The sequence below is a fragment of the Dromaius novaehollandiae genome, chromosome 11 (genome assembly GCF_036370855.1).
Source record: "Dromaius novaehollandiae isolate bDroNov1 chromosome 11, bDroNov1.hap1, whole genome shotgun sequence".
Taxonomy (NCBI): Eukaryota; Metazoa; Chordata; class Aves; order Casuariiformes; family Dromaiidae; genus Dromaius; species Dromaius novaehollandiae.
The window spans coordinates 6,022,541-6,310,898 of NC_088108.1; the positions used below are offsets into that span (position 1 = coordinate 6,022,541).

At 46.8% G+C, this 288,358-nt stretch overlaps 3 protein-coding genes and 1 long non-coding RNA gene across 14 annotated transcripts in view; 2 read left to right on the plus strand and 2 right to left on the minus strand.

Annotated features, from left to right (window-relative positions):
- Positions 1-5,349: 5,349 nt before the first annotated feature.
- Positions 5,350-73,395, plus strand: CAPN6 (calpain 6). 6 transcript variants are annotated; one of them, XM_064518127.1, is made up of 14 exons: positions 5,350-5,518; positions 14,541-14,634; positions 15,495-15,669; positions 46,573-46,704; positions 47,181-47,389; positions 47,746-47,938; positions 51,439-51,632; positions 53,388-53,465; positions 54,740-54,935; positions 58,351-58,473; positions 60,264-60,466; positions 61,110-61,231; positions 68,702-68,838; positions 70,292-73,395. In XM_064518127.1, the coding sequence occupies exons 3-14, from the start codon at positions 15,505-15,507 to the stop codon at positions 70,472-70,474; spliced, it is 1,935 nt and encodes a 644-aa protein (XP_064374197.1). In that variant the 5' UTR covers positions 5,350-5,518; positions 14,541-14,634; positions 15,495-15,504; the 3' UTR covers positions 70,475-73,395. The 6 variants fall into 6 exon arrangements, with proteins under 6 accessions (XP_064374197.1, XP_025956159.2, XP_064374198.1 ...); XM_026100383.2 differs by lacking the exon at positions 5,350-5,518 and adding an exon at positions 12,426-12,443; XM_026100374.2 differs by lacking the exon at positions 14,541-14,634.
- A 5,063-nt stretch (positions 73,396-78,458) lies between these two features.
- PAK3 (p21 (RAC1) activated kinase 3) lies at positions 78,459-227,297 on the minus strand. 2 transcript variants are annotated; one of them, XM_026100180.2, is made up of 15 exons: positions 227,079-227,297; positions 126,533-126,729; positions 118,129-118,229; positions 113,263-113,416; positions 111,328-111,365; positions 108,818-108,949; positions 107,517-107,679; positions 102,043-102,106; positions 96,160-96,208; positions 93,097-93,209; positions 92,090-92,207; positions 91,173-91,272; positions 90,555-90,751; positions 85,593-85,730; positions 78,459-84,485 (listed from the first exon to the last, which is right to left on the minus strand). In XM_026100180.2, exons 2-15 carry the CDS (start codon positions 126,705-126,707, stop codon positions 84,396-84,398), a joined length of 1,632 nt encoding a protein of 543 aa, XP_025955965.1. In that variant the 5' UTR covers positions 126,708-126,729; positions 227,079-227,297; the 3' UTR covers positions 78,459-84,395. The 2 variants fall into 2 exon arrangements, with proteins under 2 accessions (XP_025955965.1, XP_064374200.1); XM_064518130.1 differs by lacking the exon at positions 227,079-227,297 and adding an exon at positions 163,250-163,406.
- A 20,011-nt stretch (positions 227,298-247,308) lies between these two features.
- Positions 247,309-288,358, plus strand: part of CHRDL1 (chordin like 1) — a 45,452-nt gene continuing 4,402 nt past the window's right edge. Inside the window, exons 1-10 of one of the 4 annotated variants that reach the window (XM_064518134.1) lie at positions 247,309-247,531; positions 250,189-250,335; positions 252,290-252,402; positions 256,323-256,416; positions 275,766-275,911; positions 276,936-277,029; positions 280,847-280,914; positions 282,261-282,435; positions 285,804-285,998; positions 287,396-287,560. In XM_064518134.1, coding sequence (XP_064374204.1) covers positions 250,239-250,335; positions 252,290-252,402; positions 256,323-256,416; positions 275,766-275,911; positions 276,936-277,029; positions 280,847-280,914; positions 282,261-282,435; positions 285,804-285,998; positions 287,396-287,560 — 1,147 coding nt within the window. In that variant the 5' untranslated portion in view covers positions 247,309-247,531; positions 250,189-250,238. Of the gene's footprint in view, positions 247,532-248,244; positions 248,327-250,188; positions 250,336-252,289; positions 252,403-256,322; positions 256,417-275,765; positions 275,912-276,935; positions 277,030-280,846; positions 280,915-282,260; positions 282,436-285,803; positions 285,999-287,392; positions 287,561-288,358 lie in introns of those variants that run through there. The other 3 variants (XM_064518133.1, XM_064518131.1, XM_064518132.1) reach the window with 3 other exon arrangements.
- LOC135329539 (uncharacterized) overlaps positions 283,592-288,358 on the minus strand; it is a 78,376-nt gene continuing 73,609 nt past the window's right edge. The window contains exons 3-4 of one of the 2 annotated variants that reach the window (XR_010391009.1): positions 285,761-285,894; positions 283,592-285,267 (exon numbers count right to left, since the gene is read on the minus strand). This is a non-coding gene — a long non-coding RNA (uncharacterized LOC135329539). Of the gene's footprint in view, positions 285,572-285,760; positions 285,895-288,358 lie in introns of both variants that reach the window. The other variant, XR_010391008.1, reaches the window with a different exon arrangement.

Consider the following 288,358-nt stretch of genomic DNA (forward strand, 5'->3'; position numbering starts at 1 on the left):
GGGAGGCGCCGGCACTGCAGCGCCGCTGCCGCCCCCCGCCCGCGCGGCGCCCTGCCCGCGCGGCCCCTCGCGCGCCGGCCGTTGGGAGCCGTTGGGAGCCGCCGCGACCGTTGGGCGACCGTTGGGCGACGCCGCCACCTAGCGGGCCGCGCGGGTCGCTCCGCCCGCGCGAAGCCGCCCGCCCTGTCTCCCTCCGCGTTTAGCGCCGCGGCCGGGGCGCTCGGTCACGGTTCGGCAGGTCTCGGGGCTGTTCCAGTGCCCCTGCTGCCGGGCTGTCCTGGGCTGTCCCCTCCGCACCGGGGTCGCGGCGGGGCGGGAGCAGCGGCGGTGCAGGGATTCCTCTTGCAGCCCTGGTGCTGAGTGCACGCGGAGCTGCGCGCAGGGCGCTTGGTTTATTTACAGCTGCTCCCTGCTGGGCAGGTTTGGGGTGCTCCACCTGTCCCCTTACCCACACCAACACGCATGGCGCCTGGGACAGCGCACAGAGCTGAAGGAAAGCCCCTCGGCTCCCCCCTGCACAGCCCTGCGTCCACGCTCAGCACACACGGCTCGCCCTCGCGCTGCGGTGCCGCAGAGGAGGCTGCTCCCGCAGGGCCCTTCCCGCTCGGGGAGATGGCGGCAGCGCGTACAACAGACTTTGAGCCCTGCGCGGGGGCTCTGGAGCTTTGCTCAGGGTCTCGCTGCAGTCAGCAGTGGGCAGGGGAGGTGGCCATGAGATGACAAGTTGGTTTCTGCAGAGTGCTGAGCAACTGTCCGGTTGCAGAGGCCAAGGGGAGAGTGCAGAGCTGAGCTGCAGGGGGGCTCACAGATGAGTCAGGTTTGTGTCAGTTCAGGGGGGCCCTGGGGCCTGTCCCTCCAGCTGGGGCTCTTCTGTGGCCCTGTTCCTCCCTCATTTCCCTGCTCAGCTCTCCTACCCAAAAAAGTAACTGCAAACACCTGCCTCACATCCTGTTCCCCCAGGGAATCTGAGGGATGACAATGTTGTGGTTTTTCTTGCCTCTGTTAAAATCCCTGGTGTCTCCCTTTGAGAGCGGAACTGGCCCTCTATTTCTAAAGGGTGAGAATTTCTTCCCCTGGTTCTGGGTAAGGTATCTGGAGGTATTTTTCTGAAAGCGGTAACCAGGGTCAAAGTATGGCACCTTCTGTGCTTCTCTGCTTCATAGGGGTTGTCTTTGTGCTACCCAGTTCAGTGCAGCAAGCCCTCTGTGAGTGATACAGCCGTCTGGGACTGATCCTTACTCCAATCTATGCTATCATGTATACTATCTGGATGAAAGTATAAAGGAACGTATTATCAAAATCCTAACATGCATGGGATGAATGATCTATTTTCTAAATGCATTTCATGACCACACTCAAACCTCAGCTGAGAACACAAGGCTGAACTCAGAGTTTTTGTGGATCTGGATTTGTTTTCGATTTCTGCCTCTTGGGTTGCTGTCTGTACAAAACCGCCTAATTTAGGAAGAGCAAAACAGACCTGTAGCCCTTAAGGAGAATCTCTGCTGGAAACCACCTAATGTTTTATTAACAATTTGCCCCATGCAAATAAGTGAATAATAGATGAACGTGGCTCGTGGAATGTGAGACACTGGCAGTGGAGTGTGTTTGCAAGGTGACAGGCAGGTCGCAGGCATCTGTGATAAGCCGTCATGAGTGGGGCAAAACCTGATGCATTGCAGTAATAGCTCTGCTGACAGGCATGAGAACAGATATTAAAGCAAAGTAATCTGGAACTGGAGCAAAGGTTGGCCCTTACCGTGAGACCCAGAAGTCCTTTGGCAACAAGCAGACCCAGCCACCCACCCACCCTTGTGAAGACAGCGTTTCCCTGAGAGTAGCTGTGATTAGGTGAGGAGAGGGGAAAAATGCAGTGTTCTGCAAAGCAGGATGCTGCAAACACTGAATCAATAAAATGAGGTGGCTCTGGACCGTGGCTGGTTCAAATTCTGCTTCCAGTGGCTTTGGACATGTCTCAGGCTTGTTACAGTCTTGCTAGTGTTTGTCCTGTTAAAACTTCAAAGATGTGGCCACGCCAGCAGAACTGAGCAACAGGGCTCAAATGGGAAATGTGCCATGTTTACGGTCACATTGGAGGCTTAGGCCTCAAGGATGAGAGCTCCAGCTGCTCTCAAAAGGAACAGCTTCTCTTCTGATTACTACAGTTCCTTTTTTTAGCAGTCAGAATTAATGCTATTTCCATTTGTATTTGGGACAGCTCTTAAGCACTTTGATTACTCTGTTCAGAAGTGCTGCCCACTGGTCTGGTAAGCCCAGAGCCATGCTCAGTTATTCTGTGTATCCTGTGGTCAGACCTTCCACTGATGGCCCCATAGGAGCGCAGAACGGAAGGGGCTGTCTGGTTCAAAACAGTCTCTTGAAGTCATTGGCAACCATGTAATAAACTGCCTGGCTATAGGACTGGCTTGTGGCCTTTCTCCAGCTGTGAATCATCCTGCATTAGGCACAGCTGGCCCACAAACCACTGGTGAGGCTAAGTGCTGCAGCCTAGGCTGGGGAGCCCTGGCCAGGGAGAGGCTGGTGGACTGTGAGGAGGTAAGAAATGGTTCCTGTGGCTGGACTCGAGGACTGAGAGTGTTGGAGGTGTGCGTGGATGCAGGGCTGTGTAGAGGGCAGTGCCTGGGGAAGGGTGTGTTTCTCTGGAGGTGTGGAGAGACAGGGATTCTGAGCACAGGGGTAGAGTCGTGTGCTGGGATGCACTGAGTGTATGGGAATCACTGCCCTATGGAGGAGCAAGTTCCCTTGTGTAGTTATGCTGTGATGTGCCTTTATGTAAACTAGCTCTGGGCCCTTGAGTGCCTGTTGAGGGTGCAGGCATGAGCCAAGTGTGCAAAGTTGCAGGTGTAGGGCAGGGGAGAGTGTGGGCACGAGGTGGGCACTGCTCTGGGGGGTGTTAGCAGGCTGTGCAAGACAGTGAGTGTTTACCCCAATTCAACAGGACAAAATGTTCCATGGTGTCTCCCAACAGCCTGGAGACTGTTACAAAGGCTATGGGGTTCAGAAAGAGGGCAGGGGATATCACAGGTGTCCTAAACCAGGTGGGGATGGAAATCTACTGCAGAAACCACACAGCCTTTCATTAGTAGGTCATTAGCAGATGAGGACTTGCTTGACAGCCTTCTGTCATTTTTCTGGAGCTGAAAGGCTTAGTGGATGCTCTTAGGTGTAGTCAGGGCTGTTTCCAGGAGCAGGGAAATGGAGGAGTTTGGGACACCTAGAGATGCAACACAGTCACTGTTGTAAACCAGCCTAGAAGAGGGTGCAATGATGATGCTTAGGACACCCCTCCAGCAGGGAGCCTAGAAGCTGCTGGGAACAGCATCCAAGGATTTTAGGGGATGTGTTGGAGGTCCAGATTGTCCACAGTTAGTGAGGCCTTTTTCCAGACCGTGGTGACACTTGTGAACATGTCCCTTTGAATGCTTTGGCATTGCCCCACTGAATTACAAGCTTTCTCTGCCATGATTCCACGGTAAGAGTAGAGCTGTCCACTTGTCCTGGACTGCCTGCTCGTGTGGCTCATCTTGCTCCCTTTCCAAAGGGAAAGGTTTCTGAGGAGACTTCAGCAAAAGCTCCTCCCTAGTCGAGAGAAATCACACATGATTCTTGAATTGCACCACCAGATTCGATACTTATATGAAAAAAATTCTCATGATTTTGTTCCAATGTTGGATCAAAGGCAGCTACTGTGAGAACACGTCTGTATAAGCTGTGGATATTATCAGCTCACAAAACGGTGGAATTTTGTTGTACCCCAGTGTGACTTTTCATGTTCTTTTTCATGTTCCTCAACCCTGCATGGTATATGTAGGAGGAAGCCAGCTTTTATTATGGTTTAAACTCCAGTCTGCATGTTCAGTCAAGTATTGAAAACACATGGCTTTATTAAGTAGGGTTTTTTTAGGCATTAAATACTTAAAACTGTAATGGCAGCTTCCAGGGACTTTCTGTCCAAATTTCAGCATGCCTTCAAAGGGAAGTCAAATAAGTGTTTTATAAGAGAGCAAACAGTCCTGCGGTGAACCTTGCAGAACAGAGATTTATGGTAGTACTTAACACTTTGTCTTCAGGACGTTTTCTGGATATAAGTCATCCTCCAGATCCAACTTCCTTTAGGCAAGTAGGAGATTTGCTGAATACACACTCTGGGAGAAGGAATGGACCTATTTGTTAATTTAGACCAGCTATGCTGAAATAAAAGGGATTGCATGGAGGAGGCAAGCAAGGGAAAATATTAAAAAATGCTGAGAGTTTGTCTCAATATCTATCAGATGAAATTTTGTGATGTATTTTTAAGTGATGCTTGTTTAAAAATTGGCCTACATTTACAAAAACATAACTTATTCCTTTACACAGCTTTTATTTATGTAACCCTCAAATAAGACATCTTTCATGACAAATTAATATGTCCTGGGTTTACCCAAAATGAAACTGGGGCTGAGGGGAGTATGGAGAGAAGTTTGTTTCGCCAAAAACAATGTGTTTCAATGTGAATCTATTTTTCTCCTATATTTTATTTTGCCATAGCCCAGAAAAGTATATTATTTTCTCAGTTCTAAACCCTGTCGTCACCCACGTGAAGTGATAGATCCTCTCTTTTTTAGCAGGGGGAGGGCAGTAAGACAGGATGAGTGCTTGAGTGAAGCTGGGCAGGTTGGTGGTGGAGCTGGGATCAGAGCTCAAGAGAGCTGGCCAGGAGTGTCATGTGTCCCCAGAGCAGCCTAACCTCTTTAATGATTCGGGACCTCTGGAGTCTGCTCTGTTGCTTGGCCAGGCAGGATTTCTTCCCTGTTCAGGTTGTTTTCTCCTCCACAAGTGAAACGGGAACAGCAGAATCAGGGATATGCTAGACTGTAGACACATGGGCCAGGAGAAGGTACCCGGCAGTGTGCGAGAGCCACCCCCCAGGCTGCTCCGGGCTTGCCGCAGTGCTCAGAGCTGCGGGCACGAAGCCACCCATTGGGTTTTGCCACATCTCATGAGCTGCAAAACCACAGCCGTCCGAGTCCCACGGAAACCTTGCGCGATTCCTCTCTGTGGCCAGGTCGGGCTGTTACCAGGGGAGTCGTGCTGAGGCAAAGACACTGATGTTGGCTTTATGCAAGTGAGGAACAGCGTGAAGCCTAAAAAGGACTATTATTTTTTATGGTGCACATTAATCTGCCCTGTTTTCCATACAAAAAAATGCCTGTAACTCTTGCCAGATGGCTTTGTGTCGTCTCCTTCTTCAGAAATTCATTCACAGTTATGGGCACAATTGCAGCTAACAAACCATTTGGGAGGGCTAAGCAAGGCTGTGTGTTTTGGGGCAGCTGGGATGGTTTCCCGGTGTCCCGGTGACTCATCCCTGGAAGGGGTCATCCTGGAGCACACCCCTCCAGTGATGAGATCGTGGTACAGTCCAAAGAGTTTCAGGTTAAGAAGCGGAGGGGATGTTGTTTGCAGGAGTGATTTGAGGAGTTTGATGCGCCTCGGAGCGGGGACTGGCCTCAGCCAGGTAAGTGCCAGAGGTGTCACGTACGCTTGTATTTACTCGATTTGCTGCTTGAATGAAAACTTTCTTTATTACTAGTAATCAGCACTTCAGCAGGCACAGTGAGAAAATGTTTTTGTGTACTGCAGTAATGTATATTTGTTTGAGAAAGTCCCATCTCGATTGTATGCTGAACTCGGAGCCAACTGCTCCTTGTGATTTATTGCAAAAGCATATTGCTCTCACTTCTTCTGTACTGACCAGCCTAACACTGACAGGATTGTTCTCTCTCCAGGCGTGATTAACAGATACACCAAAGAAAGGGGCCAGGCTGAAAAGTGTGATTTAATCTCGTTGCTCACAGAATTCTGTTTTTCATGCTGCCTCTGATAGTCTAAAAACACTGTCGGTTCTCACTGTGCATTCTTTTATTGTAAAATTCAAGTGGGTGTTTTACTTTTTGTGCATAAAGGAGAGACTTTTGTACTGTGTCTAAAATAGTAGATAAGTGGATATATAGAATAATGGAGTGGCCTGATAGGGAGTTACCCATTAATTTGTGATCGTAGTTCCCTTTTAAACTGACTTTTATGAAAAGGCAGAAGGGAGAGAGATTGGAATTCTGAAGGAACTTGTTTCCTGTGGTTTCAGCACAAAAGCGTGTCTTGAACAAATCAGCCAACATTGCTGTTAGCGTTTTCTGTACAGCTTGTTAAAGATCTCTTGACTTGCATTAATATTAATTGTAGTAATCAGTGTCTGCCATGCTAAATTACATTCTTTTGAATTCAGAACTTAAGCTGTACCTCTCTGTAGTGAACTGCAAATCTGCCTGGATTTAGGGCTATCGTGGAAGTCACTTAAGGTCAATTTTTTAAAGTATGCAGACACCTCTGCACTTCGGAAGATCCTGTCTGCCTGCAGACCCTTAAAAATGTGGCCCCCGGCCACTTTGTGTCTTCATTTGATTATCAGTGAAAAGAGATGTATTAATCTAGTTAAAGGATCCAGATGGACTGAGATTATGCAATGTACACAGCCCCAAACAGGTCCCCTTTCACTAGGGAAAGAAAACGGCAGCAAAAATTACCAAGTGGCAATTTCCATCCTGAAGCAGAAGCAGTCAAGCTGCGTACTTGCCTCTGAGTCCCATGCAGAGGGTAGCACATGCAGTGCTGGTGCCCAGGTGTTTAGAAAAGCACTTTAATCGTACATATCAGCTTCAGAGAAATGTGTGCAGGTTAATGTAGGTCTGCATGTTCACTCTCGCGCTGGCACCCTGTCCTAAGGGTCAGGGACGCACCAAAGCCCATGTGTACAGAGTGTTTTGGACTTACAGATGTTGGCTGAGATCTAACAAGTGACTGGAGTGTCCATGGACTTGAGTTGCTCTCAAAGCTACTGCTTAAATGCCTAAACGTTTAGGTTGTTATGGAAGTTAGGCTTGTCGGCCACCATAACAGGGCCCGACCCTAGGTTCCCGCAAGTAAAGTTCAGAGCCAAATCAAAACAAATTAAATAATTAAATATTAATGACGCGCGTGCAGTAATTACAGCTCAAGCTGGGTGCCTCCAAAGAGGGACCCTAACATAAACAAATCCTGGGCAATTATAGTTTTTTCAACTTACATTTCCCACCCCTCACGTGGTAGTTAGACCAATAGTAATTTTTTGGTCTGGGGTCTCCTGCTCCTCATTGGGTCTCATCATCATTCTGAGGTAAGCTGTTTTTCCTCCTTATTTTTGTTTTTTGCCATCTCTGATGACGGTTGTACCTCTGTTTTTGTTGGGTCTCACTGTTGTGTCTCAAGGTCCTGAGGAGGAGGAGGAGGTGATTCTAAATCATAACAACTAACACTGCCCCAGCAGTGAGCTAAGGCTTTGTCCCTCAAGGTCCTAATGCCCTGCACTGGTCTTATTTCAAAGCCTTGACGCCGTCCCTTTCAGAGTGTGAGCCGCAGGAATGCAGACTGCTTGTGACTTCCTTATCTTCCCAGCTTGAACCAGCTCTGAGGCCCTTTTCTTACTGGACTAAGTAAAAGTTCATTATTTTATCTAAGTGCGGCCTAAGGCTTCAGCAAATTTAGCTCCTCATGCTAAGCAAGTTTTATGTAAGTTGTGCTAAGCGGCTACCTCTAGGCAGTTTCAGTTCGCTATTCTTTAACACAGGTGTCTCGTATTTCTGTGGCTCATATACTTTGTACGTGCCCTTGACTGTCTCGCGCTCAGTAGGACGGAGCTGCTTGGTGCATTGTGGGTTTCCTGTCATGGCTGACAAACAAGCTGCCACCCTGGCTAAGCAGCTCCCTTAGGGTCTTGGCACAAAAGGCGCCAGGAATTTGCCTGTTATCTACTGACCAGATTAAGGGTCTCACAAAACGCAGTAGCAAAAAGCACTTTTCTGATTTGGTTGAAGGCAGTATATGCTGCTTTCCTTGGCCTGGAAGGGCTCACGCCAGAGGGAGAGACTGAAATGCAATCCTCTCTCGGGCTTGAGCAGTGTCAGGCTGCCGGGCCCCTCTCAGGAGACCGTCCTTGGCACCCAGCTGCTCGCAGCCCTCCCTGCGGAAGGTGTGCACTGTGGAGGGAGTGGGGCTGAGCTCCATCTCCTTGCAGCCCGGTCCCTAGAAGATTCGTTTGAAAGAAAGGAGCCCTGGGTTTTTGCCTCTGCTCTCCAGGCAGCTGTGTGTTTGGGCCATCGGAGGTTTCGTGTGGAAGCCTATCAGTTGGAGACAAGAATTCTGCGCTGTTCTTGACTCCACTCCTTTCTAAATCTGTGCCTTTGCCTGAGGGGGGACAGAAGAAATGGTTAAAAGATATTTTGCAGACAGCTACATAGCGATAAACTTTCACAGAAAGGGCAAGGAGGAGAGAGAGGAGTAAAGCCAAAGTTTACCCTCTCTGAGCATGCTCTGCCAGGACTTTGAGTGGTTTTGACCATTAAAACCAGCATCATACTGCACAGTAATCCAGTGTGCACGTGCATGTTGATTTGTCTCCGTTTTCAAGCTGGAAGAGTTTCTTTTTGTTGCTGTTTTTTCTTGACCACCAGCCCCACAAATTCAGCCTCTTTCTGCTCATGCCAGATGGAGTCCTTCCCTCTTGGGCATAACCACCTGTAAGAGCAGCTTTTCTTAGCTGCTGTTTGCGCCACCTGTCCAGCCCTAGCACCGTCAGTCCATGCCCTCGAACGCTGGAGCAGCTGCGTCTGTAGCTGCGGGGCGGATGGGCTGCAGCTCGCAATTAGCCAGCGCTTCACACGGCAAAGGCTTGCAGCGCGTTTGCAGGGCCTGCCTGCGACTCCGGCACTGCCTTCCCGCAGCGTGCTGCGGCTCTGCCGTTTTCTCTCACCAGGAACTGAGCAGGGGAGAAGAGGGAGAGAGAGCAGGATGGTGCTTCACCACTACATGTGCAATTTCTCTCGCTTTCTGTGCACATGGGACATTATTACTATGCTGCTGGTCAGTACTTGCCACAAATTACTGCTGCCACGTGCCAACGCTCAGTGACTGGAGCTCTTGTTGCCTCACCACCACCATGCACGCATGGGAGCAGTGGGACAGGCAGCTCCACGCAGAGCTCCTGTTTAACAGGGACAGTGTGTGGACTGCAAACTATGACAATAAATGGCAGGATTCCTGGTAGAGCTCCTGTTCAGTTCCTGGGCTTATTCTGAAGGCAGGCTTCGTTCTTGAACCTTCACTTGCTCTCCTGAGTTGTCTTGCTGGACACAGACTTTGCAGTACAAACCACATTCTGGCTTCCAGCTAAGGTGCTATATAAAGTCTCTCTGTCCTGGTGAGACCTGAAAGAAAAGCCTGGTTAAACACCTTCATGTTGCAGTAGCAGAGCAGGAACATGTGCTGTGATTTGTTTTCTTCTTTTTTTTTTATTTTTTATTTTTTTTTATTGCAGCAGAGCTTTGGTTTGTAGCCAGATGATTCTGCCAGTCCTTCATACCATCCATGAATGTGAACAAGTGGTGGCCAGTCCTGTTCCTTGTGTCTAATTAGTCTCCCCTCTGTTTCTGCTCAGAAATAATAGGATATGGATGGATAGTCTCACTAGAAAATACGTGTGAATTTTCCTCTCTCAATTATAATCCGAAGTATGGCAAAACTGCACAGAACAGCATTGGAACCTTTTTGCTACTTTGAGGAGACAAACTCTTGTGTCTCTCTCCCTTCGCAAATTCTTGAGCTGAGTTAAACAGCAAAACCTTCATATGCCCATTAAAATACTGGGCTACAGAGGTCATAAAACAGTCAGATTAACCTTGTTTTGATTGAAAACTGCAAGAGCTAGATGAGAGATGAAGGGCTAATGCTGCACAATCATGCTATCCCCAGAGCCTAAACCACGTAATAAGACTTCATATTTCATCCAAGCAGGGAGAGTTTTGCAATCCAAAACAACTGGGGAGCCCTGGTTCCACAGGCATTAATACTGGATCTGGGTTCTATTAAATTATCCTGCCCAGCAAATTTGATCCGAATTGAACACATTCTTGCTAATGCAATTGCATGTCCACACAATACAGATTTAATGCTGACTTTATGCTTTTATGTTGACTTATGCAGAAGGACAGAGATATGCAGTTCAGCATGAAGACTCCTAGTACAGTTAGTGTGTTAAACTTTTTGAAGAAGTAAATGTCTCCGATTGCAATGCTTTGTGTTATGGGCAGTGACGCTTCTAATGTATCAGCAGGAGCCACGACAGCCAAGATCACCAAACTACAGTGTGTATGAAATGGAAGTTTTGCAACTACTTTGAATTCCCCTGCACCCGTAGTACAAATTTGCAAAGTCACTGCTTAAAGACCTGCAATCATACTGCACAGAGTGACAAAGCAATAACCTTTTCCAGATGGAGTCCTGGAAGTGCCTTCAATTAGGAGTTTTACAAGGGAACAGTTCAGAGGGGCGTTAATTTAAAGCTTTTGGCCACAGGGTCGCTTTTTTGGAAGCACTTGCAATTTGACTGCTCGGAAGCAAGCTAGAGTTCAGAGGAAGAAATATTTGCAAAAATATCAAACAGCTATGTTTGAAAACAGTTAAATACTTGAGTCTCTGTTTTGCTGTCATAGTCCAAACAGTGGCTCTGAGGTCGTGTGATAAATCAGTATTAAAAGAACAGAGTTTAACGTTGGGGGTTTTTACAGGTTGTCAAGGCAGGCATACAACTGCAGTTACAAAAGAGAAACCCAGGAACCAGGTTGTTAGTAGTATGAGTGCTGTCATTGTTTGGATGGAGCAAATGCAAGCTTAGTGCTAGCTAATGGCTAATCTTAAAATCAGGGTGCTACCCCAGAGCGTGGCATGTGCTGTGTGCATCCATTCCGGCATCTCCCCGATCATCTTGGCCAGGGCTTCTGGGAAGCGGGAGTGTGGTCCCAAGGTTGGGGTGTGCCTGAGCTTGGGCAGTTTCATCTCAGGATCCGCTTGCTGGTAGAAGCAGCTTGTTCATAGCTGTGTTCAGCTGTGGAGATAAGTACAGGCTTGAAATGCCTTTTGCCCTTTTAGTCTTGGTGCCGTGTATAGAAATTCCTTTGAGTCCTGCAACTGGAACAGAAAAGCTGCATGCATGATAAATGAATGTGTTACAACATGCCAAGGCTCTTCCTCGAAGAGTGGTTTCCTCTAGAACGCAAGGTTTACTGCAGTCGCTCGACAATGTCTCGGGATGTCTTTGGAATTGAAAGTGCTGGTTTTTGTTAAGACAAAACCAGCTCGCTGCCATCCCTGCACCCTTGCTGCAGTCCGCGGGGGGGATGCTTTTGCCTATGGGCTAGCGCAGGCTGGCAGCAGGAGTGCAGGGCTGAGGGGTGCAGCGAGCTTAACAGCTGCACTTCTCTCTCCAACTTTCTGCTGTGCATGATGCTTAGTAACGCAGAATAACAAAAATGGGCTGAGAAGTGGTGACTTTCTCTGTTAGTTTTGGTATGTTTCTTCCATGATTTTAATAGCAACTAGGATGTAATTTTCACTCACGCGCCTGTCTGGACAGTTAGTCACCCTTGCTTGTTGTAGGTCGTCTGTGCTGCAGCTGGGGGAAGAGAGAGCTTAAGGAGGGAAAATGTGAGTGTAAAGAAACTGTCTGGTAGCGGCTCTCCAGAGCAGGAATGATACTTGATGCTCATCTTAATGCTCTTGGGAAGAATTGGATTTCAAGTGGATGTCCCTTTAATTTAGGACTGCTAATAGTGCCAGGAGCTGGCATTTGCAACTATGTTGGATGTGATTTAGCTGTACTTGTGCTCGTTCTGATGGGGGAAGCATCTAAGTGTTAACTGTAAGTAAGAATGCAAAAACGCTTCTGTTGTCAGGCTGAGGAGGGGCCTGTGTGAGTAGGGCCTTACCGGAAAGGGGACCTGTGCTGACTTGTCTTTGCTGCCTGTTCTGCTGAAATCCTTTTTCCAGGCAAAATAGGAATCTCCTTGGAAAGAGAGGGTTAGAGAAAGATTTTAAAGCTCAGTGTTTGAAAGCCGAGAGATGCGGGACCTCCTCTACGCCTGCTGCCATCAAGGGGACCTATCATGGCTCAGTGAAACTTTGGGGTCAGCTGTGGAGCTGTTGTGCTGCCCAGAAGAGCGAAGTGCTAAGAGCTCAGCTCGGAGTCTGAAAAACTCAAAGGAGCAAAAATGCAGTCGGATATGGTAAAGGAGGGAAACCATGAGCAAAAACAGAGAAATGACTGAGCTGTAGGGCTGTTCGATGTCCTGCTCCAGGAGCCATCCTCTTCTTTCTATATAGCTATAGAGCAGTAGAGGGTCTACAAACTGCAATACAGTATTTTTAGGACAGTACTATTTAGCCCTTGTTATGCTGTGCACAGCTTGCTCCATATCACATGACAGTGTCGGGAGCCCTCGGAAGAGAGGCTGCCAAGCCTTGCTGCGTGTTTTCTCGAGTGCAGCTGTACATTATGAGTGTCAGCAGAACCAAAGGTAAATCTGTTACAGTGAAGAGCGGGGGAAGCTGTGCTACTGCGTACTGTGGGCTCGAGATAGGAGGAGGGAATGTGGTTCTGTATTTTGGAAGCTTGTTCATTCAGCTGAGGGTGGAAAACTGGGATCTCTTTCAAAAATGAACCTTGGAGCCAGGTGCCTGCTGTCGGTCTCAGCCAGGGTAGGCAGTTTGCTAGTAGGTGAACACCTTGGGAGAGGAGGGGCATGGCTGTGGTTTCCCCCCATCCCCGTGCTCCAATTGCTAAGCTATTATATAAAAACTGGACTGACCTCCTTCACTGTGTACTTTTCAACAAGAAAAGAGACTTTTGTTATGGTTCAAAAGGGTGTTTTTGAGTTCCTGCCAAGGTGGGTTCCAACCAGTGCACCAGGCAGTGTTGGGATTTTGGTTCAGCTGTGATGCTCTGTGTTTAATGGGTAGATCAAAAGCAGCAAACAGCCAGGCTGGGTGGCAGTGGAAACCAAAGTCCCTTTTTAAGACATGCATTCGCTGTTGCTCAGGATGGCACAGAGAGCCTGGAGAGGGGCATGGTAACAGACTCAAAGGACAAGCCTGCTTCCTTGCTAGCATTCCCCTTGGTGAGCGCTGCCCCGTGGAGCCGAGGGTGAGGCAGACGGCAGCTTGAGTTCACATGCTGTATTTTATATCTGTGTTCTGTGCGTTGTTGCAAGACTTGCTGTTGTGTCCTGGCCGGGGGGGAGTTAATACTGGAAGGTCTCACACTGCAATCCAGAAGATAGGAAGGGGGAGAGGGTGGAGGAATGAGGTCATTAAAGACCTATCTGTATGAATTAGGCAATGACAGCTGAAAACCTTATCACCCTGGGGCTACTTTAAAAACAAGCGTATCTTGCAAATAGGCTCAGTTTAGGATCTTTGTTAGCTGGTGGGGAATTTTTAATAAGCGCGAATGCCAGTTATCATGAGATAATCTATCTTCCACCCAAATTAGACTTTTTTTTTTTTTTTTTTTTTTGGTCCCTCAGCTATCTTTGTACATTCAACATGTTGTTGTGCACTTGACTTGGAAGAACTGGATGGTGGGGGGGAAGCAAGTCGTTTTATTTTGCCTTGTCTTGGGAGGCCATCTGCCAAATGAGATGCCTGGTATGACTTTTTCAGGGTAATTGACAAGAAAATAGCCTTTCAAAAAAAGGAATCGTTAGGAACGGCACACTAGCAGTGAACCATTTTGTTTCTGAACAATTCCTTTAGGTACAGTTTTGGTCTGTTGAAGCTGAGTATCGCAGTCAATGAGGGATTCGCTGGCCCAGTGCTGAAAGGGGAAGCCCTGGCCTAACTGAAGGCATGGGAATTTTTCCACTGATTCCAGCAATATCAGGACTTGACCCAAAGTCGTAACAGTTTTGAGGTGTGCAAAATTTATTGCTGGAGTTTTGCCCTGAGAAAGGAGGAGAATTTACTAGACTAGCAGTTGAAGTTCTGCCTCACTGAAGTGTGAAGAACAAGCTGGTTCTATGTCCTGTCGCTTTGCAGTGTGAGAATCTGCTGGTAGAAATCAGGTACTTCTTACAGGGAGGTAACCTGCTGGTCAAGGTACCTTACTTTAAATGTAGCCAGGAGACTTTGGAATGGGTGCAAGAACTGCAACAGTGTAGAAGGACGCTCCTGAATACTCACCCTGGTCCTGTGAGTGAAGGCACTAGAGCATTCCTCATCCTTGAAGGACCATCTGACTTTTTGGGTGGTTGGAGGGGAGAGGGAGAGAAAGAGGGAGGATGTTAAAACCTTCCCTACGCTATTTTGGCCGCAGTACCTTTCCCTCACAAGAACAAACACCGTGATAAATTCCACATTTCCAAGTGTTCCCTATTACTGTGCTGTACGCCCCCCTTCTGCCTGCACAGCAGGGCTTGTGCCTAACCTGGCTCGGCTTTCTGCTCGGCTGTGGAATCTTGTCTGCTTTGTGCTGCCGGCAGCTCCTGGAGCACAGGCTGAGACCCCTGCGCCAGGACGCAGCAAGGAGGCTGCCAGGACAACATGATACCATGCTCCATTGCATGGAGCAAGATAACCTGCCTTTATTACATTATTCTTATTTTTTTTTTTTTAAGTCTTTATTATTGTAGATAAGGAAGGGGAGATCCTTCCCACCACTGGTTAGGGATGTGAGAGAAGAGGAACTGATGTACAGGAGTGTTTCAAACAGTAAGTTCAGATACTCCCTCCATTCCCTCTCTTCAAATAGCACTTTAGAAAGAGGGGAGCATCCCTTGCATTCTCCAGACTTCAGACTGCCCTAAATGATTTCTGTAGTTAACTTCTGATTTGTAGCATGTCCTTCAGCAGTTTATTTGAGCCCTGCAGCTGTGACCATAAACTTGCCAGACTAGATGGTCATGATTCTCGGAATCAAGAATTGGAAGCAAATTTTTTTAGTTCACATCAATATTTGCAAATATTTGATGCTTCTGTGAATGCAGCTCCCTGGAACATAACATAAAGATCAAAGACAACGATACCAGCCAAAGTATCATCACTTAAATTAAGAGGGATAGTTGTGAAAATCTGTTTTCTGTTTTTCTCCCATTTTCCATTCTTCAGATGTAAGAGTTGAAGTAGATAATGAGAGCTTTAGTGGCTGGAAGAAGAACGTGCTACAGTTCCATGAGGACAGAAAGATGGTCCTGTCCTTCACAGAAAATACAGACTGAGAGTCAAGCCTCACTCTATTATCTAGGTTACCTTTCCAATCCATTAGACCAGGCAAAATTTTGTCCTTGCACTTGGTCTAGACAATCTAATGTTTTTTCCTGGTTAGAATCATCTCCAGCCAAAAATATCATCCTAGTGTCATCCTAATATATATGATCTTCTTGTTTTTTAAGGTTTTGTAGTCTAGTCGTTAGCATAATCTAATTTATATTCCTATTTTTAATTGAGATCAATAATTAATTTTGTTTGAACAACCAGTTTTGTGCTCTGTTGTCAAAGGGTGGTGAATGGTATTGTCTGTGTTCTTCAAAGAGACTTTATAATTCACACAAGCCAATGTTCATCTTGCCTAGACAGAGGGATATGTCTTCATCAGTGCAACTCTTCAGAGATCAGAAGTACCAGGAGCTTAAAGGGCAGTGTATCGATGAGAGACGGCTCTTTGAAGACCCGGAGTTTCCAGCCTCAGATGAGTCCCTTTTCTATACAAGGGCCCCACCAAGGAAAGTTGAATGGAAGCGCCCAAAGGTAAGTGACACCTTGTGATGAGGGGCTGTCTGTATTGCTCCACTCCTGCTGACTCCTCAGTGCTAGAACACCATTTGTGAGTCTATTCTCCCTCCTCTTTCCCCTGCATTTCTTGTCAGTGTTTGATTCAGACAGCAGCCCCTCTGTGTCACGCTGCTGTCCAAAACAAAAGTCGTACTTTACTGTGTAACGATAAAAGAAAGGAAGCGTTCTGCACGGCATACTCGTGCTTTTTACTGTTGCCAGCTCTCTAATAACAAGCAACAAGGTGAGGTGATTCCAGTCTTAGCACTATTTAAATCAGCACTCTGTGTTTAATTGGAAATACTTATCTGTAATAAATTGGTCAATGCAGGACTGTAATGTGGGACTAAATTCTTAATTTGCTGGGTCAGTGTGCAGGTACATACCTCTTTAGGTTGCTGTGTTGACAGAAGAAATTCAGTAATGCGTTAAGATTTCTTGGCGGAGGTTTCTGTTCCATACTCATATCTTCTGAGAACCCTACTGTGTAGGCACAGTAATTGCAATATAAGATCAGAGCTTTAACTATCATATCTAATGTATTTTCCCTAAATATGTCTAATGTCAAATTTAGTTTGGTTTTTTTTTAAAGGAAGCTATAACCTGTGCAAAAAATACTGTAGGAAATTAGATCTTATCAACTGAACAGATACCATCTTCCTGCCTGAAATGCTAGAGACAACTCAGATAATCTTGAGGGAAGATCTGTTCATCATTATAGCTCTCTACATGTTCTCAGAGTAACTCGTGCTTTATTAAAATATATGGGGAGCACAGACCTCATAGTAGCAAGGGGAAGTTTCTCTGATCTTGGATAGCTGGCTAGGTGGTTTGTACGTTTAAACATATGGTTAGGAATTTTTCTTAGAGGGAGAGAGTAGCAAAGAGAAGAGCCACAGTCTGCCCAGTGAGGGGGCTATATGATCCAGCAAATAGCCAGGCACCATCAGTGAAGTGGTCTCCCTACACCAAAAAACTTTTGGGGTATTAATAAGTGCCACCAACAGAATGAGTTGAGAATCCTCATTATCAGCACATATCCACTTTCAGCTCAGAGCAAATGGTTTTGTTTCCTTCTGTGGAGAGCTAACCCGTGCTTCTAGAATCTGTTGTTTTGCTCTACACAGTGCAAAAAATAAGAAAATCATGTGTGTGCAGTTGGTTTTGGCTCCCAAATTTGCTTTGTGTATCAACTGTACTGGAACCACAAAGCCCAGCTATATACAGTCTTTAGTGGGTTTGGAAGGCTTCTGAAGTGGAAGGCAGGAGGCCCACCTAGGGGCTCCCAGGCTACTCCCAGGGAGAGCTCAGCTACACAGACGTGCTTTGAGCACCTTTAGGATGGAACAGATCAAGCTGATCCAGAGAAAAGATGCTGTCCCCAAGAGGTGCGTATGAAATCCTTCATTCTGTACTGAACTGAGTTTACATTGAAGCCCTCTTCCTCTGCTGTGTTTCAGAGAGGTTTTGGTAACACCTTAACAGCAAGGGTTGTCTGGAGTGATTGGAGGGTTTTCCTTTATCGATTGACATCAGCTCTGGTCTCTGTGTGCCTATGCTGAAGTTACAGTGCATTTTGCCATTGATTTCTATAAAACCTGGATTTCGCTACCAACAACTTCATATGCAAAGTGAACAGCTATTGTCTGCACTCAGCCAATAATGCTTGTGTCTATCTGCCATCTTTATTAGCATCTTAACAGGAACCAATTATCATATCATTCTTATCTCGTGCGTAATTCACATTTTAACCTGTTAATGTTACTTGTTTTTGGGGTCTGCTAATTGGTTTGCTCTGAGGTTTTATGCATCACATATCTTGTATTTCTAAAACAATTCACAGCCATGAGCAAATAATTTAGAGGAACATAAAATCATTCTCAGCTCTGACCATGTGGCTTTTCATCAGAGTGTAACCTGTTCTCATATGCCGACAAGCGTAGTGAAGAGGAGAAAGAAAGCCTCTTAGCCAGATGCACACAGTGTTTTTTGTCCTTGAGCGTGAAGAATTTGGCCTCAACCTTATCCACTGTTGGGATTAGGCTTAATCTTCTGGAAGCACAAACTTGGGTGGCTTTTCCTAGAAAACTCAATGCCAACGACAACATGATCGACTTCACACATGGACGGAACTGTCCCTTGTCCTCTGTGACAAGGGGAGGTAGATGAGGCTGACCAAGGCTGCTCTGTACTTGCCAGGATGGTGTTAGACTCCTTTCTTAGTGGTGTTAATTTCTCCTGGCAGCTTGAATACTGACGTTTCAGTTAGCAGAGCAAAAGTTGCTTTTCTGCTTCTGGTCTTAATTTTCCAAGTAAGAGGTGAGACTGAAGAACAGGGAGAGTGAAAATAACCCCAATACCAATTTGGAATAAATGCAGGCATTCCAAAGTCTTTGGGTTTATTTTATTTCTTTAGTGCTTTCCTGTTTACTGGAGCCTTTCCTCCCCTCCCAGAAGAGGAAATACCATGAAACCACTCACAACGAGGTCAGGGAAGGGCTTTGTACCTCCTAAGAGATGTGAAGCAAGAGCTAGACTCAAGGCAAGGATGCCATTTTAAGCCATTCTTTTGTGCTGCCCTAAAACTGTGCTTCTCTTGTTCTCCTTCCTTGCTCCAGGGTACAAATGCCCTCAGGGACCAACCAGAGCTGCTTCTGCACTTTTGTAGAGAATAGCTAGAGTACCCCAGCCCTGCCCTTCTGGGGTAGGGGTGGGAGAGGGAGTAGATGGCTGAGGAGGTCGTAGAAGGCTGCCTGTAGTCTCATGGTGGGCCTGGAAAAACATCTTAAGAGAGAGGGGCTTATCTTTATGTAGCGGAGCAAAGCTGAGGATCTACCTCACCAACAACTGTTCATGGATTATGTCCTCTCTGCTACCTGGAACAATATTGTACTTAAAGTTGCTGAATGCCTAACTGTCCTTTGGACGGATGGCTTTTCCAGAGTGTTTCTTTTCTGGAGAGAAAAATGGCCTTGCAATATGAGAGAAAGACGGGGGCCAGAGCTGTCAACTGCAGAGACAGATGCTGAGCAGTTCATTTGGCCAACCTGCCTCCCCGACTCATCCAGGAATTACTGCTGTTGCTCCCTGCCTCCACCCTGCGCACCCCCCACCCCTGCCCCGATGTGTGCAACACCTTCAGTGTGAAGGAGCTAAATGATGATACCGTTAGTCCTATTCTGCTTCTGTCTAGTTATGCAGTGGTACCTGCGTAGCCCGCCCAGATGCTTGTACCTGTATGCTAGTATGAGCAAGCAGTTTTTTGCTTTGAAAAGCCATCTGTGAACCTGTCTGAGCAGCTGAGAAATGCTGCCCAGTGCCCACAGAGCTGGGAGCTGCTGCTGCAATTGCCGTCACTGATGCTGGTGTCCAAACAAGTATATTGGGATCTGGGAGTCCAAAGCTGAGGAGAAGCGAAAGCTCATGTTCTCGTTTCAGCTTGCAAATATGCTCACGGTTTGTTCAACCCCTAAATGGTTGGGTGTTGGCCAGACAGAACAAATGCTTAGGAAGCCGTGTCTTTATATTCAAAAGGTTATACTCTGCCCTGGTGGAGAGAGGAGTGTGTTAGTGAGAGAGAGAAAAGAGGAAGATGATGGAGAGTTTCTTCCCTCTTTATTTTCCTTCTTTCTTCTGCACCTGCAGTGCAAATATGTTTTGTTTGCTCATTCCAGTCAGACTTGCAGCAATAGGTCATTAGTAATCTCACATTAATTAGTTGTTATGTACTTTTAAACCCCTTTGGGAAAGGGAACGAAGTCAGGATGGTGTAACTTTTATGGCACCCCAGTATTAAGATGCTGGAGAACACAAAAGGCTGTGTGTAATTACAGTATGGCCTCTCTCGGATGACATGACTTTCCAGGGAGAAAGGCAGCTTGGAATTTCCTAATGGAAGGCTCACCCAGCAAACAAGAGGGATGCTCACAGCTCATGTGCAGTACTGGCTCTCGGTTTCTTTGGGTGCAATGTGGCGTGGTATGCAGTTGGCAGCCCAGGCTAGCAGGTTATGACTGAACACGGGAGCTTTTGTGCATGTTTGCCCATAATGATGTATTTTAATGCTGTGAAGTAAATTAACTCAAAAGATCTGTACCTGGGACATCTGCTAGAGCTGGCTGAAACGTGGAATGTAGATGCATGTTGTAGAAAACAGTACTCTGAAATTCCATTTTTTTATTCTAAATAGGGGAAAGAATTGTAAATGGCACATTCTGGCTTGAATGTGCCAGAAGATTTGCCTAAAAATTATTTCAGACCTTATTTTGCTTTGTTTCCATGTCATGTTACTTCATGACACTCTCCGCATCAGTGGTGTGTTATGAAATTAAAAAATTGTTTTTTCACTTCTGGAGAATAGTGAAATTCAATTTCACAGAAAAAAGCAGCTTTGTCAGAGTGACGTTTTCTGACAGAATCGTTGGTAGATGACTCTGGCGTCAGGCTCCCGGCTCCGCTTTCCCAGGCAGTCGGTGCCTGGCCCCCTGCCCGTAATGCCAGCTGCAGTGCCGGGGAAGGGAGCACTGTCCCTGCCAGCCGGGAGCATGGCCGTTTCATTGTCCAGCCCAGCGGAGTTTATGGACACTTCAGGCAGCACTTACCTTGCCCAAAATTTAGATGCTGATAATGAATGTTTGGTGTGAGCCAGCTGCCACCAGTTCCCATCGTAGGCACTGGAGAAGAATCAGTGGATTTAGAGTGGGATTCAGCTGACTCTGAGATCTCAGCTTCAGGCTGAGATGGGTCGTACCCTGCAAGTGCCTGGTCTCTGCTGAGCAGGAGTTCAGAGGGTGAACTCAGGTTTTGACAGCAGCGACACAAGTGTGCATGAGCTTCCCAGAGGTGCAGCATCTTCCAGAGCTCATCACTGTGCAGGAAGCCTCCTTGCTGCAACGTGCCCTTGAGAGGTACGTTTTTCTTTTTTCCCTCCTTAGCCCCCACACCACGTAGACAGGTGTTCGTACTGCTCCTGTGCTGTTCCAGGCTGCCACTGGGGGACAATGGAGTCGGCGTATTCCCACCTTCCCCTTGTAGTAGCAGCCCGTGCTCCCTTTGGATCCCATGAGAACTGAGGCATGTCCTTTCCTCTTCTGCATGCCCCACGCTGTCAGGTGGGCTCGGTGTCCCTCTGTTGTGTGGGCTGCTCAGAGCTGTCCCCGAGGCAGAAAGGTTTGTCTGTGGACAAGGCTATAGGAGGAGGGCTGTTTGAAAATGGCTCTGGAGGAATTTTTCTCACAGCCATTTTCAAGAAGTGCTTTTTAGAACCTAATGCAGAGTTGAAGGGCTCCCCTTTTCAGAGATGACACCAAGCCTTTTAAATCGAAAGCAATAATGTAAGACACAGACAAACACACCTGAAACTTTCTGTGGAAAAACATGCTGGTTTGTTAGAAAAAGAGGAACACCCCCACCCCACCCCCCCAGTGGCCATACACATTGGTGGACATTTTTTCCACCCATTGGGATTAGCATCTCAGTCCATCCTGCTGCTTCCCTGGGATTCCCTGGAGTTTTCATTCCCTCTGCCAGGCTGGTGCGGGGCTGGGGGCATAGGGGCCACTGTCCCCTGCAAGCAGGTAGGAGAAGCCTCTCTTCCCTGCCATCTTTGCTGGTCCTGGGATGTCCTCACCTGCCTGTCCTGGTTAATCCCTTGCTCAGGGCAAACACTGTTTCTGTGTGGTGGTCCTGGTCAGCACCAGCTTTTAGCAGCAAGCAGCTCTAGTGAAAACATCATAGAATTGCAATTACTGTGGGGAAAAGATGTTTTGTTTTTCTTACTTTGAACTAATGCCTGGGATTGTCTCAGTTTTGTCATTGGTGCCGTCCTAGAAGAAAGTATTAAATCTCAAGGACAACTTTGTTAGTGTTAAACAAATAGCAGTGATTTCTCCCAGTCAGGGCAGTCATCCATGCAGGGAAAGAGTGGATGAACTTGCTTCAAAGATCAGTGGCATGTTCTGGACTTATTCATAAAGGAAAATAATAGTCTGATCCAACAGAGTGAGAATCTTACGTGCTTTCCTGGATTCCCTGCCTGACCCTTTGTTTTATAAACCTTGTGCTCCCTTTGTCTGCAACTTTTCTTTATGAAAGGGATATTGTACCCTGGTGTCCTGGAAAGACAGAGTTGGTTCTTTTGGTAAGACAACACAGAAAGATGTTTTCTGAGAACACTGCTGAGCTGCTTCCCAAGAAACCCTCTTGTGTCCCAGACTACACAAAGGATTACTGCAGTGGTTGATTAAATCACTGCACCGGTGTTTGATTAAATTGCTATTAACTCACTGGTGCTGAAAGTCAGATATCTGACTGCAGGTGGGGAATTGCATGCTCATGGCCCACTGACTGCCCCATGCTCCTAAGAACACTGCATGCCATGGTCCCCATTCTCCACTCTTCTCACCAATTTTTCAATGCTTTCAGGGATTGTTATCGCCATGTAAGGGAAAAGGACTGGGAAATAAGGCACGGTGTGTTCAGGAGCAGTGCAGCGATGAGAATAAGTCGACCAGGTGTCTCCCACGTCTGCCCACTGGGGAATGTGGGACGAGCGGGTCGGTGGCTTGTCCAGGGCACTGCAGGCGGGTGAGGTGCTGGAGAGCTCAGCAGCTCTGGCTTCTGCACCTGCACCCATTTCTTCAAGGCAGTGGCAGCCGGCCTTTGCTCGCTTCTGACCAGTGGGAAAGGGGTCAGTTGTCTAAGGAGCTAAAACACCTTTGTATTTGCAAGTGCTGATTTGAGCCTTGGAACCGCCCCCCCCCCCATACCTGCCTCTAGAAGACTTTTGTGCTCCTTTGGAAGAGACAGCAGGCTTAGGGCTGTCTCTTAGGCTTAGGCTATGCCTGCCTGGGCATTTAGCCCAGGTTACTTTTACATGTTTTGCCTTAATGTCTTTTGTCCCATGTTTGCTCTCAGTGAGAGGATTTGGGGTCACAGGAAGCAGTCCTCCAGGAGGCTTAATAGTATCCCGATTCTCAGTGATAGCCTTATCGATTTTGTGGAATAACTGTTGTGAAAGACTTGGATGGCATTGCCTGGCACTAGGCTGTCAGGTGTAAACACGCCTGAGTTAAATGCTCCTCAGAGACGATGGGCTGGCTTCATCATTTGATCCCTCTGTCTCTTTTGTAAGCTGTATCACTGCAGTCTAAATCTGTTTTCTCATTTGACTGTCAACAAGACCGGAGACATCTGCTTGTGTTTGGGACTGCCTCTCTGAGTTCAGTAATGCATGCAGGAAAGGCACTGGAGAGGGATGTGTCCTGGCATACTGCGTCTGGGTTTGGGAGACTGTTGCACAGTGCACTGCAAGAACGGTTTCGGGGCAGGGGAGACCTGAGTGACAGCTCATCGCATCCTTGGATATCTGCCAGGATAGTGCCTGGGGGTAATCCAGCCAGGATCAGAGCTGGGGGAAGGTGGCGGGTGTGGAGATTACAGGGAAGTATGATAAACTGGTGTGACAAAGTGATGGGAACTCTTTACAGTTCAGTATAGTTACATTGCTGCCCTCTGTGTGACAAACTAATTTGATTGTAACAGCCTGTGTGAAGAGCGACACTTCACTGGCTTGTGGGACCCCCCCCCCCCCAAGCCCTCTTTGGGGCTGTAGCTCTTTAGTGATCACTTTTGCATGCAGATCTGAACATGCTTCCTTCTCCCTTTGGCATCTTCTTTCTGGTTAAGAATATTGGGAAAGACCAGAGCTCTCTCTTGATCTGGATAGAGATCCCTCCCCTCCCCTCCCCTCCCCTGCTCTGCAAAGCCCGCTAGACATCTTCAACCAGAAAAAACCTTTTTTTCTTTTCTTTTCTCTTTTTTTTTTCCCTCCTTTCCTCTCTCACCCCCTCTCTGTCCTACGCCCAGAATCGTCTCCGTTTCTCCATGGTCAGTGGCTAGTGACTCTTGGTGAAGTTCAGGTGAACAGAAGTTGTGAAGCCCTGTATGCTGTTGACATTTGCATTTGTACTTGTAATACAGGCACATGTGAAATGCCCCTGTCTGAGAGATGAGGCAATGTATTTCAGAGGGTGGTTATGAGCCTTCACCGAGCTTTAAAGGAGACTGGGAATTCTTTTATGTGCTTCGTAGCCTTGAACATAGAGAAGAATGTACGTGTGAATGTATGAAAGGAAACGAATACAAAAGGTGGCTTTGTATCGTAGGGTGTTGTGTGAGCCGCGCGCTGGTGTCTTGCAGCTTGTTTCTTTGTTGTGCTTCTGTGGGACGTGTTTGTAGGCAAAAGGGACAGTGGAAGACTTGGCCTTGCGCTAACATCAAAGTTTAACTGGCATCTTTTTTCTTTCTCTCACACCCCTATATTGTAACGCTGTGGCTGCTTTCCTCCGCGGAGAGACCAAGTGAGTCCGAGGTATCCACTGTAACCTCGTGTGTGTGACTTTGGGACACTGCACTCCATTACTGGTGCTCTGTGGGGCTTGGAGGGGATGATAGGATTTCCTACAGTCTTCATCGTTTTAACACACACTATTGTGTGCTGTAGTTAGCTGTGGTTACACATCAGTGCAATAACAGGGAGGCCATTTGCCATAGTTACCAGCAGTTTTACTTGCCATTGAAAGCAGGTTTGGCTTATGACCTTGTGCTCCGTATAGGAACCTCTTGCTCCCCACGACTGGTAAGATTAGGTCGGGTGTGTTTCTTCCCTAAACGTACATGTGTGCATATATAAAGGGAAGGCTTGGAGTGCACCTTAATTTTTACAGTAGACCATAAACCTTAGAGCCTGAAGGCTCTCCTAGAAAAGAGATATAAAAGGTCATGTGCAAAATAGGCTCTAATCTAAGTAGTCTAAACCTTTCATTGCTAAAGAAATATGAAATAAATTAAGAGCTATCCTCAAGGAAGAAATCTGCAGGACCTGGAAGATAATCAGAGAGGCCGATTGGAAAGTGTACGTACAAATACTAATTGTGTTGTTTAGGTTGAAATTGCGGAGGCAGGGAGAAGACAGTGTACTCGTCTGGATACGACGCAACCATTTGCAAGGGTGGAGGAGGTGGGGAGGGGACAACAACAGGTAGACGGGAAACCATCGGAAGAAAATTATTTTTAAATGATAGTAAATGATCTTTCCCTTCCTTGTTAGCTATGTATACAATGAACTGTGTACTCCATAACCTCCTGCAAGTGAAGTCTAGCACTGCTGAATGCTTGATTTGATAAAGTGCTACAGTGTCCTTGGTGTCTGATTATACCAAGCTTGGCCGCGGCCATCTGTCACTGTAATGCAGGTGTCAATCTGCCGAGGAGGAGTCGCCGCTTGCCAAGGGCTGGCTGCGGCAGCCCCCCGCGCTGGGAGCAAGGGCAGGCGGCTCCTGGCGAGGAAGGCGTTAAATCCGTCCCAGCTGTGGGAGCTCGCAGGTTGGCACAGCTCCCAAAGATGCATGTGGCAACACAAAAGCATGCTCTTCACGACGTTGCCCTAGCAACTGCACATTCACATGGCAGGGATTGGCAGCCACGTCCTGCAGAGGACTGTGCAGTTGCAATTAAGTCAAATTGTCTTCAGGTTGTTGGATTTAATTCTGAGCTGGAGGAGGGGCGGGGGGCAAGGGAAAGGTGATGGGGTGGGTGAACATTAGTGGTATTAACAATGCACTGCTACCCATCTGAGATCCTGGCGTAAGCAGGACTTGCATCATGCTGTATGTTTCTTTAAGGTTAAAATTAGTACTGGCAGTTTTGTTCTGAGCCTTGTTTTCTTGTTGGAGAGAGTAAAAAAAATTGCTTCAAGAGCTCTGGAGTTTGTTAGACACTTCGATAAAGCTGAGTTGGGGCTTTAGCAGAGTTAGCGATCTTGCATCCTGGTGAGTCCACAGACTGGAGCAGAAGGGCTTACAAGGGTCCCGAGGAGATGGGCTCCTAAGAGGAGGTATCCAAAAATGGAGGGGAAGGCCATTCAAATCCAGGTCAAAAGAAACCTTATCCTTAGTCTTTTACACTTATCCTGAGTCTATAGCTGCAGTTCTGGATCAGCTGGATTCAGAATCTGGTTGTTCTTGTTTCTGATTCAGTGAAATCATTTGATTTAGATGATTTTCACCAGCAGTGGGGAATGTAATGTTACAGTGCTCAGGTGAGGTGGGTTGTGTGTTATCCTGCTTCAGGAACTGCTGCTTGTTTTTACCCTGGAGTACTGAGACAGAGGTGTTTGACAATTTGGACCATGGGAGCAATACACGTGAATCCATTAAAATTAAAAGCATTATAAAATACTTAGCAGCGTCCTGGCATGGCTTCAGTATATTTAGATTAACATTTCCTATGCTTTAAAGCCAAATCTAATCAATGGCAGCAACATTTAACCAATGATTCTTTCCTTGCTTAAAATGGCTCCTGCAGCTGTTATTCAATATCTGTTACGAGGTCTTGATCTTGACTTTAGTTGCACTTCAGAAGATGTTTTTCAAGCCAACTTAATGTTCATGATAAGTCTAGGCAGTAAAGCCCTCTCTCCACGTGATGTGAACAACCAGGAATGTAAGGATTGGTAAAAGCGTCAGAGAAATAGTCTCAGGAAGCGCTGTGCTGTATGTTTTTTTTGTTTTTGTTTTTTCTTCCTGCTTCTGGAAAAAGCAAAAATACTAAACCATCAGCTTGAAGAAGCCAGATCTGGAGAGGATATTCAGATCTACGTGTTCTGGAAATATTAAGGATCGGAGAAGAGTAAGCTTCTAGCATTTAGTTTAGATAGTTATCATTTCATCTAGTGACTTATATCTGAAGAGATTTCAATTTATGTATCTGAAAATATATGTATACTAAAGTACAGGTACTTTGTGCTCACACAGATGGACTTAGTGAAACTGTGAAGGGTGTGTAAGCAGGCTTCTGTGTATGCTCTCTTGCTTATGTGAACACATCATGGTTAGGTTAGTTGGCTGGGAAATACCTGCAATCGTAATGATGTTTTCTTTCTGCTCTGATGTGGAACAAAAAGGGATCTATTGATATTTTTTGGTGGGAGGTTGGGGATGTGTGTGAGGACAGGCAGAAAAGCAACTCTCTCTGTTCCACTGTAGCCCAGTGATTTAAAATGTCACACGGGACCTTAGGGACCAAATCTGCACGTTGTTGCTTCTAATATATTCATGGGAATTGTCTTAGTGCACGGAATATTGATTATAGTGGGATGGAAATACTGGAATTTATGATAAAGAGTAATGTGGACCAGAGAAACCTTACTGGTGGAAATAATGGCAAAAACCCATGCTGCTCTGAGAGTGTCTTCCCCCTCCCACTGCAAGGTTTTATCGGATTGTCTCAGCTAGTTCTAACTTTAAACATCCTGTTGCTTCTGATGTATTGAGATGAGTTGATGCCTTTGAGAAATGGTCTTTCCAAGTGATGAGACATTGGCAGCTTCAAGCTTACTGTCATGGTTAGCAAGCATAGAGGAGATTCATTAAAAAAAAAGCATTTGATCTTAATACCTACTTTTTATTTTAGGATATTTTTTAAAAGAACCTCTTTGAATAAAAAAACTTCAAGGCTTGTATAACTGTATTGTAGAAAAATATAGACTGTGTTTGCAGCATGACTGAAATAAAAAGTGTGTTATTACTTTATAACTTACTTTCCTATCCTCTTGTATGGACAATGATGACAATGGTAATAACCTAAATGCATGTATTATATACTGATGTACACAGAGCAGGCAAGTAACTGGAATCCACTGGAACGTGAGTTTTTGTTCTTGCAACTGGGTCTCATAAAGAAGGTGATAATAGAGCATTGTCATTATTACTGCTACCCTAATATGATCCTGTAATCATTTTAAAGTTAGTAATAGTCCTGGGTGTTCCAACTAATTGGTCTTTTCAAGAAAAACTTTTTTTTGGGGGGGGGGGAGGGTTTTGATAGGGATTTTTTTTTGAGGTGGGGGGAAAATATTCAGTTGGAAAAAAAAAAAATTAATGACTGTTGCAGCTTTCCTCCAGATACACTAATAAACATGAAATGCTGCTTGAAATTTTCCTTGGAGGCGAGGAAACATTTTCCATCTGGAAGGGGACTTCCCCCTGCTGATATTCTAAGGTAGCTGGAATGGCATGTTCTGATGGTGTCCGGCCAAGTAATTCCCTGAAAACATTGTGGGCTTTGTTTTGTTTCTTTTTTACCATTATTATTTTTTCCTAAGATTTTGAGTTTTTCTCAGCAAATGCATCTCAAAAAGAAAATGACTTCTCCCTTTGCAAGGAAACATGCCTTTGGGTCCCCTCCTGTCTGCTCTCCTGGTATGACGTTTCTGTGCTCATATTATTTGCAGAGATAAAGGAAGCAAATCATCCGGGCAAATCATCTAAACTTCTGTTGTTTGTGATGCCTTAGTCAATGATCTACATGTTCTGAGGACAGTTATGCTGGGCTTTTCCAGCCTTTTTCTCCTAGTCTTTCTGTTTTAGGGCCTATTTTTAGGACTTTATCACCATAATTGCCCTAAGCGCTAAATAGGTCTGACATGGTGAGGGTACCAGAACATTTTCTTTGTCTCTAGCTCTTCCTATGGTGAAGTTGAGTTTGAGCTTTGAGTTGGGGGGAAAGGGGTGCCTCCCTGAGGAGGAAAGATGACGACCAAATGGATGTCATCCTTGTTTGACAGCAGAGTGCTCAGACTCTGCTGATGACTTGCAGCATCCCACTGGGTCATGGAAGACACTGTTGCTTCTGTATCTGGGATGTGCTGTGTCCTGTTGCCTCAGAAGTCAGACGCACAGAGCTGGCAGCCAAAGTGAGTTAAGAGCAGAAGGAGGGACCAGAACCTGATAATGCCCCTATTGCGTCCTGGCAGGTGAAGGTAGAGAGCTACATTGCTGTGCTCCATTCCTACAGCCATTGCCCTTACCCTGCCCAGAAATGACAAAGCTGTTTTGGGTGTGTGTGTGTTTGTTTGTCTTTTTTGGGGGGAGGGGGATGGAGAGTTTCACATCTGGGAGGAGCTTTTTCCAGGGGGCTGGAAAAGGAAGAAACAAATGTAGGAACATTTTTGTCCAGCCATGGAGGCTGAGGAAGGAATCCTATATGACCCTGATAACTTGGATCAATTTGAGGCAGAAACGTGCCCTTGCCAGATTTTTAGTGTTGCCTCTTCCAATTAGGATCGCTTTGTTTAGCTTGGATTTGAACAGGATGCTCTTTGCAGCAGTTTGGGCTTGGAACTGTGCCTGAGCCTCCAGATAATGCACTAGTTTACAGTGTATTGCATCCTCAAGGAGCACTGGGAAATAGGGATTGGGTAGCCCAGGGTGGAGTACACTCAGCAAATTTAAAATATGTTTCAGCAACTTTACATTGCTGAAAAACACTACAGTTGGGTGGACAGCAAGGTTCAAATGCTTAAAAAGGACACACATCAACAGAAAACAGGGTTTCTATCTACTGAGGCAGATTCTGGCCTGTGCGCCTCTCCCCATCTCATCCTGCCAGTAGCTCCATGAGGGGTTTGCACACAGAGCTGTGACAAGATCTTTGCAAATGCAGCTGACTAAACTTCGACATCAAACTGGCATTTAAGAGAGCAAATCTCACGCTAGCCATGTAAACCATGGCTGACAGCTCACAACGTCTCAGCAGCCTGGAGAAACTGGGAGACTCCAAAAGAGGCACCGAAGAGTATTCAATTTAATCTCCTGTGTTTAAGATTAACTTTCTTATTCATCTGTTCTTGTTGTTAGCTAGTCTCTTAGGGAGTAAACGCTCCTTTAAAGAGAGGGGAAACGCCTTTATTGCCTAAGTAAAGGAGACAGCTGCCACAAGGTATCCCTCCTCCAGTGCTTGAGGGCGCATTGTGCTGATCACAGTAAAAGAGGATGGGAGACCGTCCTGGGGCAAAGTACCTGGGCCTTGCCCACCTAGCTACTTCGTGCTGAGCGTGACACTGATGCTTTCACAGTGGCCGTGACATGCTCTGCTGCAAGTCCTGCCTCATCTTCCAGCAGCCACTTTAATTAGGGTTTATCATCAGAGGTTTGGGCTTGAAAATGCGTGTTGACATGGTCTGCAGATTTGGCCTGTTCTTCTTCTACAGTAACCTCAGTCACCAAAACATCAGAATAATAATTAACAGGCCTGTCTCTGGGAGCTTGTTGTGCATCGGACCCTGCCAGAACCCTGTGAACAGCAAATATTTTGCATTTGATTGCATTTTGCAAGAGAGTTTTAAAGGTGAAGGCCATATTTAAGCAATATAAACCCCAGGAACCACCTGATACCTTAGTTCACTTGCCGTAGCATCCCCACTGGAGACACCACCAGCCCAATTTCTAATATAAATGTCAAGCACAAAGGGCTGTGGGTACAAGAGTCGCTAAGCACTGAACAGGCTTGTGTCTAGTCCCAGTGACTGGTATGAACTGCAAGTGCTTCACAATTGGACGTTCCCACCCAGAGCAGGCAGGTGCGGATGTTTGGATATATGGATATTTGACAGGGACTTGGGAGGGAGAGTTGCGCAGTGGAAAGAAAGATGAAGCTGTGCTTTGTACTCGCATTGTAACACCAGGGTAAGTCCATTGCATTTTGAAAGCAGAATGAGACCCAGAGTCTGTGCTGTAAAGATCAACCAATGTTAGCTTTGTAAAGGGGATTTTCTTTTTCTTTTTCTTGCTTTCTTTTTTTTTTTTTTTTAAATCTTCCTTTTGAGATGAGTCAGTATTTGCATCTGCTAAGAGTGATGGGAAAATAGTAATATTCCAGACGGACAGTACAACCATCTGCTTTTCTAAAAGGTGGGCCATGGAAATATGGAGAAGTTATTGGAAACAGTAGGGCAAGCATAGCACTCAAATGCAAAGGGTTGTTGCTAGTCACAGATGTGTTGTTGAATGCTTTCATCCACAAATGTTTTGTTCCTGCAGTGAGGACGTGAGCAGAGCTATGTCCAGTGCCCTGAGGACTTGTCTCAGCCAAACAAACAAGTAGGGATCTCTTAACTCACTTAATCCATTCCAGAAGTTATTGCTGGCAGTGGCCATGATTCAAGTCTCGGAGGGGTATGTACAGCTGTGTGACCCTCAGCCATGTCCCATTTTTCTAGACCAGTATCTGCTTTTCAAATCAAGGCTGAAACTCATTCTGCACTACGCGATGAGGGGAGGCGTACCAGGCGGTTCAGTGTGTTGTGGCTCAGCCATGCTCTGAATAAGAAGCTTTGTAACTGTTTTGTAGTAGAGTCCACTTCAGGTGGGCTCTGTTTCTGTGTTTGAGAAGGTTCAACAGGAATAGGAATGGGAGCTCTGCTTCACTCCAGGGTTTCCTGGTTCTCCTCACCTTTCTCCAACACACCGATGTCCTGGAGAGGCCTCGATTGTGCTTCCTAGCATTAAGCAACGTAAAAACTCTGCGTGGGAGAACCTAGTGCTCCAGAACTGTGGGAGTCTCTCTTTTTTTGTCATGGATGTTTAATTTAAGAAATGCGATAACAACTGAAATGGATATGGTTTTATTCTCCTAAGGATGTTATTTTAAAATAACACCCTTTTTCTTAGAGTAGGGATTTATGAGCTTAGTTAAATTCACTCTCATCCCCATCAGTGGTATAAGATAGTGTGGTTCAATATTATCAACATGTTTTTTGGGTGAAACCCTGGCCCCTTTCAGAGCCTGGGAATTTTTGCTGTGGGCCAGCCTACCACCTGGCCTGTTGTCAGTGGTCTGAGTGCGGGAGGCATTGTGAAAGCATTGCTTGGCATGCTTCCGTCTTGTTTTCTGACTGGACAGACCATTCTTCCCGGAATATTTTGTCCTTAATGTTTTCTTCTGGAGAAGTTAGGACATGTTTTTTTTCTGGAATTGCTGAAGTGTTCCCAGAATGGAGCTGTTTCTCAACCTTATTCTATGAATTCTGTAATTTTATTTTTATTTTCCATGGAAGATCTAGTTAAGATGGAGCTTACCCAGGAGAGGAGATGAGCACGGAACTATAAAGCCTTCCACTGTCAGCAAATACTCCATATCTGACCTCTCCATTACCATCTGGTGGCTCTGTGGGCCTGAATTTGTGTGATGTGAACTTGGCTGCTCAATCCTGTTTCTGGTGTCACTTCAGAAAATTCCTTGTTCTTAGTTGTGCCCGTCTGTGTTGGCCATCTTGTGAGAGGAAGCAAAAAACACGCTGGCATCTTGCCAGCATCCCTGCCCTCGCTCCTCCAGAAAGCCTGTGGTGGAGCAGGGAGTGCAGCAAATGCCCTAACACCCAGCTTCATCCTTCCTCTCTCTTGCCTCGCAGGTACCAGGGCAGTGTGAGGCCTGGGTTCCCTTCCTGGGGCTACATCCTCAAATACACTCGCCCTTCAATGGGTGTTGCATTTGTTTACATATGTAGGAGAGGCAGTTTTGGAAGTGGCAGCTTTCTCAACAGTATTATTCACCCAAATCGTGCAGGGATATAATTATGAGCAAACATTTGTAAATGACATAAATGCTTGCCAAGCTGGCAGCTCTCCAGATGCCAGTATTTTGTTATCTTCTCTCTTGGCAGTTTTTCCAGTTTATATTCCCCTCCTTCAGACTGGATGGAGGCTTTCTTATATTGTTGCTGTTGTTGCCGCTGAAGAAAAAAAGTGATAAAAGACCTCAATGTCACATCTAGAATGTGAACACTCTAATTCCAAGATTCTGAATGTTTCTTTAAAGTTTAAAATGTCCACTTTTGTTTAGTTGGTTTAACTGCTATTAAATGAAAATAGGTTTCTCAGAGTCAACTTCTGTTTGTCCTGAGGCAATATGATGACGTTAAGAATGACATGGTAGAATTTATTTTGAGCCTGTAAAACAAAGCCCGAGGATCAGATCCTCAGCTGATCATCTTACAGTAATTGTTAGTTCATTGATTTATTCTACCTAAAGAATTAAATGTCTGGCTTCACTGAAGGCAAATTATAGCCTAAACATGCCAATTGTAAGGGAAATTAAGGTACTATTCTGTCAACACTTTCCCCAGATGTGGAGCATTTTTAGGAATGAATTTGGAAGAATGTAGTGTATGTTAAGAGCTTTAAACCCTTCTCAGTTTATTTCCACATTTAAAAGAGTATTTAGAATGACCAAAGTTCTGGAATTTGAGGTCTTCTAAGCTATTATATCTTAGATTTGCGAAATCATTTTGAGTTTCATGCTGTTTCCCTGTGATTTATATGCATGTTTCCTGCAGGATTAATTCTATTTTAAAACTAAATAAAGATGTATTTTTATTAGATCTCAGTTAGCAATGAGCCAGCTGTGGGCTGAGTTTTGGTCTATAAGTTTAGAGTTTTATTGCTGTTTCAGCTCTTCAAATGAAGAGCCTAAATGCAGGGCTTTGCTCTCCCTCAATCACTGGGCTAACTCATAGATAATTGGATCTTTCTGCAAAGACTTTGTGGAGGGCTTCTTTTGCTATAGTTTTTGTGCATGGTCACTGTTGTCCCTTTTCCCTTCCCATCAGATAAAGGATGTTTGAGCCTTGGTCATCCCATTTTTCTCCCTAACTGGAGCTGTGAATCCAGTACCTCATCCTCTGGCCTTTCCTCCCACCTCTCTCATCTTGCCTTTTCTTTCTCACTCACAGACCCTGCTCTCCTCAGGTAAAAGTTCTCAGAGGGGATAGTTGTCAAAAACTATTTTCATATTTGAACACATGATCTAACCGGTAAAACAGTCAATGTCTGGACTATAAGAGGAGTATTTCAAAGCCAACTTACAACCTAGATGTGGCATTTCTCATCCCTGTTTTTATTGGTCTTTCTCTGATCCTAAAAAGCATCAGGAATCTCTTATGCAGAAGCAAATCAGAAATGAAGCGGTATCTACCTATAGATGGGGATGGATTGAGAGGCCTGGTACCTTTGCTGACATGAAGCAGGCCATTGGTTCCGCTAAAGTGATTCTGGTTTACAGCTGAGAATCTGGCATGCCTCCCTACATCTGAATGGAGAAGAAATTATAGACACCAGGTGGGATGGTCTGCTTGGCAGAGATGGGGACGCCATACTAAGTTATTTCTGCAGACATTCTAAAAACTGGAAAAAAAAGTTTGTGGAAAATAATGGCTGCACTGTAAATACTTAAATGGTAAAACAAGAAAAAACAGTTTTGGCAAATCTTAACATTATTAAAAACAGACCATTTCCTTAGCCTTTTGAGAGTTAAGAAATGTTTCCTTAGGTTTCCCACTAACTTTTGTTTGGCTGTGGCACCCTGATTGAATAAAATACCTGATGTGATTGCTAGTGTGAGGGTGGGGCTGAAAGGTGACTCATAACTTTTCTCTTGGAGGCAGTCTGTGTGGTGAGCATTAGCAGAGATGTTGCTGGAGAGACAAATGAGCCAGAATGATTTCAGTGTCCCTGGTGGGGTTTAGAGTTCCAGCTGGCTCAGATGGTCCTCATGGTACATCATAAAGAAATTAAACTTGACAGGAGAGGAGCAATGCTGGGACTGGAGTGGTTCTCCAACACTTAAAGGTGGAACTTTGTGCTCTAAGTCTAGGTGGAGTTTGGTGAGACTAACTTTTGGTCAGAGCTCATGTTTGTGTTATTAGCATCTCTCAAACTTGTCTTGCTGAGTGACTGTTTCTCATAACAATTAAATATCTTGGGAATTCTCTGTCTTTTCAGATGATGGAAATGTTGGGAGGCTTGAAACTTTCACAACACTTCCTGAATGTTCATACAGAGTCACCATCTTCAAAGGAAATTTTTTGTTGCTTTGAAATCATTTTAATAGGGACTAGAGGTCTGAATCCCCTCTGTTTTACCTGGAACATAGCTTCAAACCCATAACTTAAAATCTAACAGCTTGTGTTCTCTGCAAAACTCTTGTGGGACTGGCCACTGTGAATCTTCTCATGGCCGGTAGTAGTCATTGCCTAAGATAAATGGGGGCATACTTCATTTGGGGATTGCCAGAATTTCTTTTTTAGTGTTTTTGCCTCAACTGGCAAGCAAGGAAGATAATCTCTGAGTGATGACACTGACTCATCTGTTGGTCATCATTGCCCTTTGCTCAGTTCCTGAGCTAACTTAATGATTTTCTAAATAGACAATTCCAGGTTTCCTGTATCTTCTTATCCATAATATATGATGCCCTCCTTGAAGATAAGGAGCCCCATGTGATCCTTAATGAAACTACCATCCATTCTAACATGCAACTTGTACTAACTTTATTTAAACTGATGAAGGCACAGGGCTGTTGATAGTGGATTTCATGATAAAATGATTGTGAGTCTCTCGTTTGCCATATTGATTTTCTGTGTCTTCTGACAGCTGAATAATGTTCTTCGTGTAAGGCCGACATCAGATAGACATAATGTCAGTATTCAATAAAGGAATTTTGTTTGAAATGAAGCACTAAAATCCAATCAATCTATATCGCATCGGGAAAACCAGAAAAAAGCTTGATACATGCTGCATCAGTGCTATGGGAAGAAACAGCATGATTATAAAAAAGAAAAAAAAAAAAGATTTTTATTATCTGCTTCCAAACAAAAGGTCTCTTAAGCATCTAAACAGTTTTTACGTAGAGATGAAACGGATCATGCTTCGACTGGGACAAAATCATGACTGAGTGAACGTTCAGAAGAAACTCTTCGCAGGCTGACTTTCCCAGTGAAGCAAAGGCGAGACTTTCAGTAGTCAGTGTTTCTGTCTGACTGAAAGTGCTCTAGTTTTTGTTTTGAGTTGAAGCAGAAGAAAATCCTGGGCCATGAGAGAGAACACCTTGACAGCGATCATGAGGTTGGAGTCACTCGCAGCTGGCATCAAGGTAAATGGAGGCCTCCCAGACAGAAATAGGTGGGAAGAAGGGGCATCTCCAGCCCTGACATTAAGTTGCTGTGCAGTTTGGTCTTTTTGGTCTGATTTAGCGGGGGTGCTGTGTGATCTGCAAGGCTGATTAGTGCTGACGGAGAACAGCAAGCAGTTAGCACGTTACATCAGCAGGCTCGCTTCCTTTTGGCCTTTGTTTCCCTTGGGAAGCAAAATTGTACAGTTATATTGTCTCTGAGCGTGTGTCTGCCTGTTTCCCTCTTCCTACAACAATGTTTGACTCTACTGACCCATTTCAGCCCGGTTTGATAAATGGTTAGATATCTCAGTGATACTACTTATTCTGTGAAAATGGGCAGCTGAGTAGCAGCAGGATACCCCAGGGGAGGCTGAGCCCTTGCTGCACATCAGAGTGCCCATAAGGGAGGCAGAGAGCAGAAAGCAGGCTTACTAAACAGGTCTGCGAGCTAATGGAGTAGTCGTCTTTATTAATTCCTTCTGAAACTTGATGAGCTGATAACAGAGGATGAGGAAGAGAAGTGAGTATGAAATGTAATGAAGGAGGCAGAACTAGAAAGGTAGCTGGCTAAAGCATGAATCTAAGTGAATTGACGGGTACAGTGGCAGTGCTGGCCATGATTTGGCACACTGGTAGTTCTCTCATCAGCTGCAGAGATGGCGTATTAGTTGCACAACTACCTTTAAGAATTTTACCCTTCAGCAACTGATATTATTCCTCAAATATCCAAAACTTCTTGAAGTTTTGACATAATTTGAGGGGAAAAGGGCTTATCCAAAATGCTGTATTCATTTCAATCCCTTTAAAATATCCTGTGATGGTGACCTATCCTAGGCAAAATAACTTAACGTACAGAGAGGGGAAAAATATGTGCTTGCTTGGCAGATAGATAAGGCAATTGTGATTTTTCTCAAGTATCCTACTTCAGAAATCACTGCTGATATGAGTTGTTCAGTTTCATCATTCAAAACTAAAGACATGTAAGTCATGTGCTCATAACTTTCTTGCTGTTAAAAGAACATCTTTCCAAGATGAGGTTTTAAAAGATGTTTTAGAAATAAAAGCTGCTGCTTATTTTCAAGGTGTATAATTAAAATTCCTTTTGGTACTTTCTTTGAATTAGTGGAGATGATCTGCAGTTACTAGATTTGGCTGAGTCGTAAGTGCTTTCAGTAGTAAGAAATAAAACTACCACCACTGTGTCATTTTTGTGCAGCATTTTTTTTATATAACTCAGAATTTGAACCTCTGGGCAGGCAATGAGATTCCTTAAAGTGGTTATACAGACTGTCGGGCACATCGGCATCGTGCATTTCAGGCTGCTTTGCCACTGGTCTGCTTGTTTTTGTTCCTTAGCAACGTTTTCTATATGTTACTCTCTTTGGCTGTAAATTGGCAACGTTGGTGAGCTTCCGATCACTCCAGTGGTTGCTGGTGTTTATCGTTACTCAGTAATGCTTTGCTGCCATGCTACGCGCTTACACTCGGGCTGGAGGCTAGACTAGACACTGGTGTCACTCTCCTGGCTGCAGCTCACACCCGGTCTGGGCAATGAATGAAAGAACATAAGGTCTGAGCAATAGACTGCTGGGAAGACTTTTTTTTTTTGAGCCTGTAGCTGAGTGATCTGATAAGGTTCTGATGGCCCAACAGCACTAACTACAGTTCTCAGCAAGGTATCTGGTATATCTCTGTATTAATAAAAGACAAATACTCCCTATTTTACATGACTATAGACTGACCTTTGCCCGAAAGGATGTCCAGACTAGAATTTAAGAGTCTGATCCATGTCTCATTAAAACTAATGGAAGGCTTTTACTACTTTAAAAAGTTGAGCTATGCTAGTTAGTACAAAACTTGTATTAAAAAAAAATTAATTTCAAAATCTGTTTTGCTGAAATATACCTAATATCCTTTTGTAAGCAGCTAATTCACTTCCTCAGAAAAGGCAGTGACCAAGAACTCAGTCTGCCTCAGTTACCAGCCCCTTGAGACAGAGCATAAGTTCAGACTAGACGAGTCTGGAAAGGTCGTGGCTGCGGAGCCAGAATGGTGCTTATTAGCAGGCAAACAACAACTGCCGCCTCGGCCAGAGACGCGTGGTCCAGCATCCAGGCCCGGGAGGTGCTTCTTCCGCACTGGTCTGCTGCTGAACGTTTCAGTGCTGTGAAAAATTAGTCTGGACGAAGATATAGCCCATGTCTGACCTCGGCCACGCAAGCGAGTGCCTGGAAGTGATGTCAGTGGAGGTGCTCTAGATTGATGGCCTTTGAAGATGGCCTGCTCTCTGTGATTTGCATTTAATGCAGAGGCACCACTTACTCTTTGCAGAAATAGAGTTAGGCTGCTTTATACCACTTGCTTCTCAAAACTACTGTACACTCATTTTTTCCTGAAAATACCCTTTGTTTTTATGCCCTCAATTTTTTCCACTGGAGGAAGAAAAAAAAAAAAAAAAAAAAGGCCCATGGGTCTGAGATCCCTGGACTGCTAGCAGCTCATTTGGAGCAGTTACAGCTTGGTAACTAGCAGTCCCAAACGGACAATTATGGCACACATGTAGACTGACTGCGTAGCTTGCATGCGACGGGTCGGACTTGGCTAGGGCCCTCCCCATATGCTGGCTATCCCCTTACTGTCATACAGAGTGTATGCTTATATTTTGGGGTTGATTTCCCAGTCAGAAGCAGAGGACCTCCACTCAGAAATGCACATTGGAGACAGCTGCAGTTGTCAGGCATTTAACTTTTCTGCCTGACCCATAGGCATCTCGCATTTTGAGTGGTTTGATTTTTGCAGGTGAGTGGCATGGAAAGATCAACATTTTGAGCTCACTGCTTTCAGCTTTACAAATTCTAATTGCTAATGATTTTGCAAATGTTTATGATTGATTTTTATTCAATACCAAGGGCTGGATTTGTAACTTCCTTATTCCTGCTGGTGGGCAGCTCATCCAGCAAAAGCTCCTTTAATGTTTTTGTTCACAATGCTGTGTTGAACGTCATCCAGCCCCAAGTAATATCTACTGTCTAAGAGGACACCTGGTTTACATGGAGCATCACCATCTAAAATCACAGTGGAGAAAGCATTTTACAAGAAACCCTTGGGTGAGCAGCCAACAAATGGTGTCTTTTCTGATGGAAAACACTGCCCTTTTTTTTCCTTTTTTTTCTCCCAAGTAATTGCAATATATGAAGTTTCAGCCAACTGAAGTGATACTTTGGTTAAACCCTTCTCCCCAAATTATGTCAAACTTATAGTAGTTTTGGAATGTCAGAGAATGAAGTTCCATAGAGATAGGAATTATTAATGAGTGAGACATAAAGGAAACTATATATTCCACAATAGGCAGCAACATTACGCAGCCAAAAGTGGTGATCTCAGTACTGAAAAACTGCTCAGCATCCTTGTTGGCTAAAGCAGAAATGATCAAAATCTTTGAGGGGGAAGGAGTTAGCTTCAGACCAGTTAATACTTTTTTTAATGTTTCAGAGAAAATAACCTAAAGAATAGTTATATTCTGTGTTTTGACCTGTGCTGCTTTGAATGCATTTTCTATAACTATCTGGACATACTTTCCTGATGTGTATCACTGGGGTTATTTGATGGTATCATCATCATAGACACCAAGGATAACATTTTGTGTAGCAACTGTTTAAAAAGTAGGGGTTTGTTCTGACCTATTTACCTTGTTTTATATGGTCAATGGAGAGAGAGAGGCCTATCTCCAACATTATCCCACTGTGAGCGAGGTGTTCAAGCTAAAGGCTGTAAATCAGACTTTGAAAGTATTTGCATCTTGGTTGGCTACAGTGGAGTTTAGACACCTGGCTGAGATGGCATGGCCAGCTGTTACCTGAGGTGAATCTGATCCTGAGAGTGGCATCTCTGATTGCTGGTGCATAAGGAAAAGTAACACAAATTGTAAAATGGATGTTAGAGAAGGAAAAACAGGTCCTTAGGGAAGGAGGCAGGAAAACTAAGGGCTTTGTCGTGTAAGTTCTGTGAGTAAAAACATTATCCCCAAGCACAGCATCTTTTTTCTAAAAACAAAGTATTTAAATGTCTTGCAGTTCTCTAGCACATTGATCTAAACCATCACAAACTAAGATGGTGCAACAAAAGGCTGTAGGATCTCTTTCTAAGAGGATGCTCAGAGACCAGAAAATCCTTCTTCGCAGTCTCAAGCGATTTCTGGGTATAAGTGGCAGAGGGCTCTAAGAGCTGCAGTAAACACTGTGTGTGTTACTGAGGTTCAGGAGAAGGTCATCCCTACAGCAAGTCATCTGTACCCTTTCCAGCAACTGTCAGCGTTCTGGATGAGAGCAGCTCTTGCATGCCAAGGGTCAGGTGAAATCTCGTGGCAGCCAAGATACACACCACGTTGCCCAACATTTGTGTGGTTTTTTTTTTTCTTCCCGAACATTGATTCAGATCCTTCCCAAATATGTGTGTCCTGTAGACAGGGCAAGGCTGAAACCCATGGCCTTCACTGAGTGTTAGTCACTGCTAGCCCCGAACTGAAAATGGAAAAAAGGAATGCTATAAAAATGTTTGTGATGAGTTTGGTTTTGTAACATGATTTACTGGAGATGGAGGAGGGGGAAGAAGCATTTCTCAGTCTTCAAATAACTGAGTTTTCTTGTACGCAAGGCTGGAGTGAACTGGTGTACTCTTTCCCCTTGGATTGTTGTGCGTATTTGCAGTTCGGTTTCTGTTCCTAGCAGCATGGGGCATTACCTTGCTCTCAGGCCCTGGCGTTGCTGGAGAACGGGCATGCAGCAGCATTGCAGCAGAACTGTCTGTCCTGAGCTCAGGGCACACAAACAGAAACTTGAGGGCTAATTCTCCCTTTTGGTGATTTGTATGGGGTAGCGACACTGATTATAATAGTCCCTTCCTGATCTCAGTAAGGGCTCCGTTTTGGTCAGGGTCAGCAGGGTCATGGCTGGACCTCAGTTTCCTTTTGGTGGAAGTTTCTCCGAGTGCCCTGTACTCCAAGGGGTTTGAACTATACCCATGATTATTACTTAACACTTCTATTGTTCCATGGGTGAAGTTTTCTCAGACATAACAAGGTTTCAAAAGGCTTTTTGCCTGTGATGAAGTATCTAGCACAGTTTGACTTTTTTTTTTTTTTTTTTTTTTTTTTCTTTTTAGGACTAAATGCAATTGCCTTGGCAAATACCCAATCTGGAGAGGGTTTCTATAAATGTGCCAGTGCAGCTGGAGTTTATTATGAGATAAGCAATCTCTTCTACTGCTTCAGCTACGTGACCTCAGAATAAGTGCTGCCTTTGCTACTTTCATTTTGATGTGGTTGGTTTGTAGTTAGCTGTAGCCAAGGCTGAACTTTTGCATCTATATTCAGGAGGAACTGCACACCTCTCTCCCCTTGTTGCTTCATACAGACCTCACGTTGAACAGGAGTTGGCTCAGTATGATAGGAGGACAGGAAAGGAGAAGAAAATGGACAGGATTCTCAGCTCTGACATAGCCTGAATTGTTTTAAAAAAAAGAAGGGCATGGTGCAGGTACCAGACTCAGCAGCAGAGTCTGCTAGAATCAGGGATGGGATTTGTCTCCATAGGTCTGGTGAAGAAACAAAGATAGCTTATTTTTATGTGATCTTAAAAGGGTGCAGGGGAGAGTAAGTTTCAAAAGCTACTGGATCCTTTGAAAATCTGAGCTGCAAACATCATTATTGCTTTTTTCTTTTTTCTTTTTCCCCGAATCTGTTTTTTCTGTCTCAGCCAGCTGACAGACCCTAATCTGTTGAAAGTAATCGTTCCCTTTTCTCAGATAGAAGAGATCTCTTTGAATGTTTTACAGCGCAGGTTCAGCTAATTTCTGTGAAGACACAGAGGGAATTAATTAATCCTCTGACTGCCCTTCTCCCTGCTTATAACCATTATCACATATTTCTTAGTTGATGGATCTTGGTAATACTTATGCCAAGAGATGCATCTTCAGAGCTAAGGGGAACTTTTTCCTTTAGCTAAATTCTGTAAGATTGAAAACACCAAGAGCAACTTGAAGTTGATGCAGATGCATTTCTGGCCTCAGAAATGGCCTTTTTTTTTTTTTTTTTTTTTTTCCTCCTCCCTCAGAGGGACTTGTGACGGAGCAAGATACAAACCATTTCATAGCTGTAGTGAAACTGGTGTCCATTGTCTCCCACAGTTCATGCCATGTTTTGAAAATTCCTAAGAAAGATTTCTTGTAGCAAAGAAAAGAAAAGCTGCTGACTTTTGTAGTTGTACTATAGTCCAAGCATTTTTCTATCTGGCAGTGAAATCCCAGACTGCAATTTATCAGTCCTAAGCAGAAGACAACTGATGCTGTTATCTAATGGCATAGATTGTATTATAAAAATGTGTTGTGTCGAATACACTAGTATGTGCCAGCTTGATTTCCTTCCAGCGTAGGGTGGGACAGATCTTGTGACTGGGTCAGAAGCAGCAGATTTGATGTAGTTTGACTTTCATAAGTCTTTGGCAATGTCTGATGTGTCTCTCCAAAGCAAAGCATGAAAACTTGGACTAACTGAAACTTCTGTAAAGTGGGTGCATAGTTACTGAAATAAATCATTTGGAGCACTATCAAGCTGGGCTCATACTGGTGGGAATCCTACATTGGTCTTCCTTGGTCTGGTACTGTTTAGTATTTTCATTGCTAATTGGATGAGGGGCTAGAACATATCCTGGAATGGCGTATGATCCTGATCAGGATAGGCTCATAAGCACATGGACAGGATTTAGAGTTGAAAGTTGTCTTGATATCTCAGGAAAATAGCGTGAAATAAATACAGTGCGTTTCAATATCGCTTAATCAACACAACCAAGGACAGTCCATTGGTGTTAAGCAACTTCATGGCTAAGTTAGGGTGGAAGAATGACTAGGCACGAAGTCCATAGAGTAGGATCAGAGAGTGGATCAAAGGCTGAACATATGTCAAAGACGTGAAGTTGAGGTGAAAAAGATGGAAAAATGGCACTCTAGCTTTGGTAAAATGTAGCATCAGGCTCTACTCAATGCTGGCACTGGACCTCATATGTAGGATAGTTTTGGGGTTTGGGTACTACATCTCACTAATGGTGTAGGCCAAGAAAAAACAGCTATTAAGACTAGAGAAAAGAAGACTTGTTAAAGGTTTGCAATTATATGAAGGATGCGGCAGAGAGGGAAGGTTACTGACTGTTCTCCCCATTCACTGAAATCTTGGCCTTAAACTGCAGACCAGCAATGCAGTGCTTTGCTGAAGGAGACCAGCGGAGGAAGCGTGTGGGCATGCCCTTGGTCGTTGTACTCAACGCAGGTTAGAGAAATATCTGTCACGAGTGGTTCAGGGCTAGCGGATTGGGACTTGAGGCAGATGTTGAGACCAACCAACCTCTCGAGGTCTTTCGCAATGTTATTTCCTGTGATCCCACGTTCAGCATGTTTCTCCCCTCCAGGCTGTTCAGCGTTCTCTCAGTCTGCTCATTACCCGGTTCATTTATTAGCTCCGTTGGAAAAAGATGAGCCGGTTAAAGTCAGACCAAGGGGTTAGTGAGCCACTTTATTTCTCAGCATCAGTGGCTGAGTAACATTAAATGTCAGGTATCTCAAGCCCATCCAGTGCAGCAAGGATAGGAAGTGGCACAAATGGACTTCTGGCATGCAAATGAAATTCTGGCACGAAAATAAGAACGTCATGGTTTTCAGCAGAACCCTGAGCCTGTGTAACCTCTTACCTCCCTTTCAGACCCTGTAGCCTAATTATAGTTCTGCAGATGGTGTTTATTTTAGTGTGCACATGCATAAGAGAAGAACTGGGGAGAGCTCTGTTTCTTGGATGGCAGAATGCTCTGTGTGTGCATAAATAATACAGCAAACTGTTTTTATTAGCGTTGTTCTGTCAGAAATAGCGTGACATTCATTAATGTTGTATAACAATACCCAGTAATCTCCTTTAAATTTTTCCCTTGAAATGTGAAGATACTTCTCTTGTTTACAGCTTAGACATTGCAGACTGACCCCGAGAAAAGGAGTTTGGGCTAAACAGCTATGCTTGCAAAGAATGTACTCCTAGTGAAACTCAGAACCTGGGCATCGGTGCATAGGCTACACCTTCAGGGCAAGGTAGAGCTGGTGTCAGGGATCCTGAAAATGCCTCCGCCACACTTTTGTCTCATGTTTTTCCCTTTAATTCCACTGCTGTTAGTTGACTTTTCCTCAGCTGTCCTAAATTATCACCACATAGACCATTATTGGAAAAGTGATTTTTTTTTTTTTTTTTGACCTGCTGGGGACAACCAAAAGTACTCTAAGATCGTCATGAGGTCTGCAGAATAACATATATAAATAGCACATTTCTGTTCAGGGCTTAGATGGCTAATTCCATCTAGGAAGTATTCCTTAAATTTTCTATATTGCGTAAATGGTGAAAAGCAAAAAACCCAGAAGAGAGCAAACAGTTGAAATTAACTGTAGCTTTCACCTGGGTATTATTGTGTATCTCATCTATGCCATACAGTGACAATTATCATAGAAGCTGATATAATGCCGATAATTAGTGGTGAGAGAAATGGAGACAATGTCATTTTCTTTCACTATTCTTTAGTCTCAGATGTCTAGGTCTCCTAGGCAGTTTAATACGAAAGGATTTATCAAGTAAAATCCTGAAGAATTAAGTGACTACTGTGGAAATAGGTGGTGTTTTTAAGTCCATTTTTTGTGTTTACTTTGGACCCTAATGGTCAGTGAATGCTAATCTCCTCCATATGTTTGGCATTTGACAAATGATGCTCTCTGTTTTTTCTCTGAGAACTGTATGAGATACAAGACACACTTCAATTAAAAATGATCGTTTAATATGGTCATTTTTGGCAAAGGAAACCAAGTAAGATAAGATATTTGTAATACATGGTAATATTTAATTTCTTTCAAAAACAGTAAGTTTGGGCTTCCTATATTGGTAGAAAAGTTTGGGCTATTTTAACCTTGTTGGATCAATTCGTCCACTGTTTATTATGCCAATAAAACAATGTTTTGAAGGGAAAAACAAACCAGAAAATATTACTGCCAGTGATGCATGGAAAAGGGATATGAAACTTGAGTCAACCCACGCTGGGTTTGGATTATCTACTACCATGGTGAAGTAAAGGCCAGGTCGTCAACTGGTATCGAGCTCTGAGGCAGGCAGCTGCATTGGTTGACATCAGCTAAAGTGCTGGCCCAACATTCCTGTTGGCATTCGATGTCAAAGCGTCCAGGCAAACTGAATGAATCTGTGTGTTATGCAGATAAGTATCTTGTGGACGGTTAGTTTTCCTCGTACTCACCGTTTTGTTATTCAGAGTTTTTAGTAAGGTCTGTTCATAAGCTTTTTCTAAGAGAAGCCACATTTAAGAAATATTGACTAAAGAACAGTGCATCATCTAATGATCAGTCACTTGTTTCCTAAGAGACATTTTAAAATTTCTATTTTGTAAATAATTGTTAGTTAATGAGTAAGGTCTCATGCCAAGATATTATCATATTCTTTAAGAAAACAGCAGCCCCATGAATTGGATGCAGCAAGCCTACTCCAGGCTGCCAGCTGCTAAATCAGCCCAGGAGAACGGGCATTTAGCTCAGCACTGAGGTTCCTTTCTCTCTGTGATTGAGTTCAGCTGGCACTGATTTGTCACAGTCCTGTCAGAGGGAGGGCTGAGAGGTTTTGGCATGCTGGTGGTCTGTAGCCAGGCTTGAATTGAAATCTTTGTATTCTGGGGTCATCATCTATAATTATCACAGGGCAGGGAGAATGCCTGAGGTAAGGAGCACAACTTCTCATTCCACTGATGATGATAAACTGGAAAGACTGCAGTAAATTTGGAGTCTCCTACCATTTTGGGATGAGAGCGAGTTATTTATCCTGTACCTCTGATGTCAGGATACCAGATAATTTCCTTTCCACAGTGTTGAAATTTTGGGTTATTCTCATCCTGTGAAGCAGCAAAATTTTTCACCACTGTCTGCTCTTCCATCTTCTCAACCTGTCTGGAAGAGCAGTGATTCATTCTAGAGCATTATGAGCAATCCCTGAGTTGAAACTAGTAAGTACCATAGTAATTACGGGATGTTAAGATGACCTGTTTTCCAAAGGGTTGCTTGGGAGGATATCTCTGAGGCTATGAGGCCACATATGTATCAGGACAGGAGAGCCCATTCTGCGAAGGATTTATTGATAACAAACACAACACTTGCTGCAAAATGTTCCCCCATGGCTGTTGGATGGCACTTAAAGACGCTTATTTTAGCACCTTGATCCCCAGGTTGTCATTGTACCTTGCGGGGGAAAGCTGGGGAAGAGCAAGGAGAGAAATCACAGCAAGAGCCAACTATGCTGTGTTGAGAATCTGCATGTAAATAGAGATGGAGCCAGGAAAGCAATGAGAGAGTGGGAGAGGGTGGTTCTAATAAGAGCCAAGCAGTGAGACCAGAGATAGAGAGACATATTTCAGGGACCAGTATATTCTCTGCCTCCTTCGGTGCTTGAGTGGTAGGGGTCATTGCAGTAACTCATGCTCTCTCTGGAGGAAGATTTCCAGTGTGCCAGCCAAGGGAATGACAGTGACGGAAGAGGATCTCTGAGTTCTGGTGTCATTAGTATCATTTCCTGCTACTTTTCCTCTTGATGGCTTTGTTCTGTTAAAGCCTTTCCCGTGTAATGCTTCCTTCTTTTCCTTCCACTTATTTTCAGCTCCTCATCAACTGCCCAAATGTCAAGTCAGTCTTCTGAATGCTGCATTCATGCTAGTCCTCAAAATTCACCTTCAGCTGAGAGCAGAGCTGGGAATGTGTCCAAAAAACTGGCAAATGCTGGTGGTTTAGATAGGCAACAGAATCTGTGTGTGAGAACTTAAATAAGCCTGTGTATCTTGGCTTTCAAATATACCCAGTGCCAGAGGGCTTTTGAACTTCCTGATGTAGAAACTCTGTGCTTTGACAGTGGGAAAACAGCAAATGTGAATATGATGTGGAACAAGTGTGGAGAGCAATAGCTGGTGGAGGGATGCCGTGCTCACTGCTGTGAAGTTTCCGGCAACTTGTGATTTGCTTTGACAGGAGCTCTGTGAAGATCCTCACCTGTTTGTGAATGGAATCAGCTCCCATGACTTGCACCAAGGCACCCTGGGCAACTGCTGGTTTGTGGCCGCATGCTCCTGCTTGGCTTTGCAGGAGACACTCTGGCAGAAGGTAGGTGATAATCTGCTTGGTGCGTGAAATAAAGCTGATAAAGCCTGGTTGTTTCCCTACCCATCAACTGATGGTTTTACCCCTGGGACTAATACGCAGTTGATGAGTGGTGAGTTCTGCAGGATTCAAATCTTCCCTTTCTTTAGAAGTTCATTTCATGTTATAAGTCCCCCCTCCAGCCCACAGTCTCACTGAGTGCCAAAGAAGAGATGTAGCAAACACAAGGAGTGTCTGTAATGGTTCTGCTGGTCATTCTCTGCAGATAATTCTGAATTTTATGTTCCTAAAAGATTATTTCAAATGGGGCTATGTTTGGCTTTGTACCAAATTCACCATAATTTTTACTGCTTCAGCTATTTAAGATCAGCTGCTCATGAGGCTGAATGCTGGTGTAGTGCTTGCTCCAGGACAGTCTGCCCTCTGAATAAATGTTGACATACTGCATTTGGTGAATTTTGCCTTGCATGGTTTCTCAGGTGATTCCAGATTTTAAAGAACAAGAATGGGACCCTAAAAAACCAGAGAAGTATGCTGGGATTTTCCGTTTCCGGTTCTGGTGTTTTGGAGAATGGACAGAGGTGGTTGTTGATGATCTGCTGCCAACAATGGATGGGAAGTTGATCTATTGTCACTCCAATGTGAAGAACGAATTCTGGAGCGCGCTGTTGGAGAAAGCTTATGCAAAGTATGAGCTACTTCATTGTCCTCCTATCCATCTGCTCATTTTGTCTCTCAGCCTTATCATACTTTCAGATTTTAGGTTTGCTGCCACCAGAAAACCTAAAATAATTGAAAACTCCTCCTTTAATATGGATGGTGGAGGTGCACTGTAAAGCAGTGCAGTGTGTTCAGCTTCAGCAGCCCAAAACCCTTAAGGATCTTTCTGCTCCTTTCCTGGAAGCCCAGCAAAGCTTCATCTGCAATTCACTCTTGTATTTCATTTTTTCCATCATGTGCCATAAATAATTACCTACATTCAGGCTAAAGCAGAGCCCTTCTAATGACCACTGGGTGAGTGAGCATGTTGTGGGTTACCTCTAGGCTGGCTGGATCCTATGAAGCTCTAGATGGAGGCAGCGCTGCAGATGCAATTGTGGATTTCACTGGAGCAGTGGCAGAATCTGTTGATCTGATACAGGGCAAATACAAAGATATTATTTCTGAACAGATGAAGCTATTTGAAGACTTGCTGAAAGTGCATAAAAGAGGCGGGTTGATCAGCTGTTCCATCACGGTATGTACGGAGAGCTGGATTTTAAGAATTTATTTAAAAGAATATTCTTATCTGGAAAAAAAAATACCACTATCAGTATAAGTATATTGAGTTTGTCCTTCATTTGTGTGCTTTGGAAAAGCTTTATGTGGAAAAAGCTAGCAAGTTGGCAGTGCTGTCAGCCAAGTACAACTCCCAGAGCCACCAAACACAGTCACAAAACCACAAAGCTGTTTGTGCTGCTTCCCACTTTACTGTGCATCTGCAATGCCATTCTTTCTGAATGGCCACAGATGTGTATTGACCCAAAGCTAATCCACCTAGAAAGCCCTAACTTACAGTCCAAATGGCAGCGTTGAGTTTCTTTATTTCTTATGGAAATCTGTTTACAGAAAACAGTTCTTCTGGCACTAAGCTGCTGAGGCTTCTTGACTCTGGTTGTGATAACGGAGTCATCTTGTCAGTGTAACACTGGAGCTGAGCTGAAAGGTTGAGCTCTCTTAGGTATTCAGGCAGGAATATTTGTCAATAAGACTCTTCATCAAAATTGACCAGCATAACTTACCTACACCAGCTAATGCAAGGTTGCTAACGCAAGTATCTACGTTAGGGCCTGAGGTTCCCTTAGTCAGTAGAGAAGGGTTGGATTTCCTGCAGGGGATTCAGGGTTGCCTTCTGTGGGAGCTTTACCTCTCTCTATTCACTTGGGGGGCTAGAGAGCAGCTTGGGTAGCAGCACCCAGAGGGTGCTACCTGCTTCACAGACAGACGAGGGCCTTATGCAGCCCCTTGCCACAGCAGGAGCAGTAGAAAGCCCTGACAGCTGGGCTAGCTCACCTTCCATCAGTCTGCAATGCCAGGTCATGACTGCGCAGCACTGAAACTTTCACCTTTCCTGAAGCTGTTACTGCACGTGGAGGGCTAACAAACTGCCGTGGCAGCTGAATATTGCCAAAAAGTTTGCTCTTAAATGATTTTTAAAGTGGAGCCTGTGGGGAAGGGATCGTTGTCTAGAAGCAGCAGGACTGGCATATAGGTGCTCTTTGCCACTTACTGCTGCGTCCTCTGCTTCCAGTTTTGAAGAGCTTAGCGAAGGCTAATCTCTGTGGGCTTAGTTAAATCACTTAAACTCCCTGCTTTAGTTTCCCCATCTGTGAGATGAAGATCATATTACCTCAACACTTAACTGCTTCATACCTTGCAGTCAGTGGCGTTAAGTGCTAAAATCCACAGTGAACTGGTGGATCCTCAAGTGCTGGCTCATTCAGAGACTTGCAAATATGATGGTAGTCATGCAGTTGTTCAGAACAACAGGAAATCAGCCATGTTTGGAGATGCATTAGAAAATCATTTGTCTAGCTAGGCCTGACCATGCACTGTCCCATGCTAGTGCCACAGTACCAAAGAGGAACGTCCGGTACGTTGTGGGAGATGAGTCTGAACCTGAGAACTCAACTGGCGTAGAGCAGGTGTCCTGAACTGTACCTCTCAGAGGCATCAGGCAACATCTCAGAAGCAAATTCTTTTAGGCCTTCGGTGTTTATTTTACCTTTGTCACAAGGTCTGAATTTTTAGTTTAAAAAAAAAAAAAAGAAAAAAGAAAAGAAAATTCCATCTGGCTTGCTCAGACCAGGCTGGCTGACTGCTTGCTCGTGCGAATCTTGTGGACAGTGTTTCAGGGATGTAAGAACAGGTTGCTCCCAAACACTAAAGCAAGTTCTGTTGCTTAACAGGAATCCTGTGAGGGGACAGGCAAAGTATGGGAAGTTGTATTAAGAAACTAATTAATTATTTGGAATCCCTTCACTTCTTACTGGCATTATATTTCTGCCTGTCAAATTAAACATGGATGCTTCTAAACATGATCACGCAAGGGCTGCTTCTGTTGATTTGATTTGACTCGTTTGCCATTTATCACTCTGTGATAGACATGTTAACGCACACAACAAAGTTTGCTGGATGTAGAATATGTAATACCCAAGTGGCTTCACAACTGACTTACAAACATGCCAACCTTTTCCTTGGATTATAAAATAGCCCTGAGCTTCAGCATTTGGAAATGCGAACAGACAGTAGATGTTTAAATATCTTATTAAAATAAATAAATAAATGGCTTCAGAATGAGGTGGCAAAGGCAGCCCGGCGGTAAGAAAAGCCTGGGGGATAATAAAGGGAGCAGGAGTGGTTGCAGACTCCTGTGCTGTCAAGGACTCTTGTTTGCTTTTAGTTGTGAAAAATGTAAGTGAAAGTGTTACATTGGAGAAAGCCCCAAACCATTGGAAATGTCAGCTAGTCTTGATGTAACACATGAGCTGATTCTCTAGGAGCTGTTGTCAGTGAAAAGCACAGAGGTCTTGGCGAGAGTTTCGCAGTTGCCAGATCATCTGTCAGTTCTGATTTGATAGAACTTTCTCTTTTGCCTTTTTCTCTCTCTCTCTCTCTCTCTCTCTCTTTTTTTTTTTTTTAATCTGATTTCTTGTCTTTGGGGACTGAGCACTGTTGTATCAGTGCAACACCTTCCTTAGGTGGACTCCGTCTACTTAGACCAGAGAAATGTTGAAATAAGTGAAGGGACCAGGTCATTCAGAGCCACTCCAGCATCTTTATATGACACTGCTTTTCTGTTTTTAGATGTACCTATAAGATCTTGAGCCTGATCCATTAAATGAAATTGGGGTCTTTTTGGTAGCTTGGCAGTTGTCACATATTCTTATATCAGCATTTAATCAGGCCTAGGTCACCCAGCAGGGCAGTTCATTGCCTGGTCACTGCTGGAAACCAGGCTTCTTAAGTGAAGTCTATGAGGAACAAACCAAGTTCCTACCAGAGCCTGCAGAGCTGCCAGTTGCCAAATGAGAGGGGCCTGCCAGGTCAGGAGTGAGATACAAAGCAGATCTGACAAACAGGTGAAAAGCTTTCTTGGTTGTGCCACCTATTTTTAGCCACTGCAAGTAGTTCTTTCTGGGTATCAAATCTACGCCAACACAGAAACAGCCATTAGAATCACCAGCTAAAACCTTAGGCCCTACAAAGTGTCCAGTTAAAGACACCACCAGTCAGTGCTATGTCTGTGTACAGTCATTAGTATCCAGAATGGTCATTTGTAAAGTTGAGAAGATTTTGAAAGGGCTGACTAAGGTTATCCGTCAGCCAGTCTTTCTCTCTGAGGCCAGGAGGAGACAGAAGGGGCTTAGCAGGCAGTGGTCTCTGCTCCGCATCTCTGTCTGCTAGGACTTGTCTGGCACTATCACATGGAAAACCAAGCTGGTCAGCCAGTAGCTTTGAGCCTCAGTGCAATTTTTTTGCTGCTGTTTCCCTGCATAGTCAAAGCAATTGGCAAGGGAATGTATAGCTCCCTCAAAGAAAACAAGCTGTGTCCCCACTGAATGTGTACGTGTCAGGTGCCCTCACTGACAAAAGTGGGTTCTCTCTCTCTCTCTCTCTCTCTCTCTCTCTCTCTCTCTCTCTCTCTCTCTCTTTTTTTTTTTTTTTTTCTTCCCCTGTCACTTCTTTGTGCTAAAGGCTTCCTCTGGCAGTGCCAATGAGACAGAGACAGAGATGGGTCTCATCATCGGTCATGCCTACTCGGTGACCGCAATTCGGAAACTGCGCCTGGGAGAGAGGCTCATACTCTCTTTTAAGGCAGAAAAGCTCTTCATGATCAGGCTGAGGAATCCCTGGGGGAAGAGGGAGTGGAACGGTGCCTGGAGCGACAAGTAAGTGCTGCAAACGTAGGCGTCAAAGGAATGAATCTGCATTTTGGGGCTGCTGGAAGTTAGATGCATGATTAAACACTCTGAGACAAATCGTCAGTCTGCAGTACTCACTGATGGCTGAAATGTTGTGTCATCCCTTCACAAGCACAGCATTCTGTTAGTAAATGAGCATGAAATCCTGAAACAGCAAGGAAATGACTTCCTAGGCCTTACTTTACTGCCTACATCACCTTCTGGCACACTGGAGCATGGGTAGAAAAACAGCCCGCAATTAAGGCGATGAGTCAAGAGCAGGAGGTCTGTTCCCAGCTCCACCATGGAAATCTGTCTGTGACTCAGTTTCCCCATCTGTAATTGCCAGGGATGGTATGAGTCCTTCATTCTAAAATGAGAGACTGATGAAAAATGCTGTGAAATTGCCACATTTGTAATTTCTTGAATTACTTTGTAATGAGTTTCAGTGTGGATCATGGGCTTGGTAGACCACCCCTACAGAGACGGAAATGACTGCCGAAGGAGATATATTCCATGGCTGACAGCTTACACATGAGAAACACTTAACTAGGACATTACAGTTTGACACTGTGCTTCCCAGTCAGTTTTACAGAGCTGTTAGCACTTTATGATACAATGTTCTTAATAATAGTATGTTAAGTTCTCTTCTTCCATAGGTTAACTGGCAAAAATCTATTACTTCCAAACACAACTTTGGTTGGGTGAAATGCTGAGCTGGCAGAATGCAAAGAAGAGTGAATGTGTGTTTAACTTAAGCCTGTGTGGTTCTCGGCTAGGACTTACCTCGGCAAAGCTGCCGCTCACGCTGGTAGAAACACTGAGAAAGGGCTCTGAGATTGGTCCATGATTTTGGCCTAATAGAATTAAACAGAGAATTTCCAAGTTGGTTAAGAAAAAATCTGTTATCACAAGCAACCTCTTCCCTCCTGCCAGCCACCTTCCAACTTTATCCAACAAGTACTTTTTGGAAAGGGAATGAGGAATCATGGCTTCATTTGCCTCCTGTAACACATAGGGAAAGGGGTTGATGCTGTCTCCTGTCAGATGATTTAAGCATCAGAGCACTTGAAGTTAGGATCCCGTGCTCCACTACAGTCAGTGAAAAAGGCAGGTGCCTCCAGGCGACAAGGCAGAGCACGTAAGTCGCATGTCAATGCAGGCAATGCAGCGTGTATGTAGTGTAGTGTTACTCTGGAAGCTGGACACTGAGATTGTACTGCAACAGTTTCTTCTTGCAGGCTCTCTGGGAAAGCCTAGAAAGCTCTCATCCCTGATTTCTTCAAGGAGATTAAAAGACAAAGATAATATTCTTGTCTAAGCAAAGGTCTAAGCTTCAATAAGCTCCTGAGGAGGGAGCGCGGGTTTCTTTTTATGTACTTTTGAAGGCCCTTTAGAGAATGGAGTCAATCTGACATGACCTTCCAAACCAGCCATCCTAAGGGAGGGTGTGACAGAAGAAATCAAGTTCTGTTCTAGTTGTGCCAATTTGCCATTCACCGCTTATCTTTTTTATGGTAGCTTTCAAATCAATGCATGTTTAAAAACTATATCCTTCCATGAGCCATACATGTCCTTCTTGAATATCATCTACCTTTTCAGTACCCCGATGTTAGCTTTTTAAAAGGGACCATGAGGGAATTTTACTTGGAACTATTTTTTTTTCCCGCAGTAATAATATTTAATTTAATTTATTAAATTAAATTTGTCGGTTGTTTTTTTTTTTCCTCTCCCCCTGTCTAGTTCTGAAGAGTGGAAGAAAGTCAACAGTTCAGAACGTAAGAGGTTGGGACTCACTGTTGAGAATGATGGAGAGTTCTGGTGAGTGGGAGTCATGTGGAGGGTTTGGAGATGATGGCTACACTGAGTAATTGATGTGAATTCTGCCTTTAACAGCTTCAAAAACAACTTCCCCAAATGGATAAGAAAATCCAGTTATCCAGTCCTGGCACAAGGTCTGTTTCTTTTAGACTTTCAGGGAATGACAGAGAAGAACAGAAAAAATGAATTAGAAAGTAATAGAACAAGATGAGTAGCTCTGAGTAAATACAATTTTCAAACAGCCTCAAAATCTGTCACCTATATTTCGGACATCAGTTTATGGTTCAGGATAACATGTGCTGTTTTACATATGACAGAATACCAGATGCTGAACATGCTGTCAATCCTGTTTACTGAGTGCAGTTTCTGTAGGGTTTCTGCCTCAACTAGGGCTGAGGTATCTGTGAACACAACTGCAGCCAAGGAATTTTGGTCAGTGTTTTGCAGGATGTGGAGGAGGAGAAGCATTCATTCCCTGCAGAATCTCTAGAACTCTAATCATTTCCCCCTGCTTAAACCTTAGATCCATCAAGTTCAGTACTGTTGTTCAGAGGCAGTCCAGCAATTTCCACAGTAGACCATCAATATTGCATCTAAGAGTGGAAAGTCTTCTGTTTGCAGGGCTTTGTCAGAACAGGCCACCGGGAGCCAGCTATTGGGTTTGGTCCTAGGCTGTTAATAAGCCAGGCCATGATGTTAGTCCAGAGGTGCTAAGCTGTTCTCTCTTACAAATATGAGGTGAGTGTTTTTTAACTGCCATGCAAGCCAGTCTGTCACCTTAGTAGACACAGGTTGTAGCATGGAGATGGTGCTAAGCAGGAGCTATGTCCTGTGTATACACGTTTGAGTCATGCTCAGGAACAGCTGTTAACAACAAGGACCTTATTAATGTTGTTCTTGAGGAGTGGACAGTACTTTGGTTGCAGGTGATCTTTTTTGCCTTTGCAAAACATATATGGTGCCAAATGTATCCTGATAGATACAACCTACCCGTTAGGCTTAGGCCCTGCGACTGAACAAATCCAGAGCTGACCAAACACACTCAAGTCATCTTTCTCCACATTAAGTTCGAAGAAACTGTGATTATGGCTTCCTAAGCATTTCTGCATGGAGAGATTTCCAGTGAATCAGTTTGTCCTTGACTTAATCTGGAAAGCTGAGCAATGCCTCCTCTTAAATTGCTGGAAGATTTTGTATGTTATTTTGGCTCTTTGGGTCAGTAGCACTGTGTATTTTTAAATAAACCACAAATTTCTTGGTGTCTGCTGGTACAGGATGACGTTTGAGGATTGGTGTAAAAATTTCACTGATGTGGACATCTGCCGGATAGTGAATACCTCCTACTTCAGTATCCACAAGACCTGGGAGAAGAAAATGATGCATGGGGCTTGGACAAAGAATTCAGAGCCCCTGCTAAATCGTTCTGGTGGATGCTTCGATAACAGAGAGACCTTCCTGCAAAACCCTCAGGTGGGAATTTCCATACTTTGCACAGTATTAAAGTGCATCCACCTTAAATAGGCTTCTGAAGTACCTGCTTTATTTAGGACTCAGCAATGACCGCTTGATAGAAATTTCATTGCAAGTGTCTGCCCTCTGGAAGTACATTGGTTCACTGCATGTTTCAGTGATTTCTCTGAAACCTTTCAGAAGGGTTTAGATACTTATTTAGAACTGATCATATTTAGGACTGATGAGTCAGGGACACATGGGTGAGTGAAATCCTGCCTAGACTTTGTTTAGTTTCCCAATTGTAGAAAAACAGCAGGTTGCTTTTCTACTGACAGAAATCCATTCACCTCACACCCTTAAACATCAGGAAGATTTGGTCCACTGTAATTAGTTAGTATCCCTTTGTTCTAATCTAAGTTTGATAAAGTATCTGGTTTGTGCGCCAAGCTGACCCTCATCAGTGTTACAGAACTTGCTTTGTCTCATCCTAGCTCATAGCTCTTGAGCTATTCAGGTTATCTGCTCACCCATTCTTCCTTCACTTCTCATCTTCCTCCCCCTCTCAGTATTGTACATTTTCAGCCTGGTGTATGCAAATTCAGGCATAAAACTGCCATTACTGTCAATGACTGCTGGACGCTTACTACTTTAGGTATTACTTTGAAAGTTGACCTTTCTGCTCTTTTATAACTCCCTACATACTTTACATTGTTAAAGATGTTCTTGTGTCTGCTTCTCTGCACTTATATGGGAGGTTTCTGTCAGCACCCTTTAATTTTCCTTGCAGGATACTGGGGAACTGCAGCCTTTGCTATTCAGACTAGGAGTGATCTGAAACTCCCAGCTCATCCTTTCCTTTAGGTGTAGACAGAGAAGCAGTTCTTCGCTGCCCTGTCTTGTGCCAATGCCTCCTTTCCAAAAGGTGATTTTTTTGCAGATATACCTCTGTATGATTTTGGATATATTCCAAGCGTTTGTGTGCATCTTAAGTGTTTAGCTGCCCCAGAGAACAAAATACATAGCTGTTATGGTTGAGTACAATGCCTGGTGCAGTGGAAGGAGTTCTTTTTATTCCAGCTTTGTCTCAAGGTTGGTCGATTAAAAGGCTCTTAATAGCAGTGCTGGAACATATTTATATTAGCTTAGGGCCATTATAAATTACTGTGGCATATACTACCATATTCTAGAGAGAATCTCTGCCTGGTCTTCCAAAGTCAGCTACCTGTCTCTGAGGCCTCCTGTGAAGTTTATCTATTCAGAGAGGAATTGTGACACTTCCAGTTCCATTAAAGTAAAGGAATTTAAGCCAAGTATAAACGTATTCCCACAGCCTCCTGCTGATTTTCAGGTCATTACCCATTAGGACAGCTGAAATGTAATCAGATCAAAGGTCTTAACAGTTACATGCGTCTCATCAGACGGATACTTTGGAGCTCTCACGGTTCCCTTTCCACAGCTCCGTATGCCCTGGGACATCCCAGGCTGTCTGACAAAGTAACACTGCATGTGGTGTAACAGGGACAAGAATTTGAACGTGCCCCAGTATGTGTTGCTGCATATTTATGTCTCTCTTTTTAGGCTTTTGTTTGCAGAGGCTCTGTACAGTCTTTAGGATACGTGCTTTAGAATACCAGTGTTGGTAAAACACACAAGTAAGGGTGCAAAGAAGCATTGATTTTTGTACCAAGAAAGAACCAGCCCAGCATAGCAGGCAGTAGTTCTGTAGGAGGCTGATCTGGACTGTAAATACTGGGAATAACTAATGAAGCCCAAAGGCTTGAGAAGGAATTGATTTTCTTTGCAATACTGCTGTGCTTCAGCCAACTCTGCCGTAGGTTGGCATTTCTTCCCTGTTTGCTTGACACTGCCTGAGTGGGTGAGGGTCAGGGATGAGAAATGGGATGATGCCTTATTCTGCAGAGCTCTGAGCACAGAGGGATCGTTCCGCAACAGTAACCAAGGCAATCTCAGTATCCCCCTCGGAGCAAAGCTCAATGAGAATTTGCTTTTCAGCAGCTTTTGGAGAAGCAGGGAGGAGGGAATTGAACCCCCGATGATATTCCTCTCCATACTAGTCAGAGGTTTCTGGTTTTGCTTTAACTGGGATGTGTGATGCATATAGTAGTCAGCTGGACACCGCTGCAGTTTCATGCTGTTGTACATTTGCTTCACATTTAGAGGTCTGTAAGGATGGAGAATACATCTGCCTAAACTTTGTAAAATAGGATCCTCTTCCCCTCCATTCATTCCTACAATTTAGATTTGCCCTCTGTATGTAAAGGAGAAACAAAATTTAAAGAGGTCTCTACAAGTGAAAGCGTTTGAGTGTTAAATTTTGTCATACAAGGAAACACCCATCTGAAGCTTTTGTCTATTGAAAGCCTTTGTATTTACTGGGGAACTGGTCTGATAGCGATATTTTAATACTGCAGGCAATCCAAATCTGATTTTTTGAGATGGGAATTGCTGTCTAAACTTGAAATAGTTTGCTTTGATTGGCCTTAAATTCAAGTCAATTCAAATCGACTTTAAACAGTTTGGATAAAAGGTTTGCATGTTAAAGGTACAGAAGTCCTTCTTAGCCCTTTTCACCTGGATATTCCTAAAACTCTCAGGAAAACCAAGAAAGACCAAAATTGGCATTCTTGTCATTTTTATATTAAATAGAAATTGCAAGCATAGAACTGTGTGTGTGTGTGTGTGTGTGTGTGTGTGTATGTATGTGTGTATATATGTGTGTGTGTGTGTGTGTGTGTATATATATATATATATATATATATATATATATATATATATATATATATATATATATATATATATATATATATATATATATATATATATATATATATATATATATATATATATATATATATATATATATATATATATACACACACACACACAGAGAGAGAGAGAGAGCCTTATTTAACTAACATTCAGAAGATTCCTTCATTTGCAGGTCATGTGTAAAGATTATGTTTGAGGTTCACAGGCCCTGTTTAGAAATCAGAGTTAAAAAAAAGAATCCAAAATGATCAAATACCCCATATCGAGTCTGTTGGTTTAATTTTTTTTAATCTCTCTCGTGATTTATATAAATCTAAATATAACCTTATCTTTTGTCTTCTGCTTTTTGAACAGATATTCTCTTCTGCTGCCTCAACAGTTATTTTGTAATACTGTCTCCTGCTGTCCTCTAGGTGAATTACCTGTTTCAGTGTCCCTGATACATCTAGTTTAAAGACTCTTATTATTAGCATTCATTTTCATCTTTGAATTTCTGAGACTGTCTCTCACGTGTAGAACTCTCCCCTCACCCACAAATGGCTTTTCAGGTACCTCCCTCGGATGTATGTATTTCTTTGGTGATGGCTTTATGTTCATATCCTAAGGCATTTTTAACAGCTCATTCTCTTCTCTCTTGTGCTAGTACATCTTTGATGTTAAGAAGACCGAGGACAAAGTGTTGGTCTCGTTACAACAGGAGGATCGGCGCAGGTACAAGAAAGAGGGGAAAGGAGAGAGCATCCCCATTGGCTTTGAAATACTCAAGGTAGGCAGCCTTCTGTGTTCCCGGTTCGGAGCTTGCCCAGCAGCCCGGATGCATCCTGGCCGCAGCATCTCTGGCAGAGAGGGGCACGATTCTCATGGTGGGGTCTGGCTCTCCACTCAACATGAGCTTCGCGTGCATGCTGCATTCAGCCACCAGAGCTGTCCTTAGACAGTCTGAACAAAATTCAATTTAGTTCCATTCAAGCTCCAGTTGAACTAAAGTAACATAAGTCATTTTTCCTTACTGTAAAAGAATTTTAAGTACTTTTCCTTCCCCAAGTTTGGAAGAGAGAGATTTTTTTCCCCCCACAAAAAACATTAATGCTTGAAATTTGGAGGTTTTATTTGGTTTTTCATTTGCTCTTTCCCATTCTCACTGGATTTTCTCTGTTCATGCCTCCATTTCATCAGCAAATACAGCCAAATGAGTTTGAAAAGTTTGCGGTTTTTCTTTTGCCACTTAGAAAAGCCAGAAGAGTCAGGAATGTTTTCAAAAGCTGGAATAGTGAAAAGGAAATGAACAAATGTGAAAATGAAGCAAAGGGATCCCAAAGAATAATTTAATTGCAGTCCCAGGACAATTTGACTAAATTGATTAAAATAAAACCACAGGATCCAAGAGAAGAAGAAGGGGAAAGCAAGAGAAACAGCTGTGGATCTGCATTTTCACTGGGGATCAGGATTATTTTATCATCTGTTGCTACAGCTGGTGGGGCTACACTGAGACTATGGCCCTGCCCCAAAGAACAGTAAATAATAGTGCCATATAGAGCTAGTGACATTTGCATCACACCTACACCTTTGAAAATCACCTGTTAACCAGATACATTGAGAAGTGTCATTATGGAAAGTGGCATGATTTGTCTATACCTTGTTCCTGGCTAGTCAGTATATCTAATTAGCAGAAAGGCTTCGAAAAAAAAATCACGCCTTCAGGAAAGTGTCAGTGCTCTTTTATTTCTGTGTAATATTTTCTATTTCAGAAGTGTTGTAGCCTGCCAAATGCATTAACATGACTAAGGGCCTTTGGAAGACCATGGCCTAAATTATCTGAAGACAAACGAGAGCTACCAGAAAAGAATGTAGGGCTGTCTTTGCCCCAGGAGTTGCTGAAGAAAACAGTTTGTATTTTAACCGCGCTGTTGCAAGCATCAGCTCCCAGAAAAAGGATGTTAATGGTTGAGCACAGCTTCAAGGCTTAGAACAAAACATAAATAGTTATTCTGTGGTTTTCGTATTCAGGAGAGGACAATGAAAATACAGCTGTGGGCATCTGTTCAGATGCTCTGGATTGAGAGCCTGCTGTTAGACACTCTCACATGCTGAGTACTGGGTGCTGGAGAAGGAAGGAAGATGAATTTCTATCTCAGCTAAGATGGCAATGTAGCTTAGTGGGTGGAGTCCTTGGAGTGTGCATGCATGTCTGAAGGACTTTTATGTTCCTAACTGTGCTGTTGCAGTATTATAACTCTGTCAGTGGGTGCATGTCTTTGCCGGGTCACCCCTCCCCGCCCCGCTTAGGAGTGTACGTGTGTATACCAATACAGTGAAGTGCAGAACAGCGCGACTGGGAGGCAGTGTGGGCTAGTGCTTTGAGCACTGGGTTGACCATTAAGACCATGCCTCTGCCCCATCTTCAGCAGGTGAACTGTGCCAAACCATTTGCCTTTACAGAACATTGTCTCTTCTGCTCATGAAAGGCTGTGAGATCTGCAGGGAAAGTTTTGCCTGCTAAGCCTCACCTCTGATATCCCTCATTGCATCAGTTCCTCTACTGCTCTGTGGCTGTAGGTGGAGGATAACAGAAGCTACCGGCTACACAAGCTGACTGTGCAGGAGAGAGTGGCCACATCTATGTACATCAATACGCGCACTGTGTTCTTGAAGAGGGTCCTTAAGCAAGGCCGCTACGTCCTTATCCCAACTACGTACCATCCTGGCATCATTACAAAGTTTATCCTGAGACTCTTCACAGATGTGCCATCAAAACTCAGGTATTTGGAACATCACAGCTGTGTGGGATCATTCCTTGCCCATATTGGCTGCATCTCCTTGTGAAGGGTCTCTGTCAAATGTCCTTGGCTCGCTGGCACACCTCACTCCAGAATTAGGCCTTGAGATAGTCATGGTCACCTCCAAGAATCTCCAGATGGCTCATTGGGATTTGTGCATGCTTAGGACGCATTTATTTAGGGACCTAGGAGCAGGCAACTGAGTTTGAGTCATTTGACTCTTTAGTTAGGCTTTTGTAGTTGCCTCCAGTTCTAGATCTGAACTCTCCGAGCACTGGTGCTTGCAGGTACAGTTGATACTGTTTACTTCTCTTGCTATCTTCCTTGAAACCGGGGGATATCTGTGAGCGTAAAACTAGTGCACAGTGAAATTGGGCCCACTGAGTTTGTCTTGCTTTGATACTATTTTCCATAGTTTAAAGTTTTCTGTGTCACTGTCATGCAAGAGATGACACAGGTTTGGTTTGGTTTTATTTCCTTAAGTATGTCATTCCTGTACCACAGACTTCCAAGATGACAGGTGGGGAGAAAGTGTAAATCTGATGTTCTTTAAAGGCCTAGCTTCCACCATTGTTGATCGTTTGCTTGGCTTTCATCACTTCAATTTTTTGCCTTGATTTTTCAGAGAGCTGAAGGCAGATAAGCCCAAAATGACATGTTGGAGTCTTCTTTGTGGCTATCCGCGTAGAGTCACCCAAATCAAAATTCGCTCTGCAGAGGGCTTACAGAAGCAAGACAGATCAGGTGGTAAGTGTAAAGCAGACCTGACAGGGTGGGAATGGCTTCTTCAGTCCTCTAAAGCTGAGCTGAGTTAATATGCAAGCAGCCAGAAATTACCCAAACAAATTGAAGGTTTGTGGGAGTTTTTTGCAGCACTTTGTACTATCTGCTCAAAAGGAGAGATGAGATGAATATGATGATGCAAAACAGCCAGAGTCATGTGTCATCTATGCTGGTCCAAATGGGCAGTAGCAGCCAGACCTTCCAGAAAAGCTTTCTGTGGAGATCAGTAAGAAATTCACTTCACAGGGTTATCTGTTTTCTAAATGGAAAATGTCCAGGGAGACAGCTGAATAGCACACGCTCATGCAGTATATTATACTTGCTTCAGCAATGTCATTCAGGGCCTTCAGAGCACTTTGCTCTTCGTTACCACAGGCTTAGTAGCACTTCAGGGAGGAAATTGCTGTATTCAGGCAACTATTTTCAGCTGGGTAGGCTGAGACAGGGAGAGGTTAAATGACTTGCACAGGACTATGTGCCTACATGTCAAAGGAGGTATCCTGAAGTAAGAACACTAAAATGTCCATTAGTTTCTGATGTTGGCAGTTAGTTAAGAAACTTGTCCAGCTGTTGTCATTTGCTTCCTCGTTTTCTACGCCTGCTCTCCACCTGTCATCCTTCACTGCCCATGGCCAGTGGAATAGAAATAGGCAGGCACATCCCACACCAAGTGGTAAGGAGAAAGCAAAGGAGCAGAGACACTTTGAACTTGGAACAGGAAACTAAAGAGTATCTCCTGGTGGTAGAGAAGTCATTAGGCTTAGCCTTATAATACAGTTCATCTTCAGTCTCAAGAAGCAGCTGCAAAGTATCTCCCACCAGCTGGTGACAGTTTTGTTCCAGTCCCCTTTTCATAGTTATTCCTGGCACCCACAGAATGGTAACTGAAAGTGCTTTTCACTGCGCAGGGCACTTTCTGTTAACTCTGGTTGTCTCTTCAGGGGACAGGAATGTTGGAGGGAAGAGATATAGGAAATTGTTTCAGTTTTTTTCTTGGCGCTTTTCTTTAACAACAGTGACTGCATACACCTCAGCCAAGCAAGTAGTATGGTTCCGTGTTCTCAGAAAGGCAAGATGGATGGGTGAGTCTGAAGGGGCAACTCGTGACAAGAACAGCAGAGCAGCGATTTGAAAAAAGGCAGTATGTTCTTGTTCTTACCCTGTGAAGGATATTTTCATTTTTAAGTTTTTTGTTCCCTTTTTAAATTCCTTAAACATTGTCCTCTAACATTCCCTGCAGCAAAACAGTAAAAGCCAATTCTCCACCCTTAGCATTTCGCAGTCCTTAGCACAATTGCAGTCATGACAAAATCCTGCAAAACGGTTGCTGCTGCTGCCAAAGAGCTGGCTCCAACTCGGAAAGTGTTGTGGGATTTGGTGTGTTGTGAGGCAGACCATCAGGAATATACAAATGGGACTTAAAACCAAAGAGTAATAGAGATTCCTCCCATAGGGTAGCTCAAAATACCTTTCGGATGCCTGTGCTAATGTGACACATTCAGGTTGAATAGCATATTCCTCCATTCTGAGCACCTGGTGTTGGGCTGACGATTACCCTGAAAAAAATGAAAATGTACCCTATTGTGGGCAGAACTGCATATAGGAAATGGGCACACAGATTTTCTGTTTAAAGCTAAGCAAAATTTCTGCTCAAAATTTTATCTGCTGAAAAATGCAGATTTGAGTCAAATGATAAAGTGATACTGTTTCTGAATTTGCATTGGATTCATCTAGTAGCTGACGAAATATTTAAAAAAATCAATCTAATTGTCAATGTCAATTTTTTTCTGAAGTGCTTCCATTTTTCTTTGTGAAACAATGTGTCATTTTTAAATTTCTCAAAAATATAAGGGGATCTGAACACAAAATCTAAATGAATCTTGTTGCTTGACTTTGAAGAAAACTTCACCAAAAAAGTTAAAATATTTTCCTTTTGGGTCAAGCTAAAGCTTTTAGTAAAAAGCTTTAGTCTCTTTTAGCTTGTAGTCCCAAATCTCATCTATTCAGAGAGCAATGAAGGAAAGCTGGCTTATCTCACTCCAGTAGCTTCACTGTTATCTTGAATTATGCTGTGAAATCCCTGTTTTTCTTTTTGTTTTGTTTTTTTAAGCATTTCTTTTCCTTTTCTAGATGCATCTCCAACTCACAGGGCACAGTCGTAGATTGACTTACAGAATGCCACATCTTGTAGCAGCTTGAGACACACCAAGTAGGGAGAGTGCATTTAAAAAAAAATAAAAAGTCCTGAAGCCAAATGTGCGCTGCTGACATTTGTGCTACAGAATCAAATCAAGCTGTGCAATGACAAGGATAACACCCATGAAGTGGCACTCTGCCTTCTGAGGGCACCTCGATGGGATGTTTGGCCAAGCTGCTGATTGATGCTACACTCCATTTTTGCTAACATAAAAAAATGGATATTGTGCTTGTTTCTCACCTTTTGTTTTCTGGGTAGATTAAAAGGCCTGCTATAATTGGGTCATAAATGTACACCAGAAATCAAGGGGCACTTTGGACATTAAATATCCCATATTCTGAGATCGTTCCCTGACACTGCTGTAAAAGAATGCAGCTCCCTGTTGCTCTCTCCTCTCTGGCTTCTCTGGATCCACATCAGGACCCTCTCCCTTATCTCAAGGAGAAATAGGGGCCAGGCATTTGGAAAAGACTGATTTCTGTGGGGATCTCAAACTAGCTTTCTCAGAAGAAGTGAGTTTAGACCTCAAAGTTCCATGGGCAGTTACCAAAATACCAGCCTCACCTGCTGTTTACCCAGCATTTATTGGTATGAACTACACTTGAAAGTCATCAGCAGTCTCCTGTCTGATCAATACTGTGAGATGAGGGAAGAGGCTACCCAGCAATACCCATCCGAAGTGACAAATAGAGGTTTCCTCTTAGGTTAGGCAGAGTCAATATGTTTATTCAAGTAGAAAATAGGTAGAAAATAGGTAGTAGCTGTGTTCACGTACTGCTCAGAAGAGGGCCTCACCCACAGGTTACTCATCTTCTGGTATGAAGTTTGATAGGAGCTTGTCTTCCATGCAAGCTGCTGAGTCTGGCTATCCCCACCGCATTTCACAAGAATTTTCTGATTCTGATGAGAGCTCATTTCTCCTTCACTTACTGATCTGCAGCATCTCAGCCTTTGAGCCAAGCTGCTACTTTTCTTACGCTCGGTCTCTGTCAGGCATCAGCTGTATTCCCTGTTGTCCAGCTACCTGCCTGCTTTTGTGTAAAGCATCAATATCGTCCCTTAGCATAGTGTGAAGCTGATGATAAAGAAGGAGAATATGATTGTTTCTGAGGCTTCTGAGAACTGAAACACCTTGCTACATCTCTGTGACAAAGTCTGTCTTGAAAACATCAGCTATAGTATCTCTAAACTCTGACACTGGGGTGTACAGTTGTGGAAGGGAAGGTTGTCCTACAAGGAGGAGCCTGAACAGAGACACCATTTTTGATATTTCTTAAGCTTGGATGGAGGGAGTTTAGACTTGACTGCACTGTTCATCACATAAGCCCATTACTGCTACCTCAGAGTTGCACTTAGCACAAATTTCTGAGCTTAAAAAAAAAAAAAGTGGCAGTGGAGAGAAAATGAAGATTGCGTAGCAATTGCACCTGGCCTGGCTTGTGGGCTTGTTGTCATCAGAACCCTGCTGCCTGCCAGAAGAAGGTAGTTTAATCTCTATTTTAAATGTCTATTTGAAAGCTCCTCCTTGCTGCTGTCTTTGATCCGTTGTCGTGTCTGCAAAAAAGAATGGATGGTTTGCTGGTAACAAGGTTAATGGATGAGTCTAGCTGCCCACACTCAATTTTGTCTGAACGCTGGCCGCTTCTCTTGGAAGTAGCTCTCCCTGAGTTAGCTTGTTCTGAGGCTGATCCAGCTATCTGTGAGCCACGTATGGTGGAAGGTTTGCAAGGACACAGAAGTGCTGTACTCTTGGAGTTTTTCCTCTCTCCATCTCCCAAGTCTGTTCTAAAAATTGCTCTCACTGTTGGCTGTCACACTCTTTTCCTAACAGCTTATCTTTCAGATTAAACCATTTTTGCATTTTTAAGATCTTTCCCCTGAAACTTTATGTGGAATTCTCTTGTTTAATTGCCTTTCATGGCCCCTTCTCCAAACTAGGTATTTTGATCCCTGGTACCTGACATGGCTGGTAAGCAGAATACCCAGTACCTTTAATGACAGTTGCCCTGGGAGGAATCTGGGAAATAGCAGGAAAGGAGAGGGCAAAAAGCAGCTTGTAAATAGCCAGTCAGAGCATGAGAAGGGAAGTAGGGAGAAAATGGTGGGGGACGATTTGCTGATGCCGCTTTGAATATTCCCTTTTATTATTATTTGAATTGCAGGAGAAGTTAAGAGGCGTCACGTGGGCTAGGACTCAACTGCAAAAGGCAGAACAGTCTAAATCATTGTAATTGTCAGGGCAGTCCATGTGTCTCAGCACTGTGTCTGCTCTGTTTGGCCCATTTCTTTTTCTACTGATTGGATTTGTCATAACTCTCAATATACCAGTGAGAGGGTGAGTCTAGCTGGAGAAGATCCTCAGGAATGTCCCTGAGAACCTTTTCGCAAGAACCTTTTCTAGGAAGTCTTTTGCGTTTTGTACAGTGACAAAGGATGTGAATATTAGATCCTTAGTTCAATTCTCAAAAAAAAAAAAAAAAAAAAAAAAAAAAAAGCCTTAGACTACTGTGCATAGATTTCTTTAAGTCTTAGAAACATTAGCAGAACTATCACTACTATTCTTGTATTTATGGCCTTCACTGATTTCCACTTTTTTCTTGGCAATATTCTGTCCTTCAGCTCCCCAGTGCAACAGCATGGCCATAGGACTGAGATGAAACACCTGCTTATACAGGGTATGGTGCTCAGGGCGTAGCTTGAGTCATGTGTGGCTGAGAACTGCACCTTCCTCTTCTTCCACTGCCAGAGCAGCAACTCCCGGTGTTTTCATTCCCCACTTGTGGTGCAGGCTAAGGTGCGGCTTTTCCATGTTAGTAGCCCTTCCTGCGTTGTCTTTGTACAGGTGTGAATAAACCAGGCACAGAGCTGCAAAGAACTGGGCTGACTGCAGCTGAGAGGGTCTCTTGTCTCATCCCACATATGCAGCTCTCCCATTTCCTTCTTTGCTTCTGGAGCTGGGAGACGGTCCTCCTAATATAACCAACCCTTCAGCAATGCCGTCGTGAAATCATGCTGTGCGGGTACCTTTCGTCTTCCTCCTGAATCTTCATGGTTTTTTTTTTCTTCCTCCTTCTGAGAGTTTGAGTCCGTTTCTTTCCACTGCTCGCCTTGCTTTTCTTTGACTCTGCAAGTCTCCTTCATCAGCAGCTCCCTGGTCCAGCAGATATGTCTGTTAACACTGAAAGCTATGTGTCCGTTCCCCACCCCTTATTATGCCCTGTATCTCTTGATTACTGTTAATGATCGGATGTTGCTTTGCTGTTTGCTTAAGGCCAAAGCAGTTGACACTATTACATGCAAGACCCCATTTTATTCAGATCCATTTTCCAAATCTCCTTGCAAAGGGAGGAGCTCTTCCATCACTTATTGCACAGCAAGGTGCAGCCTTGTGCCCCAGAGCTAAATCCACACATTCAGTGACACGGAAAGTAATCGTCTACCAGAAGAGCCAATACGTTGCTACCTGCTATAGAAAGTGTGATACGTTGTCAGGGTAACAGGCTTACTGGGTGTCTGGCCAGGTCTAATCACAGTGCAGCAGATGGAAAAATCTGTTTCTTCCTCCTAAGTGGAAATGGCTCCTTCTGCTTTGGAGGTAGCTGTTATGGGATTTGTTTGTGCGAAATGTTGGTATCCATTCCTGTAGCTGAGTGAGGTGTTTAAGGAAAATCTTAATGTGTATGAATGGTTAAGAAATGAAAGTTGCCTTAAAATTATGCTGTCTTATGGCTGTCATTCCAGTGGTGGCATTTTCAAGTAGATGATGGCAAAACATATATAAGAAATGATCGCTCGAGTCTGACTTAATGCTTAGGCAGATTCAGTGGACTTATTTAAAATCCATATATAAAAAGTGGAGAGAACTATCTTTACTAGGGATGCTGCCATTAACAATAGGAATGGACAGAAATAGCTGTGTTGAAATATAAAAAATGATACTGCCTCTGTTTAATTAAAAGTTGTTCAGAAAATGGAATCGTCTGTTCCATTCCAAGATGAAGGCAGGTGTTTCCAGAGTAGCTCTTGCCATTTTGCTATGCAAAGAAACCTTCAACATTTATCACGAACTGAAAGTGTTCAATCTGAAAACAACAAAACATTTCTAGAATGTTGAATCAGTGGGTACAAAGCATTTAATTTACATATGATTAAAGTGTAATCTAAAATATTAACTAGGACCTATAATGGATACAAATATGTTATGATAATATAAACTTTTAAATGGCATGAATCAAAGAAATTGTCTCATGTTCATGAGAATGAAATGAGAAACTCATGAGGATTTGCTTTGACAGTTTCCCACAGAAAATGTTGTTGAAACCAATGTGCTCCTACAAAATGTTTTACATTTTCACAGTACTTTATTTTCTGGCTTTCAGATGCTTCTGCCTATTGAAAATTACCCTCCTAACACTAAGACTCATACTAGAATGCACTTTCCAACTAGGAAGTCTAAAGCTGGGCCCTGAGATGCGTGTTCAGTGATCTAAAAGCAGTTCTGTGCCTTTCCAGCCTGTCTTCTGTAGGAATTGGGGATGATGCATTCTTCTGACCTTCCATTTTGACCCAGGAGCCGAGAACTACTCGATAACATACACAAACAGATGCATTTTGGCTTTTGAGACTAGAGCAGTGTCAGGAACGCAGAGTTTCTCTCCAAAGCCTTTCTGTTACATAAGCCAGGAGGATGTACAGCAAGAGGACCTGAGGAGATACCAGCCCCCATGGAGGCATGGAGGGAGGTCCCATGGCCGCCTGTTTCCACAGTACTAGATGTTGCCGTTAGCTCAGGTCCTGGGCATTAGGGCATGATCTGCATCTTTTCTGTTATCTTCTTGGCACAAAAGTGCTCTGTGGCTGTGGAGTTTGCTGCAGGGATTGCCATGTATTTCCTGCAAAGTGCCTTGAGATCCTTCTAGGTGCAAACGTGCATAGCCCAATGTGGATTATGCACTCGCAGCGAGTGCCACGTCCATGGGCAGGGCTGGGATCGAGTTGGTTTCACAGCAGACAATGCTCAGCTTCCACCCTTGAGCAACCAGCTGGTGTTAGCAAGAGTGAGATGTTTCACCTCTGCAGCAGGTGGGGAGCTGGTGGTGATACGCAGTGCCCTGTTCCTGTGTTCCCTGTTCTGGTCCTCGGCAGGGGCCCTGCCAGGAACACGAGGGGGTTGTCCCTGCTGGGCGTCCCTGCTGCCGTTCTGTCTCTTAACCTCTGTGCCGCTGACTGTGTTTCAGGAGCAGATCCCTATGTGCTTATCAAGTGTGAGAACCAACAAGTGCGCTCTGCTGTTCAGCAAGATACTACCAACGCCGTCTTCGACACACAAGTGATTTTCTACAGAAAGAACATCGACAGTCCCATCGTTATCCAGGTGAGATGTGCTGTGCCGGGCAGGCTGTCAAAGACAGTCAAGGAGCACAACACGTCCTCGGTCTGAATGGCTGACATGTAGTAACTCCTCCTTCACAAGACTGATACCCAGGGTAAAAGTGTGAGAATTACTGTTCCGCTTACCGGGCTATGGCTGAAGCTATTCGGCTGGCCTACTGATTCTCTAGGCCAGGTCTTTTCCACAGGATAGCAAGTGGGGATCAGAAACTTAGGGATCAGAAAGTATATTCCATTTCTAGGCTTTGAAGGAATTTCCGGAATTACCTTTCACCTCATTTGCTATCTGAGAAAACAGGGACAAAGAAAAAGCAAGTGTTGCCCTGAGTCAGTCCTTGAAATGAAACCAAAGTTAAGGCTACTACTGAGAAGTCTTTGACCAAGAAAATACAAGAAAATTTTGAGCGAGTGGGATGGCATTTCAGTTTGATACATGCAGTTGTTTAGCGTCGTAAGGGCTATAGATGTTAGTATCACTGGCTCATAAGTGCCAGAAATTGAAGTAGTTTTATAGCACTGTGTTGTAAGGAGAGTTACAGTTCTGACTGTTCACTGCCTAACACAATACCAGGAATTTCTGTGCCGTAACACTCCTCTGAATTAATAGTATAGCTTACAAATATTATAAGCAGAAGGAAGATGATAGCAGCGTTATCCCCCAAACCACAGATCGCAGTTATGGATTAGAGGGAGCTGATATGATAGCTGTTGGAGGGCAGTCTGTCTTCCTGGCATGTGCAGGATTTACCCTATTTGCCTAATCCATAGTAAGAATTGGATCTACAGGTGGGACCTCACTGCATCTCGCTGTAGCGTGCAGCTCAAACACTTTCACTTTTCCAGGATAATTGAAAGTTAGATACTAACGAGCTTCACAGACCAATCAAAGACTGACATGTGACACTAGCAGCAAAAAACTCCTAACGCCATTTCAGTTGATGCTGCTGTATTCCCCTTCCCTGAGCAGTGAGGAAGGACACATCCAAGGACTCCAGAGCCCCTGCTGTCCCTCCCTGGCTGTGGCAGAGGGGGCCTGGCTCTAGCACAGCCAGGGGAAGAGCGCCGAAGGCACTGCAGAGGTGAGTGCAGATCCTGTGTGAAGCAGGCAGAGTGGCACAGACAGGCTGATTGCATGTAGGTTTTTACTGCTGATGAGCTCGTATAGGTAATTTTTATTCCTCTTCTAAGCAGACTGTGACCTAGAAAGCAAAAAGCTGCATTTAGCTCCTTATGTGCAGTGTATGCAAATGAGCTGGCAAATCTAGAATCCCCCTCATGGGCTCTAGACAATTAGCCGTGTTTAGATGTGCACCCGCTCCTGACTGCCATTGCCAGGGGTTAATGGGAGTGACCCTCCTCTGCCACCACCCTTTCAAGTGGAGTGTGAAAGAGAAGTGCTGCTTCAGCTGCAGTTATTTCTGCTCCCTTGTCTCTAGGTCTGGAACAGCAATGTCTTGTGTGACCAGTTCCTCGGACAGGCGCTGCTGGCAGCTTCACCCGGTGACCCCAGAGAAGAGCAGACTCTGCAGCTCCGAGGGAGAGGCCGCCGAGAAGCAGACGAGGTGCCAGGTCGCATCACCGTCAAGGTTTTTTCCAGCGATGACCTCGTGGAGCTATGAATACCAAAGCCCCGCAGAGCCAGACAGAGCTGTCACCTCGCAGTGGGGCGGCTTGTCTGTGCTTTCTGTGTGAACGGCTCGGGAGCAAAGGTTGCACATAATCATAATCACTTTAAAAAAAACTAACTCTCCATGTTATTGTGGACAATGGGAGGAGAGGTTTGGGGGGGTAACAAATATATACACACATGCACACACATATATACATATATTTATATGTACACACAGACACACTCTTGACGCAGCAAATGCAGGAGATGGGCTAAACTGAACGTCAGCAGCCAAGCTCGTTGAAACATGACTGTCTTGCGTAGCTCTCAGCATGGAAGCTGGAAGTGCATGTGACTGTTCTCGCAGGTTCCCCGCACACGGTTATCGTGTGTCAGCAGCGGGAGTGGAGGCAGGCAGGATGGATGCATCTCCAGGGTGACATACCAGCAGGCTGGTGGGGTGGAGGGCATGCGGTGGACTTGTGTGGCTCAGTCCTTGTCTGCTGCTGGACTGCATCTGTGAGGGGGATTTCTTTGAGTTTAGACAGTAGTTTTTCTTACATATATTGCTATAACCATTTTGATGAATTTCACTGTTACTGCTACAAATCAGATGTTTCTGTGCCTCAGCTAAAATGTCATTACCTGAGTAGTTCAGTAATTCATAATCGTAAGACCAGGTATGCCATGGCAACATTAAAATAGAGGGCTGGCTCTTGCAGTCCCTACTTGAACTTGACAGCCAGTGAGAGCTTTGCCCATGTAACTGCTCTCAGATTGACTTTCAGATTATTTTATTCCCCACCCCAAGCTGGTGACTCACAAGTTGGTATCTCTGGCCAGGAGAAAGGCACCCCACAATTCAGCTGTGGTTTTACGCAGAGGACAAACTCAGTGATGGGAGCCCTTTTGCCACAGAAGCTTTCTTTAATCCACTCGATGCTCGGGTGGAGTAACACTGCTTCATTAGATGTAATGGGTAGCACTGGACTGAAAGAGGAGACAACCACCGAATAACAGGGATGGGTTTGTAAAACAGAGATGCTGTGCCTTGGCTTGTATTAGATTTTCTGTCTCCAAATTTTGCATCAGTTTACAGCTGATAGAGCAGAAGTGTCTGATAAAGTTTAGCTTGGGTGCGATACAGGACAGGCATCGTTTCAGATTTCCTTTGAGGCAGGGTTCAGGTGCAGACTTCTGACTTCTACGTGTAGCCCAGTGGTAGGGTTTCCTTGCAGCAGATGTTTCTGTGTTGTCAAGCTGTAGTGATTCTGGTAGTATAAGAGGCTCACAGCGTTAGACCCCTCAGAAATGGTGTTTTCTATAGTTGCAAATTCTGATGCTGAGAGTGAAGCTAGGAGCTGACCACTCTGCCTTTCATTCAGACACAAAATTTTGATTTAGTTGTACCTAGTCACCACTTCAGCCATTTTGTGCGTTTTTTACAGTTTATAAAATGGCTCTCGGTAGAATTAATGTTTTCACAAAAGGTTTTGAAGTTGTCTTAGGGCTCTAAAAGCAATGCTGCTGAGGGAGAAAAATGATTTCCCGGCACCTTGAGTCTGGAGTGCAAGGCTGTGAATGATGTGACGCTGCCGTCAGGGTAGCTGTGTGGGCCAAGTGCGTGCATCCAGCTCTCTTTTTAAAGAGCTTGGGCTCGAGCCGCTGTTGCACGCAGCGCATTTGTCAGATGTGAACGACATGCAGCTGGCAGCCCGCAGGGAGGCGTAATTTTGTTGTCTGTGGACTCATGGCATCAGAGTTGCTAACTCTCAGATATGATTGTAAAGTGCATTTAAAAAAAAAAAAGAAAAGGGAATCAAGTTTTTCATACGGTCCAGAGCCTGAGCAAGCCCCACGGGAAAGCGTCTGGGCTGCCCTATCCCAGCAGAAGGACTGGTGTGCCGCTTTTCCCACAGCACCGGCTGCAGGACGGCGGGGCGCGCGGGAGAGCGCACCGAGGCTGAGCGGGGATGGCTATGTCGTGTCGCCCCCTTCTCGGACAGGCTTTCCTCCAGGGGCTCGTCCTCATGCGGTGGGGCTGGCTGGAGCAGCTGATGGATTTGGGTCAGCGTTTAGCCTGCGGACGGTTGCTGCCAGCGAGAGCGAGCAGCCAGCGCGGCCAGGCCGCTTCCCCCGCTGACAAGCGCCGTGGCCTGCGGGCGGCCTGAGGCGTGCGCGTCCCTGCCGCAGCGGTGCCGCAGCTCAGCCGGGGCGCTAGGCCGTGGCACCTCGGCGGCGGGGCATCCCCTGGCTGGCTTTCCTTTAGGCCGCGATAGGTGGGTTGGAGCCATCCCCCGGTTCTGTCGCCGCGGTGCCGGGCCGGCGGGCCTCGGAGCAGCAGCAGCGCCGGTAACGCTGCGGCGAGGCAAGGGAGCACCGTTCCTCTTAATTTTTGGAAGTAGTTAGAGCCGGCTCTAACTAGTCAGTCAGCTCTGCCCACTTAGAGGCATGTGGCGGCTGCCTCCGCCCGGGCGTATGGAGCGATCCCGAGCGGAGCGGAGCCAGGAGCAGGTGGCCGGGGGCTTGCGGTGCCGTCTGGGCCCGGGGAGGGGGCCCGGCCGCCCGGGGCCTGGTGCCTGCCAGCCTCCCCGGGCGTCTGGCGTGTGTGGTAGGGAAACGGGGTACGTTGGAGGTAGCGTAATTGCCTTTTCAGACAGACTCAGGCATTTACAAGTGTTACTGCTAGCTGGGCATTATTTTTCTACAGTTAATGATAATTTGTGGGAAAATGAAGGGTTTTTTTTTTCGTGGGAACTGCAGTTATTTACACACATGCACTGCACTGAGCAGGGAGTTATGGCCAAAAAAAGTTAAAGCAGAGGGAAATGGTCTGAAAAAGTTTCATTTCAAACTTTTCATTATTTTTTCATTATAAAGTGACCTAAATAAAAGGTTAACAAAAAAAAATGAGTTCAGTAATTTCTGAAATGAAGCATTTAGTTTCAGATCAAAGAAGAACCTTTCAGGGTGACCCCAAATGACTTTTTAAGCTTGCCAAAAACCACACTAAATAGTGTGTGTGTGTGTATATATATATATATATATATTTCTTTTTTTTTTTTAATTGAAGCGCTCTTTCCCCTGCCCCTTTTTTACTTCACTGCTGCTGCCCCCCTGGTCCCAGCCTTGCACATCTCTGGCTCGCTGTGCCCTTCCCCATCGTCCTCCACCCTGACACCGACCAAGGCTCCGCGCTCGGGCCTCCCCCTGTCCCTGGTCTCTACAGCAGCAGCTTTAACTGGGCACCTCAGCCACAGCCCTGCCGGGGGAGGGAGGAGATGGGAGGGGTCACACCAAGCACAGGCAACCAGACTGGCTAAAGGCGAGCGTGAGGTGCAGCCAGGACGCAGTTCTGGTCTCTTCTCACCACTTTAATCATCCATTTTTCTCATAGGTCTTCATTTGCATCCTGCAGCTGAGTGAAACAGCAGTGGTGTCCTAGAGAATATGGTGACTCTGTCTTTTATGGGGTAATCTGGCCCTGCTAGCCAGTGCTCCTCCCCCCCTCCCCCGCTTTTGTTGTTTATTCCAGTAAAGCCCAGTTTTTCTCCTCGCTTTTGCATTCCCAGCCCAGTGCCTGTCACAGATCTCCCTTCTCCCCTTACCACGATGGGCTCTGAGAAGCCAAATGACCCCTCCCAGTCGGTCTTTGGCTGAGCTGATTTGTAGCCTCTGGCACATCAAGGCACTCGCTTTTGAGGGGAATAATAGACGGAGTGCGCTGAGCACACCACGCGCTAACGCGGTCGGGGCTAGGAGAGATCCGCCCTGGGCTGGCTGCAGGGTGGACAGAGAGCCTGGCTCCCGTAGCGCTCCCGTAGCATCACCTATTGATTGGGGAACGGGGGGCAGAGGCTGTTTCCCAAAAGCTAGTGGTGCTATGGACTCCGGCGAGCATTTGTGTGCGGGGAACTGTGTTCTCATCTCCCGCAGCTTCGGGGGAAAACAACCGGCTCTCCACCAGCGCCACGTCAGCATTGCTCATACTGGCTGCAGTGTAACTACACCAATTTAGAAAGGCCAAAAGTCGTGTTTACTCCAGCGCAGGCGGTACGAAGCCTAGCGTGGCGCTGCTCTAGGAGGCGCAGCACGGAGCTCTGCCGTTCTCCTCCCCGGCCCTGGACCACGGCCCCTGCAAGAGTCCCGAGCATGGAAACCGCAGTGTTGCAGAAAGGGCCCAGCAACTGCCTTTGGTCTTCCACTGCTGCTGGCTGCTTGGGCAGGAGGAGCGCGCCCCTCCTGAGCGCCCGAGGGCCAGCTCTTCTTACGGGGGGCAGCCCCGTGGCAGGGGAGGAGGGTGAGGGGTGCCAGATGGTGCGCAGAGGTAGGTGCTAGCCTTGGCTGCCCGCGGGTGCGGTGCTCAGGCCCTGGCGATGCTGCCTTGACCCCAGCTGGAGCACAGCTTATGCCCTGACGTGTGGCTTGCATTTGTGCTGGTTGTGTGCGGCACCACGTGCCCCCTTGTAGGCAGGGGACGTACAAAATTAGCGCCACTTGCTCAGTACGAGGCGGGTGAGGAGCTAATGCTGCGTCGAGTAGCTGGGCTTACAGCTATTTTTAGCTTGCTTCCCTGTTAAGTCTCTTCACGGCCGTGTTCGTGTACTATAAATACAAGTGTTTCCTAACACCAAAGCGCATTACAGTCAGTGCACCCAGGTGACTTCAGGCTGACACGCCTGGGTCTCGGGGCTGAGCCAGGCAGTCACGCTTGGTCCCTGCTCCCTGGGGCGATGCTCCCAGGCCGGGCTGCCCTGCTGCTCGGCACCCGTGCGCCCTGCGGCTGGCCCCGGCCCCAGTGGGTGCTGGGCCGCGCTGGGACTGGGCGAGCCGGAGGGGGCGCTGGGGCGGGTGGTCTCTGCCCCAGCAGCCGGGCCGCTGGCGGTGCCGCTCGGGAGCGGGGGGCGGCGGCCGAGCGGGCGGAGCAGCGCCGTCCTTGCCGTTGCGCGCGCCGCGGCCGCTGGGTGGCGCCGCCGCCCCGCCTGGGCGTCGGGAGCCGCGCGGCGCCGGGGCCCCGAGCCTGGAGACCCCGCGGGGAGGCGGGGGGGGGCGGGGGGGGGGGCCGCGGCGGGGAGGGCGCGGAGGGGCTGGGGCTTGGGGCTGAGGGCTGCTGGCATCCGCCCCCCCCCCCCCGGCCGCCCGCGGCTCTGACGCCCGGCAGCGAGCGAGCATGCATAGGGACTGATAATGGGACCAAGGCGCTGTGGGGGTGGGTGGGTGAGTGTGTAATATAATATATAGTTATATGTTATATGTCATGATATATAATAATGTGACAACACTGTGTGTGTGTGGGGGGTTGCTATATAATATGTATTAATATATCAAATTGTTAATAACATATAATTATACATTACATAACATTTAGTATATAATAATATAAATATATGATATAAACTATAATAATGTGACCAATGCTCTGTGTGTGTGTGTGCGCACGTCTGTATATGTGCATGCGCCCATGCATGTGTATATGCACACGTGTGTGTATATCTATGTGCACATATAATATTTATTAGTATACTATTAATAACATAATTGCATATTTTATATAATTATATAATATGACAACACTGTGGGGGTGGGAGGGGCTGTGCGTGTGTGTAGATTTTTATATATATGTGCACATGCGTGCATGTGTGTGTGTATATGTGCGTGCATATAATATGTATTAATATATAATAATATATAATTATATAAATTAATATAAAAATACATAATATAAAATAATGAGACCAATGCTGTGTCTCGGGGGGGGGGGGCGCATGCATGCATGTGCATATGTGTATGCATATGTGTGCGTGCATGCATGTGTATATATGTGCACATGCACGTGTGTGTGTGTGTGTGTGTGTGTGTGTGTGTGTGTATAGATATATGCATGCATATACTGTATTAATATATACTATATTATTAATATATAATTATATATAATTATATAGTATATGTAATACTATAATATACAGTGTAATATATATATAATAATATGACCAACACTCTGTTACATGCACACATATGTGTGTGTATGTGCATGCACACATGCGTGTGTGTGTGTGTGTGTGTGTGTGTGTGTGCGCGCGCGCATGTGTGTGTGTGTGTGTGTGTGTGTGTGTGTGTGTGTGTATACGCATATAATTAATATGTATTAATAAAATATGTTATATGTAATAATATATAATAATGTGACAACACCGTGTGTGTGTGTGTGTGTGTGTGTGTGTGTGTGTGCGCGCGCATGTGTGTGTGTGTGTGTGTGTGTGTATACGCATATAATTAATATGTATTAATAAAATATGTTATATGTAATAATATATAATAATGTGACAACACCGTGTGTGTGTGTGTGTGTGTGCGTGCGCGCGCGCGCGCGCGCGCACACACACACATGTATTAATATATTATAACAATAATATATAATTATATATGTGATATAAAAATATGTAATATAAAATATAATAATGTGACCAACGCTCTATGGGGGGGGCACACACACGCGCGTGTGCATAGACACTAATAATGGGACCAAGGCAGAGCGAGACAGAGAGAGAGACAGACAGACAGACAGAGTGTGTGTGCGTGTGTGTACATAAATGCGTGTGTACATATGTATATATGCACACCAGTGTGAGCACACGCGCGTGTGTGTATATATGCATGCATACTGTATATTAATATCTAATATATTAATAATATATAAATATGTATAATTATATATACTATGTGTAATAATATATAATATATAATAATGTGACCAACGCACACGTGCGTATGTGTGTGTACATGCATGCATAGGGACTCACACTGTGGCCAAGGCCCCCCCCCCCCCCCCCCCCCCCGGGCAGCACTTTGCTGGGGTGTGGGCCCGCTGCCTTTGCTCAGTGCTGTGCGTTTTGTGTTTTTTTTTTTTTTTTTTTTTTTTTAATAGCAGGGGGACGGGGACGCCTGCGCAGGCAGCTGCTGCCAGGGCATGAGCCAGCCCGGGTGCCGCAGCCACGCTTGCCCAGCCGTGTCAGCCGCTGGCCGCGCTGGGGCCGACGCGACTCGGCGGGAGCGCAGAGAGGGAGCGCGAGCTGTGCCCATGGCCCGGGGCATCGGGCCTGCAGCCACCGCCCAGCGAGGAGGCTGCGTGGGCAGGACATGCGGCACCCAGCCCGGCAGCACGAGCCACGGCGGGGCTGCAGCAGGCATCCGAGCCAGGCGTGCGGGTAGGTGCCAGCCTCAGCGGGGCTCAGAGCCGGCCTCTCCCCATGGAGCCAGGCAGCAGAGCGTCTCCCGCCCTCGGGACGTGGCCCCGCGTGGGAGCTGTGCGCAGCGGCTGGAGCCCCCGCTCCTGCCCTCCTCCCCTGTTAGCACGTACCGGTGACCGCCTCCGAGACGGCGTCTGGCGCGGGCAGCAGCAGGGCCGGGCGGGCAGCACGGCAAGGCACGACGGCCTCAGAGACGCGGTGCCGCTCGGCTGCCCAGGTGCCTTCGGTTCGGGCCACTGCTGAGCCGGCAGCGAGGTGATTTTTGTTTTTTGTTTTTTGTTTTTTTAGCATAGCCTTCTGCGAGCAGCAGTACAAAAGCTCGTGCCTAGCGTTCAATAAGCAGTTTTAAAGGGCAGGTCTCTATCGTTCACCACATTCACCTGGAGGAGAGGGGTGGGTTTTGCTAAATACGGAGCCACTCTGACAAAACACATGGAAAATCACGGTGCTCAGTGGATTTTTCCAAACTGGGGAGCAGTGGGAAGGGGTCAGGCTCCACTGCAGACGTGGGATCCAAAGAGCTCCAGCTGCGAAGGACAAATGAGGGCTCGCAGCAGGGAAGTCCTGTTTCGCTGGCCTTGGACACCATGCTCTAGCGGCCAGGGCTAAGAGCACCCGCAGCCAAACAGATGAAGTCTTTCTGCCTGTGCAGCTGAGCCGAGCTAGCGTATTTTCAGCCAACCCGGCACTGTTTTGTCACACAGCACCAGCAAATCCTACAGGAAAAGCTGCACGCACACAAGCCACCGGTATTTATAACTTTTATTTGCAATACTTTAGGTCCAAGTTTCAAACTGCAATATTTTTACACTCAAGACACAGTCATGCACAATCCATATTTCAATTTTCTATTGCTTCAACCACAATTTAAAATAACTTAATATTGGAAACAAAACCCAAAATCTTAAAAAAAAAGGATGCTGAGGTCAGTAAGATGGATCCATGCCATCAGCACATTTACAAAGTAAATAACTTAGTCCTCTTTTTAAAAAGATCATAATTACCTCTTAATCCAAAGTTACAGAAGAATTTCACTACACATTTGTTTTTTATCTTTTATCTTTTGCTTTTTTTCTTTTTCTTTCTTTTTGCTTTTTTTTTAAACAGATAACACGTCCTAAAAAAGGAATGTACAGCAAAATGAGATACGTTTCTGATAAACAATGCGAATGTAGGCTCCTCCTCTGCTTGCTTTTGTCGGGATACCCTGGAGAAAATAAATTAGCAGCCACCAGTGTAGGTGTAAGCTGGGTGCTTCGGCCTAAACTGGAGTTTGGAGTTGGCTACAGCCCGATCCGGTTCGGCGCTGCCGGATTCGCGTGCGGCTCCTCCCGCCCGGCGGCGGGGTCTGCAGGCACCGCACGGGCAGCGCAGGGCCCCGCGCGCCACGCGGGCTGGGGGGCTCCTCGCCGGGGCTGCGGGGCTCTGCTACTGCTTCCTGCCGCCGGCAGCTCCCCGCCGAGGCGGGCGGCAGGGAGGGAGGTGCGCGAGGGCGCCCGCGGAGCTGCCGGCTTTCTCTTGGGCATGTGCTGCAGAGCGACTTAGCAGCGCTGCTCAGTACTTCTAGAAACAGTGTGACAAAAAGCAATTGCCGTGGTGTATCTTTAGCTCAAAATCTCAGCAGACATGGACGTAAGAGACTTGCACGCTTCAAATGTGTTATGCTGGCCCACTTCTGACCCAGACAGTATTGCACGGTGGAGAACAGAACGACGGGGACCCTCCTGGCACCTGCGGAGGCAGCCAGGGCTGCCCCGGCCCCGCACGGCACCCGCACGGGGCGCGAGCAAGCGCTCACCGACTGCAGCGGGAGCAGCAGCAAAGCCCGCAGCTCATCTCTGCGGCTACAGCTGGGCTGGGCAAAGGAAACGCAGGACGCTGAGCCTGGCTTTAGAAAGCGGCAACCGGCCGCCGGCGCCACGCGTTTGCAATGGCGTCGTGCAGCACCGCAGCCCTGGGCGCAGGCACCTCCCCGGGGCGGCGGGCCCCGGCCTCGCGGCCGCTCCGCACAGCACGGAGGTGGTAACGCGCGCTCCCGACCTGGCGTTCGGACTTAAAACGCTGCTGCAAACCGGCAGTTCGGAGGGCAGAGACCTGAGGCTCTCGAGCACGAGAGCTCAGCCAGTTACACGGTCTGTTAGCAGCCGCGGAGCAGAGGGCGCAGGAGAGGGCAACGCTGGCTCAAGCAGCGCGACAAGACAGAGCGAGACCCGGAGCGGGGATGGCACCCTTGGAAAGGTCGCTCTTCAGAAATGCTATTTGAGCTGTTCCAAGGCCTGGAAAGACATGAGGGACAGTGGCGCGATGCCACACAAGCCACGCTCGTGCTCAGCTCGCACAGGCCCTCCCTCAGGGCCGTGATCCACCCGTGCACGTGGCCATGGGCTTGGCCAAGCCGCGAGCCCGGACGCTCCCAACTGCAACTGCTTGGGCTTTGGCTCCCCGTGCGACACAGCCGGGCACGGCAGAGCTCGCTAGCGAGCCTCGTGGCCCCGGCGTGCAAGCCACGAGCACCTACGGACCAGGAGCCGCTCAACGAGAGCACCGAGCACCTCAACGATGCTAAAACTCACGTGCGGTCTGCTGGGAAGCCGTCCCGCTTCCTCTGGGGGCACTGTGCTCCAAAGGCTATTGAAAATGTCTTAGTTCTCCGTATTAGCAACTGCGACAACTTATTTTGCCCGCAGCTTCCTCAGTCGGGGTCCGACTGAACGGCAGCACTCGCTTGGGCGAGCGGCTAAGCAGCGAGACCACCCGTCGGCGAGCTGGCGCCCTCCCGACGGCCCCAGCGCCCCGCGGCGTGGAGGCGGCCTGCCGCTCCCAGCGGGGCCGGTGCTCAGGGCAGGGCAGGGCAGGGCAGGCCAGGGCAGGGCAGGGCAGGGCAGGGCAGGGCGGCTGGCCCCGCGCAACGCATCCGGCACAGGCAGCTCGTGCTCATGGCTCGTGGGGGGGGCGGGGGGTAAGCGAGGGCCAGCGAGCGCCAGCCAGAAGGCGGCATTACCCCGCCAGCTCACGCACAGGCACAAGCAAAGACCCCTGAACTGCAGCTGGTGCCCAGAGGAGCCTCAAATAGTTTCCCTTGAAACCCAGAAGGTGTCCTTTGCCCACTTCCTAAAAATCGAGGGCTAAAACGAGGGCTATCTACCAGACCAACAGCCATATGAAGAGCAAGCTCAACGCTCTAATCACAGCCTCAGCTCCGGGCTTTCCCGGCAGCTGCTCCGAGCTCTCACTGGCTCCCAGTCCAGGTGCTAGCAACTCCCCGGAGCAGGGAGCGGGAGCGCAGCCCGGGCCCGAACCCCGAGGGCGCCGGCCGAGCCGTCGTGCAAGCCGCAACACAGCGGGAGCCTCAGCGCAGCGGCAGCACTGCGCCACCCGCTTTTTTTTCTTTTTCCTTAAATAAATAACCTGTTCTGTGCTGCTCACGCTTCCCTGCCTTCGCCGCCGCCGCCTCCGAACACGGGAAACCTCAGCTCGCCAACGGGCCGTCTCCACACACCGCCACTGCAGGCAGGGGACTCTGGACAGGTGGTGGCTTTGCTTTTTTAACTGTTTAATGGATTTAGAAATAAAACAGGAAAACGCAATTAACCAGTCTTTTAAAACTTTGGAATGAACGTGTCTGAAACATACACAACATTTACCATCTATGCATCTGGCAACAGAAATAGCCTATTTCTAATACTTCCAAAAATATATGTAACTAATTGTTTAATCCAGGGAGAGCACTCAAAAAGATCCCAAGACGGTTCCAGCGGTTTTATAGCACTGGTTGCATCTTCTTCCGTTGCGCAAGGGCAATGCCTATCCTAACATGCTATCAGTCGATCCTGTAAATAATGTACCAGACCTGTCTCTCACAGGACTGATTTTTCACATTAATATTCCTCTTCGACATTTCCCTTCAAACTCAGGAGGACATAAAAGCAGCTGCCACCTGCCAGGATCTAGTGACTGAGAGTTTAGTGCCAGCGACCGTCCCGAGCAAAGAGCAACAGGGATGCGACAGGTTCGTTTCACTGGATGTAAAGCAGTTGGTCTCAGCTGGGCAATTACAGTTCACGTTAAAACCCTTCACCGGCAGAGATTATTTCTGTTGAATCCTTTTCAACATTAAAAAAAAACTAAAAGAATTTTTTAAAAAGAAAAAGATACCTGTATTTGCTGATGCAAAGAACAATAAATATACTATTTAATAAAATAAAAATTAAGGCCTCTTTTTAAAGCAGCTGCGTTTAAAAAGCCAGTGCCAACAATATTTTGTGTGCTGGAGCATATGCTAACCAGAGAAAAAAAGACGCTTCTATTTGATTTCCTATCTTTCATATCTGTTATATTTTGGGAAGTTTTTTTGAAAAGTAGAGACAGGGAAAATGCTGAAATATTTATAGCTAGAGAAAACAAACGGGGAAAAACAATGAATCAAATAGTGTAATCTGTCAGCATAAGCATTTCTATCGTATGTCCAGCAAATGCGTGCCACAAAAAAGTGCTTTCCTTTTGAAGGACGGCTGTCTGTTCCTTTGAGGGCAGGAGAAAACAAAAGCTATACGGGAAAACAGAAACTGTCACTTGTTTCTTTACTTCTCACATGGAATACGAACACATTTCACTCCGATTAATGCTTCGCAAGCGGAGGGCCGCCCTGCTCACGCCTGAACCCTGCCGCCGTCGTCCCCAGGAAGGGCCGTCACCTCCCGGAGCCCGCCTGGGCGGACGGAGAGGAGCGCAGCCGAAAGAAACGGCGTTTCTGTCCTATCTGGGCATCGGGAAATCAAACCTGTTTTGCTCCCCGGGCAGTGAGGAGAGGTGACCTCGCACGTAGCTGCAGGGCCTCAGTTTGCCGCAGCCGAGGCCCCTGGGCCGCCCGGGGAGCGCGCGGGGCGAGGAGGCGGCGGCACCGGCGGGCGCGACACCAGGGCTGTAACGAGGTGAGGAGCCAAAGCCGAAGGAGCTAATGACCTCATTCAGGAACAGCCCAAGCATCCTTCATTCGTACCAGCAAAACATGAAGGTCTTCAGTACCTTAAAGGCTGCTCAGCCTCTTGCAGGATCAGGCCTGAACGTAAGGGTCTACAGCAGCAAGCTTTCTTACTCTTGTTTTGTTTTTTGCTTGTTGGGTGGGTGTTAAAACAGCCATGATCCAAATGCTGTTTTGAAGGTCTTTGATTTTTTCCTTAGTCATACTACTAAAATACAGCAACAAATATTCCGCACAAATGCTCTGAGTGAAGCCACGCTGCACCTCCCTTTCTTTCAAAAAAGAAGCAAACCCACCCAGGGCACAGCTCAGCTGCTCTGCCCCTCAACGCAGCTGCCAGCCAGCACACCCCCGCCGGTGCCGGCACCACGCGTGCGGCTCGCTGCCCCCAGCAGCGCAGGGAGGCGGCCGGTTTTACGGCCCCAAGCGCGTTTCTGCAACGGACTCTGCGCTCCGCACCTTTGCCCCCGCTCGGTGTTTCAGTGCATTTTCTCCCAAAGCTGCTTGCTGCACGGGCCGAGGCAGAGCGAAGCCCCGGGAGCCTCCTCTCCCCAGCGGCACTCAGGCGCTCGCTGCGCAGGTGCCTCCGGGCCGGGCCGCCCTCCCCGGCGCGTGCCGAGGGCTACGGAGACCACGCGCCCTCCGGCAGCGGCTACGAGGAGACCGCGGGAGCTCTCCGGAGGGCCAGGACTCGGTTTCGCCCCTCCCTGCTCCTGCCCGAGCCGCAGAAGGCCGACGCGAGGCGTGCGGATAACGGCGGGGAGCAGCCCCTGCCCGTCGGGCTCCAGCACCGGGTACCGGCCCCGTCCCGGGAAGGGCGAGCACCTACGGCCAGTTGGCTTCTGCTGTCTGCTACGACCGCAGCGCCCGAGGCCAGGAGGCCATGGGGTGCTCTGCAGGGGCTGCGGGACTCGGCCCCCGGCCGCCTGACATCACCCTCACAGCTCCGCATCACACGAGCCCTTTCCGAGCACACTGGCTGATCTTTTGCTTTTTTCTTTTTTCATTTTAATAAGACTCTCACCCAGGCAAACATATTACAATTAGTTATACAAATCAAACTGTCAAGAACCGAAACACTATATATTCACAGTTGAAAGCCTGTATCTCAACAGGATGTTTTGTCTGCTCCACTCTTGATTCATTTTTGGTTGGAAATGCAATTTCACTTCCTTCCTTGGCTAGACGTACCATGAATGAGCAAATACCAGCGAGCGGGCTGCATTCAAAAGGCGATGCAGTCTGGAGTGTATGAATGAAGGAGGACCTTTCTCCAATTCCAAACCATACCAAAAAACCCCGAAAAGGGACTTTGCATCTTTAAGAAACAACTGACAATTTAAAAGTGAATGTACAGCTTATTCACAGGGTGAGAAGGAAGGGAATCTTCCAACTGAATCTGCTTTACCTTGGAAACGGCTGAGACAGCAAAGCCTTTTCTGTCATTACCTCTCTGTCTGAAGCCCTGTTTCATCTCAGAAATAAATTAAGGAGCCAGAAAGCAGGAAGAAGACACGTGATAAGTTTCTATTCCTCGAGGGACCGGAGAACAGTTGTTCTCCCCTCCTCCCTGCTACCACCGTGACTGTGACCGTTTGTCCATCCATCCATCTGTCCTGCAGCACAAGAGTTGAGGTTTTACAGAGTTTTTGCTCAGTCCTGCTCTGGAGGGAGCTGGCGTGGGAGAAGGCCAGCCTGGAGTGCTAGCGGCTGCTGTTCTTAATCGCTTCCTTTGCTGCAATGATCAGAGGAGTCAGGCTGGAGAGAGGCTTGGCTAGTTTTAAAAATGGATGCTACCCAAAGGAAAGAAAGAAAGAAACCATTACTCTCCAGAATCACTTACAGGCGCAAGCAGTTTTCTCCTGGTTACCAGGAATATGCAGAAATAGGACTGAGGGGACCATCTGGATCTTCACGTCCAGTCCCTTGCTGCAGGCAAACACATCCCATAATCCTATTAATCCATTTATCAAGGTGCCTTCAGCTTGCCGGGATTTTTGCCCTGCCTGCCCTCTTGGAGAGCTGCTTGCTCTCCCAGAGCCTTACTCCTTTCAGGAAACATATAAAGCAAATGTCAAATACTTACGTAGGTTCCAGTTTTCTAAAGACACAGGCTACTTCAGCTGTCAAAAAAGACCAAAGGCACAAGCTGTCCCTGAGGGAACTCCAGTACCTCTAGGCAGAGGTTATCCCCGTGGTATCTGGGCCCAGGTGCTGTTTTGGAGGCCACCAAGGTGCAGGTTTTCGGGCACCAGGTGGGCAGGAGGGAGACAGGCACCCGAGTGCTGATGGCAGTGGCCCTGGGCGGCAGCGAGCGCTGTTTCTAGCTGTCCCCTGCCCGTCTCGCGCAGGCTGACGCCTTCGCAGCAGAGTGAGCCCGTGGCACGTGCTGTAACTCCTCGGCCACCACCGCTTACGCCTGCCGCTAAACCGGGCAATAAACCAGCACCGGTTCTCGTTTGCTCGACCGTGCCAGGCAGCCGGCGGAGCTGCTGCCGGTCCCGCGCGGCTGTCCCTGTTTCGGTGGCAGAAACCCCCGAGCGGGGCAGGACGGACAAGCTGGGGTGACCCCTCTGCCGGCCCCTCGATGCTCGCGGCACCCCCAAACCCCTTCTTCCCACAGCCCGAACTCGGCTCCACGGCGCTGGCCCACTTTGTTGGGTTGCACACGCTTTTATCTCTGTATACAGAGGTGACCAGCCCCACGTCAGGCCTCTGCACCTGCTGCCACGCCAGTTACTTTGCCACCACGTAAAACTCAGTAAAGACCAAAATACTTCTTTTTAGCTTGAAAAGCACGAAGACTGGAGACTAATAGGAGGGGATGAACCTGTCGCCTGCGTGTTTAACCGCTGAGAGCGCCGCGGCGTACGGCAGGGCCGTCACTCGCCGCCCTTTACCTGCAGCAGCTCCTTGGCGGACCCCCGCCGGTCCACGTCCATCTCGAGGCAGCGGTTCAGGAAGTCGCGGAAGACGGCGGAGAGCCGCTCCGGGTTCTGCAGCTCCGGCGTCCCGTTGGTGGCTATCAGATACAGCGCCTAGGGGAGACGAGACACCGGCTCCACCTGCGGCTTTCAGCCCCTCACGCACTCAGACAGGCCCCGTTTTTTTAAGATTAGCTCTCCGCTGGAAATTTTTTCCCTGGCAGATGGATAGAAACAATTTTTCTACCCTGAAAAAACCTCGTCTAGACACAGCTATTCCAACATCAAAATGATTTTGCCTTGATAGCTGATTTCATTGCCTGACCTAGTTAATGTGAGCTACACCAGCAAAAGCACATTTTGCTTCTGTAAGTATTGACACTAGCTTTACAGGCTATTTTAAGGAGTGAATTAGGCCTAACTATATTACTTCAAAGGATTATTATATAAACTGCATCTCTGCAGCGCTCACTGGTCCCTAAAGCACTGTGCTTCCATAAAACAGAGAAAGGTAGTCAAAGTTTTTACTCCAGTCTTGATAAAAATGCTAACTGGATGGAAAAAGTTAAATCCATCAGCTTGTGCCTTCGATAAAGAAACAGAAACGCTTAGAAGTTCATTTTCAGCACAGACACGTAAGTCGCATGCACAGCTACAGCAGGAGGAAAATGGTAACTGGGCAGACAGCAGCCACCTGGAGCTCTGTTTTTCAGCAGTCTCCAAATTCCAGGTTAGCTTTGCTTATGCAGTAAAAGAAAAAGCTCTTAATGGCTTAATTAGAAAAATGAATAATTCCATCCCTATGGTAATCCTATGCTAATTCTGATAGTCAGATATCTATGTTTACTGATGTCCCCATCCCAGAAACTGCCAGGGACGAAATGGGAGGTTCTGGCAGCTGGGTTTCTGAAAGCTCCTGCTTGGTGACATAGGAGAAGTGGCTTGGGGCTACGAAAGAAATGTGTTAGCAAGTACTTCAGCAAAACGGATTATGTTGACTTTAAACCATAATCTTCATGTTTCAGGCTAGCATCCCATTGAGAAGAATGATGTAGCTTCATCTTGCAAAGCCGACTGGAAAGATAACATTAAATGTTACATGTTTCATGTTTTCAGGGTCATCTTCACAGACAGCAGAACGAGGAACTATTTAGAAAAACAAAGCAAAGCGTAACCTGAGCACGGGGAGGATCACGCTGTGCTTAGCTAAGGCCAGCTTCTTTGTGAATTCCCTTCTGCGACGTGCATGAACGTCCACCTGCCCAGCTGAACACACAGTCCGTCTCTGCACAGAGTCCTGGCCTAGCACCTCAAAATCCCACCCTTTCTACTCCTCGATAACATCCAACCTAAGCCAAGCTTAAATTTCCTAGTCAGGGCCAAGGAAGCTCATTTCTAGGCATCTGACAGCATTCATGCAGCTTAGCGAGTCTTCCTGATACGCTTCATCAGCTCTTCAGACCAAGGAATTATAACGCAATTTTGCAAAACGTGGGGTGAACGTTACCAGATGTGGTTCACTTGTAACGGAGGTCTAACATGCTGAGAAGCTGGGGAGAAGTTCATTCTCCTATTGCAAGATGTTATTAGAAACTCGAGACAAACATTTTGAACTATTTTAACTTGAACTTGCAGAATACGTCTAAAATATACAGTAATATTAGTAAGAATAGGCCTAGGAATCTTCCATAAAAATGCCTGCCATGGTAATAACAGCTCTGCAGTAGCGGCATTCAAGCAGACCATGACCAAGTCAACTTTGTTATCCTCTTAAATACAGAGGGAAATTTTCCAAGCCTAAAAAGGCAAATGAACTATCCTAAAGTAAAAACAATAGAAGTATGTTTCTTTACTTTTACCGCAACATAAACTTTATGAAGTCAATCTTATCCTGTCCATCTGCAGCTGACCTCAGCAACTGGACACAGCGGGGAGCTGAAGAGCCTCTTCTCGCTGTGTTTAGCTCGTGGTGTCTGAGGCACGTCAGCTCTCCTGATGTAAAGGGAAACAGCACTGACATCATCGCTGACAACTTGTATTCCAGCTACATTCATCTGATTGGGAAACAGGAGTGCCAGTCCAAAAGAAGCTCTTTTATTTGCTCTTTTCATCACAATACACGAGTTGTGAGGAAGAGTCATCTTTTGCTAGGAATTGCACCTTTTGAATATTTCTAGAGCAAGAGAAAGAGGTTTATGGGAAGCTGAAGCACCTTCTTATTATGTATCTTTCGGTTTCCTATGATGCAGCTGGCAAGGAAAAACATCCAGTACAAAGGAAAGGAGTGTTTGCAGTAGCTGCAAAGGGGCAATAAGCTCATTAATTTGTTTAATATACCAAGAAACTAGAAAGGACACAGCATATAATTATAGCTGCGGTCTGTGAAAATGATATCCCAAAGTTATCCAGGCCACCCACATACACGACAGGAACAATGTATGGACAATTTAGAAGCCTGAAACCATAGAGGGTCCACAGCATTTGGAAACTATGTTGCAGTTTTTATGAAAATTGATGCACTGTAGTTAATAGATGAAAAAGCAAACAGAAATGCCCTTTTTTTTTTTTTTTAATTGAAACTGAGGAGGTCCAACCTGCATTTCAAAGGATATTTATTGCACCAGTGATTGTCCCTCAGGGGCTAGGCATATGCCTTACGGAAGGAAATCACAGTGAGAGGAAACAAATACCATCACAGGAGTATCCAAGGCCTCTCCCATGGCTGGAAAACAGTTCCTGCCTCACGGACTGCCTGTGAGTACTGCAAAGGCTAGAAGGAACCGCGCAACGTGCAGTGTGTTTGCTCTACGGCTGGAAAACAACAAATGCATCTACATTAAGACGGCTATTAACTCTATGATTAATGATCCTTTAATGCCTTTATAATTTATTTATACATTTAAATTAGTGCTGGTAACTGAAGCACCTGGGTGCCTTACATTATTAAAATAATCATTCATAAAAGTAAACCAGCAGCCTTTTGCTTTCAAGCTCTGCAGAATTCCCTGAATGCAGGCAAAATGTGACTATTAAACCCAGCAATTACTGTGTTCCATCACCTAAAAAACTATGCTGTAAAAGCAGGCCTGGCCTTTAAGCTCTGCTGTCTGGAGACAGCTGAGACCTTTCCCTGGAGCGTGTGATTGCACATACAGCAGCAGACAGGACCCTGTCCCTTCTGGGGCTGATTTGCCCTAATAAACCTAGTTGATACCTGGGGTGCTTCAGGCAGTGTTTCGCAAGCTGCTCACTGTTCCTAGCCCAGGGGCAACAACCTCTGCAAAGGAGGAAAAAAGCCACCGCAGATGCTACCTGCTTCAGATGCCTCGTTTTTATCTGGTGCAATTTCACTCAGACACCTTGAAGATGCCTTGAAGCTGTGAGTGTTCGAGTTGGTCTTAACTCTAGCAGGAGGTGAAGCACGTATGGAGAAAAACAGCCTCTCTCCAATTTAATCTGGGCAGGGAATAGCTGAATGTGAATGTAGCCAGAGATAAGAAATACTGTGCAATAAGAAAAGATAAGGAAATCTTCGCAGGAGTTGACCTGAAGCTAGATGACCCCTAACCAACGTCTGAGGTTAAGGAAGCAGGACTTCTCAGCATCCAGATGAGTAATTCTATTTCTGTTCTTTGGTTTCTGGTGCCTAACACAACGCAAATATGACTTTTTGCAAGGATCTCCCAAGGAAGCAGTTAGACTATGGGATCCTCTCTTTGCAGGAAACTACAGCAAAACCAGTGATGTGCAGCAGTTGCAGCTGGTAAAACTAGGCTGCCTTGACGCAGGCCTGCTGCCACCCTGCCCAGCTACGGAGTGCTCTGCTAGTTCAGCACCCGCCCGAATCCAAGCCCACGTCTCTCCTAACCCCCCTCGCACGGTGGCACAGGGCGCATCGCTCTGCCTGGGTGCACAGGAACCCCAGGCACCTGCCAAACTGAAAGGGGGCTGCTGGGAAGACCCAGGAGCCTTTTTCAAAAAGTGCAGAAGGCAGAAGTTTGCATAAAGCCCTGTCCTATTCCTTTCTTAAACAGCACGGCCGGGGGGTATTTTCCGACCGTGCTGCTGCCTATTCTTTTAGAGGCTTCAGCTCTCGGTTCTGCAGTAAGCAGGCTGGGGACTGGACTAGAGGAGGCCCATCCTTATCACTATGAGAAAAGCTAACGATAATGCTGTATTTTAATTGTAGCCTTACCAAAAAATATATATGTATTGCTATCCATAGGCACAAAATTAATTTCCTCATAGATTCCTGAATCCTATCAGGAATTAACTGTGCAGCATTTAACTGGTCGTTTTGGCTATCGGTCATGAGTGTTTACCTTGGTATACACTCCTCCACAAATGGACAATCATTTGGTGTACGAACTGATCATTTCATTTTAAGCACTTAGGATAACAATGAAAACTTCAAAACATTAAAAATGCATCAGTTTACTACCTGTTTAGCACAGGTATCTTTGCTAAAATGTAATTTTAGAAAAGTTTTGGTAATAAATAACTATGGCATTACTATAACCAAGGATGCTTCCTGAAAGGATCAGATAACAGATCCACACTGATCTCAGTTTGAAAACACTTTTTTCCCTGCAGATAAGTTTAAAATTCTTTTCATAAAAATTCATCAACTGGAGAAACTTGCCACTGAAAAATTCTTGTCATCAGAGATACGGCTGAAAGAGACTTCAAAAACTGCCTGAGAGAGAAATTTTAAGCATCGCTGAAGGCAAAAATGACACATTTCTGAACTAGCTCCATGTCACTTCTCTTTTGAGGTTCTCCTATTTATGCACCTAAAGCTACAGTATACGCTGATAAGCTGCAATGACATTTTTAGAAACAGTCCTTGCTGGAACTAGTCCAAGCTGACGTGATGAGGATTTTGTCTTTAAACGTGGGCCAGATTAAAAAGACAGTAGTATTCTGTGTGCACCTTACCCTGAGAGGATTTTCATTAAGGTAAGGAGGTTCTCCTTCCACCATTTCTATTGCCATGATCCCGAGTGACCAGATGTCAACTTTGGGGCCGTATGCTTTTCTCGTCACCACTTCTGGTGCCATCCAGTAAGGAGTCCCCACCATTGTGCTCCGTTTACTCTGCTCAGGGGTGATCTGAGCGCAGAACCCAAAATCGGCTGCGGAGAAAACAAGTGTCATTAAAGCCAGCCTAAAGTATGAAACCAAGCGATAGAAACCTCCACTTTGTGCCCCAAGATGTAGCATTGAATCTAGCTGGAAAATCAGCCACGCTCTCTTTACTTGATGGTGTAGCCAAGTAAGTATCAAATTAGCCACTTCAAAAAAAAAAAAAAGTTTCATGCAGCGAATACTTCACTTGAAGCTTTAAATCAAAACTCTGGTCTCTGGGAGGGACATAAACAAAGAAAAGCCAGTCTTTATACCTTTTTCTACCTCTTTGTGTATTGGAATTGTGCACTTTGTTTGCGGCAGAGGTCAGGGCACTAGCCCAGGCACCACTTCTGGGTACTGGCAGTCGGCGAGGAGCAGCCCCGCAGCCTGTGCTGTGAACACCGCTGCCTGGCCAAGGATACCTACTCAATTTGACAGATCCGTCCATCCCGAGGAGGATGTTGTCGCTCTTGATGTCTCTATGGATCACTTGGTTTGAATGTAGGAAATCCAGCGCTTGCAGGCACTGATACAGAAAAAAAGCAACACAAAGGTAAAAATTAACGGCCTGATTTCATTGCACGAGAAGGGAATGTCTCTAAAAGATTTAATTTCTAAATTAATTGTGAGTAATGGCAAAATACCATGCTGTCAAGAGGAATAGCTTGCTACTTCAACACCGCTAGAATAATAACTTTCTAACCAAGGCACATTAGCTTTTGAATGAGAAATGTCAATTATTGTTACAGACTATCCCCTGAAAGCACAGACAGAATGACTGCAGCTACAATGAATTTGCTCTCTCTGTCCATATGACAACCTATTATTTGCCAAAAAAGAAAAGCTCACTTCCTTCAGTACAGAGTGGATCACTTTTGGGTGGAAGGTTTATGACAAAGATTTTATTGTGAGGCTCTACAGGAGATTTGAAAATAGCATTTTAGTCATTTTTCAGGAGCAAACAACATTTTGGGTGGAATGTTATCCTTTTAAGCGGAGGACTGTGACAAATCAACCTCTATTTTTCTTTGCTATTATTTTAAAATTCTGCTACAAGCATGTTTGCTTTTACAGGCAAGGAATAACATGCAGACATGCCCCAAGCAAACGTTTAAAGAAGCAAAGTTGAGAATAATAAAACTTAAAAAAAAAAAAAAAAGAGTATAATAATAGTATATAGAGTACAATAACAGAGTATAATAAGTGCAGCGATACAAGCAGGCAAATCATCTTAAAAAAGCAACACAGAAATGAAGATCTGCACATGAAATCACTCATATTCTTACCACCTATTCACCAGTCCCATACTATCTACGTGATCGCAGCACTCGCAGCATCCTTACCTCCCTGCAGACAGCTGCTATCTGTCCTTCGTCCATACAGGTCTCCGTAACCACGTCAGTTAAAGAGCCTCCTGCCAAGTACTCCATAACTACCCAAAGTTCATCGCCCACCAGGTAGCTGGAACAAGAAAACAGTGACAGAGATGAATATGCATGGCTAAGTTATCTTGTGAAAAAGACCATACTTGATTTTTGCCTTCTGATCATTTTTAAATGAATACAGCATAAAGCAAACAGACGTTCCTGCCAGGCTATACAGGCCTTAGAAACAATCTGTGCAGTCCAAATGAGAGAGGCATTATGAGTGAAAAACATAGATGTTATATGGCAAGCAAGTAAAAAATGCAATTTAGTAAAGGCAAAGATAAATGTTCAGCCAGGATATATCACATCATCTCATTCATCATCTTAGCATATACAGAAATGCCATGATTAGCTCCAGAAACATGAAGACAAAACTTTCATAACTGTCCCTGGTGGGAAGGTGTGTACTACTGAGGGCAGAAATTGGCCAATAGTTTGAAAAACCTTACATGAAGTGCACTCAGAAAACAATTTAAAAACTGGTAAATTATGTGTGTCTGGAAACAAGAACCTTGTCTTCCTGGCATCCACAGCAGTGGAAAATAATGGGAATATTCCAAGGGAAATAATTTCTATGATGATTTATCAGCATTTATCAGAATACACAGAAAATATGTCCAGCTAAAAAAGTCTTGGAGATAGCGGAGTCACAGACAGTTGTTTTAGTAAGATATGGCCGATCCAGATTTTCAAAAACAGTCTTTGAACTGCATATGCAAGAAAAATTAATGAAGATGAAGAACAACCTCCTCCAATATATGTGTGGATATGTGTACATATATGTATGTGCGTATAAGTTTATATGTACATATCAAAAATAAACAGGTTATTTCCCACCAGAGCCCAAAGGCTCATCGTTCTTCCGAACCTTTGGCCCGCAGTACATAAATGGACTTTCAGACGTTAACACCAGCACCACTTACCTGTCTAAATAGTTAACAATATTGGGGTTCTTATTTTCCCTCATGACCAGGATTTCATTAATAATTAATTCCTTTTTGGGCTGTTGTTGGAGATTCATTTGCTTTATGGCCACCTAAAACGACATTGAAAATTACTACCTCGACCAGCCCGGATTGCCCCAGATCAGCGCAAGCAGTAAGCGGTTTGGGAACGCCGTATCAGAGCTGGGCCAAACTGCCGGGCTATTCGGCACCAGAGCTCAGTAACTTGCCTTACAACCTCATTTTTCTGCTTGCTTGGGTGCTAGTTACAGGATACACGGCCATATACAGCTTGCCTTGTAAAATTTGTAAAACTGCTCTGTAAAATACCAACCAGAAATCTCTAACACCGCTCTGCGTACCTACATCCTTCCAAAATGGCCATAGTTTATTACTACGGCCATTACCCATTCAGGTTTTGCAAGCAGCAAGTGATTTTGTTACCGTGAATAAAAACAAAAACAGCTGGTAACATTGCAGCAATTAGGTGATTTTGATGACTATTTGAGCAACTCCATTACTCTGGACTCGATTGCATAACTGAAAGAAAAGGCGTATGCCCATCACGTGCAAAAAGCTGTGCTAAGGGGTTACGCACGATCTCGGGACTTCCCAAGGTCTGGCGTTTCGGCTTTGCAGCTCTAGTAAGGCTCTGTTAGCAGAGCTGATACTTGCAACGACTTCCTGAGTTAACACATGATCCCCTCTGCCGTATTTTCGGGGCAGGTCCAGGGCCCCGGGCAGGGTGCCTGTGCCAACCAGCTTCAATATGACTAAAACACAAAATTACTTCCTAAACACGATTTGTCCTTAACTAGTAGTTACATTATACTTCGAAGATGAAACACACTATAGAAAAAAAAATGCTAAAAATAGTATTACTATCCCGAATTAGTGATTAAGATAAATTGGGACTGAACGACGACAGCCTCCATCAGCTAGCTGTTGCACTAATAAATGCAGCAATTAAATCAGAGTTAGCGTGCCCTTCTCCGAAGGCTGCTGCTTCCCTCCTTGCATTCCTGGTAGTAGTTCTTAATAAGGATAAAGTTTGTCCAGCAACAATCAGCGTAACGCAGCTATCCCCCGTACCGACACGGGAAGCTGCGACAAGCCCTAGGTTTCTCCCGAGGCCTGTAGTGATGACGGTCTCTAGGTTCAGCAATTTGTATTGCTAATCAGTCTACGGCCAGGTCCACGGACAGCTTCTGTGCTGTACATTTACACAGCTGAACTATACTCAGACAAACATGCTCCATAAGAGCGCATCTTTATCCACGCTGGGGAAGAGCAGATACAACGATTTCTAAACCAATACCTTTACACTGGCAATAAAAATTATATAGCTCTTATCAGGCTTGCTGAGATTTATTTACAGATCCCTCTCCACTAAAATACACGCTGAGGGACGGCACCAGAGGGCAGCGGGCTGGGACCAGCAATGCTGCGGAGGGCACAGACCGGTTCTGGAGAAAGTGTAGGCCAAAAAAACGCTGCAATTGGCCTTAAAAGTAAGCCCACAGCCACCGCTGGTGTTCGGCCACCGAGGTGCACAACCGCACGGCCCTTGCTGAGCTCTCAGCGGAAAGGCACAGGCAGCACGATGGTTTCGCAGGCTGCCGCCAGCCCACGCTGAGGGAGGGGAGAGCTGCCTCTGCGCTGAACGCCTGCCGGCGACCCGGGAGAACCACGGCGGCGCGCGCGGGGGGAGAGCACCGAAGGCACGGCCCAGCGCGGGGGGAGAGCACCGAACGCACAGCCCAGCGCGGGGGGAGAGCACCGAACGCACGGCCCAGCGCGGGGGGAGAGCACCGAAGGCACGGCCCAGCGCGGGGGGAGAGCACCGAACGCACAGCCCAGCGCGGGGGGAGAGCACCGAACGCACGGCCCAGCGCGGCGGGAGAGCACCGAAGGCACGGCCCAGCGCGGGGGGAGAGCACCGAAGGCACAGCCCAGCGCGGGGGGAGAGCACCGAACGCACGGCCCAGCGCGGGGGGAGAGCACCGAAGGCACGGCCCAGCGCGGGGGGAGAGCACCGAACGCACAGCCCAGCGCGGGGGGAGAGCACCGAACGCACAGCCCAGCGCGGGGGGAGAGCACCGAACGCACAGGCCAGCGCGGGGGGAGAGCACCGAACGCACAGCCCAGCGCGGGGGGAGAGCACCGAACGCACAGCCCAGCGCGGGGGGAGAGCACCGAACGCACAGGCCAGCGCGGGGGGAGAGCACCGAACGCACAGCCCAGCGCGGGGGGAGAGGACCGAACGCACGGCCCAGCGCGGGGGGAGAGCACCGAAGGCACAGCCCAGCGCGGGGGGAGAGCACCGAACGCACAGCCCAGCGCGGCGGGAGAGCACCGAAGGCACGGCCCAGCGCGGGGGGAGAGCACCGAACGCACGGCCCAGCGCGGGGGGAGAGCACCGAACGCACAGGCCAGCGCGGGGGGAGAGCACCGAAGGCACAGCCCAGCGCGGGGGGAGAGCACCGAACGCACAGCCCAGCGCGGCGGGAGAGCACCGAACGCACGGCCCAGCGCGGGGGGAGAGCACCGAAGGCACGGCCCAGCGCGGGGGGAGAGCACCGAACGCACAGCCCAGCGCGGGGGGAGAGCACCGAAGGCACGGCCCAGCGCGGGGGGAGAGCACCGAACGCACAGCCCAGCGCGGAGGGAGAGGACCGAACGCACGGCCCAGCGCGGGGGGAGAGCACCGAACGCACGGCCCAGCGCGGGGGGAGAGCACCGAACGCACAGCCCAGCGCGGGGGGAGAGCACCGAACGCACGGCCCAGCGCGGCGGGAGAGCACCGAAGGCACAGCCCAGCGCGGGGGGAGAGCACCGAACGCACAGGCCAGCGCGGGGGGAGAGCACCGAACGCACAGCCCAGCGCGGGGGGAGAGCACCGAACGCACGGCCCAGCGCGGGGGGAGAGCACCGAACGCACGGCCCAGCGCGGGGGGAGAGCACCGAACGCACGGCCCAGCGCGGGGGGAGAGCACCGAACGCACAGCCCAGCGCGGCGCGCGCAGGGCCGCTGGCACTTACCTCCTGTCCCGTGGCGATGTCTATTGCTGTGTAAACAGTACCCGACGCCCTGGGGAAAAAAAACAGCAGCAAGAAGTGAGAAGCAGCCCAGCCCCTTTGCGAAAGCTGGCTCAGACGGCCTCGGCTGCCTGCGGCCTTTCCAGGGGCACTCGTTCGCGCCGGCCGGCCACAGCCGCACCGGGCCCCCGGCCCTCCGCCGCGCGCGGGATGGCACCCCAGGGAAAACCCCGGCGCCCAGCACACCCACAAAGGGCCCACGCAGGTCTCACGTGCACACTCTCAATTATTCTAGCTCAAAGCTAAGAGAAAAGGGGTTTCTACTATTTTTCTTTTTTTGCCGACAAAAAATTGGAAAATGTTATATATATAATTTTTTTCATTTTCTTCAGTTTTGCTTGTTTCTTTTTCTCTCTCGAGGAAACGCAACACGCAGCCTCGCCGCCCCTCGCTGTACCTTCTCAGGCCTCTTACTTGGATTTGGCAAGATTCAGCCAACATCACATAGCCATCCTGGGAATCCCAAACACACGTAAGAGCCCTTCGAAGGAAGGGGCTAGGCCCGGCCTTCTCCAGCCACCCTGCCCGGCCACACGTTGAGGCACGTGACGCTGCTCCACGCAGAAACCGGGAATGACGCGAAACACCCAGGGAGCCCAGGCTCCCCTGAGCGGCCACAGCCGCCCGGCAGCCGCTTGCTTTGGGGACAGCGGACATGTGCAGGACTCGGGGCTTGGTTTCTGCGCCAGCTGCAGAAGAGGAGGCAACGCTCATGCGCCGGCTCGACAGCGCAGGGCTTCGCCTGCCGGCCGCCACTCCCTGGCGGAGGTTTCTCCCCGCAACGCTGCAAAGGGCTGGAAAGGCGACGGCCAGCGGCAGCGCCTCCGGGCTGGAAAGCAAGGGGCCCCAGCGGGCTCGCTAACCCTGCCGGGGTTTCTCTTCCCGAAGAAAACCACGGGTTTACGCTGCCATCACCTAAGGCGCGCGAATAACGAGCCCCGGGAAACGGAGAGCCGGGGCAGGAAGTGGGGAAAGCGGGAACGCTCATCGAGCAAGTGTTGCACGGAGCGAAAACACCCAAATTGGTTCGTTTGCTCAGTTTTACATGATCACCCCGCTTGTTTCTGTTTACCTGCAGGCTGAAATATTTCCAAAGTGTTTTAATTCAACAGGCACCGGAGACTGTGCGCCTGTGTTGAGAACAATGTTATCACTGGGCACGCTATGTATTCTTTTAATATAAATGCAAATGCATTTTCCTATGACTAATTGTTGAGATTAATCCAATTTGCTTTCATAAAAAGCCAACACCATTTATTCAGAGTTGCTAACATGTGCTGTCCCTCCTGAGCAAAGTCCTGTCAGGGTTTATTTAAAAACAGCAACTGAAATTAGGACGCTTTTTGGTATGCTCTGGGCCATCTGTGATGAGTTTAGATAAAGGTGAGTAATTTAAGTAAAGCTGTTAATTAATTGCAAGGGCTTTGTGATTCTGCGTTAGGGACTTTTATTTCTAAGCAGCTATAATTTCTGATCTGTATCTAACTTTTAAACTCTTCTGTAATATCTTGGTTTTAATGCAGTTAGGCGAGTACCAGAGCCTGCAATTAGATCTGTGTCACTGTGATGCAGTGCAGCACAAGTTAAAAAAAAAAAGCTAAACCCAGGCTGCTCATGTCTCCACATTAATTTATCTTTCTAGCAGGAGCTAAGCACTGCTTGAGCCAGCACAGCCTCTTTATCAAGCACTAGTTAACTAAGTTTCCTCCGGGGTCAGCAGCATTTTCAGTCCTAAACTGGAGACAAATTACAAACGAGACTCAGCACTCTGGCTGACCCGTTCTTCAGCCCAGACCCGCTGCCTCCTGGTCACTGCTAAGCAGCCGTGCAACCACCACGCTGTTCATCGGCTTCGCCCACCGGATGGAGCAATGAGGTGTCACTGCCTGGACGATTCCCTTCTCCTTCGCTATGAAGTCACTCTCTACCTGCACTTCTCCCAGCAGCCCTGGCTCCTCCTGTCCACCTCGCAGGCAGGCGCTAGCCCCAGCCAGGGGCCCCGTGGCGTATCGGCACGCGGCAGCCGTCATCGCGCCCATCCCCGCGGCCCGGCGCGTGAGCTATATGGATGGAGCTGGGATGTCTCCACAGTCAAACAAGACTTCCAGCGCAGCTACAAAACTAAGCTGCTGCCCTAGCCATACGCTGGAAAAAAATGAAGCGACTGTTTTTACACATTTTTTTCCTTAAGCGCCAGACTGTGCAGTATTTTGTTAGACTTCCTATTTTTTAGCAGTTGAGTGATGGAAAAGTCCCCCAAAGCACCATGCAGGGGTAGTGCAAACTGTTTCTCGTGGCACCCTGAACCCTTCAGGTCACACAAGGCACAGTTTCTCAGCAGAGCAGTTCTTTCTTGCGGCTGAGAAAGGCCCCGCACGCCGCACCTCCGTGTGCCTAAGAAACCCAGCCAGAACAGAGCCTCTTACTGGTTTTCTGTCTGTGAAAGCCCAGTGCTTAGGGCCGCGTGATTACAGCGATTGCGGCTCCATCGAGGAACCCTCTACCATTCTTGCAAAGTGATTTGACAGCTGGCAGCAGACAGTGGGGTTTGTGATACGCCTTTTGCAGCCCTCCTAGCACAGCGCACGAAGGGTTCCTGCAGTCGGGCTCACCCATAACGTACTCTCATAACGGGTAAATCAGGGCTCCTAAATCTCCTTTTCTAGATTGGCAATTTTTGGAAACTTCTGAGCTTTGCAGCCTTACTGTACTGTTTCATATCTCACATTAGTTAATGAGAGGCCAAAGATGTTTCCGACTTTTTTCTACTTTGTTCTGTGCAGGAATTGCCAGTAATTCTTATTTTATCAGCTCCTATCTATCCATATTTTGAAACCAAGTACTTGCCATGACCAGATGATATTTTCTTACTGGCACTATTGAAGGTAGGGCAGTACCGTCACCAAGAGTGACAAATATTTGACACATACTGGCACTATCTCTATTTTGGAGGTGAAGGTGTGGACAGAGACTCTCTTCTGGCTCTGCTATCTTCCAAACCTATCCCCACGTGCCACCTGTACCCCCTACTGCGTAAAATGCTAAAGGCAAGGAACACGTATCACAGGCAGCCAGTGATACGGATAAGCAATTTTTCCACATTTAGTGTAAGCAGCACTCACTGTGTAACTGCAAAGTCACAACCCCAGCAGTAATAAACTTTTTCTTTACTTCCTTGCTCCCAATACTGTCTAATATGCTTGAATATGCTTCAATCCGTTTGTAACTTTAAAGAAGTTTAGCCCAAATCCATAATCTTTCTAACTCTGGAGGCCTGAATTAACTCTAAAAATAATGGTTACTAGCACCTCCCTTGCCTCCTGGAAGGATGGTTGCTTTTGCAAGGATAATACACTGTTCACACTCCCAGTATTGTTTCCATGAGATTTCAGGATGATCATTGGTACTAGGCAAGACAGTGATATGGTAAATAATTATCCGCGGCTGTGGTACGGGTATTACAGTAGCATGCTGTATTAACATGAATTTATCTCCTCGCAGGGCCGCACGGGTCGCCCTGCTGAGCACATGCCACCCTTCCTCTGCAGGGGCTGCCGTCCCTCGGGGCTGCGGAAATCTGCAGCAGAGCCACCCCGCGAAGCCACGTGGGGCCACGGAGTGGACGCCTCGCTCTACCCGTGGCACCCTGTCCCCGGCGGGACCCCATGAGGTTGCCTGTGGCTACCCAAGCAAATCCCAGGGCCATCGCCTGCCCACGGATAAAGCTGCCGCCACTATTTAACCTCCGCGTTAGGAGGTCAAGCAGCAGCTCTCCAGCTCTGGACACTCGGCTGAGACCCCGCGAGGAGCGTGCACCGAGGGAGGCCTCTGCAGCCGTGACGGGCCTCCGGAGGGGCACGTCTGCAGAGACGGCCACAGCCAACCACAGCCGGGTTCCTCACACAGGCACCTCACTCGGGTGTCTGCAGTTAGAGGGAATAAATCCGGACCTGGTTGACTAAATTCTAGTACTTCCCTGAAACAGTCAGACGGTAACTCGTGGCGTGAGGGCATGCCTCTCTGCAGACTTCTGCACTGCCACCGGCGGGGAAGACGTGACGACAAAGACCTGCAACAGATGAGCCTTCCCCACAGTCTTATACCGGGAGCCTAAATGGCATCATTCCTCACGTACGTCCTGGGGGGTGAACTGATCTGAAGTACATTAGTGACCGCACTTGCTGTTCTGGCATGTGAGAAGAAAAATTACTGTAATTTAGATAATAAAAGCCAGAGCAAGTCTTACACAAAACAAAGAGCTTTGCTTGTGTTTGAAACCCAAATGAAGGTGTCTAACAGTCTCACGTTCAACTGTTCACTGCAACAGCAACTCACATCCAAAAGACACCCAATACAGTGTGCCCCAAGACGATTTTTGTGCGCTACGATCTGACCCCCAGCTCCGTAAGCCGACCTGGCTGCATTACAGTCATGAGCTGGTTACACTGGGACACTCACTCCTCTGTAACATGGGCACACAATCTTCAGGCTGTACTACGAGCTGAAGGAAATCAGTTTAGAGGCCCTTTTAGGCCAGATACGATGGTCATTTTCTCATGGTGAAAGCAATAACCTGCTTCACACACATGTTTATTCTGAATCTCACTTCTTCAGCTGACACTTATCTTATGAGAGACTGGCACAACTTTAAGTGTCCACTGATAAATGACAATAAGAACCAAAGCTTGGGGTAGAAAACAAGCTCGAGTCTGAGAAAGAGTTATACGATGAACAGCGCAGAATCACCTTCCCACAAGTGCCCTGTCAAATAAAATATCTCTCCTACAAAGACTACCAGAGAAAGAGCATGAGCGTGTCTGGCCTTCTTCAGTATACATCATTTGTAGGTGAGCAACATGCTACCCTGAGCTCAAATCTGGCAAAACAGTTAAGACAGAAAAATACCTGCCAACGTCAGTGAACTGTATTCTGTCACACAACAGCAGCATGATGCTGGTCTTACACAAACGGAGTGAGCTTTCCTGGGATTACAACGCAGCCTAGGAAGCTTCGACTGAGCAGGGAGTCTCAGATAATATTTAAAATGCAAGTCAAATATTTAATTTTGATGTTATTTCCCTTGTTCTTGTCTCCTCACATATAAAATATTTCAAAACAATCCTATTTATAGTAGGTAAAGTAGGGTTTCAAAATGGAATACTTTGGCAGGTGATTTCCAGCAAACTACTAAAACTTGCAGGATCCCAGCATGTTCTACTATCTGGCAGAAGATGTATTTTCCCATCAAGTACTTTGTGTATCTAAACTATCTTTATTACTGGATATTTAGTATGGGGTTTTTATTATTATTTTTTACTGCCTGTGCTAGAAAAGAGAGATAATTAACTTCCGGTTTAAATTTATAAACTATGTTGTTATAACCCTGATCACTGAAATAATTTCTTTAGCAAAATATTTTAAAAGAAGTGGTATTCTGAGCTGTCATTTACCTGGCATCTGTCAGGTGATAGGTTGCTCTTTTAGGCAACAAAGCAGAAGATTCTTCTCCTTTCTTTAGTGCAGCTGTATTATTCTGAGACATATAAAAATGATTTCTTCTATTAAAATAAGCATACAAGTATCGCATACTTGAGGCACAGTAGATCTTCCACGTGCTAGCAAACTCGACAGACAAGGCACTGACAGCAGCAAGGTGTCTTTGATGATTCATTTTGGCCACTGTGAAAATACTGACCAATACTGAGAGCACAGGAGAATCTAAACCAGCGTCTGAATGTGTTGGAGCTTGCCTAATTTCACACTTGATGCTAAACCAGCAAAGTATCCGCCCTGTGTTTTTGCATAACTAACTATGACTGGACTTACCCTTGGCCGATTTTTTCAAATCGAGTGTATTTCTTCTTAGGGTCTCCCACGCTGACAATGCTTCCTGAAAGAAACAAAATTAAAGATGCTCACTTGAAAATGGAGATTCCACCTAAACCCAGAAACCCCACCACCCTCTCTGGGCTTCTGAGCTGTTTGTGTTCAGCCAGCTGATAAGACCAGCAGCTCCCAATTGCTGGTGGTCCACAAAGGCTGATTTTCTACAGTCCTTTGAAGAGTACCTGTGTGTTTGGAGGCTGGCAGGAAACTGAGAACATGGAGAAACATGCACAGAAGACAGATATGAATGAAGAACGAATACCAGCGCAAGTGTTTGTTGTTTAAATGTTAACAAGAGCTGGAATAACAGAGCCATTTTTTTTCCTTAGGAATGAGTACTCTGTGTGATTCTAGAAGAGGTTTAACACTTTCAAAGATTACATGCAACTTGGGTTTTAGAATCAATTTTTATAAGCAGATGAAATTTAAAGAACAGGAAGAATATAAGGTGTTTCCAGGAAGGGATCTTGCGAACCTTTCAGTAGTTCACCAAAAGAATGGTTTTGCCTTTTTAAAGCAAAGCAGCTAACATCAAAATAAGTAAATATGGGGTTTTAAGAACTATGACCCTTACAATTCATTACAGAGGCTAAGTTATGAAGAAGACCTTGCTTGTGCCATTTGAAGAACCACGCCGCTTGTCTCCAGCCTGCCTTGGATCAGCAAGCAGCAGGAGACTTGCAGCCTCCACACGCTGATCCTCACAACCACCAGGGACCCGTGATGGATAGCGAGAACAGCACTGCTCCTCAGGAAGGACTGCTATAAAGACTGCTGCACAAATAAGATGCTGATAATCTCCTGAGTGCCGGAGACGTGATGTGCGGGCCAGCCTGGATGGGGTGCTGCCATCTCCCGGCGGCTCGTCGCTGTAGCACCGGGGAACGGGCCGGCCCCTTCGGCACAGCCTCTGCACAAGGGCATGGGGCATGCCGGGTCCCCAGGCGAGGTTGGAGCGCATGGGCCTCTCAGGGTTAAAATTAAAACATGCACAGTTTGGCAGTTTCTTGCCCACTCAAGAGGTGTAGGCAGTCTGAACGGGAAGGAAGGAAAGCAGTAATTAGGATAGTCTGTATGAAACCAAAGAGCCAAAATCTGATAAACTCAAACAAATCCAAAGGAATAATTAAAAAACAATATTGTTTTTTTCTGGTCCAGCAGTTTCCTAGATAAAATACAAACAACGAGGAGAAGCAAAAGCTGATGGTTTAGTGGCAATGCAAATGACTTCTAAAGACTTAGCTTAGAATGCACATCACTGAAATCCTTAGAGAAGATTAGTTCAGGAGGAAAAACTCCCAACATGTGACCACACATTTTGTTTGAGAGATCTGGCAGTATTCCTACATCACAAATACAAACTCACACCTATTTATTCACCAGTGCTTCCAAATCAAAACCATGTGACGTGCCTCCTGCTGTAAGTATCAACCAACACATTTCCCTCTTCTGTCCGGGCCATTTCTCCGGAGCAGAGGGCTTTTAGCATCCAAACGGGCATCTGACGGGACACCCAGCCAGGAATCCTGCCCGCCGGCGCAGCAAGAAGAGGCATCGACACCATCTGGTACGCTCCCTGCTAGAAGAGTTTTGCTGGCCACGGCAAGGGTGCTAATGGGGAGCTGCAGGGGAAGTGGTTTCCTCTGCTCGGCAGGACCCGCTGCCCTCGCCCGGTGCCCCGGGAACACCAGCCAGCACCCGCTGCTGCCAGGAGCATAAGAGCTTGCTGGCTGAGGATGCCAACACAGTCTCAAGTAGCCTGAAGAGATCCTGCCCTGCCGTCCCAACCTGCGAGAATTATACTAACGGTACTGTCTTGAGTCCAAGCCAAAGACAAAACATTTTCAGAAGCCAGTTAACTTTCTGCATTTTCCTCTAGTCAAGGGATGAGAACTAGCTAGCACTGAGATGCAAATGTCATAGTTGCTGCTTAGTGGCAAAACTCTTCAAAGACAGAAGGATGCTGCCTGCTGAGGGAGGATTTGCCCAAAGTCAGGGAGAACGGGGCTGAAATGACACTGATCTCAGTCCACTTGACCCACAGCAAGAGCCACTGCTTTCTGCCCAAATGCCTGTGCACTGCCCATTAGTGGCACGGAAAAGGCGGTTCAAAGTGAAAAGCAAAATGAAAATAGCACCTAGGCCACACAAATGTAAACGATGTTTTCTTTCTTCAGAATTAGTCAGCAATCAGTGGAGCCTGAGCATTGGTATTTCGATCACAGCATCTCAGTGCCAGGTTACCCACTCCAGCCAGAAGGTTTCTTGCAAGAAGAGCAAAACTTACTTGTGCTTTAGGAGAAGGCAGCGAGGCCTACCCACACGTTAGCCATGTCTAGAGGGAATAACGCTGCTTTACACAGGGAACAGGGAGCCCTCATGCACTAAAGTACCTTGCTGCACGCAAAGCTCCACTGCCATAGGGACGTGCTGCTCTGCGAACGACCTGCTGCTCTTTGCCCACGAAGTCCCAGTCCGCTCCCTCATCCTGCACAGAGGCACCGGCTGTTGACCCAGGCTGCACCTCTGAACCCTACCTAGTAACGCAGGCAGCAAGAGCTTCGCTGCCTTTTGCTCCTGCGCAGGGTCAGGGTCCACAGCAATGCTTTGCAGCCTGACTGACGCCAGAGCAGCTGAACCAATGCTGAACGCTGCTTAGCACGAGGCAGAGCACAGGACACAGCATTTCCAGCTCTACTTCCGAATCTGTAGCTAAAACAGGATGCCTTGAAGGTGGCTGCTGCTGAGCTCCAGGGGAGTCCTGCAGCGGGATCCTCCAGGAGCAGAACAAGGGCGGCTTTGTGGCCAAAGTGGGAACTCACTGACATGTATAATGTAAGACGAAGCTTGCTTTCTACTTTACCAAAATGGATCTTCTGTATAAAATAACCTTTCAGCCGAGAGGAATGTGACCAGAGGAATCTGGGACTCCCTTTAAACTGAGAGAAAGCCAGGGATGTGACCAAGAGAAAGCTCATCCGGAAGGAAGCTCGCACTGCTGGGCTTCATCGTCCTCAGACAGTCATGCCCACGACTCTTCGCAGCACTAATCCAAACACTGCCCTAATCCTGTGCTGGGCTGGGCAACAGGAAAAATACTGTGTTGCCGCTGTCTGGCTAGGTGCTACTTTCAGCTAGTTAATGGCACTTTGTATCTATCAGGACACGTATCAGAAGTTCATGGAAGTGCATGTTATGAAAGAGTAGAGAAAAAGAGACTGAACAACAGATACTTTCAGTAAGAATTTTCCAAATTTGCCACTGATTTTGCAGCTCAGATTTCAGAACTTGAGTAGCTACTTTCAGAGGTCAGTTGTTTGTGGCTGGTTTCTTCTGCATATCAGATGCGATAGCACCGAAACCAAAGACTGAAGTGTGGCCCCAGTTCAGAAAAGCACTTCCCACTCTGGACAAAAGATAAACATATCAACTATTTTGATGTCTTTAAGCACTTTCCTTTATCAAGTCCTAAGGTCACTGCTTAAGAAAGCAGATCTGGGCCACTTATGTTCTGTAATTACAGTGGAACATATTCAAGATTTCATTACAGGAAGAATTTCATTTGATCTTATCTCAATATTACAGTTTTTACTCCCTAGTAAAACTTGTAATGAAAGTGGCTCTTAAAAAACACAAGTTATTTCAAGCAAAAAAGAATTATGAAAGCAATTTAAGATAAAAGAGGGCAGAGAATGCCTTCCTAAAAATAGAATAAAATCAACTGTGGAAGAAGTAGGCAGGAGAAGTTGTATGGGTTAAATAAATAAAAAAGCACATGTGCTTAAATATAATTAGCTGAGGACTATAACAAAAGGCCATCATCCAGTTTTCAGATGGCTTCATGGAAGCATAAAGAGACTTTCAGTGTCCACGTTGCAATTTGCCCAAGCCAGACCTTCAGGCCTGGCTCACTCAGTATCATCAATCTTAAATTCTTAAGAAAACACACATAAGCATGTAACATTAAAGATATAACCTGCAATAACTCATGGCTCAGCCCTAATGTGAGATACAAAGACGACTGAAAAAATGATACACATGCTTATGTTCACGTATGGAGCGTACCTGCAGATCTCACATTAGACCTGTCTCAAACCTTTAGCCTCAGCTGAAGGAGCTATAATTCTTCTTCTCATAAGGTCATATACCTGCAGGTAACTACCAGCTCTGGAATAAATACATTAATGTATTTCATTCTCTCTGAAGAAAAACTCAGAAAACTCTACACAAGCACCTGAAATCTCACATCTGAGGCTTCAGCATCTGCAGCCACACCAACCGTCAGTGGCAGGGCAGTTACAATAAAGAAGTTAGTTTAGCACAAGAACGAGCCACAGACGCACCACCGTGATGAAGCAGCAGCCAGACAGCACCCCTTTACAAGGGGCTGTCCCCATTAAAGACATAACTTACTGGCTTTGAGATCAAACGCAAGGAGATGTAGATAATCCACTTTTTGTCCTCATAGTTAATGCAAGACACAGACTGAGCTGGCCTAAGTTATGAACCCAAGGATATATTATTATCTGATAATATAGCACTGGCAGCTATTATGTGCAAGAAGTCTATTAAACTGATTACACGGTAGAACTAGGAGTTCACACAGCAGCTTGATGTGTTTTCCTAGAATATGATCCGTGCAGGGAATTGAGCCAATGGTGAGTATCGGCTGGTTAGGAATTAGCTGTGAGAAAGTGCCATGTATCTGAGGAATATGCAGCGGATGAGCTGGAGGCGAGCTCCTGAGAAATGCTCGCAGTGCAATCTTACGTGACCACACCACACAGAACTGGTGTGCACGTGTTCCCTTTGACACGTCTTTATGAGCACAAAGCTCAAAAACAAAATAAAGGTTATTATAAAAGCAAATTTTTCCTTTTGGGGCACGTGGAAAACACGTGTCCTTTTCTACCCACGGTATCAACTGAAGTTCTTTAAAAGGAGTCCTCTGACAAAAATGGAGAATTCTTACAAAAAAAAGAACTCCAGTACAGTAGTAGTGGTAGTAATAATAATAGTAGTAGGAATTGCATTTTGGCTCTGATGACTGATGAGAAGCTGGAGTCTAAACAGAATTTAGGAACCCAAATACTTTGTTAAATCTGGGCATCAGCAGAAAGAAGTTCACTAGGCCATTCACTAGGGCACAGCCTCCTGCTCAACCAGAAATAATCTCGTCTTTGGTCTTTAGCATAGAAGGAAGCTCAGACAAATCCAACCCTATCATAAATGCCCTCAGAGGCAGAAGGAATGCCCAGAGCGCTCTCTCCCTTCCTCTAAGCACAGTAACAGTTTGGATATGGAGTTGTCAGTGCCCCTGTGACACTAAAATGAGAATAAATGTTTGGAACATACAGTCCTGAGACACGCATACACTACACTGCCCTATCAAACGAAGCATACTGAATACTTACTCAATTTCTCTAGGATCTCCTCATCTGTCATCTTGGATTTTTTTCGCTGCCGGTCTGTATTTCTGTATAAAGTGTTTGTGTTTGAGTTTTCAGGCTGGGGAGTGGTGGCTTCTTTAGCTGGTGCTGGTGCCGCGACAGGTTCAATTACAGAGCGTGTGTAGATCTGAGACAAGAAATTATTTTGTGTCAGAACGGCGGCCTGCAGAGATGCCCCTGAGATTGTATTTCAAACGCAAATCTTTAAGAAGAGGCTGTTTGCCTAAAAATCACACTGTAAAAAATGAAGTCCAAATCATGTTTCTTGGTCATGCACGGCTCTTAATGTGTTTGTTTTCACTGTCCACTGCTCAAACTGAATGAGCGAAAATGAAGGCCAGTTTTACACATGTTCATGGCCAGTTTATTTTCAGTTTTCATTTTTGTTGATTTTCTGAAAGATGACTGAGACAATGAATTTACTGTGTTTCAGGGATTCAGGGGCAAATCTGTTCAGGGCCTGGCAGCCTTGACCCCTGTGCTCATGTGTCTTCACAAGCAATAAAAGGACTCTGTAGTTGGAACTTTGTTAAAAATTCTATGGATGGCACCAGTGGCCACTCACCCTCCAGAGGCTCTAAGACTTTGCAGACCAAACAAAAATAATGAGCAACAAAACTCATTTAATCGGTTAAGATACATGCCTGAAAGGAAGCAGAGAGTATCTCTCTTTTCTGATCATAACTGTTGAACTGACTTTTCACCAGTATTTCAGACTTTAGGGAGCAGCAATTAGGAACTTCATTCCAGTTTTTCAGATGTGCACAGCTGCCTAGGATTCTTCTCACCAAACTAAGTCTATACTTCAGCTTAGGCAAGGTCGGAGTATAGTCTAAGATGCATATTTAGCTCCTTCTGTAGTGAGTGGAAAGAGCTGGGTCCCTCCAGGGGACAGCTTCTCCTGCACATGAAATGAACTGCCTCTGATGGCCTCTCTCCACTGATAACTGAGGGAGCCTACACAGATACTTTAGACAAAGTTGCTCACTTTTACACCAGTAGTATTACTATTAAGATACATAATGCTACTTCTTATCTGATCCTAAAATAAAATTCATAGTCCCTATCAGCATCGTGGGAAACTCAGAATCAAACGAGAAAGTTCAAAACAAATTTCCCTGGCGTTAGCAGCTCGGGTGAAGCAATAACCCATGGCAGGCTTCCAGCCCTCACAATCTTCATCCAAAAACGGCATGTGTTGGCTGATCAGAAATACTCAGCTCTGAATTATACAACAAACAGCCCTAACCAAAGCTGGGACTCACTGATTTTGTATGCTCAGGCCGTGGTGCAATAACAGGTGGAGGTTCATTGTCATCTTCCTCTTCCTCATCCTCTTCATCCTCTTCTTCAGAAACAGGGGGAGCTAGTGGGGGCTCTGATGCCGTCTTTGTGCTCTGTGGATAGATGGTAGCATGAGTGACAATTCCTGTGTTTGGCACCTGGGAGGTTTGATAATTACATATAACTTCAGTCTGTTTGGATATGACAAACCAATCTGTACTTCTGTATAGTCCTAGAGGCCTCAGCTGTAGCTTACACATGGCAAAATACAATTTTACAGTTACAAATTACCCTGCTGTTTTGTTAATTTATCTCATTTATTTCATTTTTGCTTTTTATTTATTTACAGCAAACTACAGTTTAGCAAACTACAGTGGGCTACTGAACTCTGTCTTGTACACATCACTGGAGCAATAAATTAAATAAAAACAACTACGCTGTTTCTTTCCACATTCAGTCAAAGACTAATTTCATGAAAAGCAATACTTGAATATATCTTTAGAAGTCACATCTAGTTTCTGGAAATTGCTCTGGCATTGTGTTTGCAGAAATGGTAATAGTTAATTACACTAACAGGTGTCTGTCTACTGGCTAAGTTAGTTAACACACTTCAAAGCGCAAAGCCTCCTTCACTGTCTTACTGGGATTTTGGTTTTGGAGAGAAAGGCTATTTGTTTCTATATTATTTTACACTTGGGGTAATCATATTGCATGTTTTCACAGTGCTGAGTTTCCCTGTTTAGGAGCTCCTTTTTCACCACCGTCCTCATCTTTACCTAATCTTAAGTTAACACATGGATATTTTTGCTATTTGTTTGTTTTTTACTGCAACAGCAACAGCACGTGCCTGCTGCTGACTCAGCGGGGAAGGCGTGCTGAGAAGGTGTCCCGTCAGCTGCCCACCCCCTGCTTTAAAGGTGGCCCCCACCAAGGCACTGGGAGAATTTAAGCAAATCAAAGGTGCTGCTCCAGATATTTGCCCCTCCTTGGGATTATCTTTAAAATGGCATCATTTAGACCAGTGTAAACACCAGTGAGGGAAGGCCCACGGGAGATGGGGGGGAACGGGACCGATCTTCCCGCCTGCGCCTTACTGAACGGATCACTGCATTGCTGCTTTAATTCACCTGCACTTCAGCACACTGGCACGTACATTCAATTACACTACACTTTCCAGAAGAATCAGCTCTATCGCCCAACTTTTAAAGGTAACGGGTGAAACAGGCTACTGAGATGGCCAGTGTAGAGAGTGATACGTGAGATACTCTGAACAGGAGGTTTACGGGGCAACTCTGACAAGCAAGGGGTGCCCCCACGGGAAGGTGTGTGCGACTGTAGTACCTCACACCGGTGTACTGTTTCCTACTCAGCACTAGCACTTTGCTTACGTTGAAGATACATAATGAAACTTTGAAAAATAAAGAAGGGTAATAGTCACATTTCTGTTACGTCAAATTCTTACAACTGTTTTTTCCACTGGGTTCCATGGTTGGTCTGACAGTGTTAAATTGTGCAGCTAGAACATACACCATTAAGGAGTGAAATGAAATTAAAATTACTCCAGTGGTTTCTCAGTCCTGTTAGAGAGTTGTTTTCTCGATACTGTAACCTTCAACCAGCATCCTGTGAGCAGGTAAGGTCTGGAAGCTGACATCCCGACTCTCTCACTGCTGGCTGTCTGCTAGAACAAAATCCCACAGCAATTGCCAGTGTCTCCATCCCCACTGGAAAAGGCTATTTAGAGGCCTTACTATGCTCCCGTGAAATTCAAGCTTCCTTTAAAAAGTGTGTTTTATTAAAGATAATGGAAATGGCATCAATTTAAAATTGCAAGTATGAATATTCCATGGTGATTTTCATTTCATTATATACACTCTCTGCTGTGTAATCACAAACCTACAATTAAGTTGCTTAACCCTTGAAAATAAAGGCCAAATCCCCATTCGATCATTTGCTATTTAATGCACTAACATTAACACTGATAAATTTGGTCCGTATTAATGCAGATGTCATGAGCACATCTTTGAGATTTCTACGGCAATTCAGTATTAGAGCGGATCATTATTTAAAACTTTCTTTCAGTGGCTCCAGTGAGTTACATATCAATTATAACCTTATTTAGATTCAGCTACATATCCAGCTGTACTAAGGAAAAAGCATAAAATTTAATAGAAATGGACTTTAAGTTGTTACAGCTATATTAAAATGAGCTAATTAGACAGTACTGCTTATTGTTGCAAATTACATAGCTCACCACGGCTAAAACAGTGAGTTATCCTCTGTCCGCAGAACCAGACTTTCATCTGTTATTAAAAGTTCTTATGTAGAAAATTAGAAAACAGCCAATGATTCCTTTCCTGGTGCTGTGAAGACACTAACATGTACTTTCTTTCAGCCTAAGAGGCTGGCATTCTTCCACAAAATTCAAAGCTGACAGCTTACACCATGATCCTCACACGCTACAGAAGTAAAAGGTTACTTTCGCACTCACCGAAGGATGGGCTGCTATGTATCCATGGGCGCTCTTATCTGCAAGGGGCAAGGGAAAACGAACCAGACGCTTGTTATAACAGTGCCTGTCGTGGGGAATCCCACAGAACAAGCGAATCCCAATCAACATCATTTTTCTTTCACAACATCCCTTCAGCGGAAACAGTTATTTTACATAGCAAGCAAGATGACAGGATGATACACTAGGTTATTCTTTTTCTATAGTTTCTTGCGTCAGTCGTTTGCCCAGTTTTGTTAGTAAATAAAATACAAGGAAAAATGGATAAGAAAATGCAAGTTGTTCTTTAACATTCAACACTTCTGTCCTGCCCAAGAGCTAAGGCAGCTTTTAATGTTTCCTCATAAATTGCCTGCACTGATCCTGCCTAGTTTGCTGAAAACATTTCTCCATAAAAGCTTCCCCCGAATCCCCCTCAGCTGTGACAGCTGTGCTCTGACACAGCTCGGGAACACCACCATTAAGATGTTATACCCTTTTCCTCCTTACGCTGGGCAGGAATGCATCTATCTCCCTAGTTTTTGGTAGCGCACATGGTGAGTTCAGCAACATACACTAACTGCTCTGAACTTCGTATTTCATCCCAAAGTTAACTGTTATTTTAGCGGATGTAACTGTTATTTTAGCCTCTGCTTCAAATTAAACAGTCAAATCTTTTAATTATGGACCTCAGAAAACGATGCTTTCACTCAAAAAAAGACCGATGTTAACAAACTCTGGAAATCAACTGCATAGTTTGCAGAGGGACCTCTGTGCAGCAGTCCGTCCCAGCCTACATTTTGGAGCTTGTGTTGGTTGAACCAGCAAACTGAGGAAATTACAGACTCCGCTGCCACAGACTGTCACGTCTAGGAACTGAACCACCGCAGGCTGAGTTACAAACGCTGTCCACACCGGGCTGGATGTGGACACTCTCTTCTTAGCTTAAGTTGTTGACATGGGCTTTACAGAAGTAACTGTGTCTTCACAGTGCCTTCGTTTTAAAACCAACTCAGTTATTACAGTCAGCAGAAGAACACATCAGTACAAAAAAACAGATACATCAGTACAAAAAAACAGATAAGCTGCATCTAGTCAAAAGCTCTGCTTTCTTGCTAGATGTGAATTATCAGTCAGCAGAGTTTGTTTAGCAAAAAAGAAAATACAGACTAAAGACACAGAATGCAAACTACAGTACAGACTTGCTTTCTCACTTTTGCCATGCTCCACTACAGTTTCGCAGACTGTTCACAACCAAGGGAAAAATGACAGCAACATCACGTTCCCAGGCTCTTGAATGGTAATTCCTGGATCACAAGGAATTTCATGGAATGAATGTGCTACGGAGATTACTCTGGACATTGCTACCTTCCTTATCATCCGCTGTAGCCAGATCCCTTTTTAAGACACCACAGCAGCCGTTTTGCATTTATTTGTGCGTTTATACATAGCAACCTAATCTTGCCTACAGCTCATGTACAAAATTTCTTGAAAATTCTTCTCAATCAAAAAGTATCACAAAAATCCTCAGTCTGTAAGCTATTGCTTTTAGAATCCAAGAGTTACTCATAAAATGGACAAAACAGATACACCTTGTATCTCAGTCTGAACACTGAAGCAACGAGGATGCAAGGAAGAAGCAAAAGAAAAGTAAACATTATTTTTGGCTACCAATACCTATGGCTTCTGAATAAAAATGGCAGTGTCTGTTCCATCTAGTATCTTATCTAGCTCTGAAAACAACTGACAAAGAAAGTCACACTTTCAACTACATTTGGGGGACAAAAGGGGAAATGTAACTCATTTCAACAGCGTTCAACCTTTCTCTCTGAGTGGAATTTTTCTGAAGTTGCTTCTTGACCACTGAACTTCCTTGAGCTTTGGTTTGACTCATTTTGGGCCTGACACTCCCTTTTTCACAGCGAGATGTTGACTTACCTCCTGAAGTAAAGCTCATATATTTCTGGTTGTTAACTGTTTCTTTGGAATCATAAAATTTGAGGACATCTAGTACTGCTTGTGGATTCTTCTTCTGCTCTAGTTTTGTTATGTTGGAGGTCTGTAGTAGCCTGGCCCACTGCTCTGGAATGCCCTGTAGATGTCAAGCGGAAAGAATACTAATTTAGATTATCCAGCAGTCACAGCAGTACAGTTCTTTACCAAGATCCCATGCTACCTGTAAGATTACTTTCAGAAAATTTTGATTGACACCTTACATTTAAAATTAGAAGCTTATACAGTAGATGCAATCATTCTCTTCTCTATCAAAATATAGAGCTAAAACCAGGATCCGACTTTAAAAAGAAAAGAAAGTTATGACTGTGACAGGAAAAAAAGTGCATGAAACTCGTCTTTAAATCAATTCTGCTCTTCCATGGAATAATGACTTAAGGCTTAGCTCGTTTTCCTGGTGATTCAGTGCAGACATAACAAGACTACTCTATATTTGTGGACAACACAGTGTATTTTAGGAGCTTTACACTGGATTTTTAATGCTTAATAATGCAAATACACATTGCTGAAATGATCACTGCGGTCTGATTAAAAGGTAAAGCCCACCCTGATACAGTAATTTGCAACCTATCAGGGGAGCACTGAGGAGTTAAGAATCTGCATTTAAATTCTCAACACTGTAGCACTCAGTTGTAACACAGCTGCTGCTAAGGATGCCTCTTTTTAGAGCTCCTGCAGCTCTCTAGATTCCCTGCTGCAAATATATAGAAACCAGGGAGTCAGAAAACAGGCTGACAGTGCCAAAGCCTTGCACGAACTCTCAAACATTTCAGGAGCGAGGGTGGCATTTGAAAACTGACCCAATTGCTGAAAGCCGCAACTCTGCATTGAAATTATATTGATGAGAAATTGCTTTAAATATCCAGTATAATTTCCTAAATTTGAGAGCCTGTAATTTTCCCCATTTACTGCACAGCCAACATCTACCAGCGAATCACAGGGCTTAAGGAATAAAAAAACTACACTTGAAGTGCATTTATGCTTACCCTTGGTGCCACCCCAATCTAGATAAACATTTTAGTATGGCTTCTTCCTAAGAAGTTCTCTGCAAAACAATGTGTGACATGGGCCTCCAGAGTTTCGGATTAATGAAAAAAAGTGGGATAAGCCAAGCAACAAATCTACTGCACACACATCAACCTGCTGCTGCAGTGCTATGACATCTCAAAGAAGCACTTTGATGCAAGCTTCTTTTGGGCCTGTGACGCACCTCTGGGAGCTTCCCTGTGCACATCTGTGAGCCATAGAGATCTGGCTGTAATGGACGTAAATAAAGAAAGAAAAGAAAGTTAAAACAGAATGTGGGACAACTTAGAAGGTGGTAGGAGGTGAAACCAATGGGCCAAAATGGGGAAAATCCCATCTAAAATGGGAGTTATGAGGTAGGTACACCAAACAGATTAGGTGGTGGACAGGCTACAGGGAGGCAGGTTTAGGAAAACAGAAAAATCACAACTGTTCCAAAGTTTGGAAGCATCATTCCCCCTCCTTTCTTTTTAAACCAGTTTTTCTCTCCCTCATAAAAATACATTACTGAGGATTAACGGCAAGTGACTGGAAAAATTACTTGTGATTCCTCTTTTTAATTAAAAAATAAAATAAAATAAAAGGAAAGATCTGGGCTTCAGCTATTTGTTTGTCTAGTTTTTAAAGCCAGGTTAGCAGTTTTGAATGGCTCTACACAAATTTTTCCAATGGTTCTTCAGCCCCAAGATCACAACTGGCCAGTGCATGAGTCAACAAAGTGCAATGGAGAAAGCAGCTGTCAAGCTCAGACTTCACACCGGGAGTTTGTGCGTTGTTTTAATCCAAATAACCTATAAGTGCCAGACTGAAAACCAGGACAACTCTAAAGAGATGCTTGTTTAGATTAATAATGTGCAACTTCTCTGGATCCGTACCCACAACTTTCTCCCACTTGCTAATATCAGAATGTGTAAACTTTAAGAGTTTCGTGGGTGACCAGGTTTTATTCTAGATTGGGGATCAGGAAACTGTTTCAAAACGGCATGCTTTACAAAGTCCACTCCAACATCCTGCAAACCACACTTCTTCCTTCATTCAGAAAATGCAACTGCTCCTTCAAAATAAACCAATATAAAGCTCTAGAAGCATGCTCCTGCCCAATAGTTTCTAACCAATTTTACTTTGCACTTTAAGCCCTACTTCTTAGCAAGTGTGGTTGCTCCAAGCACAGTGAAATGGAGATATAACATACGTTCATGAGTAGCAACACAGTTTGGTGCTCAAGCTTGAAAGCCAAATAATCAGGAGCCCATGCAGGTATTCCCAACTTTGATTTGAGATGCAACTAATAGCAATCAGGTAATACAGCCAAGGGGATGATTGTTAGGTGTTAGAACACTGTTCAATGCATTGCACGTAATCAGTAAAGCAGACACTACTGGCATGACAACTGTAATTATTTTAAATTAAAAATAGATATTTGCACATTTATTGCACATTCCCATGGCACTTCCAAACTTCTGAAGGAGACAGACAGTGTGATCACTAGACAGTGGGAATATTTGTACGTGATATGGCTAGCGGCAGTCCCTTCAACAAAAGGTACTTACCACACGACTACCTGGCTGACATATGAGTTGTATCCAGGTTGGGACAAATCAGACGTGCCAAACATAATGCAGTGCTTGTATCTGGGGATTGTTTGAGTCCTCAAAAGTGCAAAAATTCCATTGGTCTGGCTGACACTTTGCTCCACCAAGGCCTGCAAGTCAAGCCCTGTCCTACCAACCTGCGCGGGGGGTCACTTATCTCTGTGGTTGCTTTAAATTGGTTGGAGCCTTCTCATCCTGCAGCGTACATCCAGCTGTACTTTGATGCTTTAAGAACAAGTACTACTGTAGCAGTGACTACCCAACAGCAATGATTACCCAACAGCAGCCAGCTAATGTCTGCTGTTTTGAAAGGGAAAAACGTATTAAAAAGCAACTGCTGCCAGAAGAGTAAAGCTATATATATTCAGCCAAGAACAAGTCTTTCGTTCTGCAAAAGGCCGGGCCCTGTGCATGTGGCATCTGACATAAAAATCAAAAAAGTCTGATGCTGTAAACTGTTTTGACATGGTGGATGATAACAGTAATATTAAAACTGATTCAAATAGCAATCTTGGAAGAACTGGCAGAAAGTGTTTAGAACTGAAACATATTAACCTCTGCTTCCCTCCCTTCAGTTCCAGCTGGCAGGGATGGAAAATTAACTGGGACCATCACCACCAACCCATGTGCAAAACAGCATAGTTGTGACCCATCCCATTTGCACAGAGCTGGAAGAAAAGAGTCTGAAGCAAAGGGCAGAGATCAAGGCAGAAAGTTGAAAGGAAGAAAAAACAGAAAAGGATGAATAATAAATGAACACGCAGTGGGGAGAATGGTGAAACAAGGAAGGATGGAAAGAAGTAAGGGATGCAAATACAAAAGGAAAACAAACAAAAAATCCAGAAAGTAAGAGAATATAATGTGACACCAAGATAAAGAGAATAGCACTGAAAATTAAATTGGACAATGAAGCAGCTACAGGGAGAGACTGAGAGGAAAAAGGAGAAAAAGTAGGACAGTACAGAAAAATTTAGAAAGCTCTGAAGTAGCAGATTTATGGTAAATTTCTGAACAAAGATGAGCACATCTGGACATTTTAAATGACCATTTAATCGAGCCTTCGGTTTGGCACTGAATAATTTTTAAAAGTAGTGTTGTCTATTTTTAAAAAGCTAATAAACTAATCTACATATTCTAAGTATAATTCTATTTCCTAATTACTATGGATGTTTCAATTTCAGTTCTCCTTTGAAGACCATCAAACAAGTGCCTTTACTTTTATTATTATGACTACTACTCCTACTCTAGTTTTTACAGCTTTCTGAAAGTTTTTGAGAAAAAAAAAGTAGCAATCAAAGTAAAAATGAGGAAGAAATCACATTTGGGGCTCAAATTCTGGACACCATCCATCCTTTGTCCAGGCAGATGATTTGTCCCATCCTGGCTGTTTGGTTTATGCAGCCGGTCAACACTAGCACGCTCGTACGATGGTAACAGTCTGACCACTTAGCTCACAGGGTACTGGCGGTTCGGAGAGTTACTCATGTTGCCTCTCACTTCCACAGTTCAACCAAATGCAAGCTGCCTGTCACTGAGCTTTACTGATTAATGGTTTCAACACAGAACTAGTAGCCTGATAGAAAATGCTTTGAAGTCCCCTGCAGACTCCAAGGAGCTTCCATCAGACTCATTTTCCCCAACACTTCACACACTTTGTGATTGACTGTTATTTTACTATTGCATATGGGCTAGCAATGTGTCAGATCACCTAGTCTATGGAAATATTTTGAAAGTTATTGAATTAAAATGAATGGACTTCCCCAATGCTGCAGCTTTCTGAGCATCTCCAAGAGCTGTCTGCAGAGCAGCTGGACTTTGCACTTTGGGGCTGATTGCCTAGAGCAAACCATACACTGTGCACATGTGTGAGGGGTTTTATGCTTTTCCAAAGACAGCGAATAACCAAAACCTGTAGCAGCCTATAGGACTGATAAAAGCAAACACCTACGTTCTTCCTAGTTTTCATTTTCCACAGACACTCTGCTGATAATCCTTGGAGGAAAAAAAAAAAAAAAAAGCAGCCTGAATCAGAAGTAAAACACTCCAAATTCTAAGCCCAACAAATAAAAGTCTCTTTCTTCACAGCCTGGCTGCTGTCATCTGAAGTTTCTGGCAACTTCTCACCATCGCGAAATAGAAGTTTTGGTAAGGATGCAATACAGAGGTTACTTACTGTGAATTCTCCAGTGACGGCATCAAACCCCACATGAATCGTATGTTCAAAGTCTGAAGGAAGAGAGATCTCAGGACGTTCTTTCTCCTTCTTCTTATTGGCTAGAGGCAAAATGTTAACATGCACTTATTTTCTGCACAGCTTTTCATTCAAAAGTTTTCACAATCGTGTGGTCAAAACAGTACTTTAAAAGTAGATAGCAAATCGAAGTGAATCTTACTTCACAAATAGACCCAGGTTACTACAAGATGAGCCTAACTATCACCGCTGTTTTGAGAAGGTCTGGAAGGTGACATTCAATTTTGATTTTCTTCCGATCAATGTCACAGCTGCCAAAACCAGGGATCTGCGCTGATGAAGTGGCCTTCTTAGGCCATCTCTAACCAGTATTATTTCTATTATTAGTTCTTTTTTCCTCAAGTTTTCACATCCAGGTACTAGTTCCTGTTTGACTTTGCATCCAGCACATGCAAGCGTATGCCTGTTCGCATGCCTCTCTTTTCTCCAGATATGTTTTGAACCTGTTGTCAAACTCAGGCACATCAGACAGAGGGAAGCAGTTTTACTGAAAAACAGGTTCCTACAAGCCCTGGGGAGAAGACAAAGATCCTATTGCAGTCTCCTCACTGGGCAAAAGGCTGAACCAGCAGCTCTGTCTTTATTAGAAACCAGAGAATCTGCACAGCATGAAAATCCCACAAACGCCACTGGAAAAACTTCATTAAGCCCACAATTAACTAAGAGATATAAATCCATAAAAACAGGCTTTATTAGTCTCAAGGAATTCCTTGTTTTTAAATCACTCAGTCTGTATTGACAGAGTTTGGAATATCCTACTGAAGGAGAAAGACTTGATAGCCAGTCAAGCTGCATAGTTTTTCCTCTAACAGCTTTTGAAACATCTCTTGTGGTCACCCATCTCCCATGCTTTTCACCATCGACAGCTCTCACTGCAGTCCAGTTTTATTGACCTGACAAAGAGGGAATGGAAGCAAGACTGAAAGCTGCTGCCTTCACCCTGATGTGCCAAGAATCCACCTTCAGGGAGATTTTTCTGAAACATGGTGATGATAATGTCAGCTCTGGACTACTCCCAAACACACAGATAAATGTAGCATATAACACACACACACCTGCCATGTGCAAATATCCGACCTGTCAGTAGGTACCTCAAGTATTCTGCTTCCCTGGAGAACCAGCATGCTCCAGGAACAACCATCATGTGGTTGAAAAATACTGTGCAGAACTATCTGTAGGATCTTCTTTTATGCAAGTGGCATAGCTGTAACTGCTGGGAGGGGGATCTGCCATCCTACCAAACACACTTGTCATTTCAGTGGAAAAATTACATGCTAATGAAAGGAACAGAACAAATATTGCAAGTGCCCATTTGCAGTATGTGAAAGTTGTTACTACGAATTCAGGAAACAGGTACGCATAAAATGCTCATGTTGAATGCACAAAATCACATCACTGCCAGTCTTTGAACTGAGCACTCTGCACCTCAGGATCCCATCTCTCCCCTGTTCCACTTCCTACTGGTTTAATGTGAATTTGATGTACATATCCTCATCATGGTCCTGAGCAGGCTGGCTCTGCAGATCCGATGTGACACAGCTTCACACTAATGGTTGTGAGAGCTCCAGAGATACACGAGAGGTTTGTACTGTGCCTATCACAGCAGGGCCCCACATCAGGATCTCGAGATGTGAGTGTATTGCCATTTATCAATAATAACAGGCGAATGAATACATGTTATAGTTGCACATCATCAGGAGAGTAAGCAGCAATAGCTCAGTTTCTGCCTTTGCCTTCTGCATTCCCTAGCTGCAGCATTAACGACTGCCACGCACATTAAAAATGACTGGATGGAGACAATTTTTTGTGTCTTATTTCACATGCAAGCTTCGCTGTTCTACCAACACCAAGCAGGGTGGAGCACAGTGAAATCCATCTTCTGGCACATCAGCCTTCTTACATACAGCACTATGCTCACGGACTTAATTAATTATTAACATTTTCATTAGGTGTTTTAGTGTTATGTTTGCCAACTTCATGAGTTTACCTAGGGGTCTCATGCAAAGGCAGAGCTTACTGTATGTACCCACATCCCTCACAGCCGGGGTCTTTCTTCACAGACAGCAGCTCCATGAGGCAAGTCATTGCAAGCAGTGCTTTATATTGTATTAGGGGAAAGCTTCTCCGCACATCTTTCTTCGTCTGCCTTACAGCCTCCCTTAGTTGCAAGATGCTCTGCCCTTCATAATTAAAGTCCAGAGTATTTTGGACGTTTCTAATCCTTCCTCTGCATTGTTGCATTTATCCTCATTAAATAATTAACTGTCACCTTTTATCTGTACTCCAAACCCCTACACGATGTTAATTGATGAATTATTTTCATTGGACATTTGATAGAGACAGTAGCAATATGTCAAATATGAATGCAAGGGCTTTTTTCTCTAAGGTGTTGTTGCTTTAATTTTCAGGATAGATGTTGCCAGTAACAAGATGTCATCTCCTTTCAGCAGATATAACTTTTTATTGTAGATAACAAAACTGGCTTCCCCTACCTTGTCATTTGTGAGTGAATGCAGTGAAAATTAGATTTAAAGGGTCATCAAATTCAGTTTAAAGCAACAGTTAAATCTATAGGCGAAATAAGGTGTCACATAAAATGTTTCATCAAAAACAGCACTTGTCCTTTCCAGGCCATCCCTGCTGGAGGACAAGTGCTCTAGCTCATTCCTCAAGATTTGGCCCTTCTGATTCATGGATCTCTGCCATCAGCCTGCGTATGTAATACCTACAGTCCAAAACACACTGATAAAATGTAAATCAAATATGAAATTAAACACCTCTTTGTAACACCCCTCCATCTAAACACTTTGACATTTCTGTCTATGCCCTGCAACCCAGACTACTTCTGTTTTACATAAACTGGCAAAGTAACGTGAAGGCCTGACTCCTCTGAAGCAATGAATGACTGGATCTAATGGTTTTATACAGGACATTTCTATTTGATTTTTTTTATAAAAGGCTCTTTACAACCAGGCACTACACTCCCTGCCGTACCAGTTAGCCATGGGGGCCCACCCACACCACCTCAGCAACAACTATCACAGATCAAAAGAGAACAAGGAACGTGTATTCTCTCTTCTCGACTGCATCTCCATGATTACTCTGATTATGCTAGAAGAGCAGTTGTTTGGCAGAAAAGCGTGACTCAGCTAAGTGGCAACCCACCCCTCGAGAAGAAGGAATGGTCTGATCTCCTGCTTGTGTCCTCCTGCTTGCTCTCCTCCTCTCATCTCATCCCACTCGTTCCTCCTTCCCCTCACGTCCCCTGCTGGCACTCATCCACTTCTCCTCCCATCCTCCTTCCTGCTCTGTCCCTCCTGCCCTGTCCCAACATCCAGTTCTTTTCTTTCTCCTCCATATTTCTTAACCCCTCAGGATTTTCTCCATCCCTCTTTTCTTGGTTTTATGTACAGGAGGCAATCAGATGACTAATGGTCAGACTCTGCTCCTATCTACAGCTAAATCTAAAGCAACTTCATTGGGTGTGATATTATTAACCCAATAACCTTAATACAGATAGAGCTCTTCAGCTGAAAGGAGCGTCTGACCCATAGGGGCCTGCTCCCCTCTCACTTCTGTAGGTTGAATGCTTGACACCACCTCGGTGGAGCCACCAGTTCACACAGGATATCAATTTATTCTACAGCACAGTAATTACAGGCTGTTCCATGAAAGAAGAACAAAGCTGTATCCAAACAACTGGAAGAATTCAAGCTGCTTCTTCCTGCTCTCAATTATCCTGAGGTAACAGTGCTCTTTTAAGAAGTACTAATGCTACGAGCTCCACTGTGGCTACCATCACCATCATCACCTCAGAGGAAGGAGGACCAATTTACAGCTACAGAATGGACGATGGGAGAAGTGGTTCAATCCCTTGTTCTGCAGAGATTTCCTGTGTGTGACACTGAGCAAGTATTTCAGTACCTCTGTCTTGGCTCCTGTACCAAGGAATGTGAGGAGACCAGGTACTATGGGAAAGAGTAGGACACTAATGCTTGAAGTGGCTTGTTTGGATAATAGAGGCACGGGGAGACGCTACACGGTTCTCAGTAGCCTACCAAAGTAGGGTCTTAAACACAGAAGTACTCCAACCCTAACTGAAAACCAAGAAACTACACTCAGATAGGGGAGTGCTGCAAAACAGTCCCGGTCCCTGAGAGCAGCTGTCCCAGCATACACGCTGCTTTTCAGAGAGCACATCCATCCTTGCACACCTTGCAGCTGGTGAATAAATGACAGAATGAAGCTGCTGCAGTTTTTGGGCAGAAACACCCTGTCATGGTGTTTTCTTCACGATCTGTTTACTGGCTCCAGCACTGGACTACTAAAATAAATCTATGATGCTGCAAAGCATTGCACTAGATGAGAGCAGCCATATTAATCATCTTTTGTTTTTGTAAGCGAGATGCTCAAAAATGTGTCACTGAGTCTGTGAAGCATGCACAAGCCAGCTGATACCCTGACCTACAAGCCAGCCATGAGATGAATCCACCTCAAGGGGCTCAGCCAGCCAAGTTAAATTTCCTCCATTTATTATTTCACCCAACAAAATTAAGCTATAAATCTTAGCTTACTTTCCCTCACAGTCACATTTAAAATCATGATACTTCTATGTTTCCTAAGATTGCTCTGACTGATAGTTAAATTACATCTATCTTTAATGTCACTGATCATTTCCAGGAGGGGTTGTTTCTGGATCTCCCTGTTTCTGCATGCTTATTTCATACAGCACCTCCTGCCTCAGAAATGTTCCCTAGAGAGACAGATAATACCATTTTGCTGTCAGTCAGAGGAAGAAGTGACCCAAGTCATTCTAGGAATTAAACAAGCTGGGAGAGATTTTAATTTGGCCTTTAAAAAGAACCAATTGAAAATTAGTTTTGTTCCCTGAAGGGAACATGCGGGGAAGCACTCCACAGAGTCAACCAGGGAGATCTGCCCGAGGGATGGGCCCATCCAGTCACAGCCTTTCCAGGAGGGAAGCTATTAGGACTGCCGCCGGCTGAGAAGAAGACTGGGACTGAAACCATGCCTTCTACTGCTTGTGAGAAGTTCTGAGTGCCAAATGCCCTCTAACATCTCCACGTACCCTACGAAAGAGATTCCTCACCCAGCCGGCCGAGCGGTGCAGGGTGAGCCAGAGCTCGGAGGGATGGGCCACATTCCCGACCCTTCCTTGGAGGGACACCAATGCAAACAGAAGGCAGCAGCAGGATAGATAGTCTTCATTACAAGAGAGGATGGGGATCAGGATTTTCCCTGTGTGCTACAGTTTCATTTCCCTTCTTCCTGCTGATCTCTCCTTCTCATCTTATTCCCATTGTTTCTTCTTCGTTTCCTGCACCCTGGGGCCTCCTGCTCCTCCTTCCCCTCTCCCAGCCCTGCTTCTCTAGCTCCTCCCTACAAGATCACTTTAATGTTTAAAACATTTTAATTCTGCGTCCTTCCCGCTTCATTGCTGCTTCCTCACAAGCCCAAGCCCAAGCCCTCTGTCCTTTCCTCAGAGAAAAGAGGCTGGGTGGAAAAGCCCTTGGACCACAGTAGCAGGGATGTGAGCTCCAAGGGGGAAAAAAAGCATCAGGCAGTACAGGCGAAAGGGTTCCCAGTGCTGTACCTGCCCTTGCCGGGACATACTCAGGGCCCATCACATGCTCCTCTTACCATCCCTCAGCCCAGTCATCACTTGATTCACATCTTTCCTGAGCACCAGCAGTTACCCCAAGCGCCTGCGCACCCTCCACAACAGGCAGTGTTTTCTTATCTGCTCCCTAGTCAACCCAGTGTTACCCCAAGCATCTCTGCTCTTTTCTAACATGCGTCACCAGGCTTAATAAGGTTTTCCAAATAACAGCTCCTCCAGAGAAGGAAGAATTGCTGTGATTATTTTGCAAGACTCCAAGGAAAGTCATTTCTCTCTACCTTTCAGTAATTCAGTGCTAAACATGTCAGGGAACTTTTGGCACACGTACAAAAACACTTGTTTTCTTCCAGTCCTGACAGAAAAACTCCTCTGACACAGTCGTCTCACACAAATATACCCTATTTCCTGCTCTGCCTTAATGCAAGATTCACCTCCACCTTCATTTGCAGATGTGAGTACAGTTCCAATAAGACAACACAGCTTCTTGTGCTAACTGCCACAGAACCACAAAACTGCTGAGGCTGGCAGGAACATTGGAAGATCATCTAGTCCAAACCCCCAGCTCAAAGCAGGATCAGCTAGAGCAGGTTGCCCAGGACTGTGTCCAGTCAGATTTTGAGTATCTCCACGGGTAGAGGCTCCACAACCTCTCCAGGCAGCCTATTCCAGTGCTTAATCACTGCTGAAGTGAAAAAAGGTTTTTCTTATGTTTAAACAGAATTTCTTGTTTTTTGATTTGTGCCCATTGTCTTTTGTCCTGTCACTGAATACCACGAGAAGAATCTGGTTCTGTCTTCTTTACTTCCTCCCATCAGATATCTTAACATGTTAGAAAGATTCCCAGTGAGCCTTCTCTTCTCCAGGCTAAACAATTCCAGCTTTCTCAGTCTCTCCTTGTATGACAGATGCTCCAATCCCTTAATCATCTCAGTGGTCCTTTGCCAGACTTGTTCCAGTAGCTCCATGTCTCTCTTGCACTGGGGAGCCCAGAACCGGACACAACACTCCAGATGTGTCTCACCAGGGCTGAGCGGAGGGGAAGGATCACCTCCCCTTGACCTGCTGGCAATGCTCTGCCCAGGATGCTGTTGGCCACCTTTGCCACAGGGGCACATTGCTGGCTACAGGTCAACTTGTTGTCCAGCAGGATCCCCAGGTCTTTTTCTGAAAAGCTGCTTTCCAGCCAGCTGGCCCCTGGCCTCTCCTGGCACATGAGATTATACCTCCCCAGCTGCAAGACTTTGCATTTCCCTTCGTTGAACTTCATGAGGTTCCTGTTAGTCCATTTCTCCAGCCTGTGGAGGTCCCCATAAATGGTGGCATAACCATCTGATTTATCAGCCACTCCTCCCAGGGTTTTTTTTTGTTTGTTTGTTTGTTTTGTATCATCTGCAAACTTGCTGAGGGTACACTCTGTCCCGTCATCTAGGTCATCAATGAAGACGCTGAACAGTACTGAACCCAGTATCAATGCTTGAGTTGCTCCACTAGTGACTGACCTCCAACTGGACATCATGCTACTGATCACCACCCTTTAAGCCCAGCAGTTCAGCCAGTTTCCAGTCCACCTTGCTGTCCACTTATCTAGCCCGTACTTCAACAGTTGGTCTATGAGGATGTTATGGGAGACAGTATCAAACACCTTACTAAAGTTGAGATAAACAACATCCACTGGTCTCCCCTTATCCACCAAGCTAGTCATCTCGTTGTAGAAGGCTATCAGGTTGGTTAAGCACGATTTCCCTTTCACAAATCCATGCTGACTATTCCTAATCACCTTCTTGTCCTTCATGTGTTTCGAAATGGTTTCCAGGAAGATTTACTCCATCACCTTCCCAGGGACTGAGGTGAGGCTGATCAGCCTGTAGTTGCCTGGATTCTCCTTCTCGCCTTTCTTGAAGATAGGAGTGATATTTGCACTCTTCCAGCTCTTAGCAACATCCCCCGAGCACCATGACTTTTCAAAGACAATTAAGAATGGCCTCACAATGACATCGGCCAGCCCCCTCAGCACTTTTGCATGCATCCCATTAGGTCCCATGGCATTAAAAAAGAAAGATGACTACAGTTCCCTTAATTCTGCAAATGCCCTAATTAAGACACACTCCTTTCTGCAAACGCATTTCAAAGAATGTAACTGAAATGCTGTTCCCTGCATGTTTAAAAATCCAAGACTCTCTTGCTGTAATCACACTCAACAGGTTTTAAAACAAGCCATTCTGTGGCCACCACCATTGTAAAAGCACCAAGCAAGAAGAGCCTTGCTCCCATTCTGGGGATGCAAATGCAATAAAAAAGGGTCAGGCACATTGCTTTCACAGTTCTGCAACTGCAATTACAAAAGTATGCAATCGCATCTCTCTGGTTTCACTGCAAATGCAACGCAAAATCCAAAGAAAAGGATTCCCCTTCTTAACTGCAAAGTTATTTTAAAAATGCAAGTCACAGGAAGTGTGAGCATGTCTTACTGGCTTCTCAAATACAAGAAAGTAACTGACTAAACACCTCCTCTTCTTTTAAAATACGGCACAAGATTAACTGGAACAGAAGGCTTTGGAAGGACTTTAATTACCATGTTCAGCAACTGAAATAGAGAGAACACAGAGGCAGAAAGCAAACAGAGCAATCAACAACCGACAGAAAACATGACAAGGATGTAGCCCTTTTGCACTACTGATACATTACTTTTATCCCCTCCTCCTGGGAAGATGGAGCGAAGCCTGGCTTTCTTGTTCTTCTCCTCAGGGGCCATGGGGAGCGGTTTTGAACTGTGGTTTAGTGCTGAAGAATCGCGATTGTTGCTGTTCATTCTCAATGGCGGGGCTGGAGGTTTCTCTTCAATATCCAGACTATCGGACATCTTCAGCAGCCCTCACAGCCTCCTGCAAAAAGCAGAACAGAAAGCATGCCTGTCAGTTGAAGCCACCAAGGATGGTGTCCTGGCCAGGAGAGAAAAGAGAGGGCAGGAAAAGTCTTCTGCTAGAATAAGGAGGCCTATCTAATAGCAGTTTGCTTTGAACGAGGTACTGCTGGGTGCTACAAATAATTCCTAAAAATCACTGAATCGCTATTAAAATAAAGGGTTTTTACCTCCACTGAAGGCTTTTTAAAATTATATTTGCAACTTATTTTTTCCTGTAGCTGTTTATAAACCAGATCTTCCTCTAAAACCAACACCAGACTTCCAAAGCAAAACTTAAATGATTTACTAAAACCACCTGGTACCCTAATGTACCATTTTTATGATGTAAGAAACACTCTGGGTTGGGATATAGCATGTATTAGGATGTCTGTCCTTTCCCAGCTTTGCACTTGCAGAGGGTTTACCCCTGGGAATGTGGGGCTTCAAAAGGAACCAGCTTCCCAGAGGAAATTTATTCAGAAGTACTGATTACAAATTTTTTTGCACATAAAAAGATGAGCAATATGTTTGCTTCAAAACTAATCAAAACCAAATCAGGAAAATAATCATATTCTGAAAACACTTCTGGTCTTCCTCATTCTGTCCCATTACCACACTGGCTTGCTACCACAGTGGTGTTTGTGGCACAGCTTTGAGTAACAGGTTGGCACTGAAAAGTCCTGAATATGGTACCTTACCAAAGGATGGACAAAAATAGTCTTTTGTTGGCCTTCCTATAGCAGTAGTGAGAATTATGACTTGTTCTCATAATATTCTTCCAGTAATGAGAACAGTAGTAGTGATCTAAGGAAAAAAAATACCTAGAATTGTTGTACAACTTGCCTAAGTAAGTTGGGTAAGCCTTTTGAAACTCCCAACCTCTCTAGTGTATCTTAAATATTAAAATTCAAGCCTGGATTATCCAGCTGGTGTAACAAACAAGCAGTGCTTGGGAAAATGAACTCCGACTGATTTAAAACCTGAAAATAGAGTATGATTTCAAACAGATCAGATGCGATGTGGGCTATATTACATATTTTTAAAGGTTACAATTCTACAAGCACCTTTCCTTCCCACCCCTCTGCAACGAATGCAGCTCCATTTATGGAAGGCATATGCAGACCACTACGCGTGTGTTACGGATCCCTCCTTGGGCTGATTCACAGATAACACAAGTTATTAAAGCCATCAGCTATTCTCCTAAATTTACAATGAAGCAACTTGTTTTTTAGCTGTGAAAGTCGTGATTTCCTTCAGAAGCATGAGCCAAAACTGGTGACTGTCACTTATACAATAAGGCCCTGAAGCGCAGCTGATGAGAGCGCTGCTGCACTCGCTTCGGTCAGGTAGAGCTGCCACGCGTACGTTTGCTGGCCAAGGTTAAAGCTTCCAACGATTGCATTCACTTTGATATCGCTGAAATTCTGCCAGGATTTCCAGCTGATGTGTTATTTGGGGATAACCAAATCCACATCGCCTTAATTGAGAATACCTTCCACGGAGAAACTAAATGACCCTCTGAAAAACATAGGCCGTTCACTCACTCTAGAGTACATTTTTCATGAAAACATGGGCATTTTAGCCTTTGTTATTGTTTTAAAATTACCACACAGAAAATGACTGTTTCCTCTTCCTATTGCTGTATTTATGTTCTTAATTCAATCTAAACGAGGGCCCCGAATGACAGGTTTGAGACTCAAAGCACCTGCCTCGCGATAAGCACGCTGTTTGAAACGCGCCATCGCAGCGCTGTCCCGCCGCGGCGCCCAGGCCGACCGAGCCGGGCTCCTCTCGCTCCCCGACCCGGCGCCAGGGCAGCCCCAGCCTGGCCTACCTTCCAGGGCCACGAGGCCGGAGCCCTGCCGGCAGCGCCACAAAGGGCTTTTGGGTCACTGGGACCACCGCCAGCCCTCGGCCACGCTCGGAGGGCTCCAAACGTCCCAGGGGAACGCGGATCCCCCAAGCGAACCCGCACGGCACAGCGCCCCGGGCAGCCCTGCGGGCACCGGGGTCACGCAGAGATGAAGAACCCGGGCAGCGGCCGGCCCCAGCCCTCTCCCCACTGCTCACAGCACAAAGCTGGTGTCCAGGAGCTCCTGATGCGCAAACCCACACCTACAGAAGTGACCGGCCCCCTCCACCGGGGGCCAGCGGCACAAGCACTCTTCCCTGGCTCCAGCCGGCCTGTGTTACATGACCGACTGCAGCTCATCCGGCAGCTTTTGCCTGCAGCGTACGAGGAAGAGGGCACGCGACTGCTGCGCTGGCAGATCGAGAGGGTGTCCCCGGCCAAGCCGGACATCTACTCACGGTCTCAAGCCCTCCGTGACCCGCCAGCCGCTGCCTGCGCTGCGGGGCTGCTCCCCTCCGCCCGGCCGCAGCTGGAAGCGGACGGCAGGCAGCCCCGGCCAGGCAGAGCTCTGCCTCCGGGCCCGGCGGCGTGCGAAAGCTCACGGCCTCCTCGCTGACCCCGCCGGGTACCGGGGCAGCTGCCGGGCAGAAAGCTGCTTTTGTTCATTCGAAGATGGCATTGGGGCGAGCACCCGCCCGGTGCCTGCCAGAGGGCCCTGCCAACGCAACGCGACGCAACGCGACACGACGCGACGCGACGCGACGCGACAGGGCCCAGCCCGGCCCTCGCGCGGGGCCAGCCAGCGGCCGCAGCCTACCGGGGCAGTAAGACGCCTTATCCCGAGGGAGCAGTGAGCACCGTGCCCAGGCGAACCGCTGACGCAGCTTTGGAGTCCCGGCCACCCTACTTACCTGGAGAACTAAATGCTTTTTGTAGATTTGGGTCAAACAGTTAACGTTAATAACCTGTGTGATTTCTAGCATCACGTGGAGGAGGTTTTCCAGTAATGAGGGGGAAAAAAAGAAAAGAAGAAAGGAGTCAGAGATGAGAAACGCTGCACGTTAACAGCGTGATCTGCAGGCGTCCCAGGCGTTAGGGGCAAGGCGTGCGAGGCACAGGCGCAACAGGGCCGGGCGGCGCGAGGGCCGCCCACCTCACGGGACTCCCGCAGCACCACGCGACTCCCACCGACCAGCAGCCTCAGGCCACGGGGGGGTCATGTTCTCCAGGACCCCCAGGTCGCCAGCACGAGGGCCATCACAGGAGGCCTGTCCTCGGGCGGTCACCGAGAGCCGGCCGTGATCCCGCGCGGCCGGCACGGGCTCCCAGCCGTCCCCCCGCCGGGACGCCCCGTCTCCTACTGCAGCGGCCCGTAAACACCGCCAGCTCGCCGCGGCGGCCCTCCCGGGGCACGGCGTGCCACAAAGAATACTATTAACGGCTTCTGGCCCAATTTGCCTATGATGTAATTATTTCCAAGATCTTGAAAGGAACACTATATTTTGTTCAGGGCTGTTTCAGGCTCAGTTTCAAGAACTGCACAAAGCTCTTTTATTCACTTCTACGCCAAAAAAAAAGAAGCGGGGGGAGATAGCCTAAAAGGTTTAACGGTTGATATTAACTTCCTAAAACGGGTCTAAAGGAAAACTAAAGCAAACCGCAGGGCAATACACTGAGAGACTTGCAATTTACGGTTTTCCTGCTCAGAGTCCATCCGCACTCCTATTCACTCTAATTTTAAGCATTTCTGCGTACTGCTGCATAACGACAGGAGAACATTCACCGTCACACCGAACTTCAGACTTCAGTGCTTTGCACTGATTCACTCCAACTCCAGCTTGGGCAAAACCTGCAAGCAATGGAGGGCCAATGAGATATATTCAGCTCACAAACACTTCAGATTTATATTGCAGAGAAGCATCGACAGCACGATAACCCACGTTAAACTCTACCCCAGGGCCAATCTTTCCTGTGACAATAATGAGTCCTTATCCTGCAGTTCTTATTCTGCACCGGGTGCCTCCGTCCCAAACCTCCTCCTGTTTATTGGAAGCAGTTCTGCCATAGCCACATCCTCAGTCAAATTCTGGGTCCCCCCCGCCCCCCCCCCCTTTTTTTTTTTTTTTTTTTTTTTTAAAGAGATGCTGACAAGATTAGAAGGTCAAAAGCTGAATACCTTCATTTCTTATAAACATGAGTTTTACTCAGATCTTCATTCTTTGGACTTCACTTTTCAAAACAAATTGCTCTTATCATCTGACAAATAAGCAAGCGTGTGACCAAGTATTCCCAGGAAACTTGTACCAAAATGGTGTATTCAGCTCCTCGATTATAAGAAGGGACTGGCACCCTTTCTCAACACCTGGAAATGATACCCACTTCCTCATTAAACATGCCTTCCTTATTAAACACCCCTCATTAAACATTCCTCCTCCCCCCCCACACACACCTTCAACTGGCATACACACAAGTCTCTCCACTCAAGACATGCACTGGTTTCATGAGTTTTTGCCACACCTCCTGGGAGGCGCCAGGTGCCCTCACTCCTGTCCCGTGACCCGACTCGGCGAGCGAGGTGCCGATGGCACAGAAATAGTCACCAAACCGCCACTCCTATGCGCAAGGCGAGCTCCCAAGCTCCTGCCTCCATGCTTTCCATGTGGTACTGCAAGAAGCACATAACCCACTGAAGGCCTTCTTCTGAGGAGGCCACTGAAAGCAAGTTCCTCAACAAGACAAAGGAAAAAAGAACCCTCAACTCCCACCTGCATCATCACTGCAAATCCTAGGAGAGTGATGCTGAGTTTGAGGAAAGTAGCGTGTCCCATGGTCAGAGGATTGCAAAGTCTGCAGGCCTCTGCTGCAAGAGAAGGGCGCAGTTCCAGGAAGAGGCCAGCCTGTGCTCACCGCGAGGCTGGAGCGTGCCATCAGCAGGATTTTCTCACCTCAGTCCTCCAGGATCCCATTAGTGCAGGCAAGGCTGCACTGGTAGCTCTTTTTAAATAAGCTGATAAAACTTTAACATGTGTGCAACACAAAGGACAGACACCCGATACCTGCTCCCAGAGAAAATTCCTTTCAACGTCAATTGCCTTTTAGGGATTATTTAAGGAAAGAGACTGTTGTACTTAAAACAGAGCAACAGAAGTGTATTCAAGTATACCAGCCAAGGCTTCGCTGCCCAGTCGCAAAAGCTGAAAGCAGCTTCTCAGCCAGGTCAGTCACCTCTGCGCAACTATCCCGGGGCTGTGCAGCGCGTGCCCCTGTAAACAGAAGTAAAAAGCCAGCGTCCCTTCCCTTCCCCTCGCATCTTCCAATCATCAATCTCCTAAGTGTAAAGACAAACACTGACTTTAAATACATGGCATTCAGCTTCTCCATGACTCAGTTCCCCCTTTGCAAAAGCCTGCTTTATAATATTTTTTCACCTAGTTCTTGCCAAGCTAGGGAAAGGAAAGGAAGGAAGATATATAAAGCACCCAAATGTCTTCAAAACAACACACATGCAAAAAATTGGTTCAATTCAGTTCAAGTGCAGAGCAGAATCTCACGCAGGGCCTTTATCCCCGTCGGCTCTTCACCTGGGTGTATCTGGGGAATACTGTTTGTAGATAGATCTTGAATAGCTTGCTTAGGTTAGTCACGTTATTTCAAAGAGTGCAGCATTCAGACATGGCTGGTTCCAATTAAAACTCACAAAGAGCATCCTGTTTTCAGAGACACGGGTGTTCGTTTTCAAAGCCTCAGAGATACTATTGCAGCGTGTGATGCAGCAAAACTGTTTCTAAGATCCCTTGACTGGAAGGAGCCATGCCAATTTTCAGGCAGCCGCTTTGCAAATGTAACTTGAAGATGCAATGCTCTTTTTTCACAGAGCTCTTTGTTTATAAATATACTTCCTCCAAAAGATATTTTATTACTCAGTTATATGGGCCAAATTCTGCTCCCAGGGAGACTTGTCCATTTCCCAGAAATCAATGGTGCTGTAACTGAGAAGGATCCTTTCTCGATGTTGAGTATAGAGATACTCTGTTTGTTAAGCTCTATTTGAAGGTATTTATAGAGCACTTTCCAGGCCAGGTGCAGAAGGATTGTATCTGTTTTTCTGCATCTGCATGTGTATTTGCAGTCTTCTTACAATTCACTGGGAAGAACAGCTGGTTAGTTATACAGAACAGACGTAGTCATGGTTTCACTACTTACAAGAGAGATGTTTGCTAGCTGCTCCACACAGCTTGGTTAAGTTAAAATATTATACTAACGCCTTGTGATAAAAAGGGCCACGTTCAGCATCAGCTGAAGCAGACACAACTCTGTCAAGGCCAAGAGAGTTGCACTCACTCGTGAATTTATCCCCCCGCGGTACCTATGCTCCAGCCCGAAGGAGAGCAGGACAGCGCCGGGGCCATCCACGCTCCAGCTGCTCCCCGGCTTTGGGGAGCCAAGGCGTCCGTCAGGGACCCCCGCCACCTGCACACCTTGCAAAATAACCACCGGGCCTCTTCCTTTTGCAGCTCAGAAAAACAGCAGCAGAGTTTACATTCGCACAAGCTACCTGAGGAGTCACAGCCCTAGAAACCGCGACAAGCTTCGCTTTCAGACAACGGTCCCAAAGCACAGCACAAGCACGGGCCACTGAAGCCTCCCCGTTCCCCTCGCAGGCAGGCAAACCGGCTCCGAGCTGTGCAAATTATTCAAACTGAATAATGTCTTTGATGAATGTACACTCTGTTTCTGTTTGCAAACAGCCTGTAAGCAGCTTATGATTTCCTCCAATGTATTCATTTATTCAAAAATTATCCTCAGAAACTTTCTACAAGTAACTTCTGGCCTCTGAACTAACTGCTCATAAGCAGCTCACTGTTTGTAGGGGATATTTTGAATGCAGGTTGTATCCAACCAAAACTACCCCCGGTCACAAGGCCTTGTAACTGTTTCTTTTCTGAGACTGGATAAACACAAGGCTGAGAATCAAGTTTCTCTCATGAATTGCAGCATTAAGCGCTTTGCTAAGTGACTCACTAATACTGGTTTAAAATTCACTCTTGACAGTAAGTGCATTTGCAGGAATATCATCAGAAAATGAGCAGAGAAGAAATGCGAATGCAGTAACAGTGAATTTAACAGTTTTATTCAACTAGATATAAGCTATTATCCTCTTTGTCTGGACCCTAAAAGTCACCAACCGAGTTGTTCAAGCCAGGAATGGACCGAGGCATTAGAGCTGGTCACAACTAAAAAAAGTAACCTGCAAACAAAGCCTCTCCTCTTCACACCCTTGGTCTAACTACATTTCTTTCCAACTGCCAGCGCAACAACAGGCAACACTTTGCAAAATGTGCCTGACATTTTCATCTCACAACGTCTCCTCATTGTCCCACTTTAAGCACTTCTTCCCACCTGACGGAAATTTGCTGCTCTTCCGCAGACTCCAAACACCCAGTACCTGTTCCCACGACAAAAGCTTCACAGCTCCTGACACACGTTCACTTTTCCAGGTGCAAGAAGTACTGGGACTTGCCCAGCATTTAAACTTGCAGTGATGTTTAAAGCTAAGCATATGTTTAAGGGCTTGGCTCAAGGAGTGCCTGGAGGTATGAGATAACACCAGTAAGGACACTGAGGCTCGAGTGTAGCACTGAGCCACCACGAAAGAAAACTGGATGGAGCAAGAGCCGCTCTCCACCACGCTGGGATTGGACTGAGGCCTGGAGCACACCCCAGCCCAACATATTTTCCTTGTGGGTGTTTTTTAATCCCATCAAAACAAAAGCAATCCATTCAAACCGCGCTCACGCCAGGATCCTGGCCACTCACTAAACCACTTTGAGCTTTGGGATAGTTGTATGACCTGGGAGGGGAAGAAGAGCGCGTATCGAGGCTGTGAGGGGGAGAAGCAGCTTCCGCATTGAAACTCTGTCCGGGTATTCATTAATTAAACCTCACAACAGCACAGCAAGGCAGGGAAGCATATTCCAACGGGTTATGCATAGCAAGCACCTTGCAGCATCACGAGCATCACAGCATCAGAGGATGGTCTGTGAAACGACTGCAAAACCACCTAACGCACACGCTGCCAGGCCATGGAAACACACCGGCTAAACAGAGAAAGGGGCAATAAGGAAAAGAAGTGAATGTTCAAAGCTCGGTTATCAAAAAAGCTGCTGTGGCAACACTAGCCCAAGCAGCCTCTTGGTTATTATTTTCAGAAAAGGTTGATGGTGTATTGATCTTAAAGTGATAAGAAACACACTTCTAGGTGACCATTTTAGATCAGAAAAGTGACCTAACTTCATATGACAAGGGGAAGGACAGTGGGTTACTTGCTGATGATGAAGAAAACAGCAAATTCACTGGGTCACTAGGGCACTTGTGCCACCCAGAGAGAACAACTGGAGAGCTTCCACTCTCCTGGCTGCCTTGGAAGAACCACCAGCCATCTCCACCCACTTGTGCCCAATCCCAAACAGCTAAAAGGACATTTTTGTCACGCTGTGAATCACAGTTTGAAACAGAAAAGTCATGCTCTGAACCAGTGCATCTGGTACATGCTTAGACTAGCAGAGCAATGGACACTAGAAGGAACTAAAGGAAGAGGTGAAATCACCAAAATGGGGTCAAACATCCCAGCACTTCTCCATGGAGCCACAGCCTTTTTTCATATAATGGTTAATAGTTCCCTCTGACTGATGAGATGTAATGAAAAAATACCCAGAAAAGGCATTCCTGTGTGGGGGAAAAAAAGCCAGAAATCTTTCTTACCCACTCTAGCCCTTTTCCTTTTTACTTACACAGCTGAGGGGCTCTACGCAGTAGAAAAGGATGTCTTAAAATCAACTGTGGCTTTCAAATATCCCAGATTCCATGGGATCGTGTCCCTTGCTCTTGTTTACATGTGAACATTTTTGTGTGAAAAAGAGTGTGAGGTCAAACCATTTTGGATAGGCTGAAATAATTCTCCATATGGACTGTATTATACCTACTTCAGTGTTCATGTTTCCGATTCACTTTTGTTCTCTAGAAGAAGTCAAAGTAAACCACAAAAACCTGCTTTTTGGAGACACCTACATGACCACATCAATAAAAATCACATGACCTTAACTTGGATTAAAATACGCAAGACAAAATGATTTAAGTTTTAATTTGAGTTAGCAACTTGAAGTCAAACCTAAAGCACTGCCCAAGAAGGTAACCCACAGTGTACATACTCTAAGTAGGGAGAGACAATTGTAAGCAAGGCACTTTCTGTGACTTAAGAGTCAATTAAGTGGGGTAATAAAGTCAACCCAGGCCCTTTTCCTCATAGCATCTTGAAAGTGATTTAAATTGATGCTTTCTAATTAAGTTAAAACAGACCAGTCACCAACCCCAGCTCAACTGACAACCAGTAATTCTTCAGCCACAGTAAACCAACAGGCTCCATAACCCACATTGCTGGACTTATTGCAGGTTCAGGCTGAAGATACTTGCTTAGTTGGCCAGTCAACCTGAGTTTAGAGTAGAAAGACCTCGGCTATCCAAACGTCATCTTTTTCTAGCAGAAAAAGGCATCCATGCCAGGAAGCGTTATCGTCAAGTGGCTTAACCAAAGCGCTGTGATTACATTAGTGCAGCTGGAAAAAGACAAGTCTCCAAACTGATCCTCAGAATCCAAACCTGGCCTGGTTTCTTACACCATCAATTTGAGCGCAACAGCACCTTGACACCTGAAATTTTCATCTGACAGGATTTGAACAATACCTGAATTTATATGGTGGGAAACACAGTATCCATGACCATAGTCAGAGGAGGTGATTGTTGCAATTCAGCACAAAAATTTTCACCCCTTCCCCCATCACCCTGCTGAAGATGCGTTAGAGGTAGAACGAGGCAAGTCCAGTAAGGTGCCAGGCTACTATTCATGGCTCATCTGCACCCAGGGAAAATCATGCTGTGGTATTGTATCGATGCAAGTGTGTCTTATTTTAGCATCACACATTTCCTTTCTACATGAAGAGATGCAAAGCACCCTTATGCCAACGTACCCGGAACCACGAAAGGAGGCAGTGTTACTCGCCCTAGCGGGAAAGCACGGCTTTTTGCTGCAGACAAGGCTTCGGGACATGCCAGGTGAATAACCTGTTCTCCCATGGGCCTTTGGAAAGTCACGAATCTCTTCACCATGCTTTTCTTCCCCCCCTTTTTCTTTTCTTTTTTTTTTTTTTTCCTCTTTTTAGAGTGCATGCATTTGGGGCAGGGTTTATCTCCCGCTCACAGGCACGGCCCCACACAACGGTCCACACTGCCAGCAGAGCACAGGCTGTGGCCTGCCTTGGACACACAGCTACCTGCCAACCCCACCGCTTGCACCATCTGGGAATGGACCTGGGCAGCCGCAGGGCCCATCCCAGGCTCCCCTTCACGCAGTCTGCTCTGCTGGAGTGAGGGAACGGCTGAGGACACTACGAACCAGCAGCAGGAGAACCTGAATTTGGCCGTTCCTAGGCACAGTTTTGAACCCCAGCTACACCTGGGCTAAGAGCCAGGGATCTGGGCAGAGGACTCGCCTGCGCCAGGGCTTGCCAATGCAGGCTTGCTCCCAGCACCGTGCTCTCGCTCACCATGCAAACAACAGCCAAGGGAGCCTCTGCTTGCTTGGCCCCTCGGTAATAAAAATTCAACATACAAAACGTCCTTGACTTTGTGTTCTGTGAGTACCCTAAACCCCTACTGAACTTCAGCAGGTGTGTTAAGATTGCTTTTAATAATCCAGCTGGCACCTTGCCTATCACGTTTTGTATTTTGTTTACATAAAAAAGAATCAAATGAAATTTGGGAGAAGGAAGCGGGGGGGGAAGGCCAAGGTCCCTGCTCCTCATGCTCCCTGCAGGGGCTGGAGCCTTCTCTGCTCTTCTGCAGTTTCTTCTCCGTTTGACGCCCTCTCAGAAGATGTGCCATGATAAACACAAGCAGCACAGACCAGCTGAACCCCCCCAGCCTGCTCCTGGTCCAACTAACGCTAACAACATTTGTCAAGGCAATGGCCGCGGCCCTTTCCCAGGCACACCATCCTCGTGGGGCGCGCCGAGAGCCCGCTGTGCCTCGAGCGCTGCACGCAGCAGCGGAAGGGCAGGCCTGCGGCAGGGTAGCTCCCCACGGCCGAAGCACCGGCTCGCGACCCGCTAGACACAGGCTGCATCAACAGCCAGCACAGCGGCTGTGGGAGAGTCCAGTCCCCAGTGTGCAAGTTGGGAAACTGGCTGCAGCAAACACCACCAGCATTTAAATGCCTGTGACAGAGGAGGAGGAGGCTGAAGCAGTGGTTAAGTGACTTACCCAAGGCAGCCCCAGGATTTGCAGGCAGAGCTGGGAGGTGAACCCCACGCCAGGAAGGAGAAAAAAATACCAAGACCAGGGAGGATCTTGGCTGTCTCCAGCGCTGCTGCAGGGGCTGGAGACACAGGGGCAGTAGTCAGGAGAGCACGAGATGGACTTCCAGGCCACCAAACGCCAGGAGCGGAGAGGGAGACCAACGCCACATCACGAGACTTGCCGCGCTGATCTGTCCCCAGAGAGCGCGTGCCGCTCTGCTTGGAAGGATACGGTTGCTGCCCCCAGGGAAGGTGAGAAGCAGCCCAGGCTGTCACGTGCATTCGCCTGGGAGGCGGACGAGTTCCAGATTCAGCAGCACCTCTTTAGGGCACTGGGGCAGGAAGGCACTCGTATCCCCACTTACTTCCCCAGGGACAACGTTTTGCCTTTTATTCTTCACCAGGCCTTTTATTTACAGCTGACTAGCTTCATATATCTAATATTCACCTGCTACGTTAGTGATCTTATCGTGCGTAATGGCATATCTACCTTGGGGGTATTATGGATCTGGAGCAGGCGGAGGGGGAAATGGAGCAGTTGCTGTGCGCACTGATTTCCAGTTGCCAGCTAGACCCTGGCTTCAGAGCAGCAGGACGGAAAGACTGGAAAGCAAACGTTCAAATGCTATTCTTAGAATAAAGTAGGTCGGGGGAGAAATTAAACACACACGCAGAAAACATAACAAAGCCACACACACTGTTGTCTTCTCAGCTACTACAAAGGTCCGGTATTTTTAACTTTCTAAAACCAGGGGTCAGCAACTAATGTCTGCGTGCTCCAAAGATAAAGAAATTTTTTTGCTCCAGAGCAGCGCTCTGTGCCTTCTTGCCTGACTCCATGTAACAACAGGAAAGCAGTTTACAGACCTCTTCCCACCTAGGTGAAAAAATAAAGGGGAGGGAGGGGGAACCAAATGCTATTCCTCTGCGCTTGTCCATAGCCCCCGGCAGACAGTCTGCAGCTCCCACGACTGACAACACGGGCCCAGCACAGGATGAAATGATCCCCCCAAACGGTGGTGGTGTCCAGGAACAAGGACATCCCTACCTCAGTCAACATAACGGAAAGCGTCTGAGCCAGCAGGGACCATCCTAGCTTTGGAGACGACAATGCTGCGAGCTGCAGGCCATGCCTATGGCAGCGTGTGGTGCTTCGCACTGCTGGCGTTGGCTTCCTCTTTCCTGCCACCCTTCACTGCAGCAAACCACCCGGCCTCTCCGCACGGCCCGCGTTCCTCGTACGAGGAGCCTGGGAGCACGTTCGCAAGTCACTGGCACGAAAGGATGCAAATTTCTCATACAAGCAGACGAGGCCGAGCCGAGTCTGTTCGCACCACCCATCAGGGCATCTCCCGTCGCTGATGGTCTCTGGGCAGAACGCGCTGCGCTGCCTGCAACTGCTCCTTTAAAAAGGCCGAGCCTCCGCCGCTCGGCAAACACTGCCAAAGCAGCCTGCGGTCTTCATGCAAATCCCTGCAAAAGCACAAACTCCCAGAGCAGCAGCTGACACTAATGCAATCTTGTATCAGGTCAAAGCAAGCACCAAAAATAAGGAACCATCAAAAAGCACAGAAATAAGTAAACAAAGAAGAAAAGGCAAGAGAAGAGGAAAGAGGACAACAACAGGACCCAAAATAGATTCCTTGTGCCAGGCGCACATCAGATTTATGGCATAAAAGCTTTGCAAAGAAACTTGTTCTTAAAACAACTTATCAACATTTATCCCTGCTATGGGCTGAAGCCTACTTCTGTTTGCCACCCCCTGCTTTCGACAACTTCGGGCCTTTAAAGAAAATTGAAGGGAACTAATTGAGGAGTTTAGGAGGCACAAAATGACAGCTGCATTGTATAACTGCACCAGGAGCAAAGCAGGCTGAGAACTGGGCAGGAAAACACAATATCTAAGGACAGAAGATGTCCGAGGAACTCTTAGCAGCATCTATTGCTCCTCCGCCTGTCTTCATCCTCGGTCTGGAGGCTTGGAGGTGCGTGGTTTGGAGGCAGGCACGTGCTCACGGGTCTGGCGGGCCCACGCCCGTGCGGTGACGCGGCCGGCCAGGAGGCAGCTGCAGCTGCCCCAGGAGTAACGGGCCCACACAAATACCACCTGGAGCAGAGAAAAGCGGCAATCCCAGGCGTGTGTGTGTGTTGGGGGGCGGGGAATCAAACCTCTGGAAATGCTGGATTGCCAGCAAAAAAACCCTCAACACAGCGAGAATGCAGCCTGTACGCTGGTCTGTCATTCAGGAGGAAATGTAAAATGAATTTCACCTCCATTTTCCTGTCTAAGTGGCAAAAAAGTACAAGGAATGAGCAAGGGCCCATTGCCAGGGACAGTGCCCGAAACCCAGAACAGCTGACACACTGTCTGATCGCAGACGAACGCACCTGGCCAAAGGCACTATTGTTTAGCCAAAACCACAGAGCAGAAAAAAGGAAAGGAAAAAAAAAACCCGCTCTGGTTACAGAGCCATGCGTCACGGAGCCTGCGGTAGCTGCAGAGATACTGGAGGTCCCCTGGTGAAACAGGTGAGAGCCCGGGAGACGTTCGGCTCCAGGTTAGAGGGGAGCTCGTGAGGCTCCTGATCTAGCCCCAGGGAAGCCTGCAAACGGCACGGCACGGCACGGCGCGGCGGTCCGGGCGGCGAGGGGCAGCCCTCCTCCAGCCACGCTGCCGCCGCGCCGCTGCAGCAGAGACCGATCTGATTCCAGCCGGGCTGTGCAGCCGCTGCAGTGATAAGAGGCAATCTCAGACTGGAGAAATGCCACCAAACGGTGGAAACGTAAAATAAAAATGCTCTGAGGCCAGTGGGCAAATACAAGCTGTTGATAGAAAACTCACAAAACCAGAGGCTTTATCACGCTAGCTTGACAGGAGCTGACACACGGGAGAGCCATTCACCACTTGGCAGCAGGGCCATGCAAACAGGAGACGATAAACATATTTGATAAAGAAATATTACCACTGTGATAGAAACTTATGTCTCTGTGAGGCCTTATGAGACTGCAATAGGCTTTGATTAAGAAACTAGAACAACAACAAAAAGATTACAGGACACACTAAATAGATTACAAACCACATTAACTAGCAGGTCTCGAAGTCTGACTGCGACATTAGAGTCGTCGCTGAGTGAGTCTGCTCCTGGTGAGGTCAACTCCTGGCCCTGTATTTACCCCTGAGGTCTTTAAGGTCTTCAGAGAGCCTGGTATACAAGAAGTTGCTCTGCTGCTAGCATGGTTTTGCCAGCTCCTCCCTAATTTGCAGCCTTTGGCAAACACCTGCTTTTCCCTGCTCCGTCCTGAGGTACCGACGTCCTCCAGAGCAGCTCAGTGCAGCACCGGATGCCTCAGAAGCAGCCCTAAGAGCAGCAGCTACGAAAAGCCAGCGACCCGTCCCATTTGCCAGCTAACATCTCACGGATCACGAAGGACATTTGCTCAGACGGAAAAGGAGCGCCAGGCTGTGCTCCTGGGAACGCGACCTTTCCCTCCACACCTTGCGAGTCACCGGCACGGTCCGGGTCACGAGCCAGGAGAGCGCACCACGAGAATAACCCTGCGGAGAGCACCCAAGGGGAACTCGCCCACGTTCTTCAGAGAGCATCAGCACACGGCAGCTCCGGCAGGTCACTAATGGCAGCAGACGCACTGAGAAGGAAACCTTACAGAATACAACGCGCGTGGCTTGCTGGAAGAGGAGATGCCGCAGACGAACACACCACGTTATTACCTAACACTAATGGGAGACTCCAGGCAACGTTAGAGTGCTGCAGGCAGTAAAGTAACACTGGCTGCAAAACTGGCCAGATCATTAGGAGAGAACAGTACCTTCTCTTTGCAAACTACACGTCACGATACAGCAGCCAGCAACATCCTCAGAACTTAGGTTGATAACAGGCACCTTTGCCAGCCCTTCTCATCAGACTGCCACTGCTGCAGGTGAAGCAAATTACAGAGAAAAAAAAATCTGCTTATTTCCTGGTGTTTGATAGCACTGCTGGGCTGGGCAGAGTCCCCCCACCACAGGGAGGGGCACAGACCTTAGCTAGGACAAAGCTATACTGGAAAACTGCCAAAGATACCACCGTAGAGCAAATGTTCAGGGTTTTTTGTTTGTTTGTTTTTTTGTTTTTTCCTCCCTTGCAAAAAAATGTCAGAGGGAAACTTAAGGGCAGCGTCTATGGAAAGGCAGGGACCATCCTGTTTGTTTAGTTTCCACACATGAGAGCAAGCATCCTCCCACATTTGAGAGAGGAAGGCTCTTTTGCAGAATTAGTCATTCCTAATAGCTCAGACAGCTCCTATTTGCCTTCAGAAACAAAATAAGACAATAAAACCTTAGTACACCAGAAAAGAGCAAATATTTACCTTGCATTAAGCAAACTTTTCCCAAGGTGCAGGCACAACTGTAAACAGGAGGAAATGTCAAGAAGAAAGCAGATCATAGACCCTTTTTGCAACTACACACCTCAGAGCCAGAAGGGATACGAAACTGGATCCCCCCTCTTTGGGAGTAAAAAAAAAAAAAAAAAAAAAAAAAAAAAATTGTCACAAAGAGCCACAAATTATTTATTAAAGAGAAGTATGATACTATGGGAAAACAAAACAAAACCTAAAATAATCTAGATGCAGACATTTCCACCAGGAGAAACCAGACTACAGTACAAGGAAGGCAGCACTTTCCTCCATTGTCGTTTAATCCAATTCTGCTTATCAGCATCATCGTTACAGTTAAAAGTGCAAAGACTTTAACACATTTAGAGTCTTATTGAATTCCCACTGAAGTCGCAGAATAGACTCCAGTAATGCTGTATCAGGTTTCTACGGGCCCTTCCAACCTGAGAAGCTAAACGCTCCTTTAAGAACTGAATGAACGCAGCTTCCCGGCCCCGGCGAGGGAAGTGCCCTGGCTGCCAGCCCTCCCCGACTCGGCCCCGCTTGGCCCAGCCCTGCGGAGGACCACGTTCCCGCGGCTCCCACCAAGGCTCAGCACGCTGAGGACCAGTGGCCACCAGCGCCAAGATGCCAGCTAGTGCACGCACGAGCCTGGGGAAGGACAAAGCGCGAAGTCCAGGCCTCAGCCCTATAGTCACAGGCAGACCTACACCATGTTATATATAAGCCAGGCATATATGAGTCCAGCCACAGCAGTGTGTACACTGCTCCGTTTCACCCTGGGATCTGTGAATCTAATTTGGGCCTGCCCAGAACGTGCGCACACTTGAACGAGCCTCCGCTGGAAAACGTGGGCCATCACATCATGGTTTATTACTATTTCATTATCTTCAGATTCAAGCCAGCCTCCAGCAGCTCTTGCTCCTAGATAAATGCAGCACTTTACTGGACTTGTTCCTGTATTACTTTGTGTTTTAAAATATTTTCCTTCCAGTATCCAGAAAAGATTTATACAGAGTGATAATATTGTGCGCATCTGAAGAGTCATTTATCTCAGGTCCACAACGCCCTTTACCGGCTGTAATTAATTAAACCACTTGACACCATACGGGTAAATTTCAATAACACCCATCCCTAAATCCGATAATCTCAAAGCCCTTCTACAACGATCAATGTGCTCTTATTAGACAAATCACATACCTGCCTGCAGAGCCAGAGCCAGAGCCCTGGGCTTTTAGCTGCCAAAAGTCAAGTCTCAGCCTCGATGAGGAACAGCACTGAAGCCCGACGCTGCGCAGCCGTACACCCCCGGGCCCGTCCCGCGCCACCAGCCAGCCAGCGCCCACCCTCGGCACCAGGAGCTGGGCAGAGCGCGCCCGAGCTAGCCAGAACAGACAGAGAGCTTACAAATTAGGAAATCAATGCACAGGGGGATTAAATTACTACTCCAAATTGGCCTAATAAATCCATGGATGTAGAAATAAAACAAATTAACAAACGCATGCCACCACCTGTCCCCGACATACACCCCAAGGGCGCATACTTTGTCTAGCATTCAGCACTGGTAGTCGGGACCTCTCGAACCAAGAAATGAATCCAGAGTTTCTAGGTTCTGCCCCTTGTATACACCATGTCTAAAATATCAAATCGATATTCTCAATTCAAGTGTAAAAAATATCTCCTGCACTCCAGAAAATACCAATCACGATAGCTGAAGAGGATGACAGCAAAATCATCTTCTGTACTACCATATTTTTGCACTCGTTGGCTGTCCACCATCCAGGACAGCCTGGTCCAGATAAGGATCAGTGCAATATCATCTTTATCAACCCCCTACCCTAAGCAATCAGCCAGCTTGCAGCACCAAGTCTTACCTGCCATACAGGTATCTTGTCCCCTATACAGGTGCACTCTCTATGCTATGTTTACTCTGATATTTTGACATCTAAACACCTGCCTCTAGCTATAGGTGCAGGTATACCTGCTCACTCCACTTACCGAATACCCAGCTCTTCTGCAGGCACAGACCATGCTCCCCCTGCATGTTTGTAGCCTCTGGTCCCATTCAGCTCCCTCAGTCCATGGCTGATCTTCTCAAAAAGGTGACTCATTCTGCTACTGACATCCCCACAATTTCTGCTGTTCTCAACGGGAGATAAGGTCTTTTAAAAATATAGCCTTCAGTATCCGAATTGGGCTTTTCCCATCCTGCCTCTGGGCGGGAGCACAGGAGGTGCCAGGAATCCCACGTTCTCCTGCTCCGTAACCGACTTACCACGGGAACTCTGGCCAACTGCATAATTACAGCAGCCTCAATTCCCTCATTCCTCAGTGGCTACAATTACGCTGTAACAAATCCCCGGTCACCTGGGACGGACGCAGCACTTAGGATTCTGCCTCCCCACAGGCACGTCGCGATCCGACAGCAACAGCCGTGCTCCTGGGAGAGCCAAGGCCTCCGACTGGAGCTGGTTATGAATTTTTCAGCAAGTTGCATGTCAGCGGCTTCAAACCGAATCTTTTCCTGGGAACACGCTACTGCTCAGGAAGGCTCCATCAGAAGGACGTGCCTCCGGATAGCAGGGAGGGAACGGCATTTCCCTTCCCTTGGAGGGCAGCTGAAGAGAGCGGGGACTTGGGGGAGCAGGAGCAGAGGCAGCCCCGGCTCGAGGCAGGCACCAGCCTGCCGGGTACCCTGGTAGGGGACCCGGATTCCTCCGGCATACAGGTTTCCCCCTCCTTTAGGAGAGCTTCTGAAGAGCATTTCTTCTACTCCCTCTCTGAAAAGCTTTAAAAGGTCTCAGTACCATGGAGACATAGAAGAGAAAGCTATTTCCTACCTGCAGCACCGGGGAGCAGCTCAGGCTCCGCTCAGCTGGAAGCGGTGCTGTGCACACAGCGACCAGCACAGCACAGGCTCAGCTCTCAAAGGAGTTCAAGGATGTGAGGATCCCCACTCAACCTCCTCCAACCAAGCAACACCAGCCTCAGCCTGCTGTCCACCTCCCAGGGATCCTGGGCAGATCATTAATTAGTTAATGGCTGGGAAGTGCTTGGACGAGGTAGAAGGTGAGGTACTGCTGTCATTTCCCATTATAATCGTGGCGCTCTGACAAACGTGCCACAGGCAACTTGGATCTGTCCTTCCTACGAATCTGTGACGCTGGACTCAAAAGGAATGAGTTCTTCCAAGCGCTGCATGTGAGCTGTAACAAACAGCCGATGATCTTAGCCCAGGATCTTTTAAGAGTGCTCTGGAGATGCAGGGCACAGGCCCACACGCTCTTAACAAGCACACACAGCCACGAAAACGGCTCTGCCCCATGCCATTATTTGAAAAAGTCCTTCTGCCAAAAGCTACTGTTCGCCCAGCAGAGCTGGCAGAAGGGAACATGTGTCAGTACTAAACCATTTTTTTGCAGCATCTGGTGACTTAGCCTGAAGTGCCAATGCAGAGATTTAGGTTAACCTTCCAACTCCGCAGTGACAAAGGCTGAGGCACACGTTCCTGCAGCTTGGCTCCGAGCATGGTAACTCCCACCGGAGGGGAGAAGAGGACCGCCAGGATCGGGAGCACCGGAGACTGCACTGCAGATCAGCTGGCACTCACCTGCCTTGCCCTTCGGCCTCTTCACCCAAACTGACACCACTGAAGACACTGGCCAGACTCTCCTTAGAAAACATCCTACTACAGTTTAAGCTTTGAGGCCAACACATTCAAAGTGGGCCTAGTTCTCTCAGCAATCAGTACTACTTAATCTGGCAATCCAACAGCACAAAATGGATTGAAGCAAAGGCTGGAGTTTGAACAAGTGCGTTTACACTAGACATCAGCACCACTTGAAGCAGAACATTTAAAACTGAGTCAGTTAAGCCACTGCCACTTTTCAGACAAGCCCAGAACTTCCCCCTCCCAGGCTGACAGGATGGATTACCTTCATCTCTCTGTAAATCAAAAGACCAAAGAACCGTGCACACTGCAGTCGAAGCTTCGCCTGCAGTTCTTAAAGACGTACCCAAGCTCGCTTTCCCAGCGGGCACAGCAGCGCCGGATCCAACCCCCTCCCAGCGCAAGCGCCTCGGTGAGCAGACTCCATGCAGAAGCCGCAGCCTCCCCTCTAGCTGCACTGTCAGCTTACCCCAGGGAAGAGAAAACTGCAGGTGTTTTGGTACCCCAGGAATGATGCACCCCCACTCTTCACCTGATCTACACCCAGGGGGGAAATCCCCCCGATAACTTGCTGGAAACAGCTGTCAGAAATCCAATACGTGTGCATGTGAGGGCTATATGTGTGCACATCAGAAATTATCGTGTGTCATCCAGCTATCTGCTAATCTCCTTCCTACCAAACTCGGCGGATACAGGGTAACAGGGTATTAAAATGACGCAGCTAGATTATCAGCGCAGGCAGCATGCAACACCTCCATTTCTAGGTGTGCAGTCGCCTGCAATTTGAGATAGTGCACCTTCCCCAAGACGCTGGCAAAATATGCATTTGCTTTGCAGAACATCAAGAAACAGAGAGGCAATAAATCTCCTCTCTACCCTTCCTACTAAGAGATAAATGACTTGGCAAGTTGAGTGACAAAGAACCTATATAATATGTCATTAAGCTGCAACTAATACTAGTAGAGAATGGATAAGGGCCCGCTGATTAGAAACGCTATCAACAGAAATGCTATCAAGGAAAATCTAAGATGTGGCATTAAAAGCACGCATGGAAAATAGAATACATTTTATGCTTCTCCTAGAAATATTATTTCCAGCTATCACCTTTTATTGTTTTACTTGGCATGAGCACTTTTCACCATAAGAATTCTCTCCTCCGTCAAGGATTTTATGAAGGACACAACAAAAAAAGCACGTACCAATGAGACAGAGAGCCTCCAAGCTCTCTTTGGCAAAACATAGCTCATCTCAGTCTTTGTTCAGAAAAAAATGCCAGCCTGACTACAAAACACTACCAAACCTCAGTCCGCAGCCCGCTTGCTCCTCATCCAAGGCCTCCACCTGAAGCAATACCATGCCTGCATCTACTCTCTGGGCTTTCTTGGAACAAAATTCCTGTGCTGTCAACATCTTATCCCTAAGTTTCCTCCCAGTCGAGGCCAAAACTTCATTTAGTCACTTTCAAGTAATATTACGGGATGCAGTAAGGCAGCAGAGGAATTACTGGGCTAGTGGGGTTGCTCCGCTGCTTCACACAGAAAGCAGTGTTGAGCTCCTGCGAGAATCCAGCTCTAGTTGCAAGTGCCTCACCATCCGAGTGGGGAGCAAATACTTCTATTTACCTGCCAAACAGGAGTTACTTCGACATATCCCCGCACATTACTTTCTGTGCCTGGCCAAAGCTAAAATCTTCGATATCAAGAACCCACTTCTATGAATGAGGGTGTTAGTGGTGCTTCTACAGCCCGTTCAAGCCATGGCCTCCTCTCGGAAATTGCTGTGAGGGTGGTTAAGCAGTGGTGCTGGTATCTGCAGGGAAACAGCAGGAGCTGGTGAAGGATTTGGGTTTGCATTTCCTTCAGTCTGGAACAGGATTCATATAAGATAAGACAAATCTCTGATGACTTGTGATTTGAAGAAGGACGTTTCCCTGCCCTTCATCTGTGAGCAGTTTCATGGATTTCCATGGGAAAGCAGCTTGAGGAACAAAAGCATAAATCCAGTTCTAAGCTAATTTGTCTTCTGATCCCTACACAACATTCACATGTTTCATACGTGACCAGCTATTAAGACAGAAATCTGTGCCTGTTTTCTGAGCTTGTACCATTCCCAGCCCAGCAAAATTTCATCCCGGTTGAGAGCTAGGGCCTTTATCGGAAGGCGAGTCTTCACTGCTACTAATAATAAACCTGAGTCATGATTATTTAGGTAGACCATTATTCTCTTTTAGTGATTTTCATCAACACTAATATAACTTTGACTGCTGCAAACTGTAAAACAGTGCCTTGATCTGAATCACATCTGGGGGCATTATATCATAAAGTGCAACATATGATCTTAAGTGTGACAAGCAGATACTGCAGACTGTATAAATGCAGATGAATCACTTCCTAAGCCTTTGCAAAAGGTTTGTTTGCCCTCAAAGAAACAGGTTTCCATTCTTCTAAAGGCTTCTTAGATGGTGGAAGCTTCCATTTTTTTCCCCTGTCTATAAGGAAAGGCCTCCACGGTGGAAGCCCTTTCTTGAATGACTGGACTATGCCTGCAGCCAGCTGCAAACTGCCCAGCCCAAGAACTCTGTTTGAGAAAGGAAATGTTGTGAAAGGGAGAGGAATTTGAAAGGGAGCTATAGGAAGGATGAATGCGTGCTGGGAAACAACAGAAAACTTGAAACTACGTTCCTGTAACAAATGCTATTTAAAAGGTGTTACATCAAGATGGAAGTTGATGAAGATGTTAAACGCAGCTATCTTATAAACCTCAGTTCTGTGAATTAAATGGGAAACTTGAGGTCAGACCATGCAACTGGAGGCAGGATTTGGCCAAAGGCCAGTATTTTTCTTAAGGACAGTGCTCTGAGACTACAGCTGTGGCACGAAACCGTTAGTGACACTGTTAACCCACACTACGAGAACAGTACTGACAGATTTTTGCTGAAAGTAATCTCATCACTGAGCTCAGACACAGGTTTGAAGATCCATTCAAATCCCACAAGTTTGACTGCAAAATGATTCAGCACGTGGGAAACCACACATCCTCTCTGTGTGGGACCTACCTGGGATGCTGCCTGGAGTTCTCTCTCTCTTCCCCCCCAATTTTAACCTGTTCATATTTCCAGGAACTAAAGCTGAAAAGCAGAGTTATCACAATTTTCCAACATCACAAGAAAAAGCACAGGAAAACTGGCTTTTCCCAAGCTACCAGGCCAGAGCTGCAATCATATTTTCATTCAGTTCACTACACCCACAAAACACCCTTTACGCTGAAAGGGTGCTGAGGGCGAGTCCAAGTTTCAAACATTGCCCAAATTAAAGGAAGGGTCTCATTCGCTGGTAACTTCTTTGCAGATAACAGGATTGAAACGGGTGAGTCCCCTGAGATGTGGGATAGCAACTTCCTGCAACACTAACGGCATGTGCCGGATGCACCTAAAACTTGGGTTTTACCTCTTGCCCTCAGAGTAGAAGGCACAGATGTAACACAGAAATAAATGCAGCTCGAAAGGCTGTGGGATCCCAGGTACAAGCGGCTCTGCTCGGCGCAGCGTCGCAGGCGAAGCAGAGGGAAGGGAGAGCCCAGAGGGAGAGCCTCCACGGTGCGGTTCCAGCAGCCGCAGCTGGCCTGAGCTTTGCTCCATGCCAGGAAGCAGCTCCGTTCTCACAGATGGCTGCTGTTAGCAAGCGCTGACACCCACCATGGAGCAAGTGGGCATGCAATATTAATAGCATCAAGGAGAAAATTATGAGCCCACATCAAAGCCTTGGAAGTTGTTTTTTTATGACATTTGGCTTTACAACTAAGTGCAAAGGAAAAGGTATTACACTCAGCTAAGCATGCTTACAGAACTTTTTTTTAAACTGTGATTCTCCAGTTTGCGCGCACACACGCACAGAATGACCCTTTAAGGATGAAAAAAAGCTGCTGTCAGCTATAACTCAGCACATCACAGATTACATGAAGAAATAAAATCAATGCTGCTCCAAAATTCAGTCTGTTAGCTAGGAGAGCTCTGACTTCTCTAACAGCAGGGAAGCGGTGCTGCGCCTGTGCCACCCCTGTGATGCAATCATCCCTTTGGAATCTCGCTCCGCAGATTCTGCCGGAATTAGAGATGCAAACCAGTAACTCAAATGAAGCAGTACGAACTCATTTGCTAGAATTTTTCTAATAACAGGCAATGATAAAAGAGCATAATGAATTAATCTAATTTGGAAATCTCCTCTCCCCCATTAAAATGTTCAGGCATTGGACAAAAATACACATGGTCTGTTTTCACCAACAGAGGCAGCACAGCCGAAACACGCATAAAGATGCTGTTGGCGAGGCAGTGTCTGTAAGAGAACTCCTGGACTTTGGGCTATAATGAATCAGGGACTATCACAGAGCACAGAAATGTTACCTTGAGGGTTTCTCTGTCGACTGGAACAGGGGCTGCTCAGCCACGGCTGCCTCCGCAGCCTGACCGAGCCCCTCGGCTCGCACTCCAAGCCACTTGCTGCACGTGGCTGTTTTGCTAGCTGGGCAGGCACGCGGGCACGGGCCTGGACCCACACCAACGTGCCCCGCTCTCCGCTGGCCACTCCGGGTAAAGCGCAGTGTCCGTCACAGCCCTGTCCCCCCAACAGCCAGGGGAGTCTATCACGTGCAGCTTTTAGAACACGCGCTCTATCGCTGCAATGCTCCCAACAGCCAGAGAGCGACACGACGGGAACAGTGAAGCCTTAATACGATGCCAGACCTGTTTCTTTGGTAGCTCCTCCACTACGACATCCACCCACAATGAGGGCCTGACATTTTTTAAGCAGTCTGCTGAGACACTACAACCTGATGACTCAACTTGGTGATTCTTTTCAAACTGCGAGAGACCAGGGAGCTGCACAGTGAACTCGACAGGCGATGTCCCCTCACAGCAGGTGAAGGATGACATCAGCCAGCAAGACGTCTGCTCCGCTTTCCCTGCTCAGTTAATCGGCTTTGTTTTGAATCAAACCCTGCCTATCTTCTACTTGCTATTTGGGCAAAATAGACGGGATCAAACCCAATCCCATCTTCTGCATGTGCAGCCCGCCGGACTTTGCTGGCGCTCAGGCCAGACAGTTTGAAATTACATCACTGGCAACCTTGATGCAGCTTAGATGGCCTCACCTCAGGTTACATAGGAACAGAGGCCTGGGAGAGACCCGCTGGGTCACCGAGCACAGTCCCCGCTGTCCAGGCAACCACGTCACTTAACCCCTTTATAAACGAATCGAAAATAGCTGTGAGCCACACTTCATCAGGCACACCCCGGGCCGGCCACGAATGATATATTGTCGCATAACTGACTCAGGAAAAAGTACACAGACACATCCAAGACGAATCAGAAGCTGCAGAAAGCAGGGAGGCAACTTAACCTAATGGCTGGGCTGCGGGGCAGGCAGCAGGAGACCTGAGTCCTGGCGCCGGCTCTCACGCTGACCTGTCCTACATGTAGTGGCATTGCTCAGTCCCCTGGGGTCCTCTGGGCAAGACCAAGAGAATGACACGGTTCTTCCTTTGTAAATTGCTTTTAGCTCTACAGATGAAAAAAAGAGATACAAGTACTAACTATTTTTATCCACGCAATCTCCCCAACAGGTTTTTAAAGCCCATTTACAATCCCTCTTTTGCAATTCAGTCTGTGGATAATTTGCTACCTGCATCTCTGTAAAGTTTAACCTGTCAGAGCCTGGCAAGGGTGTAATTTCATCCCCAGGCTCCTCTGACTTGTGACTCAGGAGCTTCTCTTCGTGGATAAAGTATCAAAGCAATATCTCCGAGACAACAGCCCTTCGCCTCTCACAGCCCATGCATTATTCTCTCTAAACACTGACTAGTTTAACAGGCCAGAATCAGAACTTTTTCTCTCTCCTCGTCTCTCCCCCCTCATGCACACTTTAAGAAGGAACAAACACAGATAAGAGCAGTAGACAGAGACAGAGAAGATGTTTTATCCCAAAGGCAGAGGAATACTGCATCATGATGTAATGACCTTGCTCAGAAAAGAAAAAGGTTACTTGCATGACAGCATGAGTTGTAGAAATGCCCACTCCTTTCCAGAACAGGGTAAAACAATGTCCATTTAAAGTTATGCTGAAGAAAACGTAAAACACTTGTCCAGTGAACTGGAGAGAGAAAGAGCAAACTTCAGCCCAACTGGCCTGGATATCAGCTCTCTCCAGATAGACATAAAACACTGAACCAAACAAGCAGGAATGCTGTTCAGGTAAGCAGGCATGGAAAGGAGATGCCATTCTGCTTCCTCTGTGTTTGCATCAGTAAACACCCAAGAGTCCCCTCTGCCCCCTTCAAAGGTAAGGAGCAAAAATAGCCATTTTGTGTTTGATTTCAGGTGCAAAATGCTTCAGAGCCAACCCTCTGCATTTGCCCCCCCCACAAAGACTCTGCCTTTTTTTGTTTTTTTCCCAGGTTCTCTTTGCAGGTTTTCTTCCCTCGCAGAACAACTGGAGGGAAGGAAGGCCACATGCTGCCTGAATATGAGGCAATCCCGTAGAGGAGCAACTTGAGGCCATGCCTGTCTTCTCTGCTTAGACAGTGTTCAGTTCAGCAAAGCCTTGGCCACGGCTAAAACTCCAAGGCTGAGTTAACCACTTGTGTGACTACAGGTTCCTCAATTAACTTGTTTCTAATGAATTTGCAAATGCTAGGAGATTCATACATATGGCATTTACCATTTAAAATATTGTAAAGAACACTAATGTTACTGTTGCAGTGCAGCATGCTTATGGCACTACTCAGCATTCATCCCTCACTGTTGTTACCCTGCTAAGGTAAAGTGTCTGTTATTAAAGCCAGTATTTACCAACAGATACTAGGGTTGTGTAAGTAATACAGATTTTCCATGTAAAACTATGCTTCCAACAGCAAATAAGAGGCATTTGGCAAATGCAGGCCTGCCAAGGGCAACTTCTACAGCTTCTGTTTCCAGGACAAGGAAGCCTTCCAGTTTCCCCACAGAGCTCCAGTGGTGAATGCGGAGCTTGTCTGATAAGTTTTCCAAGTCCACTGGAAATCCTACAGCAGACACAGAAAGCTCTGAGACTGAACTGGCAGCAGATGCTTTAGAAAACAAGTGAATTTCATTTTGTTACAGGCATATGAGAAGGCCAAAATGGTTTATTTGTCAGCACAGGAACAGTCACTCCTCCAGGAACATGAATATTCTGTGGAAGTTGTTATAAAATAGGACTCTTCCAAGCAAACGCTGTGCCAAGCAATCAGATTACAGTGCCCTCTACTCTTGTATGCAACAAGAGATGCATTTTCTATAGCAGATGAACAGCAGAGACAGCCTGAAGACGAGAGCATCCAGTGCACTGTAGCAAACTCCAGCCTCTCAGGCAGGAGCCTGAAGTACCTCCCTGCCAGCTCCGAGACTCCATGCAAGGCAAACTCCACATCATGTGTCTACTGCAGTGTTTCCCCTCAATCAACCACGAAAAACTGTATTAGCCATACATCAAAACTGCATTGCAGCTAGAGCTGCCAATTACTTATGGCAAAAAGGGAGGCTGATTCATTTGACTGTATGTGGGCCTTGGCTGGAGTTTTCCCAAAACGCTATAAGGAAAAAAAACCTCAGTGAGCCTCCTCCTCATTCCCACTCCTTCTTCCCCCCAGAATCACAGTCAAGAGGCCTGTGCTTGCAAAATCAACATTTCCTGGAGGGCTCTTTCTCCAAACTACTCCTTTTCTAAATACAGACAAAACACACAGCAACTCAAAATACATTTGCATATGATATATATGCATACACCCCCCACCGCATACAAGTGAAATGCAATGCAAAGTCTCTAAAAAGCCTTTAAATCCCCAGTCCCCGAGGAGCCCCTGCATCTTCCATTATAAATCATGCTGCGTTACGTGGCCACCTGCATACAGCGTTAACCGCTGCGTGAGGACGTTCAGCCCAGCAATGCGCCTGCAATGGTGGCAGAGCAGAGACGGGGCTGGTCTTTTGCTCAGAACAGTACCAAAACACACAATTTCTGCTGCGCGCACAAGCCCATCCTGAATCCAGATTCTTTCACAAGCTTTGTGTATCAGATGGATTTAACACTGACGGCATCACAAATATCGGTGCATCACTCAGCATGTCGCTCTTGCAGCGTATGTGTTTTGAATGAGCCTCGCGGCCTCGGGGTGGCCGGGCTCTGCTCTTGCCAGCGCTGCCAGATGGAAGTACTGCGGGTCTGCTCTGGAAAAGGACACGAAATAACGTTCCACAGCAAATTGTCCTCATTAGTCACTGTGGACCCAATCCTATTATTTAAGCACCTGCAGGCCTAGCTTTGCAAGCTCCAGGCCACACTAGTAATACTGTTCCCCAGCGTGTTCAGGGTGCAAAGAGGCCATCGTTGGCTTCTAACTGATGCCACCCATTGCTGGCTCTGCCAGCACCCCGCTGATGAGCGCGGGCGCGCTTTACTGCGCCCCTGGCTCTCCAGCCAGCTCGGGTCAGCCGCGTGAACCGACCCGGGCAGGGACTGTCCGTAGCACTGTAGCTGACGCTAGTCAGCCCGGCACCCAGACCTCCCGGAGCAGTCAGACCCTGCCTTAACACGTCTGCGGTTTTTCCTCCATGCCTGATTTTTAGCCATTTATAGTAAACAAACAAACAAACAAACAAAAAAACTCCAAAAACAACTTCCAAAGAACAGACATGCTTAGGGCACCTCAGAGAGCAGAACTCACCAAACACAGAAAAATACTTGAGCCATGTGCCTACTGCTCACAGCCTTCTGGCATCAACGTCCAAAATTCAAGCGAGTGTACTGGGAAGCAGCCAGGGCCAGCCCGGGCCACCCTTTCTGCAGCACGAGGGCCTGCCGTTTGGGACACGGCCAGCCCCACGGGTCACAGCGTAGTGTCTCACTAACACCGCAGGTACATCTGAGCACATGTGCAAGGCACCTTCTAGCTAACAAATCCACCAACAAAGTCCATCAGTCGACCAAGAGTTCTTGCTTTGAAGGCAGTTTGCAAAATGAAAGGGCTCAATTTTTCCCTCTCCTTGCCCAAAAGTAAATCCTACTTTGGCCTGACTTTGGGATTATCCTCACTAGACACTGCTTCCTGGTGAGCATACACAGCTATAACTCTCCACGTATAACTCCTGTCCTGGAACACAAGTGACTGTATTCAGGATAACTGCTCTAATGGATGTGTTCTTCAGAGAGAGAGCGTCGGCTCTCCGCGTGGAGCATCGTGCCCCTTCAGCTGTATCCACGAGGCCAAACTCTGTCTCCCTGCTGGGGATCAGTGATGTAAACACAACAAACTGCAGCTCAAAAACATTAATGAAACAGGTAGCTGACCTCTGGCATCATCTATGGAGTGGAAACTTCATCCACATGCTGTTTCCAAAGAAACTCCCTAAATAAGTGGAAAGACAGCTTACCACACCAAGGAATTGGAACGGGAAAACCGCCTCATGCCCAGTTCCCTATTGCCTTTCCCTATGACATGATGAAGACTGGCATTCACCCAAAGTGTCCAGAGTGCTCTACAGGCCACAGGAGAAGACGGGGCCATGTCCTGAGGAGCACGCTACCCCAAAGCTGTCACTGCCTGCATGATGGATTGTGGCTATAGGAAGGAAACACCGCTATTTAGACCCCTTGGAGATGTTTTCCTTCAGAAGAACACAACAACACTAGGAGTGCTGGCATTTCAATATCGCTATAGCCTGCAAAAAGACAATCCCTGTGCATGAAGTGTCAGTACACTGTGGATGAGGATATGGCTCCGTTCTCAGCTCACACTTTCTGAAAAGCTCAGTGTCATTAACATCGTTAGAGAGGAGGGCTCTGCACTCCCCAAGTGTGGGGAACTATGGGAAGAGACAGCGAATGCAGAAGAGCGCAGAGAGAAGGTGTGGGGCAGGAATGAAAGGAGAAGACTGTCTCCACAAATTGCCACTCCGAAGAGTTCCCCAAATTATCCCATCTTTTTCTGGGTCATCCAAGGAGACTCCTCAGCACAAAACAAATCAGGGAGCAAATTCTTACTGCTTTAGTCTTTTTTTCTTTCTAGAAATCTCACCTCTTTTTAACTCGAGTTCCCAGAGGGTCTGCAACGAAGAGAGGAGAGCACACAGGGCACGGCTAACAGAGACCATATCTCTAGGAAATAAACAACCAGGATGCCAACCTGAGCTGGCTTGGCTCATTAAAAAGATCAAACGAGGATGTAAGCAACTCTTTTCTGGAGCAGGCAGACATCATTTCAGTTGTTGAAATATTCATGCCCAATAGGAGCTGTGGTATCAATGTCTGTGCCTGATAGAAACAAACCTGAGCTCAAAGCATGACAATCTGTGTTCTACAGAATGGAATCGCAATTAAAAACATTTTTCAAGACTCCATTTCTGCAAACACACATTTGACAGCTTTTCTGGTGACACTACAAGGGCATCCCAAATCCAAGTCCACAATGCATGTAAGGGCGGGAGACAGGAAAGGCAGTGTTAGCAAGTGCCCAGGATTTTAACTGTGCGACTTGCGTTCTTCCCTGCCGGGTTTACCATGCAGCAGCAGCCCCATGCTGCATCCGGACGGTGGCTGCTCGCACCTGATAAATATGAGCTGGCATCTGGGCACTGCAGGTCGAATCAAAATTCACTGCAGGGAAGTGCTAGAAAATTTCAGATCTGGAGGATTTTCTCCTTCACAGTAGGGAATAGAGAAGGAAGAGGAAACAGAAGATGGAAAACATTCGGTCTTTCACTACCCAGGAGAGAGACACAGAAGCACTTTCCAGTGTCCTTCCCAAATAAACCACAGACAGCGACTTACTCATGCCAGCACAGGGCAGGGACTGGGGGGACCACGGGGCTGCTGTCCCCGCACTGGGCTGCTGTCCCCGCACTGGGCTGCCTGGTGAAACAAGCACGCTGCAGGGGACAGGAGAAGAGAGGGTTTCTGTACTCCCCTGGTCACGTGCAGCCAGCTGTGCACACACACATACACCCTGCAAAGCAATGGCGAACCTATTAAGGTGCCAGAGCATTTTCAGCACTCAGGGATTAGAAAGGAAATGAAAATGTTCAGGCTCTAGAGCCTGTGCTATTCTGCAGTGTTGAAACGGCAGTTTGTTTCAGGTTCATGAAGGATCTAAGGCGGGACAAAAATGACATTGCAGTATACTGTCTCATAGGAAAACCCAACGCATGATTGTGCAGCAAGCTGGATCAAAGCACAGCTATCACTGGCCCATGTGTAAGGTATCACTTTCAGGAGTCAAGGGCTCATAACCGATCATTTGCTTCCATGTCTCTGAAAAAAACATATTTTTGTCCCTAGGATTATGAAGAAACATTTGAAACATTTCCCTAATACTCTGAACAGAGAAAGGAAAAAGTCTGGGCTTCCAGATTGCCTTAATTTGCTTCTGATGACAATGAAAAGAGTACACAAGCAGCGACAGAGTAAAGGAGGCGCATCCAAACTTAACCTTGCCATCTCCCATCTCCCGAACCCACACACCGCGCTGAATCGCAGCGTCCTGCACCTGCACCACACGGAGAGCCACGTACTCTCAGGCAGCACCGTCACACGGAGGCGACGCGGAGTACCTCGACTGCGGAGCTGAAGGTAAAGACACGAGGGCAGCGGAGTGCTTTGCTCTGGATCAGTCAAGAGCCAGTTGCATCTGTCAACATGTTACTAGATAAGCAACTGAAAATAATAAAAAATAATGTCATGAAATGACATTGATTATATAATAATACTATTTCACCCTTGAACACTCAACGCACACACTCATGATCAAAGCTCACTAGAACAAGACGAACCAGCAGAAAACATCTGCTCACGCTAAGCAACGTTCATGGCAGAGCTCTCTCAACTGAGCAAGATGCAACCCTGTTTTAAGAGAGACGTGATTTTATCAGTCTGCCTCTAGAAGGGAAGAGTGTGGAGCGAGCACCCAGAGGTGCACCTGGCCCAGTGCTCTGCGAGCCAGGCTGCAGGTAGGGCTGGTGGCACGTGCTGACAAGAAGATCCCTCCGACCCCGCAGACAAAAGGCCGGGAGCACTTGGAGGCCTGCCTGCCTCCTGCTCAGCAGCTCCTGGGGTCAAGAGCACCGGCAGCCGGGGGACGCGAGGCAGCACCACCAGGTGAGAGGCCTCACAGCCACCCGGGTGGATGGCTCGCTGCTTGCCCCGAGTGGAGGTACCCGCCTGCCACCTCCCACACTGTTTTCTCGAGGAGGTGAGGGCTGTCTCGGGAAACGCAGCAGGCCAGCTTGTACTCAGATACTGCCAGGCCTAAGCGGCACCTGTCCAATTTAACACGCAAAATGAAAAGTCCCTTTGCTGTCCCCAACAGACCATACCCCACGCTTGCTATCAGCTGCACACTAACCACAGCTGTTAATGTTCACCTCTGTCATCAGTCACACCAGGAAATGATCTGCAAAGCTCAAAGTGCTGAGACAAACTACTAACAATCCATACTTTTGTCATGTTTTCCCATTACAGAAGTACCTCTTGGAGCAGAAGACACAGCAATGGCAGTGGGTCTGACACAAGACATGCACACCAGCATCTGCACCTACCCAGGCCTAGCGAGCGCTACCAATTACTAAAAAGAGAATGGCATTAGGATGAAAGGTATCAGGCAAATCAAAGTAAACACAGAAGAAAAAGAAAGACTTAAGGCTTGATCCCGTGTAATATCAACCCATTCCAACAGTCACTGGCACTAGCTTCTCAAAGAAGTCACGACCTTCTTGTGTGAATAAAACCTGCAGGGTACCATACTGAATTTGTCAGGCTTTATGAAGACACCAACACTATTACACCTGAAACCACTGTCCATGCTGTCTGTTTCTAACCTTGCTCTCCTGCTCTTAGTTTGGTTTAGTCCTAGACACATGGCATAAGGGATCCTGCTGTCTCACTGTGCATCTGTTTATAATGTGTTTCTTCTAAAACCACTTAACCCATGGGCTAATTCTATCCCAACATACGGAAGATTTGAAGATACTAACTTCTTAAAATTTGTCACAATGGGCAGGCAGGGAGAGAAGGGAGACCCTCCCAGGGTGCCTCCCGAGGAAACCCTGCAGCACCACCCGGCAGAATCCGCAAGGGAGCAAACCCTTAGAAAGGCTCCCGTCCATGGCAAAAGGCGTCTTTGAAGCTCATCTCTGATCAGGCAACAGAGAATCCAAGCACAAGACGCAAAGCCCTAGGAAACCAGGCTTCCTTAGCTCTGCTGCTCACAGAGCTACTTACTGTATTTCTTCCCAATGTCTCTTGAACTCCCTTGTACCATTTTGCTCACCGTTCTTGGAGTCGCTTTGTATGTGAAGAGTTTGCTACAAAACAGCCCTGCCCAGGGGAGGCCTCAATTCTCTCTCTCCTCTAAAGCCATTGGAAACAATAGTTTATTTTCATCTCTGCAGAAGTCTTTGCTTAAGTTAGCTCAGAAATCTACTTTCCTGCCCCTTTAATCCTCCCGTGCTACTTGCCTTCCAGAAATGTGGTATGTCACTTTGCCTGCACCTTTTGATGATGCCTCTTGGAGCTATATGGCTCCACCTTCAGCAGACCCATCTGCTGAGGGGCTCCTTCCTGGGTGCTTTAGGCTTGTATTTCAAAATGAGAATAAACGACCACCTCCTCACTCGACTCACAGAAACCGTCCAGTGAGAATTTGGGCAGTATTAGTCAGATTTAGCAGTCCTCTAAGCCAAACACTGGAAGCCTACACTGAAACATTTTGCTTGACCATACTGCAGTACTCTGTGCCTCAAGCTCTTCTGTTACAGTTTAAGAAGTTACAAAAAGTGTCTTGCTTAAGACAGACTGACCAGAAGCCTGGACTCTGAATCTCCTTCCGTTAGTAGCATGGCCACATGACCCTATGGAAGTATTCTCAAATTCGGTGCCTCGTCTTACCCCTTCTTAAAGTTAACCTAGCAGTGTTTCCTGTGAGCATTGTAAGCTTTAACTATTTGTGTCTGAAAGGTAAAAGACACAAGACAGCTGCAGGTGGAAAGTGCTAAGTAAATGCAAAACAGTACTGGTGAGTAGAAAGGTAGGTGAAAGTCAGCCTGTGTTTCTCTCTCCCCTGCCTATCACTGCCCTCTTCACCAGCTTCCCTGTTCCCCCTGCCCATAAAATATCTGGGAGAAAAGCTTCCAAGCATCTTTTGCAGGATCTAAGGCAGATAGTGAAAGAGGAAGACTGCAAGTGTCTCTTGCCTGCCCACTCTGTAGCGTAGCAAGGAACAGAAATTAGATCTCAAACCGGGCAGGCACAGGCTGACAGCAGCGTTAACATCCCAAAGTCACAGGCAGCCTGTCCGGAGAGGGATCGGAAGTCGGATCTGGCAATGTCTCCCCTGTGGCCCATTCTGTGCAGACATGGCTAAAATGACAGAGGAGCTGAAGGCAGATCTGAAAGACTTCCAACTACCACGCTGTTTTGGATCCCAGATCACTGGCAGCTCTGGGAAAGTCTGGATACAGCATCACCATTAACTTATTAAAAGAAAGAGGAGAGAAAGCCTCTAGGCAAGGGGAACAGGGACTGAAATGGGACTGTCACCACAAACCAGCTCTCTTTCAGGAGCAAAAGCTGCCAGGCCAGGAGATGGCTAACTCAGGAGATGGGCTGGTTATGGTGAACATCATGCCACAGAGCTGAACTTGTCTCACTTGTCCTCGTAACTATGCACAAAAGTTATAAAGACATATTGGGAGAAGGGGAAAGGGCTCTTGTGCTGAGTTTCCTTTTCTAGACCTCAGAGACTGGCTCTAGAGAAACAGACTCAGGACACACAAGCTAATTTGGATCTAGACTGCCGCATGCTTTTAAGCATCAAGTTTTGGTCAGGCCCTTACAGAGAAACTGCCCGGTGAATGGCCTCCTTAGGAGAGATGAAAGCCTGTCATCACTAGCTAACAGCAAAATGCCTGCTGACTTCAACAGGGCCAGGATTTCACCTGCACGGTCTCATCGGGCTTGTTAGTCTGCAGGGTGCAAGGCCCCTGTCAGGCATTCACTGTGAAAAGCTGGTGGGCCCGTGCTAGAGCCCCGAGGTGGATCAGAGGTGAGCAGAGAGCTCGCGGCCCGCAGCACCGGAGCGGCCTGCCCCGGGCATTGCCTCCCGCGGGCCCGTGGCACTGCCGCCACAGCTGCCTCCTGAACTGTTGCTGTTGCAAGCAATAGCCGACGAGGCTGGAAACTTAATCCTGTAACAGGAGCTCGGGGCACGCAGGAGCAGAAGTGCTATCGAGACTCACTCTGGGTTATCCAGAGCAACTCTGTGAAGAAATGCCAGCCACGCGGGCCTCGGCTCAGAGCAAGCCCTCCTCCTCCACGGCCTGCCGCCCGCGGCCCCCCAGCCCTCGCCGCCTGCCCAGCGCCTGCCCTCGCACCGCTGCCCTGTGCGGCCCCGCGCTGGAGACCCGCTCTCCGCCAGCCCCAGCGGGGCAGCCCGGCCCCTCTCCAGGCGCGCGCCCCGCCAGGGCCACCTCGCGCCCCGGCCTGGGACGGCCCACGAGCACGTGGCTCGGGCCTGAAACCGTCGCCAGCCCAAGCACCTGATTTATGTGATTTTCTGCTCACCCTGTCGGGTGACCCGGGCCTGAACCCTTGGGGACGCGCGGGCTCCTCCGCGGCCGCACGCCAAGCGGCACGAGGTAACGGCGCCTAAGAATCCCGAGCGGGCGCCCCGCTCTCCCCCCCGCCGGCGGACACCCGGGCGGCCCCGGCCCCGGCCCCTCGCGCACCTCCTGCCCCCGCAGCAGGCGGTGGCCGGGAAAGCCGGCGGCCACCCCGTGCCACCGCCCGGCCCAGGCGGCGTTTCCAGCCCCGCGGCCCTGGCTGCGCTCCCCGGCCCGCCGCCCCCCGGCCCCCGGCATGGCGGCCTCCTCGCCGGCCTGCTCCTGCGCTGCCTCCCGCAGCTGTCCCCGCGCCCCCGCTCCCTCCTGCCGCTGGAGGACCGGGGTTCACACGAGAGGAGGAGCCGCGGGAGAGGACTTCACCTCATCATCCCCCCGGGCCGCAGCGCTTCCTCTCCCCGCGGCGGGCAGGCAGCCGCCTCGCCGCCCCGCGGCCTCCCCCCGGGCCCCGCGCCCGCTCCTCGCGCCGCCGGCACACGAGGCTCCCGGCTCCCCGCGCCGAGCGTCACCGCTCACGGCGCGGGGCAGGGACGGAGCGCGGCCCCCGCCCCCCGCACGCTCCCCGCGCAGGGCCGCGACGCGCCCGCGGCCGCCTGCCCGACTCCCCCCGCGCGTCCGCCGGGCCGCCGGCTCCCGAGGCGTGCGGCGCCCACCGCGGGGGAGCGGGGCCGCGCGGGGAAGGCGCAGGCAGCGCCCGGCACCCCGGGGCCCGGCCAGCCGCAGAGCCGCCCCCGGCCGCGCAGGCCCCAGGCGCTTCCACGCGCCGCTCGCCTCGGAGCCGCGGCTCTTCCTGCCTCAGCTCCTGCATCTCCCGCATCGAACGCGCTGCTGTATTTAAAACAGGGCTCAGCGCTGGCACCAGCAGAAACCGGATCCCCCAACTCCCCGCACGGCCGAAACGGGGGCGCGGGCGCCGGGCGCCCCCCCGCCGGGGAGGGAAGCCCGGGGCAGGCAGACCCCGCGCCGCAAGGCTTCCTCGCTTGGCGGCCGCGCAAGTCCGGGACAAAGGGACAGCGCGGCGCGGGGACCGGCCCCGCCGTGGCAGCGGCACCGGCACCGCCGGGCGTGGGGGCGACCGCCGCGCCCCTCGCTGCGCCGGGCAACTCCCCGAGCGCTTCCGAAGGGGTCAATTAGATGCACGCTGTCAGTAAAGAGCATTAAAGAAAAACATAAAAGAGGGAGGGAGGGAGCGGAGTTATTTATAGCCCGGAACGTCCCGCTCCCCTGCAGAAGCGCAGCCCCGAAACCCGCATCGTCGGCAAGGGCCGAACCCAGGCACCGCCGGCTCCCGCGGCCGCTGCCCGCGCTGACACAACGCGGGCCCCACGGCGTGCCCGCAAACGCGGAGCGCCCGCCGCCGCCGCACGGCCGGCACCGCTCACCCGGCAACACAGGTGTCACCGGCGGCGGCGGCGCGGCCTCCCCCGCCGGCGCGGCGGGCACCGGGGCTCCCGCAGGGCTGCGCCGCGGCGACGGCCGGCCCGGGGCGCCGGGGCACCGTTATTCCTGCCGCCCCCCCCGCGCCGCGCCGCGCCCCGCGCCGGAGGAAGGCGTTACCTGCCGCTCGCGCTGTCATGCTGCGCCCGCCGTCCCCCTCCGCGGGCGCGGGCTCGGGCTCGCGCCGGCACCGCGCGCGCCCCCCCGCCGCAGCCCATCTGCCGCCCGCCCGTCCCCCCGCGGCGCCGCCGCCGCGCGCCAATCGCCGCGCGAGCCGCCGCTCCCCGGCCCCTGGCGTCAGCGCCTCGCGCGCCGCCCATTGGCTGCGGCCGCGCGGGGCGGGGCGGCGCCGGGATCTTGTGGTTCGGGGGCCGCCGCGCCCCCGGGGCGGGCGGGAGCGGCCTGGCGCCCCGTGCCCTCCCCTCCCCTCCCCTCCCCTCCCGCTGCCTCCCCGCGCTGTCACGGAGCGCGACACCGCCGCGCCGGGCCGGGGCCGCTCAGGAACGGCCCCCCAAACGTCTGTGGCGACGCCGGGGCCGCTGGGCTCTCTGTGCCGTCGTGCCAGCGGGGAGGAACAGGCCCCAGCTGCCGCCATAAAGAGGAGCGCGGATCCTCTGGGATCGCACCGGGAAACACCCTGTCCCTCCGAGCCGCCCTTGTGCCCTCCTCCCCTTGCCCAGGCAGGGTTATCATCAGCCCCCAGTCTCCCACACCCGACTTCGATTCCTGCATCTCAGCAGGGCCCGAAAAGCAAAAGCAGCCCCTTTTCGGGTGACGACGACCTCGCACTTGCACTATTTCCAGAAAAAAAAACAAGAAAAAAAAAGAAAAACACCCCCACAGACAACGTGACAAATTTCACAACCTGGGAAACACAGTTGTGGCAGGGCCAGGGCGTCCAGGCCCCTCCGGCAGTGCCGGCACCTGCCCAGCCTCAACACCGCCCATCCGCAGCAGGTCCCCGTCCCGTCCCGTCCCGTCCCCTGGGCGGGTGGCCCGAGGGAGGCCGGCCGGGTGCTGGCTGCATTGCTCCGCTGCCTGCTACTGCCTATGAGAAAGTGCTGCGCGGTTACCTGCACAAGATGTACCTGTCTTTGACCTTTTTTTCTTTTTCCTGGGGGAGAGGCACAAGTACAGTTTAATAATACGTTATACAGCAGGCCACGGGCAAGAAATGAAGAACGCCTTTTGCTAGCTGCTGTTGCCCACGTTGAGCCAGGTCGCGCGGATCACCCGAGCGGAGGTAGCACGTTCCCCAGCCCTACCGCACGGCACGGGATCCTCACCGACCACAAGCGGCCACGCTGTCGCCTCACAGCCCATCCGAAAGACAAGGTCTCCAAAAGCGGAGGCGCGCTGAGTCACTGAATCAGTACTGACGCGGACGAGCAGCCCCTACTGAATCACTGCCACCGCTTCCTAGCGCACACTGAGGTCTCGCAAAGGTTTTCTTTCCAAGTATGAGTCAAATCATCACTTACTTAGCTGACTGGATCCAGAGTGATCACTGTCAGGCTCTGAAGCAAGTTCTCCATGTTATTTCCATCCCCCCCAGAGAAACACAACTGGGGAGAGATGACTCCTGGTGTCCTCTACAGTTAGCACTAACCTCGCAAGCCAGCTATTCTTGACCAGGGAAGAAGAGACACCGTCCACGTTCTGCTGGAAGAGCTGCGTCCACCACCGGTGACAGGATGGTTTGCATCCAAGGGCAGTTGGGTCTGGCTGAATGGAGTGAGCCTTACAGGGGAAATGGTCTCTCTTGTTCTCTTCAGATAAGACAGGGTATTTTGCACAGCACTTGGGCATCAACCCAGCTTATCCCCCTTCAAAGTCCATGACAAGAGTCAGGGGAATGCAAGTGATCAAGGGAACCCATCTAAGAAGTTGTCACCAGCCCCCACAGGCCAGCCCAGCCACTCGGGACCGAAGGAGCATGGCCCACAAACCACACTGCTCTTGAAAACTGCTGTTTAAAAACAGCCCACACAGATCAAAACAACTGAACAAGTGGACAAGCAGTACCCAGCCATCTCCACGGAGTGATAAGTGTACGTATTCCTGATCACTTCAGTCGCAGAAACATAGTTTATTTACCAGCCCCAATTTTCTGAAGCATCAGACACGGGGAAAAATGCACCTTGCTCAAAGTCTTCTGAAGGACGGAGGCAGCATTAAGAAAGAGGTCTAGACAGAGCGCTAAGCCATGCAATTAGAGCTAGGAGGACCAAAGTGTAGGTGAATCACTTTCATGCATTTTAAAGAGTCCAACTAAAATGGAGTTAGATGATAAGCATTAAAAGAAAACAACAGCCCCCCCCCCCCCCCAACACACAAAGCCCGGTGCCTTGGATTATGCATGAATTTGTCAAAGGCTGAGCCAGAGCACATGAAGAAAGAGTTTCATCTTCCATTCTTCTGTGAAAGAGCACAAACACAACTGAGATTCAGACTGCAAGCAGTAAAAAAAAAGCAAGAGATCGGATCCCCTAGTCTTAGCCGGGTCCAAAGTTATCAACCCCTTCGGAGCCAAGGAAACCACTCAAACACTGACTATGCACAGTGGAGCTTTTCTTGACTTCTCTTTTTAACAGTCTCTGCCATTAGGGTTGGCCTTTAGAGCCCACAAAACCCTTTGCTGCTGAATTTGCAATATTTGGGTCACCCTGTGTTCTCCAGCCACCTTTAAGCTGCTGAATGGAAGCTGGCTCTCCCTTGCCTGACACCTGACGCTGCCTGACACTTCCTCGACAAGGGGACAAAGAGACGAGGCAAAGGCAAAGGACAGAAAGGGGAAATCACCCATGAAGATCCTTCACCACCAGCCATACATGAGGTTGACCCAGTCCAAGCTGGAGGGGCTCCTGGGCACACACACCGCGTGCAGCAAGGTACGCTGACACAGGGAACGCTGTTCGCGGCACACTGACGGGTGAAAAGCCTTTCACTCGCAGGGAGTGACTTCACGGCCATGGCATCCGTGCGGCCCAGGGGCCCTGGGGTTCAACAGTGCAGGCTGAACTCGCTCCACGGGTCTGACACCTGGGACAGGCCTGGGCTGGGACGGACCTGCAGAGTCTCGCTTAGCCTGATCCGGCCCCAGAGCTGGACAGGACACCAGCTTCCTCCCCACGGGGAGGGGAGGAGAGACGAATTCCCTGCTAGATGTCCATCTCACATGGCAGTCACGTGGGTGTCAAAGCCAGTTTAAAACACTTTGAGCTATCAGAGCCTGCACATCCACGGGGCCCGGTCTCCCAGGACAGAGCAGGCATGTCAGCCAGCCACACCACTGAGTGCCGGGCCTCCCTGAACCTCATTTCTTACCAGAAGTTAGGTCTCGAGGCCACACGACTTCATGGGGCAACAGGCCACAGGGTCCCGGGGCCAGGTGATACAAATGGGGAGAGCAGGGGCAAGCGCCTTGCACCAGGGCCTGTGACAGCCCCACGATTGCCCTGCCAAAGCGACCTCAGAAGCTGCTGTAACTGGAGTGCCAGTGCCTAATGCTTTGGGAGTCCTAGAAGCAGGTAGGAGTGACCAGGCTGGCCAAGGTCACACCACAGCCAGCCCCAACACCTCTTTTCTCGTGAGGAAAAAAAAGGCAGCATTGGCTGTCTCAGGACCACCCTGCTGAAGTGTCCCTTTACACGGGCCATGCCTGAGCTCCCCAGGCACTTTGCGGGGGCATCACCAGCCAAGACTGGCCCACAGACAATTCCTCCCTGAAGCTGCAGCCCTGCAGAAGTCAGGGCCAGGCAGCCAATACAGCAAAGCAAGAGAAAGAAAAATATTAGCTCTGAGCAACAGACAGTCTTCTCCTAGGCTTTATTCTTCTGAAAGATGCCTGAGGACTTTTAAAGCCAAAAGCAATGTAACCTCACCTTTCAGATCTAATCTGGTAGACTCTACCAAGCCGACTGCAGTGCTGCACACTCGCATTGCCTGAAACTGCCAGCACTCCTCTGCGTGTAAGAGGAGCGTGCAAGGCTGAACACCTCAATAAGAGGCCAAGCACCAGCGGTTTTCAGAAACCAAACATATACTTAAGCTGAGATGTCCAGGAAGCAAAGAGAAAAAGCCTTTCTCGAGGAAAAAGAGGAATCCCTTCTAAGAGATGACTCAAGCCCACTTTAGTCCTGCTTTCACAGGGAAGGTGGTCAAGCAGAGCAGGAATTCAGGAAAGCTCTGCAGCCAGGGAGCTGCGGGAGGCCTTGGCCAGCCCTATTCAGGATGCAGCCTTAATGGGATATATTGTCCCAGGGCCCAAATATACCTTAGTGACAGCTGAAGGCCACTGCACGAATGGCTCTCTGGCTTCAGCAGATGCATTCTCCATCCGTGAGAGAACTGGTTCTGCAGCATTTATCACACCTCGCTGGCAAGCAGGACGCAATCTGAGCAGTACAGCAGGACTGTTAATTGGGAGTCGGTAGGTTTTCATGGGAAGGCGGGGGGGAGGATCCCATTAATCTACTATACTTAGCAGTAGCTGCCAGAGAGCTCATCCTGCAGATAAAATTAACAACTCGCATCCCCAGTATAATAAAAGCCCAAGAAAGCAGCTCCCCGATGGGGCTCCCGATGGCTGTCAGGATTACACCACCCCGCAGCTCTGCCTGCACGGGACCGGCGGGCCGCACACCCCTCGCCTCGCAGGGCCCTCGCTCTCGCCGCGCCCGCGTCGCTCAGCCCCAGCGCAGCGGGTTGCAGCCCTCGCCAGGCCGCCGGCTCCGCTGCGGCACGGAGCGCTCCAAGGGGGAGCGCAGCCGGAGCGCCTGGGCTCCGCCACGGGCTGGGGGGAGACGGCACACGGAGGCTGCCGAGAGCTAACGGTTAGGTCTGGGGGCCGGGGTGGCCCATGATGTCATGGTTTGCCAGCGCCGCGCGGATTGGCTGCGCGCTGAGCATCTGCTGGGAGCCGAGGGCTGCTTATTTGCCTGAGGTTCAGACCTTCCCAAGCAGCTCTGAATCAGGCTGGTTGTCGTGACAACCCACGTAGCAGCAGCTCCCGCTACCCAAATAATGAGGTTGTCACAAAAAGGAGCCCCTCCACGAGGAAGCTTTAGGGATCATTAATGCATCCGAGGGAGCGCGGGAGCCGGAGAGGTATGGGGACCATCTGGCGATGCTGGAGCATGTCAGGAGCCTCCCTTGGAAAGGAGCTTCATTAGATAGGAACCACCTAATGACACATAGCGATGGGAACGGGGCAGGCTGCCTGCCAGCAGCAAGGGAGTCCCAAATGCTCGGTGGCGGATCTGTATCTACAGAGCTCCAGGCAGAGACCGAGCAAGAAGAGTGCGACCGTGGCACGGGAACAACTCCAGCCCCTGAGCGGCAAAGGCACCGGGGGCTCATGCTGCCCCAGGCTGTGTCGCTGGCCCTGTGCCTGGTGGCACAGCAAGGCTGGCACGCAGGGCCCTCCCACCGTGCCACCGACCTCACCCGCTGCCACTTGCAGGGTAGGTCACTGAACAGCTCTCTGCCTCAGTTTACCCCGTTTGCAAGTAATTTCCAGAAATATTTAACATAGTTTCCCACTCCAGTGCCATGGAGTACTGTGAAGTATTGCAAACCTGGCAAAGGGCAAGGAAGGGAAGGGAGTGGTAGCAATGGCAGCTCATCCAACGAGAGCTCACAACTGCCCCTTCCCAAGGACGTGATCAGCCTGGATGGCAGCACACCAAGATGGGATGGAGACCTCTCCTCATTATCATCAGTGGAGACCGAGCCTGGGGGATCATGCAAGGTGTCTTCCCTCCAGCTCTGCACATCCACAGACTGCTTGCCCTGGGAAGCTTTTTGTCCTCTCCTCCAAACATTCTTCACCTTGTCCTGCTTGTGGGTTTCAGCCATAAGCTGGTCTCAACAAAGTCACAAGACTTCCACCACTGACTGCAGTAATAGCAGGTTGGGGTGCTGCAGTCTGAAACTTCCATGGATCATCATCATCTTACCACAGCTTAAAGAAATTCAGTTGCCCAACTGTAGACCCCCAGAGACCATCTCCTGGAAGATAACACCCACGCTCACTTCAAGAGTGCACTTTCAAAAAAAACTTTCCTGCAGCATGATGAAGTCTGAATTTTTCCCAAGAGGGGATGGAAATTACTTCTGTAGTTAACTATTAATCTTATAGCAAATAATTGACAGATTTCTTTTAATTCATCTTCATCTGTTTTAAAAAAATAACTACAGTAGAAGTTTGCTTAAGTCAGTGTAAGAAATTATTAGAGTCTTCACATTAAGAGCAGCTGTACTTTCATTTTGGTTTATATTTTCACCTCAAATCATAATTTTCATACTCAAAGTTCTTCAACAGTGGATTTTACTGAGCTATAACAAGAATATTAACACATGCCAATTAAGTACCAATCAACTACTAATGACTGTTTAATAGACACATTTCTTAATATAGGATTGCTACACCTCATTAAAATGTTGCTGAATCTTCATAACTGTTGTAAACAATCAACCAGTATATAATTCATCTCCAGAAACTAGTAAAACTGAATGCGCTGCTCTTCTACTTTGTGTGCGTGTGTGATAGAAAATCCAAAGCTGAGACAGAGATGCAGTTGATTACATATAACAGGAATACTATCAAAATAATCTTAGGTACTGGGCTAACAAATCCCACCTTTCTCAGAAAGGAAGAAAGTGATGGGAATATCTGCAAGGAGATCCCTATCCTGGAAGAGGTTTTCAGAATAGGGAAACGATATGAGGCAGTACTTAACTCTGTACTGTGAAATATTGCCTGGGCTGTCATTGGTGATTCTTCCCTCCGAGAGGCCCGTACAGCCCAGCAGCATTGCTCCTCCAGGTCTCGCAGAGGGGAAACCGAGGCAGAGTTGCTAGAGCAGCTCAGGGCTGGGCAGCAGGTCAGCAGTGGCTGTGCACTAGCCTCCAAACAACATTGCCTCCCACAGAACCGCAATGTCGCTCCCGTGTCTGTTCTCCTGTAAACTGCAATTTAAATCACCTTCCAACAGGAGTAGCAGGGCTAGCAGCTTAGAAGTTTTGACCCATAGTTTAACACAGTTTATAAACAGGACACAGCACAGCTTCCTGCAGAAACATGAACAGGATTCAAAAATTCAAGAGAGCCCTATGAAGTCCAGCGCTGCCTGGTTCGCCTTCAAAGCCCTCCCATCCTCCTTCAGCAGGAGCATCGCCACGTTCGACTAGCACACGCGCAACGACGACCAACCTGCTTGCTGGATTTTATCCCCTAGAGATGTTTAGCCCAGCCTGCTCTCGGGCTTCGGAAAACCAAGATCTACCCCACCCATCTAACCACCACAGAACGCTTCCCAGGCTTGATGGTATCAGAGAATAACAAACTTTTGGAGAAAAGGGAAAGGCCCAGATTTGCACCCCCGTGTGCCTGGCTCCATAATTATTCTGCCTTGTTTGCAGCAGGCGCTGTTGGCACTGCAGTGCCGGCCGGGAGCTCTGGTCACGCAACACAGCCCCACTGCGCCAAGCAAGCCCGGCCCCGCGCAGCACGGCTCGCGGCAGCCCCCAGCACGGGGCAGGGGTCCCGGGCACCCCGGCTGCCCCCGAGCCGCGGCGCTGCAGGGCACCGCCAGCCGCAGGCGCTCAGCACCGGTGGACACCCCGGGAGTGGCATGGCCCCAGCACCCAGATCTTCTATCTACTGCTGCCTGCGGCAGCTGGGCTTGACCACTCTCCCAAAGACCTCTCCAACCTGCCCGTCCCCGCTGCCAGCCCCAGGCCCAGCGTGCGCCCTGCCGTGGGGGGGGGGGCTGCTGCTGCAAACCAGGAGGCCCCGGGGCCAGGGCCGGTGGCTAGAGCTGCTCTGGGGAAGGGGGATGTCCCGGCACAGGGCTAGGGGCTCAGCTCACCCAAAGGGTCTGGCCAGGTTACTGTGGACCCCCCAGGCACCAGAGTTACCACTGCATCACCATGCACAACCCCCCCGCCCTACAGTGCCTCAGCAGAGGGGAGCGGACTGCCTCACACTGAAGAACAGACATACACAACGATGGTGCCTTGCGCTTTAAGGGGAAAATCTGATGGTGAGACGGGGCAATGCTGCAAATTTACCTGCTCATCATAAAACAGCAGTGATTCTCCGGCTTCAGTGGAATAGCCACACATCACTGTGCCTCACTTTCTCCACCTGTAAAATGCCTAGAGTTGGGTGAGGCACGTCAAAACCGTTCTTCAAGCTGTTTATCTTGGTTTTAGTCTACAAAATATTTGGATTGAGCTGGATGTTTTGGATGAGTTGAATTTTTATGATACTCTTTCTCCATTTTTCCCCCACCAACTGCCTGTAAACAGGAACAATACTGGTTCCTGTGCCTGCTGGAAGGCATAAAAACCAGATGGGCCCAAGAGGTGACATTACAGGCAACGTTCAGACCTGGCCACGCTGTGGCAGTTAACGATTACACTGAGGTGAATACAAATTAAGAATAATAATTGCCCCACTGAGAAGCCTGGTGGAGTAAGCATGAAGCAGTAGTGCCAGTCACGTCTGGACACCAGCGCTCAGCCCTGGGCTGCCAGCCGTACGCTGTCAGCCGAGGACGCACGGGCCTGTGGGGAGACCAGCCGAGCTCCTGCCCGGACCTATGTCGTTGAAATAGGCAAAAAAATGGGAGGCGCCCAGTGTTTTGGTTTTTTCCAGAGATGCTGAACACTAACTCCATCAGAGGCCCATAGCAGCTGTGACTGCGCAGAGCATCTCAGCATCCCGGCCCAAACCGCACAAGGGTAACAGCCAAAGCAAAGGCATGTAACTGATCTGATTTCTAAAAATGCAGGTTTTGGCCTTGCTCCTCTGAACACCCTGTACTCCACCCCTGGCTGCCCGTGGCGGAGAAGAAGGCGACTTGCCCTCACCCAGCATCAGGCTCTACACACACAAGCGGAGCCTCTTCCAAAGGCCACCTACCTCAACAAAAAGCCTATTGACTACGGTTGCTGTAAGGCCACGTCTCCCCAGATGTGTCCTTTATTTTTTTTCCTTCAAGGTATTTCATTCAGGCAGGAAAAAAAGAGGTGAGACCAGCAGAACCGTTTCTAAGCAGCACAGCTTCCCAGGTCCCCCGAGACCCCGGGGTCACTCCAGGTACAGCCATCAGCACGCAGCGACAGCCACCAAAGCAACTGCCCCCAAGGGGCTGCAGCTGCAAGGCCTCGCACCCCTGGAAGCGTCCCCAAAAGCCAGAAAGCGCACAAGAGGCCACATGGCAGTGGCACTTGCCAGCATCCAGGCCAGGTCCCAGGGCGGCCCAGGGGCTCTGCCAACAGCTGGTTGCTTCCTTAGGGAGTAAGTTGGAGAGTGCATCCCGCTGCGTCTTTTAACAGCCATACCGCTCCTAAGATGTGTCCTATGAATCTTTGATGTGTAATTAAAACCGATACGACTGCTGGAAAATGAAATGGCATTAACCACTTCTACACTGCAGCCGCTATGACTTTTTTTTTTTTTTTTTTTTTTTTTAAAAAAAAAAACCACCTGCTTCTCAGACAGGTTTGCAATAAAAACATCTTCCTCTTTGGGTCTTCTCTCTGAATACAGTTGTATTTCAGGAACGAAAAGGGCTTAGGCAGAGCTCCAGACCTCTGCATTTTTTGCACTCTGTCACCAGCAAGTTTCACACGGAGGCTGGTGCCAGATCGAAGGTGCAGGAGACGCAAGGGCAGTGCTCAGTGTGCACCAGCGGCAGCAGCTGCCAGCCCAGCTCTGCTGCTTCCCAGAGCCAGCGGGCTCCGGGGCAAGAGCAGCAACAGTCTGATCCCACAGAAGTTGAGGGGTTTCACTAGAGCCAGAATTTCACCCTGCCCCTGGCTGGGTGCATCCTGCTTCTGCGCAGAGCAGCGAGGGAGCCCTGGACTCGCCACCCTGTGAAGGGGGCAGCAATGCACTACCAAACAGCCGGTGCCTCCTCCTGTCCCACCAGATGAAACCAGATCCTCATTTCCACAGAGCTCCTCCGGCTCATCTGACTCCTGAAGACCCACTTTTCCCACAAGGAACATTGTGAAACTGAGGAGTAATCTCCTACTAGATCAGCTCCTGTTGCAGAGTAAGATTCATTTTCCTAAGAGTACAATACAGACTTATTGCTGGTGATGTGGTTATAGTGGTTCCATATATAGATTACCCTGCACTTATCCATCTTCCTTAGCTCAGAATAAGACATTACTATTTGCTCAGACCTTTGGTAGAAGATGAGCCTGATTCTGGGCACATTTACCCAGGTTTAATTCTCATACAATCACTGTCGCTATTGTTCATTAACACTGATGAAAGCCAGGGATGGGACCAATAACCAAGTTTCTCTTCATTATGTCCTGCAACTATGTCACAGAAAGAACAGCAGCAATGACAGTCTGGTAATTGGAATAAACTGCGATATCACAGCCAGGCAACCCTACGGATGTCGGGGGAGCTACATCGCAGGTGCGTCTGAACAAAGGTGCTAGGGATGCAAATTCACTGCACCAAACAACAGCTTGCAAATACTAAACAATGCAGGGTTACCAGTGTGTTGCAATTCAAAGGTACTAGAGGCATCAGGAAAACATCAGCCCAGAGGGACTAGAGAAGACAAAGGTCTTTGAGACCATTTACCTGGGTCCCACTCGGAGAACGAAGACTTCATTGCCTGAAGAATATCCCATAACACCTAGGGTTTATTACCATGTCTATTCAAGTGTTGTTGCTGGCAGGGTCCCTCCATATTATTGCAGAGGGCTTGTTCCTGGTCTCACAACTTCCACACCAGGCTGCTAGACTGAAGTCTTAAAATCAGAACAAGAGTAGGGGGGACTGTGCGTCTTCTCTTACCTTCCCTGAGCTTTCCAGAGCTGTGACCTGGAGTGTTAAAATGCAAAGAAAGTCTCTAGCTTGCTGACCAGGCAAAGTATTCAACACTGGGTTAAGGATCAATGGCTTGAGGCCAAAACAGGCAGGCATCGACCAAACTAGCCAACGTGCACCTCCTTTCTTTAGCATAACTAATACCATCTAGAGCAGCAGGACTGAGACTGCCTTTGTTATATAAGCCATTTGCACCAGAAGAAAGATTCCTCTGAAGCCTCGTTTAAGGAGACATTTCAAACAAGTTTGCATGAGCTTGTTCCAGACAAAGGACTGCTACCTTTGCGAGACAGGCCACTTCACAATGGTGACTGGAGGATGTGCCAGAACAACTTCTGCGTACACAGAGGACCTACCAGAGCCTAAAATACAGAGTTTACACAAGTATGAGATACACAGCCTTACCTCCAACACATCCCAGTGTGGTCATTTCTTAGAGGAGAATACCCCCTTCTTATGTCCTTGTGCATGAACGTTTTCCAGCACCTTCCTCCCTTTCTCCTCCGAGACTCTACACATGCTTGCATCTCACTACACGTCAGGAGAGACACAGTAAAATGTGAGAGCTTATAAATTTGTTCATGCCAAGGAGTATTTCATTACTATTTTCCCCAAAAACCTTAAGTTTGGTTTTGGCCACAAAGAGAACTCAATAAGAAATAATGAAGCCTGGGCGCCCTGAAAAGCATGTGCGCAGGTACAAACACCGAGGAGAAGTTTGTTCCATAGACTCATCTTTTGTATCACTGAGAAAGCTAGGGTCTGCCTTGACATAGTGTAGACAAGACCAAGTATTGAAGACAAAAAGCCACAGTCCCAGAAGGAATCTCTTCTCATAAGTGGAGAGTCCAGAAGGCAGTGGAACATGAGTTTTCTGGCAAAATAAGGTTGGCTTTTTTTTTTTTTCCCCTTCTCTAAAATAATGCTTTTCAGAGTACAAAATACCCCAGGTTTGGCAAGTCTTATCCAAAGAATGGCAGAGTTTTGAGCCCCCAGATTCTGGGAAGATACACTGATGAAACTCTGAAAGCAGGACTCCACAGGGAGAGGGAGAGACCTATCCTGGACGTAAGGGCCATTGGATTACCTCGAGTGATTGGCTTCTTTACAACACTCAAGAGAGCATCAGTTTTACTATGCAGCCACAGGATGGGAGAGCACAAAACGGTGTAAGGGAACCCTTGTGGAGATGGTGGCTGGGTGCTCTCATGGATCAAAAAGGCTACAAACCTGCACTGTTGCCCAGTTATTACATTAACCCATGTCATCTATGCAATGTCTCCTCCTTTGGGTACCCATGAAATCTCAAGCTCAGGTATGTATGGTCCATGGTAAGCCCAGTATATAAGCAGAGAAATGATCTTCATCCAAGTGAATGAATTTGGATTCAAAGAAGATCTTCTCATAGCAGGCATCCATCCCTTCAGGTTGCACATGTGCAACCTGTAGCCAAGGTACAAAGCTAGTTTTCCTTGTCATGAAAGTAACTTTGTAATTAGCTGGTAAGATTCCCTGCTAGACTGAGCTCCTTCAGTGCAAGAATATGTCAAACCCTCCTTCCAAAAAATCCTTCACTGTGTAAGAGGAAAATGACTGGGGTGTGTTGACAGCCTTCAACTATCTGAAAATTACTTTCTGAAGTGTCACAGGGACCCAACCCAGCCAAGAACATTCACCCTTAAAATAGAAATTAAAATTAAGTACCTTTTCATGAAAGAAAAAGCAACATGCTTCACTGGAGCACCCACTCTGCTCTGCGTCACCCTGACACCTTCACTGACGATCTCACTTAACCTCTGCCCGTGCCCACAGGGCCTGCAAGGACGGGATCACCAGTCGCAGTGTCCATCTCCCTGCTCTTCACTGTTTCGTAGATAACAGCTTGATACAAAGAAGCTTTACAACGAAAGGTGCTGTCCCGTATCTAGGCCATGGGCAGAGAGGAACAGAGCCAGAGGCCAGTACCTGATCCTGTAGCATCCCATCTGCTTTCCTGACGCTGCGTACCTGCTCGGGGATCCAGCCCACAGGACACAGCTAAACGTAACAGGCGAGTCCATGACGTTACTCCAGTTACACCAGCGTCAGTAAGACTAGGCTCCTGCCTTCACTTTCACCGCGCTGCCAGCGTCATGTCGCTGTGCAGCTGCCGGCCTGAATGCCAGTCCAGCCTGCCTCTGGCTTACCGTGGGACCCAGCCTATTATGCTTCAGTGCATCCTTGCAGTCAAACCAAGATTTTATATATTTTTTTAATCTAGTTGCTACCATGGCTTCTTACACAGCCATTTGGTTCCAAACTAGGGAATCAGGTCAATTATCTCACGCGGCCCCAGGGAGAGCTACTACACAGGGAGACGGGGGAGTGCTTGCCCCTGCGGGAATCATTGCTGCCCCATGGAGACAGGAGGAAATGCCAGAAGTTCAGAAAGTCTTAGCAAAGCAGAGGAGGAAAGGCCAGATATATTCCTCGCCATCAGAGGAAGAGAAGCACCATCTTTCCGGCAAGCGCTGCCCTCCCTGCGCCTCGCGGGCTGTGCGCAGCTCTGCAGACAGCAGGTAAGGAGCCATTTCTGGGGAGAGCAGCTCCTCGTGGACCGCAGCGTGCACATAAAGACCTACGCTGCTGTGCAGGACCACCTTACCCATCAGCAACACTGCGAATGCTCCAGCTCCAACCAGCGCTCCCAGGACTTGAGCTGGAGGTCCCAGGAGAGCCCCTTAGCCAAGCCCAGCCACCCTGATCACGTTGTCTCGTTACAGCAGGCATCTGCTGGCCAAGCAGCCACAGCCCAGGCCATCAGCACACCACCTCCTCCCCGCTGTCCCTGCGCAGGGCAGGCACATCGAGCCCGGGTTGCAGTCAGCAGCAAGGAAAGATGGTCAGTCAGTCACAGGCAGCGTGGCTTTAATCTAAGCCAGAAGCACTCTTCACTTTTCCATGCAGAAATTGGTGAGACCTGGTCCCTGCTCCTCTGTGCTTGTCATCACACAGTACACGGGCTCTGCCTCTCCCACAGACCTGAACTGCCAGCTCAGGCCGAGGTTGGTGCAGCCCAGCTCCTCACAAGGAGGGAATTAGCTCTCTACCCTCAGCTACAGCTACCAGTATCTACAGTGAGCGAGGAGAAAGGCGATAGGGGAGAGGGAGCCGACTTCCCCTTTGGGAGTCTCATCCCTTCACTGCCTGCTCCCCTGATGCTTTACGCAAGCGAAAGGGATTTTCGCCCTTAATCCCCACACACAGCCTTTGTGCCATCCCACTCGATTTTACGTGCCAGCTGTGCTCCCTCCAAAACCGTGAAAGGTCCTGAGCAGATCGACTGCCTGGCAAGGTGAGTTACAGCTGTGAACAAAACGTCTGGACACCTGCTGTGGCAAAAGGGACTGGCATCATTTCGCACCACTGTTGCCAGTTATCTCCTGGTGGCATGATGAATCCCCTATCAACTTCTCGCACCAGAGCTGGCCAAGGAGGAGCTTTGCGGCCTTTGCTTTTGGCTCACTAATCATTGCTGGGCTGACAAGTCCCATGGACCGGGAACACATTGCTCTTCTGGCTCAGAAATAGAGCCCGTACCTTGCCGTCCCTCTGACTGCTGAAACATGTCCTCAGATGGCCTATGATGCCATTTTAGTCTTCTAATGGAAGCTGAGGATCACTGCTTTCTGCCATCAGGAATGAACACTGGCAGAATAAAGCCCAGTTCTGGCCACTTCTGCACCAGACACTGGCTGAAAGGGTCTCTCCATGGAGAGGGGGCACTGGGCAGAAGCAGTGGGTAGCTTCAGTCCCAGAGAGGGCAGTGCCAGTACCTGCCACAGCCCCCCTGAGCTGGGGCTATCACCAAGAAGCACTCTTGCACGCCCCAGCTGGGGTCCCCTGTCACTGCTGCCCTCAGCACCCCCCAGAAAGGTGGAGGGTCATGATGCCAACACCAGCCTCCCAGGAAGGAGGCTAAGAAAACACAAGTCATCTGCACCCAAGTCATCTGCACCCAAGTCATCTGCACCCAAGTCATCTGCACCCAAGTCATCTGCACCCAAGTCATCTGCACCCAAGTCATCTGCACCCAAGTCATCTGCACCCAAGTCATCTGCACCCAAGTCATCTGCACCCAAGTCATCTGCACCCAAGTCATCTGCACCCAAGTCATCTGCACCCAAGTCATCTGCACCCAAGTCATCTGCACCCAAGTGGAGGGGTTGAGGAGACAGGAGGAAGGTCTTGTCTGTTTGCTGTTTAGGGACTTATTTTCAGAAAGCATTGGGACCGAAAGCATCTCAGGATTCAGAGCCTTGAATCCCATCCAAAACAGCTCAAAAAGACCAAATGCCAAACCAAAGATGCTCTCATATAACGCAGAATCTTTCCTCCCCCTATTTGTCTCCAAAAACATGAAACCAAAAATCTATCCCAGATGGTGCTGCAGCCCTGTTAAAGGCACAACACAAGGTGACATTTGCATTGCCCTGCTGTCCCTCCTTAGCGGATGCTGGCCCACGAGCGCTGGCCAATCCATAGCAACTCCACTCCAAGAGCTACCCAAGGCTGACGGAAACAAGGCAAGAGAAACAGGTCAGTCTTATCTATGCAAAGGAAATGGAGAGGCACAGCCAGTCCCATACACGTGTTGGAGCTGCAGAATAACCCACCATATTTGGACTCTACTTCCTATGCTAACTGCTCTACTTTACAATTTTTCTGCACAAAATCAGTTTGACTCTGCAGTAAACTGTCCAGAATTGCTACTGCCGCATTAGCAGGTCTGAGCAACAGCTCCTCCAGTCTCCTCGTACAGAGGAAGCCTAGCATGATGAGCTGCTCCGACTGGAGACAGGGAACAAGGATGGCCATCAAATCCAGGGACATCAGTTCACTTTCTAACAGAAAGTGATTTCTCCTCCTGGGCTCCCTGACCCCAAGGCTATCTGCTGCCAGCAGCCCTGGATACCTGCCTGAGAGCTGGGCTTGCAAATTCTCTGGGTGAAATTGCACTAGCTTCCTGCCAGCCCCTTCAAACGTCCATTCACCAAGCACAAAATGGATCGCATTAACAGATGAGGATAAAGCTGCCAAGGAAGGAAACTGTTACCAGCCCTTGAACCTGCCTGGCCAAACCCCTGCCTTGAGAGGCAGGAGGGCTGAGCAGGAACCCTTTGGCTGTTCTGGCAACACCCATTGCACAGTTGCGTCCCTCATGGCTGGACGCCTTCCCGAGCAAGCAGTGAGGGAGCCTGGCTGGGTCTCCCGTGGCCTGCGGGAGGGCCCGACGGCCGCCCTCTGCTACACACGCTCAGAAGAAGCGACTGTGGCCCTGCAAACCCCTGAGGCAGCACCGGGTATTCATGAGTGCCAACTCCTGGCACCTCCTCTGTGAGTTAACCTGTCTTTACAAAGCCACCTTTCTGGGGCGCGGAGCTCTTCAGCTGCCGTGCACACAGGCACCACCGGCCCCTGTCACCTCACTGACAGGGGAAAAACCTGCCTTCTCCAACAGCCAACCTCTCTGTTCTCACCAGGTGCAGGAAATCAGTCAGGTGGATTCATTTGTTCTGTAATCTGCTACAGGGCTTGTTTAAAGAAAATGAACATGTTTTCCTGGTAAATTTGGAGGATGTCTGTTAAGGAAGCTTTTGAGATCTCAGAGATTTCTAGTGCTGCTTTTGCTTCCTGGATAAAAAGAGATAAGCGCAAAAAAAATCTATCCAACATACACATATACCAGCTCCCTCCTCAAAAGACCCGTTGGCCCTCAGGAACACGAAGGTCCTTTAAGTTTCTACAGATTGCTGCTGCAAAGAAAACCTCAGGACTCAGATGCCCAGATGGCTTGCTGAGAGCCTGGCAGAGCCGCTCTGACCTGACCCCCTTATCTCTGCGAGGGGCCAGCATAATTACAGTGATAGCCATTTGGGTGAAGACATTGATAATTTGTCCAGTTTGCCTGGGAGAGAGGAGCAAGGGCATCCCAGACCTGCATGCTTTGCTCAAGGGAATACTTCACTGAGGTAACAAGCTGAAACCACTGAGGGACACCACTGCTTATTTCCTTCTCCCGAAACGGCAGGGAGACTAGCACAGGCCCATGGGCCTAAGGAGCTCTGCCCACTGAAGGGGAGCCGCACAGCACCCACTCATCAGGGCAATAATTACACTCATGGGAGCTTTCTGAAGAAGTCCAGCAATATTAGAGGAGCTGGCAACAGTGGGAACATGCCAATCAAACCGTTAAGCTCTAGGAAGGCTGCTGGAAGGTGAAGAACAAAGAACGGGAGCACAGAGGACGCAGTCACAGCTGAAAGTGCAACAGAAACGACTGGATGGAGAGAGTCCCTGTGCCACCAGCTCTGGAAAGCGCAGAGCCCCTTCATCTCTGCAGCATGTAGGGTCAGGATTTGTCTCTCCTTCCACAGCTCCCCCTGACACTGAGCCACACTCATCCTCTGGCACTTGCAATTAACCCCCTGTAGGGCCAGCTAGTCATTTTTCCTTATGCAGACATAGACATTAGTCCTCCTTGGCATCACAGCACCCCAGTGCTCCTCTCCCTTTCCTTCTGTCCTCCCCCTCCTCAGTCACCCCCTCCTGTTTGCTCTTTCACCTTAACATGGGAAGCAGCCTTGTAATTGGAGCCTGGGAAAGGATGCTCTCACTGCAGAGAGCCATCTCCAAGCAGCAGGCTTCGAGATCCTGACTCTCCCAGGCAGGCGTCTGCGGTGGGCACGCTCCCGACGATGAGAATACCTAGCAGTCAGTACCAGATTGTTGTAGTGTCAGTTCTGGTGCTCGCTCTTTAAAAAAGACCGTGTCCAACTACACAGAGTTCAGCAAAAAGATTAAAAAACCAGGATTCGAAATCTGGATAATCTATCTTGCAGAGAGATAAAATGAGCTCAGTGCCGATAGTTTAATAAGGAGGTGAAGCTGCGTCTCAGCCACAGCCTGTAGGTACCTGCGCACTGAAGATTCCCAAGATAAGTGGGCATTTGAATCTTCAGCTTTAAACAAAAGCATAACAAGAAGCACAAAGGCCGCAAAGAAGTAAGGGGAGCATTTTTAGACCAAAAGGAAATAAATTTACTAAGAGAAACAGTAGATTCCCCCTAAGGTACAGCCCTGCATCCCTGCTGGATGTTCATCCAGTGACAGTCTGGCCTCATCAGAAGTTACCGAGTTTGAAGCAGAAGCCTCTGGGTATCGTTTATGGTCTGTTTTACAGAGGAGGTCAGACTGGCTGGTGAGACTGTCCCCTCCGTTTATGGTCTCCACTTGTGAACGGTGCCAGGACAGGAGAGCTGGAGGCTGAGAACCCCCAGCCAGAAGCCCAGTAGGACGCAGAAGGAAGAGTCTTCCATAACCTAGGACCGTGGTGCCATTTTGTTGGTACTTTAGGAAGCAGAAATGTTGCCTGCCTGCCCAATGTTTCTCCAGCACCATCCAGTGAAAATTAAGGAGATAGCGTGACTGATATAGACTGTAGGCAATAAACAGATCAAGAAAATTAACATTTGCAATATGCAGTTTGGGAACCATGCACTACATGTGTTATTATTTATTAATTGTATTCCCACAGCAATATACTTCTGCAGCACCCTGTAGCCCAAAGCCCCTAGCTTTCTAAGTGGTAATTAGGGCTCACAATAAATGTGGAGAATGAGGGAAACATTTCCATCTCTCCTGCAAACTAAGGCCCTACAAGCAAACCCAGAGGGACTGGCACAAGGTCACAAGTGAATCGATAGCACAGCCAGAAACGGGGCTCTGAACTCCCAGGTTGCTCCCACGGAGCGGGGAGGGCACGTAACGAACCCCCGGCGACGTGGCAATGAGCAAGGCAGTCACGCTGTATTGCCTGGCTGGGCTCACAGCTGGCTTAACTGGACTGCGGTCTAGTTAAAATACTGCCTTTGCATCTTGCCTTTCTTCCGTCATGGCCAGGCAACAGGTAGAGGTTGCCCATAAGCTAGAAGGCAGCCTCTGACCACGGGGGTGGGAGGGCTGGAGTCTGGAAGTGCCCTGCAAAGGGGCGAGAAACCCCGTGAATGCAAAACAGTACCAACATGCTTTTAATGGTCAGAGTTCAATTGCAATTCTGTTAAAATCTGCAAAATCAAGCGGCAATCACATGCCGTCTGCACCACAGTGAAGCTGGGGAAACGAGGACATTACTGACGTTACGGTACCTCGCCCCCATTGCTGCAACCTGCCTGACAGGGAGGGAAGGGAAACAACTTACTGCGGGCCGTGAAAGTGAAACATCAGCCAAAGCTTTAACCTCCACACACAAAACGCAACTGGGAAAGCTGCAGCACAATAAACAGAGCTTTTAGTCTAAAAATTGCTTTTGGAGGGCAACAGTCTGGTCAGGGGGAAAAAAACCCAAACAAATTTAACTTGCTTAACCTTCAGCGAGTGTTAAGGGTCTGAGAGGGAGCCGCCAGCAGACGCCACCGCTGCCACTGCTTGCGCCTTCCGTCGGGGCAGCGCTGCCACGAGCGCGGGCGGGAGGACGGGGTCTCCTTCCCAGCTCCTGGGCTCCAGCCTGCACCTGCGCTTCACGCGTGGATGAACAGCCACAAGTGAAACACTGAAGCAGCCCACGACAGCAGCAGGTCGCGAGTGCCCGGGGGTGAAACGCTGAGACACGCGAAAGCGCCCGGAGGCACCGAACCGCAGGGCCAGAGCGCCGAGGCGGTGCCCGAGGCAGCACCGCACGGGCCGTGCCAAAATGCCCAAGCGTTTGGCACTTGAGAAGGGGAAAAAATACCTGTGAACTCTGGAGGTAAAAGACACTACTGTCTCCCTCAAGAGTTCACAGCTCCATTTGCTTCCCTGCCTTGTCTGCCAGACATTTCAAACCAGTGTTGCATTTCCTACTAAGTCTGAGTCTGAGGTCCACGAGACGGGATGTCGCTTTAAAAATAGGGTTTCCAAAAGCATTTGATATAATAGGAGAAAAGAGAAAGGATCAGAAGCAGCAAGGAAGGAACACAGGGAGAGAGAGAGAGAGAATTTCTCTCTTCACCAGAGCTCTGAGCTTCACAATCACGTGGAAATCCCAGCTTTCCTGGTTTCAGCAGGAAACAGCCCAGGAGACAGACTGCAGGCGATTCGTTTTCAGGCGAGACAGTGCAGTCCCCAGCCGGAGCATCACACTGCAGTCACGCTGCGTGCTACGCAGCGGGGAAGGGAGATCAAAGAGCAGGAGGGAAGATCTGGGGAACCACGGTGCCAGCTTGCAGCTGCATGGTTCACCCTTTCTCAGAGCCGCAATCGCCCATTTGAAAGCAGGGAGACAGCCCAAGCTGGGCCTCTCTGCGCCTACGCGGAGGAGAAACCAACACCTCCAAGCACCCTTTTCCCCGACCTGAAGGGGACCATTACAGGCACTTGCTTGAAAGTCAGACTCAGTCTGGGCTGCTGGATAGTCACCCCTGGTGCACTCAAAGGGAAAACCCAGTCTAAGACTGAGAACAAGGGTCTCACCCCTTGAAAAAGCAAGCACCTGATGCCTACCTAACTCATAAAAGAGACACTGCAAAGGGCTCAGAGAGATGTAAGAGACCTGTAGCTGGGACAACGCTATAGAGATGTATCAATAACTGATGTTAGAGAGCATGAAAAAACCTGATCCCTGGCACCACCGTGCTGCGGGGAGGGAGAGCATTAGCAGCACGACATCACGCCCAGCCTTCCCGTACCAGCCGTCGACACCCCTGCAAAGCTGCCCGCCTGCACTTCGTGGTTGTGTTACCTTCTGCGCTCGCTTTGGGCCTGATCTCAAGAAGGTGCTGGTCACCTCTTCTTCCCAAACCTTGCTCCCAACAGTTCCCCGCAGCCATAAGCTGCTCATAATAAACACTTCTGTGCCTGGTTAGAAGTTAGCATAAGGACGCTCCCAAAACAGAAGTATAACAGAGCACCGGATACCCATCAGGTCATCAGACACGTAGGGCAGCGCCGCAGCACAGATGCAGCACTTTCTGCTACAGCGCTGGCATTTGAGGATGGTTCCTGGTTTTCTTCTCTCCTCCTGAAGCTTCCTCAGGGACCAGGCTCCCTCTCCTCCTCTCCCCGACCCTCCTGCTGCGATAGGAGTCCAGACGCAGCTGCAGGGAAAGGCAAGCCATTTTGCTTGCACAGCTACCTCTGCATCTCAGGCTTATTTGTATGAGACACTGCCACCCAGCAGGATTTGCATACATACCAAAATGCGAGACCCGCACAAAATGAAGCAGGAAAACACTATTTCTCTCCTCTCAGAAAAGGTTAATGGCATGGATGCTTTGCAAATGTTGACTATGAAGTGTTTCCTAAGCCTCTGCGCTATAGGATTTGTACATAAAAGGAGGCTCGCCCTCTTCCCCTGTCCCACAATCCTATTTGCTTGAGATTAACATAAGTGACCTGCACTCCACTTGAGCTTCATTCATCTCCCACAGAGCAGGGCTTGGTTTTACTGAATTATTTCCCCACCATCCCAAAATGCCATTCAGCTGCATTTGAGGGGACAAGGCTGCAGCTGCAGGTATTAGCTTTCTCCTACATTAACCTTTCAGCAGCCAGACAAGCTTCCTATTTAAGCCTTATTCAAATCAGGAGTGTTGCAGAAAACCGTGGCATATGCACAACACACCTGGGCTTAACACACCAGAACACTGGGCTGAAACACGCAGTAAGGAGACCGGGGGGTGAACTACGTGCTGGTTGTTGCACGGTCACGCACATCGGGAGGCAAAGCAGCCCTGCCGGGAAGCACCGCGGCTCGGGGCCTCCCGCAGCAGCCTCCGACCCCGTCCCGGCTGTGCCGCCACCCACGCTCCCGCAGCCGCTGTCTCGGGAATGCGTCCGAGGCTCTGGGACGGGTGCTCTCTGAGACGGGTTAATTTAAACTGATGTATGAAGTGTCACCTCTGAATTAAGCCAGGCTGAATAAAACCCTGCAGGACCTTCCTGCCTCTTCTCTCTCTCTCTTTCCTCCTCCCTCTGCTTTAGAAGAGGGCTTACACGTCACTCTCCTCCGGCCATCAGCTCCTACCTGGAGGGCATCTCCAGTTGCAGCCTATGAGGACAGGGAGGCCATGCCCCGATTTCCCCCTCCTCCAGGAACGACGGCCCAGACTGAAGTCCTTCCACAAGTCAGATCTCCTATGTCAGACACAAGCCCAAATTATTCTGGCACATAACCGCAGATCCGTGCTGAAAGAACGGCCACCGGGCAACGAACAGAACGCGCATTAAGTCTCTCTCTCTTTTGTTCTCCGGGCAGGCTGCGAGATCGACTGAACCCTTTTACTTGGGAAAACAAGTATTAGGCCTGATCTTTGGCTGGCAGAAAGCCACGCAGCACCATCAATTCCTCTATTACCCGGACTGAAATTTGGACCTGTGGCTTCCAACTGCGTCGAAGCTCTTACGTGCCACCTGCCTCTCCCACACCTTCAAGGGGCACGGGAGCCTCGCTCACCGATACTCACGGACCCGGGGCCGGATTTCCCCAGACCTTTCCTTTCTTTTCCACCATGAGGTTTTGCTCTGGTTCTCCTGCCAGCTGGCTAGCCCTGCCCAGCGTGCGTTTCTGCCTCCCCCGTGCTCTCTCTGCAGGCTGCCTTGAACAGGCCTGTGCACAAAGTCAGACGCTTTCTAGAGGTGCCTGCATCAGGCTCACAGAGGCCACACGCCCAGACCCAGGCTGCCTGGCAAATCCTGCTCCGATATGGTCTAGTTTGAGCCACGTTTAGGAGCTTTTGCTGTGACCTATGAATAATCAGACACTTCAGAACCAGCCCATAAATATTGGAATTAAATGTCCCGCTCGTTACTGCAAACCAACACCCTGGCTAAAGAAGCAGAGCCCTGAACATAAAGTAGAATAGACAGTATAAAGGACCAGTGGTAATAACTGTCCCTCTCTGAGCAAGGGAAGCGGGATTATTTAAATGCTTTCGGTACCTAGACCATTCCAACCAATACTCCATCCTTCAGCTCTCCAGAGAATCACTTTACTTGCTTTTGCATTCAGTGACCTACTCCCCCTCCCCCAGAAAAAAAGATATTTACAAAAAATCACATGTGGATCTTGTGATGAGCAAAGTCATTTTAAACCATTCGGAACCTGAGGGAACCAGCCAGACCCCAGCGCACGCTCGTGAGGGCCCCCCTTCACAGCACACACACCTCTGATCCTCCAAAAGCTGATGGGAAAGCAACCGAGCTGGGGGTTTCTCTCCTGTACCGCTAACGTGCTCTAGCAACAGGATAAATAGGACTGTCTGGGAGCCCGAGTGACTAACAACAGGGAGGACTTCTCTCTACCCTCCAGTACAGAGGGTTAGTTCTTCAAAATAACTTCTTTAGTGACACTGGTGGTGGAAAGGGAAAAGACTGAAGGAGCAGCGAGAGCTGCACCAGCAGCGCACCAGTGTCCTGCAGCCTTCTCAGTGCAAAGCGGGCATCTCTCCTCCCCCTTGGACTAGCCAGGATGGCACCGAGGGTCCTGTACCATGCAAGATTGCCATGGCCACACCAAAGTCGGGACTGCATCGTCCCCTGGGGTGTCCGAGTTAGTTCTGTGGCTCTCGGGACTGCTAAGCAGACCTCATCCTCCCTTGTGGCCCTCTAGTTCTACTGTTTTTCAGAGTTATTGAGCCCTCTGAGGACAGCAGCTTAGACCTGAAGGCTACTACAATGCAGATTTGCAGGATTCATGAATTTTCCTACATTAGTCCTTCCTACTGGACAAAACAAGACTGGAGATGAAGGATGAATCAGGAGCGGGATCCTGGGGAATGCCCCTCAGAGGGAGCCAAGAGGAAGATCTTCCCTGCGCTGTCTGATGAGCTCTCGGCATGGCTACGAGCGTGCACAAGGCCTTGGTGGGTCGTCATCGCGCTGTGTTGTTTTGATTGCCCATGTCGAACTCAAAAAACCCAGAAAACTACAGAGACTGCCAGGACAGCCAGGAAAAGGGAGATTCCCCCAGGAGCAGCCCAGGGTAGCTTAGCCAGACAGGCAGAGGGGTCCGTCACTGCAATTCAGAAATAACTCAAAGGCAAACACCAAGGAAGGAAAATAACTTGTCAAGACCATTAAATAGGAATAAGCAAGGAGGAATAAAAAGACCATAAGTGAGACTGGACTGGAAATTATAATGTTTCCTGACAGATAGGAATAAAAAAAAAACGTAAGTAAGTTTGGAATGGAAATTATAATCTATCATCAGATGTTTCTATCCTCAGACAGATGAGGCAGAAACTGCTTTCCAATAGAAATAATAGGGGCAAGAAGCCCTTAACTGTCTTTGGGAGTTTACAGAGAAGACTCTAGGACTTCGGTACCTGCAGTCAGAGGGGATGAACTCAGGCAACCTCAAGCTTCCTTGCTACACTGGGTGCTCATCTCAAAACCAAAGCGGGGGGAGAGAAAAAAAAAGAATAAGGGAAAATGTCAACATTCACCACTGCTGTCAAAAAATGTCTCATTAAAACTAGGCCACAAATGCAGCCAGCTCCGTGAGAGGGAATGCCCAGAGGAAAAACATGGCATGTCCGTGAATTTGAATTCAGTCTCCCTGAGCGCTTGTGCCTCTCCATCACAGAGGCAGACACTTGCCCCACGCCTGCTCTCCTGGATGAGTTGCCATTTGGGATTTTTCTGCAGAGTGTCTGCAGTGAGGCAGCATGAAACTGTCTGGGAAAGCTATTGTAATAACTGTACCTTAAAGAACTCTTTCAGTGAAACAACTAGTTAAGAGAAGTGCTCAAGTCTTTTTGGACTCCAAATTTAGTCTCTGGAACTAGAATATGCAGGAATCAGAGCAAGAGAAATGCTTCCATCTCAAGCCTTAATCTCAAGCCTTAACTTTTGAAAGAAACTGTGCTCCCCCAAAAAAACACTCCAGCAAAATTTCCAATCTATTGCCCATGATACACAGAATGCAGAAAGTACGCAAACAGAGAAAAAGGCAAAGTTTGTATTTCCTAAAAATCCTATATAAGACTTTACAACAGCAGAGAAAGAAGTAAGGAAGCCCAACTGGCCTGAAATAAGCAAAACTATTTTTTAAGTGTTTGTTTTCTGTATGCTATGCTAGGACTATCAGCTTAGTTATCTTTAAAAAAAAGAAGGACCCTCACTCACTCTGTACCTCAACTAAGGTTCAGTGTTCCAGGTTTGAAATGGGAGAGTGACATGTTGCCCTGTGCAGATGTCATCATTAAGGGAACAGGGATTCCTCTGCCGGTAAGTCTCTATTTCCTCCCCTGAAAGCCTGGCAGTGTGACTGAATGAGTTTTTATCATGACCAAAACACTAAGGAGCTCGTTCTTGTCTCCCTGCATGCAAGGAGTGTGCAATGATATTTTTCATGTGCCCCATGATGTAAAAAATATAAAAAGAAATTGAAAGGAAAAAGAAGCCAAGAAAAGGGATGGAGGGGAGCCAGGGGAAGGAAATCCAGTGCAGGAAACAAATAGCTCCTTCCCATACGTCTCCACTGCCACCATCTCCAAACTGTATCCGTGTCTCTTTAATGTCATCTTGCTGTTTTCCAAATACTTTTAAACGAAACAAAAGCCCTTCTATCAAATACACCAACAGGATTAGGCTTGTGTTCCCTTCGAGTGCCCCTTTGCTGTGCTTCTCTTGTCGTCTTGTCTTTTGCTCTCTCCTTTCGCCTCGCCCCCGGCACAGACGGGAAGGGATGCAGAACCACGCGCGGAGTTGTGGGAAGAGCCGTCCGCGTTACGGAGGGCAGCACTCGCTGGGCTGACGCCAGTGGCCTGTTGCAGGCTCCCACCTTCGGCGCGCTGCAGCAGAGGGGCCCTACCTACAGCACAGCCAGGTGCCTGCGATGCCCTGTGACGTGCAGCTGGTCAGGAACCAGCTAGAATTTTCTATGGGAAAGAAAGGCAAGGTGTCCAACGCCAGGAGAACTGAACACGCATGCGCTCGGAGACAAAGCGCACGCACAGGCACACGCTGATGCTCTCAGCGCTCGTGAACAAAAGGGGTTACTCGAGTACAGCTGGCTACCAGCGAGAATGCAAATGATGGAGGAAGGTTTATCATTACTCATCCACCCTGATTAGGCATTTGTAGAAACTGCCCTTACCCCTAGTGCCAGCCAGCGGAACATTTTGCACGCTCCTGACACACTGCAATGCATCTTCACACGGGTCAGTAGATGCTCTGCTACCTGTACTCGTTCACGCTACTACCCAGAGAAGCAGTTAATCAAGGGCAGGTTCGGTATTAGTACGTGATATTGGTTTCTAGGCACGCGCTGAAGGATCAGACCCTGTTTTGCATGGACAAGCAGGGAGGGCGCCAGTCCCTGTCTGACACCACTTCCAACCGACGCGTCTGGCAGCGCACCAGTAAAGGTGGCACGAGGGGACTGGGAGCCAAGGCAACAACCAGCACAGCAAAAATAGCGCAAGCCTCTGTTCAGCTCCTGCCTGCCTGGCACTAGGTGAGAGCAACACGTGGCCTCTTCAGAGAGGTTTCAAGGAAACGTTGGAAAAAACCTCAGTAAAATGGTGGCCACCTCAGACATATAGGGGCCAGACTGGAGATCCAGCAAGTGGAGCTCTGGGGCCTAACAGAGCAAAAACAAAGGCCAACTTCTTGATCCAGTCAGAGGTGAGACTGAGGAGGAGATGCTGCCTGGGGAAGAACCGTAAAGACTGAGCTCTCACTCAAAGGAGGCAGCTCCTTCCATTTTACAGAGAGCAGCAGCCAAAAGCCACCCAAAAATATGATCAAGAGCTACTTCAGTTTAATCACGGGAGCAAACTCAGTTAAAAGGCAGGGTGCAGTGGAAAGTTGCGCAAAATAACTTAGTGGACTTCTTCCTCCTGTTTTCCACGGGAGAACGGCAGGCTTGTCATTCCCAGCAGAGCACCTTTGATCTTAAGACTGATCTAAGCACCAAAACAAGAGAGAAGGCAAGATAACCCTCTGCAGATGAGTGCAGAGCACAGACGTCTTCCCCACCACACGCTGCTTTAACTCAGCCTCCCCAGCCAGCAGCAGGCTGGAAGCCAGAAAGGTGCAACCCCAAGGACAGCCCTGCACACCCCTACATGCCTCAGGCAGTTTCATAAGGCTCCACAGTCTCCACATTTCTGCTTTGTTACAAGAGCTAATAAGAGACCAAGCTTTAATGTCCACAGTTACGCCTTACCATCATGTATACTGTTCCTCTCAACAGCATTATCCATCTTAAATTCACAAAAGCAAGAAAGCACATTTTGAGGGGTTACATATTTTGATTTTTAAGGCCATCACCATCATCACTAGATTAAAACTGCACTGGCTGAGCCTGTCTACAGCAACCCTGTCTTCAGCCCTCCACAGGCTTAGAGAGGGTCAGAGCAGCCAGACAGGGGCTATAAGAAAAGAGGAAAACCCAAAATTGAAGAAAGACTGTCTGTGTCAGGTCTTAATTTAGAAGGACTCGGGTATTTCAGCACTTAAGGTTAGGCATGTGAGTTGTCTCACTGAAGTCACAGGAGCTATTCATGGGCTCAGAAGTTAAACACGCACTAAGCACCCTCCTGACTTGTGACTTCAGGCCATAACGTCTCTGAAGCAGAGTCTGCTGCTCAATACCTCCTTGTCCAGCTCTTAACATGACAGTCCTATCTGCTCCAAGATCTAAGAGCTGCTATATAACAAAGTCATTATTTAATTTAAACAGCGTCAGTTGATACTGGTTTAGCCTAAAGTTTGAATTATTCAGGAAACCTCAGAAAGCAAAGAAGGCACGTTGCCCCTTTTGATGCCAGTAAAAATTTTGCCTCCAATTAAAAAAAAAAAAATAAAAAAAAAAAACACACAACCCATACTGCTGGATTTTGCTCCAACGTTTAGTGCTTGGAGTGTCACTAAGTAAAAACTGTTCCAGATTTTCCTACAGCTGCTGAGCAAAAGAATCACTGATCCTAAAGACCAAAGCAGACCTGTGAGTGGTGCTACTCACAGATAAGATGAGAACTGGAGGAAAAGAAGAGTACTTCCCTGCAGTAATGGATACTTCTAGCAAATGCTAGAAGGAGTAGCAGCATTCAGTGATGGATCCAACTCGTTGTTCAGAGAAGGCTTTCTCTTAATGACAGTTTTCTACCTCTTTAGCCTTTATTTTACAAAGTGTCTGACCGATAGGCCTGCTCTGCCTGTTGCAATCTGGAAGCTGAGCAGCCAACCGCAGCCAGGCAGCAGTGCCGGTAGCGTCAGCCCCCGAGAGCTTGAAACGCAGCCCTGGGACCGGGGAGCTCTCCCTGCAGACCGCCAACCCAGCTACTTCAGAGACCCCACGGCACTTCTCCGTCGGAGGACTGCTCTGCCGAACCAGCAGGCAAGCAAGCACCGAGTCCTAGAAACAGCCAGATGTTTACCGACCCTTTTGGCAAGAGCGCTCTTCTGCTGAGGGGAATGAAAAGTTCATTTGTATTCATATACACTGAGCGGTTTGTACAGCTACCCCGACTGCTGTATATCACAGACACAGGAGCAGACCGCAGGCTAGGGAGAAAGTGGGTCGTTAAGTCACAGAAACTCAGTCAACCTGTCCAGATATGAGTCTCAGGAGAACATTCAATTTAGATAGTTTCCTCAACTCTCCTGCAGCTCTGTTTATGATCGATTAATCTAGACACTACAGAAATGGTAACAACTTCATAGATCTCAATATGCAGGAGGTCATTTTTAAAGCATCATTATGTGCATTATAAAGGTTTAACAATCATGACACCATTATTACAATCAAGGCAGCATCTGCAATTAGCTAGCTTTGAGAAAAGCTTACAGGGCAGGGGTAGCTTGGTTTAATTCCTAATCTAATTAAAAGTCCACTTTGTTTCAGCAGCCAAAGCCAGCTTTCATTGCCTACCTGTAGTTGCGAATAAGGTCATTTCATTTCAAAGAAGCTGCCACACACACAAGAAACTCCCGCACCTTGCACGGCATGGAAAGTCATCAGTAGCACATCTCCAATACGGGACTTGCCACGTCTGGCTCCTTACAGACCATTATCGATGGAAAGTAAGATATGACAAAGGTAGAAAGCTCACTGCCATGCAGGGCAAAGGAACAGCTGTATTTTATACCCCACAGAACTCATTTGTGCAGCACAGATTTGAAAGTAAATTTTCCAGGGGCTGAGTGGTGCTTAAATCCCTTCACAGTTGTTTAGTTCAGTTACGAAGTTATTAGCCTCGTTGCGAGAACTACAAGGTGAAATACCACTTCTTGAATAATTCAGGAAGTCAGATTGAAGGACTGCAGCAATGCCTGCTCCCTTTACATTCAATGTCTCCCCCTTCCCCATACTGATCTGCTGCGATTCCACTAAACATAAAGCAGCAGGTAATAAGAGCACCAGCCATTATTACAGACAGCTGCATAAAGCCCAGCTCCCTCCCTTCTCCCCCACGCTCCCATCAGAGATGACTCTCTACATCCACCATTCTCTGCTTTCTGTTGACTTATGGATCAGAAAGGGGGACCAGAGGTTGCTGATCTGATCTCCAAACTCCGAAGCGTAGGCATCCACAAGCTCCGAGAGAGGAAATCCTTGATAAGATGGAGTGAATAGTGTTCCTTTATCTGACATTACTTCACAGAGCTGAGAAAACTTTCAAGGTGCCCATTATCACAGCTACGGGGTAAAATCAGAAAGTCTGACTCAGATTTATAAATCCCAGCTTAACACATGCGTACCATGATTTATGAACACGGTACATTAATGGCTGGGCTCAACATCACTAAATCAGTCCTTCCTGTTACAAGTATGAAGTGAAGATGGATAAATCAGAGCATTTCATTTAGGGTGATTTTCATTGCAGATAAATCAATGGGGTGATTTGTCAACATGCTAAAGGATCTTCTAATCTCCTTCTCATTTTCCATCAATCAAAACTTTTTGAAATGACATGACTAAATCCTAGACTCAAGGGGAAGGGCCATAACTCAAGTCTCATGGGTAAAACCAAGCAGGCTCGCTGTGTGGAGTGATAGTTGGGTTGGGCTGGGTGGTGAGAAGCCTGTATTCAGATCCCTGCTCTGCCTTGGATTTCCTATGTGATTTGGGAGTCAGACTTTCCACGGGAAAGTCTGAAGGACACACTTCCTCAGTCCCTTCCCCCATGTGTGAAAGAGAGACCAGAACGTGTCCCCTGGGGCAGGTGGATTGGGGCAGGACACCTCCAGAAGAACACAGGGGGTTAGCTACCAAAGAGAGATAGTGACAAGGCAGTTGGGGATCCCGGCCACCACCGAAAGGGCCAGGAGAAGCAGCTGGGGTCTTCCCCAAGGTGACAGTGATCACTTTATAGATCTTATAGGACCTGGGATATGGCGAGATCTGGAAGAGCCTGTAATTGAGGGCATTTGGATGAGGAGCTACGGTTGGGCTGTGTAAACATTGTGACACAAAAGTACAAACACCATTTTCACAATGAGGAAGGCAATTTGTAGAAACAACAACCGAGATTCAAGAGGTGGGCACTTGTAGCGTTGCCTGGAGAGCTCCATGAAGAGGGCTGAAGCACCTTACTTCCCTTTCAGCGGGGTCACAAGAGCAGTAGGAAGGGCTGGAAAGAGCCGAAAGCAAGGGTGGGCATAACAAGACAAGTCATAGGGGAGCAAGCAGAGGAGAAAGCAGGCCGCCACAGCAAGCAGGGTGAGCAGCACATTTCCCCAAGGAGCAGGGGCTGCAGAACAGGTAGATGCTTGAGTCACGCAGAGGTTTGAACAGATACACAGATTCTTAAAGGACTACTATAACCACCTTTCTTGATCTCCTTCATAACACCAGCCACAGACACAATCCAGAAGAGATGCCAGGAGAAGCTGCTTCTCTGCAACTACCTCTCCAGCATCTTCACCAAACCATTTCCAGAGCTCCACAGAGGGGCCTGCAGGAGCGCAGAGGCTCCAAGGACAACTTTCCCACTGCATCTCAGGACAGCTCAAGCTGATCCTGGCTCCACCCCGGCCTGTTGGTTCACCGCATCCTTCTCAGTTCCCACTTCCTCAGCTATAAAGGGGCAACTTGGAAAGCATGCTCATTTATAAAGCACCAGAGGTGTGCTGATGAGAAGGGCTCTGGGGGAGTGATTTGTTCCTCAAGCATGACTTCTGATCTCAGTGGCTGCTTGCAGCCTTTCACCATATCTACATAGCCTAAAACTCAGAACTGAAGGACTTTGCTGTGTCTTTATATTGCATCTCATTGACTTTTAAAGAAAGTCCACTCCATTTCCTCCTCCCAGAAACCAATGTGGTAAGTGCAAAAATTCTCAGGTTACAGGGGGCAGAGCGCAAAGCTGATGAGCTGAAATGCTTTTGTGATGAAGTAGCCAGCATCCAAGACACAGGAGCTGGGTGCATCTCTCCAGCTTTCCACCCACAGAAGGCTCTTCTCAGCAATAAGGCCTTGATGGCTACTGCTCTTTACAAGCAAAACAATCCTGTCTGTCTAAACTTCTGCTTCGCTTTCCATGTTGCCATGTGGTGCCGAGGAGGCAATACTAGACTAATCTGCAGCTCGGCAGACACGAAGTTGATTAGTGCTGTACATGAATCACTGTCTGGCCTTTGCATCCATTTAACTCAGCAGCAACACTCATTTGAATTGATCTAAAGGAGCTACTTTCTGAAACGCTGTTACACTGAGGCAAACAGTCATAAAATAGTTCCTACATAAAGAAACACATCCAGAGCCACCCAGGAAACCTTCACAAAGCCCTGTCTCTGCCGGATGGGTGAGCGACAACAGAAAGTTAAGGCTGACTCAAAGAGTCTTTTTCACACAATCTATAAAATGTGCGTATAAGTATAGAGACACATACCTCATATCTATGTACACATTCCCCGTACTCTCTTTTCCTAACCCAATTAAACAAAACACTCCCCTAGGACCTTGCCTGTATTAGATCATTATCAGTGGGGAATAAGAGCAACTCTGGCAACTCAGGGCAGGACTGACCACCCCACAGCTGGGCCCCGCTGGAGGAGCTACACGGCTCCGGGGGGAAGGGACAGCATCGCTGAGGAGGAGACTTGTCCCTTCCCCGCTTCACCTGCCATGGTACGTGACCCAGCACTGAGGCTGGAGAGGGAATGTTTCTCCTCATCTCCAACAGCAGCTCTTCCCAGAGAAGGGGAAACCCTGTCTCCCATTTCTAATACCCAGGACACAACTGTACGAACTAAAAAGAGTTCGGGACACAGAAATAAGGGCTTTAATGTGAGGCTTTCTAAGCCCAGAGAGTGTCCAGTTGTTCCTTCCCTCGCCGGTCTGGCTGTGCCAGCACACAGCGTTATCCTGAGGGGACATGAGACTGCTTGCAACAGCTCAGCTCATTTTGATGCTGTGCCTACGTACAAAGCCTTGCTAGAGTAGCTTTCCCCCACCCCCAGGCGCACCTGGGAGGTCCAGCATGCCGGCGTCACTCCAGCATTTCAGGTCCACACCTAAACTAATGTTATCTTGAACGCATCCCACAGATATAGTCAAGTGAAAGACAACTCAAGCAACGTTAATCCTAAAGCCTCAGCCTCCGCAGTCTGGAGCACTCCCCTTCAGTCTCCTAATTATTCTAATAATTGACAGTTTAGTGAGATTTTACCACTTTTGGAATGATTTCAGTGTCAGAGCTGCTTGCCAAGTGGACAAACTAGAGTGCCAATTTTTTAAATATTACTTGGTAGATAACTTGTGCTTTTTAGTATACTGCATAGTTACAGGCATAATAAAAGCCATAATGCTCCTGGGTGCTGGAACGCGGCATGCCGTGCATTAGCTGCACAAGCCATCAACCCGCCCCGGCGTGCTCTGGCTTCTGGAAGCAGGGCACATTCAAAGCCTTACCAAGTGTCAGCATCCAGTTAGATCACCTTACTCGTGTAGTCTCTCCCACACTGGCGACTTGAGATCTACCCTTAAAATATTTACACAGAGCAGACTAGACACTGCTGAAGCAAGGCAGTAGGTATGCATTACACACCTTTTTTCCCCCCTGTGATATTGTTATGAAGTAGGAGGTGATATTAGTCACATATTAAGCCTTCAGTCTCCAGGGAACTGTCTGTGGTTTCTATATTTATACTTTCAGGGTTGTCACAGGAATTAATGCAAGAGATTTTGATCCTGAAAACTGATGCAAAAATGAAAGAAAATCTGTGGTATTTCCACCTCATGCCCAGGCCAGGGGGATGCAAGTACAGTGTTACAGCTCTGAGATTTTTGCTCTCCTCTTTCTTGAAAGAAAGAGTAAAGCAGCAGGAAACCATCACACAAATGGCAATCAAAATTGATCAGGCGATCACAAAACTGTCATCAAGAAGTGGAAAAGGGATTAATGAGCATTCGTTATTGACTGGTCAAGTAGCCTGGCAACAGCTGTCCTCGGATGCTGACAGCAGCATGACTCAAATCATTTCCAAGTACGACAGCACCTTTCTTACGCCACCGGTCAGCAGAGCTCTGGGACTTTGCTCTCCACCACAGGTGAAAAGCTAAAACGGGACTTGGACACAGTACTGCATGCTGTCTAAACACAAATATTTCGAAAGCTGAATTCCCTACTGTGTAAATACCAAGAAAGAGTGCAAAAAAGATTAAGTGATTCACAACTTAGTATTTTTCAACAGGTTTTTGCTCACTGCTATTTTAGAGAAGGCTGCCTCTTCCCAACAAAACTACTAACGGCAAGTCTTATAAAGAGCAATAAGGTAGCACCGAGAAAACAAAAGGGTTCACGAGAGACCTTGAGCCCTGCGACATATCTGCCACACAGGGGCCAGGAGAGCTGTTCAGGTGGGATCAACCCGATCATAAGGGGAGAGGCCACAGGCTGGGCAGTCCCCGAGAGCATCCCCACTCTCCAGGGCATGTCCAGAAGACTGCCTGTATTCATTTGGGTGCTGAACTACCCTAGTTTTTACCCTAGCTCAGCATATGCAGCATACATCCAGCTCATCTGCTTTGTATCTGGCCAGTTCAGGTAGAATGGCCACACATTTAGGTCACCAGCCCACGTGCTCAGGCTTTTGTCTAAAAGAGCCCAACTCCAGGGACCTTTCAGGCACAGAGCAGAGGATATCTATTTTATCAGGTTTCTGGAGAAGCCCAGGAGTATTTTACATAGGGCAATGAAAGGGGTGGAAGGTACCTTACATCAGCAGTTGGCTCAAGGCACCCAGACTTGATGGCTTGAATGCTGCCGAGGTCAGGGCTGTGCTGTTACTGTTACTGTGAAGCAGGCTACTGCAGCCTTAGATAAAACTTCGGGACTGGTGGTTGTATTAAACAAACAAACAAACAAACAACTAAATAAATGAATCAAAGTGGATGACTTGGGTTTGCTTGAGGGCTGACTTCAGTCAGGTCAAAACAAACAAGGACAGCGATGAAGGCCAAAGACATAGTAGGAAGCTCCATCTCAAGGTACTTACTGCAACCCATACATGTCCACCTCCCCAGGAGGTGAGTCATACCACACGCATACGCTCACCTTCCCAAAATGGCTGAGGGATTCAAAGCCACCACTGAGGGGTGCAGTGCAGGATGAGTCCTGCAATGCCCACAGGGACACTCTTTGTCAGGCACTCAGCAGCTACGTGAACTGTTCACCAGCTCCAAATGTCAAACAATATAGAAGGATGTAGGGCCTCTCATGGCTGTTTATGCTATTTAAGGATCTACCCTGTGGCTCATACTTGCTCCATAATGTTACAGAGGTGATATTAAATGTCGATCGATATTAATGTCCCTTGATTTTAAGGGATTGATTGTAGTGGGGTGGTGGTGGAAATTAGTAGTGCAGAACATGAGAGCATGATCCAGCAGGAGCAAGTGCCTGTTCCAACAGAGCTGGGATGACGCTGCACAGGACGAACAGCCAAGTGCCCTTAATAAGGGAAGGGCGCACTGCCTTCATTAACCAGCTCTAAAATAAACATCTGCAAGACCCAGCTCCCAGGCCAGGACCCCAGAGCACCAAACGAGCACAGCCAGCCTTCCCCAGCAAGCTGATGAGCCACGTACAGAGCATGAGACAACCCACAGGTACACCTAAGGGACCACAGCAAATAACACGAAGATACAAGTCAAACATGGGGAACTGTGCTGTCCACTGTCAAGAGGAGCTGACGACTGCTGCTATGGAAGACAGTTTGGGGACAGGATAAGAGGAAAGAAAACAGTGTGACACTGGGGATCTTTGAGAAACACACTACCATGTGATAGGGGCATGATGGCAAGGGTCAAAGCTCAAAGGTCAGTGGTCAGAGAGCTGCACTGGGCTGATGGCCCTTTAGGCTAGTGGAAGCCAAACAATAGCCATGAAGTGGCTCCTCAGTCCCTCTGGTTGCCTGGGACATCCAGGCCACAAGCAGTGCTCGCGCTGGGCAGGCTGGGAGCAGCCTTCAGGACAGCAGGCAGGTAGGACGGGGGGGAAGATGAGGAGTTGGTGTCTGTCAGGAGAGAGAAGGTGGAGGACAGCGGAGACATCTTCAGCGAGGAGGAAATGAAGCCATCAGTCAGGGAAGCGACCTTTGCAGTAACAGGAAAAGTGAGGTAAAATGAGATTTGACAGCTTTCCTTGCTCTCAGAGAAGGATGATGCAGGGAGCTGAGAAGGAGAGGATCTGGACAGTATAAATAAACCTCTTAGGTTTTAAAGCAGCAGCTGCAGCCTCTCCATATGCTCTGGATGCACTTAAAAACAAACTAAACATAAGAAGTGGCTAAAGGTAACCCAAGCACAAGTCGTAATTCAGTCTAAGCTGCTCTCAGTGGTGCAGGTAACTCCAAAGCTCCACATTCATTGAGACAAAGCATCACCATTAGCAAAGAGTGTTAAAACCATTTGCTCTGAGGTCCCCAAGACCAGAACACAAGAAGAAATTGAGTTCTGCTACCTCATTTTAATCCCATACCTTTTCCTACATGAATAAATCATCATGCTACAAACTATGCATTTTTGCCATGGGGCAAGCATCCCTTCTACTGCCCTTTTATCAGTTCAGTCCTCCCCCCACAGCTTCCTTACCAGCAACACCTTTTTTCTGAACTGAAGAAAAATAGGGGTAAAAATACAAATGTCAAAAAAAAAAAAAACCCAAAAAACCCACAAAACAAACCAAACAACACAAGCTCCTGTAATTGTTTGCACTGCTCGTGTCCCCCTGACAATCTGTCACAATGAATCACTCTCCAAGGGGAGCTGCTTTGGGATGCTGATGGATCACAGTATTGTTAAGTCCTGTTGTTTGGGACCAGTTTGAAAATAACATTTCACCAAGGATATGGAAAATGCCCCAGGATAACCTTTAGCCCAGAGTAGCCGGTGAGGACCCGCTGGCCTTTACGCACTCAAGGAACCTCTTTCCTTCCCACCATCCTCCTTCTGCTTCCAGCTTCACATTTCCATGGAGAAGAAATTAATAAACTCAACCCCCATGGGCCATTTTATTTATTAATGGGCAAAATTTTCTCAGTTCCATCCCTGCTATTCCCATAGCCGCTACACAACATTCAGATCCCTCTTCTGCTTGTGTTATCACTGTGCAGCTAAATTTCACTTAATTCAATTATGAATGAAAGCCACAGGAAGCCAATATGACAAACTCCACCAGATAACCTTCTATTTATCTGCCACAATTTCATCTATAAGGTCCTTTTCTCATTTCACTTCAAGATTTCTGACTGCTTCCCAACTCTGATTTGCTTACCTTAAGGAGGGTAAAAGAAGGGGGGAGGGGGGGAGGGGAAAAAAAAAAAAAGCAGTAATTCATCTTTTTAGTCATGTCAGAGATTTTTGGATGTGGGTACAGATAAATGAAGTTGAGATAGAATATTTCTTTAGTAGTTGAACAGTTGCTTTTCACAGTGTTAAATTAGAAAAAGTAAATGGTTAATTTTCAGCACCAGGAAGGACATTAGTCTTGCTGAGTGCTTTTAACAAAGAGGGATGCCTGCAAAAAAGAAGTGCATTGCATAAAATATAACTGAAATAAAGCTATATAATTATATTGCATTTTAATGGGATTTTATAATTATACTGCCTTTTAATGCGATTTGGACAATTAACTCCCTTCAGCGCTTTGCAAATCCCTGCCTTAGGCAATAACCTTGTGCCAGGGTCCACCCTAAAACAACGTATAAAGCAAACGCCAGGGTGACTTGCGTCTCCACTGAAGTATAGTCACCTCCCTAATGAAAACCGTTTACACTTTACGGTGGCTCTAACGCAGAGCAAGAACACCGTGTCTAGCCATGAGCCAACAGGGGATTTCACCACAGACGATGTAACGCCAAGACCCGAGTACACGGCCCCATCCCTTCCTTTTTCTTCTGCTCTGAAGCGCAACAAGACTGACTCAGAGGGAAGAGCATCATTTCTGCAGTCACTGATGCCACTTCAAGCCAACACGGAGGGCGATGTTGCTTTAAGAGTCTCCTCACAAAATCCTGACCTGTGCCAACCTGCTTCTCCTTTAAGAGCCAGCAAGGCAGTGCAAGTTCACAGACAGACTTACAGGTCAGAAAGCCTAAACTCTCCCTGGGAACTATGTTTCTAAATTAAAAAAAAAAATCCTTTTAGTGCAGCGCTATTTATAAGGGCTGCAAGTTTATGCTCTTGTTCCCGATTTAGTTTAGCCTCTCTAATGCTCATTATCTCACTCCTGTCTTCCTGCTGTCTGCACATCCATTGTCACCTCTCATTTAGGAGTGACTCATTCTTCAAAGGAATTAGTCAGCCGTGAACAGCCGAACCGAGCGCTGTGCAGGGCACGCACCGGGAACCAGCAACCCTAGCAGTGTCCAGACAGATCTACTCAGGTAGGCGCCACTGCAGACAGACGCACAGGCAGTCCAAATAACTCACTCCAGGTCTTTGGGAACTCTGCTCCCAGAATTTAGGGTTGCAATTGCTGCTGTCATGTAGATGTTGACAAGGGTAAAGGCACAGGAGCCTTCTCTGCCCATGCCCCTCCAGAGCAGGCAGCCATATCTGCTCCCTTCCCCTGAGCACCAGGAGCAAAGTAAACATTTTATCATCTGGCCAAGCAGTAGCATCTAAGAGCAGAAATTTCACCTACCCTCCTGTTCTTCTGTGTGCAATAAAAGAGAGGGAAAGAAAAGAAACAAAAGAAAAGCCTTTCCCAAGGACCTCACCATCCTTGGCACCTTGTGGGACCTGTTGGGACTTGCTCCTGGCTGGGGGGTGCTTTCCTGTGGGACTCATCTGAAAACACAGCCCTGTTAGGCCTCATCTCTCAGCCTGCAGCCTCCATCTCCCCACATGAACTGGGTGGGTGGGTGGTGCAACGACCACCTTGGAAGCTGCTGGTGCCCCCTGAGGTCTTGGGGATGCATGAGACACTGTTGGGGCTCGAGGGACAAGTCCACTGTGTGGCCCTTGTGTTCACGTGCAGGAAACAGGCCAAGTCCAGATCCAGGATCCCCCTCGCATCAGCTCTGTGTTCACTCCCTCCTCAGGAAAGGAAAAGAAAGTCCAGTAAGAAATGAGAACTTTGAAGTTAACAGCACTGATGAGGACCACATGGGTGTCCAAAATGCTGCACGAGCAAAATGCATCCGGCTTCCTTTTCAAAGGAGTCTAATAAGCTGGGATAGCCCTGCCAGCATGAATACACTACAAGTTCATGAGACACGTATTTATCTCCCTGACAAGATGCCTTCAAAGCTGCAGTCACAGGCAGCACAACCCAAGAAGGAGACAAGCTACCACAACACCTTAACTCACCGTGGCCTGAAAAGCGCCCTTGCATCATTTGCTCCCACTTCTGGGGTTTCGTGCAGGAGGACAAAAGAACGCCACGTCTTTCCTTGTTGCCCGCACACCTTGCCTGCAGGCCCGGCCCGGCAGCCAGCCCAGCTGCGTAGCAGGAGCAGGGTTGCTGCAGCCATGCCCAGTGCAAGGTCCGATCTTCCCGGGACTGTCCTGCCAGCTCCAGGGAGCGGGAAGTCAAGCCTGCCCTTCACATTTCCATCTGAATGGCAAAGCAATCCCACAAAAGCCACAACCAAAGAGGGATAAAGGATGGGAAGGCGCAAAGATTTATCCTGTTGTTCTACAGTCTTATTCTATCTGAAAGCTGTATGTGTGAGAGACAGCAAAGGCAGGCAAATAGATGGCTTTATTTTTGGCATCTTCTGCTTACACATGCACCACACAGCAAATGACCCCAAACCAAAGCAGACTGCCAGCAGAACTGGTATCACGAGACCAACACTGAGTCGAGGCCCTGGTTTCAGGACCTATACTAGAGCAAAACGCTGCACACGGGTCCCCACATCCGCACAGTCACTTGGACTGTGCAGCCTTCTCCTTTCTTGCGTCCCTTGACAAAGTATAATCCTGGGGGAAAAAGAGCCCTGAAACCAGATTGTAAGCATATTGGAAAGTAAGTGTCATATCTGCAAAGCCAAGCATTTCCCATGCAGAACTAATTCCAAAAGCAATTTTTATCCAATCAACAAAAAAACAAAACAAACACCAAACTGTTGTTAGGCCAAGGAATTTGCTTAGCTAAAATACACGGCCCTTGCTTCTGCAGCCTTCGTCATGAGAAGAAATTGGCAACATAAGTTCTCTTCCCTGGGATCAGTAGGATCAAACAACAAATAGCCTCACTTGGATCAAAACCGCACACAAGGGCAACTGAGCCCATCCAAATTACCCAGCAGCATAACAACCGGAGACATCTAACCAGATCATGAAACTAAACCTGCTTTAAAAAACACTGGCTTTGTTGGTTGCCATACAGCTCAGTTTTAAAATCCTCAAGGATTTGTCACAAAGTACAGCTCTACCACATTTCCAAAACATCAGCTTGAGGAAAATCACTCTTCCTTCACAAACAGGAAAAACAAACAAAAAAGAAAATGGAGAACTCTTTCTTAAATAAGAGGGTTTTGAGAGTTGTTCAGCTTGCTCCAGTCACTACAGCTTAGCATGCAACAGGCAAATCGTGTCAGTGAGAGATGGGCAGAACCTAGTTCACCCTATTTCTCCTTATGTCTACGTAGGCATCTCTCTACATTTGTGGCATAAGTGGACTAAATTGAAAAATACTGAGCAGGCAGCTCAGTTTCTTCAAACTCCCATTCCCAGGAGTGCTTTCCCTGCTGTTATGTTTAACAGATCCGTATTTGTAAAGGCCTGGGAGGCCTTTACAAGGCCATTTCTCTCAAAGGAGAGGAAAAATCCCTTCTCACTAAGCCACGGTGCTATGAGGCACTCCTTAGCTGTCTGGGGTGTAGTTCCTATCATCCAATAAAGGCAGATCTTGCAGGAGTGAGCGCTTTCAGACTCCAGAAGAGGATCGAGCAACAAAAGCTGATTTACATCACTCTTTTCCTAAGTTGAACATTTAGACCCTCTTCTGCATCCAACGGTCCTGGTGCATCCTGAACCCCCCTCACCTCTCCGTGCACCAGCAACAAGCAGCCCTCAGCAGCAGGGACTTTTCTCCCTGCAGAGACACTCTTCTCCCAACTACTGCACCCCTCCACCCAGAAATGATTCAGAGTTTGAAAAATATTCCTCATGATTAGCAATCCAGTCAAATTAGATTCACATGGTTCCTCCTTTAGCTCAGCTATGCCTACGATCCTCTCCCTAGCTCTGGTTAACCCCCGTGTTTGTCAGTCGGGCCCAGCATCCGGACTAGACCCGAACAGCACGCTCGCCCATGGCTGGCACAACGCGCCCGGGCGCTTCTCGCCAGCGCTCGCGGCAGCCCGCGCCCCGCCACCGGCTCCCCTGCCCAGGGGCCCGGCGAACGCAGCAGCTACGGGCCCACGCAGGCAGCGGAAGCGCACAGCGTCATTTTCCGATAACAAGAAATTTTCACATCATCTTCTCTTTTCTGCCCCTAAAGGCAAAAATAAGAGTGAGGAGGTTGCTGCTTTTCTTCCTCTTTGCTGTTCCCCTTCTTGTTTTCTACCTTTTCCAAACCTCTCTGATTCTGGTAAAATTAGAGTGACAAAATTCCAGCACTGCATTTTTCTCCTTCATTTTGCTTTGGCAATTTTACAGGGTTTTTTTCTTTTTCTTTTCTTTTTTTTTTTTTCTTTTTTTTAAACTAAAGAGTGAGGAAGGAAAAAGTATAACAAAAAAAAAAAAATCCCTAACCTTTATCCATGGAACTGCAATGATGGGGGCATGGAAGAGAGGATTCAAGAAAATCCAGAATAAGAAAATGAACACTATCCTCTTGAAAAAAAGTTATAGTTATGATTCCCTTCCACCCCTTTATCAGAGATTAAGAAGATACTTTCCTTTCATCTATGCATAGTTTCCATCTATGCATAGTTTCCTACCAAAGCCCATTGGAAAAAATATTAACTCCGCTCCGTACAAGCACAGCTGCGTGAGATTTACCGTGAAGGGTCTGCTGCCACCACTGCCGCCCCACATATCGGACAGCGACCGCCTGCCCAGCGCCCTCCTCTCCATGGAGCAGGTCCTGTTTTCCTGCATCTTGTAAAAATCGTGGGGCTAACCAACTGCAAGACATCCCTGGCCTTCTCGGTCCATACAAAAACCAATCCATCACCCACATAAAGTGAAGATATTGCAGATGCGTTAACCGGCTTCCCCCAGGTCCCTGCGTTACAGTTAGCTAAGTTCTGCCCTGGTCCGCAAGGCACACATGCTCTACTTGACATTGGACCCAACTCAGGATTTTCACACAGTCCAGGTAGACGTTATAGATGGCAAAAGGCAGCTTGAATGTTCAAATCAAAGAGTCTTGCTCTACACAGGAACTAGTTTTTTTACAAACATACTCACTTTCCTAAAGGGAGACCGCACATGCCCCAATACATCGCCTTTCGCTGGGAAATTCCCTTTCACCACTCCAGGACTCCACACGCACGTGTTGCTTTCCTTCATCAAAGGAAAATCTAGCAGGCAAAGAAGGAAGAGGGGAGATGTTGCTCCTAGGGGAATTCGCATGCTATGAAATCAGAAAATTATTTCCAAAAACCAAAATGTTTCAGCATTAAATTCATGTTCCCTAGGAGGCATAGGTTCAGGAAATGCCTTTCCATCAGTGAGAAAATAGCAAGGGGACAAAAAAAAAAAATCCCAACACCTGGTAAGCAATAACCAGAAAAGAGAATTCACCTGGCAGAAGGCACCAGGAAGAAAGCACAACAGCAAAAGTGATCGGCCCACACTGCCCCTAGGGACCCTTCCTCAGCCCAGAGTCAATCCAGGGCCATCACAGCACCCATGTCTCCTCCACATGCTGCCCTGCAGGGCCCAGGCCCCCACAGCAAGGGCAAGCCTAGCCCCACACCACAAGTGGGTATGGGCACAACACAGGCACATCTCAGCAAGGAAACCTCTGTCCCACACCAGGGGAGAAGAAGGTACAAAACCAAAAGCTTCACCAAGCAAAGCATCTAACAGGGACAGATAGAAAGTGGCTGGCAAATAAAAAGGGAAGATTTGACTCATTTCTAATCTAACAAGCCCAAAACAGCCCTCAGTGCTCACCCTTACTCATGCCATCTTGCCTCACCCCTGTGTCTGCTCTTCCCATGAAGGCGGGGGGGGGGGGGGGGGTGTCAATGGGCAAAGACCCTTCTGCTTTTCCTGCATCCACTACAGGACAACAGCCTCCAGGAAGCCAGCAGAGAGATCAGCAGAAGGAAATGAGCCTTAATTTGCCCCAGCACCAGCTGTTGGCCTGGTCTGGAGCTTCACACCCCACCCCTGGGCTAATTGAAAGCACCTGCACTTCAGCCAAAGCCCTCTTGGCTTTGGCTGTGGGATGTGGTTTCCATCCCCAAGGGGTCTGGAACCAAAGCTCTGATCCGAGTACTTTTCTCCCCAGGAAAATTCAGGTCCAGGCCCAGAATGTCGTGCTAGTGTGGCCACCACCTAGGTAGTGGGAGGCTTTATTTGGGCACGGGCTTCCTTGGCAGCTCTCCTGCTGCCATGAGTTAATGGAGTCCACGACACAGAGAAGTTGGGTCTGGGGACTTCACAGCACTGGGGCAGGTTTCCAAGGTCAACTGGCCAGAAAACAGCGCCCTGGACAAAGGGAGAAATGAAAATAAAATGTGAAGAAAACACAGAAAGATGGGAAGATGGGAGCCAATAGATGTGTGACTGACATTTTATAGTTTCCACTCCAGTTTGTTGTCTTCCATAGCCCTAAATAGAGCACCAAAGCATTTATGGGCCCACTCCAAAGCTAATGAGACCAGTGGGGAACGTCTCACTGGGTTTGATGAGACCAGGTCCACAAGGTCCCACGTATATGCGCTTCCCTGGAGGAGTGGGCACATTTGCTATCAGATCTTGGAGCAGCTGTGAATCTTGTGTTTCTGGTGACAAAGAAGTGTCTTTCGGCCTGAGACATCCTAGGCATTTCCTGAAAGCCCCTGTGTGGCTTACAGCAGTTACCTTTCACGGTAATGTCTTTTTAATTTGCTCAAGGACACTTTGTGGTGCCATTGAAGTATCTTTTCAGCAAACATTCTATTACACAGCTCGGAAACTTAATTAATTAACCAACATGTAGGATTTCTCGTGAGCTGCTAATGCAGCACAGAGGAAGACGATCTGCTCTTGCTTACTTCGAAGCCACTTCCAAGCAACTCTGAAGTCTCTGGGCAGAAAAACAGCCCCTTCCTGCCCCATGACTCCACTTTTTCGATCACACAGGATGTATCTGTCCTGGGAAAAAACAACTGCAACTTCGGATGTGATGGATGCAATGAAATCATTACAATTGTAATATCACTTCCTACAACGGAGACTTAACAGATGGACACCTCTGGATCTCAGTGGGACAAGCCAGGAGAAGCTGTCAGGATATCTATTCCAGACTCCACTGAAGTGCCAGATTCTGCATGTACCTACTGAAAAGCCGCTCTGACAGACCAGCTACCTTCACATTCACAAATGTTCCCTTTGAAGGAAAATGGGATTTTTCATGAGAGTGGGACAGTGTGTTTTAATCTGTGGCTCCCTCTGTGCTGCAGATTTCCTCCAGCAAGTCTGCAAAGGGGAAAGAGAAGCAAGCCCATAAGCTGAAGTTCACTATTGAGGGGTCCGCCCCTCTTGGAAAATGCTTAGGAAGTCTGAAAATCAGAAGGCTCAAAACCCATCATACCTTGGGAGGACCATCCCAAGCAGCGCAGCAGCAGGACCGTGCTCCTTCCTCCAGCCAAGCAGGGCTGTGCATGCAAGCAGGGATCCTCTCTCAAGATTGGATGCAGCAGCCTGAAAGTCTCATCAGTGACTGCCCTCTACACTGTCTTTGCTTGCAAACCTGCCAAAGCTGTTAGCAGTAGTAGTATTTTTCTACTTATTCAAATCCTACAGTGTCATTTGCCTTGAAGACGCATCTTGGCAGACAATTCTTACAGCCCAGCTCATTGCTTTGTACGCAGTAAGGTCTTCCAGCTGTTTTCCATGGACCACTATGAGTCTGAATTTCCCCTTTCTCTCTCAAGGTAAAATAGAGAAGGGAAGGATTGTTCAGGTTTCTGAATGAGATTCTCCAGATCCTCTTCTCTACCCCTCAGCATCCCACAAGCTTTACAAGCAGACAGTAAGAATATGAAAAATGAGCAAATTGTTGTTAATTTGCTGTACTTTCCTGAGACACTAAATATCATTTCCATTTTCTCCTCACTTGAATTTTTCCAAACAAGCTTCCTACAAATGAGGGGTTAAATTCTGTCACGGTTGAATCCATTCCCAATTATATTACCGAAATGAGCAAAAAAATGGTGAACTGGGGAGCGGAGAGGGGACAATGCTTTGCTTCCATGGAGCAAATGACCCTGCTCAGCAGTTTGCTAATTCATCCTTGTTCATTTCTGAAGGAGCTTTATTATAAGTTTAATACCTTTTGTTTCCCTGGAAATGCCGCATTTGCCTTGGCTCTCCTATGCAATAAGACAGGAGAGAGAGAGAGCAAATCCACCCAAAGCGATCTGACAGCTCCGAGCACTACTAATACCACTTCGATATCGGCTGCTTCCTGATGGTATCACGGGCAGACGGACTGATGGAGGACACCAAGAGGCGGTATGGCCCGTGGAGACGGGGAGCAGCAGGTCACGTCGCGCTGAAGTGCCCCGGGGTTCTCGGCGGGGCTGCGCGGGCTGCGTTGCACACCACGCCGCCGGACGGCACGGGCCGCGTCGCAGCCCAGCCTTCCCCCGATTGCGGGGCAAACGGCTGCCTTCCTTGTGAGGCTTCGCCGCCCCTTCGGCCCAGCGCCGGGGCACGGACGCGCCACCGACCCGCGTGAGCGGCCAGCCCCAAGCAGGCACGCGGCGCACGTCCAGCGCAGCCCACGCTCATCAACCCGCTTTCCAGCCCTTCCTACCGGGAAAGAATGCTCTTCTCCTGCGGACACAGCGCCTCACGTGCCCGCTTACCACCACGGGCTGCAAAGCCCACCTCGCGTTTTCAGCTGCAGGGAGAGGGATTTGTGCGCTCTCGGGAAGCTCCCCAGAGCCAGAGAAAGGTCCCCCGGGCAGGGGCAGGGGCAGGGGCAGGGGCAGGGGCAGGGGCAGGTCCAGGTGGGACCATTCGCCTGTTCAACTGACCAGCAGACGCCGAATTGCAGAACGAAAGGCGCCCGTTCAGAGCGCCCTGAGGAAGCTTTGCCTCTGCGCCGTTCGCAGGGGCACTTTGTTTCCCACGTACGTGTACATATACATATAGAGAGAGAGATGAAAAATGAACAGGTAGGATATATATCACACACCCATGTTAAGGACTCTCCTCTCCTTACTGCTGTTCACACACACAGCTTTCTATCATCTTAACTTAAAAGCCAAGTTATCCTCTTCCCCCATCAGATCCGCAAAGCCCAGAGGATTGGCTGGAAAAAAAAATATTTTAGAAGATTTTCGAAACATAGAAGGTATCTCAAAGTAAAGACTAAGCACGTGACTTGTGAATTTGTTGCCGATGCCTCAAACACAGATTCACGCACTTCATGCCAGCCTTTCTTCCCAAAAAACCCGAACAAGCAGAAAAAAAAAATATTGATCCCTCAAATTTTATGTCAGGCAATTTCTCCTCTTTTATTTGTGTTATAAAATTTTACTTTATTTTAAAACTACAAAACATTTAAAGCTTTGGCTGCTTCTATTCCTTCTGGTAATTTGTGGGCCTTCAACCTGAACTTTCAAACAAGCCTGCCTTCACTGCGGAAAGAGCAGAAAAAGCGCATTTGCAGGGAAATTGTTATCCTTAGGTTAAAGACTAGCGGAGATGCAGCGCTGCAGTCCTGACCCTGAGACAGCTACAAGAGGTGAACTCCACGGGGAAGTGCACAAGCCAGCTCAATCCGGGGTAAGAGCTGCTCTATCCCTAACCCCAGCACTTGCAAATCAAAAGTCAGGCCTCAAAACAAACGCACTCAAACGCACAGCGGTCCCAGGGCTGGCGAGGAGGAGGCTTCTGCTCTTTACCAGGCAGCTGGCTCAGATTTCCTTTCGTTCTCCCATAGCTGCGGATGGCAGGAAACGGGATGCCGAGAGTCTCCCCCGATCAAGATCTCCCCTGAATCCAAGAGCTGGGGCTTGAAGGAAAACCTCAAAACAGCAAAATTTATAATAAAATAACACTGCAAGATGGGCTTTGCATCGTGGTATCCACACACACCTTTCTTCAAATGAAGTCCAAGTTCCCAATTCGCTCAGTTTTATTCTAGGATATTCCTTGGAGAAAGCCCCTTTCTGGCTTCCGCTTGCTATCATGTGTTTTTCTCTACCTCCCCCTCTCTTTAACCTAATTCATTCCTTAGATGTAAATCTCAGCTATGCAGATTTCCTAACTAGTTCTGAATATTTTTACATTAATATTTTACATTATAAAAGACCAAGACGACTGTAAAAGCCCCTACTGCTGCTTCCTGTTGGAGCCTCGGAGAAGACCGCACTGCTGCCCGCAGCCCGCGCTTCCCGCGACACGCGGCAGGTACGGTGCGGCCTGTCTGCACCCCGGGGTCTGCGTTCCTCCTCTCCACCCCCTGACTGTGTCTCTCTGACTACTGGGCCCCAGGCCTGATTTTTAATGGGTGGTTTTTATAGGTATGACAGCTGGAGTGAAGTACTTAGCACTTGTGAAAATCAGGTCTCTTGTCTCCGAAGCCAACCTGGGCATTCAAAAACCATTAGTCAGATCCTAAAAAATAATGAGACTGGCTTAGAGAATAGGACTTTTTTAGAAATTATACATTTTATTTGCCTTCTGGTGTTTCTGCCTCTTGGGGCTATGTATTCAAACCCTCCTTTTTTCCCTTCACAGCAAGAAGAACTGAAAATTTTCTCCTAAATGAAAACAGAGAATCCTCCAATAAGTTACCCAACTCTGGGAACAGAGTTTTTAGGAAGAATATACAAGTTCCCCAGACTCACGACAACTCACAGAAGTGACTAAAAGCCCATATCCCCATTAGAAGCAATCAGAACCATTTATGGAGGCAAACTCTCTGGTACTTGCAGTGTCAAGGTTTTGTTACACAGGTGTGCTCCAGGTTAAAGAGATATTGGATATGTTTTTGTCCTTTGTGGATGCCGTTGGCTGGGTTCAGCTTGTTACCCCAGTCTCCCCCAGTTACGACAATGCAGTCACCTACATGCAATAATCAAGCACATATGCACTTGGGCTTTCAGGTCTATAGAAGAAGTATTTCAGAAGAAATCTCTTACATTGTCAGAATCTGTGAAGGACCCATTTCATGCAGACTGAGCTGCTGCAGGACACTCTGTCCCCTTTAGCTGTAAGAGAGAGATATCAAGGCTGTGAGAAACCTGTCAACGGTTCCACAGGTTTGGGTTGGGATAAGCAAGTCATCAGAAGTCTGGCTCTTAGGGAGGCCTTGTCCCAGACATTTCCAAAGCACTGGGGAGGGCTCAAGACTAGACTTAGCATTGTATGTTACTCCTTTTGGGGGTAAGAGGTGGGGGAGCAAAACATTAAATACACCTCTCATATTACATGAGCCTGTCTAAACCAAACTACTTCTCTACCATTCCAGTATACAGAAAGACAAACTAGCAGCAATATCTTTAGCAATCCTACACTGGTAAAAGCCCGCCAGGCATCAGGGCAACTGAATAGCAGTGCACTCTGAATGGCGCTTCAAGTTTCCCCTTGCAATGAGAAATTCAAATCCTTCTATAGAGAAAGGGAAATTTCTACAATTTCTACATTTCAGTCTTGCTACATTCTTCAAGTTCTCGCTGTTGAATTCTTTTCCTGGGGGAAGAAGAGGGATAGCAAGATGAAATGCCTATTAGAGGGAATAGTCCAGTAAAAGTTTGGCATGAAATACAAGTCCATCCTCTCATGATCTCAAGCCATAAGGTAGGTCGCACACCCATCTCTTCCCTTACTGATCCAAAAGAGCTGCCTCCCTTTAACAAGGGCAAGCCATGTCCTCACACTCTCTGGCTGGCAGCACACCACCAACTGTAAGATGGACTGCTCCTCCGTAGCCTGACCAAACTAAAAGATTCGTTGCTACTACATCACCCTTGAACACAAGATGTCTGACACAGTCAACAAGTTCCCAGGCTGAAAGCTTTCATGAACCATTATGCAGTTTCCAAGTTACTCTTCCAAGGTAGAAGTCTACCTCCTCTTCCAAGAAGTTCTCTTAGAAGTAGGGCAGCAACATACCATCACCGAAATGGTGCAGAGGACCACAGGCCAGAGAGCAGGATTTGGTAGCCGTCTATCGATGTTTCACTTCCTACACTACAACCAGAATCAGCTTTGGCTGGAGATGGTGCAGCTAAGGACCAATCCGTGAAAGTTAACAGGAGTTAACTCCCATGTTTTTCCTACCACTTACACCTGTGCTGGATAACTTTAGGACATAAGATGAACAGTGTGAGATGTATGACCACTGAGAAATAAAAATGGCTACAAGCACAAAGTCCATCACAGTCTGTCTTGCCCAAGAATAATTTGAGAGGCCTATCTTTGTACTACATATTTTTGGAAGAGATACACATATTTACTGCCTTCCTTTTCTCCCTTCAAACTCCCATGCTGCTCTAATAAGAGTCCCTGGTAAAAGAAACTAAACATACATGGTTTTTCAAAGAAGGCATCAATGTCCTAAAATAAATAATCCTTTAAAGCCTCGTGCATTGCAGCACTTGCTGGGCCTTAGGCAGGGGGAAAACAAGACAAACTGCAGCTGTGAAATATGAAATAAGACAGGAATGAGAAAACATTCCTTTCTCCTGAGGAAGTGTACGCGGAACTGCAAGCATTTTGATCTACCAGTTTAAATTAGGCCTTGCAAATCAGTGGCCTCATATACACACAGAGCTGAGAAACAGCTCTTGCTGAGCGCATGCAAGGGGCTGTACGTGGACTGTGTCCCCGCAACACCAGTGATGAACAGAAGCAGCGGGAGGGAAAGGCAGCCGCGCTCTTCTCTCTCCTTTGCTGTTGTTTTACTTAGCCTTCCTCCCCCTCTGTCTTCTGCTAGAAGCTTTTCTCTTTCTGCTTCGAAAAGAAGCATGACTGTGCAGTAATGAAAGGATGCAAATCATGCCACAAAATGTTTTTTAATGTTTAAAGAGTTTTTAATTTGCAGGTAGAAAGTGAGTGCTCACAGGAATTTGGGGAAAGGAGAAGCTGGTGACTAGGGAGAACTTACTGTGGCTCTTGATTTCCAGCCAACAGTCACCCCTACATGGTCAGGCACATTCAGCTCATTTTTGGCCCACCTCTGTCGCAAGCGGTTTTGCTCAGCCTTCTCCTGGTTTTGCAAGGTGGTGGGTGAGGTACTCCCACTGCTATTATAACTCATTGCTTCCAGAGCCCACCTATTATATCTCGCCGTAGGCTATGTCTGAAAAAATGTGCAAGAACAAGTCCAAACTTTCTAGTCCCCAGTCCCTAGTTAACAGTGAGGTCTTTGATCCTTGGTTGGGTCATTGTACCACGAAGAAGCAAACGTCACCATGCTGAGTGGGAAGGAGAGGAGGTCTGTTTTCCAAAGTACTTGTATAACACTGGTATCTCAGCATCTTAAAATCCATATGGAGTGACAATGGCAGTCCACCTACCCAGCAACAGAGTACCTGGCACAGTTTAGATCTGGTCAGAGACACAAAGATAACCAAGACCTATGCCCATGCGCAGCATCTCTGGTAGGCCGTCCGTGCCCTCCGGCCTTTCTGGGAACTGTCCTTCCCATACCAAAGAAAACAGAATATATCTAGTAGCTGTTGACGAGGGAACAAATGACATATGTTGAGGTAATAATTCACCTCGGTTTGAAGGAAACAGAATATCAGACACTTCCAAAAGCAAATAATTACATTCTACCTAACTAAAGCTGTCTCTGTACAGTCTTGCACATAAGAACCAAGACTTCGCCACTGCAGCCTTGCCATGTCTGAATGTATATCTCTTCAGAATCTCTTTTTAACGTCTTCAGACAGACAAACTTTCTCTTATTTGTGTTTGTGTAAGTGTATAAGTGTGGTTTTCTTGAAGATGGAGACTGCTATGCTGTGATAAAAGGTTTGAAAGGTTGTCTAGCACCCCTGCAGTGTCTCCAAGGGCTTCTGCACCCTTTGGAGAAATGTTATCTCACAACTTCTCAAAGCACCTCAATAGATCATGACAGATATACCTACATCTCATATAAGAACCAGCATGCTAACAGGACTATTTTTCCTATCCATGCAACAATGAAAAACATTAGGGACACAACACCGACATGTGCAGACACCGACTCTAATTTCTAGCAGTAGTTGGTTTGGGCCATCTCTGACTTCCCTCATTCATCAGAACCCAGTTGTTACAGCCAACTATCTTCCAACAGAGTGGCACATGTTATTTCAAGGGAAAAACTAAAAACATACTTCAAAAGCATTCAATCAACCTTGTCAGTATAATATCTGGCAAGAGAAGGACAAATTAGGAACACCAGAACTTACTTGAATGGCTTACTGCTACACACCATGTACTGTTACAATTTTATGTGTGTTCAGCCATGAACTACAGGCATCAGCAAGGTGAAGGCTGAGCAGAGTTTTCTGGTGAGATGTGAGGCACAGAAAAAGATCTGCATCTGGATAATAATAAGAGTTTCTCTAAGTCCTCTCTGCTATGCACGTAAACAAACACCCCTTGCAGACACTCTTCGGTCCCACCTGTGTGTGAGCGGAAGGTAGTACATATAAGATCTCAACAAAAGACAACAATTCTGCTTCATGGCACTTTTGAGGTTTAAGTACTTCAGTGCCTTCTACAATTAAATGAAAACAAATTTATTCCAGCATTTTCATGTAGCAGAATCATTCTGAAACACCATCCAGACTTAAATTGGAGTCTTTCCAATCAGGCAAACCCAGTGGTTATTGCACTGAGCTGACATGTGACGGATTCAAGTACTAGTCCCCGATGTGAGATGAAATTGCCTGACAGATGAGAGACCTTGAACCTGTAATACCTGATTCGGTGTTGGCAGTAGTTCTCCATATGCGTCTGGAGGGCCACATTCATAAGCAGGTGCACCTACACGTCAAACAACTTCAATCTGGGCAGCAGACAGCACAACAGATGAGTGGCAGCCTCTGCTAACAGGCTGGCAATGCATCTCCATTCACTAAGTACCCTGCTTTACAAAAAGCTGAGCATTCCCAATTGCAGAGAAATTTAAGAGTAATCAGCAGTTTGTAAGCTTGTCCTGTCTCCTCAGATCTCAGTACAAGTTCAACACATCAGTTCAGAAGTGCCGAAGAGACATTCTTCTCTGTTTCCCCGTCGTGATTTTGCAGAACATCACATTTCCCCTTTCTTCACCTCAGTTTTACACCAGCTCTCCATTAACAGAGGACTTCTTGAATGACAACTCTTTTCCATGTGCCAAATGCAAGAGTGGCAGATTAGAAGGTGAGGGAGAGCGACCCAAGGGGGAATCTTGCCTACACTCATTTCTAACACAATCAGCCATACCCTATTGTCAGACTTAGTCCTCCTCTCTGCAGGTCTCGGGGACTTCCCTCTCCTTCCTACAGCAAGGAGACCAAAGCAAAAATTGCTGAATATCAGATTTTTTTTGTATAAATTCATCTTCCAGAACTTTATGGTGTGCAAACACACATTGTTAAAACATTATTTGCCTTGTTAAAATATATATGTAGTATTAGATCCACCTCTGCTGATTTTTTTTATTATCTTCACCCAAGGGAAAGAAGTGCCAATGTTATATTTCAAATGCTGCTTCTGGAATAAGCAAAGGACAGTACTGAAGAGCAGCTGGGTTTGCTCTCTCGTACTCTCGAGTATTTCAGACAGGGATGGGAAAGAACAGCACTGTGCAACGATTGCCCTTCCACAGTGTAATTAACTCTCCTTTTCCCTGGCGCTGGAGTGCTCATCGCCTTCACCCATAACTGAAAGAAAGAACAGAAAGCTCTGGGGGCAAGAGAGGGGATGAAAGCAGCTATTGAAAGTTGTTCTCCCTGTCAGCTGCACGTTGCTTATTTAGGTAACTGGAGACGGTTGGCTTGCTGGTTAATTTTTTACATCGCAGAGGACACTGTAAATAAATTCTGTGCGCACACCATGTCGAAATGGTGAGATCAGGAGACTCAGACTCACAACCCCGAAATTACGCTCTCGCTACATCACCCCACAGCCTTGGGCAATCTGTTCCCTCCCCACCCTGCCATAAAATATTCTTTCACCAAGACACCGCAAAAAGCTTCACATCAGCTGAGACCACTGCCTGTCACATTGCTTTACTGTTGCCTCACACTCGCTACATCGTCATCCCCCTTATATTCCCACTGAGAGCAGTCTGGGGCAGAGTCTGTCACTGCCTTCATGCCCTCGGGTCTCATTCAGGCCTGGGGACCCTAGGCACAATATTCACCATGCCTCAGTTTACCCACCTGTAAAATGGAAGTCAAGATGCTTCCATCTGTCCAGGCTGGAGGCTGGGTGTCAGCGTGGGAACTGCCTCGCACTGGTGGCACGGTTGAGGCAGGAGACATGCAGCTCCTGAGCTTCACATCTCTGTCTCTTCTGGGGCCACCGACTCAGGGCAGCCGGTCAGGCAGATCTAGCTTGCTGGCTACCCACTGAACCAACCTGATTTGAATCTCACAGATACTTGGTAATGAGCAGTCTAAGTGCTCAGATGCTTGAACAGAAGGAATTGCTTTCTAATTAGAGCCATGGACACCAAAAGAACTAGCTAATAAGCACAAACATAATTATCATTAGAGGAGACTTTATTAAGATACTTACAATTGAGACTGTAGCCATTTGTTCTGCCAATAAGCTTAGGTAAAACTGATGCTTTGTATTCTTTAAACCTCAACTGGTTTAATTAGACTAGTTGAGGATATTTGATACTCCATCCCTTTGGCCCTTCTAAAATAATCACATCATATGTCCTATTTATTAATCTTGATTTATATCAAGACATCCCTCTATTTCTCAAAGGGGCATTTGTAAAAGTTAAAACACAGAGCCAGCCAATAAATCCATCCCGGATATAATGAAATGACCTTCCTCGGAAGTAAAACCCATCTCCCTGAAAAGCCAAAGAGGCCTTTGTCGGCTTTGCTGAAGCTAACTGCAGCTTGAAAGATGGCATCTTTGTCTAAGAGGCTAGAAAAATTGGTAGCTATCATGTGTGAGTGTATTATTAAAAGTGACAATTATCTCCGTATGCGTACGATTGGAAGTCCTGATTTTATAGAATATAACATATGCGCTGCTGCTGTTCTGGATGGCCTAGCATCAATAAAGCAAACCAATTTTGAATGCCCAAGGCCGGGACCTCAGGGACAGCAGATGGTGCCCAGGATACCCATTCTCACATTAGCATAAGAATAGCATGGAGTGGGTCACAGATTGCCTTTAAGCAAGCTTTCCCTTGTCCACACAATCTCTTGCCTTCTGCCAAATGAGACAACAGCATTGTTTTGGTTTTTCTAATGTAGGTAGTCAGTGCTTCATTACATAAAATGCATTTCACAAGCAAGTCAGGCAATAAAGAAATCCACCTCCTTCCTAACTAGTTGCACTCCATAAACTCCTCATTCAAATTTAGGGAACAACAAAAGGAAATGAGCAATCCTTGATAATCTGCACCAAAACAATTTGGGACAAGTGACCTAGAGTTCTTAAAATTAGATTTACTTTTTCTTAAATTGCCTCTAATGTTGTGTGCAATGAATTGCAGCTACAATCGCTCGCAAGCACAAATGGCAGCATTTTGATATCCAACTTGACTCTATCATGGAAAACTAGAACACATCCCAGATACAATATTGGAAGCTGGGCCCCAGATTTTTTAAAAATAGCATAAAATGCATGCGCTTATCTGGATTCAACAACATAATGGGTCCTGATCCCAAACAGAGCAAAACTTCACTTCATTCCGAATTTCAGTGTTGGTGTTAAGTATAAAGCAGCTAAGGCCTAGACTCTTCAGAGAGAAGTTCAGACCCAAAGTTAGGATATCCTATGCAATACATCATGAGATGTTATGCTCTTTCTGGTAAACACTGTTAAGTTCCTCTTTAAATAATGTGTTTCACAGAATGTGTGTATGGGACCTGCTCCTAGAACAGTGACCATTAACACTGAACAGAGCTTTGTGTGTTTAGAGGTCTGTCTTCATGGCTGCATTAATTCAGGTTTCCAAAGTAATTAATTAATAATTAATTCCTGATTTCTGAAAATGTTACTTTGCAGTACTCATCTGGTTCACTCTTAGTGCCCTTTGGCTAGGGATGCTCAGCCAGTTTCATTTCCTGGCTGGGCATTAACCAGCAAGGGAATGTTTCGACACCACTCATCACACATCAGTCAAATCAAATCTGGCAAAAATCTACCAGAAGTCAGTCTACAAAAAAAGGAAGTGAATTAATTGAGAGATTGCCTACGACCTCACAAGTTCTCTGCAAGAAAGGCACACAAGGGCAGATCTCATTTCTTCTTTTTTCTCCATCCAAGAGACAGGAAGAAGAAAAAAAAAGGGGGGAGGGTATCATATCTACTCTTAAACCCAAGGAATTAAAAAGAGAAGCAGGACCAATCCATGCAGAAGTTTGCACCCATGTATCTCTTCCTTATCAGTTACGGCTTGGCCTGCTCAGATCATCCTTGAGATCCTCATGATGGGAACTTATGAAGTGACGACTGGCACGAAAAACCTGCAGAGTTTCAGACAGATGGTTTATCTCATGTCCAGCTGAAAGTCCAAAAATGTAGGGATCGCAGTGCCATGGATTCACTAGCAAGGATCTCAGCAGGCTAAACAAGCCCTTGGTTTCCCAGCCCATCCTTTGAAACAAGCCTGCCCCCGACAAGGAGCTCGCAAAGGCGAGTGCCCCGACACCGCAGGCACGTCCCAGGTTCCAGACATGGGCCGACGGGGAAGCAGCTGAGAGCAACAGCTTTACACACAACACAGAGTGGCACAAGGAACAGAAGAAAATCTTTTGTTGATGTTGCTGTTCTTGTTTCTCATGTAACACAGTTTTTGTTCCCTAAAGCCAGCATGCTAATTGCCAACTGAAAATAAGTCATCTCATCATCCTACTTGAATAAATACCAATAGTTCTTGAGCATGACTGGAAAATTCAAGAAGCCATATCTGGGCACTGAAAGTAAATTGCTATTTCTGTATCTTCCTCAGCATATCTCCCTCTAAGTAAGCTGCTTGAGCATCATGAGTTGCTTCCCTGCGCAATCTCAAGCAAGTTGCTTAGGGCTTAGTTTTCAGAACTATTGAGCTTCAAGAATTTCAATTTTCACTCAACTCCCTGAAAATCAGGGCTTCAGCCTCCTTCCAGTCAGATCCTTCTGGAAATGGCGGTTTTAAAAACAACATCAAATGACAGCTTGCAACACTGCCAGCGGAAGGCAGCCCACTGAAAATACTCAGCATTATTTAATGGAGAGAAAATGGAAATTTAGCAATGTTTCCTGACACTACCTATGGGGAAAGACCATTCCACAACTGCAGGTGTCTCCTGGCAGGGGGGTCCAGAAGGCAGGTGGATGCGGAGAGGTGCTGATCCTTGCTCGAGGGGAAGTGTCATCCCCTCCGGCCACTGCTAAGACTTCTCACACTCATTGCACAGCACGAGTGAGAGAAGGGAAGAAGACAAACACAAACGTTGTAGCAAAACATGCTAATTAAAGATATTACACTGTGTATGTGCTGCAAATTTATAGCCATCATGTTGAGATGATGTCCAGGAAAGTATTGTTTTCAAATGATCTCTAATATCACATTTATTCTTCTCAGATTCTGCTAAGTAGCCAAGTTGGGGTGGTTTACAGACAAAAAGTACACTGTAGCTAAAGCATTGCAGGCAAGTGCTGAATATTCTGTAAAAGCATGAACAGAGCTTTTAAAACACTTCCCCACAAATGTCCTCTCCCTCAGACATCCCATCTTTCACCCCTGGATTCCTAAGACACTAGAAATGCCTCAGTTCTGTGGTTACCTCGAGTTTTCTCATGCAAACAAGCACCAAACGTATTACGAAGAAAACAAACAGCAGGCAAACCCCCCCAGAACAGTCCTTCGGCTTATTCCTCTCTTATTCTTCCTGAGCAGGCTCCGAGCCAAAGATGCTCCAGCCACAGCTGAGGAGATCAGTGCTAAATGCCGTTAGTTGTTTGCAGAGGAAAAAATCTCAAAATAAACAAGTTCTTAAAGGTATATTATTCCCCCTTGCTAAACATTAAAGAGGGGCAAAAACAAGCAATCTCTTTATCTCCCCTTCATTAATTAATAATATAAACAATAAGCTGAAAATAAAAATGGCAAGTGTCTTTGACCTGATGGGAAAACCCCCGAGACCCAGGCGTAAGGCTCCTGTCCCGCTCGTCACGCGGCCGCCCTGCTTTGCAGGTGGTGAGGCAGACACGAAACCCCACACTGTGACGAAACCTCGTGTCATCTGCAGGGGCGCGTGCTCCGCGCGGCCGCTGCGTGCCGGGGAGCCGGCCAGGCGGGGCTTTGCCCACGGAGCCTTCGGCGTGCGGAAGAGGAGCATACCCCACCGCAGCCCCGCAACTATTACGCAGCTGCAGTGAAATGGGAGTTAAAGACCCGTCAGGCCCCAATGTGCTGCTCTCATGGAGCTTTTACGCTACTTGCCTCTGGCTGTCTTTGCAAGGAGTGAAGATGGTACTCAGCATCCTTTTTTACAAAGATCTCAAAGAGATAAATAAAAATAATTTCCTATGTGGAAAAGGCTAAGTGCAGAGAGGTTAGCTGACCAGTCGAGCCTCTCGCAGCACGGCCGCGGGAGAGCCGGGGGCAGAATCCAAACCGGCTGATTACAGCCCTGTGCTCTCAGCACTCAGTGGATAGCACCCAGCCTTGCCGGGGTCCTTCTCGGGGAAGTTTGCCCTGCCTACGCGTACTCAGTGCAGTGCCCAGCTGGGCCGGGGAGCCGCTGTGACAGGCGCCTGCGCGGATGTGCAAGGAAGGCTGTTTCAGGAGCAGCCGCACCAGGGCTTCTTCCAGAGGGCAGCTTCTCACCACCTTGTTCGGTTTTACAAGTCGGCTTTCCCTAACTTTTAATTTAATCTGAAGGATTTGATTCATTGTTTCTCAGCAATGAACTGTCTTCTTTAAAAGGGCTAATCAAACTTTGATGAGGCCCTTGTGCAATGCAAAGATTGATGAGGTATATTAAATGTTAGGTGTGGAGCAAAACTGAAGATAAGGACAAAAACTCCCATTGAGTTCAGTGGAATTATGATTTGATTTTCTATGTGTATCTTTTCCCATTGCTCTATCTCATATTTTAGCGTATTTGAGTAACTACCTCAGTCTCCTGGGAGAGGGAAACAGTAACCTCTCCTCTGCTTTGCTTAACTTGCTCTTTGCTTGCCAATATCACCACAGAAGGAGCATGTTTTTCTGGCTTGCTGGAGTGCGCCCTTGCACCAGGACTTCGCTGGGCTACAAAACCATAGCTTCCACCGACAAGTGGGCAGACTAAAGCAGTGTAAGAAATGTTCTCGGCCTACCCCATAGACAACTAAAACCTAGAGCTCATCAGCCCGTCAGTCATCCAGACCAGGAACCCAACCAGATGCAGAAAGGGCTTAGGAAGACACATAAATACAATCCACGGCAGAATGTAGAAAGCTGCCGCCCAGGACATCCCCCTGCCAGCTCCTCCTGCACCGGCACTGCTTGGCTCATGGACAGCCCTGGGTTGTCCATGCATCCACAGGCAGGATGGAGCGAGGCTTTTGATGGCAAGAGCTGGGAGAGGGGAAAGGAGGAGAGGTTCTCCCGCAGGTGTGCAGGAGTCACCACGTGTGTGGGAACTGGAAGTTCGTAGCAAAATTAGCTGCTGCTTTAGACCTGAGTCTCCCACTTGAATACTTCTGTCCTAGGCAGTGTTTGCCTTCTTACTCCTAAAAATCTTCGGCCATGGAGATGCTGCAGTCTCCCTAGGCAGCCTGTTCTAGGATTTAATATCACTGCTGCTGGAAACCTTTTTAAAATTAATAACAATAAACCTTTGAAAAACTTACTAAATAGCATGCTGATCTCTGAAGGCAAGAATGAGATATAACGTGGGCAAAGAGATTAGCCCACAAGTTCCTACAGGATGGGATCTGCGCTGTCCCCTGGACCACCCAGGACCAGTCATTTCAGGCTCGAACAGCAGAGCTGGCGACCTTCAGACCTACTCTAATATGGCAGTTCTCTGCTTCTACTAAAATAAAATAGCTCACACCGATTGTCAGACAGCAGGTCAGTTTTTCCAGCTGATCCTCTGTCTTATTAGGTAAGATATACTGTTTGATTATTGCCCTCTGCTAACCTCTGCATAAATTAGCCATTAAGGGCTAGAACACAAATTATTACTGAAAATTCAATCAGTGTTTAACTGATTTTTAATACATCATCATGTGTAGGTCAAAGTGCATTAACCTGCCCAAGACTATTGGAAAAGATTTCATTAACAAAACATGATTTGCCCTATGCAGCCTAACAACAACATGACAGAAAAAGAGCAATGGTCCAGGACACGGGAGGGAGATGGACAACTGAGTAGCCAGGACTAAACTTCCCCATTTTGGGGTGCAAATGCTGTTTTCAGGATGAGACATTATCCATTATTGCACCTACAAAAGAAGTTTTGTCTTCTACGTGGTTTCATCTCTACTCTGCTTGTCTGACACACGTTCCCAAGCTGTGGTTCATGAGTTGCTAGCGACATGTAAGGCCACAGTAGGTGATCCATATGTTTCCCAGAGAAACATGTCACCTCCGCAGTGTTCGATGCTCACGGTCACAGGCTGGCTTGTGAGAAATGCCACCAGTGGACAGTATCCGAGGTTCCAGGTTCAGGAAACCACTGACACACTAGTCTGTGCCTTTGCTTTGGGTACAGCGCGGTACTGGGGAAGGAAATGCGTCACACCATGCAAATATTAAGGGATGGATCCACTCCAAAAATGAATCAATTCCTTCTGGGGAAAACATGCCAACAAATGGATTTAATCCATTGTGAAGCACTTGAAACGGCAAGAGAATCACAGAAAAATCCACAGGTGGAAGGAAACACATTAATCCAGGTCTGTAATACCATGTCCAGAGTCTGTCATATAATGCTGGATTCCAAGGCAGGGCTTATGGAGACTCTGTGATACCACTAAACAGGATCATTACCAGACTATAGCTGTGCCAGTCTCAACTTTGCATCAGAGAAAACCACATCAAGTTCTTAGTGTACCACATATGCGCTGGCACTATCACCACTGGCTCCAAAACCCGCTCTCAACTAGACTTAGTCAGAAAGAAAAATTCAGACTACAGAGTGAACTGTAAGGGCTGCCTGCAACCAGCAGCAGCTACAGAAAGGTCCCTTTCACATCCTTCCTAGCATCACTTTACCTAAAAGGAAGGTACAGAAAAGATGGAGCCAGACTCTTCTCAGAGATGCACACTGAAAGGATAAGAGGCAACAGACAGAAGCTGAAACATGGGAAATTCTCATTAGATATCAGATTTTTCACCATGAGGAGGGTCAAACACCGAAACAGGGGTCGGAGAGGTTGTAGGGTCTTCATTCTTGGAGCTATTCATAACTCGACAGAACAAGACCCTGAGCAACCTGCTATAAGTTGGTCCTGCTTTGGGCAGGCAGTTGGGCAAGATGAACTCTAGATGTCTCTTCCATCCTAAATCATTGTATGTTTTTTCCTGGGTATATCTGGGCCCATAACCTAGAATCTTCATTAATATTAATACATGTTTTTTAAATTTAACCTGACTCTCTGCACTGATCAAGAATGGAAGCAGCCTGCTGGTGGTCAGCCAAGACAAACAGTCGCGCTCCCCACAAAATACCCACGGTGGTGGGCATCCGCACTGGAGAGCTTTGCGCCCAGAAACCCTCTGCAGTGCGCTCTGCTAGTGCTCCACCCGCCGTGCTCTCCGCCTGCTCAGGCAGATACTACACATCTCTCGCTCTGCCCAGCAGACCAGGACCCTGTAACTGGGGACAAGTGGGTTCCTCAAACCCAGTCGTAGTGAAACCTTCTGGCACTTGATACACTGGAAGAAAGATTACTGGGGAGAATAATCAGAAGAAAAAGTCCTGAACACCTCAAAATGCAGCTAGTTCTATCTTAAGGGTTAAGGCTTCAACTAGGGGGGCAGATTTAAAGCACTTGCTTAATCCTAGGGAGCACTGTGAGAGACTGGGAGTATTTACACATACTAGAATAGCTATGATCTGATGATTTAAAGTGGTATCTATTGATGCCCATAGGTATTTTAGGGCCCATCCTTTCTCTGCTGAGTGTCTGTTTGCATGTAGTTGTTTTGCCAACTAGTGACAACCTGTTTAGAAATATCAGGAAACACGAAATCTGGAGGTGTATCAGTGTGTGAGCGTCCAGTCCAAAACCTTTGTGAAAATAACCTTCAGGAATGGCAATCAGCCAGGGGTGCAGTTTGAAGCCAGCTAAGATACGAATAAATATTCATGGCAGCTAAGGATTTGGGATTTAAGGCTGTTCTGCTAATGCAGATAAATAGTCAGATATCCTTGACTTATGTAGACTAAGCTCAGTTTGAAAGAGAAATCTACACAATACCATGCAAATAATACTGCTGCTGCTGGGGAGTTTTATGGGGGGGGACAGGGCTGTTACCCTAACTTTCGAAGAATAAGATGAAATCTCTGTAATGCAAATGTCTATGTTGGGAAGAAGACCCCAAAAGTGCCATTCATGCTTCCAATGGACCCTGGGCCATTGGTGCCCCACGGCAGAGCGATGGGTCTCCCTGGGCCGCACTGCTTTAGTACTATGCGTTTCGTTATCAGGCAAAGTGGCTTCTAGGCAGCTCTCGCCCATTTTGGCATCTTTGCAATGAACAACATAATCCCAAACTAAGATTTTACTGCTGTTGCTCCCATCCACTGTGCAGCCCTCTCTGCACTAAGGGAAATGTTATGTGGTACAAACCCAGTCTCCCGGTTGAGGGCAACTGACTGACGTGATGACTACCTTCGTGAGAGTCGGTTTACACAAGAGATATACAGAGTTGAGTTGCTTAAGCATGTTATTACAGCTGTTAACCATGTTACAGCAGCATATCTATGTAACCGCTTAACTGAATTAAAGCCGGGCTTTCCTCCCAGCAGAGCGAAAAGCTATAGTTACAGCCTGCCTCCCAGACACATCACGGGCAGAAGGGACCTCAGAAGAAGTTATTCAAAGGGAAGAAGAGTGAAAGAAAATTGCATCCCTTCCTCTGCATGTTCACAAGGAGAAGGATAACTGTGCTTTATAGCCCATTCTTAAAACAGTCTGCAGCTAACCACAGCACCAGCCTCCCACGCCGGCTGGATGCCAGCCGAGGCGGCAAACGTGGAGCCACGGACGAGTCATTCCACGTGCGCAGATGTAAGTCAGGAGCCTCATCCACATGCTCCAGAACTTGAACTTTCACATTTTTTTCAACACACCTTCAGACTTTATGGAAGAAATGAGCAAGATGACAGATGGAATATTTTTTTCTTAAAAAGCTCTCAGTCTGCATTATTTCACCGCTTCTCAAGTTATTTCTTCCGTCCCGTTGTCAAAGTACAGCGTGCTGGGTTTCTCCAAGTCCGCGTGGACTCAGCAACTCGCACTCTCTCTTCCCTCTTGTGACTGTGGTTTCTGCAAAAGCTAAAGGAGTGCAAATGACCTTTAAACACCTCCAGCCATCACACCTGTAGCTGGCCAAGAGATGAAGAACAAACTTAAAGGGCCGAGGAAGTGCAGCCCATGGCATGGCAGAGATAGGTCAGGCCCTATTTCCCAGCTCTATCACAGACTTTCAACGACCTTAAGCAAATCCCTTCCCTTATAGTTTGCTATACATCCAGGTAATATTAAATTGAGCAGGCTTCTGGCAAGACTCTTCCAAAGTACAAGGCTCAGCTGCCAGTATACAGGTTTAAGGCATTGAAGCACTCTGGAAATCTAGGTGTTCAACTCTCTTAGACACCAAAGATTAATTTAAAAAGGCAAATGAACGCAAATATAAACAGAGCCAGCACACTTATGATCCCTATTTAAGCAGCTACCTTCAGTGTCAGAGCTATGGAAATAGCCACACTCATTGAGCTCGTCAGCCTCCCTGTTGTTAAAACACACACTAGAGATCGCAGCAGCCAATACGTTCATTCTCTCAGTTAAGGTATATTTACCCTAGGCTGAATCTCTTTATGATCCTGTCAATTCGCACCCAGATGAGGATTACTTAAAGACATACATACAACGAGTTTCACCTTTGTGATGGAAACTATTTACAAGTGAGGGCGCAATAGTTTGTTAGGGCACTTACTCCCCACCCCCCCCAAAAAAAGATGCTCTGTGTTGCAGCATCAAGTAGATCATCCCTGCTGTGACCTCTTCCAATGTCAGTGACAAAGTTTTAACATGATCTCGGTGCTCACTGTCTCCGTTGGACGCCAGTGTGCCCAGAGCTGGAGATACTTGACGACAGAGGAAACGTGACTGCTGCACCAGAGGAGTGACAGCAGCAAGGGCAAAGGGGCGCTTCGCCCCGATCCAAGGTGGGCCCACAGTTTAACTTCCATACTTGCTTCAGCAGAAGTCCACACTGCCCGTCTCCATTTCCAGTACTCTGCTCACCACCACCGCGCTGCTGCAGCAGCTCACGGTGCTCCATTGAGCTGGTGCACGGGTACGACACCTAGCCCCGAAATGGCTGGACAGGCACAGAGATTACGCCACTGGCACCATGAGGAGCTTTAAGCTGTGACTGGCTTCAAAGGGAGCCCTTTGGAGTCATCCCCCCCGGGACTCTGCAAGTGACTCATGCAAAGACCGTCAAGACCATCCCAGGGAGCCTTCAGATTAAAAATGAAGACAAGCCAACTGTTGGGAAATGCCTAATCTGTGAAAAACCACTCGTCTCAAGGCACTGGAAGGGGAAGTCGCTTCCAGCACACCTGGCAGGGAATGAACTCGGCTTGGCCCAGAGCTTTGCAGCCCAAGGAGCCGGGCGTCCGGGCGGCTCTCCGCGAGGAGCCCACGGCCGCGCAGCCCTCCCCGCGCCCCGCCGGGCACCCAGCCCCGGTCAGGGCCCCGGGGCAGCCATGGGCAGCCAGCAGCCCCCCGGGCTCCCATGCCAGCCAGGCCCGGCCGCCGTGGCCGGGCACCCGCGGGACCCTTTCCATCCAGGCCATGCCGCCTGGAGCCTCGCGCTGCCCAGATCCCGCAAAACAGGCAGCGAGGGCTGGGGGCGGTTTTCGGGCACAGACGTGCTCTCCCTGGCAGCTCTCAGAGAGGGGGGAGCTGGCGGGCGGCTCAGGGGCTCTCCCGTCCCTCCCAACCTGCCGCCCGCGCGGCCCCTGCCTCGGCTTTGTTGCTGCGCTGGCCGGGTGCGGGGTGGGAAGCAGGTCGCTGCAGGGCGCCTGCCTTTTCCCTCCCAGCCGGGATGGAGCTGCGGCGGGCGGGCAGGCGAGGGAACAAAGCAAAGGACAGACCTTCTCTCTGGCCTCTTCCGCGCTGGGGAGGGTGAGCTCGTCCTCCCTGGCTGCGGCCGCGGCTGCTGGCGGGATGCTGGCGGGATGCTGGCGGGGCAGTCGCGGCTCGCGGCGCCTCAGCCGCTCCACATTGCTCTGCCTGCCGGCAGCCGCTCTTATTTTTTCTCCCCCTCCTCCTTCCACCCCCTCTTTTCAGGGGGAAAAGAAAGGAGGGGGGATCTTTCTATTATTATTATTCTAATATATTCTGGGGGCTTGTGGTTCCTGCAACCAGGCGGAAGTGAAACCCGTTTTCGCCCCCCTCCTCCTTCCGCGATGCTCCGGGGGCTGGATGCAGTCTCGCAGCGGCCGAGCAGCCTTTGGCCCGGGGAGGATGCGGCCGCGGTCCCCGCAGCCCGGCCCTTCCTGGGCTAAAGGATCACCCAACGGCTGCAGGCGCCGCGGGTGGCAGGGGCAGCCCCGCTGCCCTGCTCCCAGTCCTTTGACCCCGAGGTGGGATGGGGAGACAGCACTGTCCCTGAAGTGCAGAGGTTGCTCCTGATCCAAAAAAGGAAAAAAATCAATCATTTTCTTAATCTCATTGAGAGGGAAATCTCTCTGCCCCTGTTTGCTGTTCCCTGATGCTGTTCCCTGTGCCAGGAGCCAGGCACGTCTTTAAGCTGTCGGGTCACTGAGCGATGGGCTGCAAAGGTCTTTGTAGGGCAGCGCCGCACGCTCCCCGCACTCGGACGGGGCATGTGCTGGGCGCGCAGTATCCGTACCTACATAATCCAGACGCAGCAGTTCAGCCGGGCGCCTGCAGAAGCGTTGGCGGCGTGGGGTAGGGACGTGCCAGGTGAGCGCTGCGGTCCTGCGCGCCTGCGGAGACCCCGCGGAAGGAACAAGTTGGCAGAGTTGGCAGCGGCTGCTTCAGTGACCCCCAATTATGGCTGTAGCACAAGAGGAGAAGCTGTAAAACGCAGCTAAATACAATAGCATCTACCAGCTCCGTAGTGACATCCTGTGGCATGGGGGCACAACTGCTAACGGCCAGTCGAGCTCTGCTTTTACCAAGGACCAGACCTGACAAGCACGGGTGCGAGTTGTGCATTGCCCGCTGACCGCAGCAGGAGCAGCTGCATGCCCAGCATGCTGGAGTCACACAATGGTTGTTCGGGAACCTAAATCGGTATAAACAGGTTTGTTTTAAATCAGTCTGCTGCCTTCTGCTGCTGCAGAGCTCCTCTGCTTCTCAAAGGTGCTGGCTATCAGGCACCGTGGTGATTCGTGCTGTATAAACGTGCGGCATCTCCCTCGGTGCATTATAGACGAGGGAGCGCGTGGCTCTAAACACTGCAGCTGGCCTCCTGCCGAGGCTGAGGAGCAGAGAGTGAGCGAGACACCAAATGAGCATCCAGCTAACTAAGGCAAATGTTAATTTCTTAATTCGGCATGTGTCATCATGTTGAAACAGACTTGCAGAACATTTCACCCAGCCAAGAAGCACAGGGCTAGAGATGAGGTAGTGAAACCCTGTCCCTCCCCAGCTCCCCACTGCTGCTCTCGCACAGCACACCGGGGAGCCTGTGGCAGAAAAGGCAAGAAGGAAAAACCTGGTGAAAGACAGCTGGGTGCACAGACCGAAAACCAGAATCTATCCATGTGCAGGAGCAAAGGGTGAAGTCAGCACATCCAGGCAGCTGAGCTACATGGGATCCAGCTTCCAGGAGTGCCAAGAGTCATGAAGATCTGGTGGCATCCAACCTAAAGAGGTCTCCGCTGCCCCTGGCAAGCTCGGTGAGCTCCATGCCACCGTGTTTACACTGCTTCCACAGCCCAGATCAGAAAGAGGAAGGCTAGCTAGGGCAGGCCTGTGCACATAGCAGCTGAAACTCCTGATCGTTGTGCAGAGCTATGTGGGTGCCGGGGTAGATGGGTGGCTGAAGGCTCTTCTGAGCTGCACTGCAGAAGTCACTCACGTCAGATCATGCAGGTCTGCACAAGAGGTGACCGGCACCCCTTCCGAGGCTCTCTGGGGTCCCCCTCGCCACCAGCTCGCAGCACCGGCGGGACTATTCCCAGGGAAACGCTGTCTCCATTCTTGCTCACAGGAGAAGTGAAGCAGTCAACAATGCTGCCATCGACTTTGTCAGGTGGCACGTTTGGGACCTGCTGTTCTGGCCTCACTGCAGACTCATCTCTGCACTCAGTTTTGTGTTAAACACATCCTTCAGGTCCTAACAGCAACCCAGTTGCTTAGTCAGCCGGCAGCATCCATCCCACAGCCTGAGGGTGCTGGTGGACTTATTGCTAGTGGATGTCCAAAGAGCCATGTCAGCAAAAATGCCCTCGTCCAGGTGGGATTGGCCAGAAGATTGTACCTGGTCCTAACAAGCGCATGCCTGGACACACTGCTGCATGAATTTGTGTCTTGCAGCTTAATTACTGCAACTCCCTATGCTTTGAAATAAACCACAGCTGGTGCAAAATACAGCAGATGTCTGCTCAGCAATGGAGCTCAGCCTGGTGCTTTGCTCACACTAGTTTCTTGCTAAGTACAGACTTGGGTTTTCTGTTTTCTGATATTCGAAGCCTGTCACATCTTCCGTAGCCAGCTCTCGCTGGAACACCGCAGCCAGTGACAAAATGGGGGAAGACGAGACTGGGAGCCTGATCTTTCCCAGGCAGTATTCCTGCACTGGGGAACGTATTTTGCCTTACAGAGATACAAATAACCCAGATCCCATTGCATTCAGAAATAAAGGCAAAACTTCTTTCCTCAGCTTCATTTCTTCACGCAGAAACATGCAGAGAATGCTAGTATGCAGCCCAACAAATCCAAGCTCTATAAACTAATCAAGTGATTTCTCTTATGGGCTAGATAGAAAGCAAGACAGAAAAGCAAACAGCTTTTTTCTATTTTAAAATACTTGGGAAGCACACAAGTCCCACAGAGATGGGAGCCATCTAAATATATAAAGACATAGCTAGATAAATGAATCCATCTGTTGTAATCTAGCAGTTTCATAAAACCAATGAAAAAAATTGACAGTTTCATGAAACCACTAAAGTGCTATTGATACTTTCAAGTGTTTAAAATTCTTCTCAAATGTGTATGAATGTAGGAAATCAACCATCCCCTCCTGGCTTCACAAAGGGACTAGACAAGGGACAAGACTGTTCATGAAGCTGATGCGGACAGATATGTCCTGATAAACTGTGTAATTGAAGCAAACTGCCATTAAGATTCTCCCCAAAATACTCTTCTGGTTTGCAGGATATGTCAGTACACACATACACCACTACCCTTCTTCCATCCAGGGATCTCAAAGCATCTCACAGCCTGTGCTGAAGTAAATACTACGACACCTCCGTATTATTTCTCCACCAGGGAAACTGAGAAGCAAAGAGATTTGCTTATTGACTGATGGGAAGTATTAAAATGTCCGCAAAGACATAGGTGTCCTATGTGCACATACGCCTTGCTCTCACTACTAGATAGCAATTTCAGTACAAATCTGCTTGCAATTAGGGAGAATTATTCTTTTAAAGAATGCACTGAGCAATCCACTGACAGCTTTATGGGCAGAGAAGGGCAAAGCAATAGAGTTTTGCTCCAACCCAACAACTCACGCTTTTTCTCGGGTCTGCGCCTGAGCAGCCACGTGGCAGCCCTGGCGCAGCATGCACTAATATGTCATGAATTCACACCAGCTTTTGTTTGGTTCAAATGTTTTTTTCCAGTGCGGCCAGCTGACAGGTATGAAGAAGAGCCAAAGGTTTCCAGACATCAGGGAATCCTACAAAATACATAGCATGAAAATCTGTGCAGTAGCGTTACTGCATCAGTACCCAGTGCATCCACCAGCATCTCCCAGGCGTGCCGGCGTAGGCCCTGGGACCTCCCAGCGAAGCAGGCCGGGCTGGTCAGCGGGAGGTCAGCCATCAGGCTGTACTAGGCTAGTGGAGAACCCTTGCTGGTGTTTACCATGGAATGCGCAAGCAGGTTCAGCTCATACGAACTTTAGTCATCTCCTTCCCTTCCCCTCTCTGTTACATTTGCCCACTGGTTTATGGGCCAGGCCTGCTATGATCCTTCTCTGGGAACACCTCTATGCCCGGAGTGCATCAGAGGGCAAAAGTCTGAAGAACTGGCAGCAAAGGAGATTTGGCTTGGGCTGAGTCCTGAAAACTTTCCTCACTGAAAGTACTGAGGGGTCCAGAGGCCCCCGGGCGCTACCAAAATGCACATGTCCAACACTACCTGTTGAGTAAGAAGGCCCCGGCTGTCCTGCCCACCGCGTTCGGTCACTCTCTTCCTGCGAGAGGAGGGAGAAGAACAAACAATCAAGCCCACAGCCCATAACGCAAAGTCCCGAGCAGGTATTATTGCATTTCTGCAGCAGTATACATGTCGAATACAGGGCTGCCTAGTGGGTACGGGCATCAGGTACGATCTGAAGAAAGGAGGAGGTGGCAATGGCCAGTCACTTCCAGAGATCACCTCTCGGTTACTATTTTAAAGCGATCTTCTTCTTCCCTTTTTTCATTTGGATTTTTCTTCTAGAACGTGGTAATTGATGTCTCATTATTATTATTTAGTATTTTATTAATAATATACTGTCATTGTGCACAAAAATTACATATTTCCCCACATAAATGCTACAATATATAAAAACAATCTGCTGCTAATAAAACAAAGACAAATTCCCAAAGGAAATGAATGCTCTTAAAAACCATGAACTTGACGTAAAAAAAACACTCTGCTGCATTTGAAGTAATTACAAGAGAAAAATGAAGCAGAAGACTGTTTCTCTTCAAAACTTGGCAATTTTTATATCATGCTACTGATATTTTTAATAAAAAATGGTGCTTTTATTCACTGTCACTTCTTTTACTTTGGCCGACACCGTAGCCAAACATCTGCTTGTTAAGTTAGCAGAGTAAATTGATGGTTAGTAACTCACAAGTTTCCATAGAAGATCTCCACAGACATTTCCAAAGAAAGTTGCTTTTTAAAGCTTTGTAAGGTTGCCCCTATGAGAAGAAACAGAAAGGTTCAGACGAAGCATTCGTGTAAATGTGCAGGCAGGTTGGGCTGTTCTCTTAAAAAGCCCCAGGGGAGGACAGATGAAGGCATCGCAGAGCTTTGAGGTGCAGGATTTACACTGAACATTGGAGACCATGACCGGAGAAAGCTATAAGCACAGGAAACATGGCTAAAAGCAATGGTGAGATGGCAGATAGTTCACTGCTAAAAAACAACAATTCTTCTTCCTTGTCTCTCTAGAGAGCAGCAGAGGAAAGTTAATAGTTAGAGCTTCTGAGCAGGCTCCGGCCAACGTTACCTACAGGCCGACCCTTCTCTATACCCAACGAATTCTTAGAAGGCAACTAAGCTATACTGAATATATCACACTGTACCGAATCCTGTATATGCAGGATTTAAGAGACAAGGTCCCAAAGATGCAGATACAATCCAGGCAGTCAGTAGGAAGCCTCCCAAGTCCTGGTCTACGCTCTCGCCACATGCTGTGCCAGGAGAATTCGGGAGTGACGGACTTTGGGGCCCCTCCAAGAGCAGGCACAAAAAGGTATCCTGACGTCGCCTAACTCCAGCAGCGTTTCTACTGAACACTCTTCTTTTCACATTGTTCTACAAAACCTGACAAAAACAGCCACAAATCAGAACTGAGACAAAAAATACTATTGACAAAAAAACGCTATATTGATGAATAATGATCTCAAAAAGATCTAAAAGGAGCCGCACAAATACACATGTAAATCACCAAATAGTCTTAATATCCTCAGGCAGAAGGCAAATAGATGTGCTAGGGTAGGGCCAGAAAACAAGGACTCTTCCTTTTCTCAGTGATAACGAGTTTCCCGCAGGCCAAGCACCCAGCCCTGTGGACTGAGTCCTCAGGCTGGCCACCGACCAGGGCAGCACCGAGGGAAAGAAGCAAGTTTTTCCAAAGCAGAGCCTGGAATGCAGGAACACCTTCTCCCAAAGGCAGCGAGGAAGCCCAAGTCCCAGCACATTAGGAAAAATTGTATGTTTGCCCTCGCTTATACCTGCACAAATGCATCTCAGCTTGGTTTTAGTTGCCATGGGAACTGCAGCTGTTAATTATTTTCTTGCCATGCAGTGGGAGACCAGGCTGCGCGTTGAACAGTGCTGGTGTAAAACGGGAACTCGCAGGGCTGCAGGCGAGGCCAGAATCAGGCCCTGAACCTTTGGGCGCAGTCTGAAAATAAGCCACCGCTGGCTGCCGCCTCCGTCACTTGCTGTGCAAGGACAGGACCTACCTCAGGGCTTTGCGCACACTGGGCTGCTATGAATTGCCAGCAACAAAGACGTCCACCACAACGTGCACGGCAAGAACAAATAATTGCGTAACTATTTCCGAGCAATGCTTCCTTACCACCACTAAGGGACAGTGTTTCCTACATTTCTATTAATGAGAACAGCAACTCTGCAAGACCAAAGTCCAGTTTTTAATAGCAATGGGTAATGCCTCCTTTCAGTGCCTCAAGTGTTTTATTTTCTATGATAGGTTTGTTTAGTAAGTTACTTCTTCATGCCACAGTGAATTACAGACCCATTTATTGTACTTTGACTACCACCAGCAAGCTACATGGAGAAATCAAGCAGGCATATTAGTCAAGGTAATTCCTCCTGTGATATTACAAGCCTAAGAGGATGGCTAGTCTAATATAACTGATTTACAGTCTGGTTTTAATCAAAAGGCATGAACAGTTTTCCAAACTATATCACTTTGCATATGTTTTTTCCTTCAAGATACATTATTTGTACCTGTGAAAACCTCGTAAACTGTCCTCAACTGTGTTGGCAATTTAAATAGCAATAACCCAGCAACTTTATGCTCCTTGATAGGTACCAATTATGTTTCCATTTATACCAAAGGCACTTCTGTCACTGACTTCACATAGAGTGAAGATTATGTCCAAATGGTTGCTATTTTCAGGGACAAAACTTCTTTAGTGGTCCATTTTATCAGGCATACCTTATGTTCTGAAAAATAATTTAATCAACTTGATAAACTCTGCTTTTCTTCATTACTACATGCTGCAAAGCACATTCCCACAGAAAATGGATGCAAGTATCAAGCAACCTTCTCTGGATTTGTGTTTCTGAAAAATGCCCTACTCTTACCAGAGAGGAATTCATACACTTTAAGGCTGGGTCTTATTTACAAAAGGCCAAGCTTTTGCAGGAGGATAAAGCAGAGATGCCCGCCTCTCCTTGCTTTCGCACTCATGCGACAGAGCAGTGTCCAGGAAGCAGTCCTTACAGCGATAATAAATAACGGTATCAAGCCCAGTGCTGTAAGATTTCAGGACCATAACCCAACATCTTGTTAAAACATTCAAAGACACTCAGACATTGATGGCTACAAGATTAGTAGCCATACAATCAAGCTGATACTGTAGCTGCACAACCAAGATGCAATCTCCTTGAAGTCTCTGCGGTGACAGAAAGCACAAGGCACATCACATCCAGTTGAGAAAGAGCAACTAAAAAAGCCAAAAAAAAATCCACCTGAACAGAAGGATGCCCAGTTCTCAGCACTAACAGTACATCTAGGGAGAGACAGTGGTAGAGCCAAGCTACAGACACTTTTACTACCCGCCAGCTAGCCCTGCCCTGTAATTAACTGCAGAGTCTCACAGATTTCTGCCTGATTAGCTGTTTCAACTAACGAGAGGCTCCGGACTCAGCCAACATGACGTCTGAACTACCTGCCACTCCCGCGCTGCTCTTCGTGGCCGCACAGAGCGAACCGCAGGTGCAGACCTGGGCTGCAGCGGGGGCACACGGAGGAAAGGGGGGGCACCCACCACCCAAACCCGGCACAGCTCCTCTGACTTCAGTCACACGGATCGAATGTTTGGGATGGTTACGTGCACGGGAGCAAAACCTGGCAGTTCCTGTATGGCTATTACCCAAGATATAAAATGTTGGACGTTTTAATTAAGATCTACAATATCAATGTCACAAAATGAGTCTGGAATTACAAGAGAAGGACCTGATCTGATTGTAAAAAGTTCGGCTATTCAATTGAAGGCCAGCGCTCGGTCATAACCAGAGAAAAGTTAAGGTCAGGAGTCCAAGTTCAGGAGTGGGGAAAATAAGAAGCCGAAGGAAACATTATATCCTCCAATAATCCTTGCAGGAGATATGATTTCAGCATGAAAGGATGCAGTCCAGCTTTAAAGTTTCCAAGCAAGAATCATTCTACTATAACTCCACTGTGAGATAAAAGCAGACATGTGATCTAGTAATACTGGCCTCTTTCACTGGTGTTTTTATTGGTGCTGCCCTCCATATTAAAGAAAACAAACACTCTGCTTTTAATATTAAAGATAACTCCAACAGGTCTGCTTTAGAAAACCTTTCTGTGTTAATCCGTTCCTTGTAATACAGTTACCCTTGTGTAAATTTGGAAGGTGGCCTGTAAAAGGAAAAGCAAATAGAGGATTGGCTCATTTTAAAACTTCTTTCCTTGCTTTTTTGTTGCTTTTTTTTTAATATCAGCTTCTTCTCCTTTCTCTTTTAAAGGGTCATGGCAAGACTTCTACTGTACAAGAAAAAATAAGGATGCGACCTCACATGTGATGGAGGGAGAGGGAGATCTGGATCCTCCTCAGTCCTGAAATCACATAAACGAATGTGTAAATGTAAGAAAGAGCATGTCCATTCTGCAGAAATATCACCCAGTTGTTAGCGCACCAGGCTGAAACTCAGGAGACAGGATCTTCTGTAATTCTACTCTTAGCTTGACAGGTAATTTCACACAAATCATTTCCTCTTCCTGTGTCTCAGTTTCTCCATTTCTAAAAAAGGTAACATGAAATGTACACAAATTATAAAGCTCCGTGAGCTAAGACAGTGCAGTATAACAGCAGGTATCACTGCCGTGAATTCACCGAAGGAGCGAAGGACGATCGCCTGGCTGGCAGAGCCCCATCGGCAGATGGGCCACGTCCACGTGGAGCTGCTGGAGCTCCCGCTCCCTTCTGCCCCGTCTTCACGATGTGCATTCAAGCCCTGGATTCAAGTGGAAAGTTTCAACAGTAAAGAATAATTTTGCACTCACTTTACTGCCAGATGGCAATTTCCTTGTGCTTAAATCATACAATCACATATTGCTAAATATTTCTTAAACTAGTTCTGTCAGCTGGTCAAAAAACTCTGGCACAAAAGAACTAAAAAGCAATCGATTGCCGGCATTAATGGATTCAAGGGAACTGAAGTGAAAATCTTTCTACTTGCTTACACAGGCCACGAAGTCGGCCCACAGAATGTCTCGTGATCACTGGTGCAAGAGCTGTACTTCTGAACGCACAGAAGGGGGTAGACGCTTTGGTGATCGAGGCGGCAGGGAATTCTGCCCTTACAAACCGAGATGAACACAGCAACCAATAAATCGTAGATGATATTGAGACAGTTTAGCTAGCAGCTGAAGTTACCGCATGTTACAGAAAACCAGGAAGTCTGTGAACAATAACTGGTGCCAACGTCAACCGAAAAACAAGGTACATGTGCTGAAACAGAAGGTGGAAATATCTTCCTTTCTCTATCTGCTGTATGTTCTTAAGCTGCTTACAGTAATGGACATCACGATTTACATCAGTCCTCACCGATGAATGTCTCGATGAGCCGGAGTGCAAGGCAAGACGCTGCTGACCTGATCACTTCTGCAGCCAGGATAGGTCACACATAACCTCGCACCATCAGTAACACCAGGATCCCAGTTTAACACAATGGAGTCCTCCTATACGACCTGGGGACATTATGTATTTGCCCATCATGAGAAAAATTTGGGGAGAAGGCAAAGCATTAAGAAATGAAAACCTTCAGGACACCAGCTCCTCTTTGGTCTAGAGCACCTCAGCTGCTGCCCCAAACCATATCCTCCTGCAGGAGGGAGACATGGGCCTTGCTAATTAGCCAGACATCGAAACCTTCCTCAGGAATTCCTCCTCCTGAGAGGCACATGCAGATCAGAAGAGGAAAGGCTGTCCAAACACAGCGAGTCTCCTCTCACTTGCTGGGTTATTTTCTTTGTCCCTAGGGGTGCTCCAGCCAGGGGGAACTCCAGCTTTAACAGAAGGTGGCTTGGTTCCCTCCCCGGTTTTATAGCAAGAGCAAGCACAAAGGCACCTTTCAGGCAATGTCCAGTTCGTCAGAGCGAAGGTCTCTGCAGTACCAAAGGGTTTTAAACTTCACTTCTGACTTCATTGCACTTTTACCAGGCTAATGTATTTCTAGGATGCCTGGCACACCAGTACCCTAATCTGAAATGTACTGATGATGTCAAATAGCAAAAGACATTTCAGGATGCTTGATTTTCTACTTGCTCCAAGGAGATGTTGGGATCCTCACATACAAGATACTGTATATGCTCCAACAAGTCAGAGATGCAAGAGCAGTGGTCACTAGAGACCTACACCGGGCTTTCCAGCTCCAGAAGAGACAGGGACACAAAGGAATAGCAGCTGTCACCTCCTAGGAGCAGGGGTCCAGGTTGCTGAACAACTCTCCACCACAGGCCAAATGCCGTGCCTGAAAGTACTTGCAGTGAAATGGTGTGTATCGGCATTAAAGACATCAGAACTGGATTATATTTGGACACCCACTGGCAAAGTATTTGCAAGGGATTCAGAACAGCTGAGGACTGGCCATGTTCACATAGTACTCCTAAAGTTGGATAAAATTTAACAGCAGTAAGTTAGGAAACTTTGCCAACTCCAAAGCACTACCCCAAATTTGGCCCAAAATGATGCACTGGCACTGAAATGCTCTAGAAGGAATTTTTCCCTTCTGCCAAATACTGTTGATCAGATAAGAAAAGCTGGGCTGAGGACCACAAGAACAGGGGTGCTGCTGCTGGAGAAGGCTGTGCTTTGGAAAAGAGCCTTTGTGGCAAAAACTAAGGAAACTGTGATCAAAAACTAACATACTTGCAGAGCTCTGTGTAGGGGCAAAGGAGTGGGGTTGCTGGGGACCTGCAAGTCTCCGCTGAAGACCTCTCTGGGCAGGACCTACCTCTGCCGAGCTTCCCTTAGCCACTGCTCTGTGTTCCTCACTTTCCCAAATCTACAGGGGAAAACAAGAAACTGAATTGTTATGGTACATAAAAATGCTCTTTCCAGAGAGTTTCTTGGAGCAACACAGAGTGGGAGGCGAAAGAAAGAACAAAAAAAGTATTTAAGTCAATGGGAAGTCGCAAGCCTACGGAGCCTGTGTCTTTTGTCGGATCGCAGCCCCAGCTCCCACCAGGCTGAGCGGCGGCATGCGTGGTTACCGCACGGACCGCAGCGGGGCCGCTTGTACGTGCCAGGGCTCCCCCAGAGCACTCCCGCCCTGCCCTGCCTGGCCCCTGGAAGGAGGGGAGGGAGCCCGCAGAGCCGGGAGGCTGCACGCAACCGTCCGGGAGGAGAAGCCGCCTGGCAGGAGCCCTCCCCTTTCCTGCAGGGCGATTCGACGGGATATTGAAAAGCTTCTCCCCATCTCGTGGAAGCGAAGGGGGGAGGATCCGTCTGATTGTATCTGTGACCCTGGCAACTCTTCACAAGCGGAGACAGCTGAGTCACTAATATTTAGAAAAATAACATAATTGACTATATTCAGCCCTGCGGAGGACCCCCGCTGGGTATTCACAGTTAAACATTAGCAACTCAGTCATTTCTGGCAGCCTTTGTGAAGGGTTGCCAGGGCTGGAGATTCAATTAGATGACCTCCGACAAACCCATTTCCACTGCAAGTATCTTAAAAAAAATACATTAAATCCCCAATAAATACAGTGAAATTGGAGGAGACAACCCTTCCTACCTCATTGAACGTCCCAAATCACCGTCCAGACCCAGCAAGATGTCTTGCCTGGCGGTGTGCACGCGCGGGCTCTGTTCTCTGTGGATTGCACTCTTTAAAGCTGAAAATGTGGCAGTGTCGCAGTTGGATGCAGATTAGGATATAAAATGATGTTGAAAAGCTAAAAACGTTTGCATGCATCTTTCTTTTCAATGGGTAGGGGTGACGACTTTTTCACCACCACTTTCTTACCCTCAGACAGCTTTTCTTCCATTATTAGCCCTTGAGTTGTTTCGATGCAAGAGGCATTACCACGAACTGCTAGATGCAGTGTTTTGTATCACCCACTGCAAGACACGGCAGTAGTGCATTACGCTGAGTTAGGATATTTACTTTCTCCTCAGTAATCTATGATAGAAGCGATTAATGTACCAGCAAGGCAACTAGAAAGGGGATTTTAAAATTCTGTTTTACACATCGGGTTTTATCACAAACCCTAGAGTAAAACACCCAACACGGACAATATTTGTTAGCACTATCGTAATGAAATCAGCTAACACCTCAATTACACCTTGTAATTGCTTCTCGTAGTGTGTAAGACATTTCTAATTCAGCTTTTAAACATCCCAGTTGTATAAGTTCCTGTCTGTCTCCTCAGCCTACTAGACTTCATTTCAGCCAACATATTCTGCCCTGGTAAATTTATTCTTAGCACACCCTTTTTTTTGCCTTTCGTAGCCTGAATAATTTTGAACAACTACCAACCCTTCATCTTTCCCACACACAGCAATGTTTGAGGAAATATAAAGAAACAGAGCAGTGCTGGATTCTCAAGATGTCTCTCCGGAGAGAAGCTTAACAAAACAGTATTTTAAAATAATATATCCCATTGTGTGAGTTACAATAAGAGATGAAATCAGCGGGACAAAATTACAACAGAATAAGAGCTATTAAGAAATGATTATCCAGAGAACCATGAACTAACATTTTCACAAATGGCATTATAATTATTCTTTGTGCATAGTGCAAAATCCTATACTAAGGGTGGTTACAGAGAGGGAACTTTCTTCACATATAGTGTAAATTGGGATATGGAACAGAGACACTGCATGGAGTTGAGTCCTGATTTTTTTCCTGAATGTTCCCTGCTGAGCAGTGCCACAATTAATCAAGCTTTCTAGGTTTTAGTTAATTGCTGGACCCCAATAAATTGGTTTGTACTGGCATTGGTCCAGGCCTGATAATTTCACAGCCTTGAGTTTGGAAACTGCTGCATGTTCACACAAGAGCCTTGCGAGCCGGCAGCTGGGGTAAAAAGAATAAAGGAAACTCTTGTTGTGTGAGGCTCCAGGAATGCTTAAAAAGCCAGGCCACTACCAACAGTGTCTTCACTGCTTGTTTATTTTCTCCATGTGCATTATACTGATTTTTTAATGATGAAGGGAAATCCCCCCTTCCCTTATTTTAAGCTTTCTCTGTGCAGTGTTCTCAGCGAGCCCTTTCTAACTCAGCAGCGTCCCCGTGGAAATTGCCACTGCACCCGTCCCCGACGCAAATGCAGGGTGGCTTTTGAGAAAGCGCAGGTATTTTTCCCCTCTTTCTGCAACCTCATCCACGTCAAAGGCTCGCTGCTTTCTAGTGAACAAAAGCTGCCAACCAGCCTTCGGAGAGGCGAGACAAGCGGCCGCAGGGTCTGGCCCGCAGGAGCGGTGGCGAGTGCCCGGCGCCACCAGCCCCAGGGCTCTGCGCGGTGCCACGGGCAGCGGCGGGCCTCTGCGTCACGGCTTCTTACGAGCAAAGCCACCGCGCTGTCACCAGCGCGAAAGCAAGGTCTGCAGCTATCAGCTCGCCTTACAAGTGGGCTCAGTCACGTGCAGGACTGTGTGTCCCCAGCCCTCGCTGGCACCGTGGGGACTGGGGCAGGCTCTGGCTCCGCGCGGGCGCTCGCTCCGCTTCGGTCTCCCGGAGGAGGCTCATCCGCTACGCGCCGTTTTACTGCCGGGTTTCAGGAGCGCTCTCGCACCAGCAGGTTTCTGAGCAACAGAATTCCGTAGCAGCCAAGGTGTTACCCAACCCCGCCGTTACTGCCTTTGGCTCTCGAGGCAAGATCAGAGGCGCTAATCAGGGTTTTATGAAAGTAAATTTGAATTGCGATCGGAGCCTCGTTCAGTCCGCCTTGCCTCCCTCCGGCACGCCGGGACCGGACAGGGCCCATCGGTGGATCTCAGCTGCAAAGCAACAGCCGTCAGCAAGGGGCTCTGCATCACGGCACGGTCAGTCTACGGGATTTGTCGTGGCTTTCCTCAGGCAGAGCTAGATCCTCGGCAAGTGCAAACCATTGCGGTTCTTCTCAAGTCCTGCAAATCTCTGCCAAGTGAGACTCCAGTCAATAATTTCGATGGCAGGGAAGAACTTCCACTGTTTTACATGAACTGCACCACTTTCTGCCATTGTCAAGGATGTAAGGTACTACAAAAGCCATCAATATAAAGCTCCTCACCAAACTTTAACAACATCATTTATTGTTTGATGCTGCTTTTCACATGCTGAAAACAGTCTTGAGATGCTGTTGCATCCTATATAGTATTACACGTAGGTAGAAGCAGTAATTGCATGTTGTGCAGGCTTCACCCAAAAAAATAGTCTCTGTATGAGAGTCATATATGGGTGTTTGGACGGTAGATTTGGACTTGATACCTTGAGGAAAAATATGCTCTGTTTAGTTTGCTCAAGTACGTGGCATTGACTAGGGATTCAGAGCTCTGTCTTCAACTGCCTTAATGATGTTCTGCCTCCAACACCCATTAAATTTCAATATAAGATAAAATAATGAAAAAGACATTCATTACTACTATTAATACCAGAGAATAGAAAAAGGCAAATCTGGCATGACTAATAATTTCTTTTAAAAAAGAAAAGTAAGTAAATTAGATGGATAAACATGCAAAAAGAATAAACTAGAAATCAGTGGTTTCAGTTAGAGATTATGATGCACCACTGATAATAAGATGAATCTGATCAAGAATTAGCCCAGCTGGATGAGAAGGTAGAAGGAAAGACAGGACAACGTTCTGGAGAAGTTATGAAGATTAGCCCTTTTACAATTTCGTTGTAGTTTGTGTACTTTCCTTGGGCTCTTTTGAAAGTTCGAGCAATAATTGCTTCTACATAGCTGGGTGAGGACGCTGTAAAAATTCTGATTACGATTTCACCCTCAGTCAACAGCTGGATACTGATGTGTTGAGACACTGTGGTGAAGGGTATTTTATATGCAGCTCCTTATTATATGAAAAATCTGTATTCTTACAAATTGTCCTGCTGGCTTTGACGTTACAGGTACGAGAGAGAACTACAAGATCATAGTTACAGCTGCACAGACACGACTGTGGTGATTGGAATCTTATAAATATCTGGATTAGATTAGATTAGATTAGATTAGATTAGATTAGATTAGATTGGACTGGATTAGATGAGAGACAGTTGCAGATGAGCACTTTGAGATCAATGGAAAATCCAAGAGGGCCTCACTTCTCGGTGCATATATGTGTCCATTCTACACCTATGCATTGGTATTCCCAACACCCCACCTAGCGAAGCGTCATTTACTCCAGGACAGAATGAAAAGTTGCGTGGTCTCTTCTCCTGCATTCTCCTACTTGTTTTACAGTTACTGCCAGTTCTTGTGACTCTCTGCTCACCTGTACGCTTGCAAATGAGATTTGGGAATATATACTTTATTTGCATCTTTTGAGAGAGCAGTAAAAGATGCCCAGCTACTCTTCGGTCTCAGACGAATATATACATTTCAAGGTAATGAGGAACTGGACTGAAATTTCAAACTGTATCTAACATTGTTGTTGGTTTTTGACAGACTCTGTGCAAGGATCTCAGATTCACTGAGTCTCTCTGTTCTGCTGCTAGATACGTAGTTAATTGCTAGTGTGTGAGGAGTGAACCCCCACTCCAGATGAAGTCAGTGCTATAAAATGAACAGGAGGGTGGAGAATGTCATGAGCATCCTACGCCATAATCACAAAATCACGCACCCGCCAAGCCCGTTCTGTTTAGCAGCGTATGAGAAGACTGCTTGATGAACATCCAGACTCTACTCCCAGAATGATGGTTCCAGGGCTGATCCAAACCACAAAAAGCAATTTAGAGGTTATTATCAAATCCTGGGAATGATCTTTAACATTTTAAGAAACATTTTCCAACGGGCGCAACTGAAGTTATAGGAATGCAAAAAGCTAAGGAACTCATTAGTTTAAAGATTTCTTTCACACTTCTTCAGAAGCCAAAAATTGACCATAGATAATAACTTTTTCTTAAAAGCGATCGGAAAAAAAGCAAGACGGGGAGGTAAACGGAAATTGTGTCATGTGCCTAACATCTCTCAAAACTAAATGTCTAACCCAATTAAAAAAACTCCACATGGCGCAAAAACGTGTTAGCATTCGCACGAATCTGTCAGGCTGTTTTTTCCGTCACAAGAAGTGAGAAACGACAGTGGGATAGCCGGGTGCTGCTCAGAGACTTGGGCCACGGCGCAAGGAGAGGGAGTTCTCCTGCCAGTTTTGCAGCTTATTAGCTGCCTAAGTGCCATTATCTTTAATGAGAATTACACGGCTAAATCTCTGCGCTCTTAAAAACCCAGGACATCCCTGAGGCTCTAATGCCCGCTATGAGGAGCAATTCTTTCCTCTCCAGACACCAGAACAGCCAGCTTATTCAACCAGGGAGCTCAGCCTGGCAGCGTGACGGGTGACGACGCACGCGAGGCTTCTCCGGCGCTCCCGCGTCACCCGCGCGCGGCAGCCCCCGGCTTCAGGAGCTGCAGCCGCATCCCGCCGCCGAGCCCACGTCTCCTCAGTCGCACCAGGGCTGTGGGCCGAGGGCAACGAGAGAGGCCCCCGGGACAACGCGCAGTGGATTGTGGCAAGACATGAAGAGCTTTTAACTGTGCTCACTCCTCCGCGATACTTCGATAGAGCTGGGAGGAGGGGAAGGGCTCGGGCATGGGCTCAGCGTTACCAGTATCCAAGGGCACTGGCGAACGCTGCAAGCTGAGCGAGGGTCTCTCTCCAAGATGCCACCTGCGAACGCTGTGTTCACGCACAGTGTCCTGCAGGCGTCACGTTCCCCTGGCACCAGCAACCACCACGCTTGCTGCGGCGCTGCGCCAGGTGAAGGTGCGTGACGAGAAACGGAGGCAGCCTCTGTACACGACCACGAAAGAGCCAGGCAGTAGTCGGGTGAAGAGCACAGCCTGAGTAGCAGCGCTAGGACTAGAGCTAGGGCATCCTCCCTTTAAGCCTAGGTTTCCACCACATTGCCCATCCAGGGAGTCCCAGTCCGCACCTGAGGGAAAGGCTCTTCCAACCTCTATGCCAGTTCTCTGCAACCTAGATCTGCCAGTCAGTGGGAAAATGAATGCTCCATTTTTTATATTTTTATGTTCTGCAAAGGTCTCACACCTGAATTAATCTCCTCTAAGGCTGCCAGACACCATACTCTTCAGAAACAGACTTACAGACTGCAGCAGAAAGTGCTGGCATCTATAACGACTTTCGCAAGGCGCTCTTCAGGCCAAATAAGGAATTTGTCTTTAAAGAATCTCTCTGCAAAATAATTCAGGTCAAGAAGTCTATAGAAAATATTTCATTCCTCATTACTACTGCGCTGCTTATGCATAAGGAGCACTGCCTGAAGAGTTACAATTATGGTCCTTATTTCCACATATTGGACTTTGTATCAGCACAGAGCAGGAAAAACGTGATGAACACTGTTGAGACAGTCTGACAGAGGTGAGTAGCTGTGCCAGGCAGGCTGCCCTGGAGGATGTCTGCACAGGGAACCAAGCTCCGCCCAGGCACAAAGCAGCACCTACCAAAACCACGCAGATGCTACGAAACCTAACTCTCCAGCCTGCCTGCAAGGACCCATGGACCACAAGGACTCGCTATCTCGTCTCTTTTCGAGACAGACCTGCAAGCGGTGTATTTGACTTTCAGTAATGCTGAAGGGAACAGATACTCACATTCCTTATGACACTTGAAGTCCCTAGGCACTTTTGCAAATCCCACCGCATGTACGTTCACTTTGGCTGCTGCCATCTCGACAGAGATTGTCTAAACAGTGACATTAGCAACAGAACAAAACCCTTGCGGATCAGGGGCCCAGCATGGAGAAGAAGCCCTTATCCAACTGCAGCAACATGGGAATTCGGGAAGAGAAAAGAAAAACACTCTGGAATTTGCACAGGACATACAGTGCTGCTTTTTCTCTAATGAAACACCATTTTAATGATGCTACTAGGGGTGTTTTAATATCTCACTCTCCCCTCAGAAATGTGATGTCCTATCAATTTAGCCTCCTCTAACACTGTAGGGAACGGGTTGGTTTTTGATTCTGAAGAAAAACTACCCCATATGGAGTCACCAGCACAACTTCAGCTCCCTGCAAAGACAGTGGGACAAAAGTGCAGAACTTCACTTGTAATTCCTGCACTAAATCCAAGAAACTTCTCTGATAATGCAATCCAGTCTAAATTTACAGCTGTCAAGGGACGTACAATCCACCACATGTCTTGCTGGGCTGTTCCAATAAAAACTGCTCTCCTTTCGCAATGAGATCTTTATTTCTCTTGACTTCACTTACCTTCAGTGTTACACCCTTCACTTCTATGTTGCCTGGAGGTGTCTGAACCTAATTTCTGGGACAAGATCAGGATATCTGCAGCGATACTGGGTTAGGATGTACTAGTGCCCCCACATCCAACTGGCTCCCAGACAGCTGAGGGCAGCTCCTAGGAAAGTTCCTCCAGCCCGCGTCAGCGTCAGCGGGAGGACTGGAGCTGGCTTTGGGTCAGGCCCCTTGCCGAGTGCAACAGGGTTGGTCCAGTCACAGCTCTGGGCCCATATATTATTCATATATGCAACCCAGCCATGTGAGCCATCTAAAGGATGAGCACTTCCGCAGCCCCCCAGCTTGGCAGAGTGCATGTACAGGCTTTACTCTCCAGGAGCACGGATATACCTCTATACCTGAACTTGCACAGCCCAGATTCCCTGCCTTCATGTGAACTACAATCATATTTCTGATTCAGAGTTACCGTTTGTTTCTGCATTTGCCCATTCCTGCTTCTCACGGAGGCTCCGGAGCGTCAGCCTGCAGCAGGACCCACCATACCCGTGACCGAGAGCTTCAAGTGGTGATTTTTTTCTTAGGAACATGGATTACTGCCTGTGCATACCAAGTCAAACAATGACAGGGTGACCCAGAAGCAAGCGTGGAGCAGTGTTTTCAAAATGCTTAGCTCCAGAACATGGTTTCTTTTTCTTTTCCTAATAGTAAGAGTTAGAAAGTCACTCTTTACTAACACACAGCCCTGGCTACTCTTGAAGTCATGCTAGAAAACACTTCAAGTCATCTGCTCGATCCTCATGCCAGTACAAGATTTCACCTACGGTCTTTTCAATATTTCGTCCAGCCTAGTTAAAATGGAAGAAATGAAAGTTACGTTCACTTTCCAGCTTTCTGAAAATATCTACCGAGACCTGGAGGTGTGTGACCTCCCAGCAGTGCTCCCCAAACACCCCGCTCCCAAACTAGGGGAAATGGGCTGTAATTTGTTTCTCCACATGATGTCTCTTCATACCTCACCCTTTTTCTCAGATCATTTGTCAAGGGTTCACTGATCTCTTCTTATTAGTTACAGGGGCTACAACAAGACAGAACAAGAATGTTTGACCAAGCATATAATGTCATGAGTCATGGGTTTAATTTAGTTCCACCAGAATCTCAACGTGACCTTGAAACCTTCTCACACAATAAATCAGAGCGCAGGGTATCAGCAGTGGGTGCCCGGCGGACGCCGGCCCGGGCGGGTCCCCGGGGCTCCCCGCGCCAGGAGCCGCCAAGCGCCGCCGCCGCTCGGACCCTCTCCGGGGCGCTGCGCGGCTCCCCGCGGCGGGGCGGGGCGGGGCGGGGCGGGGCGGCTGCCCGCCCGCAGGTGGCCCCGGGGCGGCGGGGCCCGCCGGCCGCCCGCACCCGCGGAGGGGAAGGGGAAGGGGAAGGGGACGGGGACGGGGACGGGGAGGCGGGCGCTGGAACCCGGCCCCGGCTCCGGCCCCGGCCCCGGCCTCGCCTGCCCCGCGCCCCCACCGCGCGCAGACTCCACCCCGGCCCTGTCAGTCACGGCGCGGTGCCCGGCAGCGGCAGAGGGGCGCGGGCGAGGCGGCGGCCGGCGCACGGACGGGCGGACGGAGGGACGGACGAAGCGCCGCATTCCTCCCGCCGCCGCCGCCGCCGCGCATCCCCCGCGGCCGGGCGCGGGCAGGTGCCCCCGCGCAGCCCCGGCGGCTTCCTCCCTCCCTCCTCGCCCCGGCGGCTCGGGGTCGGGGCCGCAGCGCCCGCCCGCCCGCCCGCCCGCAGCTGCCCGTCGCCACTCGGCGGGACCGAAGGGAAGACGCGAGGGGGGAGATGACGGCAACGTGACCGGCGAGCGGAGCCGCTGCGGCAGAGCCCCGCCGCGCCGAGCGGAGCCGAGCGGAGCGCAGGAGAGCGGGGCCGCGGCTCCCCGCCGACGCCGCTCTTCCCGGGAGCCCCCAGCGCCCTCGGCCCGGCCTCGCCCCAGGTGCGTGAGCTCCCCGGCCCCCGGCGCCGCGCGCGGCCGCGCAGCCTCCCGCCGTCGGAGCCGCAGGGCGAGCGCGGCGGCGCCGGTGCTGCCCGCCGCCCCCCGGACCCCCGCCCGCGGCCCGGCGGCGGCTGAGCACCAGGGCCCGAGCGCCCAGCCCGACGGCGGCGGCCGCTTCCCGCGGAGCCGCCCCCGCGGAGCCGCCCGCGGCCCGGCGGAGCCCCCCGCCCGCGGCCCGGCTCCGCGCCCGGCTCCCGGCTCGGCGGCGCGTCCGCGTCCCGGGCTCAGCCGCAGCCGCAGCCGCAGCCGCAGCCGCAGCGCTCGGCGGGGCCGGTCGCGGCGCCGAGGCGGGTGGGCGCTAACCGCGGCTCCGCGGCGCCGGGACCAGACGGCGGTGCCGCGCTCCAGCTGCGGGCAGCGCGCACAGGGGCGGCTCGCGCTCGCGGTTTCTGCTGCGCGCAGACCACGCCGATAGTTATTAACAGGTTAATCCCAGCGGAGGTTATTTAAACCCAAGACTATTTGGGGACGGTGCCCTGTGGGGAAGGAAAGGGAGGGTGCTAACAGTGAGAAGTATGTGTTTCTGGCTGGAGTAACAACAATACAGAAATTAAAGGGAATTAAGAAGGACATCAGAAGTCCCCATCCCGTTCCTGCGATTAACTCCTCCATTTCGCCTCACCGGCAGCGTCTCGGGGCATGAGCAGCCCAGGTTTTAAAATGCTCTTCTGTTTGAAGACCTGGCATTTGAAATGGATGGATTTCTGAGCTCTTTCTAACCAATCTCGCGAACAGGTAAAGAGCTGCACAAAGGATTATTGTGCTCCGTTTATAAATATTGTTTGCTTAAGCAACCCCCAAGAAGGCCACGGTATTTAAACATTCCCGTTTCTGCCAGTCCCTGTGATGTGCTGCTGTTGTTTTCAGTGCAGGCACGATGTCCTGATGGTCTTTTAAACAAGTTCTTCAAAGTTTGTTTGGCTTACAAGTGTCCTACGTGATTTGAACACGTTGAAAGGAAAACATGACTTAAACTTTTCTTCTGAAATCGGAATATTATTCTCTGTTTCCAAAATAAATGGAATATTATATTTTGTTGCTGCATAGGGAGTGTGCTTTTAAAACAGTGTGATGCTTTTGCATGTTTTCAGATGCACTGTGCGTTATTTTGAATGAGCCTGTTGAGCATACGCAGAGTAGCTGCCTCGATTTGGTTAGTCAAGGAAGATGTCCGTCTGGGTTGTGTTTCGGGAATACTGAGTGGAGAACCCCTAAACTAAAGTAAAGGCAATAAAAACACCCCAATAAAATCAGATCATCCCTTCTTTCTTACAGTATCCCAGGTCACACAGAATTGTCCTGCTAAGGAGATGGGTTTTCAAGTGGTTGTTAACTTGCAGTGACTTCTTTAGAGCTTGAGTAACAATTTAGTTAACTTCTCTAAACACTCCGTGCCCTACTTAATTCTGAATATACATGTATAATAAACGTTACTGCTTCGGTTAGGTGTCAACTGAAACCTCTTCGTGTATGGTGCTGTTGTTAACATGAAATCTGAAGAGGTCAAATTAGTTTACAAAGCAGATTGTGTATTTTTCCAGTAATGAATCTTTTTTTCACTTTCATAAAACTCATTGTGAATCCACTTCCAGGCTGTTCAAATCAAAACCAGTCCTTTTCAATACTGTACATTTTGGACAAGTGTACTTTGGGAGGATAATACTTTTGCAATGATCTCTGATGAACAGCAAAGAGCCTACATATTTTTAATTTAGAATCTTAGGTTGGCTACTAAAAATAAATACATTCTACTTTAGTTAATTATTTACTCGCTTTGGGTTTTTTTCATTATTTTTCATTATAAATAATTCGTCTTCAAAAAAGCCAGAAAAAGATAAATAGAACGGTGCTTGCAGCAAGCACAATACTGTCTCTGCACCTCTCAGACAATAATACATTAAGCTGTGCTCCGTGTGCAAGGTTTCGATAGTAACGATCTACAAGAAGGAAGGTGGCATGTCATTCCCATGTTGTACTTTCAGATTTCAAGGCAGTGAAAGGGTTAATGCTGGGAAAATTAATTATACACAATCCCAGAACAATAGTAGTCGGAGATGGGTGGGGGGGTGAATTCGGCAGTGGGGGAAGCCCATTGGATTCAATGAGGAAAATTCCCACTGACACAGCGTGACCAGCATTTCACCCACTGCATTTCCACTTTTCAGCGCTAATATACCAGCTATATCCAAGGTTAATTTTATGAAGAAGCAAACATGTTACAACTGACACCTGTATTTCCTTAATTACATCCAAAAGAGCTGCTCTCCAAGAAAATCTCTCAGACTATTTTTCTCGTGAAGGAGAACTTTAAGAATTTAGCTTGCTCCCTTTCTGGGTTTCTCTGCTTTGGAACAAGATGAGGGCTTTATAAGGTATAATACCCATTTTTCAGCTTTCATGAATGGGAATGAGGTCCCTTTTCCAAATACAAAATGATCTAAAGCTAAAGCTGTTTCTGTGAAATGAAGATGTCTGATACAGACAGATTTTTTGGTTGTGGCAGTTTAGGAATTCTGTGTGCTGGCTGAAATCGTGTCAGAGAACTGAACTATACTACAGCTTCTAGTTTAATTCTTTTCATCTTTTCTTTCCAACAGCTCAACATTCTCTACTTTGGAGGCTCCTTCTTTCACTTTTGTCGATAAAGATGAGAAGAAAGTGGAGATTGGAGAATTTTCATTTTATCTTTTTCATTGTGCTCTGTCTGCTTTTCATAGATGGAGGTAAACTAGAACAAGTAAAACGTAAGTAACCTTCAAACAAAGCTGTGACGTTCACTTACATTTGGAATTTTCCTTCTGTTTGATAAATACGGTTCGGAAATGATCTTCAAACAAAAATGTTCTAAACCATGGAATTGCACTCAAACCCCTCCAGCGTTCTCCTTCTAATCCTTCATTTAGTAGAAACAGGTCACACCCACGTTTGGGGTGCATTTTCCTGAAGCCATACAGGTTTCATTGCGTCCTCAGGAACATAACACATCAGTGGAAGAATCTGTTTAATTTCAAATGCTCTGAATCAGGAGAGTGCTTAATTCCATTTTAGTGACCTCTATAAACATCTGACGGATTATCTGGATTTTGTCCCATGTGTAAGACTATTGTGCTGAGGTTTTCAGCTAGCGTAAAGCTCTTCCAAGGCTGCTCTGTTGTGTTCCAAAAACAACCTCATATGAACTGGATTAGATATATCCTTTGAGAAAGGTCCGAGCACTGTCAAAAACTTGATGAGATGCATTGAAAAGAACACAAACAAAGCAAAGAGAATATTTCTACAAAGCCTGTCGTCCGTGGGAGATGTTAACACATTTCAGAAAGCATGGCAAGGAGGAATAACTACCCAAATAAGTCCGTAGCAGTTATTGACTGCTACAGCCTTGTTAGCAGCTATCTGGAATGCTTTCCCCACCTGTGCATGCCGGGCCTTGGCCTTCCTCTTGCATAGCACGTTGCCTGCACTTGAGAGGTAGTTCAAAACTTCAGTCTCAGTGTCAGCAGCTTCTGCTTCTAAGCAGGCAGATGAAAAAAGAAAAAAAAATAGCGGGGAGGAGGGGGCCGGGGTTCAGAGAAGGCCTTCTTACTCGCAAGAAAACACTGTGCAGGTATCCCTGTTCAGAGGAAGCAGAGTGAGAAATTACCAACCTCCACTTCAGCCAGCTGCTTTTCCAGGTCAATCCTGCATTTTATTTGTCAGGCTTTTGTGTGAAGTGAAAGCAGGTCATCTCACAGTGGCTACTAACAATCCCTACCTCTTGCTACCTGCTTTTGGCCCAGTGAAAGTTAGACAAGTTCCTTTCTTGGATTATCTCTTGGAAGACAGGCAGTTTGATACTCTGAAGTATCATTTATACTGAGGGTGGTGAATCAAGCGGAGCTTGGACATCATTAAGATAACAGCAAGTACTTCTCTCATGGAAATTTTGCCGTAATAAAACCCTTTCTGTTGAAGAGGTTTGAGTTTTTAATGTGAAACTATAACATGACAGTGAGAGACAGGGCAGTAATGTCTAGTAGGCAGATGGACTCCTGCAAAACTACACCTGCAAGATTAGAAGTGTTTAGTGAAAAGCAAGATCTTAAATAATTTGGAAGGTGATGCATATATAAGCCAACACAGAGTGTTTTGAAATACTATGACAAGCTTTTATTTGATTGGGTTGTTAAAATATGGCGATACTGAATATGCAGGGTAAAAACAATGCACACATCTTCCATTTGTAGTCCCCATGTTCAGAGTCTCTCTGCTGTAGAGCCTGGGCTTTTCCTGAGTGGAGGCAGTTGCTTTGACTTTGCAATGAAAAGGTTTTGTTTCCTATGAACCTGTCTGAGCAATTGAGAGCTTTGATTTTGCAACCTAAACAGGATCTGCACCTACATCTTCCACAGGCGAAAGGCTAAACTCACCCTGTATGAAAGCCTTTTTGTCAGCTGTTTCAGGAGCTGCAGCTTCGGAGAGGATGGGGAGGTCACTTCATTTATTTTGGTTTGGGAAGTTAGAAACAACAGCATCAAAAATTAAGAGCATCCCAGTTTTAAAGTGTGATTCTCGAGGGAAAGAAAAAAAGTAATTCTTCACCAAATTTTATGTATCATTCTCAAACATGGTCTACAGAGAATGCTGCAGACATAAAACACTTCTCAAGCATGGGATGGGATCATTTCTTCACCTCTCTTTCAATTCTTCACTGTTTTACAGATTCAGATACATACTGTGTGTTTCAAGATAAGAAGTACCGCGTAGGAGAAAGATGGCATCCTTACCTAGAACCCTACGGCCTTGTTTACTGCGTTAACTGTCTCTGCTCAGAGGTAGGACTGTTCAGCTACTGCTCCTACAACTCCTTCTACTTGCTTAACTGACGAGAAGCCTTTACCTTGTATCTGCACCACGACAGAGCCCAGACCGGGTTTTGCTCGGGGGTTCTGACTCGTGCTGGGTGTCCTGGAAGTGGCAGGCAACAGAGGCAGGTGATCCTAGCCCAGGGAAAGCACTAACAGAGAAGGCCGATACTGGCACAAATGCTTGCACAGGACAGACAAAAAAGCTCCTTAACTAGCCACAAGCTCTGCTTGTTGCAGAGCGTTACACCTCAGATAACCAGATCCCCCTACATACACATAATCCTTGTACTTCCACCAACATGGAGGATTATGCAGAGTACAAATTTGGTTGTGTTTTGATCTAAAGACAGTGCCCACATCTTCCAAAAGGCACTTCCACAGTCAAAGCATCTGCTGCCTTAACGTGCTGAAGGAACAGGCATGGATAGCACCATTTACAAAAATCTCAGAAAGAAGAACAAGGCAATGAAAAATGAGAAAAGGGCATGGGGAGCAGAGGGACTTGGTTAGGACATGAAAGGACAGGCCCTTTTGCTGCCATGTGTTCCTGTCTGACGCTAAGACACAGCAGTCACAGACCCCCTCAACATGTCCCATTCAGCTTGCGGGGGGACAGGAAAATGAGGGCAGAATTTGTCCCTTGGAGTACTTTAAAAATGACTAAACAATAAGGGATCTTAATCACTAACATATGAGACACTCCAGATGCTGAATTTTGCCTGCTGTATTTAATGTGAAATAAAATCTTCTTGGCTATTCTCCCCCCAGCAAGTGTAAAATATTGGGCCCCTGTGCAGGATTTGCTCTAAGGGATCTGCTACTACACTTTTGTGCAGAGATATACAAACAGTAGTCCCACAAGCTTGGCTGCATCTCACATCTGTGCACAGAGCATCTGTAAGAGCAAAAGCAGCGTACTAGGAAGAGGAGGAAAAGTCTCCCTTTAAAGCCAAAAGGAGTTTCTATTCACTTTTGCTGGCTGTATGTGAAAGCTTGAAACTCCCTCAGAAACAGTGTGTGGTAAAGCACTCATTAAATTGCTGGAAGGCTGTGCCTTGGGTGGGGATGAAATCGCTGGAAACCCTAGAGATGTGGATACAAATCATTGCTCAGTGATTTTCAGGAAGGTGTTAGAGAGTCTGGAGGGCTGGGAAAGCACATGTAGCCCGCCTCTGGAGAGCAGCACTGCTGTCATCCAGACGTCCCCACGCAGTGCGAGGGGCCAGCAGGCGGGAGGTATTTTATTTCTCTTTCTCTCGCACGGATGTGGAAGACCAGAGTGACAGAAGAGGGCAACAAGGGAAGCAAAGATGGAAACTGCTTGTGGGAGCTGTCAGTACCTGCAGCCCGGGGGCGGCTCTGGGCCCCACTTGCTCGTTCACCCTGTTTTACCTTTGACGTACAGTGAGGGTGCAAAATGCAACCAGGGCTCGCTGCAGCAGCGAGGACGCTGGGGGAGCCGTGGAACAGGAGTGGTTTGTTGCCTGGGAGGAAACCCCCAAAGAGCATCCGCAGCATCCAGCCCTTTCTTCGAGCTTTGCCCCGGGCTAGAGAAACGCCACCAGAACACTGGCCTACAGGGAGAACTTCAGATCAGCAGGAAACTCTCAGTAATTCATAATATTAATAAAATTAAGGCTATATAAAGCATTAGATAACATCCCATGACCACAAGCACAGACCTTATAACATTACAGCATAAAGAAATGAAACTAGAGTGTGCCACAGACAGCAAATAAGAGAGAGCTGAGTGTCACCCACTATGCCTCCCTGGCAGGAAACCAGCTAGGCAAAGGACAGGTAGAGTCTGGACCAGCAGCTACTCCCTCACCCTGGAGAGAAGCGCAAACACATCCCCAGGCGTCTTCATCACTCTGTGACCAAGAGGGAAAATTCTTTTGCCAGCCTCAAGCATCACGATCCATATGATCGCCACACAAAACAAGTCACATCAGTCAGGTCAGGCGAGGGGGATCTCCACACCTCCTCTGAACAGTCCCCCCCAACCCAGCACACACACTTCTGATGTTTAAGAAAAAGGCGAGACAAACTTAACCAAACAGAGGCCAAATTATGCAGCATGGTATTAAAAAATATCCTGGTTTTGTGTGTGTAGTACTGTATTTTTACAAGTTAGTATTTACACACTTAAACCAGAATAAAACTAAACGTAATTCAGTGTTCTCACCCTGTTCCCCTTCTCCTCCCCCTGCCTGAATACACAGTGAGACTGTTGACTGTTACTGTCTGGTAAATTAAAGCACTCACAATTTGCCAGATCGTTATTTCACTCTTTAAAATAGAGCAGCCTCCTGCTTGTGTTCAAAGTCAGATCTGCAGACTTCAGGGGCTAAAATAAATGTTCTTTGCGTTTAGCACTGCTAATACAGCTAAAGAAGAGAGCTGCATTGTTATTCTTTGCGTATCCGAAGCAGAAACACTCACCATGGCTCTCACTCACAGAGGTCTATGGGAGCTCAAGGCCCGCTCGAGCCAGTAGGGCTTGGTCTCCCAAATGTCTCTGTGAATCTAAGCATAAGATGAGTCTCATTAAGCACACGATCCGTTAAAATAGCTTGGTCCTGCTGCAAACGGTGGAGTACTGGGAGGAGAAGCTGGCCTGCAGAGTTTTTATCACAACTGATGGTGCACAAAAGGTGAACATGCGCGTCAGGAGATTTTGCAGGACTAGTGATTAAAAGGGAAGGGAGGCCATGGTGCGAGGAAGCCACACGCACCAGGCCAGCAGAGCCTGCCGGCCTTTCCTCTGCACCCGTGCTTTAAAGGCTCCCAGGTGAGGAGCCATGCAGCCCAACGATAGTCCCCATCTCTCAAAGCGTCTCCACTCTGTAAAGTCAGTCAGTATATTTAATTTCAATCATCATATTGGAAACAGATGACAATATCACTTTTAGAGTCTCTTTTTAGAGATGCACAGACGTAGTCTATGGCTAGTAATGATCTTCTAACAGTATGATTCTAACCTGTAGCCCTCAGGTATTTAGGATTCAATGGATTATTTTGAAGGAGATGGCTAGAAAAGCCTACACATACGAAATCTCAGTCTGCACCTCCACTGGACACATTTCAGTGCTCCAGAAAGCATGTGAAAATGAAGTGGCTTTATTCCTAACGCCACCCAAAACTATAGTCATAGCATAGTATCAGAGTTCATGCTAAAAGATCTTTCTTGCTGTAAACGTGAGCAACACAGAGCTAAGTTAGGAGGATGAATTATAGATGGGAAATGGGAATCTGAAATGGATAGTCTTTTCTGGTTACAGATACTGGAGGCTGAAAATTCCCTGTATTTTAATTATAAATCAAACTTAGATGTGGTCAAATAGAATATTATGTTAGTGACATGAATAATGAACACTATTTTCATGACTCGCTCGTATTTCTTAGAAAAATGGCTACTTACCAACTGGTATTCTTTGTCTACCAGGGAACCCATAAAATGAAAACAAAAGACTCTCCACAGTTTTCAGGAAAAATTACAGACACTATTATCTCTTGTGGTCTTGAACTAACCCTCAGTAGGGGATATCTCAGAGACCTACTATTCACTATCTATGTCTTAGCCCTACAAAAGCAATTCTGAAGCGTAATATGCTCAAAAGAAAACACAGATGAAGACTGTTGAAATCCATTTTTAAGCACTTCTTATGATTTTAATGTTCGTTTGAGTTTATGCTACATTCTGACCTTCAGCATAAATTCAGAGGCAGTGGAAGTAGTCAGGGCTTACCCCAGGGTAAGTGAAATCGGAATGTTGTAAAAAAGAAAAGCATTTCTTTTTCAAATATCTAGGCATAGAATGGAGAGCACAGAAACCTGCACGTTGGCCCATCCCATTAAAGCACTGTGTTATGTCCCATCTGCAGAACGGAAACGTACTGTGCAGCAGGATACGATGCCCAAGCCTACACTGCCCTTCTCCCGTGCACGTACCACAGCTGTGCTGCCCACGATGCCCAGGTAATTTATATTAATGACACGTGGTCCTTTCTGAAATAACTATTTACTATGCTGAGTAACAGCAATCATGAAATGTCTGTGCTGGAAGACTTCTGTGAAGTAAACGTCCTTCTATATCCCCTCAGGTCCTGAGGGAGGCTTGTTCTATAGTAAGTTACAGTATTTTCTATGGTGGTTTCTTTTTAGAAAATCAGAAGTATAGGTTTTGAAAAGGATCAGCTAAGCCGCTAAGTCCAAACCCTTCCAACCAGGCAGAAGGTAGCAGAAGTTCATTCACAGGCGTCCGTGGAGCAACCCCTCCCTGCTCCTTCCCTTATCTCTGAAGTCCGTCACAATAAACACCCTGTCCCACAGCCTTCCGACACTTTCTGCTTGGTGCTTTTCATAACGGCAGGCTAAAATACATCGTTACTTGCAGCAGTTCTCTGTTAATACGTAATTCTAAATTGCTGTGGCAAATGTGCATTTGTATAATATCACTATACAACCAGTCTGGTAACATTTGCCTTTTACTTCTCATATCCAGGCATTGCTTCATAATTAGTAGGGACTGTTGTAAATCATAGAAGCAGTGCTGTGGAAGTTTATGACTATATAAATCCAATTGGATACTGTATAGTAAATTCCTCCAGACTGTACATTTATTATATGCTCATTATTAAGAACCACTGTATGAAAGAGACTAGGCAGGATCTTTCGTAAGGCTGTTACAACATTCCCGACATGGCCTAATGGCTGCTAGATCTGACTGGGGCTTTTCCCTAAATGTCTGTCTTAGTGGCACCCCTCATTTCCCCTTATAAAAGAGTATTCATGCAGCATCATAGAGGAGGTTTTTATTTGACTCACTCCAGAGAGAGTTTCATTGTCTGAGGAAAACAGCTGCTCCCTGACCAAAACCTGCGAGCAGCGGGTGGAGGGACCCGCGCGCGGGAGTCAGGTTGCGGGTCAGCAGGGAGTGCAGCGGATGGTTGCACCCGCTGGAGTGTAAATGCAACCCACTGGTCAATTTTTGGTAGGATTCATCTGTCCAGGTGTAGATAGCAATATCTGATCTAGCTATCTAGAACCCTTTTGTAACCAGCGAGGATAAACAAGCATTTCAAGAGCATACCTCATCTGATGTCATGACAGGAGTCTACACAGGTCAGATGAGTTGTGTCATTCCTGCCTCATCCCAGAGTACAGAGTACATATACCGTATGATAGTAACAGCTGTCAGTCCACAAGGCTGGTTTTAACACATCCTGTAGCAGTACGTGCCTTTAAATGCCAGTTATCATTGAAGAGATGCAGCAGCTTCCCAAACTTAGATGATTAATTCCTGCTCATCAGTGCAGGACTGTATCCTCCAAGACATTTCCTAGTGCTTTGTCTTTTCCATCTTATATTCTGAGCAGTGTTTCTTTCCACATACCTCTGTATAGGCAAGAAAAGCAACTTGATCCAATTTACAGATAAAAAGGTCAGACATGCATCATAATTAGTCACTATATCTTAATGGCTTTCTGACCACAAGGCATCATATTATCAAAACAGTCCTTTCCACGATACCCTTCTCAGCCACTGAAGTACATGAGCGGCGAGTCTACAGAATGATACCTCAAGTCTCTTTCTGCTGTCATTAGTGTTTTTATCATTGGTGGCTAGGTAGGTCATGTCTCAGCAGCACCCTGGAGATCCCCAAAAGGTTTGAAAAAACGTAGGCTGAGCTAGACATCATTTTCTTCCTTGCTAGCACAGACCTGCTGGGACAGCAGTTGTGCTTGGCCCTGGTATGGAGGGTGTGACTGCAGCTTCACCAGGCTGTCAGCCACTTCTTGCTTGTATTCTCATTTGCAGTGATGGTAACTATTGGGTGTTCTTTGGGTTATCTCACTCTTCCTGTGTCTTGGGATGAGATTCATCCTGTCCAACTTTAGATCTACCAGTTTGGCACCTAGCTGACAGGAGAGTTTTAGCTATCGTGGTCTAATACTTAGGGAAAAAAGTTTGTAAGGTAAATAGCTTTTATCTGATCAGCTAGTATAGTTAGATAAAATGGGTAAGATGTTGGGAACCCAACCCCCTCTTCAGTTTTCAGATGAAAAGAAAAGGACCTGTGTGTCCAAAAACTGGTCTGTTTTTCCAACTATTCTAAACTCCACCTGGCAAGGGAATTATCTAGATACCCTTATAGCTGTTGGAAACTCATTGTCCCCAGCGGGTGATTCATCCCGTTATCCAGAATGAGAAGAATTTTTCTCTGGAGGTGCCTGTCTCTCTCCGCTGACTGTTGAGGAAGCCCAGGCAAATAGCTTATGCTAGATGCTTACTTTTTTGACAGCTAAAGTTAAAACAGAGAAATCCCACTCTTGTATGTAATTGACATTTGGGGACAGGAAGTGTTTTTTTAGTATCTCTGTTCAGTATTTAGTACATAATCATAAATGCTTCTAGATTGATTGTCTATGGTGAACTCTGGCTTTTCTCAGTTCATGTGGCTGTAAACGCAGTGATGCCAATGAAGATTTTAAGGCATTGTGCAATAACCTAGTGAGAAAGAGTAAGGGCCACAGTAAACTCTCAAATCTCTCTTATCAAATAAAGTTCTTGCTATTCATACAGTCTTCAGCAAGCATTTTATACTGTGTGTTTAAACTGATAAATCCTGAAAATTATCAGCATGAGCCTTTCCTGAATTGTGATCCATTATCTTCCCATAACTCCTCCTAGAACCCAGCTGTAGCCTATCTGCCACATATGATGGGCTGTTAAATTGCTGGAGTATGAGTTGGGCAGTAGCTCATTAAAAAAAATATGAGTAAGAGTGCCACTGAGCAATATTTTTTCCCTAACTGAATCTGTAATTCACATATAGATCTGCACCAATGTTAGCCAAATGACAAGAATCTCCTGTGACTTCCATGGTTATTTGCATTCTGCTTTCTGCAGTGATTACACACCTCATATGTGGATGCTCTATGTTCAGTGGTAATATTCATGCCTGACCTGAATAGGAATCTCAGTCATTATTCTTGCACATCTCATTCCAGTTTTTCATTTCCATGTGTCTGACATACGATGTCTTTTCTGTAGCATCCCATGATATGCAGGAATTTCACCTCTCAGGTTCCACTGGTTATTTTTTAATGGAAGGTGCCTAAGCTCTGGCCATTAGCTGTCGATTTGAATCACTCTCATAATGCTCGTTATATTCTGTCACATATGTTTCTCCTCTGTTTCTCACGCTGCATTTCAGAAATGAGTAGTGCTAGTCACAGTGACTTCAGGCTCTTCCTCCTGACTTTCTGCAGGCCCCTTAGAGCATAACTGCCCAAATAAGTGCCTCCTTATTTAATGAAGCAGAGGTAATGCCAGGAGGCAGCAACTTTCATTGGAAACTGAACTTCGTAACTACCTAAGTGGAGGAGCCACTGAAGGGATTTCTTTGAGAAAAGTTGGCACTACTCTCCCCTTGGAATTAATGTCTCCCGCATCCATAGTGACACTGGTCTTGCTGGTACAAGGAGATGCAGTGTTTGTATCCTGTCTCCCTGGCACCAGCCACCATGAATCCTAAATAGTTGTCAGACATATATTATGAAGCATCTTCCACTTTTTGCCAGTGGTTTGTCCTACCAGCTTCTACCACAGATTCATTGCTAGCTTTTTCATAGCTTGTTGAAACTTATTCTTCACAGTATTAGCAAAATCCAGACCTCGTGTCTTCCACAGAACTAAATATTCCTCCCTTTTGGAGCTCTAAAAAATATTTTGCTTTATTATCTGAATTAGATTCTTATCATCACACACATGTGACCAAAGAAACTAGCTTCACATCTCATTGGGACTCTTTTTACACTCCTTAGTGAGCCCCAAAAGGATGTCAGATGTGCTGGTACCCTTTCTGGCAATCTGCAGTCAGATATGCTAAGCTGGACTAAGGGTTATCAGCTGAGCTGGAACTAAAATTGCACATCTTACCACAGCCTCAGAGCTTGAACTCCCTTCTCCCACCTCAGGATACTCCAGACAGCCTCAGAGGAGAGGTGATTTATAGAGTTAGGGAGAAAATTCACTGCCATTCTTAGAGCTGGATCAGGTCTTATGCTACCAAGAGGACTTAAGACCTCCTACCTCCTGTCATGAAAGCAAACTTGATGTAGAAGTTCTTAAAGCATCTTTATGGCACTATTATGGAACAGTGCCTTTACAAACAGAACATTTATTCTAAATTGTGTAGTTTCTACATTGAACGATTGTCACTGAAAACATTTGGACTCTCATTTAAGATTTAGAATTTTTGAATACACTCTGGAATATGTAAATACAAGATGGAGCAAGCTTACACCAGAAGGAAAAATGCACATTGCAGGATTTAGACAGGGCTTCCATATTCCTTTTCCTGGTTTGATTTCTCAGTGGATTAGACTGCATACTGATGTATGAATCGGCCTATCTGGGTCCAGTACTTTTTAAGCTTGCTGCCCTTACTGAACATACTGGCTTCCAGGAACGTTCATGATTAGTAACACATTTATGTTTAGGCTCCTCTGGTACTATGATTTTTCAGTCTGTATCAAATTCAAACGACTTTTCTGATATACTTTTTGTTGTTCCTTAGATATTGAAATAACAGCAAAATGCCAGATGGTACATATGTAAGTACTTGGATCAAACACAAAGATGGTCCAGATCAGGTGTCTGACAATTGCGCTCTGAGAACATCACCTAAAAATAAATGAGGTTACGTCTACACTGTAGACTGCAGCATGACTTAGTGATACCCATACTTCCAGACTACTAGCTACTTTAGACCCTGGATTAGGACAGCACAGAGCTCACTGCAGGGCGAAACCCTCTTGAGAAGCACAGAAAATGAACTTGTAATGAGCTCAGTGCTACCTCCACTTCATGCCTTGCTGTTGCTGAGTTAGCCCAAGTAACACGCTGCACTATGTAGCGTAGATATTCTTAACAGATCAGTCCTGCAATGTGCTAAGTACTTACACCTCCTGTTGACCCTATATCATATATGTAAACACAGAAGCATGTGTATAATACAATGCATCTTGCACTGAATTACAACCAAAATCTTCAGTCTGGGCAGCTGGAATGCTCTGGTGTAATGGCTTTCCTTTGCAGAATGCACATACACTGAATTTAAAACATTTGGTGGAGAGGTCTTGATTTCTACCCAGCTCACACACCAGAGCTCTCAGGTTCTCAGTTCCAATCTGCCCATCCTTCCTTTCAAAAAAACCCAATCTATTTCACAAAGAATTTCAAAGGAGAGGGGGACATTGTTCCTAACTCTTCTGTTCTCTATACAGTTCTTATTAACTACCAACCCTTCTCATGTTACTAAGTGAGAAACTCATGGTCCAGATCTCACTGGAGTCACAAGGAGTTTTAATTGTCTTAAATAGAAGGGTGTGAGGCTTGAGTAGGAATGTTAAGAAGAAATATTAAGAGATGTTTAGGTAGTCTTTTACTGAGCGGATGCTGTTTTCCATGCTGTCGGTAAAAGAAGAGCTGTTACCTCCCATGTAAAATGCACCTCTGTTGACTGATGCTAAACTGTTGGCAATTCAAGTCAGAAACACTTCCTATCCTGACTTTCAGATTGAAAACTAACTATCGTAACAATACTCAAAATCAAAAACCTTCCAGAATAACCTGTCGAAGGGCTTACCATCCTTCTAAAAGATTTGTCTGAACTAGTATTGATGGTTCAAGCACCTGAGTATTTTATGAGAATTTGGAGATGTAACTTGTGAAACTCTCCGCTGTCTGGAAGATCAGATCTCTGACCTACCATGAAAGATCTTGGGGGTTCTCAACTCTGACAAGCTTCAACCATGGAAACTGTTTTCCCCTCTGTATACTAATCTGTCCTTCTATTGCATAAATCCCTGAACAACCAAATTTCTTCACGAACTGTGTTGCTAAGAGACCCATTTTCCATCCTACCCCACAGAGAGATATTGGTGAGGCAGTAGTACACATAGTCTCTGAGCCTGTGGTTTCCTTTCCTCTATACAATGGCGAGAAGAGTAAGGAAGGCCACAGAGAGAGTCTCATGAGACGAATAATGTGCAGACAGCATTTCTTTCTTTTGTGATCCCTGTTGAAATCTGAATTGACAAGAGCAAGTGTTGTAGCTACTGAAAGTCAACACATGGTGTATTTTTAGACAGTAACAATAAAAAAGGTACCTTAAAGACCACCTAAAGGCCTAGTCTGTGAGATGAAAAAAACAGCAATAACAGCTGTCATTTTATGAAAGACTTGAAAAATTATGGAAAAATCTTATAAAATCCATCATTGGTGGAAAACATCAACAGCATATTAGTGATTTTGATACTGAATTCTGAGTCCGCTACACATAGCTCATGGGAGCATCATGTTTGGTGCATCAGGGGTACTCAGACTAGCTGGGACTAAGGATCTGCGGAGGAGTATCTCTGTATAAGTCACTGCTTGAGAAAGGTTAGATCTTGGCAGAAATGTTCAGATGAAAAAGATCAAAGGCAGCACAAGCAACAGTTAAGTTTGGCATTGAAAGTACAAGATTACAATAACTGAGGTTCCTGAAAGCACTGTGAGTAAGGCAGCCTTCACATAGCTCCATTGTATCTATCAGCCATTATCCCTGCAGGAGTTCAAACATCTGAGTTACAAAGTCCGAACTATCAGTGATGGAGTAGTGTACCACATGTACACCTGAAAGTCCCTGGAAGCATCTCCATAAAAAATACAGTGCTAAAAAAGTGAGGAAAAAGAGAACTCAATGTGCAGAAAGAGAGTTCTGTAGAATTATTGTTGGAATACAAGAGTGAGGAAACTTCATAGTCAACATTAATAAATCAACTGTAATGCTGAAAAGCCCTACCTATTTTATTCTTTATTCATACAACACTGTCTACAGTTTTGGGAGCAGCTGGATTGTCTGTCTGATAATATAAAAACAGTCAGACTCCTGAAAATCTTGAGCACTTAAAACCTTTATGCATGCATCTGTCTGAACTGTTCATCCAGAAGATAATACTTATCTATATTTTCTAACTGATGAACTTCTCTCTGAAGTTCATAACCACCTTACTAGTGAGTCCTACTAGGATTGCTTTCCTGACACCAAGGAATAGACAACTGGCACTTGAATAAGAGAATATTGACAGAAATATGAGTTTGGAGCTTTAGGCATATCTCACTTTTTGGAAAAACTGGCCACATTCTCAGTATCCTGCCCACTTTGTCACATGGTTGACATGAGCCTCATTTCATGGAAGAAATGGTGGATGCTCAGCTCCCCTCCAGTGTCCATCTCTACATTCTCTTGTTACTTTACATCAGCATCTGAATCTCTCGAGACCTTTAATACATGATGTCACATTACCTGTAGGCCCGGTAGCTATGCCACTGCCTTCAGAGCCCACCTTTGTACTTCTCAGATGATGAAAAAGAAATCAGAAATAATCTGTGACCTGAGCTTTTGGCAGTCACAGTACAGGAGGCTGGGGAACAGGCACGCCAACATACACACCAGCTAGTAGTCATAACTGGAGAACTACTTACTATTATCTATTGATAAGAGCAATTTTCAAATTTTTGCAGTCTGCACTTGGTCCTGTGGAGGTGTCAGAGAAATACAAAGCCATGCCTGTTTACAGTTACTCTGTATATACAAACGAGCTGGATATTCACATCTGGAATATAAAGGACTCACAGAATGTTACACAGCATCAGAAATTAGTGAGATATCCTGGTTTATGCATAGTCCTAACAGTGGGTAGCTGTCAGATGGTTCAAGTAAACTGTTTACTTGGAAAAAACTTTGATTTGGAAATACAATGAAATAGGCATTCTTGTGAGATGTCTAATTCTTCATATTGACCTGGGCTCAGATCAATATTCATTTTTTCCTATAATTTGCCTTTGATACTAGCTTCATAAGGAATGTTTGCTGTCACTGCCAGATTGAGGTTATCACTTGTTTCAATTCTGTTCCTTTGAACACTAAAAATTCAAACAATCTGTAAACCAGCTTCCAATATGCACTGAAAATACCACATATCTGCACGCATGGAGGACAGGATGAGAACTTCCAGTCTTTGCATTGAGATGATAGGTTGCTCAGAACTTTTCCAAAATAACTCTTTCATCAGAGCTTCAAAGATACTTCAGACAGGATTCAAAATGCACCAAAACTTCTTTCAATTTGCTTCTTTGGCTGGAACAGTGATTGATAGATTCATATAATGGTTCAACCTTAGACCAGAAATTAAAACAGAGCAACCTAGAAAGTGTTTTATAACTACTTCAGAGTTTTTCTGGGCATTTTTTTTATGCCACTATAAAAGAAAACACAGGAAATTAAGCTGCAGAAAATATATTAAAATAATGTGAAGAGCCTGACTTTAGCCCTAGAAAGCTGAAAAACAACCAAGAACCTTTTGAGTGTTTAAACTGAAACTACATCTTTAGCTTGAATCTGTATGAAAGTTCATACTGCCTAGATAAGGTGCTACTAGTTCCTTCAAGCAATGAGTTTCATATACTTTCTACCATCTGATTGTATTAAAGACTTGCAGTTGTGCTTAACTCTGAATTACATTGGAGTTTTTGGAGCTTAACCTTGTCCTTGAAGTTATTTTAATGTAAAGCATTTTGTGCCTTAATATCTTTCACACCTGCATCTGAGAGGCACATATGGATTTTCTTTAGGACTTGTGTTTGCAGTTTTTGGACAGCACAGCTTTTCAATCCAAATTTATTGTCAGCCTCAGCCACTGCTTTAAAAACAACATGGTTGAACTGTTTTTGTTGTTTTTTAAAGGGACCTTCACACAGCACCTGTGTTTCTTTAAATCATAGATTTACAAGAAGTTAGGTTGTGATGCATGGACTGAGGGAAAAGGCCAAATGTAGATGGACTGAGGACTGATCCACAGTCTACTGTAGTCAATCAACAGATTTCTATTAGCTTTGATAGTTTTTGGACTAAGCCTGCTATGAAAACAGATGCAGTTATTGGCTGTGATATAGTCCCCTCTCTAGAAATGCTAAGGAATACTGTAGAAATATGAGACAGAAGATGAAAGAGGAAACTGCCTTTACACCGTACCACACAGAGTAGGTGTTTGGGCCAGATTCCAAATCTATTTCATTCAATGGACTTCAGATCAGACCTTGAGGTGACACATTCATGTAGAGGGGAAACAAAAATCAAGAGAGGAAATTAGGCAAAGGAATTTTTAATAGGAGAAAAATCAGTTTGCTCTCTTACACTGTGCTATAATCCCCCAAGGACTTCCTGCCACAAAGATTATTTAAAATAATACCAGGTAAACCCTAGAAGATAACCTTGCACTGAAACAGTGTAGTAGGTTTTCTCTACCTGAGGTTCTTATATTCCCACGAGATGATGAATCAGAATTTAGTTCTGGTGATGAAGCAGCTATAAAATATTTGTGCTTTATCATTTTTGACATGATAGTGGTAAACACATTTGCTTTTTCAGCAGCTGGTGGTGTTGACTTTGCAACAGTCGATTAAAAAAGCCATTTGTCCCACCACATGCTGATGGTACTCAGGGCTCAGTTTAGTTGTCCAGCCCCAAAGCTGCACTAGCAGCAGGTCAGGAAGATGTACTGACCGCGTTGATGGTGTTGACAAGTTTCATGCCTTTCGGAGGCAGAAGTATGCAAGAGGCCTCCTTGCCTCTTGAGGGAGGACTGGCAAATACCTGGAGAGAAACAGAGCATGCACTAGCCCTAACAGCGGCTCACCGTGACACCTGTTCCACAGTGCCCCGTGCTACCAGTGCTACACAGATTCCCTGTCATCTTTGTTTCCTTCATCCCCTCTGCATTTGGCCCCTCTCACCAAGTTGCCCCAGCGTAGCACAGTCATGCCATGATACGACCTGAGAACGTTGCCTGCACCAAAGGCCTTGGGGGGAAAATGAACCACACTGGCGGGAGGAGGAAATCCAGATTCGCAGCTATACACTTCTTTGCACCAGCCCTTCTGGAGCACAAAATAAGCATCACTTGGCTCTCTGGTTACAAAGCAAGCTCACTGCTATCACTGTGCCTTATTTTCGCCGGGACTGCAGGAAAACTGACAAGTGTTCTGTGTCATATAAAAATATTGCTATTTGTGAATGAAATGCCCTGCATAAACACAGATGAATATTATTTATGTGATCCTTTCCCCATACAAGCATGGGAATCTTTTTGAAAATAATACTTTTTTAAAAATGCAGTTTAGTTTGAACACAAAGCATCAGGGTTAGTCCAATCAACGGAGTCGTACCAGATTTATTCAACGTAACTAAGATCAAAATCTGGCTGACTATCACTCCCTTAGCAAGCTCTATAATCTCTTTCTGCAGGATGCTTCCCTCACCTCTTTGAGTCTCAGGCTGCTCTGTTTTGAATTTGTAAGGATCACAATATCAACACATATTTATTTTTCCATTCCAAATATATGTCTCATACTGAGTAGCTGTTTCTTATATATAAATAACCATATTCTATTGGCTTACATGCAGTAGAGGGGACAGCCTAAAAAATAGAGGATTTCTGCCTGGAAGCGGGGTCCTTCATCTTTTACTTGGAATGTCACTAGCACTTGGATTCTTCCCAGGACTGGGGAGAGCTTTGGCTGAACCTCTTGGACGCAGACACTAAGGCAGCAGGGGTCGAAGGACTCATTGCCACTTTTTCAGAACTCCGATTCCTTAGGTGACAGGAGGCTGGTTCAGATAGTGTTAACCAGAGCAACTGCAGGACTGCTCACATCTAAACAAGGTTATCCATGTGCCAAAAAGGCTGTTCCAAAAACAGGAAGAGGCACATATCCTTTTAAAGCTGCAGAGAAGAGTTTAGCCCGGGTCACCTTGCAAAGGCAATTTCAAAGCAATTGGATTTACTGTTTTTTTTCTCTTCTGCACCCTCTACACTCTCACTGCACACTCTCACTGATACTGATATGTCACTCTCTGTTGCTTTCTCATCCAGAATCAAGCACCACTTCATTTGTCAGGATCTTTTAGTTTAGTTTCTCCTCCCTAAGCTCAACAAGGTGAAAAAGCACTACCTGCTGAAGAGAAATGTTTTGTACCAAGGCACAGCTCACGAGCTTTGAATTAATTTTCAATATTGCTGCCCCAAAACTGAAATTAATATGTTACACCTTGTTTGCTTTGGGCCCCAGTCTCCAGAGTTATTCACCAAGAAGTACTTTATCCAGAGGTCATTCCCCTTGTCTTACTAGGCTCCATTTGAAAGCAACAGACTGATCAATACTGCGGTGTAACAGATCCTGCTCACCATGTGCAAGGTGAGGCCCAGCAAAGGTCTAACTCCGCACCAGGAGTGCCAAAACGGACATTTATGGGTCAGCCCAGTGTCATGGGTGCCTGGCAGAAGAGACAGGGACTGGTTTTGCCACTGCTAGCCTCAGCCCCACTTTCAGATAAAGGCAGGAAGCTGGGGTGGGAGGCACACTTCCTACGCTGCGTGTGCCAGGCCCAGGATAGAGGTGTTGCTATTAATGACAGTACTCAGGCTGGCTAATTTTGGGAACCCCTGCCCCATACGCAAACACAAAGTGAAAACCAGCCTGAGACAGATGCACACCCCCCGTGGATGATAGCCTGTTTCATATTAAAAATACATCAGCAGTATAGGAACAAATAGCATTTTTTGCACTGTGGTAGACCTTTGGCAACGGTAACTTGCATGTTGGGAGCAGTTGAAGAGAGCTAGGGAGGTAACAAGGTGCATAACATAAAGCATCTCGTCTGCAACTCTCTGCTCCCTGCATTTTTTGCTTCCAGCTCCTGGCACGAATTGCAATCAGAGCAAATTAGCTTTTTATTCTCCATCACTGCCAGGACTTTTTTTTCAACCCACTTTGTAAGCTGCAATTCCACCTGCAGGATTTTGTCCAGAAACGTAACTTTCCGCACATGAATAAATTATCCCATTACTGTTACTCTAAATTACTTCAGTTAATATTTTGGGCCCAACTAGGAGTTTATCCTTCACAGTGGAATGTGAAGGCTACTGTATTAGCCTTTAACATTGTTATGGAAAACACCAGGACAAAGACTCAATAAGGAAGATTCCTCCCTGTTTATCTCTGCTGACTTCTGTGTGAGTTACCCTAGAGAATGATTTTGGTTGTAGGGAAAAGACCTTGACTCTGTGAAGGAGGAGGAGAACTAACAATAAATTTCTATCGAGGAGAGCTAGGGGGATGGGCAGCTCGTACCCAAACAAATGGTTTTCCAAACACAGATCTGAGGTCATCAAAGTGCTGCCCACTGTGTTGGACAGTCTAAGCAGGTTCAGGTTTCATATAATTTTCAATAAGCAAAACACGAATCCCAGGGGGAAGTTCTCTCATAGTTTAGTTGCACTCCCCTTTGGCATTAGAAATGCTCATGATCTGCACATTTTCAAGAACTGGGTTTTATTTCAATGAAGATTCTTCATAACTGCTCTTTATATGCTGCTTCCAAGTAGTCATCCTACCATTTAAAATGCCAAATTTAAAATCCCCCCCAAATGCCATTTTAAAATCCCCAATTTAAACTGCCAAGGCAAGTATTGTGGTCTCACACGATGTTATGTTGTTGTATTTGGGATGCCCTGATTTCCATACAGAAGCAGCATGTGAGGATGCCTGTTAGCTGGTGCCCAAAGACAGTCTCCTGCGCCAGGATACAACCTTGAGAGCTTTGAAGTACCCGTTCCAACAAAACTGGCTCTCCCAGTTGTGCTCAGGAAGTAGCACAGATCGCTGGGAGCACACGGGACTGTGCAGGAGCGATGTCAGTGCAAACAGCTGCCTCTGAATCGGAGCAGGACGCAGCTCCGACCTAGTGACGAGGTCCCAGAACCGCTCCTCACTCGCTTGCTCTGCACATGCTTATGCTCTGTGTAGATTCAGCAGACGTTTCACAAAATCCTCTCTGGATTCAAATTCATAATCCATCATCCATCTACTTATAAAAGACCAGAGAGACTATCTGCAGAACAGCTCCCAGTATGGTAGGTTTCTTAAGGCATTAAACCTCGTGATTAATTTCATATTGTTTAGCACTTGATTGTTTTTACAAGGGTGGTTCATAAAACAGACAAACTGCAAAACCCAAGCCAGGCTGAGTGCCTAGTGTTTCTGCTCGATGTTAAAAGCCCCTCTTTTTCAGTAAATGACACTAGGTGACTCTGAATGTTGCAGTTTAAAAATAGCTTCTAAGTCAGCAAGCCAAGAGTCTGTAGGATTTTTTTTAAGTGATCTTTGCCAGATGTTCTGATATTAAAATAAGCAATAGTGAGAGTGTTAAGGAAAGTACAAACAAGAACAGCCAGAGTATTGTACAAGAAAGTACCTGAATAGAGATGCAATAAAAATCCACAGCCCCTTACCCTGGTGCTGTGCAGGGTCCTAACAGACAGTACCAAGAGGTAAGCAGAAGCACAACCTTTGCCTTCACGCCTTCCTTGCCAAACCTGTACAACCTCCACTTCAGGAGGACACTGTTACCACTTCTGTCTACTCCTAGATCAGTAAAACTCAGCACAGTAACTTTGAGAAAGCCAAGCTATTTGGCCTCATTGTCCACAATGGCTAAGGCCACCCAAAAGCAATGGATTTTCTTGTCTTGAAGGTCAGACTTCACGTAATAAGCAGTAACTTACTAATTAGCATGCTGTGATTACCCACTGATTCTGAGGCTGCTTTGCCAGCCCGTGAGTTAGTTAGAAAGTGTGAGCTGTTTGTTAGCTATTGCAGCTGAGCCTCCTGACTTCACCCCAAAGGATCCAAGTTGAAAATTTCACTGACTGTAGTAAACTCTGGATCCTGAAGCCTTTCCTCAAGTCACCCTTCCGTGAAGCTCTCCAAAAAGCTAGTTTGCCCTTAGCCAGTTACTGTTTTCCCCTCTCCACACAGGAATACTTTTACAGAAGTTACCACTGTTTCAAACACCAGGAACTGCCAGTGGAATTTCTCTCGGCTGTTCAAGGGATTAGTTGCAGATAACTGCTGCTTTTCTGCTCCATATCCAAGTAAGGGTAAAGCATCTCAGGAATAAGCTTTTATAAGAATCCAGGAAGCAATACAGTTATAAACAGAAGAAGCTAAATGATGGTGTTTTCAAAACTGACTGTGATCCATGAGCATGGATGGCATCAGTGGCTCCCCAGAGCCTGGAAGCCGCAGCAACCAGGGAGCCCTGGGCTCCTTGGCCAGCGTGTGTGTACGTAGCGTGGTGGCCCTCAAACCTTGCACCATGGAAATCTCAAGTTCTTGACAGACCGTCAGGAAGCCAGGCAGGTTTCCATGAAAAATCTGTGATTTGAGGAAATTCCACTGAACCAGAAAATTTCCATAAAACGCCTGTGGTTTATCGAATCCATATCTAACACTGTTTTGTCAGAAACTACCAGGAAGGCACCTGCTGCCACTTCGCACTACGTTAGCACCCCTTCATGGTGAACTTTTTGCCATACTGTTTCTTCACACCCCTTGTCAAAGGGGCTAGAGTTCATGGAATAAGCGAAATATAGTAATATGCAATTCTATTTTGGGGGAAGTTTCATATCAGGTCATACTGTAGATCTGAACTGATATAAATCTTGCTTGTCCAGATCAATAGTTCCTCCTAGGACAAGCTTCCATTCCCTCACACATAATCTTAAGCAAAGAGAGTTACAGCAGGAACCTAGGCTAAATTCAGAAGGAAATCTTTCTATTGACTTCAATAAGGACAGGATTTACCTTGCGCATATGGTAAATCAGTCAAAGACTGCCTAGGTAGACTAGTGGTGGACAATATCCCAGGTCTGGAAGAGAAGAATACTTGTATATAATAATTCAAGGATAGTAGCCATAGTCTCAAATTGCTTTTAAAAACAAAGATTATTTGAAACTAATCACATTTTTGATGCAGTTGTATTCTGTTGCCTGTTTGTAAAACCTGAAAGATTTCTTCATCCATGTTCAATCTTTAAAGCTACTTACAGGATAAGTTCAAATCCAGAGCAAGTCATGTGCTAAGCTGAGGTTGCACATCTTAGCCCCTTGGCATTACTTAATGTTAATGTTGTTGGTGATAAATCAGTGCTATTGCTAACTCTTGGTCTCATCCTGATCCCCCTAAAATCACAGGCAAATGTAAGTAAGCACTGCTTATCATTTTCTGTAGTGAAGTCTGAGCCCTTAGAGAAATACCAGCCCCAGAAACAAGGCTACTTCCTTTTCCATTGATGCTGTAGTATCTTTGGCCTATATGTTTTATATTGCTTCTACTGATGTGCTGTGAATGCCAAAAAGAAAAGCTCAGATTGAACCCTGTTAATTAAAAGGATTTACACAGATGGTTTGTCTGGTACTTTGCATAGGCAGCAAATTAAAGCAATGTTACTCAGCACCATTAAAATGCCAGATAAAGCTTTGGGAACAACCCTCATTAGGAAATAAGGTTTACAAACAGCGACTTTGAGCAATGCAGTATATTTGCAGTTAATTAATCTGATTCTAACATAACTTAACTGAGGCACAGAATAGTGCATGCTGATATGAACATTAATGCCAAGATTTTTCAAAGTTGAAACCTGGCACTTACTAAAACAATCCACAATCACTCTAATTTCACATTCTACAGGAGAACATGATATCATGAGGGAGTCTGAAGTCCTCTAATTAGGTATGATTTAAAGAGCACTAGAAAAGAAACCAAGGCAAATCCTAGTTGTAGAAAGGCAACTTGTACACTAGCAAAGAGAAAGAGAGAGACAAATTGCACCAGACAGAAGTTATATATAGATATGCAATATAAACAAAGCTTCCTTGCAATTCTAGACAGATACTGTGTTTGCAGAGGATCAGCTGCACTCTCTAATATGTTGTCTCTAATATATCATGGTATATATTTTCTTGCAATAACAGTAATGTGGTCTCGATTCTGAAACCCTCTTCCAAACTTTATTTTATGCAATCAAATAGCCCCATTCAGTTCATGTGCTAAAAGATAATCATGTGCACAGGTATGTGCTGCATCATGATCTAAAATAATATTCCCTGTGGTGGAAACTGACTTTGGTTATAGTTATTACATCAAATAAGCCTTATTCCCATGATAGGCAGATGTACATCTGTTTTGGGCTATATGTTACAATTTATCTGTTGTAGGCCTAACTTCTATGATCAACTTTAAAAGAAATACAGGTGAGGAAAACTATTTGCTGCAGGGTTGCATGGCCAAGCAACATTTTAGTAGCTCCATTTAAAATGAAAGCCTCTCTTCACTAGCATCTGCTGCAGAGTTGGACAAGGCACAGTCTCTTGATGTTACTTTTGTTACTGAAAGATCTTCCTGGGACAAATAATTCCGTTCCCACCCAAAGTGCCATTTAGAAAATTCACTATCAACCAGAATTCCATTACGTCCCTCCTGGTTCTCTGCTGATTTTAGATGGCCAGACTGCATCGTCTTCAGACATGTTTCTCATACTCTCATTTAGTTTCCTATCCCTTCTCTGTGAGACCTACAAGGGTCTCAGAGAGAAAATTATAGTTATCAAGGAGTCCCTCTATTTTTCATGTAGGCCCTAACATTAAGCAAACAATGCAGCAGCAGACCTTGAGCTGCTGGCCTGAGCTGGTCCACAGCAAGCCATCTGATTGCTGCCTAGCCTCTTCCTCCATGAATAACCCAGCAATCTAAAGCATCTTCTTTTTAAGCAGGTTAGGAGATTCATGGTGATCACTTAACCTTGGTTATGGAAACCAAGGCAGAAATCGGAATCAGAGTGAGCACTGGCTATATAAGAAATGGCAGTTTTCTCCCTCTGCTGCCTACCTTCCTTTCTTCTAGCTGGAAAGGCAGCAATGGTTGCCTCCCAGCCTTGTGTGTCTAGACTCAGCTGTGGTAAGCTAGGGCTAATCTCCTGCTGCTTGGGATCCTATAGAAACTCTGCAATAGTTCAACAGTCCCATGGATATTGGGATAAAAGTAGAAACATCATGTAAACAAAAGTTTCACCACCCTTCCATATTTGGAATCAACAATTTAAAGGCATTGGGGGATTTCATAGTGATTTCATTGAGGAATGTTACATACCAAGATAAATTTGCAGTAAAATTTATTCTCTTCATCAAATTCTCTGAAAAGTCCCGATGAGCTTTTCAAGCACTGGTCTTTGCAAGCGTCAGTCCATGAGCCAAACACTGTCAGTTGCTTTTGGACAGGCATTGCATACAGGCATAGCAATGTCCTGCAGAGGCTGCATTAACAGGCCCTCATATCCAGGCAAGAACTATCTCTATTCTCCTTTCATTTCTCCTTTCATTTTCATTTCTCCTTTCATTCGCTTTCCAGTTCTACTGCTCTTCCAATTGCCTGAGGTGCAGGGGGATAACCAAGGGTTTGGCAGTCTATGCCAAACTGCTTCTATGAGGTGATTCCCAGAAAGCCCAAGGAACTGTGGTGACACAACTTTCTGGAGGAGGCAGAGTCCTGAGAAGTGCCTCTTTATTCACGTTCTCCAATATTGGTGCCTAATGCGACAGTAGCTGAATTTCTCACTTGTATCTCTTGATGATGACTTACACAAGATATGTCTTAATTAGAGAATACATCTTGCCATTCCAGAATGTGTATTACTAATAAACCATACAGAAAATGCTGAAAGCATTGCACTTCTATGCCAAGTACAGGTGCTGTTAAAGCTTCGTATTGTTTGTAAGATTTTGGAGAAGTATCATTAGACTCCTTTGATTGCACTGAAATAATGCTATCTCTGGTCACTCAAAGGTGGAAGTGCAAATACTATGTCTATCACCTGAAGAGAAATGAAATTTCAGTCAAGGAGCCCTAAATGGCTAACTTCACTTCTTCTGCTGTTCTCTGGGGCACATCAGAAGGTTCTTTGCGGACCTACTAGACCTTCAAATACTGTAGGATGTGTATGCTTCACAGTCAGATTTGACGTTTACCACTGAAAAGATTATTACTATTTGACGGTGCCAACATAAAAAAAATGCTTTTATGGAGAGCTCTGAATATCAGTGTTAAGCAGCAGTGCTTATCATCAGAAAACTCCCGCTCTTTTGCTTGAGCTCCCAGCTGAAAAACTTGCTTTCTCTGTTGGCACAATTTCACAGAAAAATCTCCCCATGGTTATCTGATAGATAGGAAAGGGGCTAGAGCAAAACCTGAATTTTCAGGTCAGGTTTCTTTTACATGAAGGCCCAAACCCACTAAACAAAATTTCAGCTGCATTCCTAGAAATCTGCGATTGGTGATTCTGGCTCCAGAGAACAAACACACCACTGTTACTTCCATGGAGCTCTTGTTCAAAATGCCTCTCCCCATGCTGAGATGCTAAATTCATGTGAATATAAATGTATAGTGCCAGAATCACAGCCCAATAAGTATCAAAGTGACTTACATTTTGTAGGTGAAGTATAATTCCTCTGCACAGTTTGTCAACTGATAATAGTTAAAACAGTGTAGGGGATGTTCTAACATAAGGTATGGATAGCTTTAAGTCACAGACGAAAATCTGATCCATGTGGTGCAGAGCAGGTTTCAGAGTTGAACTGACACTTTTTGGGTGGCTTTTGAAGTCTAAGTTTGACAGGTTTTGCCCATTTTGAAAACATCACCATAAACAACAACAAAATGTGAAGGCCACTGGGAACAAACATTTCCATGGAACAGTTTTTCTTGGGCCTGTTTGCTCCCGACGCAGTTCCTTCAGCAGTTTGGGTACCAGCAGGTCTGTGCCTGTGGACGGCATGAAGGCGGCGTCACGCACGCCCTATCATACAACCTGCTAACCCGCAGCTAAGGCTCCTAAGTGCTACCACACTACAGATCATTAGTAAAGTAATACCAGTCCTAAGGGGGGGGAAACAATGCTGGAAAAGGTGTTACTGACAGTGGGATTCTGTATATATACAGAACCTAATGCCTTCTTCATTAAAACGTGAAAAAACATATAATAAGTGGGCACATAACTGCACTTGCCTACCCTAGTAAGCAGCAAATGCTGTGTAACAGAGCAAGAGGAATACAGCAGCACGAGGCATGGCCCTCAGTGCTGGCGCTGCAGTTGATCACAGAAATCCTAAAACAAGTGGGACAGTTAACTCAAAGAATGAATTATTAATGTTCAGCAGAACAGCAGCTTGAGAATGTCACTTTTATTCTGTGGCATAACTAAACCTGTCCATTTCTAAGAAGCAAGATACATGGGGGAGGAGGGACGCTTCTCCTTCCCTGTACTCATGATGTTGCTAGTTGTCATGAACACAAAGTGTTCCTTTCCCATTGCTTCCAGAAGACTCCCTTTTCTCCGTAAGCAGCAAAATCACCGGGAAATCCTGCGAATACAATGGCACCACCTACCACCACGGCGAAATGTTTGTGGCGGAAGGGCTTTTCCAGAACAGGCAAGCAAACCAGTGTGCCCAGTGCAGCTGCTCCGTAAGTACCAGCGTTCGATAGAGCCGTGCTGTCTGTGCTTCGCTTCTCCTTTCTAGAGGACGGGAGGCTGACGTGTGAGGCACACCTAGCGCACAGCAGAGGCTGCGAACTGGGAGTTAGTGCTGAAGCTCTCAGGAGTGCTCAGAGCCAGTCTGCAGCACCTGGTAAATGCCAGGCCGCCTCTTACTAAAACACAGTGTACAAAGCTCGCCCTGTCAAGCGCCTACTGTGAGCGAGCTTACACTGCGCAGGCAGCAGGTAAAATATTGCCACTTGGCATATGGAGAGTATCTCACTTCAACCTGACGGGAAAATAGAGCACTAAGTCGCTGACTGAAACTAGATTCATTTGGGCTGAGCTGATAAGTAAAGAGCCCCACAGGCTGGCCCTGGAGAGCCCTGTAACCTGCCACCGGGCCACAAATCCGTCCCCGAGACATCGCCAGGTCAAGTGCAGCATATCCGAGCGGTCGCCCAGGGACGCTTCCGAGCGCCTGTCTGAACAAAACACCCCTCCCAAGCCAGCCAGCTCTCAGTGTGAAGTACTGCCGACTCTGGGCCGCCTCTGACCAAATCATCATACTCTACATTAACTAGAGATTTAACGGGCCACGTGCTGACGGGACTTTGCGGCTGAAGGTTTCAGTCAGTGGTAAGCCTTCCCTCCAGGTCGGTGGTAAGACACACCACAGGGACAGCGGGGGGGGTTAACTGACACCAGGTCGTTTTAGTCCCAACAACATCAGGCATATTTTGAGCCTAAATTCATTGAGGTTCTTCCTCCCCACCTCTCTTTTTTCAATCTCTTCCTTTTCCTGCATGTTTTTTTAAAAAAGGGACTTTCCTCTGTGTGACAATGAGCTAAAGAAATGCTATTCAGACTTGTCATTGGTCTGACATTCTGCTTTTGGATACTAGAGTGACATTTGGGTAAACATCAGTACATATATCTACGAAAAATGCATATACAGTACCATATGAATCAATGCTTCTCCTTCTAAATGCTCCTTGTGTTTACTGGCAGGAAGGGAATGTATACTGTGGGCTGAAAACGTGTCCCAAATTAACCTGCTCTTTCCCAGTTTCGGTTCCGGAGTCCTGCTGTCCGGTTTGCAGAGGTAAGTCCTAGGACATCTATAGAAGGACGTGGGTCTGAATTCACTCCTTCCCCTGTCAGACCGGTGCACTGTCGCTCAGGTCTGCAGGTTTCCCCTTTACTCACAATGCAGTGCGTGTGCGGAAATGAAACCTTGCATTCCAGCAGGGTAACATTGCTCACTTTGTTTTCCCAAATTGAAACAAGAAGAGAATGCACTGACGACAAAGTTGCATCCCCATAAGGAGGTAAATCAAGGATTCAAATAATGCATTGAAATAGTTGCCATTGCTCTGGGTAGGAAAGCTTTGAAATAAAAATAAGCCTCTAGCCGACAAATAACCAGAGCAGCTCTAGTTGTACAAGACACAAGAATTTCAGTTTATAGGATAAGGCCAATTGCTCCACTCTAAATTAGGTGTTAACTTACATTGAGATAGTGTTGGTATTTTACTGGTAATTGCATCTTAGATCTTGTACACGCAGCGAACTTGATTCTAGAGGTGTACTGCCAGCCTTCCCAACCTTCCTAAATGTCTAAGCCTACATGTCTGTCTAAAAGCCTATCTAAATGTCTGAGAATTTCTAAATGTATTTTATCTCACCATTGACACTGTGGCTTTTGAATCACCATCTCTAGGGTATCTAAGCACCTGTGGACATTTCTCAAAGATGCAGACAGGCACCTAATGGTGCTTCTGGTTTTCAGAAGTGCCACTTCATTGAGATGAGTGAGGCCAGGCTGCTTTGAAAATCTCTCCTGCTTGCATCTCTGTGCACCTGTGTCCTGAACTCAGTACCATTGAATGGTAAAAACAAGGAGTATTATATTGTCAATTTTATGATTTTGTATATGGTGCTAGAGTTTAGAAGCACAGACTAGCACAGTCTCACAGTCCCTGTCCTAAGGAGCTTACTAACTACACAGACTGGAGCAGAAGCCAGAAAGAGGGTACTTAGGGTGTATCAATGCTTAGCAAGGTGTGGTGCAGGGTGTCGTGTCAGCATGGTGCAGAGGTGGTAGAGCAGGCTTTGAAGGAGCACGTTCCTGAACGGAAACTGTGTAGTCATGTCAGTGCAGCAAGCTTTCTGAGCTACTTACCCTGCCAAGATGCAGCGCTAATTAACTGAAGCATGGCACCATGCAGCACCTCAGCTGATCTTTCTGCAGGGCAATGCTGTGTGCTGCATGAATACCTCAGCTCCATCAGAGTAAGGATGAGGACTTCTATGCAGCACTCCACTGTCTGGAGAAGACCGAGACTGTGCCTCATTCTCTGCTGCTTAGCCATGTTATTGCCCAGTATCTTCTTTACAAATTTTGAAACACTTCCCCAGGCAAACTGCTTTTAAAGCTCTCTGATCTCAAGCAGGCGAGGTGATAGTCCTGGCTTCCCAGGATGAAATCTAGTGATATACTGTTTTAAATTTAATACATTGACAGTTCAATTAAAGTAATCATCTGGTTCCTGGTATATGTCCCCTGACTGCTATTTTTAGTTCCTTGGGATGCCTGGGATAATTTTCTTTTCAGAGTGATATGGGTTTGAAACCAACCTGTTACAGTTATAAAAATTAAACTGACTTTCAAAGTATAAGACCTTAGCTATGCTGTAAACTAGCCTTATGCTGGAGAAATCAGTCACTTAAACCAAAGAGGTAGTCATTAAGGAAAACAAGCTCATTAGAAGTGTCTCCATTTATGAAGGTCTTTCTTTCTTAAAATGTATTCCACTGTTTATAATTCTTATACAAAAACCTTAAAATTATCTTTTCTCTCTTAACTAACCTTGTCCTTTTCAATGTGGCACAAGCTGTTTTATCTTGCCCCCTGTGATTCCTATGAAATGCAAACCTAAACAAAACGTCTGCATCAAGACACCAGCACAGCTTGTGGGGTGGAAACTGAGAGTCAATTCCTGTTCCCTGCATGGCCAAAAAATGCTACCATAATATATTCAGACTTGCTGAATATCCCATTCATTCCTCTACTACTGACTAGAGGAGGCTCCAAGCCCTATAGTTCAGATGTGAGTTTACATCAGGATCCAGCTTCCATTAAGTCAAGGGGAAAGCTCCCATAAACTGCAGAGGTAGAGGGCAAGATGACAATATGTAGTATGCAATAAAGTAGCAGATCCGTGATGGATCCGACTGAGTTAAATGTGACTGAGTTAACTCCAGGACTGGAGGCATGCCTGTATCAGCACCATGTCTCTCCCAAGCCAGTACCACACACTCCTCAATACTGAAGCTACCCTGCTTCCAGGCCCCAAGCTAGAGTCTGTGCATGGCACTGATCTGTGCCAGTCCTGCAAACCGCCAGGCCCATGATGTGGTACTGCACTGCATTCCAGTGGCAATGCTTGGCATGTCTGGAGCTCAGCTTTAAGCCACTAGTTTTTATCTGTGCCTATATCTGAACTTTGAGGCTGGGGAAAATTCCAAACTCAGCTCCACACTAAATGACTTCTCCTATTCTCATACAAATTTTCCAAGAATCAAATATCAATTCAAGTTCCATAGCTCATCTTATCAAGGAATATCTCTCAATATGTCTTTAAAACCTACTTAAACCACATTCTCTCTCCATCCGGAACTGATTTTTCCCTACTGTATTTTCTGCGGTGGCTCATGCTTCGTTATGTTTGTATTTATGAAGCTGTCTTTACCCAGAAAACAGCTAGACGCTGCTCCTGAACAGAAACCGAGGGGCTCTTCTTCTTTCCAACTTTCCTTTCCACAAATCACGTTTGGTTGTGAGGAACCAGAACCTGGCTCTGCGAGTCCCTTGCATGGATTCTCAAAAGCATTCATTCCTTCTGCATCACAAGCACAAATTGCAAGTGCCCTGGAAAATCCCATTCTCTTTTACAACACAAGTCAGAATGTCCTTACTTTTTTATGAATGTGCTTAGTGTTATCAGTCTTACTCTGCAGTATTTTATTTCCCTGTTTCAAAACAGTTGGACTGAACAGCTTATACTCCATACATGCAAATACAGGATCCTATGAGCTTAGATGGGATCCAGCCTCAGTGGGCCAATTTCTCATACATCCTGACATAACTCATTGCATGTACCTGAAACAAACAGCTTCTGCTTTTTGTTCAGTGAGTCATGCAATCAGCACGGCCATTATTTCTATTTATTAAATAGTCTATCGTTGACAAAGGTGTGGCTTTCATAAACAGATGACAGAGCCGCCCTGCTTCATAATCATATCTGGGAGATGAAGTCTGAATTATTCAATTCTATTAAATGAAGAACGAATAAGAAGGAAAAAAAACACATAAATATGGGGTCAGAACATTTGCAGCACAAGATGTGGCTTACTTTTTTCTTTATATATATAAAATGTAATGTTAGTTATTAATGGCTACGCCTCAGAGCCAACTACAAGAATGTAACTCTCGATTCAGTCCACAATCAAGTTACATGTCAACGGAGCAACAGCAACTGTGCCTGTGGGTTCCCTCAGCCCATGGTAGACAGAAGGTCACCCAGTTTGCCCTTTCCTTGTGAGCTTAGCTCAGTCGTGTCTCCTTGCCTTTGCCCAAGATCACACAGGCAAATGGTAGCTGGAAGTCACCTTGCCAAAGCATCTTGTTAAGCCACATAAATCTGATGGTAAACCTTGGTCCTGAGTTTGCAAGATACCTGGAAAGGGATCTTCCTTTAGGTCCGTACAGAATCCAGTACCATGAAACCACTTCTACACACAAATGCAACCTGCACCTTAAATTTAGCTGTAAAGCTAGGTGAGACTTCTCCCCTAAGTATTTCCCAAGACATTACACAAGTACTCCCCTAACTGATACTGTTCTGCTTCACATACAGGAGATGGAGAATTATCATGGGAGCACTCCGATGGCGATATCTTCCGGCAGCCAGCCAACAGGGAAGCTGTAAGTGTGATCCACATACATTTTCCTGTTGTGTTGTGCATGCCAGTACTTTGGGGAAAAAAGAGAAAAGGATGTTACCAGGTCTGACAAGGTATAAGAATATCTACTGCTTCATGCTGGGTTTTGTGAATCTAGCCCAAAACCAATTTCTTTCACTTCTGCAAACTGCTTAATAAACTCAACCTGTATTCACAAATAATTCTGAATGACAAACTCCAATCAGCTCCTGTGGGCTCTGGATTTGGTCTTTGTTATATATGCCACATGAGGATAATATTCCACGGTGTTTTGTGTGCTATACAAAAAAACGCACTGCTTTTAAATCATAATGACAAACACTTATTTCCCAGTTGATATATCCACATGTATATATTTACTTCAGGGGCTTCACTATTTCACCAGTGTTAAGAGTAACCATTAACAATTTATTCCATAAGAGAGGATTTTTATAAAAGCATTCAGAGAGAATATGAGGAGCTTTTAAGCATTTAGGGGCACTACCTAAACACATGAACCAACAGGTCTTTGGATTACTGAGAAGAACTGTGCCTTTCAATGTAGCTGCTGTAATACACACTCTCCTTTCATGCCCATGGGTATTTTGGAAAATAATTCTCTGAAAACAACCATAGTGTTTTTGCTCTAGCAAATACGCTGCACAGACTACCTTCTCCTGCAAATAAAATGAAACTTTCCAGTCTGCAAGCTCAGACAGTTTCTAGTAAGGCTTTGCTTAGTCTGTGCAAGGTTGGCTAAACCTGGCCCTAAAAGACAATGTAAAGCTGCTGCAGGTGAACAAGAAGCTGGACAGTCATTCTCAAGATGTGCTCTGCCACCAGATCCCCTGTACAAAGCAGATTTGGTAAGGGAAACTAGACAGCCTTATAATTCTTCTCACCTAATCCTACACATGAGTGAAGCAGAGGTCTAACTCTGAACTCTCTTTTAGTAAATGGAGGGAAACAGGCACTTCTGGGTTGTGATTCATCTCTTCCTGAGGTAGAGATCTACAACAGGTTGAATAGATCATGTTCTAAAAGTGCCTTTCTCTCCACTGACTTGCTTAGGGACTTTAGATAACCGACTTGGTATAGACATCTGCACTGACATACAGAGTCTGGTGTGATGAGTTCCAACTGTATATGCATAGGTGACTTCATTACCATAGTAACTATCCGCAAAACCTGTATGGCCTTTATTTAGTAAGGTGCCATCCATTATATTTAAGGCCTGTGTGATGATAGTGGCAACACACTTGTCTGAATTCAGCTTCTAGTGCAGCCTCTTTCTTCATGCTCACTGGAACAAGACATTTACTTTCCTGCCCTCTTTCTGTCTCCAAACAGAGACACTCCTACCATCGCTCCCACTACGACCCGTTGCCCAGCTCCGCTAGGCAGGCAGGCAGCGTTCCTCGCTTTCCCAACACCAGGAGCAACCGTGGAGTCCTCCCAGATCCCCAGCAAGCATCAGGAACAATTGTACAAATCGTCATCAACAACAAGCATAAGCATGGACGAGGTAAAGAGAAGTACTTTTCACACTATTACTCGGGGTGAGGTATCTGTCACCTATAGCTCTAAAAGACTTCCCAATACATACAGCAGAGTCTTGCAAATTCACACTGGTACCAAGAGGCCCAGTGCAAATCAGAAAGGTGAAAACCAATGAATTATTAAAGATGTGAAACCAGCTCTTGAGTGAGGTCCAAGTGCCTGCGCATACGACAGTTAGTGCCTTTCACTCTGCCTGGGCTTCACGCCCTCATGCTGCTCTCTGCATTACTTTGCGGGACTGTGCTGCGTAATGCTAAGAACTCATGCTGCTGTGACCAGGGAAGTCAGTGCTTTATGCCATTAAAGACAGCTGGCACCACCGGGCCTTTAGATTTGCTAACTGGTTCACACAGTGACTTGTCCAGTAGGAAATAGTCTGTTTGTGCTTGTTTTCTTTATATTGTCTCCTATTTTGTAACTTAAGTACTGGTAAACAGCAAGTGTTTAAACTGCCCCACAAATATGGGATCATAAAGCTTTGCCACGGTATCAGGAAGTTTGCTGCCTCCAAGGCGTAGTGAATTATTCTGAAGGCAGAAAATACCATGACTCCCCGACCTTAAGCTAGTTGTCTGAGACACTGGGATGCAGGGGATGCCTTTCTCCTCCATGGCTAGTGCTAGAAGGGCAGGCAGTTAGCCTAGGCTGGATGTCTGAGATGTAGCCAGGCAAAGATACTTAAGGTAATGAATCTCACTATAAGACTCATCAGTGCCTTCTGATGATACAATACAGGACACATTAGGTTATGGGGACAGCAGGACTTTAAGCCCATACATCAAACCTTGACCAGGCCATATTCCTGCTGCATTACAGGAAGGACAAAAACAGAGGGAAAATATCAATTCTCCAGTTAGTGGGAACAGCAGGTTTTGTGCAATAAGGAGGGTAGGATGCTCAGTTCCTGGTCACTGCTGTGGGTGTACTGAAGTGGACAGAGGTTTGCAGGAACAGGACTAAGAAGCCACAAAAGAAATAGGTGTAAAAGAGCATATGTAAAGAACAGCTATCCACAAATACCAGTCAGTATGCACTCAAAAACAACCCACAAAGAGTTAAAGCCCTTGTATTACGGCCAACTAATCTTTTAAGGTATTAACTAACAGAAGGAATGTTGGCCATAGGATCTTTATTATCCACCTGAACAACCATGAAAAAACATTCAGATCATGCCAGTGTTTTATGCTGAATCTAGGAGCAGGAATCTCCAGGCAGTGCAATATCTTTGACATGTAATTCACACATGAAGACATCATCAAAGCAATTTCTAACTGATTTGTCTCAGCAAATAAAAAGCATACAGACGAACAGCATATTTCTGGATGCCATATAGTAACAGCCAAAGCTTCAGACAGTCACTGCCCGGAGAGTGTCTGAGAGGTCCCCGTGACGGAAACCAGAATGCTGACCGTGTCTTTTCTTTTGTTCTTGTGCAATTAACAAGTATTTTATTAATTAAGGCACATGCCCCTCGAGACACATTTCAACAAGCTAAAAAGTAAACAAACAACAATTCTCCTGACATGCAAATACTGTGCAGTTACATGGATACAGATTTATAATTCTGAACATAAAGAGCACTGAAAACAGGGCTTCTGGGAACTGGAATGTGTGCTGTGTTTTGGCTTCTACTGGAGACTTCATCTGCTACCTCAGAGTACTTTGTTAATTGTTCTTTGTTTAACATATCTTTAAAACAGCGAGAATATATAGTTACGCAATATCAAGTGTTACCCCTTCCTTTGTCAGGGAGAAATCATAGAGCATATATGTCCATAAAGGATCAAGAAAACTCTAATTGGGGAAAAAATCTATATAAGCATAAACATAACCAATAATACATTATTTAAGCATGTAATAAGCCTGCTGAGCAGCTAACTACTTACCAGTTCTATCTCATTTATACTTGTTTTCTCTCATGTTCTGAGTATACAGATAACATTTAATTTGCTTTTATGTGAGAAACAAAACTGTTTTCCACTTTTAAAATAAAAGCAGGTCTTAGGAAAGAGTTAAAAAGTAGCAAATTATAAACCAAATGATAGCATAACCCCATGAAAGACAATACATTACAAAGAACACCCACCATAAATCTCAGTAACTCAGTAAAGTATAAGCCAGTTGGTCACATCTGTTACCAGTTAGATGTAAATTTCAGATTACAGATAAAAATTAAATTGCTTTTGAAAGTTACAGGCAAAATAGGAACATATTTTACAAATAAAAGCATTAATAAAAATGATGGCATATTAGAAGAATTGGAAATATTTACAACATACCCCAGCTTCACTTTAGTTACTTTTAGAAATCAGGCAGTGCCCTTTCTTTCACCTTGTTAGGATTAGTTTGCATTTTTCTTTGTGTTTATAAAATATTTAAAAAGAAAGAAGTAAGGTTTATAGGGCAAATGCAGACATGGTGTAAAATGATATAATTCCCATCAGCTGCAGGGTGACCCAAACTGGCTTCCACCAGGTATGGATTTTTTTCACTCTTATTTTGCCAGCTGTATTTCTCTCTCTCTCAGAGGCACTGATGAATGAAAATTTTGAGATGCTTAGATGCAGTTGGAATGAAATTTCATTCCCATATGCATCTTTTCATGTTAATGTTTTCTTATAATTCCAAAAAACAAACATCTCTACATACCTATAGACATATATATCTCCACAAAAAAATAAATCAGTTTTCAAAATTCTCCTGCTGTGCTCTGTGTGCTGTGTAGCAGGCAGTCCCATGTGAAAGCAATAAAAGTCCCAGGTGGCACTAATCCATTCAGCTGATAGCATGGCTCTCCCTGCAAAGGCAGTGTTCAGCTAATGGTGAGAAAAGTTGTGCAGATGGCTCGGTGGCAAATGTCATGATGCTGTCGGGTGCATATTTAATTCTAGAAGCCAGAGCCAGTTTAGCAGCTGTGTCCTGTATGTGGACTGAGATCAGGAAGGGGAAGAAGGAGTGAGTTTTATAAGCCAGGTAATGATGCACAACTGAAATGTGTGCACTGGAGAGGAGCTAGTCAAAAACTAGAATCAGCCACCTTCACTGTTCTGCTGAAATTAGTCAGGGACATCGGTGTCGGCAGAGTTGGAATCAAGGCAAAGCTGCTCAGAAAAGAGTGATCAAAGGCTTAGACTTTTAAGGGGCAAAACTCCCACTAAAGTTATCAAGCAGAGAAATGGGCCAGAAACACTAATAATTCGTAAAATAACGAATTATGTGCAGAGATACTGCTTTTAAAAAAGGTGCATGAATCAAACCAATATTCATGGGGGAGCAGCCAGTGAGCGTACCTTTTCCAGTTGTACTTTTTCTTCCTTTTCTCTTCTTTTGTAGTATGTGTTTCAAATGGCAAAACATACTCACACGGTGAATCTTGGCATCCTAATCTCCGGGCCTTTGGAATTGTAGAGTGTGTGTTGTGCACCTGCAACGTCACCAAACAAGAATGTAAGAAAATTCATTGTCCAGAACAATATCCCTGCAAATACCCTCAGAAAGTAGAAGGAAAATGCTGTAAAGTCTGTCCAGGTAAAACAAAAAGTTGATCGCAGACCACCTTCTTGCTGTGCATGCTAAGGGGCTTGACTCAGGCCTTCCAGTCACGATGAGGTCTAATGAAAATAGCAATAGCTGTGTCCGTCGTTCTAATCTGTGTGCAGGGAGAGCAGTGTGGGACAGACAGAGCTGTCCGGCCAGCCCTCCCGTTCCCTGCTCTTCTGCAGACGGGAGCCTTGCTGCCTGGGGCACGTATATTCTGATTGCTCACTGACTTTCCCTCTAGTGTTAGCATGACTTCTTGATGCTCATTTCCACAGAGAATATTACAGAGGCATACACAGAAAGTTCGTTACCCTCAGAAGACTCTCCTATACTTCCCCAGCTGCAATGCTCACAGAACAGTCAGATCACTTTCTGGTTTGCAAAGTTTGCATGGAGATACTGTCATTCCTGCTTTTCAAAACACCACGAGGATTCAAAAGCGCTGATTACAAAATGATTTGTCCCAATTATATAACTTAATCCTTGTGTTAACACAAATTTAGCATTATGTTTCTGTGCTGCACTAATCATTAAACTTCTGTGTCATTACTTAGTAAAATTAATGCAACTAATGAAAAACCTGCTAATCTAGTGGGTGGTCTGCCAAATAACCAGCCACATTGCATGTGATATAAAGGGCAAAGGAGTGTCCTATTACCCTTCTGGGCCTTTACACTTCTTTTCTAATTTGTATGGCCCATTCCTGTTGGTTTGGTGATGCATTGGGCAGAAATGCTCTGAGGAAATGAGTTGTTCAGTCATATATCTCTTACTAGCTTTGCTTACTGGGAAAAAGTGTGGTGCAGTGACGGTAGTTAGAAGGTGAGTAGCCGGATCCTTCTGGATACTTGTGAATCAGAGATCCACAGCTTTTTTTTTACTGGCTGGCCAAGTTCTTGTGTGCCTACTGGCCAGTTGGCTCCTGCCAAGCAAAATGCAGAATACCTCAGTTCTCCCTGTCCTTTTCCTCAGCAAAACACTAATTTGGGTCTCTTCACTCCATCCAACCATTAAGTTTCATTTAGTTATATAATTACCTCTGAGTCTTCTAGCATTATTTCAGATCTGCTTGAAAAGTGGACAACAGGTTCAAAAACTATAAGGATACTGACAGACCAATAGGATGGCTACATACCACTCATTTCCTTATGAAACTGGCTTATAAATCCGTATACTATCTTGCCACCACGCACAGGCATTCGGAACCAAGCAGAACAGAACAGTCCTGGATGTCCAGGGCTTAGCTGGAGACGGATTTGAATGACTATACACATGAAAAATCTACTTTTAAACTAAACCTGCTTGGCTGTCTGTGCCTAGTATGTTCTGGAGGACGTGGTTAAAGCTGTAATATGTGTTTTGGGCTTTTTCTTTTTAAATAGAAGAAGTGCCAAGTCAAAGCTTTGACAACAAAGATTACTTCTGTGGCAAAGAGACATTGCCCGTCTATGAATCCGTTTTCACAGAGGAAGGAGAAACCATCAGAAAAATTGCAGTAGAGACTGAAAAGCCACCTCAAATAGAAATACATGTGTGGACAATTAGAAAAGGTGAGTTAGGCCAGTTCTTTCTTTACACAGCATATCATCTTCCATTAAAATCCCAAGCCAATCCTAACATCCTGACTGCTGTCCTTCTGGCTATCTAAGACATCACCATGACAGCCCCTTCCAACATACTCAAGTTTTGCTATACCAAAAGTCTTAATAAAACCCCAAATTCTAGTTCTGAAAACTCCTGGCCTTCACTGTGAGCAAAAACACAAAGACGAATACATTGTCAGGAAAACCCTGTGTAATTTATTGCTGAGAAATAGAAAGCCATAGTTCAGTCAACTGCTTGAAGGTTCTTATTTAGGATGGACGAAAAAGCTTTCCACCAGTGACCAGTGTTTTATGGATGGAAGTAGTAACTTTTCGCAGAACAACTGGTACAGTTAGAAAAAACTAAGAAAACCTTTCAGAAGCCCAAGCACTTCTGCAAGTCCTGAACAGTTAGTATAACAAAAATTATTTTCTCCAGCCATCTATAAATTCTATATACTTTAAGCAGAAAGCATGTAATTCTCTTAGGAAAAACTCATATAGTGCAACCCTTTTCCATGTAAGCAATACATGGAATGGAATACAATTCCAGAATACTTTTTAAAGCACAAAGCCAAACCCAAACTGTGCCCAGAAGAATAGTCACAGAGGGTCTGATGGTTAATAATTGCCCTGTGTGTTCAAGAAATGATGATTTGACAGTGATGTTGTCTGCTGGCTCATGGCAGGCAAAATGATATCTGACAGCAAAATCATACTGCTTTTCTTGAGGACACTGGGATTTTGGCTTCTGTTGTAATCTTG

Bases quoted from the DNA above. Each gene is read 5' to 3' on its own strand.
- CAPN6 (XM_026100366.2), top strand. From the start codon at position 12,319: ATGCTGTGCACAGCTTGCTCCATATCACATGACAGTGTCGGGAGCCCT. The intron at 54,936-58,350 runs GTGGGAATTTCC...CTCTTGTGCTAG, and splicing joins CCTTCCTGCAAAACCCTCAG to TACATCTTTGATGTTAAGAA. The intron at 68,839-70,291 runs GTGAGATGTGCT...CCTTGTCTCTAG, and splicing joins ACAGTCCCATCGTTATCCAG to GTCTGGAACAGCAATGTCTT.
- PAK3 (XM_026100180.2), bottom strand. From the start codon at position 126,707: ATGTCCGATAGTCTGGATATTGAAGAGAAACCTCCAGCCCCGCCATTG. The intron at 107,680-108,817 runs GTGAGTCCCAGC...TTCTTGTCTCAG, and splicing joins GGCCTGAGCATACAAAATCA to ATCTACACACGCTCTGTAAT. The intron at 90,752-91,172 runs GTAGGTATCCTT...TTTTCTCCGCAG, and splicing joins GGACGGATCTGTCAAATTGA to CCGATTTTGGGTTCTGCGCT.